At 40.7% G+C, this 235,873-nt stretch overlaps 5 protein-coding genes and 2 long non-coding RNA genes across 22 annotated transcripts; 4 read left to right on the top strand and 3 right to left on the bottom strand.

Annotated features, from left to right (window-relative positions):
* Positions 1-23,913: 23,913 nt before the first annotated feature.
* VEGFC (vascular endothelial growth factor C) lies at positions 23,914-65,956 on the top strand. Of its 3 annotated transcripts, none has more exons than XM_079991425.1 (7): positions 23,914-24,745; positions 49,190-49,409; positions 54,389-54,579; positions 56,742-56,893; positions 58,128-58,237; positions 58,464-58,797; positions 63,369-65,956. In XM_079991425.1, the coding sequence occupies exons 1-7, from the start codon at positions 24,599-24,601 to the stop codon at positions 63,481-63,483; spliced, it is 1,269 nt and encodes a 422-aa protein (XP_079847551.1). In that variant the 5' UTR covers positions 23,914-24,598; the 3' UTR covers positions 63,484-65,956. The 3 variants fall into 3 exon arrangements, with proteins under 3 accessions (XP_079847551.1, XP_079847550.1, XP_079847552.1); XM_079991424.1 differs by having other exon boundaries at positions 49,187-49,409; XM_079991426.1 differs by lacking the exon at positions 23,914-24,745 and adding an exon at positions 27,275-27,328.
* A 58,156-nt stretch (positions 65,957-124,112) lies between these two features.
* On the bottom strand, positions 124,113-131,761 carry SPCS3 (signal peptidase complex subunit 3). Its single transcript, XM_079991465.1, has 5 exons — positions 131,332-131,761; positions 129,128-129,201; positions 127,359-127,435; positions 125,139-125,254; positions 124,113-124,259 (listed from the first exon to the last, which is right to left on the bottom strand). Exons 1-5 carry the CDS (start codon positions 131,472-131,474, stop codon positions 124,127-124,129), a joined length of 543 nt encoding a protein of 180 aa, XP_079847591.1. The 5' UTR covers positions 131,475-131,761; the 3' UTR covers positions 124,113-124,126.
* A 512-nt stretch (positions 131,762-132,273) lies between these two features.
* On the top strand, positions 132,274-163,855 carry ASB5 (ankyrin repeat and SOCS box containing 5). Of its 4 annotated transcripts, XM_079991437.1 has the most exons (8): positions 132,274-132,290; positions 136,826-137,119; positions 155,536-155,615; positions 156,800-156,907; positions 157,263-157,413; positions 157,511-157,645; positions 161,032-161,223; positions 162,968-163,855. In XM_079991437.1, the coding sequence occupies exons 2-8, from the start codon at positions 136,924-136,926 to the stop codon at positions 163,093-163,095; spliced, it is 990 nt and encodes a 329-aa protein (XP_079847563.1). In that variant the 5' UTR covers positions 132,274-132,290; positions 136,826-136,923; the 3' UTR covers positions 163,096-163,855. The 4 variants fall into 4 exon arrangements, with proteins under 4 accessions (XP_079847563.1, XP_079847562.1, XP_079847564.1 ...); XM_079991436.1 differs by lacking the exon at positions 132,274-132,290 and having other exon boundaries at positions 136,797-137,119; XM_079991438.1 differs by lacking the exons at positions 132,274-132,290; positions 136,826-137,119 and adding an exon at positions 145,393-145,772.
* LOC307224558 lies at positions 136,463-171,012 on the bottom strand. 2 transcript variants are annotated; one of them, XR_013842649.1, is made up of 7 exons: positions 170,872-171,012; positions 169,068-169,160; positions 162,966-163,080; positions 158,633-158,704; positions 157,099-157,187; positions 139,498-139,580; positions 136,463-136,534 (listed from the first exon to the last, which is right to left on the bottom strand). It is a non-coding gene; the product is annotated as an uncharacterized lncRNA (long non-coding RNA). The 2 variants fall into 2 exon arrangements; XR_013842650.1 differs by lacking the exon at positions 157,099-157,187.
* SPATA4 (spermatogenesis associated 4) lies at positions 170,237-181,102 on the top strand. Of its 2 annotated transcripts, none has more exons than XM_079991450.1 (6): positions 170,237-170,437; positions 173,451-173,527; positions 174,024-174,142; positions 177,578-177,798; positions 178,407-178,520; positions 179,327-181,102. In XM_079991450.1, the coding sequence occupies exons 1-6, from the start codon at positions 170,299-170,301 to the stop codon at positions 179,452-179,454; spliced, it is 798 nt and encodes a 265-aa protein (XP_079847576.1). In that variant the 5' UTR covers positions 170,237-170,298; the 3' UTR covers positions 179,455-181,102. The 2 variants fall into 2 exon arrangements, with proteins under 2 accessions (XP_079847576.1, XP_079847575.1); XM_079991449.1 differs by having other exon boundaries at positions 170,238-170,441; positions 173,398-173,527.
* LOC307224556 lies at positions 170,894-172,978 on the top strand. Its single transcript, XR_013842647.1, has 2 exons — positions 170,894-171,033; positions 171,409-172,978. It is a non-coding gene; the product is annotated as an uncharacterized lncRNA (long non-coding RNA).
* Positions 181,103-182,227: 1,125 nt separating the features above from the next.
* On the bottom strand, positions 182,228-235,281 carry WDR17 (WD repeat domain 17). Of its 9 annotated transcripts, none has more exons than XM_079991353.1 (30): positions 235,198-235,281; positions 223,261-223,389; positions 221,545-221,728; positions 220,331-220,561; positions 215,922-216,173; positions 214,822-214,944; positions 211,981-212,168; positions 211,148-211,316; positions 209,812-209,903; positions 207,885-207,967; positions 206,902-206,988; positions 205,929-206,093; positions 203,347-203,549; positions 203,093-203,242; positions 201,622-201,752; positions 200,535-200,660; positions 199,556-199,711; positions 197,891-197,955; positions 197,108-197,240; positions 196,251-196,342; positions 195,618-195,717; positions 194,070-194,209; positions 191,872-191,892; positions 189,748-189,859; positions 188,788-188,929; positions 188,584-188,686; positions 187,176-187,277; positions 183,964-184,062; positions 183,591-183,774; positions 182,228-183,447 (listed from the first exon to the last, which is right to left on the bottom strand). In XM_079991353.1, exons 2-30 carry the CDS (start codon positions 223,381-223,383, stop codon positions 183,328-183,330), a joined length of 3,876 nt encoding a protein of 1,291 aa, XP_079847479.1. In that variant the 5' UTR covers positions 223,384-223,389; positions 235,198-235,281; the 3' UTR covers positions 182,228-183,327. The 9 variants fall into 9 exon arrangements, 7 of the variants coding, with proteins under 7 accessions (XP_079847479.1, XP_079847478.1, XP_079847476.1 ...); XM_079991352.1 differs by having other exon boundaries at positions 235,146-235,226; XM_079991350.1 differs by having other exon boundaries at positions 235,101-235,201.
* Between the last annotated feature and the right edge of the window lie 592 nt (positions 235,282-235,873).

Below are 235,873 nucleotides of genomic sequence, written 5' to 3'. Positions count from 1 at the left end.
ATTGATAAAGCTCCTGACAAATCCATACAATGAAAACCTCTCCCAGTTCTTGGACATTGCAATTATCATAATATTTTTATGCTTCAGGAAATGGTGACCTGGGAAATTACAGTGAAAGAAACATTATCTTTTCAGAATAAAACAAAAGCTTTAATTAATAAGACCTGCCAAAATGTTTGGATGCTGTTCAAATGAGAGATTGCTTCTCTTAAGCCACCTTCATATAACCAGCTCTGAGATGCTATTCATCCTTTATTTACCATCACATGATCAATGCAAATGGAAGACACTGGGTGTGAAAAAATACTCAATTTTAAAAGAGAGATAGTTGAAGGGTAGTTTTCAACGAACATTTCTGCATGATATTCACTACCAGAAATATCTTATTATGCACAATAGGACCCAAATGCCTCCACTCCTCCAAGGCGCCAAACTCTTCCCAATGCCACCATTTCACCCACCCAAAAGCCCTTGCACCCTTGCCCTGCTACCCCTTCTCTTTACCCAAACTTACCTGATGGCAGTGTATTCTGATCAGAGGCTGTAACCCTGTTCACACATCCTTTCTACACTGAGATCTGTAGGCTACCCTTTTGAGCAAGCATGTATGGATTGGAATAAAAAGATCATGGTTCACAAACCATAGTCACTGGCACATGCATGCATAGTCTAGTTCCATCCCTAATTAAAGTTCAATAGGTTTAAAGTAGCTTGAACGTAAGTGTTTTGATTTAAGGGGTGTCTGGAGGTCATGATCTTTTTAACTTGATGAAAAGAGCTAAATCTCCAAATTACTGCATAAACCAGTGCAGGATAAGCAGGCATCTCAGTAGCTAGTAATTATTCATGTTCTTTTATGTTAGCTGTGCTTTGACTTTAGAATACAGTTCAGATGAAAGAGTATTTCCACGCTTATAGACAAAGGGATATATTTATGTTGACTGTTCAAATGCACAGTCTTAAGGTTGGTTTTATATGAAATTAGAGGTCATTCTTGAAGCTAAATCTTAAATGGCCCTGAACAAATCCTTCCTGTTTTGCATAGAAATGGGTGATGAATACAAAGCCCCCAAAACTATCAGCTACTTGGAACTGCTTAAAATCAGGGATAAGCAGCAAATTATAGGTCAATGTTTAATGGCTGAGCTCAGATATATAATATGAACCAAAGGGTACCAGGCACTCAAGACATCAAATGTCAAAGGGTCCCTTTAAGACTCTTGTACAAATTGCCTCATGATTCTATGATCAGTAACAGATTTATAAGATTACAAGGAGTGTGGTTGCTGCTAAAATGCCACTATCTTTAGCCATTTACTATACTGGGAGGGGAAAGCCTGCTGGGTGCTGAAACGGGGGGGGGGGGATTTATTGTCTAGAAGCAAATGAAACAAAAATAGTTTTGTTGACTGTAGGTGGGAAATGCTGGACACAGCAGAACACCTGTCCTGTTACCACAACAGCCACTAAGGTCGGTGTGATGATGATGATGATGATGATGATGATTATTATTTATATGCTGCCCATCTGACAAGGTTGCCCCAGCCACTCTGGGCTGCTCCCAACAAAATATTGAAAACACAATAAAACATCAACCATTAAAAACTTCCCTGAACTTCAGGTGTCTTCTAAAAGTCAAATAGTTTTTTAACTGTTTGACATCTGATGGGAGGGTGTTCCACAGGGTGGGTGCCACTAATGAGAAGGCCCACTGTCTGGTTCCCTGTAGCTTCATATCTCACGGTGAGGGAACTGCCCTCGGAGCTGGACCTCAGTGTCCAGGTTGGACGATGGAGGTGGAGACACTCCTTCAGGTATACAGGGCCGAGGCCATCTACTACTTAAAGCAAGAATTGATGTACCAATACAATTCCACAACATCCATAACATTGAGCATTATTTTACCTTGTGCCATTTGGCACCTGATAGTGCATGATTTGTCATTCATGTGTAGCAGATCATCGTGCTTTCCTCCTCCCATGCCATCACAAATGTAGTATTTACTTTATTTAAAAGACTTTCAAAACACAGATTTCACAGACAAGCTGTAGTAATCACAGCTCTTTTTAAAAAATACAGCCTAGCATAGCCAAAGTATCAAGAACTAGCAGATTACAATGTATATTCTAAAACAGGAGCAACCCAAAAGTCACCTTCATTAAAAGTCAGTTGGAACAACTGGGCATCAAGGCTTAAAGCCAGTACTGAGGGGGCCAATAGCTCATTCCGAGGGAGGGAGAAATTTGCCTTGGTGTGGATAAATGTTTGCTATGTGGAAACAGAGCAAATGAGGAGGTAATTTGTTTATCCTTTATACACTGAATGTGTATATTTAGCACATTTATCATTTAAAAATAATCTTATTATAAAGCATCTGGACAACATCTGTCTAGTGGGAAGGAAAAAGAATGGTGGAGACAGGGCAAAGACATCATCATGGCCTGCTCTGGGCAGACTGCCCCCTCTCCCCAAAGGGCCAACTTCATGTTTTATATCATTTATTTATTTTAGTATTTTAAAATTGTAAATTGCTTTGGCAGAAAACCCGTCGGTATATAAATACAATAATTAAATAAACGAACACAGGCAGATGTAAGAGTAAAATCCAGCCATGTTTAGATTTCATTGTCTGGATCTGAAAATTCAGCATAAGTTTATTACTGAATATTCTGTGTCCCATTGATCGAGAACTTATTTTGATTTATTAAAAATGTTAATTGTTGCAGTTGAAGATGTTTTGCTTTCTCTTGGATAATGCTGGCTGGGAGGAGGTTACTGAGGTAGCACAATATAATTCTGGATGCATTCTGCCCTCAAATTCAGCCTTGGTTAGGGTAAATACTATTTTTGCACCAAAAGAATTACACGACATAATAAACTGGTTTGTGGAAGATGTAGAAAATCTGCAGACTTGCCAAATGTCTTATGTACAGAAATTAATAATCAGGGGGAAATTATTGAATTGCTTATTAATTACATTGCCCAAAGTATTCAGTATTTATATTTATAATTGCTAGAAAAGGAAAATATTTTACTATGCAATACTGTTTGCAGCACAATCCTATACATGTCTATTCAAAAGTCCCATTATGTTCAATGGGGCTTACTCCCAGAGATGTGTAAAGAATCGCAGCTTAAGCTCTTCCGGGTTGGCGCCATCGCCGAATGGCGGACTCCCTCCGAGCTCCGGAGGGAGCCTGCTCGGCAGGGGCTGGGTTCTACCACGCCGGCGACGCGGGGACCCTCAAAAACCATGGGCGCTGAAACCCATGGGCATGGTGACTCGGCGGGCACCGTTTGCGTCCCCCCCGACCCGCAAAGGAGCCTTTTTAAAGGCTGCGGAGCGGGTGACGGGGGGGGGGGTGCTGTGAGTCCTCCGCTTCCCCTGCCGAGCGAAGCTGCATGCCATTCGACGGAGACTGCTGACTTCTTCCATTGAAAATTTGGACTTTAAAAGAATAACCCGTGAGTAATTGGAACTTGGATTAAAAAAGGGGAAAAATTCTTTTTAAATTCGGAGCGAGCGGGGGAGGTGCAAAAAGGAAGTCAGCCTCCCCCCTGTTGTAGAGGAGCTAAAGCAAAGGATTTGACAACTAAGATCGAGTGCAACCTTTTTTTTGATAAAATTATTAACTTCGCGATGGAAAATTATAAGACTGGGCTGGAGGAGAAAAGTGGAATGTGAATTAAAAGCCAACCCCCCCCCCCCCCCGAAACCCCGGGAGCGATCCGTAAGAGCGCCGGGAGAGGAGAAATAGAGGTTTTGACAGCTGTCAAAGGAGCTGTCAAAGCGGAAGAACAAAAAGAGAACTTTGTTACGAGGACTTTGCTGGTCACATTTGTTACAAATTGGATATAAATTGTTTAAAACAAGGAATAATAAGTTACTTTGACTGTTGGGTGTGATCGGGAAGGAAACTGAGCTACTATAATCCCTCTAGAGGAGCTGTGGGACACTACAAGTATTGTTGGCATCGAATTTGAATAGGACTTTTTATCTCCTGGGAAACTGCAGAAATGGAACACTATTTTGTCTACAGAGGTCTACACACTAAAGGAGACAATAGATTTATCTATTGAAGAATGGAAGGGACTTGACGTAATGTTCCTGAAGAACAAAGCCCCTGCAGAGGAATTAGAAGCTTTTTGGAATTAGAACATTTGTGCAGGAGAGCAGGAAAAAAAAAAGAGGAGGAGAGAGAACAACAAGAATAACAAGAACTGGACAAAGTTGGAAGATAGACTCCTTCCAAGATTGGACATGTGAAATCAAAGATGACCAAAAGACGGCAAAGACTAATAAAAAGACGGCAAAACGGACTGGTGAAGGACTGTGGTTTAGATGTGGGAGCTCCAGGATGACAGTAGATATTGACAGACATTGGGAACGCAACCGGGAAAGGGGGGAGGGAAATTTGGAATCCAAAGGGTGTTAAATTACATTTTATTCTTTTTTCTATTTTTCTGTTTATTTTAATCTGTATTGCATATTAAAGAGGGGAACTCGTGGAAGGGAACAGGTCGATTTTAGGGGATGGGAAAATATTTTTTAAATTGGGTCAATGATAAATAATTTTAAAATTTGGGGTAAGAATTTGTTGAATCTATTTGAAAGAATTGGAATACAAGAGGGGGAGGGGAGGGGAAGTCCTGGAAGGATGCCAATGAAAATTAGGTTTTAAATTTGGATGTTTTTCTTTTTCTGTTATATTTGAAAATCTTTAATAAATATTATTTAAAAAAAAAAAGAATCGCAGCTTAAGATGGTTTAGAAGGGAATTTGCTAAATGAAAATTGGGGTCATTTGGCCACAGATGTGGACTTTTAGATCTCTGGAACATTAAATCTCCCAAGAATGTATTCCCTTAATCCCTTTCACCCATTTGCAAAGTATTTATAGTTTCCAAAAGCTCTTGGTCTGTTTTACTTCTTCTTGATGATCACCAATAGGCTGCCTGTTCCATCTAATAAATCACCTCCCCCAGTGGATATAGAGTTTGGCGATATACTTTATGGCAACAGGAGATGGCAAGCAACAGATGAAGGAGGAGGAGGAAAACAGGCATTAATACTGAAAGAAGAGTAATAAAACAGGAGAGAACAAAAAAAGTGTGGAGGGAATGCTAGAGAAGACATTGCTAGATTTAAGAATTGGTTTTAGATGTTTAACATGTAAGGGTTAACACCTGTGACATTTGCTTGGTGAAATAACAAAGAATGTGCTATCTCAGAGAAGAATGGTATATTCTCACTACTGGTGTGTTTGTGTGTGTTTAATGTTCACTTTTGTTTGGGAATGTGAATTCGAAACAATATTTGGTTTTGAAAATTACTGAACAAAATGCTGTTTTCAGTTAATTTTGTGTGTTGATTGCACTGAGTTCCAGCCTAGGAACACCCCATGTCAACAGTTGGTGTGTGAAGTGTGTAAGGTGCCCGTTCACATGGTTCTGGAGTTATAATGTGACAGTTGTAGAGACACTACAGCCATCCGTGCAGATTAGTGACATCATTGGTCCATGCAGTGCTGGCTGCCAGATTTCTCTGTTCAGGCACAGCATTCCAGTGGAGACTGATCCATTTGGACAAAGGGGAACTGCCCCACAAATCTCGGACTTCCCCTGGCCAGCCCACCTGCCTTCCTTTTTATTTAGAACCACTCCAAGGTATGGCACTCACCATCAGCAGCCTTCCACTTAGGCTCAGTGTTGCCCTTGTTGAAAGCAGAGAGGAGGATAAGAACAAAACTAGAATAAATTGGTTCCCCCTGTCATTGGCTCTGGCTCTTCCTATCATTGGTCTGCCTGCCTTACACCCTATCAAACCCAGTGAACACCACCCATCATTGATTATGACCTCTGCACTACATGAACTGGACTCTCCTCACCCAAGACTGCAGCTGATAACCGGTTCCCCATAAGAACACAAGCCATACTGGATTGGAGCAAATATCCATTTAGCCTCTGTCTCAGTAGTGGTCTGCAATCTATCTCCAGGAAATGTGCAAGTGGAGCATGACAATGGTGGTGGTGGTAGATGTCCCATGTTGTTTGAGTCTAGTCTCTTTTAATATGAAATATATATTACTATATCCATGTATGGAAGTTTCACTGAGCTATCAGAGCTCGAAAATATCCATAGATCTACCTTCCATGAATTTGTATTATATTTTTTAAAACCCATCTAACGTGGCCACAACACCCAGTGGTTGGGGCATTCCACAGGTTAATTATGTACTGTATGGATGGCTCTTTCCTTGAGTTTGTCTTCAAACTACCCTAAATGAGTTTGTCCTCATCAGTGCCACTCATTGGTGGCTGTGGTCTGAAAATATAGCACAAATTATTTTTATTTATTAATTTTTTAAATCACACTATCCCTCCCTTAGTCCCAGCATAGACTGAAACTGAGATATATCCTATTTTAGAATGGGTATTTTAATTGCAGGACATTTTAGAGAGATATACAGGTTAGAAATCTTAGTGCCCATCTCAGATTAAATATATTAACTCCAAGGTCACCACAGAAGAATTGTTTAAAAGGTTTAAACCAACATCCCAAGGAGACTCATTTCAATCTCAATGAAATTCTGCACAAGCAGAACTGTGCCTTATTTGTAATGCCTGGTGGGGCACTTAAAGCTTCCATTGTTTATGAAGTAGTCCAGTGTAAGTAATTTGCTTGGGTAAGAGATCTATGGCGTGGAGGTTAAAGGTCTTGCTGGCCTGTGACTCAGAAACAAGAAATGCTCCCGCTTTGTGTGTACATAAAGTTTGGCCACTTCAAATCCTTTTGAGTAATCATTCACGTGCCTGTGCTTCTGGAGTTTTGCGGCATCTCGTTAGAATTGTTCTCCGTCGCTCCTTTTTAAGAGCCCCTCACGGAGGCTCTTGCGCCTTTCAAGATGCAGTAATGTGGAAATAAATGCCATGTTTAGCTTAGCATTTCGGATCTCTGAGGTAAATGATATGCTGATTAATGTTGGCAAGGGCCCCGATGGGTTAGGTAATCAAGCAGTAGCCCAGTCCATTCTCAGATCGCAGGCAGCATTTATTTTGAAACGGCAATAATAAATAAAGAGGAAGAATGATTCGTCTATAAAATCTCTATGGTTGCCTCATTTTGGAAGCTCAGGAATCACATTATCCTGGGGAGATAATTGTAAAAGCAGCAATAAAAAAAGAAAAACCTGATCTGAGTAATTGCAGCCATCCTTTTACAAGCAAAGTTATGTCCTCTGACATCTAAACTATCACATATCACCCTCAACACATCTGCTGGAAGATGCAAGGCAGAGTATTATTTGAAATGTACTCTTTACATGTGAGCATGGCTTGGATTGTCTTTGTTGAGGTAATAGTGTCCACTCTTGCATCTGAAGAAGTGGATGACAGCCCAGTAAGGCTTTGTGTATATTACCAGCTTAAAACACAGCTATGCCTTTATTTTTCTCAATTTGGATTAGAATATGTTTTTTTTGGGGGGGGATGCTGCAAAACACAGCATTCCATATATATTTAGAAATCTTTGAGATGCCACAAGACTCTTTGTTGTTCTACAACAGTCTAATATAATTACATTCTGAAAGTTCTCACTCTTGGTATTCAAACTTACTGAGCAATCCTATGTTTGTTACCTGAAAGAATTGACTCCCAAGTACATGTACATAGAACTGCAGCCTTATTCACTACCTCATTGGAGTTGTTCAGTAAAAAAACCAAGGCTCTTAGTTCCCCCCCCCCCCTTTTCCTTATCTTACATATCACTTTGACTCAGATTCAGAGATTGCTTAATTATAGCATGCAGGAACCTATTACTTGTAGCCTCAATACTAGCTCTGATTCAGGCTCTTTCCTAGTCACATATGACAAGTTTCCCATTTTGATGCAAAACACATGCTATTTAAGATGGACTTTGCTCGCTCTCACTTTTAAAATTAATGCATTTTATTAATAATTTTAATACAAAAGTAAACAGAATTGAAACTATTGTTCCAGTACATGTGGGGTGTGGAGTATTTGTCCAATTTGTCCAATTAACACTATTGTCTTTTGTGACAATATATATAACAAGTTCAACAAGATTTTTGACTTTTTTCTTTCCCTCTCACATTATTACCCATAAGGTTGGTTGCATCAGCATCATTGAGAGGTCCCATCATTGCTGTAGAGTAATAAGAAAAGTTGTGGTGTGTTTTCTTTAATGTGGCAGGGTACCTACATAGGCACCCGCGGCGGGGTGCGCTCCCGTCGTTCGGTTCCAGCGCCTGCCAACCTAGCAGTTCGAAAGCACCTCCGGGTGCAAGTAGATAAATAGGGATCGCTTACCAGCGGGAAGGTAAACGGTGTTCCGTGTGCTGTGCTGGCTCGCCAGATGCAGCTTGTCACGCTGGCCACGTGACCCGGAAGTGTCTGCGGACAGCGCTGGCTCCCGGCCTATAGAGTGAGATGAGCGCACAACCCTAGAGTCTGGCAAGACTGGCCTGTACGGGCAGGGGGTACCTACCTACATAGGCAATTTGGGAGGGCCAAAGAAACTATGTGAGTCCTAACATCAGCATTGTATAGCATTAATGTTGTTAACTAACTATGATAATTTCCCCAAGATTCTGCAGCCCTTTGTATGAGTATAAAGGCCCATTGGTCTTCAACCACTGCATTGTCACCCCAAACTAGATGGAATAAAAAGTAAGGTGAAATAGAGAAATGGAAGGAAGGAAGGAATTTCAATAATGCTCCCAAGGCAGTTTAGCGCATCACTTGAAATAATTAACATATCACCGTAATAAAATATCAGTAAAACAGTAGCACACAAGTTTTTAAATTGTAAATTAAAAGCAAATTCCATTTAGAAAGTTGAGATTAAGCTCTAGGTCTAAAAATGTATTAAACAATACTGCATTCAGCTTTTGCATGTAGTTCTGGGCTGACACAGAGAGCATTGTCATAGTCAGAGGTGAGTTGAGAACTCATCACGCCTGTGCTACTCTGATACATGGACACTGTTCTTGGCCATTATCATAAACTGGCTTTGTCCTAAGGTTATAAAAATAAATTATATCTGCAACTTTGTCCCCCCCCCCTTCCTGCCCCACAAATATTAACAACAGCTTGAAAACTCATCTCACTCAGTTTCAGATGTTGTGTAATGTTCTTTCAGTGCAGGGAAAGAAGAAGCACAAACACTTCTACTAATGCTTCCTGTGGAACATAAAAAGTAGGGAGAAATCTTCAGATGTGTCTGGAGGAGGGAACACATCCTCCCCATGGAAGATGTGGTGCTTGCAGCTAAAAACTTTATAAAATGATGCCAGAGAAAACTGAAACGTGGAACAAAAAAGCTTTCCATGGCTACTGCCTTAGGCTTCAATTATCTGCTGTATTGCCTACTTCTCCCTATGCATCTCCTGGGTTCCTACTGCCATTGCATAGGGGATGAGCTTGAAACAATTCATTCCACTTGTGCCTCTTCTCCCCATTTACTGCACTATACATCTTAAGCAACTGTATGCCTCTAAGACTGCTTAGATGAACACATATTAGCTAAACATCTCTTTTAACATGAGTCTTGGACATGGGGCTCGTCCACAGCAAAACCCCACTCTTTGCTGCTGAATCAGAGCAAGCAGCAGTTGGGTTTTCCAAGGATTGACATTTGCTCCGATTCAGTGGTAAAAAGTATGTTTCCCCAGGGAAAGCAGCAGGGCAAATGGAAAACCATTCAGACCCATGCCTACAAAGTATGAGACAAGTGGAAAACCTTTTGGATCCATGCTTTCTAAATACTGGATAAGCAGAAGGGTGGATGGGCCCATGGAAACTGTCACGTTGCAGTTCACCCTATCCACTGGTTGTGAATTCAATTCATGGTAGATAATTTGATGGCTGAAACATACTGGCCACAGGTAACAACTGTGAATGTATGTGATTTCTTTTAGATGTTTCTAGATATGTTAAATGCCTTCAAACATTTTAAAGTGTTTTAAATATTTTACTGTATTGTTCAAGCTCCTGCCAACGTAGCAGTTCAAAAGCACGAAGTGCAAGTAGATAAATAGGGCAGGAAGGTAAACAGCGTTTCCATGTGCTGCTCTGGTTCACCAGAAGTGGATTAATCATGCTGGTCACATGACCCGGAAGCTGTACACTGGCTCCCTCGGCCAGTAAAGTGAGATAAGCGCTGCAACCCCAGAGTTGTCCGTGACTGGACCTAATGGTCAGGGGTCCCTTTACCTTTACCTTTATTGTTCAAGCATTTTGATTTTCACAGGCCTGGGATCCTTTGGGAGGAAGAATGGGGTTGAAATTTAATAAAGAAATCAATAATAGTATTTGAGGATATAAAAGAAACAAAACGTGAAAGACATACAGCATAAAATACTCTTTCTTGCTAACCAGTATCATGTTAGCATTTGCGAACGTATTCCCCCCCCCCCAAAAAAAAAAAATACTCAAGAGCTTCCTGGAGGACTTTGAATCATTAAGACCAATTCTAAACCCAATTTTGATGAAGTTGGTCTTTTTGAAATAGGTGGGACTTACTTTTGAGTAAACATGCTTTAGATTATACTACAGGTCATTTGTCAGGTACACCATAACCAGTCACATTTTAGTCTGATGTAATCTTATCCACTCTAGCTTTCAAGTAATTCTTTTGGGTCTCTAGGTTATTCCCAGATGTTGCTGGACAACAACTTCCATCATTTCTGAACACTTGGAATGATGATAGTTGTAATTCAACAACATCTGGGTAAGGACACTAAGTTAAGGCAAGCCAGTTGAGACCCTGATACTCCAACAACATAAACATGGTAGATCTAAGACTAGTGGGTTTATTTGACTCCCTTTCAGCAATAGCAGGTCTATGCTTAAATGTGTAAAACTGTGCGTTTACCAACCCCTTATGCAGTAGTTTGTTGTTCCATTGACCTCACTGGGAATTAAATGTAGTCCTTAGAGAGGAAGTGCTGAAACTGTGCTGCTATAACAGTGAAAACAGGGCATAAATTATTCTACTGAAATATAGAATGTCCTTCTGTCAATACACATATTGTAAAATGTCTATAAAAAGTCAGCTGTTTGTTTATTACTGACACATGGCTTGGATTAAGGCAAAGGCTACCTCCCCAATGGCTTGCAATAATATTCCAAAGATCATTCGCAGCAGACACTGCAGTTTAAAAATAGCTACATGAACTTTTTTCTGTCTAAAGAATATTCTAAAACTGATTTGAAGGCCATTTCTTAGGTTATTATGTTACATGTCTTTGAGACTAACCCGGACTTCTCTAACTTTTCTGGAAACAAGTTACAAGAAAATACTACATGCTGTTCCCACCCACCCCCATTGCAATTCTAAAGGGAATTTATCTTCGAAATAAGGCTGCATTTAGGCACCAAACCGTATAGAAGTCATTCAAGTCAATGGTAGCATTTCTCAGACCTCTTGTTCCAAAGCAATTCTGCTGACTCAAATGAGGCCATGCTGGAGTAAATTGTTCAAAGTGTCTAAATAGTGTGGCTTGTTTTATATTCAGAGATTCACCACTGCAGCTACATTTCACTGGTTCACATGCCTGAAGGAAGCAGGCAGCAGAGACACAGCCAAGCAAGAAAGCTCTGGAGGTCAGCAGTAGGTCATAGAATCATAGAATCATAGAGTTGGAAGAGACCACAAGGGCCATCGAGTCCAACCCCCTGCCAAGCAGGAAACACCATCAGAGCACTCCTGACATATGGTTGTCAAGCCTCTGCTTAAAGACCTCCAAAGAAGGAGACTCCACCACACTCCTTGGCAGCAAATTCCACTGTCGAACAGCTCTTACTGTCAGGAAGTTCTTCCTAATGTTTAGGTGGAATCTTTTTTCTTGTAGTTTGGAACCATTGCTCCATGTCCGCTTCTCTGGAGCAGCAGAAAACAACCTTTCTCCCTCCTCTATGTGACATCCTTTTATATATTTGAACATGGCTATCAAATCACCCCTTAACCTCCTCTTCTCCAGGCTAAACATGCCCAGCTCCCTTAGCCGTTCTTAGCCGTTCTTAGCCGTTCTTAGCCATTCTTAGCCGTTCTCCCTTAGGTCTTTAACTAAGGTGTGGATCAAAGGAGTTGCCCAGCTAAATTGACTTCAAGTGAATGCACTGCCATTCCATAAGTCTTCTGCTTAACAAGGTCAAAGAACTTTTTTTAAAGGAAGATGTGGGTTATAATATTGGCATGGTTTCATTAAATTCTTGGCTTAGCTCCCTGCTTCATGTAAAGAACATAAATTCCTCATGTAAAGAAAAGTCATTCTGGTAACAATAGAGCAAGCCTTCAATGTGCCTCATCATGTATAGGCTTTACTTAACAAACTTCTCTAGTAGGAAGAAATTGAAACTATAATGCCTAACTGTGCCAAGTTGGGAGAAGAGCACTATATACAATTTCCCAGTGTACAGGATTGAACTTGATTTTGAATCAAGAATTATGACTTGCCAGCACCAGCAGCTGGCATTTCACTACTATGGTTTCCTTCACATAATGTAAATGGGGGGGGGGGATAATTTTTTTGTAAATCAGCACTTTGGTGCAGAGAAATGTTTCAACGTGAAATATGACTCTGAATCCTGGAGGCACTCTGGGTGGGTAGTTCCTGAATCCAGATAATTGGTCTATTATCTGCTTTGGATAGGGTCATACTTCTCCTGAAAAAAACAGGCTCACTGTCAGTGGGTGTTTCTGGGTCCATCTTTGTCCAAGAAGAGGACCAGCTGACCTCATTATCTAGGGGTGCCTTTTACCAGCTTTGGCTGAATTACATACTGTGATTATTCTGCAGAGGAAACATTCATTAGACCACCACAAACCAACCCTTCCCTCCCCAAGAGCTTCTATCTATATCATGATGAGGTCTTTGGAGGGGGGGGATATGGAAGGCACAGCAATGAAAAATGGGATATTCTTACAGGGCTTAACTATACACTAGCCCTTTGGGAGCCCTTTGGGAGCGGATAGAGTGACTCCTGTAAATGAAGACATACCCTGTTGAATGACCTTTTTACTCAATGCCACTTCCATTGATTCATGTGAATATAGCCATACAGTGGTTGTGCATTCTTCTGAGAAGTCCCCCTGAGTTCAGTGGGATTTATCTTCAAGTATCTATGGTTCATCCAGCCCAGTACTATCTAGCTGACTGGTAACAGTTCTAAAAGGTCCCCAACAGAGGTCTTTTGCTATACAGAGAACTTTTGAGATTGAACCTGAGACCCTAAAAAGCAAAGCACACATTCTGTTATTTTTATTACCAGCACTTAATTTCTGCCCCATTGCCTTCTCTTTATACTTCAACTGGAATTTCCCAGATCCCCCCGATTCTGAATGATGCTTAGGATTTATATTTTTTTTAAAAAAAAAATAATAATAATCATGTGGAAATGTTAAGTCCTAATTACACTACATGCTTGTCATCCTAAGATATGCTTTGGTGTACTGCAAAGCCAGTACTAAGAAAACTGCAATGCCAGCAGTTCCAATGTCAATACTGGAACATTGCTTTGTGGAATCACATAAAATGCACTTATTTATTAGTATAGCAAATCTTTGGCTAATGCCAGAAGCAAACAAATATATGGAACTAAAATGAATATGTAATGAAAGAAGACAGGATTGCTACAATCCTGTTAATGTGGCACACTGGCATCTAAGGAAAGAAAGAAAATCTCATATTGTGAATGTGCATGAAGCATACCTCTAAGAATATAAGATTAAAGAATTAGCAATGAAATTTGCAGAGTAAATCTGACTTTTTATCTTTGTTCTTGTACCACGTTGATGGATAGTTGAATAGTATGATACCATTCATATGAAAGCAAAACATAAAAGAAGCTGCACAATGGCCAATTGTACATAAGACACTAATCAAATTTTAACTAGCTGAAACAAATTACTTCCACGTATCTGAAAAGGAAGCCTTATTTCAAAATACTATATTTCTATCTAAAACATTCATTTAATGGGAATCCAAAATGGTCAGAAAGTATTAACATGATTAAGTGTGAGTCCAAAATTGTATTCACTTTTTAATAAGAGAGTCATCTCAATCTGGAATTTCCACAGTTGCTAAGAAGCATTTTCTTTATTTGGCGGCCACAGTAACTATTACACCAATATAGTTGGTTCTATTGTATTTGCTGTTCTTAAAACAACAACAACAACAACAACAAAACACATTGGCATATAAGATATTCTGTTTAAAGCACATTTAAACAAACCAGGAGTGTAAAGCTGCCTGGGAAAATGAGATTTAAGTGTCTAGAAAACTAGATTAGCCTTCTCTACTTGATCTTTGTGAAATAAAGTTGAACTGAGATGTTTCAAAGCTGACAGGTCCTGGTGAATTCCATTTTAACTTTGCATTACTGAATCGGAGAGCAGAGGCCATGGGCCCTGTAGCCTTTTTATTGTTCCATGGTTCCACTGAGTTGAGTCTTATGTGAGAATTTCTATTACATATGTCTACCAAAGAGCTAAGGCCTCACTAATCGCTTTGCAGTTTATAATGGCCTTCTGCCAATCCTATCGACTCCTTCTGGTTATTGGAGAGACTCAAGTCCTTGTGATTAATAGCATGTGACATTTGGTTTTAAAAAAAAAATCAAGAAAAAAATAAAGACACATACAACCGGATCACAATAGAGAAATCTTCTAAATATGTAATTCATTTAAACTATTTAAATACTGCAGCCTATATCTGAAACCGTTCTAGTCTTGAAAAAGTCCCATTAGGACTGGAGTCTTATAGTACTTCGTAATGCAGTACTGATTATACTTTGATGATGATGATGATGATGATACTGTTCCATATAAATATATTTCACCCATTACAAAGCAATAACACCCTTCCTTTTACTGAATTTATTCTGTTTTATGCACAATCCAAAACCATTATGAGTAAATAAATAAGTATAAACCGTTCTCTACTAATTTTTCCAAATCAAGTCAATGCTGAAAATGTCAGTGGAATAAAATTATGGTTTTCATCCATGATCCTCAGTTATTGATACATTTTTGTACTACTCTTCTGAAGAGGGTTGGGAAGTGTCTGTCATTAACCTCCTAGCATTCTCCCACTGAATTTCTGCTTAGCCCCTCTAGCCAATGATATTATTATTGGCTTAAGTCCAAGTATTCTGTCTTACATGATTTGTGGATGGAACTTTAAGTCATGTTGTTACTTTAGACACAAAAACAAATGGGTTCTATAGGTGACTATATAACTATGAAGATTATGTCCAGTGGTTTATTAGATTCTAGGGAAAGTCCATAATTTATGTTTGGTTTTATTTTATGCCTAGGTGTACAACAGCTTGCTTCCCAGCCACCCATCTTCTTTAGTTTCTTCATTGCACTTTGTCAGCATCTGACATGTAAAATCAGTCAACCTTGTATTTCTTGTCAGGCAATAAACCACTGTTTCTCATTAGGTTTTTAATTACACACAACACAAAACACGCAACCCTGAAGAAGATGAAGCAATTTTCCTGTTGGTTAATGTAACAGCTAGAAAATGTGCTGTGTTCTAAATAGAGCTCTGTATCCACAACAATAAGCAGTGTTTAACTTTCCAGCCAGTTAAAAGGTAATTACATAAGTTCCTTTTTTTAATTATTCACTTTCTCCAGTGTAAGCGATATATTAATAACTTTAACTAGACTGCACTGCTTATTCTCAGTCCCCACAACTAATAACTAATTGCCAGCTCATATCCTAACCAGAAGGACTGCATTTCCTCTTACAAACTTGCCCAGGTTCTGAGATGTTTGGAAGAAGACCTTCTCTTGGTCCCGCCACCCTCACAGCCATGCTAAGTAGGGACACAGGAGAGGGCCTTCTCATTGGCTGCTCCCAGACTTTAGAACTCCCTCCCTAGAGAAGTTCAACTGGCTCCCTCCTTGTTGTCCTTCCACCAGCAGATGAAGACCTTGTTCCAGCCGCTTATGGGAACTGGCTGCTTTTAAAGAAAGGGCTGGTGGCGTGCTGTTTTCATTATCATAATCTGCATGTTTTTAATAGATTTCAGATAACTAGGAAATTGGAATCCGTTTGGTATTGCAGAAGATACTTAGGATTTCCAGATGCAAAAGAGTACATCCGTTGAAATGAGTGAATTTGACTAAGTTAGATCTATTAATGCTAATGGGTAAAACTTTGAGTAAAACTCTGGGTAAAACTTTGCTGAATACCTCCCATGGTTCCAACATCTATTATAGTTGTGTAGAAAAAGGGATTTCAGCAGATCTTGCTTGCATGACAAGCTATACCTGCTGAATTCCCCTCATCTACATACTATGAAAAGTGCAAGAGCACTGTCCCCTCTTGCATCAGGCCACCCTAGAAACTATATTGGTGAACTGGAGAAAAATATTAAACCCATCCCAATTCTCCATTTTCGCAGTAAGCCTCCTCTGTTTCTGTTAACAACTATGCCCTCTTCTCTCCGAGAAGGTCAAAGGTTAAATATCTTCTTAGATTTTTTTTATTGCTTCTTCATTGTTTTATTACTGTTTTTAAAAAGCTATTAAGTTGATATCAGTAAAATTACAACAGTTTAGTTTAGCACTGCAGGGCAGAGAAAAGGAATCTCATATAAGGTCAAGTTATCAAGCCAACCTGAAAGAATTAACAGTGTTTTTCATAAACGCAACACTGCATACATCAAACAAAACAGCTCAGGGGCTACGGAATTTTTTCCTCTAGTGTTGAATTCAGCAGCAAGTGGACAGACAAGAAATACATTTATTAAAAAAGAAAAAAAACCCATGGTATTTCATTCACAGTTCTGTCTGACCTTGAAATGTGGAGCGAAGTCGTTAAGGTTTTCCTCCCCTCTACTACCCAGTAGGACTACTAAATATAATCTATTATTAACATACATGGTGTAATGAAAAAGCAAAATGTATTTCCATTTTAGGCCACACCTCTTGTCATTTTATGCCTTCTTCATGTAGCTCCATATACATCAACGAAAAACATTTTCATACGCCTTCAGTGTTTTCTTATAGCAGTATTTTTGTACTAAAGGTAAAAAAGGTAAAGGTACCCCTGCCCGTACGGGCCAGTCTTGACAGACTCTGGGGTTGTGCGCCCATCTCACTTAAGAGGCCAGGGGCCAGCGCTGTCCGGAGACACTTCCGGGTCACGTGGCCAGCGTGACATCGCTGCTCTGGCCAGAGCCAGAGCCGCACACGGAAACGCCGTTTACCTTCCCGCTGGTAAGCGGTCCCTATTTATCTACTTGCACCTGGAGGTGCTTTCGAACTGCTAGGTTGGCAGGCGCTGGGACCGAGCAGCGGGAGCGCACCCCGCCGCAGGGATTCGAACCGCCGACCTTTCGATCGGCAAGCCCTAGGCGCTGAGGCTTTAACCCACAGCGCCACCTGCATTTGTACTACTATATATTAAATCCTAATCTCAAGCCCCTTTAAAATTAAGTCCGCTGTAAACAGTTGCAGTTCAGCTTTGTATTTTTGAAGGGACTAGAATCTTAAAAGGGACAGTTACTCACAATTACATGAAATTGACAGGAGCAGCACTGAATTGAAAGACGGAGAACAGTGCTCCACCGCATTATATAGAATGCCATGCCCCTTTAACTCATATTCTATACACACAAATATTTCTCAGTCCAAACAAACCTCCTAAACAATAGCCCACTCCAAGAGTCTGTTCAGCATGCTCAACTTTTGAAGCTCGAGTTAGTGAGGGCCCCACGCTCCCTGGCCAGATAGAAAATGGCCTGCAAGGTCTTCTGAGACTCACAACCAAGTGCTATGTGGACCTTGTAGTTAATGAACCAGTCACACACATATGGAATCCCAGTTTGGCCTGGACTCTACACTCCAGCATACTTAAGCCTTTTGACTATTCCCACTATGTAGTTGACATTACAATTTACCTCTAACTGATTTGTTCACATTAAGTGAACAATAAGCTCAAGCATGGAAAAAGGATTTAGGAAATGTTAAATAGGGTCATTTTTTTTTTCTAGGAATCTAAACACTATATTAACCAATATTGACAATAGTCATGTAGGCGATGACATAATCTGTTCAGCCGCTTTGGCACAGACTGTATAAGATTTCATGTTTTCGTTTGCAGAACAGTTAGCTTATTTCCTGCCATTCCTTTTGTATTTTGTCCATGAACCACAGAACAGGAGTCAGAGTATTAGCTCATTACATTTTTATGAAGCCTAAGGTGTGGGATCATTAGTGATCAGTGCAGACTTGCTTCTTTTAAAAGAATAAATACATCCCTGAAATAAATTAGTTCTATAAACTGAGCTTGAATCTTGGTAAGATGGAGGCTCTGGGGACGAGGAGTCCCCAGGTCTAGCACATAGGTCAGTTGCATGTTCTGCATGGAGTTGCACTTTCTTTGAAGCAGTAGGTAGGTACGTAGCTTAGGGTTGCTCCTGCATCCATATTTCTGACTGTAGGCCCAAGTGGCTTCAGTGGCTAGAATTGCCTTCTCCTAGCTGGTGTGACAGTTATGGCTGCTCCTGGTTCAGGATAGCATTGCTTGCCAGGCATTGGTAGCCTCTCAATTGAATGACTGCAATGTGCTCTATATGGAGATTCCCTTCAGTTTGGTTCAGAAGCCGCAGCTAGTGCAGAATGAAGCAGCAAGGCTACTGAAGGGGTGTGGTATTGAAAGAACGTGCCAGCTATGCAGAAAAAGCTGTATTGGATGCCAGTATGCTACAAGTCCATGTTTAAGATCTTGCTATTGGCATACAAAGCCCTGAACAACTTGGATTCAGGTTACCATCAGGAACACCATAGATTATCTATCCTTGGCTGCTAACTTCAGTCCTTGGGAAAGACACTCTCAGTAGCACTGTATGCTCCCAAAGTTCATCTTATATTTCTAAGTCTAGGGCCTTTAGTGTGGTGGCACCTTCAGTCTGAAATGCATTTCTAATGAACATCAGACATGCAGCTAAAGTATTGTCATTTAGGTATCTGCTTAAAACTCATCCTTTCATCCAGGCTTTCCCTGAGGGATGATCCTGCTCTTGCAGAGGAAAATTACCGTTCAATGTTGAATGTTGCTTATCTTTCTGTGAACTGCAGAAAAGATAACAGAAAGAAGAACTCCAGTTGTGCACAGGGTTTATTGTTATCATTTATTATTTCAAATTTATTACCTGCCCTTCCTCCACACTGAAAGTCCAGGGCAGCTCACAATAATAAAAACATTCTCTTTCATGGACATACATTCTGGTCTGGTATTTACATTTCACCTACTGTTACTCCCATTGTTCAGGAGACAATACAGTGCTTAGTTTTTGATGTGGCTGGTCTCTTCTGAGTGCGGCTGTCGACAAAACTTCAATCAAAACTCCAGTTGTGCTCATGTTTCATTCTATGAATACATGTTCTAGCTTTGGATTCCAGTTTTACTTTCCTTGATAGTCTTGATCCAAAAAGTGAACCAATGTGAAATGAATCTTATGGATAGTGAGAAACACAAATACAACTAGATTTCAATACCACCAAACAACATAATATAGTTTATAAAGTGAAAAGGGAATAAGAAAAGTGAAAAATAACTGCTGTAATCTCCTGACCTAAGGTTTGGATTTAGCGCAATGCTTAGTAATTAAGCAGATATTCTAAAGGTATTTGTGCTTGATGTCCTGTTTTTCCAATATTAGAAGTGCTAGTGGGGGTGGGAACTTTTAAGTCAGTAATTTGTATGTTTGAAGAACAGCATGGCAAGAGTTATAAAATGTTATAGGAGATGTGTTGTTATATTGACTTCAAATATTTTCTCTGTGGAATCTGGAGCTATTTATATCACTGTATGGTTCTGATTATACATGACAGAGATTGTACACGTCCTTTCAGTAAAAAGAGGTACACATCAAGCTTTTGTTTTATTGCATTTATCCAGGAGTTCTGATTCTATACTGTAGCACTATGTTAAAAAAAAAAAAAAAGCAGCAGCAAAAAGCTGGCTTTCAGGAAATTAAACCAACTTTTCAAGAAGCATACTGAAATGTGTGCAATGCTTGCATCTCTAAGGAAAACCCCTTATTTGCAGGCATTTCCATATTGGCAAGTAACAAGGTTTTAGCCTGCTCTGTGATAGAAAAATCAGGATCAGTTGCCTGCAACTCATTACAAACAATGCAAAATTGGATCAGATAGTGTCCTCTTCTGTCCTCAGCTGGCCTAGATATTTCTAATTGCTGAGTGCCTAACACACACAAACCTGTGGAGCCTGCTTATAGTGGTACTGTTGAAGGCCACTCTGAAAAGACATTTTAAAAGCAGAGGTGGGCAACTTCTTTTGTACAAGGTAAGGTATTTTTTATTTTACTTTTTTAAAAAAGGTAAAGGACCCCTGGACGGTTAAGTTCAGTCAAAGGCAACTATGGGGTTGTGGCGCTCATCTCATTTTCAGGCTGAGGGAGCCGGTGTTTGTCCACAGACAGCTTTCTGGTATTTTATTGCACTTTTAAATATGTAAACTAAGCCTTGAAAACTCTTTATGTATGTAACTGCAAGTAGGGGATAAAGAGGATAAAAATAATTTAAGCCTTCTTTGTACTTCCCTTTTTGCATAAGGTGCTTTTGAAGGAATGGGGTTCCAATAAGGCTACACTTTGAAATTGTGATGTCAAAAATTGTTATATTTTTGAGCGATGATGTCTAAAAACACATTTTTAAAAAGTAAAAGATGGAATTCCACCAAGAACTTGCAGCCCACATAAAATTACCTCAGGGGCTATATGTTGCCTGTTTCTGCTTTAAAGTTTTCAAATGGAACCTTTAAAAACCTTGGCTTACCCAGATGATTAGCACTCTGTGTAGTAAACCTCAAGAAGAGTGTTACTTTTCAAAAAGTTACAAAAGAATGTTTCCAAGTGGCAATTTCTTCAGCTAGCAACAATGTAGGAAACTGCCTTAAGGGATAATGATCCGTGTTGGGGTGGAGAAGGTTAAATTTGCCATAGATGTTCATATATTGTGCCATCTGCAGCAGCAGTCAACTTGAGAACACATTAATGCTGGATGTCAGGCATTCTGAATTAACCCAACTTACTCTCAGGATCCCCTATCTAGATTCCGGATCCTGAAAATGGCATGGTGGGTCAAATGGGAATAAGGCCTAATAGGCCAAGTTTGGCCTGCAGGCTGGAGATTTCCTGCCTGTGATCTAGAAGTACCTTAACAATATTTCCCACTTAGGGAACAACTTTAGGAAACTTTTAAAATTGTCCCCTAAGGGGCAATACAATGAAAACAGTCAACAAGAATATCCTAGTCATTGTGGTACAATGTAAGCATGCTGTCTTATCTGGATTAGGATAATCATTATGAAACTCAAATGAGACTCTAGCATTATTGTGTGTAACAAAAGTAAAATAACACCAACTGCTTCTTCTTTAAGACTTTTATACTTTCAGTATTTAGTCTCATGTGTTTTGCAGTGGGAAGTCAAGGAGCACAGTACTAATTGTGCCACTAAGGTCAATAAATTTCTTCATATCCCACCCCTGCCCTTCAAGCTCATGTTTCCTTATTTCTTTGCCCATCTGACATATCCTATCATTGATGTATCCTGCTTCTGAAATGGCCTTGTGTTTCAACAACCATTTTCTGTCTTTATGCATTTGTGCGAAATGTGGCCATATCAGGTATGTCTAGACAGCACAGAGGAATGTGCTTGACAGATGTACCTTGTACAAAACACATCAATTAAAAGGCTTGGATTTTAGTAGCAGTACTTAAAGATTCTATTGACAGAACTCTTGAAAATGTTCTATTTAGGACTCACTTGTGCTAAGTGTAGTTATCACAGCATATGCAATGCTTTTTAGAAATGTGCTTATCTGGTTTTAGCAACCACAGAGCCTGTGTATTGCTGAATCCCACTTGCATTCTTAAAATAAGTTTATGCAGACCTTGCAGTGGCCTTGTGAACTATGTTGAGCACAATCATAAACTAATGTACAGTGCAGTTGCCTTTAGAGATAGGCAACATAATTTGTCCTAGCTGTAGTCGCCAAATTATTTTCAAGGGCAGCCCTACGTAGGGTGCATTGCAATGCTCAGCTTGGAGCTAAACAAAACATGAGTGAACAAACCCTTATAATCAAGGAAGGTTAGTAGCTTTTATATCAGATCTAATAGTCTGCTTTCCAAATCTTTTGGCTCATAGATAAGGTGAGTTAAGAGTATATAATTATGAAGCCTGAGACATGTTGCCCTGCTAGTGTTTGCCAGCAAATTAAGATGCTTGGTTAAGTACAGCACATAGAATTTTTTTTCCAAGCATTTCAGTAAATTGTGATTTAGGTTGTAATTTTCATGCACAGGAACAAAGCTGTTTCTAGTGTGTATGTACAGTGCCATGTCTTGTAATGAGATGTTTTGTGAGCTTCATCCTTCTAGAGTATTACAGTAAATAACAGGTTGATGGTGTGTGTTTGCTTTTTGATTCTACTATAGATTTAAGGCTAATTGCACTGGAGTTCTCCTAGGGAATGAGAGGTCTTTAGCTTCCCCCCATAAAATATTTGAGTGGGCCAGGGCCCCCCAAAGTTGATGGACATCGCCATTCAAATAGTGTGCGTGCACCACATCATGTGGGTGGGACTTACCTGACCCCTCCCCAATATTTTATTTTAAGTTGGCACCCCTGCCTTTACCCCTTAAGAAATTCAGACTGGCCTTGTTGTCCTGCAGATGACAGGTGAAGACTTTTTATTATTATTCTGGCAGGCTTTTGGGAACTGACTCCTTTCAATGAAAGGGCTCTGAATGGTGTGTTGTGTGCTGTTCGTTGTTTTTTTTAACTATACATTTTTTTACCTTTTGTTTTAATTCCATCAATAGCTCAATTACTTTTTCACGATAACCTTTTATATGTTTTTAGCTCTGCCTGTTTAATTTGTATTTGTTTCCATTTTTGTGAGCCGCCTTGATTATGCGGGGGGAGGCGGGATATAAACAAAGAATAGCCAAAGAATGAGCTGAATAGTGCTCCAAGTTTGTGGTCCCCAGCTAGTGGCAATTCAGAGGTAGCTTAGGGCCATGATGCCTAGCAGCCAGTTGCACCTAGAGATGGAAAAACTTGAAGGACAAGTTTTGATAGGAGACCAAGGAAACACAGTACAGTGGTACCTCGGGTTAAGAACTTAATTCGTTCTGGAGGTCTGTTCTTAACCTGAAACTGTTCTTAACCTGAAGCACCACTTTGGCTAATGGGGCCTCCTGCTGCTGTGCCGCCGCTGTGCAATTTCTGTTCTTATCCTGAAGCAAAGTTCTTAAACCGAGGTAATATTTCTGGGTTAGCAGAATCTGTAACCTGAAGCGTATGTAACCCAAGGTACCACTGTATTTAGGCTTCTCTCTGGAGGGTAAGCGGGTAACTGCTGGCGCGTTTTCTCCCTATAGGCAGCGCCTTGAGTACCATTCTCCAACCATTTCTCCCACAGGGTGGGTGGAAGGAAAGTATGCATTGAGCCACCTCGGCTCGTCTGCTTATCATTTCTGCAAAAAGCCTTCCACTGCTTCATGCGTGGAAGAAGGCACCGCAGACCCCGCAGCCAGCCCTGCGCTCACCCGCCGCTCTGCCAAAGCGCGGGAAAGCGAGGCAACAGGTCTGGCGCCTCGGGCAGCGCCGCGCGAGGCGCAGTTGCTCGAACGAAGCGCGCGCGCGCCTGCCTCCGGCTTTCCGGCAGGCTTCCCCGAGGGGGGCCAGCAACGCGCGCGCGCGCGCCTCCCGTCTCACATTTCCACCACGTCGTCTTTCTTGGAAAGGGCTTTTGCGAGGCGAGCGGCTACTTGTGGAAAAATGTAACCGAAGGGGAGGAAGGAGAAGAGCTGAGCAGGCGGTGACGGGCTGTGTGTGTGGAGGAAAAGGAGGGACACACACACACACACACACCCGTCCGTCCCGGGCGCCCTCCGTCCTTTCCTTCCTTCCCTCCCTTTCCTTCCCTCGCCAGCCACTCAGTCTCTCCAAGGTACAGGCAGAGGGCGCTTTAGCCATGCCCGCCCCCTGCGGTTGCTGCTGCTGCTGCTGCTGCCGCTCCAGCTCCGCTCCACGCGCTGAGGAGGCTCCCGCTCCCCGGCCCCTGCTGCTGCTGCCGCTGCCACTGACAGACGCCCGGGGAAGCGGCGAGGAGACGGAGCCGCGCCGCTGCCCCTCGCCGCCTTCGTCCCTCCTTGGCATATAGCCCCCGGGGGGGCTGGTGGCTGCAGAGGAAACCTCTTTCCCCCCCCCCCCCCCTTACTACCCTCAACTGGCCCGGGAACTCCTTCGACCTCCTCGTGCTCCTGAGGGAGCCCGCTTCGGATGTCCGGTTTCCTGGTGCCTTTTTTGATTATTCTTTTAACCTGACCAACTCCGAGTAACTCGTCGGAGAAGGAGCGAGCGAGCGAGCGAGCGAGCGCCTGGGCCGGCGAAGGGGAGGGGGGCTCCTGCGCACCTTTCCTCTCTCCATCCTGGGGAAGTTGCCGCTTCGCTGCTGCCTCGGAGCCGCGCGGCGTTGCCCACGCGCTGCCTTCACGGCTCCCGCCTCGCCGCCCTCTGCACAATGCACTTGCTGGGATTCTTCTCTCTGGGTTGCTATCTGGCTGCTGGCGCGGTGCTGCTGCTGGGAGCTCGGGAGCCCGCGACGGCCGCTGCCTATGAATCCGGCCAGGGCTACTATGAAGAGGAGCCCGACGTGGGGGATGCCAAGGTAAGCCGGGGTGGGGGGCGCAAGCCCGGCCCGGCCCGGCCGCAGACCGCCGGGACTTCGCTTCGCTCAGGCTCCCCGAGCGTCATGTGACCCGAGCGCTTGCTTGGTGCAGATGCAGCGCCCCTCGAGAAGCGCATGCATACCAGCCGCTCGTAAAACCAGGCTGCTCGAAACAGAGAGGGAAAGGTGCATTCCCACCTCCCGCCACCCCTCTTCCAATGCAAGGCGGGTGGGAAGCGGTATTTCTGTCCCACCATAGGTATTTTTAGGCTGGTCAGAAATTCTCCACATTAACATGCAATACACTGTGTGTTTATCACTTGTCTGGGATTGGTTGTTGGATTTAGGCAGAACGCTTAAGGATTCTATGAAAGTTTTGTCTTCTGAAGTTTTAGGCAGCCAATATGGCTATATGGGGGAATTATTGGTTTGTTTTTGTCGTTGCTTTTGTTTTCTTGTGTATTTTGTGTTCTCATTTTGTGTTTTTCTGTTGTGACCTGCCCTGGGATCTTCAGATGAAGGGCAGTATACAAATTTATTAAATAAATAAAACAATAATAATTGCTTCTGGGCTAAGGGTTTGGACACAATGACTTCTGGTCATTCCTGTCTTTGCGGTGAGCTTATAAAGGTGATTCTTAGCATGCAGAATTAATTGGCCCCCGAGGATGTGGAGATCCGTAACCCTAGTTGTTTATCCTGTTATCTTTTGCTTGCACAGGGCTCTAAGTACTGTACAGACAGATAAGAACTCAGAGCACCATTGCTTCCCAGGGAAGTCATGTTAGTTTACAAACTAGCCAAAGGACAGGCTTGGTCTGGGGAATGCAGTATTAGTGCCTCCCTACTAGAAGTGGTTCACTGACTGTATGCATTCCTAGCTTCTTTATCAAGGGCAAAGCTGTGGAAAGCAAGGAGGTCTGTGTCCTTGGAGTGAAACGTGTGTGTTCTCAAAACTTTCCAGTGTGATCTGACTAGCTGCTGGCTAAAATCTTTAAAAGCCTTTTGGAAGACTGGTGTGCATGGCAGTGTAACTGCAGCGTAAATCCACAAAGAGAAATAATTGCATTAGAATGTCTTCCTATTTTCTAAAGGTCTGTGGTGGTATTTATGAAAGTCATAATTTCTAAAGAGCAACGTGGTTTCAGGAAATTAACTTGACCTTTGACGGTGCTGCCTGGATAATTCTCGTTTGACAGCATTAACTTTAAACATAGGGCATACATAGTCTTTTCATGTTTGTAGAATACATGAATAACATCAGAAATAGCAAACTCAGAGGTTTTTATAGAAGATATCAGTTACGGATATGTTGTCTACCTCTGTCTGCATTATTTGCATTGCAAGGATACCATGTTTTGCAAAGGAAACCTAGAACTGTTTATAAAAGAAAGTTTCTTTGCACATTGCATCTCCCTTTTAATGGGATATTTCCACAACAATCTGGACATTTCAGACTGGTGCTGACAGTTTTAAAATATAACAGCTGATCCCCACACACTGTAGGATAAAAGCTGGCTTGCTGTGTGTCTCCCCCACCCCCAATTTCTAATGTGTGAACACAGAACAAGTCCAATTGGTAATCACTTTAATTTGATTAAAGCTAATATATGCCAAAACTGTAGCAAAACTGAAAGGCAGACATATTTCTCACTTGGTTTTACCTCATGCAAATCAGTTGACAAAGGCTGAACTTGGTTGCTTATTATTATGACGACCTTTAGTTTGCAAGTTATGTTCGGTAATAATAGTTTCCACAGTGTATTGAGCATACACTCACAGGAAACAGTTTGGTGAAAGATGAATGGTGTGGAACAAAGTATGTGCTTTCTGCATTTATTGCATCTTTGAAGTCTTAAACCTCCACCACCACCTCTGTAGATACTCCACCCCAGTCTGCTCTGTGTTTTACTGAAGTATCATGACTCTGCGAGAAACCTGGGACAATAAAGCAAAGGAAGTGAAGAGTATGTGAAACTGGAAAGACAATGAACAGTGGATATCGAGGAGGTTATATATTTTTGTTTTGGGGGTGAGCACCTGTGCTCCATGTGTGTGTGTGTGTATAGGCATGCATGAGGAGGGGGAGGGAATTAAACACACATTCCAAGTTTTTATAGGACATTTTTCCCCTCTTACCTTTGCTGTCCATGAGCATGAATAATATCATTGATCTAAGTAGAACTGCTCAAGTAAGAACAGTTGGAAGGATTTGGTCCCTGTTGATCCTGTGTAATGAAAGAATGCTAAAAGGAAATTCTTGAAGGAATTAAAATATGATTCGATAACTAAACTGTAGGTAAACATTTCAAGGAAAGTACGATTGCAGACCCACACGCATTATTCCCCACCCTGGTGGGTGAAAGGCAAGAACGACAACAGGTGTAAACAAACTGCATAAGACTCCGCCCCCAACCTGCCCATGATTGGGCAGTTTAATTTTGAGGGTGGCCGGCTTTCACACCATCCCTTGCAGCCGGCCAGGGTAATTCCCCAATGGCTAGCCACCATGTGAGAACATTATGCCCCAGGGAGCTGTGAGTGATGGTGGTGGGCTGCAAATGCCGCCCACCCTGGGACCAGGTGAGCAGCCATTATGGTGTAATTTTTTTCAGTTCAGATAAAAATGAGTACTCTAGAGCCGAGTCTGACTGTTTGAAATTGTGATTTCCTTAGCTTTTCCTCGTTCAAGCCATATTTTTATTTGAAATAGGACTGAAAATTTCGTTTCCATTTGTGTTAATAGATTCTATATTGTCTATTAGGATTTAAAGTGGTGGTGTTGAGGAAGCTTCAAGTGGACAGCAGCTTTTTTAATACAAAGATGGATGGGTATCATGGACCTGTTTTTCTAGGTGTTATGCCATAAACTTATGGAAATAGTATAACATTGGTTGGTTTTCCTAACATTTCAAAGACATGTGGAAGAAAGGTGGCTCCTTATGCACCAGAACAGTCATGTCTTCCTATTTAACATCTAACTTTTGGAAACCTGAGGTAGCACAAGTAGTTCTTATGGGGCTATGGTGGGGGCACAGGTGGAAGAGGAGACACTTAGCTCCTACTGTTGAGTATCTCAACTGGTGTCAAGCCAACCTGTTGGCTGTTATTCATTTTTTATACTTCCATCCCCTTATACTTCCTTAAGAAAGCACAGAACAGTTTGACATGAAGCTTCCACTGATGGTTGATCCAGGAAACGATCAGGTCCATGCTTTATTGGCTTCAACAATGGCATAGCAACAGGTGCTTCCAGACCAATCACTGGGTGTTTTCTTTCTCACCTTAAGTTGTTCCATTCCTTTGAAGCAGAATCCCCCTCTAGCTTATTTGCATGGGTGTATGACTCCTATTGGTTTTAGGTTAAATTAAAGAAACTTTCATCCAGCTCTGTTCTGTATTAAAAGGAGGGGGAAACTGTAGGTAGTTGTTGATTTTGAGTTCTGTCTTTTCTATTGTCCTGAGTGAGTCAATCAATCAATCTCCTTTATTGGCATAATAAGAGTGTGTCCATATACATGGATCAGAACACAGTACAGATAGTGAAACATAGTAGGAGGTACTTTAGGATAAAACTGTTCAGATGTCGTGAGATACAAAAGTGGCTCTTAGGACCTATGATGGTGTAATTTCATGGGTCATTCAAAAAATCTCGCACGTTCTCCACAATGTCATTCCTACAATTATTTGGGATACCCTGGAAGAGTCAGTGCGATAGATTCCCCTCCTTCAATAAGGGGGCCAGATACTTATCATACATTTTTGCATAAAATGGGCAATGAAATAAAATGTGTGTGATGGATTTGACCTGTTTTGTGCCACAAGAGCAGTAGATTTCAGTATATGGGGTTTTCAAGAATCTACCTTGCGAAACTGCAGGCAGCAAAACATTAAATCTTGTGAGGGAAGAAGCTCTGCGTCGGTGGGGCTCATAAAGGTGATGTAAAAATGGAGTATCCTGGCCAAATGAGGGTCAAATTCCTAAACCTAATGGGGAAAAGGTTTTATTGGCTGTGCTGCTAAGGGTTTGGAATTCAATCTCTATAATTCTACTCTTGATTGTCTGGAATGCTTCCAATTGTGGGAGCATAAGCAGTGACTCGAGTGATACGCCACAGGTTCTGATTTTGCTCTCAGTGCGAGCTAACCATGCCACCAGCATATGGAAAATTAAAGAAGACAGATCAGACTTGAAATGTAGGCGGAGCCAGAATTTTATAGTGGTGAGCCACGCTGTGGTTTCCAGAAGCCCTTGGCCAGTTTCCAGACACATGGCTTCATACGGCACACAATTTAGCATTGTCCTGAGTCTTTATGGCTCACTCTGCAGAGAAGGGGATCTATTGTTTGAATAGATGTGTACACATCAAAGACTGAGAAAAATAACTGGACACATGGATTAGCTGGCTGTGGAGCTATGCGAGTCCTGTTTGCTTGTACATACAAGAGTGTGCATAATACGAGTGTGGGGTGGCTACAGCCACACCACTGGCATGAGGACCATTGCCCAAGGGTGAATGTGGCCTTTGGGCCAAAAACTGTTAGCCACCCCTGGTTTAAAGAGATTATAAAACATATAATAAAACATGTCATTCAACTTGTAATTGTTATATTACAGTGGGGCTATTTTTGACCTTGTCCTCTATGCATCTTGCATCTATTTTTCTTTGGGTTGTTGTTAATTTTGTTATGCTAATATTGCAGTCCAAGACACTTTCTGGGAAATTAGTCTTCTTGTACCCTGTGTGATTTGTTTTTGAGTAAATATGCTCCATATTTGCCATGTGTTTACTAACAGAGTACTCTTAACCCCCTGATCCCTGGTCCTGGGTAGAGTTGAGGTATGATGGAGGTGTCTTTCCACTGACCTCTAGTGGTGGTAGGGTGGGCTCCAATATTACAGAGCTTCCTGGACTGGAGCTGACATAGCACATATACCAGCTCACCCTGCCTGGGGTAAGTGGCAAGGCTAATGATATGTCACTTGATCTGCTGCTCTGCTCTCTCCAGCCAGGGTTTAGGATATCTCTGCCTGTCTTAGGGTAAACTCTTGGGGGAGTGGCAGACCTGATGGCAGGGTATAAATTGATAGACTGATAAATAAGTACCTACATTTATCTGGCCTTCAAAATCCTAAAAACTTGGAGTTGGAAGGAGGGAACCATCATCTGCTAGGAATATATATATTAGTTCACTTTTAAATTTATTATGTGTGAGTACACCTGTTCACAACTCAGTATGATGGGTTTCATATACAGAAAAGGAAAACCTGGCCAAGTATACGAGGCTTAAGACAAATTCTACTCTTTTCCAACTGATTTGCTTCGCTGATTATAATGGAGGATGGAATTTAGAGTGCTCTGCAGTCTCTTTCTAGAAACTGCTCTATTAGCATGCCCGTGCATGGGCTTACACTTAAGGAAACTTGTTCATCCATGAAGACATAGATACTATAATGCCAGCACTAGAAGCCTTGGACCCAACCCCAGTGCAACAACATCTGTGAGCAAAGCAACATGTGGAAGTCACTGATAAGGTTGGAGCAGGACAAGCAGTGTCCCTGTAGTATAGCATACCAAGCAATATTTAAATAGTCCTGAAGGTTCTTCCTTGGTGCTCATATTTTGATGTTACTGTAGAGACAGACCATTCTATTAGCACTTTTTTAAAAAATATTAATGTTTAATATAATGTAGCTTTTATTTTACACATCTCACATCTTAATTTGCAGTAACGGAGTCACATGTGAGCAGGCCAAATCATATGTGATATAACCTGTTCCGTTCCTTGCTTCTTTCCACTTATTGTTATAAAGATTGAGAAGTAGTATTTTTAGACTGTTTCTTGATGTAAAGTATAGAAAGTATAATCATTAATAAACTTGTGTGAGAAATAAAGGGCAGAGTAATCCTATGGAGGTCAGGGAGAGGCAGTTCCTAAACCTTTCTGGTCTTGCACTGGTCAAGGTAGAAGGTAAGGGTTGGCTTATCTTCAGTGGAAGGGAAAATAACAAGCACCAGGTCCAGGGCCACTGCAGCTTTTCATCCCATGTTGGAGATGCCAGGGAAATGGGGTGGATTTAGATTCTGTGGATCCACCCTCAGCACTCCTCTTTTCATTGTCTTCTGCCATCAGAGCAACGGTGGTGGAGCTTTCCACCACTGCAAGAAAGAGGCCCATGGCAGTGAAACTCCTCTGTCCAAGAACTCCATTTCTACCAGTGGATGGTGAGGTTCGTAGCTTCAAGTGCACCCTCAGCCGTTCTGTCTGGGAGCTTAAAATAGCTGCCTTGATTAGGCTTGTTTCTGGCATGCTATACAGATAATCTATTTGTTATTTCTGTTAATCTTTGAAAATGCAAACATTGCTGAGCAGACAACCAGTGTGGAGGCTCCCAGTTTCAAATGCCAGCAAACTTCCATTAAAACATTATGGGGCAAGTTATGCTCTTAGTTATTTTAAGTATATTCATTGATTCTGTTATAATACGATCCTTCGGAAGCCAAAACGTTTGGGTCCTATGGCCAATGTGAGCAATTATGTTATATTACTTTGCTTTGGAATGTTATGAGCGTTTAGAAGAACTTCTGTTCAAATGCCTGCAACTATTTGCCCTGCCTGTCCCTGATCCCTTCCCGAGGGCCCACTAACCGACTTAAATTAGTTTCCACCAAGGGCGTCTTGCAGGGGAGATGCATTTTGAGCAATTAGATGCAGTGTTTGCCAAATATAAACCCCGCTTTGGGGTGCATGTAAAGATGCTTATGCATTCATATTTCTTATTTACACCATCAGTTTCAATATTCTGTTTTATTTTCTTTGGAATGTATAGGTCGCCTAGTCCAACAAAGCCCTACACTAGGAATGTGGCACTCCAGGTCTTTCTGCCTGGTGCCTGGGACTCTGCTCAAGTCCCATCCACTCCCTAGTCTGCACCACTCACTAAATATAAAAATACAGTATCAGGCTACACTTATCAGAGCAATTGCACATTGCATTAGAGCCCAGGAAATGTGAACTTTTTTCTGTGTTGCCCAGTCCAGACCACACAGTACTTTCCTAAAATCTCATTAATTAATTGTTAACCACCAAGAATTCAGGCTCTGGAATCAGTTGCACGTTTACCTCTTCTCTGTCATTCATGAACCCTTGTGAAACATCCATTATCAGTTTTTGGTTGCAACACCCTAATTGTTCCTCTCACCAACTTATTTTTTATGATTATTATTTATTTACAGAGCATACCACTGTACATTGAAGTTACAGAATTAGATAAGAGTTAGATAATTATATAACATAGGCAGGTTCCTGCCACAAAAGGGTTTACAACTTAGAATAAATCCTTTTGTATTTCCTATACAATAACTTACACAAACATGTACACACACCAGGTTTTACCTAAAATAGCGTTTCCAACTTACATCATTTCTAGGTCGCCGCATCTTTATTAGCTTTTAGAAGTTTGGTACCTAGGGCTTTCCCTGTCCTTATGCAAAAAACCTGCTGAAACAGTACTTCCTGACTCATACTCTTTTGCCACAGGAGTACCCCCTGGTGGCCATTCAAGACATAATGGCTGCATTTGAGATGCATCTTAGAGCAGAATATGGTTTTGGGAAACACTATTACTAATTGTTACACCTGTGTTTCTTATAGTAGATGTGTGCAGTGCAGATGTCGTATATGTTTGCATCTTAAAACTCTCATCTACACATACCTGGGAACAGGATAGTGGACCAGATGGACTCTTGGTCTGATCCAGCAGGGTGGTTCTCATGTCCTTAAATCTAACTGTTGGGAGGGTTTTTGTCATAAGCTTTCTTATGTACTATATTTGTGATTCCACCCAAAAAAAAAAAAAAAAGGATCCTGTAAAAAAGCAGGACACTGCTTAATAACTCCAGACACCTCTGTACACATTTCAGAATGAAATTCCCTCTTGTTTTTTGGCTAAATATTCAACAGATATTTTGGCTTTATCCTTGATTTGTGTCATAGTGTAACTTTTTTGCTCGTTTCATCATTCTGGAATGTAGCAGTTACAAGAGAAGTTGCTGTTTTGGTTCCAGAGAAGGGGGAGGGCAGAGAGAGAGAGAGAGAGATCCAAAACTGTTTTGATAGTTAGTTTTATTGGATCAACTGTGTTGCTAGATTGCTAGGAACCTCTACTGCATTGCACTGTGTTTCTTTGTCCAAGAAGATATAGCACAGCACAGCACAATGCAGTGGTGGCTGCCAATTCTGGCTTTCTTTCCAACTGTTGGCCAAATGTGTGTGTAACAGAGAGGGGGGGGGCGGGCTGCAAGCACAGCCATGATAGTGCTGTGCAGCGTTTATCTTGGCAGAAAGCACAGCAAAGTACTATCGTGGTTGCCAGTTTGGCTTGAAAGGGCAATGTTAGGCTCCCAAAATAGGTATCAGGTGCAGTGGCTCAAATGCAGCTAAAGGTAAAGGTAAAGGTAAAGGTACCCCTGCCCGTAGGGGCCAGTCTTGCCAGACTCTGGGGTTGTGCGCCCATCTCACTCAAGAGGCCAGGGGCCAGCGCTGTCCGGAGACACTTCCGGGTCATGTGGCCAGCGTGACATCGCTGCTCTGGCGAGCCAGAGCCGCACACGGAAACGCCGTTTACCTTCCCGCTGGTAAGCGGTCCCCATTTATCTACTTGCACCCGGAGGTGCTTTCGAACTGCTAGGTTGGCAGGCGCTGGGACCGAGCAGCGGGAGCGCACCCCGCCGCAGGGATTCGAACCGCCGACCTTTCGATCGGCAAGCCCTAGGCGCTGAGGCTTTAACCCACAGCGCCACCTGCGTCCCTAAATGCAGCTAGCTGGTGGCAATTGGCTAAAGAAGGTGAAATAGTTTAGAACAATGAAGCTGATATCCCTTAGTAGCAAGGTTGTTCTGTAATATTTCACTTATGCCAGTGTGGATAGTTTGCTAATTGTTGAAATTCAAAAGTATCTCTGTGTTTACAACTGATAACTATCATAACATAAAATGGTATCCTTATTAACACAATTTCCATGTGCTATATCATGTCAGCAGTTTTTAATACTGGAGGTATTAAATAATTAATTAAATTAATTAAACTATTAATTAAGATAGTAATTACTGTTACAGGGTTCTCTGTTTTGCTATCCCCTGCCCCATTTTGTGTTGGATATAGTGTAATGGGTGGTGTGTGTGTTTTTGCTGTTACAAGGCTGCCTGACTTATAACCAGCAAGTCAAACACAGCCCATTAATTGCTGTAGTTGTTACAGAAAGCAACACAGTTGAACTTAATTTATGACTGAAGCCAATATTAAAGCTACTGTGTGATAATTTAGTCTGCCTCAATTTTCGGAATCATGTCCTCTTGTTCTGCAGCCACTTGTAATATGCATCATTGTTGTTGATGCACAGCTGCAAGGATGACTCCCTGAATAGATTAAGAAACGGAGCAAGGTATGAATCGGAAATGGATGGTCAAGGGCATAAGAACCCCAACAGGAGTGCATACATCTTTTGTGTCATGATTGGGTTTGCTCAGGGAGGTGCAGTGCTTCTCTAGCCAGCATGGTGTAGTGGTTTAGAACGGTGGACTCGTAATCTGGTGAACTGGGTTCGCTTCCCTACTCCTCCACATGCAGCTGCTGGGTGACCTTGGGCTAGTCACACTTCTCTGAAGTCTCTCGGCCTCTCTCACTTCACAGAGTGTTTGTTGTGGGGGAGGAAGGCAAAGGAGATTGTTAGCCGCTTTGATACTCCTTAAAGGGAGTGAAAGGCGGGATATCAAGTCCAAACTCCTCCTCCTCCTCCTCCTCCTCCTCCTCCTCCTCCTCTTCTTCTATACTGCTGCTGCAGACTGAGAATTATTCTCAGAAGTATGCATCTAGTGCTCATGATTACAAAGAAGGTTTAAAAATATAAAAATACTGGATTTGCCTTATAGCAAATCAGACCATTGATCTGTCTTGCTCAGTGTTGGCAGTATCTTTCTAGGATTGTAGACAGGTGTGGTGTTGTTGTTGTTATTTTTACACCTACCTAGAATCTACTGAGTCTGGGCTTTTGTGTGCAAAGCAACCAATAGTAATGTGTGTGGTGGAGCACAAAGCTTCCATCTTAACATTGGCATCACTTCTACTTCCACGGATGTGGTTGGGTGCACTGTTGGGAATGTCAGACTGGTGGCAGCATTCATGCTGTTATACTGACATGGTCCCTATCTCCCTGCCACACTGCCCCAGCTCTGTCCAGTTAAGCACTTTAACTTCTTAATTTTGCAGAATGTAAATTTATATATACGCATATACAATGATTTTCATTATTTAGTGGAAATCTCAATGAACTGACCGGTATCTGAAATGTATTCTTCTGCCTGTGCATTAGGATCATTGGCAAACTCCTCTTTCGTTGGAGGAAGGGAAAGAGCCTTTTATGGATTCTGAGGTAGATCTAGGCTCTAGAGCATCTTGTCCAGGGAGTGTCATCTTGCCCCATCCACGATGACTTTCCACCATAGTATAAAAGCCTTCCCTTTTAAGAAGGCCTTCAGTTGTGTGAGTAGGGGTAGGGGAACCTGTAGCCCTTCAGAGATACTCATGACATGAAGTTCACTGGGTGGCTTACAATAAATAAGGTTGCTGACTACAGTTTCAATCATCCCTGATGTTAGGCCATGCTGGCTGAGGCTAATGTAGCCCAACAATATCTAGAAAATCATAGCTGTGATAGAATAGCCAGACTTCTTTTGCTTTTACTGTGACCCTCTAGTGTTTTAGTAGTTTATATAATTTCTCTTATTTTATTTCTATTTAGCTGCCTTGGGTTTTTTAAAAGAAAAGCTGGGATAGAAATGTTTAAATAAATAGTCATTTTTAGCTTTGTTCAAATGGTTAAAAAGAATGTGTGACATTCCAGCCCTTTGTGATTTTTTCTTTACCACATTAATGGAAATTTGATGTGTAAATTAATTGCATCCCCCCAACTGAGGTTACTTTTCCAGTATGGTTCTCTGAGCTGAACAGGTTGCATACACCAACCCAGATGTTCAATATAAATAAAAGTTGCTTTGAAATGTTATGATTTTAAGTTCCTTTATATCACATTGTATATGTTTTGTCAGCTGACTGTTTATACTTAGCAGTACTGTGTACTTCTAAAACAACTGAAATATAGCTCAGACAAGCAGTTCCTTGCAGCTTTGATAGACATTTTGCCTTGAACTGGAAGTTCCGAAAACTGCACTGGAAAGTAAAGCCTATATCAGCTTTTCCCAAAGACATTTTTTCCATAACAGCCATTTGAGACTATAGTGCTCCTAAAACTAGAACAGAATTTATAAAACAGGCTTTTATAAATTTTTAACTTTAATTAATTATCCTTTGTCTCAACAGATGTGAAAAATAAGAGGTAGATTTGAACTTAGTACATTAATTTTGAGAATTTGTTTTCTTTTTCTTAAGCAATAAGTCTTTGTTAATAAATCATTATCTTAAATTGCTGGAGTGTGGGTAGAATGAGATTTTAGTGATGTATGTAAGCTTAGAGCTATGTAGTTCTGACTTTCCCCCTTGCTGTAAACTCACTGGTTGGACCTCATCCTGAATATTGTATCTTGTTATTGACATATTGGATATCATGAACTGAAATTAAAGCAGAAAGGTGGGGGGTGTTAATAAGAAAACCTTTCTCACAAGGAGTTTGGTAAGCCAATTCTTCCTTTCGCTGTGTGCTTTACCCAGGGACACAGATCTGTCCTCTCATAAAGACATAGAAACTCTCATTTTTTCACATGCGTTTATGCATAAGATATACTTTTTCTATGTGCCCTTCAAAAAGTAACATGTGGCATGATTTTGACTTACAGAGGGTAGTTGTAAGTGCTTTTGCTTGTGGCTGGCAGACTTCCTTGCTTTGTTGAGAAGCTTTCACCTTTTTTAAGAAACCCATGAATCTTGACACTGTCATTGCACCATTGAAAACCCACCTCATTAAATATACAGCTAGTTTTACCATGTAGTACATCATGTTCACAAACTTTGGATAGGGTTGTTCATTCTGAGTTCCTTGTGGGTGTTTTAATTATCGGATGCCTCTTACGAGCGTATTCAGGGTTTCAAAAAGATAAATATATCATGTCTGTACAGACCAAAAATTCATACTTCACACAAAGGAATTTTAAATGGAGAGAGCTATTCACATTATAAGAGTTTGTGAACATGAAACCTAAAACTATCTGTAATATGTCTCTTGTTTTCTTTCAGCTCCTATAAATAACTGGAGATACAGAAATCCAGTTCAACAGCCTGAAAATAGAGTGAACTAATTATTTCCAGATATGGGATGAAATGTCTGGAATTTTAATGTAGATTTCTGTCATCCTATGGAACTCTGCTTTGTCACAAGGAAGATAAGATACTGACATAGATATCATTTCTTAATGACACTCATTCGTTTTGGCAGTGAATATCTTATTTCTAATTATTTTTAAAAATAATTATTATGAAAATTGCACTGATTCTGGACATAACCACCCAAACCTGGCAGAATTATGGACATCTCTCTCTCTCTCTCTCTTAAGAAAAGGGAGAAGAAAAATTGTCCCACCATTAGGTGTTCCAGAGGGAGCCTCTTTAGCTACCCATTAGTTTCCCCATTGGGAAATGCTTTCCAGGAAGTGTGGCAGCCAGTGAGGCTACAGAGATCTATGCAAGGGGTGGGTGGGGGCATATTGTTGTTATTAAAAGAAGAACACACCCCTCACCTACCTTTCATCATCAATAAAAGGTAAATGCCATACCAAATCCATTCATCTGAGAATTTCTCTCATTCTTTCTCCCACTCCACCCCCACCTTTCTAAAGAGATAGAAAAACAGCCTATTCTTTTACTAGGGATAGATGGAGAAGAGCTTCCAAAAATCAGAAAAAAGCAACCCATTCTTTTGTTATTTAGTACCTCTGCCTTAGGGGGACGCAGGTGGCGCTGTGGGTTAAAGCCTCAGCGCCTAGGACTTGCCGATCGAAAGGTCAACGGTTCGAATCCCTGCGGCGGGGTGCGCTCCCGCTGCTCGGTCCCAGCGCCTGCCAACCTAGCAGTTCGAAAGCACCTCCAGGTGCAAGTAGATAAATAGGGACCGCTTACCAGCGGGAAGGTAAACGGCGTTTCCGTGTGCGGCTCTGGCTCGCCAGAGCAGCGATGTCACGCTGGCCACGTGACCCGGAAGTGTCTCCGGACAGCGCTGGCCCCTGGCCTCTTAAGTGAGATGGGCGCACAACCCCAGAGTCTGTCAAGACTGGCCCGTACGGGCAGGGGTACCTTTACCTTTACCTTTACCTCTGCCTTACTTCTTTAAGAGCTCGATGCTTTCTCCTAGCTAAAAATGATCCCCTCAGACATTCTGTAGAGATTTATTCTATTGCTTCTCCCTGTTCTTCTACAACATTGTTTAGGAATCTTTTCTTTGCCCTTTAATGGAAGGAAGGTTAGAAGTCTATATGAAAAATTCTATTCTCATTTAGTTATGGAGAAAATAATAACAGTCTAGCATTCTATTTGATCTCTGAATTGCAAATTTTGGAAAAATATTCACAAATGGAGTACACAGGTACATCAGATATAAACATGGGACTATATCAAACATCAAGCACTTTCTAAGAAGTGTGTAAGTGATGTGATTTTTATTGCATGTTTTAAAAACATTTTAAAATGATCCTTTTGTTTTCATATTTCATGTTGTTCTGAATGCTTGTTCTCAGAAATTTTTAAACAACTAAGGTAGTTTAAGGTATTGATTATCCTGTTAAAACCCTTTAGCCAAATTACCATTTTAATCTCTCCATCTCAGTTAAGCCTCACCAAAACTATAAGCGAGCACTTTGCCAAAAGCCTTTTCCCCAAACACTTTACTGACTTATAGAAATGCAGGTGGGTCTTCCTGTACTACCCTAGGAATCTTGTCTGTTCAACCTAATCCAAATGATTCAGCCATGTTCAACAAGTCTTCAGCCACCAAGCCAATCCATCTGCCTCTCTAGTCTTCCTTTTTCTTTAACAAACCTCTTTCTTCGATGTTGTCTTCTGGCCAACTCCACAAACGCCAAGCACCAACAACCCTAACTCTCCCTCTGCTGACCAGCACTCAGCTGTTACATAAACTTATTCTGGCTCTTCTACTCCAGTCCCAGCCAATCATGCTATCCGACTGAAAATTCTAAACCTGCACCCATCAATCAAAATATGCATACATCAGACCTTCCACACAACTGTCAGTTAAGGCCCCAGGTAACAGATAAACTTTTACCAGACCAGACATAAAACTTCCCATATCAAATACACTGCAATGCACATTGCAATAGTGTTTTCAGTTTTGGGAGTGGTTAGGGCCCAATCAGTTCTGAGTACAGGTACAAGTCCTCTGCATCAGGATCCACATAAGTTTCTCTTTCTCTCTTCTCCTGCATATCAACCCATGTCATTGCAGGGAATGAAATGTCTGTGAACACCAATATCCATCTAACTGTCCCTCTCTCTACTCTACAAGTTACTTCTGCTCTGGAGCACAAATAATTTGCATGGCAGAGAGATGAGGGGCTTCCATTCCTAGAAGCTGTCTCTTACATACACTGGTCAATGGACAGCCCAGGCAACAGGATTCTATTGAGTCCTAGGGGAATCCTCTATATACAGGTATTGTATAGCCTCTTAATATTTATACATAAAAATATACATATTTATACATAATTATAATTGATCAAAGCATTTCATATGCATTATCACAGTAAACTTGCAACACTCTTGTAAGATTGCTTAATTTTATTCTTTCTTATAAAGTAGAGCCTGTGACACATGGTGAAGCACAACCAGAAAGTTCATGGTAGACCTGAGATTCACACTAGAAGCTTCAATCTCATAGCACAGGCCCCTTAGCACTCACCAGCTCTCATACAATGATGCACTGGATGCTTCGGTATTGATCCATTGCTGAAACCCGATGCATGCAATTTCAGATCAAGAAATTGTCTCTTCAGAGACATAATTATGAACTTTTGTATCAAAATTAATTCTTTGTATATGGTGGGAGAATTTATATTTACTTTGTATTTAATTGAACACCTAGAAGTGTATTATGTTGATTCTGATAAGATTCCGTTTGGATTATTATCAGTTAGCACTAGTAGACGCATCAATGGCACAAGACAACTGAAGAAGCCCAGAAAACTATACTCAGGGAGTGTGCCATCCACCAGCCCCAACAAATTGGTCCCACCGGGGGCAAAACAGCAGCCTCTCAACTGCATAGACTGCTAGGGTGAAACAGGGATAGAATGCTGACACCCTGTCTTATTTATTACTTCATACACTGCTTCATTAGCACCTCACAGCTACCAGGAACAACACTGAACTTACCCTTTTCTTGAACCTTCTTGAACTTATTTAAAAAACAAGAAAAAATGAAAAACCGAGTCAATAATTTGTAAGAACCTAGTAAAATCTGAAATTGCAAGTTCACTTTATTTTAGGCAGTTTGTAAGTTTTCATGGCACTTACTGTCTCTTTCTCACATATTTGATAAATGGTGTCAAATTATTTTTGAACAACTGTGTGAATGCTTGTCGCCAACATGCTGTATGAGTTGCACTATCTTTATTAACGGCACAGGTTGCACATTTCTAAAAATTCCTGAATAAGCTAAGCAAAGCAAATAAGCTAAGCAAAGAGAACAAGTGCTATGTTACATTTACTATAGACATCATTTTTGCGGCACCCATAATCTATTTTGGCATTTCATAACAGCCATGGTAGCTAGAATTCCTGGACTCATTATGTATGCCAAGCAAATGTCAGGAGGCAGGTGGCATAAATCTAATATACTAGTTGACTCAAATCTGTTTTCATGGTAATAGAGACTTCCTTTTTTCTTTGTCAAAATATTTTGAGTAATGGCTATATCTGATTGTTGTGGAAAGAAAGGAAAATATTGGTGCATTGCAGTTTTGATGTTATAAACCATTAAAGAAATATATTTTGATCTTCAAAATGTTACATTGTGGCTAACTACTAAGTTGCATTTTTAAAATACATTTGTGTCCATATGTATTTCATTTCCTCTCTCCCTTGCATTTATTTATTTTATCTATCAAAAAACATTAAATCTAATCCCTTTTGGGGTTTACTATTGACATGATAATTAATTGCTCCATTTTCAAGTTCACTTTCATTTTTTTGAGAGGGGTACATTGCATCTATGCAAAGTATTTTCATCAAAATAAACTCAATAAGGGAAATTAGAACAGGTTTGTGGAAGTGACATTCACAGCAACAAGAAGTCTTAGTCACATGGAAATACAATAGAAATGTATGTAGTTTAGCAAGTAAATTAGATGTTATTTAATATTGGTTTGCATGTAATAATAAACTATGGCTTAGCATACATGCAATGTTTTCCAAACTTATGTGCTCCGCCCCTCCTTTCCGCTGGTACTGCTGCAAGAAGATAGGAAGCTTTTGCTTCTGTCTTCAACTAACTGCAGTTACTCTTTGTGTCTGATAAACTCTGCTTTGTCTTAACTATAGTTCAAGGCATCATTCACCAACCTGGTGCACTCCACCTATGCTGGATGGGAGCTGTAGTCCCAAATATCTGGAGGACATCAGGCTGGTGAAGGTTTAGGGAAGGAAGGAAGCCAACTTCAAACCATAATTCATGGTTGACTTGTTTCCTTAAATCATGGTTAGCTAAACTGTGGCCCTCCAGGTGCTGCTAGATTGCAACTTCCATCACATGATGGCTGTGGCTAATGAGACAGCATCTGGAATGCCACAGGTTCACAACCTCTGCCCTAAACTGTAGTGAACACTCAGTTAACACTCTCTGTTAACACTCTCAATTTGCACAATAAACAACAAAAGCAAAAACTTGAATATCCTTCCCGCATCTGTGCTGGAGTAGGAAAGCCTACAAAAGGTTTACTCAGCTCATTCCTATAGTGTCAAATGGTGGTTTAGCATTATGTTCAAAAGTTACCCTGTTATATTTACAGAATACATAAAATACACAGTCTTGTACAAGGAGGTCTTACAATTGGCATAAGATGAATAAAACAGAGAGTGCATTCAGACAGAAAAGGAAAGCTTGAATGCAAATGTTTCTGTAGTTCAGAGAGTTAGGAATGAACCGTAAGCTCAAGTGATTCATATCTGTTTCTGCTTCTTCTCAACTTCACACACATGAAGGTGTATTCAACCTATATCTTGGTTGGAATTCCCTCACTTTGGGTCCCTCAGTGCTCTTTCCAGTCTCTTTTAAGGACATATTTATTCACTCAAGCCTTTGGAGGAAGTTGAAACATCAGAGTATATTGTTTTTTGAGTTTCAGAGGTTAGACTCTCTGGATTAGCTTAATTTAACTTAATTCCCTCCCAAAAAAAAAAAAATATATAGGCAGCTTTTATTATCTGAAGATTTTGAAGTGATTTGCAATCATAAAAATATAAGTACAATAAAAACTATGTCAAATGATTTACATAAGAAAAAACACAAACACAGCAGCAATATCCCTATACATAAAAACAATATCAAACAAGGTCAGAGAGCATTACAAGGCCCATGGGTGGCACTGTGATCTAAACCACTGAGATTTTTGGACTTGCTAATCAGAAGGTTGGTGGTTCAAATCCGTGTGACAGGGTGAGCTTCCATTGCTCTGTCCCAGCTTCTGCCAACCTAGCAGTTTGAAAGCACACCGGTGCAAGTAGATAAATAGGCACTGCTGCTGCAGGAAGGTAAATGGTGTTTACGTGCGCTTTGACTTCTGTCGCGGTGTTCCATTGCACCACACAACCCGGAAAGCTGTCTGCAGACAAACGCCGGCTCCCTTGGCCTGAAGCAAGATGAGCGCCGCAACCCCATAGTTGCCTTTGACTGGAATTAACTGTCCGGGGGCCCTTTACCTTTAACCTTTTACAAGGCAGTATGAAATTACAATCAAACACATTATTCATACAATTACTCATACAATCTTACTATCCATCCCACACAACCACTACAGTCATTCACTACCTCAGATACTACCTATTCACACATAAACTATTCATACTCAACAGGATTACAACCCACATACAAAGGATTGCTGACAAGCATATAGATGCAAGTTTTTCTCCCCATCTCTAAAGCACTAATGGGCTCATGCCCCATACCCACCGGGCCATCTAATACTCCTCTCCTATCTCTCCCTTGAGAGCGGCCCAGTTCTGTACCAGAGCAGTATTTCACCTGGGGGGTATCAAACTACTTGCATCCATTCAGTTCCAAGTACATAAGCACAACATGGTACTGCACAACCATTTGTTTATTTATCAGTGCAATGATCGAATTGGCCTGCTCCATTTTATGGTCCATTGAATACCTGCCAGTTAGCTCAGTTTGTTGGATTGTGGTACTTATGATGCCAAGGTCGCAGACTCGATCCCTGTACAGGCCAGCTAAATATTCCTGCATTGCAGGGAATTGGACTAGATGATCCTCAGGGCACCTTTCAGCTCTGTGATTCTACGATATCTTGTTGGCCAGCATTTCATGCTCTGGCTGCTCATCCTTGGCTGAGATCTGCAGGACAAGATCCCTTTTGGGAAGTGGGAGGGAGGGAGAATGAAAAAAAGCAAACTCGAATCAGGAGGCTAGCTGGATCTTCTTCCACTAACAAACCAACCTCACCCTCCATAATCCTTACTGCGAGTAACATGATGCTAATCCAGATATAGAATATTTAATATTATGCTAATATGTTGACATTTTAAGATTATTTGTTGTATTTTTTGGGTATGTTTTATTGTTGCTTTCAAACTTTACAAGGTCATGTGATCTTCAGAAATAGGGTTGGTTAAAAAGAAAGTACAGGTAGTACTAGTAATAACATTAATCAATTTATTATGTATGATAGCCTGCTGTTACAACCAAACTGGCAAATGATACTTTGAGCAAAGCAGGGCCAAACTGTTCAGATTGGGTTTAGAAGAACAGGTGAAGACAAAAAAAAACCAGGAAACATAGAAGACCAAATTCTGCCCTGTGAACTGCCCTGAGACCTGTGGGTTTAAGGTGGCATACAGAATTAATTAATTAATTAATAATAAAGACCAAATGCAATGCAGTGCTTATTGTCAGCATACCAGTATCAGATTTCCAGTTAGCAAGTGATCCTGGATATATTTTTTTCTTGAAATGCACATTGAAGGAAGATTAGGATTAAAAGATGTCCTTATATGGCCATACTCTCCGTTGCAGTTACTTCTTGTAGATATGCCTATTTCAAAAGACACATCACAAGTATATGAGTGCATTTAGGAAATATAATGTGCAAACAAAGTTTGCAGGAGGAACCCTGGAGGCAAATGTAGCTTAAAAAAATAAATAAATCCCTGGCACCATGCTGCAATGCACCTTACTTTTTCCTGTGTTCAGAATGATCCTAAGTAAAAAATCACCATAAAACTTTCAAGAAATGCTGAAAAGATCCAGGAGTGACACTTCCTTTTTGAGTAGCTTTGTATCCAAGGCTGGATCCAGATGGTACCTTTCTATGCTGGTCTCACATGGTATCTGAGGGTATTCCGGCCTTACACAGTTTTGCTTATACTGTACATGCAATGGCAAGAAACCCTGCATAAGATATGAGCTACCTGTATATCATCTGATTATAATAATTATATTCCACAGTTTGCCGGATTTGCTTTCAGCTATAAAGTAGAGAAATTACATATCTTTACAGAGAGGGGAATATATGATGTGACTATGCAGGTAGAATGAGATGCTGTATTTCTAATTTGGGTCTACTAGGTTGAAGATATTAGCATATCTCATTTCTCTATTATTTTCTTATTTTGGGTATGCAAGTAAACATGGTGTTCAATTAAAGTTTTCCACAAACTCTTTATTCGGTTTGTATGATGGGCAGAGCTTTAAATTACGGAAAATTGAAGAAATTTTTTAAATGAATTCAGCTGTTTCTTAAGTTATTTTGGTTATTACATGCAAGAAGCACAGTGACCACATAAAATATTCAATGTGAGAACTTATTAACATCTGGAATTGGACTTTTTAGCCATTGTAAATTAGCAACTGACACACAGTGACCTTTTATAATATTTCTAGTGTCTGCCTAGAAGTTTCTCTCTGCGTAAAATGTTAGAAATTCTCATGGAAATATTTCATCTTAACTTGCTTCTTGAACTTTTTTACATGTTACACAAGAACCATATTTAACTGTTCTCAACTTAAGACCAGACTATTCTGTTTATATACTGAATTTGATAAATCATGCAGCTTATAGCACATTTAAGTGGAACACTTAAACAGAATTAGTTCTTGACTGAAACTTTGCACACACCCATAATACTTATAACCCTGAATTATAAAGAAAGATATGTTGTTTGAAATATCAAAATGTTGGACTAGACAGTCATTAAATAAAAATAAAACATGTTAAAATATTTCAAATTTACCTTTTGCATGTTCCTTTACAGTGAAAATACTGGTAATTTGAACTGAAATAGTAAAATAAAACTGAATTTCTCACATTTTTTCTTCAGAAAACATTTTTCTTTGAACACTAAAAAGTAAGATTACAAATAAAGTGCCAATTTTTAATACTGAAATGTTATTATTAAATGGCTACCTGTTAATGGAATGTAAATAGAAACATTGCCTAGCTTATGTTTCAATGTGCAGGATACGTAGCACTTTCCATTACAGGACAGTGCTGTTGGAGAGGAAGGTTTAGAAGAGAGATTCTTACTCTCTTGTAGCAAAATGGCAATGTCTCCAACACATTAAAACTTTGTTAGATTTTATATCTGCCCTCATCCATCTTAAAACAAATGTTCCCCATTAAAATACTTAGGCTAGAATAAGTCACAAACACCTAGCTTTGCAAACAAGTGAAGATCTTGATGCAGATTATACAGTAAACCACTCTCCATCCATTGGCAGTAAGATAAAGAAAAGGTTCCAACTGACTTAAAAGGAAAGAACTTGATTTCCTTACAAAAAGTATTATATAATATTTGGGTTAGCAATGATGTAGGCTGTAAAATCTCATTTAGAGAGATTTTATTCACTTGGTTTTCCTTCAGCTGGAAGCCATGGCTGCATGCCTCCTTGTTCAGATTTTGTATGGTGTGGAGATTACAAATGCCTATGTTAAAACCAGTTTTCTCCTTCATCTAATAGCCTTTGTATCAAGAGTGAAGGTATTTTAAAGTGAATGTATATATAAGCGGCAGTCTCAATATTTGCAGCAGATGGTACATTTACAAGAAGAAAGAAAATCCAATAACATTTGTGATCATTTCTAGAAGTACACATTTCAGAACTGACTTGTGAAATACTTGGTTTTGCTTGTGGGAGTCTTTGATACTAATTTGTGTGGGAGGGGCAGATCCGTTCTAAATGGCCTGTGGATTGCAAGTTAAAATGTCATTGAAATGGCAAAAATATTTTTTCACTGTGCCATTCCTGATTATAAGGTGACCTGCAGGCTTGTGAAGTCCACAATGTTTCCACAGACATAGGGCCTTCTACAGCAAAAGACAAATCTAATAAAATGTCTTCCTTTTTATGTTTATGCTTGGCTTATCACTACCTTTACATTCCTTCTTACTTTTTGAGATGTTATTTATGCACTGAATTATTGGGAGTGATGTTAATGTCTTAATTTATGTTGTCATTATTGACTATTCTTTTCACTATTTTTGAACTGAGCCATTTGTTGGCTTGGCAATCCTTTATGTAGGTTTTTTCTTCATGGCCTACTATACTTAAATTTGAAATATTTGTTAGAACAAGGCAACATGACAAAGTAGGTGGTCTTCCGATTAATATTTCTGTTCAGATCTGTAAACTATACAAGGATTGTTTAACAGTTCTGAATCCATGCCTTATGACATTATTCCATTTGTTTTGGAATAAAGTTCAGCATTTGCATTGGAACTTATTGCATGTTACTCATGGACTAAGGCGGGGGTGGATTTTCTCCAGAATTGCTCTTTATATTTGCTTACTTCACATACTTTGATCGTCTCTTGTTAAACATTTGGGCTATAGTTTACTTCTGTTTAGTCAAAAGTTCTAGTTATTACCATTCGAACACATGCCAGAGAAAGAATGTTGCTTATTAATTTATAGCATTTTATAAACAGTGGTAAGAAGTGAGATTAGCAACATTCATTTGAGATGTGGTCCACTAAATTATCACAAATTAAAATGTTATATAGTAAATAAGGATATTATCATAATGAAAATATAATACAACTATGTGAAAGATAATAATTTAATTGATGAAGAACAGATGCTTCCCTTTTATTAACACAAGCTACTATTTAAAGGTTTAAACAGCACTTGCATTCCGCCTTCTGTCTCACCGCTGCAAGGCACTTTACCTCCCAAGTATGTGTCTCTGTAGGCAAGGAGAAGACCAGGCATATAGCTTGAGTTTTGAATTGTAATTGAGGAATAATATGTGGCAGAACATTTTTCACAGAAAACATTCCATTTCTAAAAATGCATTGTTACATAAAATTGTTAATAACATAATGATTGGATAAAATGGTTGTCATAATTTTGCAGTTTCAAAATTGGGGTGGCATTGGAAGTTCAGAGCCAGCAGTACTGCTCCCTTTCAGGACATGATTTACAGGTTTTCCCTTTGTCTGTGACTAAGCCAGCAACCAAGCCTGCTTCTCAGGCCTTCCTTTTCTTCTCCGATGCCCTTCTTCTATCATTGTTGTCTTCTTCTGGTAGACTCCACAAACACCGAGCACCAACAGCTATAATTCTGTCTCTGCTAACCAGCAGCCAACCATATAAACACATCTTTTGGCCTCTCTTAATACATTTCCATTAACCAATTTGTCCTGCATACAAGTAAATGAACACAAAGGTTTATAGACATCACTTTTCCATTAAAAGCTCTCACAACAAATCCTTGAAAATGAAATGTGCTGACAACTATGATCACTATAAATCCATTAAGTTGTATTATTGCATGTCACACCATCAATTATGAGTTGCAGGCTCAGCCAAGTATTAAGTACTTTGACCTTTATAATTAATAATGGGCACCAGGGATGACTTAAAGAAAAAAGCCATGGTGTGAAAGTATAAACTACATTTAGTTTGTACTGCTAGATTGAGCAGATGCTTGAGCATTTATTTAATTAAGCAACTGAGGATTTATTTTTTTACAGTTGCTGGGGTGTTTTTTTTTTTTTTTGTAACAATATATACAATGAATATGCTTTCCCCAATTATTCATGCAAAATAAACTTCCTTGCACCTGAAGTAGCTTAAATCTCATTCTAAGCTCAGCCAGCAGGGCTATTATATTATGACAAGATAGAATAAAGGAGAATTTCATGTGACTGAAATTCCTTTAGGGTGAAGGCATTAAATATTTGAGACCACTACCTTGAAAAAAGTATGTTGTTAATTTCCACCACCCCCCACGTTAATTGCATGACATACTTCAAATTCAAAAAGACTGCTTCAACATAATCCAGAAGGTGTATTGTAAATGTGTACTCTTAAAAACTATACACACACACACACACACAGTGGTATCTCTGGTTATTCATTCCAGAGGTCCGTTCCTAACCTGAAACCGTTCTTAACTTGAGGTACCACTTTAGCTAATGAGGCCTCCCACTGCCGCCGACATGCGATTTCTGTTCTCATCCTGGGGCAAAGTTCTTAACCCGAGGTACTACTTCCAGGCTAGAGGAGTCTGTAACCCGAAGTGTTTGTAACCCGAGGTACCACTGTATTAAAAGTATACAATGATATAGTTATAGAAAATGGAACAATGAAATTCAGAAAAGACCATTCACCTGCTTTTATTTCTTCCTCCCCTTGCTGCATTTTTCACTGCATTGCCCCCCCCTCTCTCTCTCTGGTTCTTAGTTAATTTTAAAATGTTCCTTTTCATCAGATTAAAGTGCACTGTTTTTACTTTATGCTAAATCATTGTCATAGTGGGACACAAAATCAATGTTTGAAGGCTCTATAAGTTTAGCTGACATTGCCTGCCTTGTTTCTAAAAAAGGGTGCATAGAATTGCAGCCTAAGTGATATTGAACGAAGAATCTGTGTTTGTAGTTTATTCACGTTTGCCTAAAACTAGTTTTGGTGTTAGTGTTCATTTGTAAGTGTCCCCAGTGGCAGTTTGTTTGGACCAATAATGGCAATATACTGGGCTAACAAAGTCAATATATTGTTTCCTCCTTGTACTTTCATAACAGCCTTAACAAAATTAAGAAGGTAGGTAGTTAGACAGACTTGAATTCATTTTTGATAATGAAGTCTCTATAGGGAAAGAGACTTCCTTACTTGCCATTGATCATATTAATATATATAAAAACATTTGTATAATGTGGAAAGTAATTATTTTTGCTCTTTTTTAGCAGACTCATGCAAGTAAAGAGTTGGAAGAGCAGTTGCGGTCTGTATCCAGTGTGGATGAACTCATGACAGTACTTTATCCAGAATACTGGAAAATGTTCAAATGTCAGTTGAGGAAAGGGAGCTGGCAACACAATAGGGAACAGTCCAGCTTCGATGCAAGATCAGAGGATTCAAATCCAGTAAAATTTGCTGCGGCACATTACAATCCCGAGATCTTGAAAAGTAAGTGTTGAAAATTTAATATCCACCAGATGCTGTAAATCAGTTTTTTAAAATTTAAATGCTGAAAACAAAACTGCTAAAATGTTATGTTAAAGCATAATTTAGCATAGTCAGAACCTCAAACCCTCACTAATAACAAGAAATTCCATAACTGTTTGCAGCTTTTTGAGCTACCATATTTTTCTGTGTATAAAATGCCCACATGTATAAGGCAACCTCCCCTTTTAAACCCAAAATCATGTAATCAGTATTTTAAACATCAAACAAAACAACTTTGATATTTTATTAAATATTCAAAGCACCGGTACCAGCGTAGCAACCCCCAGTGGTGGGGTCTGTGCATGCATGTGTTGGCAGCAGTGGCGCATGCCCCACCAACACCCAAGATCATCCAAAATTGTTCAGCTTTGGGGGGGAGGAAAAAACCTCCCTGTATAAGAAAAACCCATTTTTGACTTTTCTTTTCTTTTTGCAAAAAACATTGTCCTATACACAGAAAAATATGGTACATAGTGAAAAATATGGTACATAGTGGAAAATAGCTGAGGTTTTTTCCAAGACCAAGATCAGCAACCTAGGCATAGCAGACAGAGGGAAATCTAAGCTAGGAAAAAGGAGGGCAGACCAAATGTGAAGTACAGATATGCTCATCTGGCAGTTTGTCTGACAAATTATCCAGACCAAAGAAACAGGAAGTATTATCTGCTGATATCTAGGAGTCATTTGATTCACATGATTTGACACGTGTACCTCCTGATGAAGTCTCTGGATGTAACAACTTAATAGAGCACTCCTAACTCCCTGCTGCCGCTGCCATATGTGTTCTTGGTGGTAGCAGTTAAAGGAAATAGGGCAGTCAGATAGGACCCTATTCATGCTCTAGTTGCAGGCTGGCACAGCAATTGGGCCCACTGGCAGGATACTACCAGCAGTTTCGTGGACGGAAGTGGGAGGTTGCACTTGTAGGAGGCCAGCTGATGTAGCACAACCACCCACCCACCCAATCCAACATTAAGGGGTTAAAACTGCAGCCTTAGTTTTGCGTCCCAGTCCTAGAGTAGGAGGAGGAATTAGCATCCCATTCCAGTTTGGATAGCTAGCTTTAGACTTGTGGAAAGTTACAACAAGGAAGCCTTTATCTGGAAATAGGTCTGGATCTATAGTACTTTCATTCCAGCACCATTTTTTTGTAGTCTCTGTGCAGGCACATATATGGGTTCTGCAGCTGAGCAAAGCACCATTTGGAAACTTTCTAGAGCTCATGGCCAGAAGCTGGTGTCATGCCCACCCCCACCCATTCATCAGAAGATGTTTTCTAATCATGCTTGCCTTGAGTGTGTGCCTTCCCACTCATTTCTCTTTTGACTACCACAAAGGCAACAAAATGGAAAATTTTCTCAGGAAATTGCTCTTCATTGAATTCTGTTAAGTCCTTCCTTTCACCCTATTTTAGTTTTTTTAAAAAGCTTCCTTTATGCTTTTGCTTTCTAACTTTTTAAAAAAATAATCACTAGCTACATTTATATTTGGTAGTATTGCCCTTGCATTTTGTCCCCATGCACCTGTGGTGCAGCTGATCTCTCTTAAGAAGTGTTGGAATTGTGGGAGGAAGATTCCCACCCCTGATAGCAAGCTGTTTAAAGCAGGATAATAACTGCTATCTGATCAGTTTAGGAAGCTAAACAGTTGATTCCTGTTCATTGCCAAAACTGCACTAAGCAAGCTCATAGGAATTGCTGTTCTTATCTCTGTGGAATGAGCTTTGCAGACCACAAAAAGTATGGTACCCAAGACTTCCTACATAGAGACAACATATCTGTCCCCAATCTCAGTTTATCCACTGTCCCTACTAACCTTCAGACCCAGGTGTCAGTTCATCAGTCTCTGCTTAGCAATAGACTTAAGGACAAAGACTGAAAAGGAAAGAATTGAGCCCATAGAATTGGTTTCATCCAAAAAAGGTTTCCCGTTCATGAATCAAAGGGAAAGGAGCATTACAATTATACTACTATCAACCTAAACCACTTGCCTCAACACAAGTAGCAAGCCCTGCACCACTTCCAAGTCTGACCTTGCTGAAGCTCCTACCAACCTGCTGACTGCTCTTGTTCAGAACATCTCATCTTGAACCCTAACTCTGGACCCTGAGACTACAGCTTCAGCTTCAATATCAGTGCCACTTCCTGCAACAGTATCCTATTTTATTCCTTCAATTCTAAAAACTTCCAGTACTGGTGGTATTGGCTTCAACATCATCATGCCCTATTCCCTATTAATATTGGAATCAATTTTGGAAAAAGACAAGGCTGACACAAACTTGTTCAAGTCCTTGAACCTTTGATATCTGCTTCAGTCTCTAGGGTTATCCCCGATGGACCTTTTCACCATCTCTAAATACCATTAATTCTGCAGCAGAGCAGATCAAGATCCCCACCACTGAAAGAACCTCTCTATATATCTTCCTGCGCTTTTCCATCATTCCAAGAGTGCTACATATGGTGTCACTCAATGGGACAAACTGCATCCCCATTGACCTTAGTGCACCAAAATGCACTAATGATGAGTCTAACAGCCTGAATATACAGCTTCCTTAGGGATCTCTAAAATGATATTCTTCCATGAGGCAATCCTATACAATGAAATAGATTCAATTCTTATTACTTTTGCAAACTCCACTAATCATACTTCAGATTATCTGTTCAACCTGCTGTTCAGGTTTTAGCTATTCTTAACATCTGGGTTCTTCATAACACCATCCTATAGAAGTAATGTTAAGTGTCTGGTCATTCATTTGTTACATTTTCCTTTAAAGGTCTTAACAGTTTACAATTCCCAGTATCAGTGTCCAGTCCTGGAGTTTCCTTCAGTTCTTACTCTGCTGGTGTGAGCTTCCCTGAATTCATTTCAGCTTCAGGATGTGTTCTTCTTCAGAATCTTTTTTGGTGAACACATGTTGGCAAGGACACTTGGTGAACAATGTGCTCTGCATTTTTATTCAACTTATTTGAATGGCGACAGAGAAAGTTTGTGGTTTGTCCTCCTTTAGATTGTTTCACATTTTCTTCTCCAAAGGGACTTGATGGTTCCAGTCTTGTGGATTAATTGTTCCAGTCTTGCCTGTACATAGATGATTGGAGGGGTTTTAGTTTTCTATCTGGACAGAACAGTTGCTTTTTACAACAACATAAGCATTTTTTTTTTCTTGCTATGAGAATCTGAAAAGGGCCTTTTGTGTTTCTTCCCATTAGCGTTCATTTCCCCAGATGCTGCTACCTTTTTTTCTAGGGTATTTCGTTACATTAAGACGGATGGCGCCTTGTACGCCTCCTTCTGGCAGCTCTTGCAGCCAAGCTGATCCCAAGCATATTGTTCTGCTTTCCTTTGGACTCTATCAGCGAGGCCGAGAGAGGGCTCTTGTCGTCTGGGCAGCCCAGGGTATCCATCCACAATGCCCAGGCTTGCGCCCCAGGTAGGTCACTTCAGTGCTGCTATTGCAGCAGTTTGACTTCACCCCCAGAAGTCCACTCCATTGTCTCTTGAGACAGATGGATGCCAACAATATTACCAGAACTCTGCAAAGTGGCTATATTGTTCTACCTTTCCACTTTAATAAAGCATTATGTGTTGGAAGTGAAAATAACCTCTCACTCAATCTTTGGGGGAGCTCTTCTGGACAACTCCCCCCCCCCATAATAACACCAGCGCTTCCTTCCATGTATGTTGGCTGCTAGTCTTCCATATGTGTAGCTGCACAGAGTCTATGAAGAAGAAAAACACGTTGCTTACCTGTAACTGATGTTCTTCAAGTGATCATCTGTGAAGTCACAATCCACCCTCCTTTCCCACTGCAGGTGCCTCCTTTCTTTTGGTGGGATATTCTCACAACAATCATGAAGAAACTGAATAGAAGTGCACGTACTGCCCCTTCAGGCATATGTAAAAGAGATATATCTCCCTTTTGAGGGTTAGGGGCATGAGCATCAGCTCTCAGGCCTGAGTTCTAGAAAGTTCCAGGATGGTGCTCTGCACAGACACAGATCCCCTTTTTGTGACTACATATATGACCACTCAAACAACATCTGTTAAAGGTAAGCAACATCAGTTTTCTTCTCTTCTGTAGATTTGTTCCAGCTAAGTTTTGTCACAACTATTGGAACCTTGCTAAGGAACCATTCAATAATCATTTATAAGTGCTAGAAACCTACGAGCAAATATTTGGTTGGTTATTTCAAGCCAGTAGGTGATTCCTCACCTCTACCTCCATTCTCTGCCATTTCATCTGTCAGATTTTCTTTCCTTCTCAGAATCCTCCTTTTTGGCCTTCCCTTAATTTATGTGACTTGCCTTCTGATACTCTTTCATTGGTCTCTAGCTGCCATACCTCTCTCTCCTTTATTGCTCCTGTTTCTTCTTCCTATTCTTCCCTAAATCCATTTGCAAGCCCCACTCCCTGCTTGCTCTGCCCTTCTTTAGATCCCCAGTGCCTTTTCTAGAGACTATTCTAGCCTGCTCCACAAAGCATTTGCACCAGTGGCTCAAGCATGCCTAAGGACTTATCCTCACTTACCTTTTGTCCTGCTGTGTCCGGGTCCATGCTTTAAAGCTCCATCTCCAAGTGCTCTTCTTTCGCCCTGGAGTTATCCCCCCACAAAAACCCCCACTTTTAAAGCTGAAGCACAACAAATGACAATCCAGGTTTTCCACAATTCAGCTTTAAAGAGCGGGTTTGCACGGGGAAAGCTCTGGAGGTTAATGTGAATAAGCCCTGGTAATAAGACTACTGTTAGAGAACTAGCATTAAAGAACTCTGATATTTTTCTTGTTGCTGCTGCTGTTGTGTTTGCTTTTTACAGAACTCAGTTTCTATATAAACATGGTCCATTTAATAAGCAAGTTTTAACTACTTTCAGGGGAATCTGATTTTGAACTATTAAGAAAACCTGTGTTATAACTTATGAGCTTTCCCTGTAACTTGGCAGGTATTGATAATGAGTGGAGAAAAACTCAATGCATGCCACGTGAGGTATGTGTAGATGTGGGGAAAGAGTATGGAGCAACAACAAACACCTTCTTTAAACCTCCATGTGTGTCCATCTACAGATGTGGAGGTTGCTGCAATAGTGAAGGGCTGCAGTGTATGAATATCAGCACAAGCTTCATCAGTAAAACGGTAGGTTGTTATCTAAGCCACATTCTGGGTTTGTTTTAAGCTCTCAGTGTCTGCATGTGATTGAAATATGTACTGAAATCTGCTTTAAAAGGAATACATTGTTCTGTTGTTTACATTGTAAAATATAATATGAATGCATTTGTTGTAGAACTATAAGAATCCCAACATTCTGTCCCAATCTCCCAGCACTATATCATTATTATGGGACCAAACGAGAGCCTAATTTTATTATTAGTTAATACTAACACACAAGCAATAAGCAGGGCCACACTGAGTAGCCCCTTCCTCTGGCTACCATGTGACCAAGCAAACACTTAAAGGAAAGGGAAAGCCTTCAAACATACATTTCTGTATGTTTTCATTTTGTGCACAGTTTCCCAGCATGGTCCCACTTCCCCACATGTTAGTATTAATTGTGAGAAGAATGCCCAAATATGGCCAATAATGTGACATTATTAACATCATTCGCCTTGTACGGCTGGTTTTTTTGTCACTAGGCAGTTAATTGCTGTTTTCTTTGGGACTCGGATAATGGTGGCTGCTTTCAAACATGGTGGAATGCAAGCGGTTTGCAGAGAGATGTTAAAAATCCTCATCGACACCCCTGCTAATTGATCGGCACAATCTTTTACCACTATTTCCAGCACCCCATCTGGGCTAGCAGCTTTGCTGGGATTCACCCCCCACAATGCAGCTTTCACTTGATGGTCATATAAAACAAGTGGCTGTGAATTTGTAGGCTGGCAAACAGGAGCCAAGATATCTGCTCTTTCTGCCTCATAGTGGGTGAAGTAGATGTTCAGCTCCTCTGCCAACATATCATTGGCCGTGACCATGTTCGTCATATTGCCTTTATAGCTGGTTAGGTGCTGCAATCCTTGCCACACTTGTTTCATATTGTTCTCAGCTAAGCAGTTCTCAACCTTGAGTTTGTATTGTTGCTTTGCCACCTTGATGCCTTTCCTAAGCTTTATTCTTGCCTCTCTATATGTCTCTATGCTCCCTGCCTTAAAGGCAGTATCCCGAGCTTTCAGGAGTGACCTAACTTCAGCAGTCATCCAGGGTTTGCTGTTCCCATAAACACTAATGCTCCTCTCTGTCGTTACATTGTCGGTACACACTTTAATACAGGAAAGTACAGCATCTGTGCAGATCTTGATGTTCAAACGCACTCCAATCGGTACTTTCAAAACAGTCCTGGAGCTGACTAAGAGCCCCCTCTGGCCAGATTCTAACTGTTTTTATAGCTGGCTGAATTCTTCCAAGGGGGATGTACTTCAGACATAAAAAGAGTGAGGAATGGTCAGATGAACCTAAGTTGGGGAGGGAGATTGCCCTGTATGCCTGCTTCAGATTAGAGTACACTCGGTCCAAGATATTCTTCCCTCTAGTGGGTGATTTCACATACTGTGAACTTGGGAAAAACTGTCTTCAGACAAGCTTGATTAAAGTCCCCCGCCACAACCAGGGCACCCTCTGGATGTATTTGCTGCTGCATGGAAATGATGTCATATAATTTAGTTACGTTTGCTATTTGCGTACCAGATGGAGCTGGTAGACAGCTGCCCTGGACACAGAATTGACCTGGGCCTCCATGAACAGCTATGACTCCCAGGCTGCGCACCTGGTCCTTCAGGACCAGGGCTTGCTGATCGAAAGGTCGGCGGTTCGAATCCCTGCGGCGGGGTGCGCTCCCGCTGCTCGGTCCCAGCGCCTGCCAACCTAGCAGTTCGAAAGCACCTCCGGGTGCAAGTAGATAAATAGGGACCGCTTACCAGCGGGAAGGTAAACGGCGTTTCCGTGTGCGGCTCTGGCTCTGGCTCTGGCCAGAGCAGCGATGTCACGCTGGCCACGTGACCCGGAAGTGTCTCCGGACAGCGCTGGCCCCAGGCCTCTTGAGTGAGATGGGCGCACAACCCCAGAGTCTGTCAAGACTGGCCCGTACGGGCAGGGGTACCTTTACCTTTACCTTTACCTTTACCTTTCTCCCAAAGGAGCCCAGAGCATCAAACAAATCCACAGGTTTAGTTAAGCATTCTGAAACAGTTTAAGTAATTAAAACATTTTAAGAACATTATAAGCAGCATGCTAACACATTGCTCTCATTTTTGCTTTTAATATAAACTTTTATTTCTGTTTTTTCCGCTTTTATTTTTGTGTAGTTATTTGAAATAACTGTGCCACTGTCTCATGGTCCCAAACCTGTAACAATCAGTTTCGCGAATCATACATCCTGCCGATGCATGTCCAAACTTGATGTCTACAGACAAGTTCATTCAATCATTAGACGTTCCTTGTCAGTTACACAAACACAGTAAGTATTAGATTTGCATATTTCTTACTCTGTTTTAAAAACTCTAGAATACAAAGCAGGTTACTGGTGACAAATATTTAAACAAGTGTATTATAAAGTTATACAAAATTTTAGGAAATGTTATTTAGTTGATTTAAAAAAAAAAAAATCAGAAGACCAAGGGTATGGCATCATTAGCTTTATGCAAAAAATCATGCAGATTCATGTTTCAGAGTGTGAACCTAAAAACAAAAAGTGTGGTTTATCAGTTTGAGTCATGAAAGGACTGCAACAATTCAGATATTTAGTCAAGCTAGTTTTTAAATTAAATAAACAATTGTTTTGATATTAATAAGTATTCTCAACCTAAATTATGAATAGTCTTCCACAACCATTTGCCAGAGTATTGAATACTGAATAAGGATCATGGCATGTGGCAGGGAATTCATTTTTCAACTTTAAGCAACAATACAATATATTTTAGTTATTGTGAATTGCATGTAAATTCAAAGGGTTATAAATCAATTTGAAGTCTGAGGTGTGCTCTTTCAGACTGTGCTTGCTTAATTCTTTTAATCGTTATTTCAAAACATACTGAGTTGTATACAGAAGAATGGAAAAAAACACACAAAAATCATAAAACAGTTTGTGGGGAATTTTCCAGAGAAGACATTTTGTATATGTTAGAGCTCATTACCCTGAGTGCTTTAATGTATGAAAATTGAGTTTAAACCACAGACCTACTGGATTAATTGATGCAATAGGCATTTCCCAATGTTCCACTATGGCCCTCTGGACTTTGCAGGGGTTTTTAGGATGTGGCATGTATTGGGTGGAAATGGAATGGCAGTGAACAATGCCACTTCACTTTATAACAAATGCATACTGTAATAGGCAATATTAATTTTGTAAATCCTGATTCATACTAGTAGCCATTGATAGCTCTTACCTTTTCTGAATTTGTCCAGTACCCCTTTAAAACCATTCAAGCTGATGTTCATATCTATTTCTTGTAGAGTTCAACTATGCACTGTGAGAAGTACTTCCTTTTGTCTGTCCTAAATCTCCCACTCTTCAGCTTAATTAGATGACCCTGGGTTCTGGTATTATGAGGAAGGAAGAAAAATCTCTCTCTATCCAATGTGAACGCAATCAAATATATCTTAGGTTGCATTTGTCCGCATCTGTGACCCATGTACAAAAGCTATTGTCTTGCATTTTCAGTGTACTAAATAATGCAATGTTTTATCCCTAGGTGTCATGTGGCAAACAAAACTTGCCCAAAAAATCATATCTGGAATAATCAGATTTGCAGATGTCTGGCTCAGCATGACTTCAGTTTTTCTTCTTACCTTGGGGATACCGGTAAGCAAATATGCTCCAGAAGTTGCATTCATTTAACGTGGCATTATTCAAGCAAAATAAAAATTATATCCACATAAACTTTTTTAAATGTAGAACTCTCTAATCCTTTATAGCTTCAGTGATTTAGACATGGGTATGAAAAATGTGAAACTAGCAGATATGTTTCACTTTTTGCAATGCCTGAAGCAAAATTTATTTATTTTCCTAATGTTTGCTGTGTTTATAGACACTGCTGAAGGATACCATGATATCTGTGGACCTAATAAGGAGCTTGATGAAGAAACCTGCCAGTGTGTCTGTAAAGGGGGAGTGAGGCCTTCCAGCTGTGGACCTCACAAAGAACTGGATAGAACATCATGCCAGTGTACATGTAAGAATAAACTGCTGCCTAGCTCGTGTGGACCCAGCAAGGATTTTGATGAAGAAAAGTGCCAATGTGTATGTAAAAGAACATGTCCTAAACATCAGCCACTAAATTCTGCAAAGTGTATTTGTGAATGTGTAGAATCTCCAAACAAGTGCTTTTTGAAAGGAAAAAGATTTAATCACCAGACATGCAGGTAAGTAAAACAACTGAAATACTTTGTCTTGCAACTTCTATTAAATTATCGTATTTTTCGCTCTATAGGATGCACCGCACCATAGGAGGGGGGAGAACAGGGGGGGGGATTCTTGTTCTCCCCCTCTAAAACAAGGTGCATTCACCCGAAGCCTCTGGAGCGTGGTGGAACTTCCCGCTGGGCTCCGGAGGCTTCAGGTTCCTATTGAGCTGCTCTTTGGGGCTGGCAGGGGAAGTGCTGCTTCCCCCCACTGCCAGCCTCAAAGATCCCCGAAGCCTTTGGAGCGCAGTGGGAACTCATGCCGTGCTCCAAAGGCTTGAGGCTTCGGGGACAGCCTTTATAGCCTCCGCAGGGCAGCGGGGTGAAGGCACCCCGCTGCCCTGCGGAGGCTTTGCACAGCTAACCCCAAGCTAGAACAGCAAGACGGAGCGCTGCGCAGCGCCCCGTCTCCCTGTTCTGGCTTTGGACTTAGCCGCGCAGCCTGCATTCGCTCTATAGGACGCACACACATTTCCCCTTAATTTTTGGAGGGGGAAAAATGCGTCCTATACAGCAAAAAATACAGTAGATGTTATTTTTGTCCTGCTAAAAAGATATAGGCTACAGTTTCTCAAATTTTCTAATAATCATGCTACATATTTGATCTTTAGCAGTTGTCTGATGCTTATCAGAGTTAAAGTACTTTACTAGTCTGGAGATAAAACATGTTACTTGTCATACAGAATGGACTATCTGAACAGAAAGTGTGTTTGACACTAGTCATGTATGTTTACATTGCCCATGTAATCCATCTTTGAGAATATTACTGTATAACAACTGCATCATTGATGAAACAGATGTTTGCAAAAGCAGAGCTCTGAACAATGCTGTTCCCTCCACTAAATAATCTCATTTTCTTCAGCACATACCATATAGCATTGATTTCAGATATCATCCCTAAAAAAATTATGGAAGTCACCTAATAGTTGTTATTTACAGTGTCATCTAGGACCTGGAGAAAAGTGTATTATTAAGATTATACAGCAAGTTTTAAGCTTTTTCAAGGGGAAACACCATATAGTCTCCAGCTCTGACAAACATCAGAGAGCAGTTAGACAATCTACAGGCCATATCCAGCCCAGCAAGGTTATTCTCCTTAAACCAATTAAAGACTTGCTAGAAAAATGATATTATTGGAAGACCTACCACAATATGGTTATGGGGATTAATTTAATAGGAAGAAACTTCAGGAGTAAACTCATAGTTGAACAATTACTCCATTATGGATTATTTCCCATTATAATCTAATTTTAAATATGTTCTCTAGGATTATGTGTGCACCAAGTAGTTTTGTTTCCAGTAGGTTGTGTAATTTGAGATTTAGAATTGTGTATTATATACAAATGAGTTGAACAAGTGTGACAAGTTATTTTAACAAAGCTCACCACAAAATGGAACAGGTCGGCCCAGGATGTTTCTTCCTCATTCTTTGCAGATTTCCTCATAGCTGTGCTAATTTGTTGCAAGAATTGGCTCCAGTGTAACTATAATCCTGTTACAAACATACAGTATCGAATTAGTTTTTATAGAATACAATCTCCTGTTTCAAACACAACCTTTTGGTACAAATTGAACACACATTTATCTGCATGTGCCATCCTTAGCTGTATTTGGAAATCCTAATAATTATACTAGCAAAATTATATCCTAGTAGATTTAAAATCCATCTTACATCCTGTTCCTGTCCTTAAAACCCAGATGTCACTGTTCGGATGAAGGTTCACACACACACACACTGTGGTTAAATGAATGCGCTGTAAGAACTTATTCCTCTTTAACTTCTGTATGATTCATGCAGAGAAGAGCCACAACACTGTAACTCCAGCACAGTTTGTTCATATGAAGAGCATTATCTATCATTTTTCTTCCCAGTAGTTATCTGCCTACTATATATATTACTTTTACTATAGAAAGCAGAGCCAAGAGCAACCTAGAATAAGCCACACAACTGAATGTGATTCTACTGTGAGGAAAACAGCATGATATAGTCCAATGTACAAAAAAGTATGGCACATCTCCCTGAATAACCTCTGCAAAAGTAGCTAAGGCTGTTTGCATATTTTCCCAAAGAGGGATATGCTCACATGGGTTTTACATAGAATGCCAGAACCCCAACAATGACCCTTGTTTATTAGGATGGGAACTGTTGGTGCTGCCATTACTCTGCTTCTGTCACTGATGTGTTTTGGACATTGAAACAGGATGCAACAGATTCTCCCATTTAAATATTGATAAATTTCCACATTTTGCAAAACGGTTTCCCCTAATGCAGTTCTGTATGTTGCTTTCACTAATATATATGCATTTTAATGAATATTCCCCTACATACTTAAAAGTCACCACCTCAAAAACAGGCAGGGGTCCAGAACTGAATATTGGCACTGTTATGTACTGAGCTGAATAGGATCCAAAAGGCAACAGTCTGATTGGTCCACAGGAGCCACCCAATCACGTGGGGCCCACTGTGTAAATAATGTATATAAAACAGGCATTCCTCCTCACCACTATGAGCTGATTAAAGAGCATGAAATCCACACACACACACACACACACACACACACACACAATGATACTTCTGCCACTAAAAGCAGACGGGCACTTGCCTGGAAAAGAAATACAGCAAGGTGGGCTGGGTTTACCTTGAAGAGCATGTGCTCCGTGAATACAGTAGTAATAATCTTATTACTTATACCCCACCCATCTGGCTCAGTTTCCCCAGCCACTCTGGTAGCTTACAGCATATAAAAAACTTGTAAAAACATAAGACATTAAAAATTTCCCAATATAGGGTGCCTTCAGATGTCTTCTAAAAGTCACGTTTTCAGAGCAAACCCAACCAGGGCAGTTCCAGCTCAAGAAATGGGGGTTGTCCCCAGAGCTGGGTCCACAGAGGTAGGTGTACCAATCTACTTTTAAAAATCCAGATACAGAAGCACTTTTCTGAGTTCAAGTTAGATTGGAGCAGGGAAAGGCATGTAGAGACAGAGACGTAAGAGAGTGTCCTCCCTCTGTCCAGGAAGTCTCTCCCCCCCCCCCGTGGATTTTGTTGTGCAGACATCTAATATTTTATTTGTAAACTGAAATGCATAAGCTATTAATCAGGAGGAATGTTAATTGAGATCATTAAACTATCTTTTATAAAAACAGACAATTTTTAAAACAAATTTAAAATATAGCTGTGTTGAAACTTGAAACGTATACTTTTCGCTCTTGATTTGCTGCCAGTGTTTGAAATAGCAAAAGACTAGTGCTTTGTCTACATTACACACCAGAGGCTATTTGGCACTATCAGTGTGAGGTTATGTTAGGTCAACCTGTTTTAAAAACAACCATAAGAAATTATCATGCTATGACAAACTTGTTTATAGCCTTTGTCCTGCAATCCCTGTAGAAACAAATTATCCACTGATGCAAAATATTTATCTTCAAAGCATGAAGTGTTGGTTAGTAAAGTACTTTTTTACTTCCCTGACTGAAGTGCTATAAATTACTGATGTCTTTCCATCCCATTTTCAATTCATAATGTTATACATATAAGCCTCTGAACCTGCACATTGCTTCCACTGATGTTACAGGAACTCTACATGAGCAAAACAGGCTTGAGTAATTTTAAAATTAGACTATTTCAGATAGAAATTCTTGGATTTTTTTTAAAAAGAAAGAAAATAACTCTGATCTGTAAGGTAGTTCATTACAGACAAATTGTTCAGACTAGAAGATATTGCAATTAGAAACTCAGTACCAGAAAAAGTTAGTAGTTGTGTAAATAGCTAGAACGTTTTCAAATATTTGAAAGTTGTTACATAGTTATAGTCACTTGATAATGAGTAATTATTAGCACTGTGCACAGAAGAAGTATTTGCTTCAGAACCCACCTCAGCGAGTCAGAATGCGATTGCCTCATCTTGATGGTTCATATTGACATCACACTTCACCTTGGATCCAAGGCATCATTAACACCACTAGAACAGCAACAACAGAACAGTTCACAATTCAGTTACAACAAGCGACAATAAAATAAATATTCATCCTGCATGAAAATCCAGAAAAGACCAGGGCAAACCACCATGTCTTCCATTGGTGCCAGGCAGTTGGGGGGGGCGGAACAGTAGCTGAATTTTATTTATTTTTAAAGCACTAAAACAGCTTCTGATATGTTCTATTCCTATTCCAAAAGCAACATGACTAAGTAAAAAGAGAACCCTGGTAAATCCATTCCGTCATTGGATGCTAGAAACTATCATTCACAGAACTACACCTACCTCTTCCTTGCTCCTCTCTGTGTGGTGTTTTCCATTTAAGGAGAGCTTACAAGAGAGAGAGAAGCCGCTGTAGGCGGAGCACTTATTAAGACTTATAACTGTATCCACAGTATCCAGTTCTGTTTGCCAGCCACTTGAATCCACGCACCTTACAGAGGATCCTTGCATAGATTAATTGCTTTTTTCCAAGAGCACATTGTAGATTTCAGAATAGGCAGAATAATTTCTCATGTCAGTTTTACAACTGTTTTTCCCCCTAACTTCTTTCAGCTGCTACAGACCACCGTGTACAGTTCGAACGAAACGCTGTGAACCTGGATTTTATTACAGTGAAGAAGTTTGCCGTTGTGTGCCAACATATTGGAAAAGACCACTTATTAATTAGTGAAGAAGATACCATCTGACAAATTGGTGTACATTTTTCCTGTGTTTTTTTAAAAAAAGACTGCTAACATTTTGGATTTACTGTGCAAAAGAGACATCATAGGACTATTGGACACAGACTCATTTGTGCTCTTAAGACGTGTGGAAAGCAAATGTAGAAAACAAAACCTGGGATTTTCTTCATTATAAAGAACTCAAGAACTTGATTTTTTTTTCTAATGACCAAACAGCCTACATTTTCTTCCTTGTGATTTTTAAAAAAGATAATAACTATATAATTTATTTCCATTAAAAATATTGTACTGCATTCTTGTTTATAGCAGTAACAATTGTTAAATCTCACTGTGATCAATATTTTTATATTATGCAAAATATGTTTTAAATAAAATGAAATTGTATTATATGCTGCTGACCATGTTCACTGTACTATCTCATTAATTAATATCTATAGCTGCAATTGGAGGAGATGAATGGCAACTTTAAGTATTCTACTGGAATCCAGATAAAATGAAGACTGCTAGAGGCAGCAATACATAATTATTATAACACTGAACATGTAAAAAGTTATATTTTGAACAATGAAACTTCAGAGTTTGACCTTATGCTATTTAGAGTCTATTCACCAGTCTAAGAGCAAACTTGGTTGTCCTTTGCCAATCAGTGAAATGGGACCAAATGCAGAGACAGAATTTGACACACTCAAAGGACTCTCCAAGTATGCAGGAAAATGTTACTTATTTAAAAAGAGACCACCCCTCCCCAGAAAAAAAACACCTTCCCAATAGGGGTTGCACATGTGCAAAATCCTCCCATAGGAACAGAATATTTGAAACAGCTCAGTGCCCTATTGGTCATGGGGGGAAATGGGACTAGAGTGCTAGAGTAACAGAACAGTCTGCACACAAACACACTTCAGCAGGACAAAACCCCACTCTCCCAAACTGTAGGAAGAAGATGCTTAACATATTTTCTCTCTGTACGGCTCAGCCTTGCCTACAACACTATAATCCAAAGATTCAGGCTAGCTGTACAGCTTGCTGCACACCCACCATTGACCGGATGTGGCATGGAGAGGAGGTCCAACCTCCCTCAATGCCATTTGGACTAACAGAACAGTTTGTTGCCCTACCACTGTAGCATGCAGGTTTGAGGCTGGCGATACAGCATTAGTGGGTTTGTAAACCACTCCCCTTTTAAGTTGGAGGCCATCCCCTTGGCTCTACTTCTCTCCCTAGAAGTATTGCCCCCAATAATCTTTGAGTAGATTTTGCACTCTGAACATCTATATATCTAATGCTGTCATGGTGCATCTTTTAACACAAAAACCTTAAGAGTATCGTATGAAACAGACAATTCAGTAATCAATTATGTATGCAAAACATCTTCCAAAGGAAGCATCTGATTACATAATGTAACAATCACCTGATCCACAGATTCCTTGTAGGCAAAAAGCATTGCCATTGCCAGTAACTTCCATTAAGGAGGCAACTCCACAAACTCAAAGGGGCCTGCATATGAAGTTTGTAAGCCCGTACTTGGCTGGAAATCCATGTGCACATTGCACTGCACAGTGGGCTCTGGATCAGAGTGAATTATTTATACTTGTGTCCTCAGTACACGTTGGTGGCACAGCTCTGCTGAGGTAATTGTACAAGCCTACTTGTACAAGAAATGGGCTGCAAACTTTCATAACTTTATGAAAGCAGTGCTTGCATTCTCTTCTGAATTTTTCTCGGATTTTAGTTTCTCTGTTTCCTGTGTCTGAAAGAGCTGCATAATTGCATTACTAATCCAATATTAGTTCAAAGAGGACTTTCAGACACTGTAGAAATCCCTGTGTATATACAGTTTACTCTTGCTCAGTCTTTCTGTTCCTATCTGCTATACCATTCACACACAAAAGTATTTGAAATACTGTGTGCAACCTTTTGATAATGCATTTGTGCATCATCATGAACACAGGAATGTGCATATTTCTATTTTGTTTGTAGTGTTCCTTACAACAGGAATGTCTATAAATAAGTAGTGCTGTTTTTTTAAAAAATCATTGAGAACATCCAAGAACTTAAGATTTTGGCACCAAATGCCATTACAAAATCTGTAAGCTTTTGACAGCAAAAGTACTTCTTCAACAGCTGTCGCCGGAAGGAAGAATGTAGTTCTGGAATGCCAGTTGTGGATAGTCAACACACCATCTGTGACCCTTGCTTTATATACCTGCACCCTGATCCAGTTCTACTTGTTGATAAATATATATAATTCACTTACTATATTTTTTATATGAACCTTCTTCCCAAAGGAGGAACTGCTATATTAGCAAATATAGATATTTGCTAATGTTGTAATTAGGGGTGCAGATTTGTTTCACTTGCTGAAATAGACCCATGGTTTTTAATTGTTGCAGATACGGACTCATGCAGACAATCAAATTCTAAAAAAATAAAACTGCTGTTTCAGAACATGGTTGTAAGGTTTTTTTTTTAAAAAAGGTAAAGGACTCCTGGACAGTTAAGTCCAGTCAAAGGCAACTATGGGGTGCGGCGCTCATCTCGCTTTTCAGGCCGAGGGAACTGGTGTTGGTCCAGACAGCTTTCCAGGTCATGCAGCCAGACTAAACCACTTCTAGTGCACAGAGGACCGTGACGAGTGCAGAGAGCACGGAAATGGTGTTTACCTTCCTGCCACAGTGGTACCTATTTACTTGCACTGGTATGCTTTTGAACTACTGGGTTGGCAGAAGCTGGGACAGAGCAGTGGGAGTTCACCCTGTCATGCAGATTTGAACTGCCAACCTTTCGATTGGCAAGCCCAAGAGGCTCAGTCGTTTGTACCACAGTGCCACCTGCGTCCCTAACATGGCAGTATCCAATCATGTCCATCCATAGATGGAATGGGAGAAGGTGACAATTTTGGATTAACCTCCCATACACTTGCAATTCCCCGTGTCTCCCTAAATCTTCTGCAAAGGTTTGGAAGACTTAAAGCAGATTCAGAGGTGAGGGAGAACTGCTGAAAAACACCTCTCTCATCAATAAGGCTGGTGGATTATTTCTGTCAGTAGACAGACACCACAGGATACCATCCACTATTGCTTTGCATGGATTACTTGGAGACAAACATGTATAAACACTGTAAACAAGTAGAAGCAATACATACATTTACCAGTTCTAAAATTAAGTCAAAATTCTTCACATAAAATTAGAAGAAAGGTGAAGCTGAACAGTCAACCTACAGGAAAACAAATAAAACTGGGGAAATCCACTTATCTCTGGTTTGTCTTGAAAAAAAAATATTGCTATATATATCAACTATCTTTGTTTTGTATGGCATGCAACCTTTGTATCAGTATCTTGTGTATGTTAGAACCAGATCTCCAAATAAACAATCACTGAAATTTCCTTCTGCATTCTTTTACCCATTGGTTGTTGTTACAGAAGTTTTTTAGGTAATAAGCAGAAAGTTTAAATGGGCCATTGAGAACTATTAACATTGCATGGAACAGGGAATGTCGGCTATTTGAACCATTCAAACAAATATATTTCTCTTCCATTCTCTTTATTTCTTAACACTGCCCATTTAGTTTAAGAATCTGCCTAACGTCACATAATTAAGTGAAAGACCTAATCTCCCTCCCATGTCAGTGTAAATCACTGAAAACAATGTTATGCTTGTACTCTAGGGACTCTTAACTACAAATTGTGCTGAACATGTTTCAAAGTTGTTGTGTAATAAAAAATATGGGTCCAATACTATTAATCCTGTTTTAACAAAAGAAAATTAATAAAGGTTTTCAGCTGACAGTACACTGAAAAGGGGGGGAGGAAATGATATTAAGGCCAACATCTTGCATTTCAAAAAGGATTTACAAAACTGAGCATTGCTCCTTTTACTCTTCCAATAACCTCTAGAATTTATATACTGTCATCTTTTCAAACCCAGGAACCACCTCTAACCCAAGCCAACAGGATAGGACTTCAGGATTTTCAAAAACCATATACAGTGTCCCATTCCTTCTTTCTGTTCACCCTCTCTCTCTTTCTCCACAAAAGAATATAGAGGTTATAAAATGATTTGCCCTGGACTAGTAGGATGATCCCACTTAGCGGCTTCATGTAGATGTTAAACAGCACAGGGGATAAAACTGAACCTTGAGGAAAGTCACATCAAAGCCTCCATGGAACCTAAGAGCACTCCCCAGGCATCACCTTCTGGAAACAACCATCAAAGTAGGACCAGAACCACCACAAAGTGATACCAACTACCCCTAACAGCCACTCCAGAAAAATACCAATGGTATTGAAAGCTACTGAGACACCAATGAGAATTAACAGGGACACATTTCCCCTGTCTATCTCCAGACACGGAATCATACAGGGCAACCAAAGCAGTTTCTGTGCCAAAACCCTGATTGAAACGGATCTAGAAAGTAAGTTTCCTCCAAGAAATCTTCTGCAAGCAAAGCAGTTCCTCTACCACTTGGTTATGGTCCTTCTCTTGTCCACAGCCTGATCATCTCACCTAAACTAATTCAATCTTCGCTTCCCTGGCTTTCTCAAATTGGCCTTCTCATGTTTATTCAGCACTCAACTCCAAAACCATTCACCTCTCTAACTTCTCTAGGTGGTGCCCCACGTTAAATTCCCATACTGGCTTCACTTCCACTCCTGGATCAGTACAATTTTTTTATCAGTACAAATTTTTTATGTCAAACTTCAGAATGCAGAGATAGATGATGGTGATGATAGATTAGATAGATAGATAGATAGATAGATAGATAGATAGATAGATAGATAGATGATAGATAGACAGATATAGATAAGATAGCTTTAACATACCATGCACACTGACAGTATTATATTGAGAGAGAGAGAGACATGGGCACAGCTTATAAGGCCACTTCATGGAACAGCACCCTGCATACACAGCCCAAAATGTTATTGTGTTTCTATTACAAAAACAAAACATTTTTCTAACATGGAGGGAAATTTAATATGCAAAATAGTACATTGGTTTTCTGGGCTTGATCATCTTCTGTTTCCATTAGAGTTAGTGGTCAACATAACAAAGGCACATTTTGCCAGCGTTAACCACACATTCATATAAAAGACACCACAGTCTTACCCATACTTGGAGATAGGAAATGACTGTGGTGTCTCAGATATTGCTTTGTGGGAACTACTGGCAAATGGTGATTTCTTATAACTACGCGCTCACATGGATGCTTTGATTGGGTGCTAAGGATTAAATTAGACATTGTTTGGTCCTGCTCCAGGACTTCTCACTTACTAAGCCAGTTTAAAATAGACTTTAAAAATAAATGTTACATGCAGGATTTCTGATAATGGAAGTTATGGAAAGCTCAGTGCTCACTGTCATGTCGAAACCCATTCACAAACTTCACACACATTTTCTGGTATTAGTGGAATACACAAAAATGCAGCCATTCAGAGAGTCTTGAAAAAATCCAGATGTTTCCATTTTTACCACTGTCATTGGAATACATACATACTTCTGAAGCATCTCATTCACTGAATTCTGCTTCAGTATGTCCCTTCTTTGAGAAGTAACAAGCTAGCACTTGGTTTCCAAAGAAACCATACATGTATTCTCATATACTCAGTGAAATATGTGATACCCTGAAACAGTGCAGGTCATTACGTGGATTGTCGAATTGTGTTCCAGAAACATTGATATAAAAAGGGCCAAGTGTCAAACAGTCCTAAACATCCTTTCCATGTCTCTTTTGCTGTTTTGCATGCTAGGTTTTTGACATTAATTCAACTATTGCTACACTTCAAAACTCTGAAAGGATAGAGCTGGTTACTGTCATGTACAAACTGAAAGGGAAAACTCCGTGATTCTTGGAAAGAAGTCAAAACGATATTTTAAATGTTCTAGTTGAAGACAAAGCCTTCTTTGTTTTATATTGTGATTCTTCAGAAATAAATTCAACTCCAGAAACAATATTTCATTTTTATGTGGTTGATAAGCACAACTATCACACGTATAAAATTTACTTATTCATCAAGTTATTTTAGCTCTGCACTGGAATATTTTCAATATCAATATGATATTAATAGGATCAATCTCATTTGGTGGCAAAAGTGTTTTATGAAAGGTGTCCTTTGATTTCTGTTAACAACCATATTCTCCTTCCTATCCTGGCTCCCAGCTTTTAAAAATGTGAGGCTGTATTTCTGCCCATAATTAAAAGGTAATAAATGACTTGCAAAAACTATTGGCTTTGGCTAATTAAGAGACAAATACACTGAAGGATCCAGGAACAAAAGTCACAAGGAAGTCTTTGGTAGTTAGGCAAATTAAGCACTGACTCCACCCTTTTACTCACCAGGGCAGATTCTTGATGAGCATCTGAATCCCAGATATGGGAATAATAATTGAGGGTTGGGGTTTTCAATCACTTCTGCTAAGGCTGTACAATGAGCAAAAAAAGACTGTAATGTGCTCTGGGGGTCTGCAGATATCTGGGCTGCTCTGCTCATTGCTTTTATGCATGACAATCAAAGAAGTCATTCCTAAAATAGTTTATTCCATTATTTTGGCCTTCCATGGGAACACAGGAAGTTGCCTTACTCCCGAGCAAACAATTGGTCTATTAAACACAGTACTATCAATTCTACACTGACGACATTGACTGGCAGCAGTTATTCAGGAGCATTTCCTGCCCTATCCAGATGCCCTAGATTGCAACTGGGACCTTCTGCATGGAAAATGCATGCCCTGCAACAGAGCTATGAGCCTTTCCATGCTTGGTGCAACAGAATATAGTCAGGTACTAAAGAAACATGGTGTACTTACTTCTAGAACATGGATATGAAAAAATGTTTTTTGTTTTATTTTTACAAATACATCTAAGGCCTTTGGCTAATAGAATAAACAATACCATCGAAGCAATCTTATGCAGCTTCATAACAAATACTGACTGCACCACAGCACTGAAATTCAAATCGTCAGTTTCCCAAAATCTTGACATCCTGAAGATTAAGACTGTTTACAACAGACGTGTAAATTTCTTTAAGTTTGTATTGTTCTAAAGCACAAAACAGCATTTTCACTTCACAACAAAGATAGGTTGAGAGCTAGTGGTTGCCCAGTACTATCCAATATGCTTCATTGTGTCTATAAAGGTTTTTAATCTGTGTTTCCCATATTCGAACCCAACAATCTGATTGTTAAACCATACAGCAATGGAACGGTACAGAACAACTCTGAACATTAGTTAAATACATGCATGCACGTGTGCGCACGCACGCATGCGTGCACACACACACACACACACTTAAAACTGCTAATATGTTTTGGAAGAATTGGCTCATATCAACAAGCAAATGCATTTTCTGTGACTCTTTCAACAGTGCATATGTTTGTACAATCAATTACATTTTGCAGGCAGCACTCAAGAATTCTTCTGCCACTAGTCTCTCTCAAGCAAGGACACTTTCTGGCAAGTCTTCTAATTGTTTTGGCCTAATGCAGCTATAAATTTCAATCTAGCAGTCTTGCTATTTACTTTACTAGACCTTACGTACTCAGAGCTAAATGTCACAATATTAATTTCAGTTTTTTGTAGCAAGTAAATAATGTACAGGGATTTTTTTTTAACCCTTGCATATTTCTACACCATAATAACTGCAGAAAAAAAACACTGATTCTTAAGCAGCCAACCAGCACTATAGACAAAATAGACAAGCTCAGGCTACCTTGGAATCATTTTTAAAAGGGCTACTGTGTCTATACAAGTTTTGTAAATCTTCTGAGCTCAACAAAGCCAGAGAGTAGTGACTGTAATAATTAACATCCTTGTTCAATATTACAGTATCAGATTGGTACTAAATGAACCAGTTAGACAAAAGCTGTATGTTATATATACAATTTTCTCAGTTTTTTTTTAAATTTCAAATGCAGCCTTGAAAAGCTACAAACAGAGAAGGGTGGCCTACTTAACCATTATCCTGTTGGCTGCTGTCTCCCTTAAAATCCTTCCAAGAGCTTTTCTATTGAAATCCATGGTCTCCCAAAGTTGTTTCCAGTTTGTAAAATATAATGAGGGCAGAAATTGAACGCAACAGTGTGTAGCATCTATTGACGGCCTTACTTCACTACATCATTGTTATCTAGCACAAGTGGCCTCTGCAGTCATCTTTGAGAAAATAATAATGTGGAAATGTGGTTGTTGTTGGTAGATGCTAGGGTTGGGCAGATTAATCTATTTCCAATTTCTGCCATGTTTTGATTCATAAGTCCATTTTTCCCCATTTTCCCATTAATCTATATTTCAGTGGCATGAAAATTCATATTAAAATTGTGTTTGATTTGATTATATATCTTATCTATATATCTATATGCATATTTTAAATGCATTTCAGTACTTTTTTTGAGATGAGAACTGTACAGTATTGCAAAATTAAGAGAAGTGTGGAATCCAAGCCAATGAACACATTAAACCAGAGAGTGTAGATCAGGTCAGTTCATATCCAGTGTTAGAGACTGAGATATGAAAGCTAGGAGCTAGATGGCACTTTAAACCTAGGTTAGTGGCGCAACAACAGAACGTCTAGGTGCACTTTTTTATAACAAGAATGTTACAAAGCTGAACTACAAATGAATGAACTGCAGCTAAAATCCTATGTTCATTTTTCACCTGGTCTAGTCCTCATCTGAAGACTTCGAAAAACAAAGCCATGCTTCCCCTGCCCGCCACCCTAATATTCTTAAAAGGATCCCTTCTGCAGTCTTCATAGAGTAGCTGGAAGTGGGGAGGCAGAAAAAGGTCCTCCTTCCCTCCACCTGGCAGACAAGTCCTGGATTATCGCTACACCCACTTTCTTTGATATAAACATATCTTTCTGGCACCATAATTAACACATATTAAAGGCCTATACAACTGATGGCAGAGACAAACCTAAGACTTAAGGGTCCTTCAATGATCCGACTCCAAAATTTGTTTTGATTTTAGGCATCTCTGTGAGAGCCTGAAGTAGGTAACACTTTAATATGCACTACATAAACCATCATAACTAACTGGCTAGCATATTTCAAATTAAAAGCACATCATACATTAAACAAGGCAATTAAAACCTAAACAAAACATGTTGGGTTTCAAAGAAAAGAAAAGAAAAGAAAAAGTTTTCAGGTCCTCAATCCACACACATTTTACTTGGGAGGAGGCCCCATTAAACTTGCTTGGGATTTACTTCTGAGTAACAGTGGCAATTTTAATCTGAAATCTTAGGTGCAGTACTGCACCCAGAGCTCAGAAACAGCTTGAGTTTATAAAGTTCCCTGTTGCAAAAGATGCCTAGAACAATGGGAGTTTTGAATCAGAATCTGTTCATATCAGAATTGACATTTTCCTGGAGCATCCCTAGTAGTTATTGTGTGTCTGTGTTTTCATTCTCTTTCCAATGCAAGTATCATTTTCAGCTTTGAAGTGCCAAACACCTCTCGGCAGATACCTAAGGCATGGTCTGTATCTGGAATTTCTTCAAACAGCTTTCTTATGTCAGCTGCTCCATGTAACTTTCCCTTCTGTGTGCAGAGAATTTCTATCCCTTCAATATCTAGTAGTATTGTGGGAATGACAGGCAACTGGGCAACCTAGATAGTGAGCAACTCTTGATTTTATGGCTACAAGTGTGGAGCAACAGCCATAGTGAGGCTGCTTCAGGAAGCCATGATTATATGACCACAACATATAGACTGGCTGTATAATAAACAGCTATTCAATGGGATGCCTAAGAGGGCTGAAATATCATTTAAGCCAGCTGTTGTGCACAGCAGAACAATAACCCAAAAGGAACCTCTATTATAGTTGAATTTCTGAAAACACCTTGTTTACTATTGATTTAGAATTTGCCTTAGTTTAAAGCAGCAGCAGAGTGCAACCACTTGTGACCATATTTCCTACTTTTCAGAATTTTGTAATAATGGCAGCCTGCAGAGCATGAAGAACAGAATCACAAACATACAGAGTATTGTTGTGAGAGTTAGCAATGCAGGACAGAGAAACCTGCACGACTACTTCTGCATGTAAGGTAAAGGTAAAGGGACCCCTGACCATTAAGTCTAGTCATGGCCGACTCTGGGGTTGCGGCGCTCGTCTCGCTTTTTTTGGCCAAGGGAGCCGGCGTACAGCTTCCGGGTCATGTGGCCAGCATGACTAAGCCACTTCTGGCAAACCAGAGCAGCACACGGAAGCGCCATTTACCTTCCCACTGGAGTGGTGCCTATTTATCTACTTGCACTGGTGTGCTTTTGAACTGCTAGGTTGGGCAGGAGCTGGGACCGAACAATGGGAGCTCACCCCGTCGCAGAAATTTGAACCGCCAACCTTCTGATTGGCAAGTCCTAGGCTCTGTGGCAGAGACATCACCTTGCCAACAAAGATCCGTATAGTTAAAGCCATGGTTTTCCCAGTAGTGATGTATGGAAGTGAGAGCTGGACCATAAAGAAGGCTGATCGCCGAAGAATGGATGCTTTTGAATTATGGTGCTGGAGGAAACTCTTGAGAGTCCCATGGACTGCAAGAAGATTAAACCTATCCATTATTAAGGAAATCAGCCCTGAGTGCCCACTGGAAGGACAGATCCTGAAGCTGAGGCTCCAGTACTTTGGCCACCGCATGAGAAGAGAAGACTCCCTGGAAAAGACCCTGATGCTGGGAAAGATGGAGGGCACAAGGAGAAGGGGACGACAGAGGACGAGATGGTTGGACAATGTTCTCGAAACTACAAAAGTGAGTCTGACCAAACTGCGGGAGGCAGTGGAAGACAGGAGTGCGTGGCGTGCTCTGGTTCATGGGGTCACGAAGAGTTGGACACGACTAAATGACTAAACAACAACAACAGGCTCTGTGGTTTAACTCACAGTGCCACCTGCGTCCCTAAGGTACAGGGTGATTTATACCAGGTTAGTCTGTGAAGTTTGAGAAGTCCTGAATAGGACTGTTATTAAATTTGGTTAGTTTATTTATATTGTTTTATACAATATTGCCTAGACTGATTTTTATTATTTATTTATCTTTTCTTATTATGAAGTGACAAGGGATATTTTTAGAAGAAGCCATAATCGTTGTCATTAATAGCCTTCATTTGTTCACACATTAGCCCAAAGGAGTAATGAATCCTAGACGGAACATATGCCTATCAATGTTTGATTTTTATTCCACCTCAGCCTTCTTGCGATCGCAATGCTTGGCCATACCTCCATTGTTCTACCAAATTGCGTTTGCTGAATTTTCTGTGTGAAAATGGCACAAGGAATCTGATAACTGAATCTTCTGACCGTTTTGGTCATTTTGAGAAAGCCCTTGGAATCCCCAGAGAGTTCCAAAGAACAATCAAGCTTTGCAACAAGGAAGTAAAAAAGGAAGTGCCAACCCAGTGGAAATTTATTTATTACATGTTTGAAGACTGCTGAAATAACAAAGCATCTAGCTCTAGAGCAAACAGAGCATACACCAAAGAAGTGGAAAACCTAACTTTAAGATTGGAAGCTTTATTCAAGTAAGTGTTCAAAATGCTTGCTTTTTCTCAAGTCCCCATTAAAATAAAGAGGAAGAAAAGTGCAACATGCTAATATGAATCACATTTATTATCTATGAGCAAGTCTCCTTGATTCTCTGCCTATCAGGAAATTTACTCAATGTCATTATGCAGGTCAAAGGTCCTTCAAACTTTCTAACCCATTCGTCATGATTCTGAGTTGTTGGAAAACCAAAATCCCGAATACAAAGTGTTAATGGGGTTGTCATACGTCCGGAATTTCCCGGACATACCCAGGATTAGGCAGTTGGAAACAGTGCCAGGGCAGAAATCACTTAAATGTCCATGGAAATGCGGACGCATGGGAATCCATGTCAGCAGTGTAGATTTTGGCTGATTTCCTCAAAAATGGATACCAAAACTTTTTCAACTTTTTGAAATACGGCAACCCTAGTTAAAATAAGAATTTCAACTGTTTGGAATGTAGGCAAGGTATTGCTACCAGTCTTGCAAATAATCCCACAAAAGTTACAAACCTGCTAAATAAATAAATAAATAAATAGCCAGCCTCCTGGGGTCTGCCAGAGGGGGGGGGGAGAGAGAGAGTGCTCCATCCCTACTGTGTGTGCAAGATTCCCACCTCTGGCAGCTCACTTCATTTCCATTCTGGGTGCAGAGGAGGGACCAAGCATTTTTGTCAGCTTCAGTGGCTGTTGGACATGCCTGAAAAATAGAGAACAGCTAGCTGCAGATTTAATGGCTGACTGCAAAGCTATGCAGAAGTTTTGAAGTTCTACACCAAGCTGCATTTCCTTTGATCCGTAAGGATTTAATGAACTCTAGACCTGAGAAACAGAAGTAGTTCAGGTTTAATTCAGCTTGTCTATGACTGTTCAGGAGACTTCAGACTTAAGAAGAAAGGCATCAAAGTGTGGATGATGAGCTTTCCTTTATTTTCCTCCTTTTTTGTGCTTCCAGTATAGTTTGCTACATAAAAACTAGAGCATCTCTCCAATGTGCACCTGAATATGCCGCAGACGTACAGCTCACATATTTCTACATAATACTGTACCTTGATATGTTCCAGCAGACGAGAGAACAAAAAGCGAAACCAGCCAAAGATCTCTCACACTTCCTCTGTTCTCCGTAACATTCAATGCCTTTCTATACCTTCTAATATGTTTATTATCTTTTTTAAAAAAAGAATATCTAAAAAACAATCCTCCTTCCTAATCAAAGTTGTCGATGTTTAGGCATGTTGGGTGCCTCAAACAGCACTAACAAATATCTGCCTGTCAGCTAAACTGAGTATTTCCACACTCTCTGAATGCCAGCTTTATCCCATTCTGTCCCACACCACCACATATCACCAACGTTCATTACACTCCCTATGATACCTTTCACTCACATAAAGCTGTGAGTGAAATCTAATAGAAAGAACAGAGTGCACACTATGATCATGTGCCCATGTATAAACACAGCTGCTAGAGAACTCAATATGACAAAGAGGTCTGTGATAAGGAACCTGCTAAAGGATACAGAGGATGATAAAATGTTTTACTTCAGCGGGAATGTTTCCTTCACATGCCAAATAGATCAGGTGGGATGATCAAGGAAAGCCCCAGCTGAAGTGAGAAAAGGACAATGCCCTGATGGAGTTATTGTGTAGGTGGGGGTATTCATCCCTGGCAAACAGCTTTTGGCCTCCCACTTGCAAATGATTGAAGAATCTGTTCAGAAAAAGAGAGACTACAGAAGATTGCCACTTTTCATATGAGTTTCCAAAACGTTTGACCAATCAAATTATCCCTCTCTGCGTCAAAATGAAGAAGACAATAAAAATCTGCATTGGCACCTCACTGCTTTTTCAATTTTCTCCGGGCAATTGGCATTGCATCCATCTAGAACTCTCACACACTGTTGAAAAAGATCTCTGTTTAGCATCTGCTGCTATGCTGGAAGACCAGTGCAATTTATTATTGTAGACATGATTACCAGAAAACGTGAGATAACCTTTTAGTTGAATATTTTGGCCTTGTTGGGTTATAGCTTGTAACATATATAGCGTAGTAAAGAGCATAAATATTCCAGGTAATTTAAAAAAGATAACTGTCTGGATTGAACTAAGGTCTATCCATTCTAGCATTGAGTTTCCAACAGCAGCAAGCCAGATGCTTCTTCAAGGTCACAAGCAGGTCATGAAGGTGGTGATCATATCCTGTTGATTGTGTCCAGCATCTGGTACTGAGAAATATATCTTGGAAAACTTTATCTTGGAGACTCCATTTAGCCATCATGGCTAATTACTATTGATAGATATACCCTTCATAAATTTGTCTAATCTTTTTAAAAGCCATCTAACTTATCACCACATCTTTGCAGTTGTGAATTTCAAGATATAATTATGTTTTAGAACTTATTTAGTCCAGACTGAGCCTAACTAATTAACTTCATTAACTGAGCCAGAATTCTAGTATCTTTCTTTCAGAGTGAGCCAAAATTTCTCAGATGATGTTTTTCTGAGAAAACTTCAGAGTTTTCTTTTTCTCACCCCAAGTAGAAAAAGACCACATTGTAGAATTTTCTCCAAATATTCTACTACACCATTTTTGTGGCATCTCTCTTTACCATCCTTATAATTTTATCACACAGCACTCTTTCTATGTTGTGTGAGGCCAGCTACTGTTTAATGTAAACCCTCTAGTCTAGAACTTCAAAGAATTACCTCAGTGCATGTCCCAGAACCCTATTGTCATGCTTTCTGGGTGCTCAAAGGAACTCGGTATATGCTTAGTATTACTGCCAATAAACTGAGTTAAAGGGAAGCTAATATTTTGTAATGATATAATGTAAACTAAACAGGTGTGTTTCCAATTTTTTATTATAATACTACATTTTCATTCACAAGACTCCAATTAGGATTACAGCACCACCTAGTGTGTTGCAATACTGTCCTTTGCTCTCTAAATTTATGTATTCTCCATTTCTTGTAAAATATACAGTGGTGCCCCGCAAGACGAATGCCTCGCAAGACGGAAAACCCGCTAGACGAAAGGGTTTTCCGTTTTGGAGGTGCTTCGCAAAACGAATTTCCCTATGGGCTTGCTTCGCAAGACGAAAATGTCTTGCGAGTTCCTGCAGGGTTTTTTCCCTCCACCCCCTTTTCCTAAGCCGCTAAGCCGCTTATCAGCTGATCCGCTAAAAGCCGCTAAACCGCTAATAGCGCTAATCCGCTGTCAATGGGCTTGCTTTGCAAGACGAAAAAACCGCTATACGAAGAGCCTCACGGAACGGATTAATTTCGTCTTGCGAGGCACCACTGTATATCCAGAAATAGGTGCTTCTTTTTCTAGCAACCATAAACCTGCCTTAAAAAAAAAAAAAACAGGAAGAATACAAACTTCATAATTTGACTTTAGAGTGAAAATGCTCAAAGATTGTTTCAGAAACTAAACTGAGCGCCAAGCTACACATGAAGTTAATCACATGGTTTGTCTCTGAGTCCGCCATTTTTCTTTCAGAAATAGCTAGCACTGGCCTTGATTCATATTGGGACCCAAGCATGGAGGAAAGGCAATTTGCATGGGAGAAACGTCCTATTGCCCCCTCCTCACAAGGTCCTGAGGGTGCTCAGGCTACTCCTCGTCTGCTATTTACATTTTTTAAAATGTGCATGCTAATTGCTTTCACGCATTTTAACATCATGTCTAGTTGGCCCTAAATTGCACCATACTATTTCCCCCCATTCTTTCCAGACAGAAGTCCATGCTTTAACTCTCTGTGTCCAAGCTTCTTCTTCTTCCTCTTCTTTTTGCTCCAAGCTTTCTCCACAGAAACCCACTCTTTAAAGCTGAATTGGTGCAGCCATCAATTCAGATTTTTCACCGATTGACATTTGCTGCGATTGAGCTTTAAAGAGGGGGTTTTCACAGGGAAAGCTCCGGAGCAACAACAAAAAGGGGGGGCGGACTTGGACATGGAGCTTAAAATTGCAGACAGTGCCTGGAAAAAGCCCAAGAAAGGTGTATGTGGACATGCCTTCTGTTTAGCAATTCCACAGGAATTCTTTGTAAGAAATGGGAATGTGACGTTTTTCACTTCATTGGCTAGTACAATAAGATGCCTTTAGTAAGATCTAGTACTCTTTACTGCCTCTGTATTTTTTCAAGTGAAACACTGCACTAAAAATGTGTTGACGTAGGATAAAATACTATGAGTCAAGGTCAAGGAAACAATAACATCCTTACTGCCCATTATACTTGCTCAGGGCAGTTGGTTTTAATAACCTTGGATATCGTCATAGCAAAGATAAAGATCTCTTGGATAGTGTGAAGGAGGAACTGCCTTCCCCTTAGAGCTCTAAGTATTCAAAGTTGGATCCACTGACTATAGGAAGCAATTCAAGTTGTTTGGAGGCCAGTTCATAGGTGGGTGAAACTGGCTGCCCTACATGCAAAAAGGAAAAAGGGGTTGCCTTCCTGTCTTCACACATATAAACCACATGTGAGAGCCCTTCAGAGGGCCCAAGCATGGGAGATGTATGCGAATACAGTGGGCCCACTATACCAGTAGTCTAGGAGTACCTAACCTGGGTAGGGAGACATTACTGAAAACATAAAAACTGAGGTTAAATTTTAGGCCATGTTTGTTAAATCTATTTGGGATGCCCAGATCTCACAAGATGTTGTGAGTTTTGCTGGAGTCAATCAAAAGGAAATTGGCACCAGTGCTGGTGGCAGAGGGGGCACAGCAGCATTGCTGGCAGAGCTGAGTAGTGCAGTGGCAGTGCCAGCTGAGGTGAGGGGCCCAGAGGCAGAGCAGTAGGGCAGGTCTGCACTTCCCATTTTGCTTCAAGCAGTGAAACCAGGTGTGCTGCCCCTGTATAGTACATGCCACATTTCAAAGCCATATTGAAAGGGATGTTTAAAACGTATTTACCCCTGCCTTGGTTTTCATTTAATTATTTGGCAGGGGCAGTTGTTTGTTTGTTTGTTTTGTTTTGTTTTCGTCAAGACACTCTGAGTCGCCCGTGACAAGAAAAAGCATCTAAAAAATATAGTGAATAATAGTTTCAAATTTCAGAGAAGTGTGAAATTTCAAAGGATGCATACTTCTTAGTTTCCATTTTGTTTTGAAAAGTGTCAATTAGCTGTGCTCAATTTTAAATGTGAACAAAATCTAATTTCTCCCCCATCCGTAAGAAAACAACATGCCTGGGAGTATGAGGAATGGGATGCCACCATGTGTTCAGCCAAAGAGCAATTGGGGACACTGCCTTTTACAGAGGTGAGCACAACACAAACAGAACCAACATCTGTGTAGAAGGCAGAATCTGCAGTTGCTTTTCGGCTGAACATATTGAAGCCAGCTAGTGGTGTTTTCATCCCATCCCACCCCGTCCACGGCCCGGTATACAAAGACATGTTCCATGAACAAGCTTAGTGTTATGCCATTATTACTATATAGTCCTTTTCATAATGACTAGGGAGAAATGAAGAAAGCAAAAATGATGAGAGCAGGGCAATCAGTAGTTAACTAGATTTTTGTCAGAAGTTGGCTGGTTTCGAGCATTCCCTTAGGCTCTAGCGCATGGAAATCCAACATGCAGGCCTCAAAGCCTTTTTTGGAAGCCCTCAGCAACCTTTGATTCCCCCTCCCCCACCCCACCCTTGTGCTGCCTTCCCAAAGTTGGGTAAGCGAGGCACTGGGCTTTGGGAAGGAGGCGTGAAGGCTCTGACAACATCCTAGATTCCTCCTGTCTTCTTCCCAAAGCCCAGCTTTGAGGAGGAGATGGGAGGGATCTAAGACCCTGCCAGAGCCTCATGTTTCCTTCCCAAAGCCTGGTGCCTCACTTAGCAAGCTTTGGGAAGGCAACACAAGGGGGCTTGTGGGGGCATCAAATTTTGGCCTCCCGCCTGCCCCCCTTCACACGCATGACAAGGCAGTGTGTGGTCTGCGGGTTCCATGTCAAAGTGCTCTTGCAGCCCACTTGGTATGAAAAGTTGGACCGCCCTGCTCTAGAGACTATTCAAAGTCTGGCAATCAAAACTGTTATTTTTGTGAACAAACTGAAATATAATTTATGTGGAAAAGCTGAGTCCTTATAAAAATACTCCTGCACTGTAAAATCTAGCTATGTTTTAGAAGTTTTATTTACAGTTCTTGAGGTCATTGAAGTTTTATTTTGGGGAAGTTGAAGGGTCATGCACACACACGCAAATACATATTTTATTCCCGTGAAAACACAGACACAAATAAATTAACCATAAAGCAGTAATCAGGGGTCAGGGCACATAAAAGTAAATTAAGCCTATAAGATTATTTTTAAAATGAAGGTTTCGCTAATAGATGCCACTACAATGCAGCACACTTGAAAACTCCCAAGCTTGAAAACTGCCAAACCCTTTTTCTCATGCATGCTCTGCAAACAAATTTTGAAGCCATGTCAGTTTCCTGGAAGACTGTCAGTCCCTTAAATTTTATGATATATTTTAACATTGAAATAGCACAGTAAGATACATTGTTATTTCTCATTTGATGCCTGTCCCTTGCAAGCTATCCAATGTGTATTGTATGCATGCTTTGCAGTTATGCATGGTAAAAATGTACTTAGACAGCAATTCTGTACACACTTACCTAGGACTAAGTCTGATGGCACAGAATGGGGCTGACTTCTGAATAGATGTGTACAGGAATACACTACTATTAGTCCCTTTGATTACACAGGAGGTTTCGCTTTTGTTTATTTAGCTTTGATTCACGGCCTACTCTATCGTCATGCCAAAAGCAAACTGTTTCAGTAAGTCACTACTAGTCAACGTGGTGCCCTCCAGATGTTGTGGAATGCAACATGTGAAGGTTTTGTAGAACCATGAAATCCAGTTTTGTGGAAGCTTAATTTAAGGTTACAATTACAGATTGGTGTAGAAGAAATAAATGCAGAATAGTTCCATGCCTCCTAAAGCCTTTGTGTCTGAGCTAGAAATGGCTTTGTATTTAAGCACGATACTTTAAATATTTATTGTCTTTAAAGTCGGACATTTACTCAGTTATATTACTACTTCCTAGCCTCATATTATTGTTATTCTTCTTGTGGTCATTTACCCTTCCATGCCATCAGAATGTAGGAATGTTCACCATCTCTCTGGAGGAGGGATAAGATTCCTTATAGGACTCAGCACACGAACCCCAATTTGGATGTCTGCACATTCAAGACCTCATCTTTAAATATAAGCCACATACAAATAATTCGATAACTGATTCTGTCAAACTGCCTAAGGTAAAGGGTAAAGGGACCCCTGACCGTTAGGTCCAGTCATGGCCGACTCTCGGGTTGCGGCGCTCATCTCGCTTTATTGGCCGAGGGAGCCGGCGTACAGCTTCCGGGTCATGTGGCCAGCATGACTAAGCCACTTCTGGCAAACCAGAGCAGCGCACAGAAACGCCATTTACCTTCCTGCTGGAGCGTTACCTATTTATCTACTTGCACTATGATGTGCTTTCAAACTGCTAGGTTGACAGGAGCAGGGACCAGGCAACGGGAGCTCACCCCGTCGCGGGGATTCGAACCGCCGACCTTCTGATCGGCAAATCCTAGGCTCTGTGGTTTAACCCACAGCGCCACCCATGTCCCTTTTGTCAAACTGCCTAAATATGCACAAAAGCTACTTGAGCTATTTTGAAAAGGCTGTGGTTAAGTTAGCTCACAGTAAAGTCTTGATAGTCTTGACTGAAATTCAAAATATTGTGTGAAAATGTTTTGGACACATTTTCAAGATTCCACAGTAATTTTCTTTAACTGGTTTACACTGCAATCCTATGCATGTTCACTCAGCATCAGGTACTACTGATTTCAGCTGAGCTTATTTCCAGGTAAGTGTGGATAAGGCTGCGCCCGTAGAATAATAGAAAGGGGGGGGGGGGAATTGTAGTCCAAAAACAGCTTAAGGTCTCTTTCGCCTGGAGATCTCCAAGTGAACAAGAACCCATCATCCTCCCCATTATTCCCTTACCATGAAGGCAGGAGGCACCGTTCTCATTTTGACTAGTTTCAGAATAATGATATCCCATTATAGAGCATTGTTTTAAAACCAGCTTGTGCAAGGACAATGCCTCACTTTAGGGAATCGTGACATTAAAAAAAAAAAGTGGCTGGGAGCCCAGGGGGTGTTGCAGCACTGGCAGAAAATTTTGCCCCATGCTTTGCTATTCTGAAAATCCCTGAAATACCCTGATGTCACACCCCAAGCATGGGATTGTGGAATGGGGTGGGGAACATTTCACTTTAATGTTAAATTTGAAATATGTGGTCCTGAGTATGCCACCGTTCATTAAAAAGTGCTTTGCTGGGTCCAACTGCCTTTTGTCCATTTGTCTTTTAGAGGATCCTAGTCAGCACTCCTTATTATAGTTAAAAACTCATTTGAGTCTAATGGGAGTATTGCAAGCAAGAAATGTTGCGCAGGGCCCATCATCTAGGAAAAGTGTATGATGAATAGGATATCCTGCCTCCTCCCTATCACGTAATTGCCTACCTAAACAAATAAAAGTGCAATATGATTTACACTCCTTAAGGTTAATTAGAATCCTTTCCATATTTCCTTTCACATGAGAAGACACATTATAAACATTTTAAAATGAACGGTTAGGGTGTGTTCACTTCAGGCTTTTGAATCAAAATCAGGACCTCTGCAAAATATCACTGCACTAATAAAATACTATCCATTTAACAACCATTATGCCAGAGGACCTGACAGTTAAAGCACAACATGATTTCAAGCATAAGGTTATTTTTAAAAATTGATTCAATAGAGTCACAATTTCAAATTGGATGGCTATGCTGCAAAAACTGTATGCGTTGGATGAATTAATCTGGTGCCTTTTCAATCATATGAATAAGAGAGAGAGCATGTGATGAGTGCAAGAATGAGATAGGGAGTTTGCTACATAAACATGCAGTTCCTGAAAAAAAGAAAATTAGATTTTAATTGATGCTTGCTTGCTTGCTTGCTTGGCAGTACTTAGCATACTTATGTCAATATGAGAAAACTATTAGTTGCCTGGTCTTTGATCAGCAATTCTCACATAGGCTGTGTTGCAAGGAGTCCTGGAAAAGTCAAACAATGACCTGTGAGATGTAGCTTTGGGGATGGGTGTTGATGAAAAGGTTTCCTTGTATTATTTTCATTGTGTTTCCTGCTTGCCTCTTCATTACTGATTTAGCTATGAGCCAGAAAATACAGAGTATTTTTTAAAGAAACTATCTTAAGAAATTATTTCCTTTGTAACTTGAAGGTGCTGTATGGTAGCTTGCAAGAAAAATGGACCTCCGTGAACAGGCTATTAAGGGCCAAACACTGATTTCATTAATCCTATAGATTTTTTTTTAAAGTTACTTTGATTGCACATCAGTAAAAACAGACATGATCTGCATAGTTCTTTAGAAACACAAAAACTCATGCAAAATACGTGTATTTTAAAAGGTCTTTCAAAACAGTACAGATTTTGTTTCCAGATAAAAATCCACTGGTTATGGCCCAGTAGAGCCTATAGCTCCGTGGTAGGTTCAATCCTCTGCATCTCCCATTAAATAGTCAGAGTAGACAATGCTGAGCAGAGGCACCAGGTTGCCCCCAGGTTGGGGGATCTGGCGTGCATCACGTGCATGTGATGTCCCATCATCTAGAAGAGGCCAAGCTCTCTGGAGAAACTGGCCACTGATGCTGTGCTGCATGTCTCACTCTCTCAATACTGAGGGCACCCAGCCCCATTACAATGTATTTTCAGGGGCTGAAGACACCCCAGTCCCCTAGACTTGGCACACCTGATGCTGGGCTTGATGGACAAATTATCTGGCCTGGTGTGAGGCAACTTTCTATATATAATACAGCAGTGTGTCCTAGTCTTATTGCTGAGCTACAATGTGTAGAGCTCAGTGGAGTGGGAGGCCAATCAAACAGAAGAGTCTCTGAGGTGAACTTACCTGAAATGCAGAGTCAGCATCCAAAGTCAGGACCAGTCTGAGGGCTGGGCAAACAGCAATCTGTGTGGTCAGACAGTCCAGGGGCCAGTGAATCCGATGATACTGGGCAGGGGTCATGAAGAGGAGGAAGCAGCAAGGTAAGGCCAAGAACTACAAACTGACTGCTGCTGGAAGCTCTGCTTAAGAAGGCTGACACCAGCTGGTTCTCATCAGTGCCTTCTCCTCTTTGTCCTTAAAGGCTGATCAGCTGCAGGTGAAATCACTCAACCTTCTCCCCCATCAGGCTGCTGTTCATCAGGCAAAGCTGAATCCTGGCCCATAACACCATAGCTCAGTGGTAGAGTACATGCTTTGCAGGCAGGCTCAATTCTTGGCATCTCTAGGTAGGCCTGGGAAAGGCCATTGTGCAGAAACCTAGATAGCCATTGGTACAGATGAGTCATACACAGTACAAGACATTTTCCTACCTGAAAGAAAGCAAAGGTGGTCCTGTCCATCCATTCCCCCATTCCATGTACAGACTGACAGGTGAATCTTACTTTCACATTGGATCCAGGGTCCTCCACTATATCTGAAGGCAGAAGGCAAGCTTAAAGAATGCAGAGCAGGCCGCATATCAACCTCTCTCTGCTACTCAGTCACTGCTTAGCTGGGGGCAGGATGGAATGTGAACATCTACGAAACAATAATTCAAGTGATTGCTGGGTTTCTGTGTTTTTTTAAAAGGAGGATCCTGACTGCAATTGCTCTAAGGATATTAAATAACCTCTTATATTAATTTTGGGACAGCTCTGTTTCTGGAATGTTCCCAAGGTTGTAATAGTTCAGTCCGTACAGCATAAGACTCAACCTCAGGGTCATGGATTCGAGCCCACACTGGACAAAAGATTTCTGCATTGCAGGGAGTTGAACTTGAGGACCCTCATGGTCCTTTCCTAACTTTCCTACAATGATTCTGTGACCTGGGGCTCCTGAGTGGGCACCGTGATCCTGTATTCTTGCTGCTGTTCATTCCATTTTCAGCACTAACTGGAGCAGGTAGTTCTCCTGCTCCCCTTGTTCTCCCGCTCCCCTTGCCAAATATATGGAGCTACTCAGGAGTGGGGCATCATGGAAGGCTCAGTCACCACTGTCTTGGCTATAGCCAGGGCAAGGCCCTGAATGCTCCTGAACATGTTTTAGTTCTAATAAACCACAGAAGCTTGAGTGTTTTTGATCATGTGTGGTAGTAGTAACCATCTCTGGCCAGTACTAAATGAGCCTCTGCCAGCTCCCCACCATTAAACTAACTTCACAAAAGGGACACCCAGCAGAGGTCCTATAGAAGTCTCAGCTCTTGCAGCATGCAGACCATAAACATTCACAGAGGTTTCTAGAGGCTAATACACAATAATGTCATTTAGTCACACTAGTTACAGATGTAGAGCCGCATGTGCAGCCTGTAGGAGACATCCCATAAACTACTGTTTTGGGGCAAAATTCAGACTAGGCCCCAAACTGTGCAAAAAAACCTATCCCCTGAATCTATGGATTCAGAATTCCATTCAGAATGCCTACATCATGGTTTCCACACCTTTTTGAATCAGTTTTAGTACTGGTTAAAAACAAAACAAAAAGACGAAATGCTCATGAACATTCCCTAAGAATATATTTAATTTAGCAATGAAAATAATATTTCTTCAACATTTTGTTAAAGTGATGGGAAATGTAAAAGCAATACAGTTTAAATCATCTTCACTTTATTGTATTTTCTCATGTTAAATACAAACTTCTTTTCCCCATTAAGTCAGTGTTTGGTATTGTCGTTTATCTTTAAGTAGTGCTCAGAGAGATAACATTAAAAGTTTAACAAATGAGATTTCCTCTTATTGTGAAGGAGAAATACTCCCTCTTAGTCACAGTTAGTGGCACAGGGATGAAAGGGGGAGGGAAGATAGTAGCTCTAGATATATAATTACCAAATTGAACTATATTCACATTAATCAAAAACAGTTCTTCTTGCTATATAAAACCACCCAATATTTGCTGTCTATATTAAGTCTAAAGCAACAAACATGATCTAGAATGGTAAGGTAAGATTAGTTTTGCTCTTGTTAAGCATTCTTTTGGAGAAAAAAAATCTTACAGCAAAGTTCTTAAGAGAGGGGAGAGCTCTGACAAAGTTAGCAGAGTGTAACAAGTCATGATGTCAAAATTGCAGAGTTGTTGCATCATTATGGAAGACAATTTCGGTACACAAATTTATTTGTTCTCAGTATTTGTATCCTGCTTTCACAGTCTCCCCAAACAGCACACATCATTAAGGGCGGTGAGAAATCCTGCCATCAGGCTCACAACCTAGCAGCAACTAGACAACACAAGCACAAATTCATGGAGGAAGGGACCATCAATGGCCATTAGCCATGATGGCTATGCTCCACCTCCACAGCTGAAGCAGCAAAGGCTTCCAGATACCAGTTGCTGGGAGGGGAGAGTGCTCTGGCGCTCAGGTTCTGCCCGCCTGGTTTCTCACAGGAATCTGCTTAGACACTGTGCGAAGAGGATGCTGGACTAGATGGGCCATTGGCCTGATCCAGCAGGCTGTTTTCATGTTGCTGTTAGCCAAACTAGGCTTTTCCCAAAATGGGATAAAACACCCAAAGGCTTCCTAAATGGAATTGCTATGTGATGAAATAGTTATTCTATCCAGTCACCAAGGCAATAGAGCAAAACCAGACCAACTCCCAATACTATTAGCGTACAGAACATGGCCGTTTAATGTGTAGTTGTCATCACTGTATTTTAATATTTTGTTGGAAGCCGCCCAGAGTGGCTAGGGAAACCCAGCCAGATGGGTGGGGTATAAATAATAAATTATTTAATTATTATTATTATCAAAACGAAGACAGCTAAAAAACCCTTTGCACCATGAAGCACTGTAGGATCAACATGCATGAGGAATCACAAGGTCAGTGTTACTCCCAGGGCTAACCCATCATTTTTTTAAAAAAAGAATAAGCACAATTTGTTAGACTGTCAGCAAAATGAACTAAAGATCAAAAGAACTAGATTCATTTATGAAGGTTATCCTGTGAGCTTCTGTTTATGTGTCTATTGGAATAAGGAAATGTGCCTCTAGCAGTGGTAGCCAACATGGTGCCCTCCAGCTGTCACTGGATTGCAATTCACATCATCCCTGACTACAGGTCATGCTGGCTGTGCCTGATGGGAGTTGTAGTCTAACAACATTTGGAAGTTACTACATTGGCTAGCCCTGCTTTAGGGCATCAAGGGCAGCCATATAAAGACAGAATTACAGGTGGACTAGACCTGTGTCCTGTCTAGGTTCTCTAATACTTAAGGAATGTGATGGTTAGTCACACTTCAAAGAGGGCAGTGGTTGTCTTTCCCCATGGCAAAAGTTTCCAAAGTATTCATTGAATCCTGGGTTCCTCGGTGATAATGCCACCGATGTTAGACTAGCTTCCCAATAAAGTTTGTCCACCATTACAGATATTGCGTGGCTAGCCATAACTACACAAGTGAGGTGATTTAGAATGAACACTGAATGTACCTGCACCAATGGTGAAGCCCAGGAGTCCTGGCTACAAGGGCAAACAAGTTTGTAATCTTGTTGGGAAAAAGACTGGGAGGCAACTTCAAGCAGAGAATGTGGGAAGAGATGATGATGATGATGATGATGATGATGATGATGATGATTCCCTTGTACCCCACCCATCTGACTGATTCTGGGTGATTCCCGAAAAAAAGCTACATTCAGATGTCTTCTAAAAGTCAGATAGTTGTTTATTTCCTTGACATCTGAAGGGAGGGCATTCCACAGGGCGGGTGCCACTACAGAGAAGGCCCTCTGCCTGCTTCCCTGCAACTTCACTTCTCACAGAGAGGGAACTGCCAGAAGGCCCTCGGCGCTGGACCTCAGTGTCCGGGCTAAACGATGGGGGTGGAAATGCTCTTTCAGGTATACAGGGTGAAAGCCGTTTAAGTGGTCCTCTGCCTCCTGCTCCTTCTTAGCTCAGAATTGATTCTTCCTGAAGTTTGCTTTTATATATTTTTTATAGTGTTACATGCATTTGTGTGCAATGTGTGTGTTTGTGCTTTAGTTTTGTTTTTAGCTTAAGGTTTCATTTTGTATTGTTTTAAATGTATTGCAAACCACCTTGTGTGCTCAGGAGAAAAGAAGCAATAAGCACCTGCCAAAAAGTTATCCTGTCCCTCATTCACCACACCATGAAAAATGTAGTCCTGGCAACACTTTTCTCCAGGACACCGGCTGGTATGGGAAATGCAAAAGAAACTTTAAGAAAGAAAATTAATTTCAAGTTGTCAAGGGAACAGGAAAGCACACTTCATGCTCTGTATGCCCTTAAGAGGGAAAGCTTATGTTTCAAAAGGCCACGGGGTTCTTTACATCTTTCCTAACCCTCTTATTTTAAAGAGTGTTTATTCTTCAGGCAAGAGATTGGTATGCAATGCATGCCTTATATACATGGCCTGCATATTCATGGAACAACTCCAGTCTGATGGAAATAAAGCAAGGTCTTCTGAAGAGATAGAGATAGAGGGGGAGGGATGTGTGTGTGTGTGTGTGTGTGAGAGAGAGAGAGAGAGAGAGAGAGAGAGAGAGAGAATTTCTTAAATGCATACATTTATGTTCTATGTACTTTTCCTCCTTTGAAATGCAAAAAGTTCTTGCTACAGGTGCTCACTTGCATGATGTTCCACAGGAGCAGCTAAGCCAAGCTGTGACCTTCCAGAAGCTGCAGGACTACACCTTTCATCATCCCCGTTCATTGGCCATGCTGGCTTGGGCTGATGGGAGCTGAAGGGTGACAGGTTAGCCATCCCTGCTGAAGCAATTAACCTTTGAGTACTGGTGCAGTTATGATGCCAGTCAATCTGTGTTCTAGTCAGAGCTCCTGTTCTTTAGCCTATCAGTTTTATTAGCATGGCACAGCAATCTCTGGGGAAGTGCTTAAAGGAAAGAAAAATAGACCCTAATGAAAAATCCCCCCCCCCAAAAAAAAAAAAACCCTTTCTCATGAAAGCTGGATGCAGTGGTTGCATCATCCTAAAAACCCAGCAATTCACCCAGGAAGTAGGCAGGATGGACCAGAAGTGCTGAGGGAGGGAGGGGAGCCACTTGAATGGAGTTGAGAAGATAAACAATGTGACAGAGCAAGAGGAAGTGATCTGAGAGGAGTGGAGAGGATTAGGAGCCAGAAAGACAGAATGAGGGGAAGCAAACAGGCAGAGGGTCTTCTCGGCAGTGGCACCCTCCTTGTGGAACGCCCTATCATCAGATGCCAAGGAGATAAAGAATTACACAACTTTTAGAAAACATCAGAAGGGAAGTTTTTTATGTCTGACATTTTATTTATATATATATATATTGCTGGAAGCCACCCAGAATTGTTGTTGTTGTTGTTAATTACAAATAGATAAAGGAAGATATACAGATGCAATTAAAATGCATACAGCACAGTACATTACAATTGCTACAAGAGGCAGAAAAATCATTAAGTGGGAACCACCGTTCTAGAATGAATGAGCCAACAGTAAACCCTTCACACATGACACTAATCACAGAAAGAGAGGGGAGTATGATAGCGCCCACTGGCCCTTCCCCCACCCCTATACAAGTTTTATATAATTTGCAAAAGATCCTACTTGTTGTATGTTGGCTCTGCCCAAATTTTGGCAGGCTTCCCAGTCACATAGATGAAACCTACACACATAGTTTGTAAGTCAGCAGGCTCTTTCATAAATCATGTGAAATATGCATATTGGCTCTACCCTGCTACCTCCTCTATCTGTGTTCAGCATAACACATGAAGAAGTGACAAGTGTCTGAGTTAAATTCTTCCCTTCTATGAGAGGTGAGCAGTCACATATAGATGGCTTATTGATGGAAAAACAAATACCAGTATAATGTCGTTATATTGCAACAGCATTATAAATGTTGAAGACCATTCTTTTGTACATCTCTGGTGGTTTTATTAAACACACACACACACACACACACACACAGCACCCAGCCAGTAAAATATTTGGGAACAGGGCAAGTACGGTAATCCTTCATGGAAATCAAGGCTTGGAAAAACTACAATGTTAGTCACTCCAGTCCCTAAACATGGACAAAAATGGTTACCAGTTAATGGAAAGGTGACGAATGCTATCATGCAGTAGTATCCAGAGGCCTTTTGCAAAGCTCAATAGCTAGACTTGACCTGAATCGTGATACAATATTATTTCTAGGCTGTTTCATTTCCCCCAAGAAAGCCTATGCTACAGCTATACGAATCTTTATAGACAAGATTAATTTCATACATGACCTCAATAGGCAGAGATTATCACTCTCACATCCCAAGGCAAATATGTGTGCCAGAAGTAATGCAAATGCTACATATCCTTATAAAACAAGATATTCAACAATATTCCCTATTTAATTTCTCTGCCGTGATCATAGTCAAAACAGAGAGAGAGAGAGGAGACACAAAGCAGCCAGCACTACACGGCTGAGGAAACAACAGATTTTCCCAAGCATCCTCCAGGCATCCAGGCATAGCAATAAGCTAATGAACAATATCCCATCCTCTTTTTTTCATCATATCAGTACAACATCTGGTGTTTTGAAAGAGATGCAAAGTATTTGCTTGCTAGTTCCCTGCTGTTCAACGTACCTCACAAGTTTAAAGTAATAAAAATTTTGAGATTGGGCTGCTTTCCATCTGAAGTAACTAACATTATCCACACAATTAATTCACTTGGATTCTGTACATTATTATCGCAACTTACCATTTAGTTAGTGCTACATGCTAGGCACCATACAAAATGTGTTATAGTTCCTGTCTAGAGGACTCACAGTTTTCTACAGATGGACTGACACAATAGTTAGAAGTTGAGCCATAATAGGATAATCAACAAAAGGCTGAGTATTTGCTCCTCAATTTGCAGTTTTGTTCTGGTAAAGTTTTGTTTATTTACAAATGCATGTATATCTGTAGGGGCTTGTCCACATCAGACTTGACTGTGTGTTGGTAGCTGTTTGCATTCCTGTTTAATTTGTGCAGTCCATATGACATTCTTCTCAAACAACACCAGTGTTTTCCACCTTATAAGCTAGGGATCTAAAACATGCACAAACTACTGGGACAACCTAAACTAAATATGTTTTATCATTAACTCAGTGACAGCTGTACCCAATGCACTTCCAAATATTGTTGAACTATAACTCCCATTAGCCCAAATGACCAGTGGTTAGATTATGGGAGTTGTAGTTCAGCAGCATCTGGAGGGTCACAGGTTAGCGTCACATCTTCTCCCGAGCCAGCTAAGAAAGGCACACGTCTGATAGTTAAGTCTATCGACGAAAGAAGTACATGCACAAATGCTACTAGCAACCAGGCAGCCACCACTCAGATCTGGTTCTATGAGACGGGGCAAAAGGAGGGTGTCTACCGGCCTCTTCTTCTTCCACCACATCCTGTGTGCCTTCCTCCTTCTCAGACCGCCCTGTCTCTTCCTCCTGCCCCTGCCCTGGTTCCTGCCTTGTGGGTGGTGCTACACCCCCATACATCACTGATCCCCTCTCCTGGGACACTCCCTTGGTCCCCTCCACTTCAGAGCCCAGCCAGTCCCTGACATCTCTGCACTACAAACTGATAGGTGGGACAACATGAAAATCAAATGGGTCTGCACTATGCACACCTGGGAACGTGGGATAAGATTGCACTGTAGAAAGCAAAGATATTTGCATGAAAGAATTAGAAGCTTCAGCATTAAGCCAAGATTCAAACAGAAATAACGGATGATATCCAGTTATCCAGTGCTGCACTCCTCTCGTGGAATGGCTTCTGATCTAGCAGAATCTCCATTAATGTAATACGGAGGAAGCAATTTTTTTCTAGCACAAAGAAAGGGTTAAATTTCCTCCCCCTCATGTCATGGTCCCAATCTAACCCACTATACATAGTTGCTTTTACACACACACACACACACACACACACACACACACACACGGGAATCCATGCATCCTAAACCAATCACAGAGGCCAGAGGTTTCTTATTATTTGAAATCTGAACAGGCCTCAGACTGAATACTTATTCTAATTATTACAGACAGAAGCACATCGTAATGGTAAAGGAAACTGCACCTATTAGTATGCAAACAGATGTGCCGGGCCCTCTGTTTGTGAAAATCATATGACCCAAAGGGCTATAACAGCAATTAGCAAGAACTCATTTGTATTATCAAACTACAAACAGAAGGTTTAAACAATATGGTTTTCATCTCCTTTGCCTGTGCTGTAAACTGCCACACATGTGCACTTTCTGTTGTACGCAGCAGTCTTTCAAAGGGTTGGACTATGGAAGCGTTGCTGGGGTGATGTCAAGTGCAATGAAATCTCCCAACAGTTTTTTAGACATGTCATGCACTTCCTGCATCTCACTTCATCTAATGGACAAACTACCTTGAATGGAATGGCTTGCATATTTTGATATGCTTCACTTTTCCAGTCACCCATTACTTCTATTAAATAGCCAGAATTAACAACTCCTTCAGGGCTTTCATCAGTTGGGATTCCTGCTGTTTTCCTTGGAACCAAATTCAAAAGATGTCATTTGGCATGCAACCCATGAATAATATTTGCTAATCCATCAATTTGACAACACAAATGAAACTGAAACCCTACTGTCCTCTATATTGCTCCATGGTACAATAGCATTTACAGATTAAAACCAGTTTATACTTCACTAGCTCTCTAGGGTTTATTTTTCTCTCTGAAAAGAAGTGGAGCCACTATCCTATTTGAAAGGCTTGATTGCTTGAGAAAAAATCTCAGACATAAGCCATAATGAGGACTATGCACATACAATTCAAGTTCCATGGTTGGACAAAAATTTACAGGGATGTCTTAAATTCTCAATGTTATAAAACATATCAAAAACTGGTGGTTATATGGGGGTTGGTGCTATAAAGGTCAAAATCAATTCCAACTGAAACTTGTAAAGCAGTTACTCTGGAAGAATAATTTAAACCATCAATATACATTTTATGACTCTTTGATGTGCTCCATATTATACATTTTAGTACTTTTTCTTTCTGACAACAAGAAGAAAAATAAGAATTAGAAAATATCAGATGCATTCTTTAAATGGAAAATGTTGTTGTTGTTGTTGTTGTTGTTGTTGTTTTTTAGTCGTTTAGTCGTGACCCCATGGACCAGAGCATGCCAGGCACTCCTGTCTTCCACTGCCTCCCGCAGTTTGGTCAGACTCATGTTTGTAGCTTCGAGAACACTGTCCAACCATCTCGTCCTCTGTCGTCCCCTTCTCCTTGTGCCCTCCATCTTTCCCAACATCAGGGTCTTTTCCAGAAAGGGAAAATAGGCTAAGATATATCACTTTGCCAGCAAGCCAGAATCTGTTAATTCATTGTCACAATTAGCCTGTGTTTGAACAACATGACTTCTTGGTCATATGTTATGTAATCTCATTTGCATTTTTATAAGGAGTTAACCTGTGGTCAGATGCTCGCTCCTCTAAGTTCCAACAACAGCTTTATTCCCATGTCTCTATAAATTGAATTGTGCTGAGATAACCTAAACTTCCCTTGGGATAATTGCACATAGTTAATTAATAGCTGCTTAATCAGGTGTTTTGGTGAAGATGGTTTCTCACAAGTTACCAGATGGTCGACACTCAAACACACTTTAACACTTTCTGCACCTTTACTGTCTGGAAGGTCCAAATCTTAAAGTTTGTCTAAGCAAGCACAGTAAATTTTACTGATCTGATGGCAATGACTTCAGAGATTCCTTTCCCCACACTTCAGTGCCCTATGGAAAGGGAGAAACATGTGCTGTCCCAATGCGGAGACAGAATGCACATCTCTGCAAATAGCATCTGCTCATATTTTCCTTCAGATAAGGCCCTACAAGTTTGGGACAGGAAACACAAGCTAATTGTGGTTCTCTGCTGCTGCTTCTTTTAAACATAATGAAGCACCCAGGGCCATCTTACCCATAGGCGCTAGGGGTGCGGGACACCTGGGCGCTGGGCTCTCAGGGGTGCCAGGCTGAGACCGGGGGTAAGATTTGGAGTCCGGGGATTGGGAAGAGCTGACAGTCGCTGCTGAGCAGAGCAGAGCCCATCGGAGCACCGCAGGTCTTCTGCTGCGGGTGAGTGAGGCGCTGAGGCAGCCGGCGGCTCCACCCTCCTGCGTGCCTGGGATTGGCAGGCCGTTGAGAGGCCCGCCCAGTGCGCACTGCTCACACAAGGCACCCAGCTTCACTCAGTTACTTCCGCTGCCGCCACCTCAGGCTTGACTTTTGTTGCGCTGGGCTCTGCTTGCCCCCTCTTGCTCTGCTGCTGCCACTGCCACTTCAGGCTCCTCTGTTGCTATTGAGGCGGCCAGCTAGGCCAGCTCTGCTTTGCACATCTCACCGGCCCGCCCTAAAAAAGGGTTGACAACTCTAGGCAACCTGGGGAGGGGTGCCAGGTGGATCTTTGCACCCCAGCACCGCATATTCTTAAGAGGGCCCTGGAAGCGCCTCTCAGTGTATGTTGGATATTATCTTGCATCTTCTAAAATATTGAACAGACAATTTATGCTTTCCTTCTGTTAATTTTTGAAGTTCCCTGTTTTGGAAAAACAAAGATACACACAGGAAAGTGACAGACAGGAAAAGAAGGGCCCTGCATGAGAGGCAGGGTGGAGATGATTTCCACTGTGGAAGGATTGGAGGAAGAGGAGGAAGCTCCCAGGTGAGAGCTGAGAGGGTTCACACTTTTGTGTGCATGGAAAAAGGGGTATGATAAAATTGTGATAGAGGGCTTTTCTTTTTCTTTTATTCTTTTCTTATTTTTTCTTTTCTCTCGTTTTTATTGTCTCTTTTTAGATTAGCTTGGCTTTTATTGTATTTTATGTGGAAAACATTAATCAAAAATGGATTAAAAACAAGGTAAAATATTGGAGAGTCATAGGTGGTACTCTTTAAGATGAAGAAATGTACTTTGCTTGGTGTTTGAAAGGGTACAACAACTGATATGTTTTAAACTCTCACAAACTCATCTGAATTGCACAAAGGCAGTGTTCTATCAATTAATACTGGACATATAAAAAGAAAGACAAAAAGATTCAGTATCTCAGACTGCAGTTTTATTAACACAGAGTCGATGTGCCATGTGCAACTTGAAAAACTTCTTTTTCCAGCTAGTGCTACATGCTGTCAAATCAATAAATGAAACACCTAGATTATTATCCAAATCCAAACATTAAAAAGCTACAGGGACATCATGTAAATCACTCAGTTCCAGAGCACCAGAATTTATTTTCGCTCATTCTCAAATGGCTAAGCCTATATAATTCATCATAAACCAACACACACAGAGTACCATGTATTCCTGAAGTATTATTTAATAAAGTTGTCTCTTCAATTACTATCCCATTCTATATCTTCTGGACTCTGTGATATTTCTAAAACCTTCTTTTCTAAACAGATTCCTCTTTGGCAAAAAGTTAGACATGGAAAATCTCCATTTGTTTCCCCTGCTATACTACTGAAAGCACGGTCTGCTAACATTGCCTGCAGCTGAATGTGAGGTAACACATAATAACTTCTGGTAAGCAATCCTATATTCTAATAGAAATCTCCTTCGCCAAGTATGGATCATTATGCAATCAATAAGGTACTATGCATGCCCAAGAGGGAGATATCAGCAGATTAAGGGAAGTCCCAAGCGTCACAGAAATACAGCGGGGGGGGGGACCTTATCAGGGTCAGGGGAGACCATCCTAAGCAGTAAACAGCCCCAAATAGTCCAGTAAAGCAGCTAGTGTCCGGAATGCCAAAAACAGGGAGGTGAAATGGAGTATCCTGCAAGAGGGCATGGCTGGCTACCTCCTGGAACAAGGGCACCCTGCATGGCATTCTGTTGTTGTAGATCCACTTGTATTTACTAAATATGAATAGTTTAGGATTGTACGTTCCATGGAACAAGAATCTGACATTTGCTCAGCTAAAACATGATGTATAACCCTAGAGCTATGTCAGCCACCACCATTGAGGAGTTGCCTTATTCTCATTTGTAAATAAATGCAATTTATTTATATAAAGAAAACTTCACAAGATGCACATCCGCATCTTTATCAGCCTCCCAAGCCAGGCTAGTTAATTATAGGTCATCGATTTGAACCTTTAGGGAACCCTTGATTCTTGGGGTGTCCTCCACACACACATTATGGGTTTGGCATAGTGCCCGGTATTCTTTTGTTCACTCTTAAAAATATAATTGCAGGTAAAGGGCTTATATATTATAGAGGCAGATAGTGAAAATATTCAGTTTTAAACATAACATATGTAATTATAATAAAAAGCCCTTAATTTAGAACAGAAGAAAAATGGCATGGGTAAAGTTAATATATCAGAAAAACCATAGCTTCAATACTGGCAACCGGAATGGCAATGTTGCCCATTGTCTCCACTGTTGTTCACAAAAGGGTTTCCAATGTGGGCAGAACAAAAGATAATGGGCATACAGGTAGGAAAAGAATCATTGATGATTAACCTATATGCAGATGATGTAGTACTGTTTCTGAGTAAGCACCATTTTGAGAATGACAAGGCTGTTGAGGGTTGGGGGTATGGACAAATACTAGGCTATAGGGTAAATTTAACCAAGTCCAAATGGATAGGGTTTAATATGGAGAAGACCAAAGAAAATTCAGCGTAGACCTGACCTGTCCCATGGTGGGGAGGAGGGGGGCAGTACAATAGTTTGATTAACACCTAACTTGGATTAATTAATACAGTTTAATCATAATTTAACTTCTACAAGAAATAAAAAAGGTTCAACAAAATGGACTGAATTTTAAACCTCAAAGCTGGGTAAAATACCAGAATTTAAAATTAACTTATTCGCAAGAATCTGTATTTCTCTCACACAATATTTCACTGGAAGTGCTTTATCTACTAAAATGCTATGTTGTTTTTTGTATAAAAAGGGAAAATAGCAAGAGTACCATCTAGAATATTGTATGAATCAATAGAAGCAGGGGTTCTGGCATTTCCAAATGTAAAACTCTATTATCAATGCTTAGGCTGGATCTAGACACATCAAAGAAGTGTTTCAGTTTAAAGCGTTGTAAATTTAAACAGGGAAAACAGGTAGAGAAAAACACGACTCCACATGGCACAATGTTATTTCGCACATACAACACATATAAATTGCTTTTTCTTTACCAGTCTAGCTGATAAAGATCATGAAAACATGGTTCTATAAGGAAAAAATATAGTTTTAGAAGAAGGAAAATATGACACTGTACCCATGAGATACAACTTAGCTCTAAAAAAAGACGTAAAAGATGCATGGTTTAATCACAGCTGTCAACTGTTCCCTTTTTTAAAGGGAAATTCCCTTATTCCGAATAGGATTCCTCGCAAGAAAAGGGAAAAGTTGACAGCTATGGGTTTAACCCAGGCTTCCTCAACCTCGGCCCTCCAGTTGTTTTGAGACTACAATTCCTATCATCCCTGACCACTGGTCCTGCTAGCTAGCGATCATGGGAGTTGTAGGCCAAAAACATCTGGAGGGCCGAGGTTGAGGAAGCCTGGTTTAACCCATGCATAAAATCAATCTTTCAGACAATCATGGCTTCTTCTTTTTTATTTTTTTATTTAATAAGTTTGTATACTTGCTTCATTGTTGAAACCTCTCCATGGTTTACATAAAATTTAAAATTACTATAATAGTCAGAATTTTTTAAAAAACAAATTGATATATAAAAAATTCCTAAGGTTAATAAAATTCCTAAGGTTAATAAAATCGGTAGTGCAGAAAAGTTGTTGCATGGCACTTGTGCCAGTTCCACAGACTGAAGTGGTTGAATGGAAAAATGAGGATAAGGCAGTAGACGGGCTTCGAGCTGTGAAAGGTTTTATATACTAATAGTAATAATAATAATATAATAATAATTTATTATTTATACCCCGCCCATCTGGCTGGGCCTCCCCAGCCACTCTGGGCGGCTTCCATAGAAACCAAAAATACAGTAAAATATCACACGTTAAAAACTTCCCTGAACAGTAACACATTGAATTTGGCCCAGTAACAAATCAGCAGCCCATGCAGATGTCTGAGCAGAGGTATAATAACACTGACAGGGTCTCACTCCAGCTGGCAATGGTGCTGCAGCATTCTTCACCAATGGTAGTTTCTGGACCAAATGCAAGCTAAGCCCCACATAGAAAGCACTGCAGTAGTCTTGCCCTGACATCACCTAGGCTTGGACTACTGCTGTCAAGTTCTCCCAGTCCAGTAACAGCTGCTGCTGTCATACTAGAATCTGAATCTGGGAAACTAGTTGCTGGTCATAGTAACTTATTTATTTTTATTGTATTTCTATGCTTTATTCTAAGTCTCCATGAAACATTGTTTTGCCTTAAAAAGTTCCTTTTTGCAAAGTGCAATGCTCGTAAATCACTGACCCAGAGAGGGGGAGACTTCAAGAGTGTGCGGGATAGGGGTCATTACTTAAAGTCCACCTTACTTGGCATGAAAGAGATTGAAGAGCATATGTTGGACTGCTTCCTGATTCTAGCAAAAAACTAATAACAATATACCCAGTGATTCCATCAGGTGCAAGACCGTCATCTGTCCATTCAGATTATAACCCTTTTCTAGCCTCCTCTCCAGCAGAGAACTATAAGGAGATGCATCACTTCACCATAGCTAGCAGGATGAGAGCTTTTGAAGATGGGGTTCTTGGCAGTATAATGTCAGGCCTCACAGCTAGTCTCCCAAAAAAAGTTTTATTCTGTAAACTAGGCAACATTTATCTTAAAGAACAAAGCACACCCATTGTGAGTCAAAGAAGAGAAGAACTGGGTTTTTGGAGAAAGGAAAACACAGCTGTACCTGCACTTTGGGGGCCTAAGGAAGCATGTGAGCCTTCCTATAGCTGGAGGTGCAACAAACGTTAAAATCTTGTCAAAATCTTGATTTAAATGTGTTTCCATTTAGGTGTCTTATCTCATGTTGACGCTTGTCTCAGATACAAAACACTGATTTGTGAGGAAGTTACACCAATGAGGGACTAGTTGGAGAAGGCTTGATTTTAAACAGCATCACAAAGAAGAGAAAAAATTCCATTAGGAATACACCTTGGACACTGTAAAATGTCTTTGCACTATTGCCACCTACTTGCTGATTAGTAAACTTCTATGTGCTTGGCCATATTTCTAGTACTTGTTTGTAAGAGTGTTGAAAAATGAAGAGGATGGAGGGGAATGAAAACTGATAGAAACTGGCCCATGTGTGTCCACAGACATTCAGGGTGGGGCGGGGGGTCTATGACTACAGGATGTTGTTGACTTGACTGTCTTCAGTCTTTATATGTCTGAACCTCAAGCACTGTCATATAGTGCTGAAAAGATGGTGGGCTATGCCTGTTGGTGATTTACTGTACTATATGGGATTATACAAGGACCTGGGTGGCGCTGTGGTCTAAACCACAGAGCCTAGGGCTTGCCGATCAGAAGGTCGGCAGTTCGAATCCCCGCAACGGGGTGAGCTCTTGTTGTTTGTTCCTTGCTCCTGCCCATCTAGCAGTTCAAAAGCACGTTAAAGTGCAAGTAGATAAATAGGTACCTCTCTGACGGGAAGGTAAAACGGCATTTCCGTGCGCTGCTCTGGTTTGCCAGAAGCAGCTTAGTCATGCTGGCTACATGACCTGGAAGCTGTCTGCAGACAAACGCCGGCACCCTCGGCCTATAGAGCGAGATGAGCGCCGCAACCCCAGAGTCATCCACGGCTGGACCTAATGGTCGGGGGTACCTTTACCTTTTATGGGATTATACATTTCAGAACTAGTTTCTAATAAATTTCTTTATTTGCTCATTTAATAGTAAGAGAGCAAGGCACTAGAGAGACAGCTTAAATTTGTCCACTGAACATTAATACTGTAGGACTCTGAACCAAATTAAAAACTCCTAAGGCTACATTTCATACCCTTCGCACAGAATCTGCCTTGACTGTAGTGAATTGCAGGCATAAGGCCTGAAAAGAGTAAGACTTGTTTAATGCTTGCCTGACCAGAATATAAAAACTGGAGCCTTCAAGGTTCTTGGCCAAAATGATCAATAACGTAATAGCTGCACAAAAAGAGAATGGCAGCAGGTGTAGCTTGTCATACAAACTCAGCCTCACAAACACTTTAAGAAGCCTGGTTACATTATTCAGATTTGCAAAATCCTATTTTAAAAACAGCATTTCTGCATTTTCATTCTATCCTTCCTTTAAGGAGTTCAGGATTATATATCTGTTGCTGTCCCATTTTATTCTCATGAAAGTCACCTGGTAAATTAGCCAGGTGATTGCCCAAGTAGGGATTTGAACCAAAGGCCTTCCCAATATTTCATCCACTTCAACCTACTGGCTCCTCTAGTAACCAAGGAAATGGGGCTCAAATAGAAGAGCTGTCCCCCATTGCAAATCAGGTTTATTATCAAAATTTACATACTTTTATCTGTTGGCAATGAGCAAATCAAATAAAACCAACTGATATAGCTCAACACAGCAGATGCTTCAAGTGGTTCCCCCAAAATCAGCTGAAATTGCAGTTTATACTAGCTTCCCCGGTCTATTATTCAACCCCCTGAATAGAATCCCTCACAACAGCACAAAACAGGTGTTGTCTCAAGCACACCTGATGCAACTAATCAACTAATCAATATTTTTGAGGGCCCTTAGGAGTTGGCTCCCATAATGGAAAATCTGACCCAAGGGAGAGCAGCCATCAGGATGAAAAATAACCACCCACTATGGATTTATGGCATGCCTTTCTCTGGTGTCATTACAGATAAGGAGTGAGCTGTACATAATAAACAAGTAAAGGGGAAATGGCTGCTGAGCTCCACCCACCATTGTGAGGCCTGAGGAAGTGATGATGATGATGCCTCTCCAACTGCTGTTATTGGATGTGGACGTCCTGTGATGTCACATAAGCACATGGCAACTCAGTGGATATACAAAAGCAGCCCAAGGGGAAAGCCAAGGCGAAAGCTTGAAGAGGACACAGTGGACAACAGCAGTGTTAAAAGGTACTTGGTGGTCTCCTTCCACATGGAGGCGAAGTGGAAAATGGAAGGAGGCCATCATCTGTCAATGAGATAATGTGGAGCAACGAGAAGGCAAGTGTACCTGCTGAGCAGGACCATGGCTTGAAAACGGCAGATATCCATGGTTGGAAGCTAGTGGTGGACCTGGCAGAAGCTAGCAGGTATTGGTGGGTGGAAGCTGTTATTAGCATGTGGAAGCCCGGGATGCTGCAGGTCTGAAGGAGGCTGAAGTTTGTGCATGTAAGCTGATTGAAATTCACCTTCAGAGGCTGTTGACAAAAGCTGTGTGGCCTCTTTCCACATGCCTTGCCCCACCCTCCGACGCTAGGAGTCCTCATAAGGGAGCAGGTCCTGGAGGAAGAACTGTGAGGGGAGAGACTTTGTCAGGCAAGGCCTCCTTCCACCTGCCTTGCCCCACCCTTTAGTCTCTGCTTCTCAATTTGTATTGTATTATTTTATGTACTGTGGCTTGCTGTTGTTTTATTGTAAAAAAATTCCTTCCAGTAGCACCTTAAAGACCAACTAGGTTAGTACTTGGTATGAGCTTTCGTGTGCATGCACACTTCTTCAGATACAAAGAAGATATGTTGTTTTATTGATTATAGTTTAGAAAGTATTTATTGTAACTTTTGAGTGGATTTCTGTTTAACTTTTATATATTATTATTATTTAATACTATTCTAATGATTGCTGAATGTTACTTTTTTGATGTAGGTTGCCTATTTAAAATTTTTATTATCACATTTTTGTATTGCATTAGATTGTTATAAGATGTACATTTTTTGTTTCTTCAGCCTGTAAACCGCCCTGAGTATTGTAAGATAGAAAGACGGTATACAAATTAAAAAATGATGATGATGATGATGATGATTTGTGGATTGATGCTGGGGTAAGTATGAATGGAGAGTAGACATAGGTCACCCACCAGACACAGTATGCCTGGGAATTGCATGTTCAGATAGCGGTGTAGGCTGCCCTTCAGGCTCTGGGTGAATGAACCACTGGATATTCATGGGTGGAAGCCAGCGGAGGTTGGCAAGCTGGTCAATGGAGGTGGCGGGATGATACTGTTGAATGAGGGTCATTCCCCTCACTGTATCTGTGTTTGCTTTTCATGGATGTCAGAAGCCAGAGGCTTTCCCCGAAAGCAGCAGTGAAGAGGACAGCAGAGCTTAAGCAAGCCATCTTCTTCTTCTAAATCAATGTATTTCTAAATATGTCTAAGTAATGTTCATGACATTCCCCTTTCCAGTACCAGGATGGGAGGCTGTACAGATGCATTCCTAGCAGTTGCCGCTGGCTACAAACTTCCTGTGATGTCACAAATGGACAGGGTGGCTGAGGGGAAATAGGTGGGTGGAAGAGTGGAAAAAGGGAGAAACCCCAGTAGAAGCTTCAGGGGAAGTTGGGGTAGGTAGACAGGGCCAGCTGGATATGCGGAAGTTGAATAAGGATTGACTCCATTCTGTCTATTTGCGTTGCCAATGTTTTGTTCTCTGAGGGCTCCTGTACCTGTCTCACCTAGATCGCTTGGCAGAGCCCCAGCCCTTTTAACGGTTCCTGCATTTCTGCAGAGCACCAAAAACCGCAGGAAATAAAAACAACAACCCTGCCTGGCGTCCCCACGCCCACTGGCAGCTGCCCCCCATTTGATCACCTTTGCCTCTATGAAAGAGCAATATCCTCCCCTCCTCTCTCAGCTTAGGGAGTTGCCTTCAGATTCAAAGGGAGGGCTCCCTCTCTTCAAAACAACATGCTATAATTAAGCCAAATGAAAAGTTTTCAAAGCATCATTAGCTCACTCATATCTGAAAATTGTTGCAGCCCTTGCTGATATGGAGATGATAAGAATAGCCTCAGTGGTCCACTATAGTAAGAACATACTAATCTAAAAAAGTAATCCCTAGCATCAGACCAGGTCACCATTGTTCCCCACCCTCAATTAATCAATGGTGTTCCCCACCATTAATCAGACCAGGTCATCGTTGTTCCCCACCCTCGATAAATACCCGTGCATGATTTCTTGCTAGATCAATGCTCCACATACATTCACATTTTTCACATGGCATAGTTGGCATCAAAATGCAAGCCCAAATCCCACCACCACCGTTTAATTCAGATTTACCCTTTTGAGGAAAATCTGGTAAGTATTTTTTTTTTTTTTACTGTTCCCAACATCCAATATCCGAGTGACCCATTTGCGATATTAAGCTCCAACTGAAAGCATCCTAAAAACTAAGGTCACAAAAAGTGCTTCAGGAAATTAAAACATTTAAATATAGGTATAAACAGCAGTGACTGAGTTCTGGAGAGATACTGCCATTCAAATTAGTGCAGAAACAGAAGGAAAAGTTAACCACACTTGTCTTCTGCATGGGTGGTCTTCTTTCATTTTCAGTACCTTACGCAAAGCTAACATTCATTAGGTTGTGTGATTTCTTGTCTTTTTCAATCAGCTGCTTCCTGCCGTAAACATCAGAAGTCTCACAGTGTACACTGTGTTTCAGTCTCTCTGCATTTTAAGAACATACTTTTTTCCATGAACTAAACAAACAGTTGAACCTTCGAATGAAAACATCTGCACTTGCCTACTGGAGGAACATTTTAAAGCAGAACATACCCACAAGGCCAAATGCTTATCATTGTTATTCCAGAGTATGAACTGGTACAAATACAATTCTCCAAGTATGAACATACTTATATTTATGAAATTATCAGCACATTCTTTTTTATTTAAAACAACTGTGGCAAAAGGTCAAAAGCAATGCTTGGGGGATCCCAAATACATAAACCCCAGAGCTTGGAACTGCACATTTAAATGTACTGAACTGAATTTAGCTGAATTTTTAAAAACCATTTCTTGCTTCTCAAATCCCTGTCCATAATAGAGTGGACATTTCATGGATTTCTCTCCACACTGGCCTTTTCAAGGCACAAGAATAGTATTTACAATTCAAAAGAATAGCAAGAAATGTCTAATAGACTTAGCACTTGGTCCCTAGGAAACAAAACAAAAAAATATGCTAATCTGAAGGCTACTCTACTGCTCTTTAAATAAGCCAGCTTTAGCTTGTCCATACACATTATGAGCAGGTTAAGTGCAGACATTTTTAAAAGCAAGAGATCAATATTAATAATCAACTTTACAAGTGTGTGCAAAGAATATCCAACACTGCATAATAACAAAGCAAGAAGAATTGTGCTTTTGAGTTTATGCTAAAAAAATACTTTGGAACAACATTATGAAGATTAATAGCTGTCAGTCATCATAATCCTATTCTAGGGTTTTTTAAAAAATCCTCTGGTTTAAGAGAACACTTAAGGCAATTACAAATCTACTCATGTACCAAAATGCATGGAAATTGTAAGTTAAGGCACTTGCTTTAACTTCTACACCATGTCAACATTAAACACATTTCAGTCTCCTATATTTGCTTGCCTAGAACTTAACTTCCATGCACTCATACTTCCCTGGTCTTCCACCCTCATTTCTCTTCCAGTGCTGGAGGAAAACTAAAGCTTACTGCTTTTCCTGTAAGGTTTCATTGAGAAAGAATGGACTAATAGACCCTCCAACTGTTCCTATTTTCCAGGGACATCCCTGATTTAGAGAAGCTGTCCCGCTTTCTGATTTGATCCCGGAATGTCCCACTTTTCCTTAGAATGTCCCTATTTTCATTGGAGAAATGTTGGAGGGTATGGAGTTATCTGCCCCCCCAAGCTGTCTGAAGGCAACCCTGTATAGGGAAGTTCTTCTAAAATGTTTAATATTTTATTATGTTTTTATATATATTAGAAGCTGTCCAGAGTGGCTGGGGCAACCAAGTAAGATGTGAAATGGGATGGAATCATTATGGAATGGGATGTCCCAATTTCCATTGGAGAAATTTTGGAGGGTATGGAATAAATAAATAGTTCTAACTATGTACAATTTTTGAGGGACGCAGGTGGCGCTGTGGGTTAAAGCCTCAACGCCTAGGACTTGCCGATCGAAAGGTCGGCGGTTCGAATCCCTGCGGCGGGGTGCGCTCACGCTGCTCGGTCCCAGCGCCTGCCAACCTAGCAGTTCGAAAGCACCTCCGGGTGCAAGTAGATAAATAGGGACCGCTTACCAGCGGGAAGGTAAACGGCGTTTCCGTGTGCGGCTCTGGCTTGCCAGAGCAGCGATGTCACGCTGGCCACGTGACCCGGAAGTGTCTCCGGACAGCACTGGCCCCTGGCCTCTTAAGTGAGATGGGCGCACAACCCCAGAGTCTGTCAAGACTGGCCCATACGGGCAGGGGTACCTTTACCTTTATGTACAATTTAGGGAGAGTAGAGAAGAAAGGGATACAAGGCTGGAGACCAACAGGAAAGTGTCTTTCATCATAAGATGGCACACACAACTCTTTTGAGAAGTCCACCTTTTCTTAGTAAAAATGTAAAGGACTCGCCTTTGCAAAAATTGGCTTCATTTAAAATTAGTTAAAATTAGTCGGGACGCAGGTGGCGCTGTGGGTTAAAGCCTCAGCGCCTAGGGCTTGCCGATCGAAAGGTCGGCGGTTCGAATCCCTGCGGCGGGGTGCGCTCCCGCTGCTCGGTCCCAACGCCTGCCAACCTAGCAGTTCGAAAGCATCTCCGGGTGCAAGTAGATAAATAGGGACCGCTTACCAGCGGGAAGGTAAACGGCGTTTCCGTGTGCGGCTCTGGCTCTGGCTCTGGCTCTGGCTCTGGCCAGAGCAGCGATGTCACGCTGGCCACGTGACCCGGAAGTGTCTCCGGACAGCGCTGGCCCCTGGCCTCTTAAGTGAGATGGGTGCACAACCCCAGAGTCTGTCAAGACTGGCCCGTACGGGCAGGGGTACCTTTACCTTTACCTTAAAATTAGTTAGAATTGTCTAACACTCTGACAATGCTTGGCATACATTGCTTGTTTTACTCTTGGTTAAAATATGTACAAGAATGCACTCTGCAGCTTAAGAAAGGCTATGCAAGTGGCTGGCAGTCATAATTATGGGTTTAGAATGTAAACACATATATCTCATTAAATTTTGACATACTAAAGACTCCAGCTTCGGTGCTGTGGTTGAGCCCAACCTACAGTAGAAGGCAAGTAAAGAAAAGCATGGGTATAGAAGCCTACATAAGACTGCAAAACATACTGTTTACATGGTGTTAAGGCAGGTGCCATCACCTACAATATCCACAATTTGGGGGCATGAGAAAACTTGTAAGTGCCTCAACCCTTTGTATCCATGTTCGTGTGTGTGTGTGTGTGTGTGTGTGTGTGTTATACTGCACAATATTTCAATATAAATGATCAAAAGACATATTTTCAAGTGATTTTTTTTTAAAAAAAAATAACAATTCCAATAATTAAAAAATAGAACAAACCCATTTCCCCTGTGGAATATAGTCAGGGGTGGAGGAAGGGGTGCAGTGGGTGCGAGCTGCCCCGGGTGTCACCACTGAGGGGACTGACAAAATGCCAGGTGGCACTCACCGCGGGGCCTGCAGCGTGCCCGAGCCCCGTGTCTCTCCTGGGAGAGACGTGGTGGCTTGGGCATGCGCAGGCTCCATGCTGCCCAAATGGTGCACCTGCTGCCTCTCCCCCAGCTGTAGGGCGGCTGAGTGGGAGGAGGCATGCAGACTCTAGAGGCCCCATGGTGCGCCCCACCGCTATGGGCAACTCACCCCGCCCTCACCCCACCCCTATGGGCTGCTTGCCGCACCGCTGGGCGCATCGCCCCAGGCGCCCGAGCTACTTCCTCCAATGCTGAATACAGTCACATTTTTTCCTTTAAACCGACTTCCACAATGTCAAATATCTTTCTTTCAATCTAAGAGGAGACCAAGCATGTATTAGTTTTTGTTAGAATGAACTGGATGTTTTTGGATACAGAAATAATTATCTGCAGAGTAATAGGCCTAGCAGAAGTAAATGCAGCTTCCAAACTTGAAAAATACCCATGCATCAATAGTTGGTAGAGCATGAGACTCTTAATCTCAGGGTCGTGGGTTTGAACCCCATGTTGGGCCAAAGATTCTGGCATTGCGAAAACTATTTGTAGCATTAACAATCAAAATTACAACAACAAAAACTTTCCCCAACCCAAAAGAATAAAAACATTGTAAGAACTGTTAAAAGGATCCAAAATTATCCTATGAACAGAACATCCTATCCCTTTATGTTGTCTTTGTCTTCTAAATATTGGCTGTGGGACATGCACATTTTCTTTTATCAACAAAACCCAAACTGACCGATAGTTACTTCTTGTTTGTGGAGCTCTCATCTGAAAGCCCCATGCTGTGTCAGGAAAACTTTGTGCACACAATAGTCTTCTAAATGTTTCCTGGTGATATTTAAACAGGTTTCCACACCTCTGCACTAAAAGACTAAGGTCATCTCAGAAACAAAGCAGATGCTAATGTTTCCATCTTTACAATCAGTGAAAGTGTAAAAAGTCAAACATATGTTTTAGTAAGTATGCTCAAAGCTTGCATCATGTAGAAATCCTCGATACCACCCCATTTTGATTTTTTACAAAATATTTATATCCGACTTTGCCACTAATATCATTTAGAACACCTTTATAACATATTTTAAAGATAACAGAAACAATGTCAAGCAACAATTAACAACCCTGCCATAAGCACTGAAAGCAGTAGCAAATAGAATTGTTAGCAGAACTTATCAAAAGCCAGAGAAAAGGGAATGCCCCAAAACCCAGCTCTTTGGTCAGTAGTCATACAAGAAATAGGCAAAATAACTAGACAGGTACTAGAAGTCACCCCAGAACTGGCTCTACTGATCACAATGCCCACTCACACTATAAAGAGCTCATAACCCACCTACTCTCAGCAGCCAGAAACATCATAGCCAGACACTGGAGAGACCTGTCAGGAATAAACATGGAACACTGGTTTCAAGTACTACAGTGGTAACTCGGGTTAAGAACTTAATTCGTTCTGGAGGTCTGTTCTTAACCTGAAACTGTTCTTAACCTGAACCACCACTTTAGCTAATGGGGCCTCCCACTGCCGCTGCGCCACTGGAGCACGATTTCTGTTCTCATCCTGAAGCAAAGTTCTTAACCCAAGGTACTATTTCTGGGTTAGCGGAGTCTGTAACCTGAAGCGTATATAACCTGAAGCGTATGTAACCCGAGGTACCACTGTATCGGAAACAGCCTTACTAGAAAAGCTAACCAATAGACTGAAACGTGACATGGGGACAAATAGAAGACAATGCCTTCACTCCGGTATGGCTCCCCTTTCACAGCCCAACAACACAACAACACAAACCCACCAACAGCATATGATTCAATGCAGCGAACTTAACCCAACAACTCCCTCCCCTCACACACACACAAACAAATCCCACTGCAGCCAACCAAGATAATCAACCACACCCTAGGCCACCCCAGCCTCTCTCACCACCAAGGAAACATAACAAGCAAATAGAGAACCCACCCAAGGGACGCTGACACAAAAACTCCACACATACGCTAAGCTAAAGAACACAAACTTTTCCACTCCATCCACCCTATATTGCATATAACACCAATGTCTCATGACAAATGTAACTGATCTGTAGAAAATGCAACCTGAAGGCATGTGCTTTTGTAAACGAGGAAAATCTTTAATAAAAATTATTTCTTCAAAAAGGAAGAAAGAGCTGTGAGTGTAAGGGAACCCCCTTCCCATCTTGGGAAACTCAACAAGCCTACTTTGCATGGAACTGGGTGTGGAGAGTGTAGCCAAATGAGACACAGCTGTGGGGCAGCCTAAGGAAGTACCCTCCACCTTGGGCCTGCTCATAAAAAGCAAGTCTAGAATGAGAGACTAGGGTGGTGTCTGCTGTTTCCAGGAACTCTTCTTGTTGTGAGACTTTTGGGGATGAGCTGAGCTTGTTGGACCCTGAATGAGAATCAAGAGACTGAGATGGGAGGGTGTGTCAGAAGGAAAATGAATTGATGTTGTGATGTTGTGTTAGTAACTATGTATTTATGTAACATTTTTATATGTAACTATTTTTGTACTATTTTTATATGTAACTGTATTTTTGCTAGATTTTAAGTTATTTGTTGTTGGCTCAGTTTTTTGTACACTGCTTTGATATATTGTAAACATACTAAGTGTTTTAGAAATTAAATAATCAATCATCCAAAGGCACTTGCTGACAGAAAGAGGCCTGAAGCCCAGGAAGGTAGAAATTGTAACTTCTCCTTAAAACAAAAACAGTTTCTGACAGGTTCCCTAAGGTAGGACACTAACCCTAAAACATACCTGTAAATAGGTGGAGTCAGGTTTTCTAAATCCCTGACATAAGCATGGACCTCTTCAGGGACCATTTTCTCTAAGAGGCTGTTTAATAGCCTGGAAATTTCTCTCCAAAGTGTCCAACTGAGCATGCTCCAAAGTGGAATCTCAATTTCTAGCCAGGGGAGAGAGATGCCTTGGCTTCCCTACAAGAAGAGTGTTGACAGAGATTCTTTGCCATTAACATCATTATAGGCAAAAAGTTAATTCAGGTTGTGGAGAAAGTTGTATAGGTGTCTCCTTAGGTTCATTGCTGTGAAGGAAGATATATTCTGTGACCTCCCTGAGTGTCAGGTGGCCTTATATTGGCTGGATGTTACAAGCCTGTTTTAGAAGTGGTTGCTAAGTGACCACTTGTGGCAGAGCGGGGTTGCTTTAAGATTTAGTAGCTTGGATCTGGCTGATTTCAGTCTGATTAGCTGGAGGCTCCAGTCAGTTGGAGGGGCAACATTCAGTTGGGGGTCAATCATCAAAAAGAGAGAGAGAGATAGTTGGGAATTGGTTGACGAGAGGAGGAGTGGAAGTAAATTGGTGGGGGTAGAAAATTAAGCTTGAAGCTCTTAAATCTGTGGCTCTTAAATCTGTGGAAATTACTGCCTAGCACTTAGATGCCAAATATAGGTTTCCATTTCCACTTAGGTATATAAAAATTCCCTTAATAAATCAATTTAAATTTACTCTAGAGGAGGTGTCCTTCTTATGCCCGAGCCTAACTAGGTGTTGGATTGCAAAGGTTGTGAAGCTCTCTGTCATGAGCCCTGAGGAGATGACCTGGAGGGGCTGGTCAGATCAGGATGAGGGGTGCAAGGAGCTCAAAGAGTTGCTGGCTGGCGATCCTGGGGAGGGACCAAGCAGGCTGGGGCATCAAGGGAAGGAAAACAGAGCTTTCCCCAAGCGTAAGAGGCTGCTGATAGCAAGCACAGGAGTGGCTCCAAACATTTATGCTGTAACACCGCAGGAAAGCAGGTATAGGGTTGCAGCCTTAAATTATTAGTTTGACTACCTATCTTATTTTAGTAACCTGCTTCTTGAGAAATGGCCCTACCACCACACGTTATTCCCTGCTCTGGTACTAGCACCAAGCATAGGTTCATCTGCTTTTATGCCTCACACTGCAGGAAGGGGTTACTTTCCCTTCTGTTCTATGGTACAGCAGTCCTGCACAAGCATGTGCCAGCAATTAGCTTTCATAAAGGAAGGGATCCATTTTTCCTGGGACACACTCCCAAGGCATTCAGTTACTTGCAGCAGTGCAAGTTACTACTTGTGGTGTTGCAACAAGAGCAAATCACAGAGTATGGGGGTTCACTTAATATTTATATTTAATATTTAAATCAAACTTGGGTTTCCACAGCATGCAAATGTAAGAATATGTATATATTTGTTTCTTTGTATAGCACAAAATACACATCCCACCTTTTGCTCTGAAATGATCTATATCGTTGACTCTATGAGGCAGCTTGGAAACAATAATAGTACACATAAAAAGAACAACACCACCACCACCCCACAATAACCATGAGAATAATTAGTTAAATAATCTGGCGGGGAAAGCAAAAGAGAAGCAGAAAGAGAGACATTACTAGAGGTTCTCAAAGACCCTCCAAAAAAAGAACCATCAATGTCAAATTGCCAAAAAAGAAACCCTCCCTTCTCTGAGAGGAAATTGCATTATCTCAGTGCTCATGGTGAAAAGGCACAATCACAAGCATCTCTCATCCTCCAAAGCAAAATCTTGGGGAAATCTCTGGACATAGGTAAGTTCCTATGAGTGCGTTCGGTACTTGTGGTATTTCATGCATCTCTAATTTTCTACACTTTGGAAAGAGGAACATGTAAAGTAGATGGGCTAGTTTAGTCGTGACACATCATGTGGGTGATTAAGATGCCCCAAAGTGACAAAGCTAATCTTAATGCCTAGTTCAACTACTTAAATTTGGAACATGAAAATACAAATCAGCACTACTACTACTAAAAGAGCAGGGAAGCCAGTCCTTAGGTCATATTGTCTAGAGACTGACCAGGTTAAAGATTACAGATGAATAACAGAACATTTGTTTTAGGAGTATACATGAAGAGATGAAGTGGTCTCTGCTGGCAAGTACTGAGGAACTAAGTGACTTCGGTCTTAAGAACCCTCAAGTCTGCATGAGTTCACAGACTGCTTTGAACAGTACATAATCTGATAATTAGACACTTTTTGTACAAATTTCTAAGAGGTTTTCCACATGTTTCCATCAACTAAATAATATAGTTTCAGAAATCACCCATTACAGCGTATTGTTGTTTAGTCATTTAGTCGTGTCCAACTCTTCGTGACCCCATGGACCAGAGCACGCCAGGCACCCCTGTCTTCCACTGCCTCCCGCAGCTTGGTCAGACTCATGTTTGTCGCTTCAAGAACACTGTCCAACCATCTCGTCCTCTGTCGTCCCCTTCTCCTTGTGCCCTCCATCTTACAGCGTATTACATTATCAGTTAATAGAATTTTGCCTTTTTATTATTATTATTCCAACTTCTTTCAGTTACTGGCTTCGGCTTCGACACCACAGTATGAATATGTTGTGAGACAGATCTATATATACTTATTTTACACAGATGATCTTATACCCTATATAAAAAGCCCCTCAGAACTCTGAATATTTTCCAACGTTTACTTAAATGTATTAATAACTATAATTCTAAATCAGATTTTAAGTAAGTATTATCAGATGTTCTGGCATTGCTGACATTTTCACAAGGAGACAAATCTCTAGATTAAGAGACTAAACATTTTTGTTCCATTTATAGTCAGAAGACTTATTCAAAAAAAAGGAGGGGGGAAGCCACATGGACACAAAGTCTCACATAGTCTTCCCGCCTCCAAATATCTTTGACATTTATGTCCCTAAAGACTTCTGAGCATTATCATATTTATTGCATGTTGGCAGTTATCAGCATCTCAGGCATTGGTGGGGGGGGATTTATGTTACTAAATCATATACACTAATACCAATGAGATTACTAGACCAGTTAAAACCAGATGCTGGTATCCAGATTTCACCCATTATAAACATACACTCACACACATATATCAAGGAACCTTCAGTTTAAGAGTTGAGCCACTTGCAATTCACTCATGCACTGTAAAGCATGAAAATGTAAAATCCTTCTGTGTCATGTAAGCAGCATGCATGTTCTATAATCTCATACATCATGCTCACATACAATTTAGCCTTCCTATGCCCACACTTCCTTTGGCCTAAAAAGCCAGGGATGTTGGTCATGACCTGAAGTGGCTGCCATACAACCTTGGCTGGGGAGGGCGAGGTATAAATAATAAAAAATTATTATTATTATACAACCTGCTCCCTTGTAACCATTGATACTCAAGCCACACACCCCATGTCATAACAATGTATTGTCCCTGGGTAAAGAGGGGCAAGCAGACAGGTCTCACTTGGCAGTATAGAGGAGCATGGTGTGTTTTTTTAAAAAAGGCTTGGTTCTTTATGCAGTACCTTTGGAGCATTCTCAGTGTAGGTATACGTAGAAGAAGCAAAATCCTTGAGTATGAAAAATGTGGGAAACGACTGGTTACACAATGCTGAGCAAATATTGGAAAGGACAAGGAACCATTTTGAATGGAGGCTTTCTGTGGTCTAAGGGCTGCCAAAGTCCTTCACCTTGTAAGTGATGACATGAAAAGATTTATGATATATGCACATGCAAGCAAACACTCATAACCATATAAGAATTTATGCTTAATTCTTTTCCGTGTGAAAACCATCAACTGAATTATGATGATGAAAACTAAACCTTTGGAGACCCAGGAACTCATAACTCAAAGTTACTAGGATCCCTAAACTGAACAAATATTTCAAGAATCCAACTGTGGTTTGAGAGAACAAGCAGCCATTACTCTATCAGGCTAAAGCATCATTTATGGAGATGTTACCCTTAGGGAATCACTGAACCCACTTCACATAGTTCCATTAATCCATAGCATTTGTGTATCATTACTAGATTTTAAAAAACAGAACAATATATGTAGATTATGGTGGTTAATAGGGCATCTGCTATAGCTAGGAATACAAAGCCAATAGTGCACATTTTCTTGTTATTTTCCAATAAAAGACAAAAAATGGGGAAAATGTTGTTTATAATGATACATCATCATGTTTTGATATTAGCCATGACTATACTGTATATCACCAAATTGTTTCCGTGCACAAATATGCTATATATTCCAAAATGAACTTTACACAGTTTTAAATTTAAGCAATCAATCAAATTTATCGCTGCAACGGCCAAAGAAGTCCAAAAAGATTCTGAGTAGCATTTCACTGAAATATTAATATATCTAATATTGTAATCTATTGCATTTTTCACAAAAAAGCAATACGCTTGCCATATCTGAAAGAGGAAGTATTTTGCTAAAATTCACAACTCTGAGAAGCACTCCCTTTTGGCAACTATTGGGAGAGCTTCAAAGCAGCACACAAATGTTTGCGCAAGAGGGGAGTGTCCCCATTGCTGAAGAAACCAGGTTGATCGATAGCGGACATAACTGAGCAACAGGGACCCTCCTTTATCCACAGCAATTTAAACTGAGGGAGGATAAAAGCCTTTTGTAAAGCCATCTTAACAACAGCCACATGAAGGGAGAAGGCATAGCAAAATAAGATTACTTTTATTAGACGTGAATTCTTCAGAACATACATTTTCCTTTTTCAGTACAGAGCCAAATTAGTTTCCTCATCATTTTCATTCTAATGGTAAAAATAAAGACTCAACTTCAGAATTATTTTATATTCTGAAGAAAACTTTTTAGCAAACAAGAATCTGTGTTTGTCTGATTATATACAAACCAGCTAGAGAATACAATCTGCCAGTGTAACATGCCATTGTTATGACAAACTGTTGCTTTATCAGGAATAAATACAGAAAATCTAAAGCCAAAGCCAATCTGAGCACTGGACAAGCAGTTTGATAAAATTTGGGACAAGGTGCCTAACTGAAACAGATTTGACCTGGTGATTCTACAGTTCAGAGGGTACATTAAACTCATTAATGTTCTTCCCTATGGAAGTAATAGGGATGTGTTAAGTCTAAGCCACTTTTGCATACATTCACCCACAATCCATCGGGCTTTCATATTAAATGTGATTTTTAAAAAAATCATATAAATTTGCATTAAAATACATAGTTTTAAACCTGCTCACTTTCAAGATATGCATCTTCTATCCTTTCATTCATCCATCTGGGAGGTGCAGATCAAGTCAATTCAAACTAGAAATGTGCAAAGACTGAATTCCTCAAGCATCACTGGCTTTGATTTCCAACAGTGCTTTGTACTGTAGTAGAAACCTTGGTAGATATCCAGCATCAGAAACCACACCATACATTTAAAACATTCATACCACTTTGTAAGTCATGGCTTCCCCCAAAGAATCCTGAAAACTGTGGTTTATTAAAGGTCTCCTAACAACTCTCAGTGCACTTACTGTAACAAGCTACAGTTCCCAGGATACTATGGGAAAAGCTTAAATGCATGGTGTGGATGTAGTGGCTCTCAGTTTAAGACCTCTGCATTATAATGGTTAGGTCCTGGAAAAAACTAGTCCTCAGAGGGCGGGGTACATCAGAAAACTGTACTGACTAAGAGCCTCTTGACAAATCTAAGCTTCCGCTGAAGTTGGAGAGAACAGAAGATCCTAGGAAGCTATATGGCAAGGCTGCAAGAAGTACATCACGACTCTTCAGGAAAAAAGGAGCCATTCAATGACTCCAGTGTACAGGGAAATAAGTTTTATCACTATAATAACTCAAGTGTACAGCATAAAGGCAGGAACTCTGGTTTGCCCCTTTCTAAAGGAAGAATTTGTTCTGGGCGATACAGACCTAATTAAAAATAATTCTGGCTTCCCTTCAATATTCTGGCAGATTTTGCTTTACATTAAAAGGTCTGCTATAATGGGAATCTACAAAATAAGCTTGAAATATGACTCACTGCTATTGTTTTCTCCGGTTTTTCCTCAGCTTCCTATCCTGCCCATTTCCCTTGCTCACATGAATGAAACACACTGATGGAAAGATCAGGGCTTAAAAAGATGTTGGTTGTATATTCTGAGTAATGGATTGCAATTATCTCACACTGCAGTGCACTTTTTTAAAAATTAAAATAGGTTAGGTGTTGGTTTTCACTTTAGTTTATAGAAACACATGGAAATGGCTTATGCAAAGGAAGACCACTGAGCCATCTAGTGCAGTCCTGTCCACTCCAAATAGCAGTAGCTACCTAGAGGTTAAGCAGGGATCCTTTGCAGCCTGTTTAAATTGGGATGATAAAATTTTCAGGAATTATAATGTAGAAGATGAGCTCTGCCATTGAGCTTATGGCTCCTCCCTAAAATACTAAGCTACCTTCACTAAATCAAACCATTGGTCTGTCTTGCCGAGAGATGAGAACTACAAATCTAAACAATGTACTTAGCAATACAGGTATAATTTTAATCAAATTATCCTCAAAGCTAGAAATGTACCCCAAAAAAGTCATCAATAAAAATGAGTTAATAACTGTGCAACCGCCAGTAAATTCCAGTAAAATTCAAATGATCCCTAAGTCTTCAGGGTTATTCCTATTGCATATCCTGAACTTCTGTCTCTGATCCCAGTCAGAACTCTGACATGCATGTAGCTGCTGATGCTTCCTAAAGCATGTGAGTACCAAAGGTGGATACTGGGAGTGGTTATTTACAGAGGGTGAAAGTGCCATTAATTAGATGGTTGGAAGGGCACAGTGAAGTGTAGCACGCTTCCCACTAAATGCATATATGTGGCTATCTGAGTAATTTTATATCTCCTCCAAGGCACTAGAGATTATAAACATTAAAGGATAGACTGGATACTTACTAAGTAGTACATCCCACTGAACGCAGTAGGACTTTTAAGTAAATGCATTTTTACACTTTGGTCTTAAAATGAAGTCTTCTGGAATCAAATATAAAAATGGGCACCTATGTAACACAGCTTTTGAAGAGGCGCGGGCTGACACCTAGTGGAATCTGCTATGGAAACTAAGCAAACAAAATTTTAATGCAATACTTAATTTTCTTTTAGCTGATTTGAAGTGTTTGAGGATTCTTCGTTCACCTAAATCAGAAATTAAGATGGAATTCTATCCCTTTAAAAAAAATCTGTCCCCAGTTATGTGGAATGCTACTCTGTAGCATTCTGTCTGTAGTTGATCCATGTGATCTTTCCTGCCAATGATGGGAGATGGAAACAGCAGTGCCCACGGATAAAGCAGTGAGAGTTATACACATAATTTGTTTTAATATAATTCTACAACTGACTTAAACAGCACTGTGCAACAAAAATGCAAAAGTGTTGAAAATGAATTAGCACAGCCCTTATTGATTTGTCCCCAGACTCTGAAATATTGATTCCTATGCTTTTATCATTGAGATAAATGTATGGACGGTTTCTGCTCAGAACAGGAACTGATCATCTGTGCCAGGTGCCAAATTCACCTTTGTCTGCTCACAACATCCTCACCTGCCCTAGTGGGACACTTATACACCAGGTGATTTTTCAAGTCCTCATTTGCCATGAGGGATGTAGCAGAACCCACTTTCCAGTCTGAAACTCTGGACTACTGCTGCCACTGCAGACAAACAAACCTAAATGGTCCAATGGCCTGACTCAACATAACAGGAGCCCAAAACCTGAAGAGCCCCAGGTGTTGTGTGGTGCAGACTGTACTGATCTAGAAAGACCTATGTTTCATTTCCCTGTCTGCTGCACAGCCTCCCCCATGGGTGTGGGATCTAGTAGACAGGCATTAATGGTGGGAGGGGGCAGGTGCAGTTTCTGTTGACTGCTGTATTGCCCCATGCAAAATTATCATTAACTCCAAGTGATTATGCAGTTGGGGGCAAAATCTAAGCCAGTTTATGGACTGCAGAGTGCGGCTAGCAGGGCAATTAGCTAGTGGATCCAGCTGCTTTTCAAAAGGAGAGAATCTGACAGCCATAAATCCAAACCAAGTTCTACACCATTTCATTATAACGTATTTTTTTAGTGCAGGATTCTATCACATTGATCTGATATATGTGAGCATCCAGAACTGTGCAAATTAGAATACACATGTAAAGAAAATAAATGCTCGTTCAAGTACAGGCCATAAACTCACTGGAAAGAGGTGAGCATAAAACAAACACATCTGTGAACAAACTCGGTGCCCGTGTGACTATAAAACGCTTTTAACTATACTCACAGATTTACACCATTTCACTTTAGCCTTTGAAATGTATGCATTGTAATCATGATGAAAGGGAATGTGCCAGGTGAGGTTTACGGTCCAAATAAGTCAACCACCGCCAACTTGCCTCATTTAATATAAGGCAATAGTGCCACCTAAAGCTGAATAGCAGTATATGTACATGCATTAGTTTTGTTTTGTTTTTTAACTTAACTCCTTTATTTGGAGCATGTAAAATGTCAGAGTAGTGAGCAAGCTTTCACTCCGCTTCAGGCAGGATGGTAACATAAGGAAAGCCATGCTGGGTCAGGCAACTAGCCCACCTGGGCTAGTATCCTGTTTGCACAGTGGCCAACCACCAGGTGCCTAAAGGAAGGAGCTGAGCACCACAAACATGGCGCTTCCCTGCTTGTGATTCCCAGCAACTGGCATTCAGAGGTGTGCTGCCTCCGACAGTGGTAGTATTATTAAGCACAGTGGATACAGTGGTATCTTGGTTTACGACGCTTCAGGTTACAGACGCCGCTAACTCAGAAATAGTACCTTGGGTTAAGAACTTTGCTTCAGGATGAGAACAGAAATTGTGCTCCAGCGGCGGGGCTGCAGCAGGAGGCCCCATTAGCTAAAGTGGTGCTTCAGGTTAAGAACAGTTTCAGGTTAAGAATGGACCTCCAGAACGAATTAAGTTCTTAACCTGAGGTACCACTCTATGAAGCACAAAGAGGTAGGTGGTAGTGGTGTGGGGAGATTGCTTGGCCTCATAAAAGAGCCAAGTTGCAGTTTATAATAGCATGAGAGTAGGGGTTAGGTAAGTCTGTAGTAAGTGCAAGGATGGTCTCCAGTTGCTACAAAGACTAATGGGGAGAAATGAGCCACTTCTTTCAAAAATGTAACACCATGGCTTATCGGTATGTTTTTCTAACAGTTGTCAGAACACAATGATCCTTTCTAAGCCAGAGAGCAAAGAAAAAAGAAAAAGAGGGTCATTCTAACATTTGCAAAGTTGAAGATTATTATTAGGTAGTGTACAAGGCAAAGCATCAATAGGTGGCCAACTGGGTATTGCTTACTTTTTCTCCCACAGGCAAAGTTCATTATTAGGTTGTAGGTTTTCTTTCTCAAGTTCTAGGACACTGTCGCCTTAGACAAAAGACTCCTATATCTGTATAACATATTCGCTCAATTTTTATGCCATTATAATAAATTGTAACAGGGATTTGTCACCACATGCGACAAAATCTTCTCAACCTGACCATATTGCTTCATATTTAGCTTCAAGAAAATTATGGTGAACTCAAAAGCTTCTTCACTACTTTGTAATTTTTTAAGGTGATCTTAATATTACACTACTGTTGTTCCCCCCCCCCCCAAATTAATCTAATGGACCAACCTGCATTTTTTATTTCTTCCATATTTCCTCCAGCCGTAGAAGTCTTCATAAGAGATGTTTGAGGGGAGACATTGTGCTGGCCATCAGGCAATGGCTTTTTTCACCTGCCTTGCCCCTCCCTCCAGCCCTAGGAGTCTTTCCCAGACCATGCCGTTAAGAACAGCAGAAACAGCTGGGAAGAGAGAAAGGGAGTTCAGGGATACTTTTTTTTTAAAAAAAATAATTTTATAAGTTGTTTGTCTTTGCTTCTCAGTTTGTGTTATTTTATGCACTGTGACTTGTTGTTATTTCTATTGATTATAGTTTAGTAATTATTTATTAAAATGGTTAAGAATTAATTTCTGTTTAATTGTTATTTGCTGATATTTAATTTTATTGTGTACTATTAAATTCTAATGGATTGTTGAATATTACTTTATTTGGTATGTTGTTTAAAGTTGTTTTTATTGTAAGGTTTTTGCATTGGACCAGATTGTTATAAGGTGTGCGATCTTGCTTTTCTTCAGCTTGTAAACTAATATAGAAAGGTGGCATACAAACTAAAAGTGAAATGAAAAATTAAAGTAGCAGAAAAAGATTTTGAAATTATATAGGTATACTAGACACCCCCTTACGTTAAAGCATACTCTCCACAATTCCTGGTGATGTGACTCTGCTTCCAGAAGTGATCCAGATCTATCATGGAATTTACAAATGACTGAAACATTTGTGTTAAGTTGCTAGCAAAATGGCATATTTTACATATACAGTGGTACCTCGGGTTAAGAACTTAATTCGTTCTGGAGGTCTGTTCTTAACCTGAAACTATTCTTAACCTGAGGTACCACTTTAGCTAATGGGGCCCCCCCCGCTGCCACTGTGCCACCACCACGCGATTTCTGTTCTCATCCTGAAGCAAAGTTCTTAACCCGAGGTACTATTTCTGGGTTAGCCGAGTCTGTAATCTGAAGCGCCTGTAACCTGAGGTACCACTGTACAAAGAGCCCCACATTCAATTCCCAGTTATCTCCAGATAAGCCTAGGAAGTCTACTGGCCTGAAATGATGGAGAACCACTGCCAGTAAATGTAGGCTAGCCTTCTCTTACCAAGTGTCCTCCAGGTGCTTTAAACTATAGTTCCTACCATCCCTGATCATTTGGCTGGAGAACATCCAAAAATCTGAAGAGCACCAGCTCTAATGTGGTGCAGACAATACTGATCTAGAGACCATTGACCCGACTTTGTACAAGACAGCTTTGTATGTAAGTTAAGGGTGACCAAGATCATTATCTTTCATTTTATATGACAGTATACAATTTGTATAGAAATACTTGTTGGAGCAACCAATTTTTCTTTGCAGTTTCGCTTGTCAAATAGTTGTTGTTGTTGTTGGGTTTTATTTGCAGTTTTTAGAATACTAGAAAAAGGATCCCTGCAGAAATAACCATGACATTTGGGCTTTCCACTGAATAATGCTCTACTTGTTCTTTTTTCACTTCAGCTACTCTTGTGCCATTAATGATCTATTCCAGAATCATTATGGGCTACTACTGGGCAGGTTTTTTTGTTTTTTTGCAAAAGCTGCCATTCCTGATTTATCAGATTGACTTGTATGAGTAACTGCTTTATAAAACAGTTTCTTGCCAGGGGCTCATTTTTTCTCTCAAAACACTTACCTGAACTCAGGATAGTGTGGAGACAGCTTGGGCTCCAGAGCAGGGGATAGGTCACTCTTGCCAGAAGTTTGAACTGATTGCTTGCAGAATTTTCTTCTTCTTCCTCCCATTGCTCCATCTGTTTCAGCTCATCTCACCATCCTTTTCTCCCCCCAAGGCGCCCCCTCCCAGACAAAGAGCCCAAGGGCCACAGGCTACGCACCCACTAGAGACACAAAAATACAGAAGTCCCAAACGCTGATACTCTCAACTGTTTTTTGTAAAGATATGCTGCCTACAGATTAGTGTACCTGTGCCATCGAAAACTTGAGAGCCAGACTTACGTTTCCTACAAAATAGGTTGAGCTGTCTTTGACCAAATTGCTGGGGTAAGTAGTGTAATGGCAATTCTATCATTATGCAAAAAGCACATGTTGTGGGCAAGAGGGTCAGAGAACAATTACTATTTTCAGCACTACAGGAAAATTCCCCAAAGTGGTATGATCAGAATGAAAGTACATGCATCTATAATTGATATCAATGAAGAACTACATTGACCCAATAGCACTGTTCTAAGATGGTACACTCAGTATTACCGTGAACAGATTATCAACCAAATCACTACAATCACTATTTAATATTAATAAAAGGGTCTCCTCATTTTACTATGCTAAAGAAGAAAATTAGAAAGTCCAAAAAAGTGAAGAGAAACACAGAGGAACAGGCTAGAAGAATATTTTTATGGAACTCTGATGTCTTGTCTTCTACCTCGATCAATCAATAGTCCTAACTATTGATTCTAGTAGTTTTGTTCTGGCATTTTGGGGGGTGTAGAAGATGGTTCTCACAATTGTAACTTTGCTTAGAAGGATTACAGATGCGGCCCAGAGATAATAAAACAATTCAAGCTTAAGGAACTACCATGTGGTTGCTAAAACCATACCAACCCAAGCTTCATTGCCATTCCACATAAGCTCACGTACCGCAAATGGAATGGTCTGACTGATGAGGAAATAACACCATATATGAAACCATATAGTTAAAATATATAGTGGTGCTAATGTCAGGCATTTTTACCTTTCTAGGTACTCTCATGCACAGTAATGCATGATCCATCTTAATTAAAGTTAAACCTTTAACATTCTAGTATGTGGTATTTATCAATAAGGATGGTAAAAGCACCAAAAGCTTGTTTACTTCCACGAGAAGACTCCATGGGTAAAGGAAAGTTGTGTTCATTTGAAACCAGTAAGCTGTTTGCTATAATTCCAGATAAACCAAATAACATACTTCAACATTTTATTTCTAGACACCATGAAGTGTTTTCTGAAATGTCACATTAAATTTTTATCAACAAGCCAATATACCGTATTTTTCGCCCCATAGGGTGCTCCGGCCCATAGGGTGCACCTAGTTTTTTTTGGAGGTGGGAAAGAAAGAAACACCCCCCCCCCAGGCGCGGGGTTGGGGCAGGGGAAGCCCGCAAGCCTAGGGAACTCCCGCTGGGCTCCCCAGGCTTGTGGATAGCTTCCTGAAGCCTGGAGAGCGAGAGGGGTCAGTGCGCACCAACCCCTCTCGCTTTCCAGGCTTCAGCGAAAGCCTGCATTCGCCCCATAGGACGCACACACATTTCCCCTTCATTTTTGGAGGGGGAAAAGTGCGTCCTATAGGGCGAAAAATATGGTAAGCAGCAGCTGGTAACCTCAGATATTTTCCTCAAGTTCCTTTTGAGTTCTCATAATCATCTTTCTTTACTTGAAAACTAGTGCTGGAATACTGAAATTACTTCTTATACATCAGCTGAAGATGTACCTATCTTTGCAGGCCTACAGTAATGATTGAGAGGTACTTGCTACTGAAGAGTTTGCAATTTCTTGACTTTTGTGTGTTTAAATGCTTCTATTTTGATATCTGGTTTATTCTATTGTTTCACAGACTTTGTATTATATGCTTACATTTTGCAACATTTTGCAACATATTGTTGCACGGACTTTGTATTATATGCTTACATTTTGCAACATATTGTCTGAGAACCTTTTATTAAGGTCTTTTAATTTCGTCATAGCTTTGGATCTGAAATCTCAATACAAACATCTCCTACCTATAGGGAAATGTGAAAGACTGTAGGGAAACATGAACTCTCAATACATTCAAACCAAATGAACTGTTTCTGGTTTCAAAAAGTTTTATTTGTAAGAAAGGTATTACCTGTCCTGATTACCAGAACAATAACTTTTTGCCCAAAATTTAAAACAACTATTCACCTTTCCTTGAGATTTCAAGTTCATTTTTTTGAATTGAAAGTTGAAAACAAACCAGACAAATTATTTTCCTTCCATCTCAGCTAAACCTAAAGAAACTCAGTACAGTACCTTTGAATTGAGGTGGGCGGGAGACGAAAAAGCGATAAAATTTATAATGTACAAGTATAAAAATATGTTACTCAAGGTTCAGCATAATAATTTAATAGCTTTTTGCCGTTTTATAAGTATCTGGGAATGGAACAGATATGTGTCCTGCTCCTGTCACAAGAGGTAGGATGCCAGCATTTGGTACAACATTCCATGAAAGAGTCAATGTGATGTTTCTGTTGCCCCTGCAATTTGAACACAGTATTAGTAGAATCATTTGAATACTCTAAGCAGTGTACATTGCAATAAATGCTGCAGCATGCAGGACCATGTATGCCAGCATTAAGAATTCATTAATCTTATTTATCATACAATCCATTGGCCACATGCAAGGGACCAATTTTTCTCACCAAGAAACTATGGCAATGATATTTATGATACTTTGCATCTTAAAAACATACCAAACTCTAGATGTGCTAATCTGCAGAAAGTGTCCTCAAAGAGATTACTGTTAAGCGTTGGAAGTGCTGCAGATATCAATAGGACTTGAGAAAACTAATGTATTGAAGCCTAAATCCAGAAACAGAAGCACTATAAAAAGTGGAAACTCTGTGAGCCATTGTAAACCCTCTTTCTGGTTGCTGCTTTCCTTCCATCATTTCCAATGTTTCTTATATAAGAACCCTCTCCTAATATAACTGTTCCCCGTGCATCTTGCTCCCCATCCCCACCCTGCTCATTGCCTCATCCCTCGTGCTAATTGGTTTCATCTGCTTAGCTGCTGTAGGTTAGATTGTGCTTGCAGGTAATAAGCCGACTACTCCAAAGTTTCGACAGCTTCCAGCTGGCACAACCACAACATTAAATGTGGCTGCAAAAGACACAAGGGGAACTCAAATTTTGCACATAGTAAGTTATGTGAACTATGGCTGTTTGCAAAATGCGTTATATTGACAGAAAGCCTGTGATAAGAAAATGTTATTCCACTAAAAGAATGTAGATGACAACATGAGCGCATTCCTGAAGGTAAACATTCTCTCTGCTGACGAGTTCTCTCAGCTACATCACTGCATACATATCACAAATACATAATCAAAACAAATACAGGAAGGGAATTTACTCACTTGAGACCATTTCCATCATCAAAGAAGAAGTATTTTGATTTCATGTCTTTCAACAGCAGCTTTGGGTTATCCCCTCTTAAAATAATTTTGTCCCAGAGGACAACCTGGTTCAAAGCCTGCAATTAAAGTTGCCATTAATCACTAAAAGGAATAGAAAATGGCAAAAATTTCTCATCAAGGAAGCTGAACATGGAGATAGCCATTCACACAGGGCTTGAGGGCTTTCTTTCAGTGATATTGTAAGAGTTGTAGGCTCAAAAGTAAACTGCATAGTAAAACATCGGCAAAAAAACATTGTAGCATTACAATAAAAAGAAGTAAACAGTTAATGAACTGCTTTTGGAAAAATCAACATGTAATAAAACAGACTTTGTTACTGTTATCAAGACTTGTATTGTGTGCATAGCTGACTAGTAATTCAGAGCTATGACTGTGCACCACATAGATTGAGAACTGCAGCCCACTTCCCCAAAATGCCAATCTCACATAAGGTGTTACTAAAATAAATGGAAATTGGAATAAACTAGTATTTCCAGCCTATTTACATGTTTTCTGCAGAGGACTTGGTGGATCTATCTAGCAAGAATCACAAAATATGAGTGGCAATGTTTCACTGTTTGCCTTCTTTCAGTTTACAGAGACCCTGTTATCACACCACATTAAACCACAGATGGAAACAAACTATGCTTTAATGTAAATATACATTTGCACTTGTGCGCTGAAAAGTTTTGCTCTGCTCCTCTTCTACCACTCATGCTGTGCTGCTGGGAAACAAGACAATCCACCTTGTTACATGAATCTGGGCTCATGGTTCACCCTTCCACCACAAGCAATAAGCCAAGGACCTTGAGTACTGCTCATGGTTTGGAGAGAAACTGCAAACACAGATTTGCCCATCATGACAAGTCAAAATCTGACTTGTTTCCCAGAGGCATTGCAGCAGCAAGAACAGGAGAGAAGCAAAGTGAGAATTTTTCAGTAGAGTGCACTAGCAAGCTCCTCGTTCACATTAGACCATAGCTGGTTTTCTATGGTTTTGCGTGATGCGTGAACCAGGCCAGAGACTGATGAAGCAATCAGAAGAATATAACAAGCAGCAGATAATTATAGATTGTGCAATGATCCAAGAAGCCAGAGCATCACTATTCCATCCATATAATTTGTAACTAGCACAATCATGAATACACAGGCATGTTTTTGAAGTTTTTTAGGCAAGGACTGAGGAATTAAAGAGTGGTAACATACAAATTTCAATGTAGTGCCCACTTAAATATTCTACAAACATCAGTGGCACAGTTGCTGTATCAGGATCAGACAGCCATGAGTACATTCGTAGAAGCAGACATTAGAAGGTGCTGGGGACTTTATAACACTAAACATTTGAAAACCAAAGTGTTCCCCTTTCTACAAAGACAACTATGCAAAAAAGATTTCAGATCTGCATCTAAACTGGAGATATCAATTACCTGCAAACTTTCAGAATATAGAAACACTTTCCAACTTTTGCCAAACATTCGTTTTTGTTTGGGTTATTTCTGCTGGGAAGCTGAGTACAGCTGGTTTAAACTGGTTTTGTTGTCCTGTCTGTCAAGGTCAAGCTGACTATGATAGTCAGGCCAGGAGCAGCCTGGCTCTCACTCACTTACTCTTTCTATCTCTCTTTGTTCTAGTGTTTTCTTTCTGTATGCTACACAGTGGCACCTTGGTTTTCAAACTTAATCCATTCCGGAAGACCATTCGACTTCTGAAACCCAAAGCATTTACTTCCAGAAGCATTTACTTACAGAAAACTCAAAATGGAAGCCACGTTTCCTGTTCAATTTCCAAGGCACGTTTGAAAACCAAAGCAGTTACTTCCGGGTTTTCAGCGTTCAAAACCAAAACATTTGACTTCCGAGACGTTAAAAAACCAAGGTACCACTGTAGTGTTAAGGTTTAGTCTTATGATAAGTATTGCAAGTTTTATTGTAAGTGCTGCAACTGGATTTTTATGAACTGTGCCAATCCTGAATGTATTGGATTTGTGACCATTATGCTCACTTGCCTCAGCAGCAGTAAAAGCTCTGCTGAATGAAGTACAATTGCCTCTGGTCTATTTGGGGGGGGGGAGGGACTCTGCTACGCGTTTAAGTTTTTTGCTGCTCTCCCTTCGTGAGTCGACAGAAATAACTATACAATTAGTATGCATTTCCATTTAACCAATTTACAAGTTATACTTACATTGTTCTTTGTTGAATATTCTGCTGATAAATACAGAAATAATTGTTTCACATTCCAGTCAAATATACTGTGCAGATGTGTGAACGTTAAGGAACATATTTTGTTTCAAATTTTGAATATTTTCAAAAACATTCATTCAGTGCAGATCAACTATCCAAGCATTTTAAAGCAGAAATGTTCTATTCAGAAGGCATTTCTCAACTTAAGGCTTTTCTCTGTGATAAACAACATATTAACTGAGGATTCATGACATTTTAATTTTTGTAGATCAAGACCAGCAGCTTTACTTTTGTAAAAAAAGAAAACTGCTAAAGGTTCTTATTTTTGTGTTGGGGGAATACGAAACAGAAAGGAAGGGGTGATCACCCACCATTTCCAACTCTATTTAACTCCCCAGCATTCTTCCATGAGTCCCAATTCTTATTTCTTTTTTAAAAAAATATTCAAAATGAAATGGATTATTCATATTATTTCAAATAAACAATTTTTGCTCATTTTAAAACATTTTTATTCCACATTACCTTAGATGCTGCTTACAATCAATAAAAGAAATACTATCAGATACTGGTATTAAATAGGTAATATAATATATGCATGTCAGTCCTGTTTATTCCAGCTATAGGACTGAGAAATTTGGGATTTTGAAGAAGCAAAGCCGAAGTCTCTTACGTACTAGAGTTCTAGGCCAGTATCCAATGACTAGTACAACTAGTTCAGTTTTCATATTTGTGTAACCCAAACAGCATTTCCTTATTCTACATAGCAAACTACAGATGAAGCTGAAGGGACTTTCTAATATGACACTGAGTATGCTGTTTCAAGACAAGAAATCCCACTGGGATAATGAAAACACTTAGGGCAGGCCTGCATAACGTAGGGTCTGTGTGCAAATTGCAGTTCCCTGGGGAAACTTCTAACTGAAACACTTGTCCACTGTTGTTTTCACTCTTTATGGAAACACCTGCAGATTGCAGGTGCCTGAAAATAGCAAGGGTGGGCGCTCAGCTGCTTCCTGGACTCAGGGCTGCATGGCTGAGTTTGTGCCAGTTTTCCTGTCCTGTTTCAACCAGGCAGCCATACTAGGCAATGAGAGGGGGTAGGACCAGCAGCAGAGCAAAAAGCAAGACTGGAGGGAATGGATGTGGGTGAAAAGAGAGGAAGGGGGGGCATACAATTTGGTGAGGAGAGAAAACAGTGTTGTGACAGAGAGAAAGCAAAGCAAAAATAATGGGCAAGAAAATAAGGGTTAACAAAATGTGGTATTGTTTTCCATGAATAACTTTGTGGCATGGTCCCCTTCTGTTTTTGTTTTGTTTTTTAATGTAAACATTTGTGTTCAGAGTATCCATGGTTAGCTTTAACCATCATTTAACACCAGATTTATAAATTGGTTTGCAAATACTTGGCAACCTTCAGTAATGCAACACCATAGCGCTAAAAGGGAAGGAAGGGGAATTCACCACTGAGATAAGAGAAGTGTGCAAGCTGGTAGCCCACTCAACCATGGTTAAGTAATCAGGTGTGTTACATCAGCACCACGCTAAAGAATCAGGTATCATTATGACATTAATAACAAAGCTGTAGTTGAGAAAACAACTCCAATATAAACCAAAAATTCTAGCATTAAATATCTGTATCATGTATTCTCCATTCTCAGCTTTTGTTAGAAGTAGCTTCAAAGTATAGATTTTTTGTTTTCTCACCCTCTAGTAATCAGTACTTAAAAACAGGATTTATTCTGAAGCTCTACAAATTTTTATGAAGGATATCTGCAGTAATGTCAAAAGTAATGATTCCAAGGTCACTTCTTTCTCCAGGTCCAGTGAAGTCTTCTACATTTTTCCTAAAAACACACAAAAAACCACATTATTCAAACTTATTTGCAGCTGGCACAAGATAATATTAGTGTCTTCAGAGAAAGGATACTCTTTTTCAGTGGAAAAAAATGGGAAACATAGACGGTGCTGAGGCTGGTCCCTTGTAACAAAATGTAGAATGAACAATAATAATTACAGTTTAAATATACTTCCTGAAGTTGACTTATCTTAGAATCCAAGCCAATAACTTAACTTGGATATTTTAAACATGCATATCTAAACATTCTCCAAAATTTGGAAAAATTAAAAGTTTTAAACAAATATTCCCTTAGAGAATGCAAATGTTCTGTAAGTCATAAATAAAGTATTATGGCTACACAAATGTTTACAGGGTTGTGTTTGGAGGATTCCACTGTTGAAGTAGCAATGCCAGGTTATTTGTAATAAGGAAGTTACTTTGTGCCAGAGGGCAAATGGGAGAACCCCCTCCCTCACCTGGCTAGTAGTGAGAAGATAAAAGCTATAGTGAGAGAGCAAGAGCTGTGCTAGAAGCAAGCAGAAGTCAGAGAGTGAGAGTCATGCCTGATTTCTGCTGGAATCCAAGGCTGTGAATATGGGAGAAGCAAGACCTTCTGGGATGTTAATGCTGTGAGTCCCTCCATCATAGGGGTGTGTGTGTGTGTGTGTGTGTGTGTGTAGATAAACCAGACATCCTAAAGACATCAGTCAGTCTCTACCGTCCCTAGGAATGAGGAAACCAAACCCTGGGCAAAAGCCTGGAATGCTCACACCGCTCAGACATTGGGGTGGCGTGCAACATTATGCAGGGCAGCAGAAGGGAACTTAGGAGTGGGCAAGAAATTTAGGCAAAAGTGAGCCAAGTGAATGTCACCTGTGATTTCAATAATGTATAGGCTACATAATTTAATTTCCTTTACCTTACGAGTTACAGTTATCATAGCCATTGTGCGATGATGACATTTGGCAACTAATGTTAATGTTCTTGCCAAGAGGCACAATGCGAGAGAACACCAGCACAAATCTAATTCTCCATGCACTGCCATGCTTTTATTCATGAAGAGCAGTCACATTTAGCACATTTTAATAGCACAGAGTATGATGTTTGAAGCCCATAATTTAACACATTCAGCTGAGATGTTCCTACTTAGCTCCAAATGCACCAAGGAACGTAAAATCAGTATGCAAGCACCACAAATGATGCACGGCAATCTATGAAACCTCAGAGCAACACCAATCAGCAATGCTGAGAGCAGGACTTGTGTTTGTCAGAACAGCACGGGAATTTGCTGTAAAACAACACTGCCCCCCACCCCCAACTGCATGGAAACAGGCATATGCTTGGCAATATGCTGCCAGGGCAACAGCCACTGACGTGTGCTAAACCCAATAGCCGAGTTGCCTTTCTATGTACACCCTGGAGGGAGCCTGCCAGAGGGCGGACACTACAGCACCAGAGAGTTCGTGGTGCTCGCTCATTGGCTCGCACAAAGGGGAAATGAGAGAACAGGAAGGAAAGGTCTACTGTTCTGAGACCCATAATCGACAAAGAGAAAAGGGAATCCAAACTTAGGTGATGACACAGAGAACAACGGGCGATTATTGCAGGATCAATAATACACAACGCTTTTATCCGTCCTCAGTGACAACCCCGTTTAACACGAACATTCCATTGTGCGACTTATTTGCAGCAGGGATGGGACTGATGTGTGTGTGTGGGGGGGGGAAATAATAATAATTGCAGGGAGGTGGGGTAAGTGTAATACACATCAGCCACTGCCATGGGCGCACACAAAGACATCCTGATAAGTTATGCCCCCGCCCCAAATCACTTCGAGGACCACAGGTTAATATTAATGGAGCGAAGGGAGATGGCTCGTTGCAAAACGTTTTGCACATGAGGGATGCTCCACAAGGGGGGGGGGCATGGATTTTTTTTGGGGGGGTGAAGGGAGAATACTTCGAAGCAAGTCAGGCTTCGCCTTCTTCACCCCACATCCTTGCTGAGAAAGGGGTGAGAAGGGGAACCTTTTCCGCCCACTACTCGAAAGACTTCGAAGAGGGGCGGATGAGGCTCAGCACCCAGGAGGAAGAAGAAGAAGAGAGGACCCCCCACCCTCCCCTCGCCCCTCACTCACAGCATGACCCGCGAGACGGCGATGCTGACGGGCACCGTGCGCTCTTTGAAGGCGGTGGTGATGAAGCAGCCGAAGGTCAGCGCCGCCATCACGCTCAGCGAGAAGGCGAAGAGAGAGTTGGCGCGGGTCAGGACGGTGTTCATCTCCCCCGCCGGCCGCTCCGGCCTTCACCGCACACAAACACGCTCGCTCGCTCCGGCCCTCTTCGCCAGTCGCCCCACCCGCCTCAAGCGCGCAGGCAGGACCAGCGAGCGAGCGAGCCTCGGGTGGCGGGGAAGCGGACGCAGGAGGAGGGGGGGGGGGGAGCTGCCGCTGCCGCCACTGCCGCGCTGCGTGGCTGAAAGGGAAAGGAGGCCCGAAACGGCCGCCGAAAAGCCGAGCCCGCCCAGTCGCCCGCGCGAGGAGGAGCCCAGCCAGCGTCCCTGCGCCTCCTTGCCTGCCTCCTGCCCGCCCCCTTCCCTCCGCCCTAGCTCGGCCTGCCCGGAAGTTCCATCGGCCTCGAAGAGTCGCTTCCGCCCGCCGCCGCCGCCGCCGCCGCAAGAGAAAAGGAGAGATAAAAAAGGGCAGAGGGATAGTAGGGGAACCACCTTCTGGCATGGAATGGGGATTCCTATAGAATAGTCGGAGCGTCACGGCGTGTCCGCGCGCGAGTGAACGGAGAACAGCGGCGGAACGGCAGGAAAGCGGCTACCTTCGCATCTTCTGCAGCGCGAGGGGTGTGTGGGTGTGTTGTGTTGGGGCGCCTCTTTCGTGGCATTTGCCATTCAAGGTGGATGTCTACTCAGAAGTAAACCCCAGTGAGCTCAATAGGGCTTGTGCGTTTAGAGATCGCAAGTCCTAGTTATATGGACATTAGCAACATTAGCTTATCTGCATATCTTGTTTTGTACTGTAATCGTTCTGCCTGCATCTTGATGACATGCCTCATCTGTGTAGTACCGCGATGGAAACCTTTGCTGGTGAGGTTTCATTTCGCTAATAAAGATTGCTTTAAAAAAAAAAAAAGACAATCGGTTTTTAAAACAAACTTTTCTTAGAGAGTTATTTAAGTCATTATTAACTTCCGCCACCGCCTGCACTGTGGAGATTGTGAGGTTTGCTCCCATGAGAATGTACTGAGCTGTGATACAGGATTGTGATATAAATCACTTTCATAATTATTATTTTTTATTATTATTTTTTATTATTATTATTATTATTATTATTATTATTATTATGGTACAATCCACCCACTTGCAGCTACTCCGAAGTTGAATAAATTGTGGCAAGGTGATAATGAGTCCTAATCAGCACCATGAGAGCGGACTATAGTAAACTCTCACTATAGCTCTCAGCTACCCCATCTTCAGGGAGGGGGGCAATGAGCAATGGACATTTTGAAGGGCATTTTTAAAACTCTTCTTTAAAATAAAATAACCCACAGAAGACTTGACGTTGGAGAAACGTAAACTTAGTCCTTCCTTCTAGAGGAGGACGCGCGTTGCTCCCAAATCACTGCACCGAAAAAAACCGGAACATCTCCCTTGTTGCTGCCTTATGAGCAACTGCCTTGTTACCACTGAAGGTAAATAGTCAAGCTGTCAAAAATAGCCAGGAAATCCGGTCTGCAGGCAAAGGAACAGTCTAAACTCCCTTATGGTTTTCTCCTCTTCTATATAACCCGCTGCTAGTCGCCGCAGGGAGCGAGTGCCTCCTGACGGCTGTCTGCTAAAAAAGCAGCTTTTCCAATCCACCTATGAACTGATCTGTATGGAGGGAAGTCGAGCTTCTACACACGGAAATGCAATGCAGTGCCTTACCCCTTAACAAGCTCTTCAAGTGACAAGGCTTGTGGGTCAGTTCCTTCATGGTGCCTGAAAGCTCTCACTTGGGGGCTGGGGAGTGTGTGTTTTAATTCAATATTTTTGACATCATGGCTAGGATCTAAGAAAAGCAGGAACTAGTTTAATAAGCCAGTGCAAAATCTGTTTGCTTTAAACACCAGCTCCCCATGCTGAAAATCAAGCGGGTTTGGGTTTTGTTTTAATTACAAGTTTCAAAGTAATTTGGTTTGGAGGAGGAACTTTTCAAAGAGGTGAGGTTAAAAATTCCACTGAATTAAATTAGATCCTAGAATATTTTTACTAACTTATCTGCAATATGTGGCTCCTAAAGATACAGGGAAATGGCTCATCTATATCATATTAGCAACCAGTAATGATTCTTTATGCAAAAAGCAGAGGCAGGGGAAATAGCTCCCATTTAAGAGAACGTACATCAAGGATAGCAAAATCCCCTGGATTTTATGTTAACAACATGGCAGGCAAAAGAGGCAGAGATCTGAATGGGCAGTATGCAATAATTTTGAAATAGTAAATAGTGGAAGATGAGATGTTCACCTTTCTGTTTAAGAGAATATGTGATCATCGAGTTTCCACAAATTAAGATGATCCTGAGCTGTGTATAATTTCTTAAATAATGCGTGTTTTTCTTCCTTAAGTAATTGTTTATGGATTTATTTGTTTTTTTCTTGACAACTTTAATGGTTATTTACCACCTATTATTACTATTTTATGTATGTTGGCTTGGCTTCTTAATTAGGACTATTTGTGTTCTTTTTGTAGTAATATTTTATTTATTAACTTGCCACCATTTATTAAGTAAATGCTTCATCTGAACTGTTAGAATTGGTCGTCATTTTTAACATTTCTTTTGCTAAGCTGACAGAAAGGGAAAGTCAGTGGCAAAAGAGAGGAAGGATCTAAGACTCAAACCCATGCTGAAACATCACAGATCAGTTTCTTTGCCATTCAGCTCCAGTAGCATCAGACAAGCATGGGGGGGGGGGCACAGAGTCTGTAGGAGGAGCATGGCTTGTTGCAACATGGCTTTGTTTACGTTTCACATACAAGACATCCCTAGTTTGAATCCAGGAACCCTAGGAAAACATGAAGGGTTTTGAATGGCACTGAAGCCATTCACCTGGCTCCTGCATGGCCCAACCAGCTTTTGGTCCACTCTCTTGCATCCCACATAACTCCTCCCACTTTTCTGATAGGCCAGATCTGCTAGGAAACATCTTCATAAGCTTCATTGATGCTCCCCTTATCCTTAGCCAACTGCCTCATAGACTCTGATGGCAACACCCACCCACCTGTGCACCCTTGAGAGGTGTACCTGAGTGAGCAAAAGTAGAGAGCCTACTGCCCCTGAGGTTATCACACTGCCTCTCTCCTCCCTAGGGCCATCAGAAGCCAAGCCAAATTAGGCCTCCTCTCCTCCATTATTTAGTGGCCTTTCCTCATAAGCTCAAAAGTTGGATCTCTCTCTCCAAAAGTTGGATCTCCAACAGCCTTTTTACCTGCCGTTTTGTCTGTAGCGACTCCTTCGCTGGAGGCTGGCTCTTCCCTGACCCAGTCTTGGAGAACGTTTTCCCTCTCATGCACTCCTTTTCCCGCTCATGCACTGCCAATCATGTTACCAAGCAGCAGCTGTGCTGGGCTTTGTGTTTGTTTTGTGCTGCCAGACATTTCTAACCTCGTGACTAGTTCATGTGGCAGTTTTTTCCTTCTGCCTAGAGCCTTTCCATGCACGATTGTTTCCCCGTTTCGTTTTCCTTGACTTCTCACTGTTAATCTCAAGTGTTGTAAACAGGCCAGGTGGGATGTTTTGAGAATGGGTAGCATAATTAGCCCGTGTTTGTTCTCCCTGTGACCTTGCATATCTCAGAGTGCCTTTTGCTTCACCATATGTAGGTAAGCTCTGTTGGTTACTTCCCCTTGTGATCTGGCAACAGCGGCATGCCTGTCACAGCTACTGCTTTGGGATGGAATTCTGCAAACAGCTGTCAGATAAGAGATAGACTGGTGTACTGGCTGGCGATATCACAAAGGCACTGAAGCTGCCACCCACCTCTGCGGCTCTGAAGTGGCTCACCCTAGATGCAATTCCTGGAGAAAGAGATATGAAAGGCTCTCTCTGGGGTCAGTGGTTGTAGATTACTCAAGCACGGAATATTATTTATCTTTCCTAAAGCTTTTAAACAAGCAATACTACTTCTGCGCACACTACTGAAGAGGACAGGCTCACATTAGTGTTGCACACTCCACTTCTCCAAGCACTGAGGTGTAGGAGCACAGCACTTACCAAGATTTAGAAGGCAACTGCAGAGTTATTGGCATTTTATGTTTGAGAGTGGGCTTTTTGTGTTTTTTTACACAAATATACAGGTTGAAGGTAGGTGGAGGTACAGCTTAAACATTCCAACAGAGAATCTGAGTTCACTGTTTCCACATCAGATCTTTAAGGATACACCAGCACCACAAAATGCTGTTAATTCAGAGTCCAAGAAATTGGGTACAGTATCTCTGTTTCCCCCCAAACCATAGTTTGTCTTCACAAGCTGGCTATTTCTTGCACAGAATCCAAATGATTCTCCAGTTACTTCCTAGGCCATTTATCTGTAATATCCCTAACAAAGGAGATACTGTGCTTGCCAGGGCCATCCTGTCTAAACCCCAAAGCTTCAAACCCTAGAAAGTTGGAACAGCTATCAGGCAAACATGACTCTGTTTCTTTTAAACAGGGGTGACCTGGTTGTGGAGAGAGTCTAGTCTTTTGCATCACACCTTAGTTTCTCAATACCCTTTTTTAAAACAAAAACCCCAAAACAATCAATTTCCCTGCAGGGCAGCTTTCTCTTTGAAAGTCTGCTTAAATTTGCATATATATATATTTGCATATACAAATTTGTATCATGTGTTTGTGTCCCAAGTGTTTTAAGAACTTGATGACACCTTTGCTTTCAAGACCATATTAGTATTTGAGAATGTGTACATTAGTAGAAATCTGAAACACAGCCTTAGTTGCACAAGCTCATATTAAATGGTATTTCAAGCAAAGCCATTGGTGTTTAAACATACATCCAAATTGTTAAACAACATTCATTATAACAGGCATAGACAAATGTATCCAAAATTGCATCAGCTTTCTTCCCTTTCTTCCCTGTCCTAGGCACAGCCTAGTTAACACACCAAGCCCTTTTTCCTGGCTTGGCTTTCCATTTCATTCTAATTAAACAGAACTCATCCTTTTAAAATAAATATGTTGAGAAAATGTAAGAACATCACTATAATAAAAGATCCAACAAAAGTGTGTATGTGTGTTTATCATGTTTTGAGGGAGGGTGACAATCTTCTTTCAGATTGACAGCAGGTGGTTAAAACTGTGGAGTAAAACAAGAACAAGTTGTAAATCATACCGTTTGACAACTATTCTTCAGATGTAAAACTGATGTGATTATACACAATAGATATGTGAGCTGTGGAACGAAGCTACTGTTTTAGTATGGAGTGTCATATTCAAAGTGTTTGAAACTGTTTATATGTGTTCTTCTCCAGCTGAAATACCATCACACTAGCAGGAGCTCAAGTGAACTCAGTGCTATGTACAGTATAAATAATCCCCATATTTTGAGCTGCAAGCATCATGACCAGCTGATATTTTCTTTCCTCAGCACCAGCTGTTCCCTAGGAGTGTCTGGCTGGAGCCATACTATCTTACCGACATATTTCGGAGCTGTATCTAAACACTGACAAAGCCTCTTGTGCAGCAATGACTGTCGTAGAGGAAAATCGTCCTTTTGCCCAACAACTATCCAATGTCTACTTCACGATACTTTCACTTTTCTGCTTTAAGCTTTTTGTGAAAATCAGCCTCGCAATACTCAGCCATTTCTATATTGTAAAAGGGAACCGTAAAGAAGCAGCAAGAATAGCTGCTGAGTTTTATGGACTTCCTCAAGAACAAGGTACGCTTTTGTTTCCTTTATCACCTTTGTCATTTCTTGTTATTGAGCTGCTAACTTATAAAAAGTCTTTTCTTTAAGCAAACTAATCTGTAATTTTCCATAATCTTTAGGCAACCTGTTACTGACCAGATTTTCCCACTTTATTTTCACACTGAATAGTATTTCATAGAATCAGAATTGTAAAGTTGGAAGGGACCATGAGAGTTGTCTAGTCCAGCCCTTGCAATGCAGGAATCTGTCGCCCAACATGAGGCTTGAACCCATTACCCTGAGATTAAAAGTTTCATGTTCTACCAACTGAGCTATAGGCTGTTTTATGATTACCTTTAAAGCAGATTCAATCTAACATGAGTAAAATGTTAAAATAGTAAATTAAAATTGTGAAATTAATCTTCATTTGCTCTGGTTCTGTTTTTATCAAATGGAGGAAGGAAAATGCCTACAAAGTACTGGCTGACATTCATAATGCTTGCATAGGGTAACTACAGCTCCTTGTTTACCAAGATTTTTTGTGCCAGAACACTATCCAACTTTTAATGCAAAACTATAATATAGAGTGGAACCTGATTCTTAATATTTTTGGATAGTAGTAAAATCCATTTTTCATCTGGTTTATAAAATTTCAAACATTTATATTATGAAGATGTGATATTTTTTGAAAATGTGTTCAAAAAAGTATATATATGTCACAAGCTAAACATATAAAGAGCTTGCTTTTCTTAGGCCTCAGCATTCAGCAATTCTCTCCTAAGTAATATGCAATTGCGGTCTATATGTGTAAGCGGCGGCTGCACTGCAGCATTTGTGTGTTGTTAGCCAGCTTTGAGTTCTTTATACTCAAAATCCCAGAAGTATGTGTGTCAAAGGAGGCCATCAATTCTAAACAAATGGGTAAAGGATTTTACATTGTGAGATTTATGATCACTTGATTCTTTGGTGCAGCCAGGTTTAAAGATTTCGAGTTCTGCCCATGATATTGCAGGGGCCAGAGGTGTTGCTGGTGCCAAGGATTGTCCAAGTCCAGGAAGGATTCTTATCTGGCGGCAAGGCCTGAAGTAATCATTTGGCATCCCTTGACCCAGCAAATTGTTAACACAATCCTGCAACCAGTGGCGGAGCTTCATGCTCCGGCACCAGGGGGCGGAGAGCAGGTGGGGGCGGGGCTGGTGCGCATCCCAGGGGCGTGGCACACTGCCTGCGGGGGCGTGGTGCCCAGTGCAGGCGGGGAGGGCAGCCACTATGGCACCCCACCGGGATCGCGCTGCCGGGGGTGGTGCGCTCCCCCCACACTACTCTTCCTCTGCCAGTGCCTGCAACTGCCTCCTCCCTACAAACTGCTTGCGATATTTAATTATCAATTGGGAATCGTTTAATGCCAATTCACAGGTTGTTGTCCCAGCTATCATGGACCCAAATACTATGTTTGAAGAAAGAAGTTAATTTTCAATGTGGTGTATTTCCTCATGAGTATATGCAGGGGGTGCAGAATGTCTCCATCCATGACACTAATACATCCATGAGCCTCTCTTATATTTGTTCCATGTATAAATATTGTTATTGCAATGTATTTAAATGCAATGTACTACTAAAAATAGGTTTGCAATATAAACTAATGTAAATATAAGTCGATTTAAATATCAAATGCTTAAAAATGCTCTTAACAGGAAATGACAGCTAGAGATTTGAAGAAAGTTTCCGATTTATTTAAAACATTTTTATACCACCCTTCATCATATCAGATTTTAAGGTGTCGTATATCATAAAACAGTGTAATTATCAAATAAGTAAGATATCAGAAAAACAACAACCGAGAACATAAGCCTCATACTGTTTTAAAACTGAGCTGAATGCAGATGGGATACTATATAATGAGATATATTATACTTCATTTCCCTGTAATTGAGTATTTTCTCTTTCTCTGAGGTGACATTGCCACATGTTTGCTTCCAATGGAGTGCTTCTGAAACACATCCTATTAAGAGTACATATTGTATGGAAGCTGGTCTTCCAAGTTTAGTTTTATGGAAAAGCATTTTCCAGTGCCAGCCTATGGGAATGGCTGACACAATGGCTAATTCTAAAGCATGTCTTCATGGGAATCATTCCAAAAACACTCGCTTGGAGCGACTGGAAGAGATTCTAGACATAAAATATAGCAACAACTAGCATTAGGAAATTAGATGGGATGGGTATGTGTTAAAGTGCTAAGAGTATTTCCTTTGATAGAAATGAATGGCTAGAAGTTAGATACATTCCCAACAGCATTATCAAATCAGGAAGGAATTTTCCCCCAGGTTATTCTGAAGGTTTCTGTCTCCCTTGTGGTTCAAAATACACCCTCAACAGAATGAATCATCCTTATTTTAGGCAATACTTACAACATTGCTTTGGACACAAAAGAGGTTAAGTTGATTGAATTGTTGCAAGGATCTAAGTGCAGTTCTTCCAAACAACACTCCAGCTGCAATTAAGATTATAGATATTATGATTTGCGTGGTAAGGGGAAAAGTATTATGTTATTTTCCTCTTTCTGGTACATGCATGGGGAACCTCTGCACTGGGCATTCTCCTAGAATGACTCCCTAGGTTGGGAGTTGGGGGTCTGCAGATATAGGCAATCCCTGATTTGCACAGAGCTTGTATTCCAGATCATCATGCGTGGTGGCAGAGCGTGTTTAAGCCTACCCCATTACGCACACTTTTCCTGCCACTTCCAGGTTCATGGCGGTGCACATGTGCATGGTCATATGTGCTTTGAACATGCGCAAAATGGTCATTTACTATTGCATGTCAAAATATATACCTTTTGTGCAGAGTGGAGATAAAACTCCCATAATACAGTGGCTGATGACTCTCCACAACAATGACCTTATGTGAATGTATCAAAGGAGCCATCCCCATGGAATTTAGCAGGGGTTACTTCTGAGTAATGTATAATTACTGTGACATAAACCCACACAAGAAATTGTGGGTTAATGGCAGGGACCCGCCTCCCCCTTCCTAAGCAAAGGTTGATTTGCACAGAAGTAAACCTCATTGAGTTCAATAAGACTTATACCCAGGTAATTGTACACAGGGTTGCAACCTACATCACCCATCTCCTCTTTTAGTCATACCTATGAATTGTCCCCATAAGCTCTGGAAATTCCATAGAAGCTCATATTTCTTGATGTGTTATCTGAAGAGGTTGATGGCATTCATACAGTTAGGAATGATAAGTAATGTTTTCCTACTACCCTGTTTAACAATTGCAACTGATAATGTCACTCAACAACAGTTGTTGGGCGAGGAAAAATAGTACAAGATGTTTTCTCAGCTCACATTCCAGATAGATCATAGTTCTATTAATAAAAACTATATAGGAACATCCTAGCTTTCTAGGTATAATAGAGCTCTAGTGGTCATGAAAGGAATATGGCACACGGTACCCAACATATAAAAACAGCAGGATTTAGCATTTTATTTTTCTTAAGCTGTGTAGTTAACAGTTGAGCACTGTGGTTTTACATGAGCTCTTTTCTTAAAAAAACATGTCCACCAAATGATTAATACGCAGAGATTTGTTGAGATATTATAATGAGTTGAAAAAATGGTTTAAAATAACATCCCCCCCAAACCCAGAAGCATTCCTTTTAGGAATGGTGCACATGGAGGTTCCCAGAAGTCGGGGTGGGGGGGGTGGGGGGGGAATTATGTATGCAACTACAGCAGCTCAGATTTTGTTAGCCCAAAAATGGAGGGTGGGAGAGGTCCCTAAGAAGGAGGAATGGCAACTTAAAATGTTGGAATATAAGGGTTAGCATACCTAACCAGCAGAATAAGAGAACAAGAAGATCGAGTCTACAAAGAGGAATGGAAAATCTTGGTAGAATATTTGGGAAATAACTGTAAACAAGTGAAAACACTAGCAGGATTAAGGTAAATTCAACAGTATAAAAAGATGAGGTAATATGAAAAGTGGGATAGAATTAAATGGTTGTAATGGTTGTAACAGAATATGCAGTAATAATGGGAAAATTAACCATGAAAAGAAAAGAACCATGGAAAGAGAAGAAGAGAAGTCAACGAATGTATTATTATAATGGTGGGTATTTAATGGTGGAAAATGTATAACTGAAAATTTCAATAAAAATATATTTTAAAAAAGAGATTTGTTGAGGTATAATGAGTTAGTTGCATTCATATGGATGGTTGGGGTTACCACTTTCCCCATTTGAAGTGGACTTTCCCTTGTCAAGATCTTGAACTTGTGGATAAAGCCATAAAATCTCTTAATATGTGCATCCCTAATGTAGTATTCATGCAGGGCTGCTTTCTCCCTTCCTTACTCTGACTTACTGGGCATTTTTGTAGGCATGGATTCTATTGCATATGCTGCATAGAGGGTCAAGGCCTTCTGACCACGTAGTGTCTAGGGCCATCAATTCCTGAAAGATAATGCTTTAGTACCTGGGAGGGTCCTAGGGGCAAAGCCTGACAGGTAAAGCAGCTATGTGCCATACTTTACAGAGGGCAGTCTTCTCTCGGAAGGTTTTCTGGTCCAAGACCAGTTTAACATTAAATAACCATAAGGGAAAGCGGGAACCCTGAAGTTCCCTATCAACAATTAGCACCTGGACAGCAGACTGAACAGACAGGCCACCTAGTCAGTCTTTCTCACTATAGTGAGATGAATTGTATTTCTTTTTAAATTATATTAAATAATTCTGAATCTGCATCTATAAATACAAATTAGCATATGAAAAACACAAGCAAATATTTACTATTGTCCTTTTTCAGGTGATATATCCTCTTTTTGGCAATATGCAAATCCCATTCCTGCTGGCAGTCTCAAAGGACAGTAGCTGGGGTAGAGCCCTGTACTCATGGGCAGAAGACAAGTGAAAACACTGTGTAATCTAGGTATAGACCTGTCCCATGTGTTTACTTGTTCCCTGCCACCAAACAATACATTCATCCATGATATCAAGCCATCATCACATATCATTCTTACACAATCCAGATTCCAACGGTGTCACAAAGGAAAAACTAAAATTCCATTTATAACTCAAGCAGATGAATCTAATGTTCACATTAAACCGCACCCACAATGCACTTGCATGCAACAAATTATTAAAAATTAATTAATTGCCTTCTAGAAAACACAGAAGCTGAGATACTTTCTGGTCTTTTTTCAGATTATGGCAAAGAACTCAAAATCTATGCAGGTTTGCACCCTCCCTTTCATATATGCTCATTCATCCATTCTGTCTCACAGACAGACCATAATCTCTCTTTCACACGTACATGTACACACACACACACACGCACACTTCCCCATAGTCTGTATCTGGTAGCTGTTGTTGCTTTGTTCAGCAGTAGTTATGTGAGATGGCTCCTTTCATTCATGTAGGAGGTCTGAGGATCTGTGTGCTAAGATAGGAGCTGGATCTGCTAAAGATAGGAGCTGGATCTGCTAAACCATCCAACTAAGACAGAGAGCAGGCATGTGGCAAGAGGTTGACTGGTTCAGTGAAGCTGAATGGGCTAGCCCAGTTGTTCCTTCTGGCCTTTACTGTCCATCATTTTTATCCTCCCCCTCCCCAATAAAATCCATAGCGAATGAGTAGTAAAACAATCAACCTGACACTCACCACCACTCACAATAGGGAAGGAGAGTGGTTCAAAGTATGGCATAAGCCATATCATTGATTGTGTGCCAAGGCCCCATGACCCGCAGTTCCCACACAGACAAGTGGATTTTGGTTTATGGGTTGGAATAGGCCACAGCTTTATCAGTTATAGATGTGAGTGGTTTGGCTTAGGCATTGGATGAAGCCAGACTATATATTGACTCCTGCCCATCTGCCGGGAGACCAGCTAAGGATAAAGCACCAATAGGGGGAGGCCTAGGACTTGAATGGCCCCTGGCCGTGCTGCGATTTAAATTTCCTGTGGCCACGCCCACAGCTAACACTGATTCATCAGCGGGGCTGCCCCTGGGCAGAGCCCCACCCAGCGCTGGTGGGCAGTGACAATGAAGGGGCCAATCTCTGCCCCCAGCCGGATCACTGCGGAGCCCGATGCCTGGCCACAATGCCGCCCACCAGAAAAGGTAAGTGGACTTTTGAACACCTTTCTCATCAAATACTTTCAGCTTTTCTATCTCCCAGAATAAGCATGTTCCTGCACGCGTATGCAGAATTTAAAATGAATGAATAAAATATGTCATTAAAAAAAAATCTGGTTGAAAAAAGCAGCAATGAGAATGAGGCCAGAGAAAAGGGGGGCTGAGAGAGGGGCCAGAAAGGGGAGAAAATGTAAAGCAGGCATAGGCAAACTCGGCCCTCCAGATGTTTTGGGACTACAATTCCCAACATCCCTAGCTAAAAGGACCAGTCGTCAGGGGTGGTGGGTGTTGTAGTCCCCAAAACATCTGGAGGGCCGAGTTTGCCTATGCCTGATGTAAAGGTTCAAGATCTGCGATTTGGCCCCCAGGTGCAATTGTCCCACTCCCCACCTTAATCTATCCTGTGTAGACAACACTAGATTTGCTAATATTTATGGCCGGAATCATAAATGCATTGGCACCTAGAAAAGCTTAAGTTAGTTAAACAGGACCACAAGATAAGTAGCTTCTTTTACTGGGGATACCACTACTGTAATAAGATCATTACTCTGGTTAATCTGTGTTGTAACTTTATCCCAGATTAGTCTCTTCTGTTTGCTTGTTCATGAAGATTTTCTTCCAGCACTACAAGGAGGTTATTTAGTGCCATGCCAAAAGAGTATTTGCTCTGGTTTACTAACGTTTACAGTTTATGCTCCTGTTTGGGTCAATGCATGAGAAGGTAGTTTAATAGCTCTTTACAACTGTTACTAATGCTTAGTCCTTTCCCCCATAAATTGTGGCTGGAGAAACCTAGCCAGATGAGCAGAGTATAAATAACATTATTATATCTCACAATGTTATTATTATTTATTAAATGTGTATACTGCCCTTCATCTGAAGATCCCAGGGTGGTTCACAACCCAAAAAGAGAACATGAAATACATAATAAAACAAAAATAAAAGCAAACCAATAACGCCCCCCAACATGTTTAAAAGGCCAAAATATTAATCAGCAACCTGACCACCAAATTCTGCACCAGCTGAAGTTTCTGAAGAATCTTCAGAGGCAGCTCCACATATATGCGTTATAACTTAGAGGTTACCAGAGCATAGATGACAGAAGTTAGGCTATCCCAGTTCAGATAGGGTCACAAGTGGGCCACCTTCTTAAGCTCTGTGCCACTGAGGCCACCTGAACCTCAAAAGACAGCAAAGGATCCAGGAGCTTCACTCCTTCAGAGGGAGTGTAACCCCATCTAGAGCATGCAACCTCCTTTCCATCCAGTCTAGGGAACTGCCCACTGACAGTGCCTCAGTGTTATCTGGATTGAGCTTCAGTTTGTTGGCTTTCATCCAGTCCATTACCAAGGCAAGAAAAGGTCCAGCACCTCCACTGCCACACCTGCAGATGGAAAGGAGAAATAGAGCTACGTGTCACCAGGATATTGCTGACTACGTACTCCAACACACCTGATAAGCTTACTTAGCGGTTTCATGTAGATGTTGAACAGCATAGGGGATAAAATTGAACCCGAGGAACCCCACATTGAAGGCTCCTCAGAGCTGAGGAGCACTCCCCAAGCATCACTCTCTGGAAACGACCATCCAAGTAGGACCAGAACCACCGCAAAGCGGTGGTACTCACCCCTAACTCAGACAGCAACTCCACAAGGATAACATGGTCAATGGTATGAAAAGCCACTGAGAGGTGGAGAAAAATTAATAGGGACACATTTCCCCTGTCTCTCTCCCAGCAGTGATTATCATATACGGTGACCAAAGCAGTTTCTGTGCTGAAACTGGGCTGAAACCCCGATTGAAGGATCTAGAAAATCTGTTTCCTCCAAAAGCACCTAGAGCTGGTTACAATCACCTGCTCAATAACCTTGCCCATTACAATATTAATATTTCAGTTTTGCAGTAGAAACTTGAAAATACTCTGCCCATTGCAAAATGGCCAAAAATTGCTTTATAACTTAATTTGCAAAATGCTTTACAATTGTTAGCTTGCTTCCAAAACATTTCTGGGTGACAGATCCCCACTGTGCCCCTTTCCCCCTCTTTACAAATGGAGAACCAATATAACCAGGGAAGTCTTTCTTTCTAGGACAAGTGTAAGCGAGGGGGAGGAATCAAACACCCTCTTCCATTTTAACTCGTGTAAACAGACCCAGGCTGCAGCTAAGCTGATTCTTTCTTGTTTTATAAATAGAACATGCCAATGCAATCCTTTCCTTCCCTCACTCTAGCTGCCCGTCCTGCTAGTAAATATTGCAGGATGGTGTAGTAGCTATTTTACTGCAAGTACAACCAGACAGCTTGTGAGAAAATGACAAGGAGGGCCGATAGCAGTTAGCACTTTGTGGACATTCCAGAGGGAAGAGCATCTGCATTAATGACACGCAGGCTTTGGCAGGAGGGAAGAGAACGTTAAAATCATGTCCACAAACACTGCGGTTCAGAGGAGCTGCACTAAACAGAATCTCTCAAAGAGAAGCCTAGAATGCATAGGGGAGTGTTCTGCGAAACGAAAAGCTAGCTGGGGTATTCTCACCAGTCAAGGTCAGTACAGCGATCATTTCAACAAGCCGATGGAGGCTCCAGAATTTTCTAATGTGAACCATTTTTGCAACATCAATTTTATATCGTGACTGTTTTCCTAAATTAAATATTTCAATGTAAATATTAATTTGTGTTATTGCATTATAATAGAAAGATAGACACAGCTCTAATCTAGTTTTCTTTTAGTGTGAAATTAGCTACAGCATGTTTTGTCTGAGGTATGCTTTTGCAGATGTTGAAGTCACATTCAATATACAGCAAACCAAATGCCAGTGTTGCTAAGTACCAGGGACTGTTTACAGATCTGAAGGGCTGGAGTGACCTTATATGTAAATTGTAAATATACATGGGGAGGCAAACAAGGCAGGAGACCTTGGAAGAACTACATGTGACATGCAAATACTGCAGATATTAGTTAATATTATATCATCTGTCTGTGTGCACCTGCATTCAGAAGCACTGTGATGCATACAAAATAAGTTTACAATAACTATGAAAGGAGCTGTGGAATTTGTTATAAGTTCCTGTCATTTATATGCTACCAAAAATCAATAAACTTGGGTCCCCTCCACCTGAGTATCAGTTTATTTCAGTTCCACTTTGGAATCATTATTGAAATATATAGATTCATTTATTAGAGAATTGGTTCCAGCTTAGGGTCAAACTAGATGTGATGCTAACTAACCACAACCCAGAATTCTGGGCTTGGAATCCCCCCTCCTAAAAAAGCAACAGCTGCCATGGAGGCTCCGATTCAGATCTGGACTGTGGCACAGAGGAGAAGGTTTTTACCCATTTCCTCCATGCCATTTTCCCTGCCCCCAGGTGTTACTAGTCATGGGCAGAACAATCCTACCTGGAGTCTGAGGGGAAGGGAGGAATGTTGTGACAGATCTATCACCACATCCAAAGCCCCATCAGATTGTGCAAACCATGGTGGAATGTGGGGAGCAGGTAACTTCACAATTTCCCCCTTCACCAGCCTAGGATCAGGCACGTCAGGGATCTATGGGTCTCTGGATCCAGTGGGTGCATTCTGCTTTTTACCACCAGTGGTAGCTTTCCATCCTCTAACTTTGCAATGCCCCCACGACTTGTGGCACTACTATCCACAGGTAAAGGGAAGTGCCAGTCATACTATTTATCATGAGGCCACTAGGCTGGGACATATCGCAGCTTTCCCAATTGGAGCGGGTCTCAACTGCAGCAAATTAAGGCATAAACGCCTGTTGGAAAGCTGCCAAAGGCAGCCTCCACAGAGGCAAAGAAGTCCATTTTGCAATGCCTCGTGAACGTGTTAGGAGAAGCCCAGGTAGCTGCCCTACATTTTTCTAACAATGGAGCAATTTGTAGAAAAGGTGGCTGTGGTTGCTGCAGACCTGGTAGAATGGGATGTTAAATTAACTGGATGGGGTAATTTAAGAGTACCATATTGATACACACCCTGATCCATCTAGGCAAAGTGGATGAGACTTTCCCCCTGCGTAGATATAAACATGGTGTTTATGTATTTTATCCTAGCAATATACACATTTAGTGCTCTACAAACATCCAGTGAGTGCCAAGCCTTATCTAACAGATGGGATATATTATCTATAAGAGGATATCTATGTAAGATAATATAGGTTTAAAATAAACAAACAAGCCTAATTCTTGTAGTTGATGCATTACCAGATTCAAAAGGTCAGATTCAATAACATTTTGCATTCTGGAGTTTAATAACCTAAAACTCATATTAAGATGATCATTTTAAGGCACCAGGCAAAATCCAATGTTAGACACACTCAGAGCCAGTGGCGTAGCGTGGGTTATCAGCACCCGGGGCAAGGCAAGTAATTTGCGCCCCCTAACCCATGGATTTGTGCCCCCTAACCCGTGGATTTGCGCCCCCTAACCCGTGGATTTCCCTAACCCCCAGATGTTGCGCCCGGTGCGGCCGGCCCCCCCTGCACCCCCCACGCTACGCCACTGCTCAGAGCAGACCCTTTGGTATGTAATGCACAGTGGCTGCTTTCAGATACCACATACTTCAACCCTCCAGTTGTTGTCTGGAGCACTGGGAAGAAAAACATGCCTCCTTCCTTCCCATTTCCTCACCAAGCCAAGTTTGCAAAATACAATTGACAATCTTCGTTTGGAGGAATCACCTCTAGTTTGCTGGTTCAGACATCAATAAGAATCTGTTTTGACAAGCCAGAATGTGCTACATTAGGCTGGATGTGTCAGAGGAGGAGGGAGTTGTGTGCACAGAACAAAATCCTGATCCAAACCACATAGACTGTGGGATCAGAGCATGTGACATATGAATGCTGTCGGAATACCTTGGTGTTAGACTCCTTTTGAAAGAAATTATGTAGGATGAGTAGGAAAAGAAAAAGGTAAAGGACCCCTGACAGTTAAGTCCAGTCGCAGGCCGAGGGAGCCAGAGTTTGTCTGCAGGTAGTTTTTCTGGGTCATGTGGCCAGCATGACTAAGCCGCTTCTGACGCAATGGAACACTGAAACCAGAGCAGTGCACGGAAACGCTGTTTACCTTCCCGCCGGAGTGGTACTTATTTATCTACGTGCACCCCTCTTTTTTGGCATGCTTTCGAACTGCTAGGTTGGCAGGAGCTGCGAACAAGCAGTTCGATGTTTACATCACATGATGGGTCTAACCGTGGAACAGGATATTCCAGGCGTTTCTCAGGAATCTGTTCTTTGTGTAACTTGAGACCTTCCTGTTGCTTGTGTGAAGGAAGTCTGATGCAGTTGCTCGGAGGAGACTGAGTGAGCAGACATGCTTTTTGTACAGTGCAGTCAGAAATAAAGTAGAGATGAAATAGACTTTCTGACTGTTATTCTTTCTCCTGCTGCTATGCAAGGGGGAAGGGGGTGTGCACCTTTCATCAGGGAGGTGTCACCTTTCAAGATCCCCCTGGTCCGTCGGGATCCCAGCCAGGGTAGGTCACCAGCAAACAGGCCCCGACAAGCCTGGGAGGGGTGCCAGCCTTTCCCGAGGGGGCCAGTTTCCAACATCAAACCACCGACCTTCTGATCGGCAAGCCCAAGAGGCTCAGTGGAAGTGGTGGAGCTTCATGCTCCGGCACCGAGGGGGGGGCGACGAGAGCAGGCGGGGGTGGGGCTGGAGCGCATCCTGGGGGCTGGGTGCACTGCCTGCGGGGGCGTGGCGCCCAGCACGGGTGGGGGGCAGCCACGATGGCACCCTGCCGGGATCACGCTGCTAGGGGCACTCCTCTTCCTCCACCAGTGCTCAGTGGTTTAGATCACAGCGCCACCCGCGTCCCTGCAGTACTGTAGAAGGGGCAATTTAACCCTTTCTCTCATGATATTTTCCCCCTCCCCCTAACCTTCCCATGCCATTCACTTTCCCTGTGAGTCTGTTGTATCAGCAGGCACAGCTGAACGTCGTTCTTACTGAAAATTTGGTCTCTTTTCAGTAGTCCACGCCCTTTTAAGTCAATCCAACCTCTATACCTGTTTGTACTAACGTTGTTGTTTAGTCGTTTAGTCGTGTCCGACTCTTTGTGACCCCATGGACCAGAGCATGCCAGGCACTTCTGTCTTCCACTGCCTCCCGCAGTTTAGTCAAACTCATGTTGGTAGCTTCGAGAACACTAACCAACCATCTTGTCCTCTGTCGTCCCCTTCGCCTTGTGCCCTCTATCTTTCCCAACATCAGGGTCTTTTCCAGGGAGTCTTCTCTTCTCATGAGGTGGCCAAAGTATTGGAGCCTCAGCTTCACGATCTGTCCTTCCAGTGAGCACTCAGGGCTGATTTCCTTCAGAATGGAGAGGTTTGATCTTCCTGCAGTCCATGGGACTGTACTAACATACAGCATTTATATGGTTATATGACACAAATTACTTTTAAGAACCATCGACTTAAACTGTTCACTTAAACACATGCTTAAATCCCTCCAATGTAAATAAATCTCAACTGAACATACTTAGCTTTTCAGTGTTTCACGGAGTAAAGGTAAAGGTAAAGGTACCCCTGCCCATATGGGCCAGTCGTGTCCGACTCTAGGGTTGTGCGCCCATCTCACTTAAGAGGCCGGGGGCCAGCGTTGTCCGGAGATGCTTCCTGGTCACGTGGCCAGCGTGACGAAGCTGCTCTGGCGAGCCAGCACCAGCACAGCACACGGAAACGCTGTTTACCTTCCCGCTATATAGCGGTACCTATTTATCTACTTGCACTTAAGGGTGATTTCGAACTGCTAGGTGGGCAGGAGCTGGGACTGAAAGACGGGAGCTTCACGGAGTAGATCAAGCTAATACTTCTAGTCAGAGGAAGAGGAATGATACAGGTATGTCACTTAAAACATTTTACAGATGACTTTAACTGACGTTTAAACAAGGAGCGTTGCAGATATCATTTGCTATTAATATAACTGCCATTTTGTTAAAGGGTAGAATTTGAATCTTTAGAAGACATTATTATAGCTTTGAATTTGATTGGAGACAGATTACAAGTTTGTTTCTGTATAAATCCATTAACCAGCCCACTTCAGTGGGTCAAAATACATGAGACACCAGAGATTCATGGCCATCATATCTCCCAACAAATCTTTAAACACTAGCTGATGTCCTGGAGCAGCAGCGTTGAGAAAACAGGATTCAATCATCCTCCTAGTCTGGATTTCCTGATCTCCCATCTCCCAAACTTCACAGGGTGGCAGATAGAGGTCCCTGCATTTTTCTTTTGCACAAAACTAATAGCCACTCAATGGGGTGCAATTTAGGTTGAGAAAACTGTGCAGAAAGTTTAAGCATCACTCCTTCAGTACCATTGCTCAAATTCAAATTCGAGCCCTCAGTCAGTAATTTAAGTTAAGAATAGAAACAATGGGAGATATGACTACAGATCTGTCACATCCTGTGGAGCTTGGCTTTATTGCTCATGGTTAAGGTGGCAGATCCAAAAAACCTAAATGGATTGGCATGTGTCAGTGGAAAGATTGGCATGTGAGCATTAGGATATTCATAGAACCAATTATCTATTATAATCATACATAATAAATATTAAAATAGTAATGGTGCTATTTATCTGATTACTTGCAATGCACATTTAGGCTGCAGTTTCTAGAAACAAGTCCCATTAGGCCTGGCTTCTGAATAGACCTGTATACTTTTATGCACTATATATATTGTACAATATATTTTACATTTTCTAGATCTCTCAAGCTCCTTTCGCCTTCAAACTAATTAAGGTACTTTTTAAAGCTCTGTATAAGATATATACGATGCCAATTCCTACTGATTTTGTTGGAAAAGGCAAGCATGTGCTTGTCTCTCTCCAACAGAAATAAATTGGTTTTAAAAGTACTTCTCTTTGCTAGATCATGTCTGTTGTCATGGTGAAAAGGAAAGCTGAGAGGAGATATTCATAATCATGTGGTATATCTTTAATTTGGGACATTTTGATTAGAATTTCACATGCTGAGATTATAAGGAGCATTGTGCAATAACTTTAACATGGCTCCTGAATGGGGGAAAGGTGTATGGGAACAGGAAACAGCCTTGCAGTCTTCCATCTAGTTCTGGATAGTCTCCTACTACACTCAAAGGCAGTAGCTCTCCAGGGTATCAGACTGGAGTCCTTCCCAGTGCTGCCAGAAAATGCCAGGGATTGAATTTGAGACTTTCTGTCCACAAAGCAAGGACTCTACCACTGAATTAATACAGCCCCTGCTCTCTCTGCTGCAGATGGGCAAATGCTTGCTAACGAGAAAAAAATATTTCTGTTTCTCTCAAATCTTAGGTATTGTTGTCCCCATATCCTTCCCTTACAAATTCCTTACCCATCACTTCTGGGTCCATTAAGCTTAGCAGCCCTCTCACCCTTTCCTTAAGGAAGCATCAACATTCTCACACAGTTCCTGCTGGGCCGCCAATCATTCACCCACATTTCTGAGGACAACGGCAGCATGGGGGTAAACAGGCCATGTCTACAAAATCCCATCTTGTATCCGTGTAAATGGAGATGGAATGTCTCTGCAGACAAGATCCCATATGCACCTACTTGACTGCTTCGATCAGCAGAACTGGCACTGTTACAAGTGCCACATAATACCGATTTTCACATTTGTAAGAACTCAATCTTTTAGTGTGGCAGCACCTACACTTTGGAACTCCATGCCTATTGACATCAGGCAGGCACCTTTGAGGAAGGTCCTCTAAAAATATTTTTGTTTAGTTAAGCCAACCCAGATATTTAGAAAGTTGTGGCAGGTTTTAATCTGTTTTTAGTTTATTGTTACTTTAACCTTTCTAAAGTCTTGATTTATTGCTGTGAATTCTTCTTATTGATTTTTTTCGTTGTTTTTTTTTTGTAAACCACTTTGAGATTATTTTACACTCAAACTATATAAATTTCATATAAATATGAAATAAATAAAATAAATAAAAGCTGATCTTACATGTTGGGTTTCCCTTCTAGCATGGCTAACGAAAGAGAAACATATAATCCTATAGCATATTAACTTAGGTCTTCCACAATACCTGCTTTTGCCAAATGTGTGCATAAAACTAATTGTCTTATAACTTTAAATACAGGGGTCATGTAGATAAACTTTTTATTATATATAAATATCTATGGATATGACAGGAAGCAGCTCATATAGACTATGTTTGGCATAATTTATTAGACAAAGCTTCATTTGATTTTTGATTCAGATCCACTGGAAACAATCCATATTCATAATGAAAATGATATTTTTTTATTACACGTTTAACTTGTAAAATGACTTGCAGCTTTTATTACATTTGCTCCCACAATAATCCTGTGAGGCAGATTACAATTCTTCCTATTGAGCTGAAGCTAAGAAATTGTCTTCCTGAAAAGCAGCTGACCAATTTATAGTGGATGTTTTGATTTGTATCCAGACCCAATTCTACATCACGTTATCTATTATAAAATGAAACAACAATTATACTTTATTTAAACTATGCATTATTATATTTAAACTATGAATTATTTCATGCACTGTGTTTCTATGGAGGAACGAAAGCTGGCTTATTCCTAAACTCAGGGCTTTGGATATCTGTTTACTGCAGAGGCTTTACAGGTGAAGGTTCATATTATAATGAGTGCAGAGCTCCTTCTAAAATGGCTGAAGTGTATTAATAGGCAGCAGCAAAAGGAAGAGTTTTATTTCCTTGTTTAACATGAGCCGGATTTATAATTGCGATTGGCTGGAAATGCCATGGGGAGATGGAGATTTAGGTACTGTATACATTTCTAAATCATTCTTTGTACTTGACTGTTCGTTATAATTCTTAGCCTTATCTCTGCAGTATTACAGAACTGTATACTCCAGTAAATTAGATACCAGCTGGCTTGGAATGCAGAGTCTAAATATAACTTGAAGTAGTTTGCACTTCAGTCAGAGAGAAAAGAATCATAGGGAGATTGTTTTTGAATAAAGAGTATTTTTGCAACTGCCTTTCTAAAAAATATATTTTTTATTTGAGACAGCTGGGTACCCAATCCCATCTCCATTACAAAAAATGGGAAAGCTATGAGAGCAGAAGGTCACTGAAAAACATGCAACAATTCTCTAAAATAAATATACATAGTGTATACCAGTAGTCTTATTACAATCTACAAGTCTGTCTGCAGTAGAACCAATCACAAAAAGTCACTACCAGCCAAGACAGGTTGCTGAGTTTCATACACTCCAACTTAGCCAGGAAGGAAACTCAATGACCCTATTTTTCCCTTTGAGAGTGGCTTTTAAAAATGTTATTAGCGTGCTCAAGAGCACTTCAGGTTTCATTATCATTTCCATAATAATCTTGAGAAGTTAACTGTCTTGGAGGGAGGGAGATGCTTTTTGACTAGTGCATTTATACATATACACAGAGACGCAAAACTCCAGTGGACTACTTCCTTCCAAACCACCCAAACAGATAATAACAGGGGTGGGGAACCAGTGGCTCTCAACATGTTGCAGGACGTCAACACCCATCAACCCTAATCACTGATCATGCTGTCTGGAAATTTTGGAAGTAGGCACTCCAATAATCTTTGGGGGGCCACTGATTTCCTTCCACTGTTCTTTAAGAACTAGATCCAGTTTAAGACAAAACACCCTCTTAAACAGAAATAGGGATGTTAACATGTACATAAGTGTGTTTCCATTTTCACCCATGGAATGTTGCAATGTACACCCTGATGTGAACAGTAGTGGGCAGAGATACCCTGAATGCTTGGTGGAAAGCAGGACTTGGGTTATTTTCCAGCACCATGGGAAAAATAAAATCGTGTCACTGCGGCAATGAAATGTGCAGGCATTTTTCTGCATAGCACAAGTGAACACATGTAAAAAGAGGCACAGGAATAGATAGTTGATGTAGCATAGATAAGGATAAATATGATTTGTGGAACTGCAACTGCAATGCTGGATTCAGATTTTTTAAAAAAACCTGTGAAGTTAGGATCTGGGATCTTTTCCTTATCCAAAGTTCAAAATGCTAGAGAGATGTTAATAAGGTACTTTATATGCTTGCTACCATTTCCCAGTGCAGCAGCTCTTAACAAAGTCTTAGGGTGGCAGCTCAGTTTGGCAGTAAAACAAATTGGCACAAGAGAGAGAGGAATTTTCTGCAGTGAGGATGCATCAGTGTGGTTGTAAACAGCAGCCGCTAATAATTTGTTGCAAGAAGAGCAACATTTTCTTCTTGTTTTGTGATTGTCAGATATACATATTGATTAGGATTTTTTAAGTGCTGATTGCTTTTCTAGCATAAACTAAAGGTGGATTTAGGATAAGTTTCATAAATTGTACCAGGACATCCATGTACCTTAGAAGAGACCTGTTCAATGCAATGGGTGGTCACCAGAGTTCTCATGTTAACTTTTGGCAACTTTTTTGTTATCATCATATGAATACCATATTTGGGTCTTATATTAAGGTGGACCCTACATTTTGCTGTTGAAATTGCTTACTTTCTGCAGCATCCTAGAACTACAAAACAAAGCAATATTTCTGCAAGGCAGAGCAAAGAGTTGCAATCTCCATCTGGAAGCAACACTGGATTATAGATATTTCAAGCCACCTTCTGACTAGTCAACTTGCATTTCCATTCTAATGTGTTAACACTCAAGAAAGTCCCATTGATCTCAATAAGACTTGTTCTCAATTAACTAAGTGCTAGGGATGGGGGAAATTAGATTTAGCTTCCTTTGCAAGTGAAGCTTGCATCTGGTGCCTTTTACATTTGGCACCAATTGCAAACCCCTAGGATTGCTTCCACTCAGGATATCTCACTTGAGAACTCTGCCAAAAATGGGTTTGCAAACCCCAGAACTCCCAAGTGCAGCTGATCCCAACAGGAGTTGTGCTGACTGCAAGTGCCTTTTGGAAGGGATCTTCTTTTGCATTCTGGATGCAAAGGAGGAAGGGAAAGAATTGGGAGCAGACACCGAGTGCACTCCCATTTCTTTCCTTTTGAAGCTGGGTCACCCAACATCATGGTCAAAGTGGCCTATGGGTTGGTGGTGAAGGAAGTGGCCAGATCCTGTTCCCTATTTTCAGGTGGGATCGTGTGAATTTTTTTTTACTTTATCATCTTTTTCTACATTTACAAAATAATTAATTTAATATTTAAACTGAAGGATGGGGTTTATATTTAAATAGGAATTATGTAGGATTGGGGTTGTCTAAAGATAAAATTGATCATCAGTTTATTATTTTATATGAATTAAAACATATCCATTTTTGTAATTTAAACTATACGGTGGTATTTATTATTCCACAGGTTCTTGGGCAGATCGCTCACCACTGCATGATGCAGCAAGTCAGGGACGCCTCCTTTCTCTGAAAACTTTAATTGCACAGGTAAAAATGTTAAAGTATTTCAATCACAGTACGTTTCCCCTCCCCCATTCTTTGTTACAATCCAGTGTTTTAATATGAAAATTACTGACATTCTGAACTAGCAGGTAAGAGATAGCTAAACAGCAAAATTGTAAATGACAAAAAATCTCCATCCAATCTTATTAACTGCTCTAATGTATAAATCCCACTATCAACCCACTTCTTCCACCAAGAGAATTAATTTAGTATGAGCATATGGGTCAAAGTATAACAAGACATAAACCACATCTCCCATCTGCTGAGATTGCAGGTGGAAATAATCCTTCCCTTTTTATATACATAGATCCTAATGCCATCAATCCACATGGAGTGCCAACTATATCAGGTGGTATTTACCACTAGTTCTACTCAGAATATATCCATTGAAATTAATAATTCATCTGCGTGGGATTTAGGTTGTATTCCACTAATCACCTTCATGATTACGCATGTAGGGGTATTTGCCAGAAAAAGAGGCTTGCCAATAGCTTGTATGAGCTAAGAAGGCAAGCCTTAACATATAAATTAGGACCTGGGAAATCAAAACTTCCAGTATTTACAACTGCATTTTCTAATATGAAAAACTAGGTGGAGAGGCCCTAGGAATCAGGTTTGGAGCTAGTACCAGCCCTAACTGTAGCATTTTATAGCTATATATCAGGGAGAGGCATTCTAGAAAATGGAAAAGTGAACAGTATCTTTTCCCCTCCTTTCCTTCTCTCTGTATAAAGTAGTGAGGGAACTTTTTAAACTTCATAACTTGCAGCTTCCCAAGCCATCCCAAGCCAGGAAAGTTACTGTAACTACTCCAGTCAGTTTATAACACTGTTTGCTCTAAAACATTTGTTTGGATTAACAATTAAAAAACTTAAAAAATATATTGGGTGGACTTTACGAATGGAAGGAGAGGGGAGGCAATATTTGCAGACCCCAGAATCCACCCAAATTTTGGAGCTGTTGAACCCCAGATCTGGGTGGAAGGTGGTAAAAATTGTTAATGGAAGTGTCTGCTGGGTCAAAAACCCTTCTGTGAGCACAAGGGGACACCAATTAGATTTCACCCTTTGATTTTAGACCTTATGCTGGCTAAGTAAAGTAAATTTTGCCTATAATATTCTGTCACTTGGACAAACTGGCTTACAGCTGTTAGTTCCTTTCCTGTTTAGGGATACAATGTAAATGCTCTGACCATTGATCAAGTGACTCCACTACATGAAGCATGCCTAGGAGATCACGTAGGATGTGCAAGAATTCTTCTTGAAGCAGGAGCAAATGCAAGTATTATTTTCTAAATAAAAGGATTTTCTTCTGTATGTAAGAACATAAGAATAGCCTGCTGTAGATCTTGCACTTATATCAATGTACTGTATGTATATTGTGGCTGGAAGACTCTCAGGTGGCATTCAATGCTTTCAATGGCAAATTTTACTGAACATCATTACAAGGTGGTATACAAGTTTCCTACCTCTGTTCCTTTCTTATCATCTGCATGTTGCCAACTCTTTCATTCTCCTGATTTTTCATCGTTTGAGGGGGGAGGAGGGGGGAGACAACCTATATTCCCAAAGCAGAAATATAATATGTAAACAAGTATTTTAGTTCTACTCATAGCAATATCCAATACTTTAGGTGAATGCTACAACAATTGATGGAGTGACACCCTTATTCAATGCATGTTCAAGAGGAAGTGCATCTTGCGTAGAGCTTCTATTGGAGTATGGTGCCAAAGCTCAGTGGGAGACATGCCTCCCTTCTCCAACTCACGAAGCAGCTAGCAGAGGTAAGAAAAGAGACTAGCTGAATGAATCAAAAACTACATCAGACATTGTAAATCCAATTCCTAGTATGAGAGATGAATTGCACTCTCTTTTCACTAGGTCATAGTGACTGTCTAGAACTGCTGATCTCTCGGGGCATAGATGTTGACCAAGATATTCCTCACCTGGGAACACCTCTATACGTGGCTTGCATTTCACAGCAGAAACAATGTGTACACAAGCTACTGCATTCAGGTACATAAGGTTAATTAATATATTTTTACTTTGCTTCTTAAACTGGACCAGAGTTTCACTGTAATGCATAGTGTATTGTATTGCTATGAATGAATTAGTACATTTGATCTGACCACCTTGTTTTGCTACCTTATCTGCTAGGGTGCAAGTGTAAACATTCAAATGTACACATATCCTAACACATGCATTTTCCTAAAAGGATAATCTTGAGTTCATCTTTCTTGAGATACTTACTGGATATGATTGTGTGTGCACAGACAGAATTACATTGATTTTTATAACCGTGCAAAATTTGAGGGATTTAGTGTGGACCATCCTAGTCTGCTTGCTCTGAGGAGCCAACAATAGGCACACCACAATTTATTTTAAAATGAGTAAAGTTTTAAAGATGACAACATGCCAATGTAAAACAAATAAATAGCAGCAAAAACAGTTTTGTGACTTGAAATGCCACTACAGAAAAGTACAGAAAATAATAGGTTAATAATGCATAAACATGTGAGCCCAGCCACATGTTGCCTGGAACATTTACTTAATTGATGTTACAGAGACAGAAGGAAAGGAATAGAGCTTGATCTAACAGTTTTTAAAGACACAGCCTTGCTATGTGGAAAGGGAAAGTCCCAGGGAGTAGAAAAGCTTACAGTCATACAGAATCCGTTCCGGAAATCTGTTTGAATTACAAAACGTTCGGAAACTAAAGTGCACCTTCTGATTGGCTGCAGGAAGCTCTTGCAGCCAATCAGAAGCCGCAGTAGCCCCGTCGGACATTCAGCTTCCAAAAATAGTTTGCAAACAGGAACAGTCACTTCCGGGTTTGCGGCGTTCGGAAGCCAAAATGTTCGAGAACTAAGCTGTTTGAAAACCAAGGTACAACTGTATATGTAAAATAGCAGTTTTTTTGTCTCATGAGAGCCAGGTTGGAGTTTGACTGGAGGAAATACAAGTCACAGAGAGGAGTGCTAAGGTTGAGATTGTTGTTGTTACCTGTCCCAGTGAGAAAGGAATAAGATGGTAATACTCCAGCTTCTGGAATTCTTGTTATGACAAGAAGGAACCCTGTTAAAGACAGCAAAACATTCCCCTTTAGTAAGATACTGGCTGGTACCTCTCTGTAAAGGGTCCTGACTAATTCCAAAAACAAACTAACAAACATGGATTGGAGACAAGGAAGCATGGAGCAGTTAAAGGTAAGGACGCAACCTAGCTAAAGCCTAAATGAATGAAAGAAGCAGCACACTTCCACATACCAGGACAGGAGTAGTGCATCTTAGAAAATATTGATGTGGAGCAGCCTCCCAATAAAATGAACAAGTTGGGGGATGCCATGTGCACCCAGTTATGGGGGGGGGGGGGAGAGAGAGAAAAATCTTCTTACTGCCAAACCCTGAATGCAAAAGGAGCTTTTCACATAAGGCTTGGACTTGTTTAGCAGCAAAGTACATGAGTGAACAATTCTTAGGACATCCAAGGCTACATTTCCTGTTGACAAAGAAGGGGGTGAGCATTGACATTCTTAAGAAATGTAAATGGAATATTCTTGCCCCGATGACCTCAGTTTGTTAACAATGTGCCTCCACCTTGCGAAAAAGAGAATGGACTTGGATTTCTCCAGATGGGCAAAAGGATTAGTTAATTTAATTAGGACATGTTATGCTTTCCAGTTGATAATCATTTATTCTCAGTGGGTTTTGTGTTGTTGTTTTTTTGCTGAATTAAGGGTATGTTGCATTAGATTAGATCCTGGATTCTGGAATTAATTGGGTCATGGCGCAACCTCTTGCTTATGACTATCATGTGCTGGAATTATTGTTGACTCATACACAGACTGGGCCTTTCCTTGTCCATCACAAGGATACGCTTATGGTCCAGAGCAGAGTCAAATTATACATATAATTTTGGGTCATGTATAGAATTCCAACTGAACCAAGACAATTAGTAAAAATTTGTTTAGCTAAAATCATGACGCACCCACAATAATTACATTAAGTGTCATTTGCTCCTTCTTCTCACTTACCGTACTTACATTGTATTTATTTTAAACAACCTGGTTTTAAGATGAAGATGTTAATCTAGAGCCAATTAATTTAAAATTCTCTAGGAATAGGAATATACAATATCCATAACTAGCCTGCATTATATGCACTATATAGGATATTTCAAATGATGACAATTCAGCTTTGCATTCATTTAAAGATTGAGTTCCATCTTCAGCAAATCTCAGATCTGATCTTTTATAATGTGAGGATGACAACATCAGCATCCACATCACATAGCTGAAAGTAAGCCTGTGGTACCCCCTTTCTCACCTTGTCTTCCAGACTCTTAATTATTCTTGTTGCCCACTCCCAGGTCATTGCCAACTTGTCTTCAACTCAGGGCATAAAACCGGAAGAGATTATAAACAAATGAGGACTAAGCATTGTTTAGAGTAATGTTATTGTTTATTGAGCCTTGGAAACAATTTTCTCTTAACACAAATAAAATAGCATTTTAATTTCATAGCCTATTGTCTCAAGCAGTTGATATCCCTGCCAACTTTGTATAATCAGATTTCATGTGAAAGGGTGCCTGGGAATGGTAATGGATTGGATGACTGCCAATAAACTGAAATTCAATCCTGATAGGACAAAGACTTGGTGAGGGTGTTTGGCCTGTTCTGGGTAGGCTCATACTCCCGTCTGAAGCTTTAGTTTCAAAGTATGAGAATGCTATTAGATCTGGTGCTTTCTATGCAAATTTAAATAGCCTTGGTGGCACAAAGCACCTTTAGACCAGGCATAGGCAACCTCGGCCCTCCAGATGTTTTGGGACTACAACTCCCTGATCCCTAGCTAACAGGACCAGTGGTCAGGGATGATGGGAATTGTAGTCCCAAAACATCTGGAGGGCTGAGGTTGCCTATGCCTGCTTTAGACAGCTAAAGCTGGTGCACCAGCTATGGCCTGTCCAAAATAATCCAGAATTATTTGTGCCAGTATTGGATTATTGTCATGTGTTATACAAGGATCTAAACTTGAAGACAATTCCAAAACCACAGTTAGCACAAAATATATCTGCTATGCTACTTACTTGGAGCACCTTTTGCCAGTCATTAATCTTCATGATTACTCCCAAATAATTTCTGGAGGGTTTTACTCATCCCTAGCTAAGTATGCACTACAATCCATTATCCTTAACAGATATAGGGAATATACAACAAAATTAAGAAAATTGTTGACAACCTTAGCAATACTTTTATATAAAGTATTTGGTTCCAGTGTTTAGAATAAGAATCTAATTTTTGAGAACAAGAATTTAGACATTGTGATTTGGCTTTGATTTAATTAATATAAATTCCTCATTAATTAATATATATTCCTATTTTTCCTGTTCTAAATCTATAGGTGCTAATGTACAGAAAGGAAAGTTTTTGGAAACTCCACTACATGCAGCTGCAAAGCAGTCTAGTGCTGAAATAGCAAATGTACTTCTTGAGTTTGGGGCAGACATAAATGCCAAAAATACAGAGTTTGAACGACCTGTAGATGTAGCTACTCCACGGAGTCTGGTGGAAACTGTATTGCTTCTACAAGAAGGTAAAGGGGATATGTTTATATCAGAGTAGTAACCATGACTTGAAAATTTGGATTTGGCACTTTTAGGAGAAAGCTATGTATAATTTCTGGAAACAGTGAGTACCAGAGCAAATGACAGCAACAACCAAATAAAACTAATTGCCATAAATTTGAAGGGACAGCGATATCCTCCATTTTGGAAAACATGATTGGAATAGAAATCCCACCCCCACAGCCATTGAAAAGTTATACCTGCATGGGGGGGGGGCATTTCCATTCTAATCAAGGATGAGGAGGGAAGTGATAAGCTCCTCCTGAATAATTGCATCCATAATAAAACATCTTCACATCTGTAAGACAGGCATTGCCAATGTAGCACCCGCAAGTGGGAGGTGCCCACCAGTACCTCCTATGGCACCTGTGAAAGGTTTGCCTTTAAATGTGAACCAAATTGAAGTTCTCTCCCATTCTGAGTCAAGAAGCTGCTGAGATACTGAGAACTGCTGCAGGGGTTAGAGAGGTGCACTTGGCTGCTGACCATGGCTTCTTTTATAGTTTTAAATAAAGACCCTCAATACCTCCTCTGTAAGTAAGATATGTTAGGAAAGTTTGCAGCTTGGGGAATTAGATTGGAAAGATCACTTACCGTTTCTGGAGTTCAAAGGCTTTATTTATGCAGGAAGTAGAGATGACAGAGAGAGAGAGTGCAGACATATTGTCTCAACAAGTTGGGAGAGAAGCAAAATGGCTCAGCTTTTAGAGGGGAAGTTATCTTAGAGTCTGCTAGCAAGTAACAGTGCCCTCATGTGGTTTGTAGTAACACATGCATTAACTAGAAGCTCAGAAGAAAGAAATTTATTTGTTATTCTCCAGCAAGGTGAGCCAACTCCCACTCTATGAAAAATTGCATTGAACTCCCCTCCCTGTGAAAACAGAATTTCCTTATCCATTTTTTTTAGGGAAAGAATAGTTCCAAGAAAATGGAGAAGGGAGTTCTGCTAAACACTTGTTAACATTGACAGGCATCTTGTCTGGTGAAGAAAGGTTCCTTCTTCTCTTTCCCCACTGCTACTGAGCTTTGGGTGAATTCTTCAGAGACTCTGTTTTTATTTTCCCTCTATTTTGGTGCTGTCTGTTGCCAAGGGGAGAGCAACACATTTGATTTGAGATGAGACAGCTTCTTAACTTCTTCCTGTAGTCACATTGATACTGGGCTACCTTGAGCAGCTCTGAACTAGAGTGGTTTTCATGTCTAGGACATTTTTAAGGTCTCAGATAAGTCTCAGATTTTCATTTCATGGAAAAACTGCCATTCTTTTCCTCTCATGGAACTGACTCTTCTGTTACAAAACATTTTAAGTGTGCTGCTGAACTTTCACATTCAAATACCTTATATTATTACTTAATTAAATGCCTCAGTGCTTTTTATAGAAAACTGTACTGCAAAATGACAAAACATATGTTGGTAAAAACGGAGGGCACTTCAAATATTCAGTTGACATATTTATGTTTTTTAATGTTATGCTAGTCAACTGTGAGTTTGGGCATACCATAGAACAACTTTTGTCAACCTGGTGACCTCCAGATTTTTGGATTGCAGCTCCCACCATCCCCAGCCTGGGGCTGTTGAGAATTTTAAGTTAAAATATCTGGGGGGTACCAGGTTCCCAAAGGCTTCCATTGTAGGTTGTAATATAATTAACAGATTGCAAATTATTGAAGTAGTGAATTGCCACAATTTCTTTTTCTTTTTATCTACTTACAGCTACTCCATGTTCTCTTTGCCAACTGTGTCGGCTACGTATCCGAAACTACATAGGAAAAGCCAGGTTGCATCTTATACCGCAGCTCCAGTTGCCAACCATGTTGAAAGAGTTCCTGCAGTATAGATAAAGTAGTGACTAATTTTTCAAAACTTGAAAAAAAAAGCAGCCAAGTATTTTACTATATGTTTCATGTGAAAAACTGTTGATATATATCTCACAACTGAAGCTACATTATAATCCAGTGATATTTGGGATTCCTTGAGCAACCTGATGGAGAGGGGCTAATATAATTAAATAAAATAGAATTTGCTAATACTCTTGAAATTTGCTGTACACTTTAATGTAGTGTTCACTGATCAGCCACTTCATTTAATTCTACCTTTCTTTAGGGGCTTTTGTGGGGACTGTTCCTCACACAGCGGATGTGCAGGAATATGCAGGGATTCCGGGGTCATCCAGCTATTTTGTCAGTTACAGCATTTCCCAACCCCCTGTGTATTATTGCTAAGGGAATTTGTCCATTTAAATGCTGTTGCTCTCTCAGAATCTGCTGCACTCTTCATTCATTGGAGGAGGGGGGATGAAGCTAGAGAAAAAGATGGGAGCTGCAGTTGTCAGGAGCAACAGCCTTTTCAGTGGGCTGGAGGCTGGAGTGGCAATGAAGGTGTACTGTAATCCAAAAACTCTCACAGAATGTTGTGTAAGTGAGTGTTGTTCAATGCTTAAGATCTGTACATGTGTTTAAGATCTTTTGTTCACTGGCACAGACAAATTATTGTTTGGTTTTGTTATATTCTGATTCAAGGTGTCTTGTTCTGTGTGTATCTAGAACAATGGGGTGTTAGATGCACTCTATAAATATATATACATATTGAAAGACAATAAAACAGGTGTCTTTTTTTCCTGCTGTCCCTGCTTAAGCACTTCATAAGGAACACCTACTATGAATTAAGTTCCCTTTCTTTTCTGTTGGTTACATGAGGCACTGTACCATGAAGTATTTAATATACAAATCTTTCTACTCCAGCACAAGTTTCATCACATTGACTGGCATTTAAAACTCATTTTGTGTAAATTCTCCTTTTCTCACAGACTCATAGGGTGTTGTTGAGGGGTAGTGAAGGACTTATACCTAACGATGGTATTCATTATTTAACTGTAAAAAAAAAAAAGTATTATTTTGCACACATGAGACTAGACTTATTTTTAAAGCCAAATATGTTGCTAAGCAATCAGAACGTGAGTGTGGGATGAAAGTAGAACTCATAGATTCTTTTGCTTGTATATTTACCATTTAAAAATGGGTGTGCAAGTACTGTAATTTTTATGCTACTCTTAATGAGTAAGGGTGATAAACTCCCTCTGTTGTTTATCATCCAGTGTAAAAAAACAAAAGTCTACATAATAATCTTGCCGTCAGATATATTAAGCTGGTGAGGTAATTTGGAAACAATACAAACACCACAGTTCAATATTCAGGCTTTGCAAGATAAGAGGACTATTTCTCTGCAACAAAGACTTGGGGAAAAGCCAAAACAAACTCTGAATGCCTTCCTAAATGTCAGTCAGATGACACAGACCATGGAAACCTGTTTCCCCCCCTTCCTATTATATTAAAGAAATACCAACCAGACTTCTGCGCAAAAGGGAAGGGTATAAACAAATAGTAAGTGTCCTGAAAAGAAACGGTATACAACACAGATGGGAGTTCCCAGAAGGGATCTCCTTCTATTATAAAGATAAAAGATTCAAATTGACCGAGACCCAAGAAATGAAGAAATTTTTGAGACAATATGAGAAGGAGCTTGGAAAAGTAGAGGAAAGGTTTGGAGGAAGAGAGAGAGATACAGAGGAGAGAAGAGGAAAGAAGGAAAAGGAAAAAGAGAAAGAAGAGAAAGGAAGAGAAAAGGAAGAAGAGGAAGAAGGTGCAGTTGGAGGAGAAGAAGAGGAAGAGGAAGAAACCAAAGGAAACAAAACCACTAGAATTTAAGTCCGATAGACTGATTAGATTGAATAGCAATTAAATACAAAAATGACTCTGAAGTTTTTGTCTTGGAATGTGAATGGTTTAAACGAAAAACTTAAAAGGAATAAAATTGAGAAGGTTTTGAAGAAAAAGAATTTTGATGTGATTTGTTGTCAGGAAACACATGTGGCCAAAAAACATAAACACATTTTGATAAATAATAGGTTAGGGGTTGAATTTATTAACTCAGACGTAAATAAAAAAAAGAGGAGTAGTGATTTATGTCAAGGAGAAATGGGAGCCCAAACTAATTTGTAAAGATGATGAAGGAAGAATATTGGGAGTACAAATCAACCACCAGGGGGAAAAACTTAATGTGGTAACTGTCTATGCCCCAAACACAAATAAAGCAGAGTTCTTTAAAAAAAAATGGAACAAAAACTATTAGATTTAGAGAATCATAAGATGATTCTACTGGGAGACTTAAATGGAGTGCCAGCACCAGAATTAGACAGAAGTGCAAAAAGGAAGAAATTTAACCAAGGGAAATTACCAAGATAGTTTAACAATTTGGAGGAAAAATTAGACTTAATAGATATTTGGAGACATAAAAATCCAATGACGAAGCAATTCACATTCTTTTCAGAACCACATCAGAGCTGGGGGAGGATAGATCAAATATGGGTCTCAAGAGAATTAACGACAAGAGTTTCAAAATGTGAAATACAACCCAGAACCCTCTCTGACCATAATTCAATAGTTTTGGAAATAAAATGTGAAATACAAGATGCGTATAGATGAAGAATAAATGAATATTTATTTGAGAATGCTGAGATTATTGAAAAGGCTAAAGTTACTCTGAAAGATTATTTCGATCTAAACCTTAATAAAGAAACAAACATTGACATAGTTTGGGATGCTAGCAAAGCGGTTCTAAGAGGCTTCTTAATCCAACAAAACTGTTACAGAAAAAAACTAAGAGAACAGAAGAAAGAGGAAATTCTTACTCAAATAAGAGAATGTGAGAAAAAATTAATAATAAATCCTAATGATGAACGGAATAAACAAGTATCTAGAATGCTACACAGTACACAATACTAATAAACCAAGAAGTGGAATGGAGAATTAAGTCAATGAAGCAGAAATTTTTCGAATCAGCAAACAAAACTGGGAAATTATTGGCGTGGCAATTATGAAGAAGACAAAAACAAAACGTGATCAATAAAATAAAAATAGAAGAGCAATTGCTGGAAGACCCAAAGGAAATAAAGAAAAGATTTATTAAATTTTATGAAAAACTATATAAAAGGGAAGATGAAGACATAATTAAAATAGAAAAATACTTAGAAGACCATAGAGGGAAATGTTTAACGGAAGAAGAAAAAACCCAATTAAATAAACCTATAAGAATAGAAGAGATCCAGGAGGCGATAAAGAAGATGAAATTAGGCAAAGCCCCAGGTCCAGATGGATTATCGGCCAATTATTATAAAGTCCTAGAAGAGCATGTAACACCGGTGTTGTGTGATATAATGAACAACATTTTGCGAGGAGGGAAGATACCTGACACTTGGAAGGAGGCGCATATCACATTGATACCCAAACCTGACACAGATAGACTGAATATAAAAAATTACAGACCCATATCACTACTTAGCAACGATTACAAAATCTTTGCAGAAATAATGGCTAATAGACTTAAGAAATGTTTAACAAACCTTATACACTCGGATCAAGCTGGATTCCTCCCAAATAGACAATTAAAGGATAACGTAAGGCACATTATAAATATCATTGAATATCTGGAACTTAAGAATGAAGTTCCCACGGCATTAATTTTCATAGATGCCAAGAAAGCATTCGATAATGTATTGTGGCAGTTTCTACTAAAATGCATGGAGACAGCGGGGATAGAGGGCACATTTATGGAGGGAATAAGAGCGATTTATTCGAGTCAAACAGCCAAATTGATTATCAATAATAATTTAACGGAATCATTTTAAATTTCGAAAGGTACGAGACAGGGGTGCCCTCTATCCCCACTTTTATTTATAATGGTGTTGGAGGTAATTGCAAATAAAATAAGAACAATGTCAGAGATACGAGGAATTATAATTGGGATAAAGGAATATAAACTGAAAGCATACGCAGACGATTTGGTGTTATCATTAGAAGAACCGCAAAAAGTGTCGGTAAAGCTATAGAATTATTAGAGGAATTTGGGAAATATCTGGTTTTAAGTTAAACAAAATAAAAACTAAAATGATGATTAAGAATTTGGGAAAAAATCTAAGAGAAGAATTAGAGTCACAAACTGGAATTAAAGTGGTAAAAAAGGTGAAATATCTGGGAATTTGGTTAACCATGAAAAATATAAACTTAATTGCTGATAATTACATCAATACTTGGAAAGAGATTAAAAAGGATCTAGATACTTGGAATAGGATAAAACTTTCATGGTCAGGAAGAATAGCGGCAATAAAGATGAATATACTCCCGAAAATGTTGTTCTTATTCCAAAATATTCCAGTGATTAGGGGAACTTCGATATTCAAGGATTGGCAAAAAACTCTCTCAAAATTTATTTGGCAGGGGAAAAGGCCGAGAATCAAATTTAAATTACTTACGGACCGGAAAGACAGAGGAGGATTCGCGGTACCAAATTTGAGACTATATTTTGAAGCCTCTTGCCTTTGTTGGATTAAGGAGTGGATTAAATTTAAGAATACGGACTTGCTGGACCTAGAAGGTTTTAACATTAGATTTGGATGGCATGCATACCTGTGGCTCAACAAAGAGAAGGTGCATAAAGGTTTTTCCAATCACATTATTAGAGGACCATTATATGAGGTCTGGGGGGAAAACAAAAAACTGCTTGAAATAAATACCCCCTGGTGGCTATCACCGACTGACGTCTTAACAATCAAAAAAATAAATATGGAAGGCGAAAGAATGACTTATGAAGATCTATTGGTAAGAACAGAAAAAGGATGGAAAATTAGAGCATATGAAGAACTAAAAGATAAACTAACAGGTTGGTTGCAATTTCACCAAATAAACGCACTATGGAATGAAGATAAAAAGATAGGGATGAATGAAAAAAAATCTAGATATCAGGCAGAAATATTAGAAGGTAAATCTAAACTTTTATCTAAAATGTATAATTTTTTGTTAGAATGGGACACCAAAGACGAAGAGATAAAAGAGGTGATGGTAAAATGGGCAATAGATTTTGGATATAATTTAGAATATGATAACTGGGTGAAGCTTTGGAATAAGGGAATGAAATTTACAGCCTGCGTTACACTTAGGGAAAATATGGAAAAAATGATGTACCAATGGTACATCACACCAGTGAAACTGGGGAAAATGTATAAAACTGGAAATAAAGTATGCTGGAAATGTAAGACTAAGGAAGGAAACTTTAACCACATGTGGTGGACTTGTGAAGAAATTAAAAAGTTCTGGGAACTTATATACAACCAATTAAAAAACATATTTAAATACACTTTTTCTATAAAAACGGAAGCCTTCCTATTGGGAATGATTGGAGATGAAATTAAGAAAGAAGATCATACGCTGTTCCAATATGCGACAGTAGCCACTAGGATACTGATAGCTCAAAATTGGAAGACTCCAGACATCCCAACTGTTAAAGATTGGCAAACAAAACTATTTGAATACGTGGAATTAGCAAAAATGTCGCAAAAAATTAGACACCAAAAAGGTGCAAAGTTTATTAATGATTGGAGTAAATTTATAACATACATTGAAGGAAATTTTAGAAGTTTAAAAATCACAGCAGGCTTAATATAAATCTTGCGATGTGTAGATCGTTAACAATGAAACTGCAAAAAAAAGGAAAGGTATTTTTTAAGTAGTCCGAAACCGGGATGGAGGGAGGTCAACATGTGTATATAGGGGTAATAATAATAAGATGATATAACTAAAGAAGGATGGTAATGGATATTTATATTATGCTATGTTGTTAATTTTTGTCTGTTTTGCTGTTGTTTTGTTTAAAGGAAATCAATAAAAAGAAATTTAAAAATAAATAAATAAATAAATAATTTGCTTTTAATACTAACATGACATTTTAGAAACTGCTATTGAGTACATTTTACTAGAGATACCTTCTCTAATTGGCTGCTACAGCTCATTTCCACATGCTCAGGCAAAGATACAAAGCCTCCGTCAGCCAGATGGAGTCTTCAGAGTTGAAGAAGCTGGTTTTGAGGAGATATTTTGAGGGGAAGATAGTAAATTGGTACTGTACCAGGAGTTATCTCAGACACAAGGGGCAGTATGGCAGAAATCAGGAGGGAGGGGAACTCAATTGTGGTAAACTTGACATAAAATCTTGACAAATAGCATCCACTGGGGACAGATGCTAGCAATCTGAATGTGGAACTAGCATATTCTTTAGAGGTTTTATTATTATGAAAGTAATAAATGTTACATGTTATGCATGTAAGCTGTTGTCAAGTGTCAAAAACACCATGTGCTAGGACACACAATACAATCTTAAAAGTATGCACACCGACTAGGAAGTTACCAGGATTTTCAATTAACCAAATGTCAAAGCAAATAAACAAGCATCCTTAGGTTTGTGCTGTGTTCATAGTCAGCAATCCATGAGTTTAACTCACTTGGAGCTAAGTTTCATGGAACTTTTGGGATCATTTATCAGCAAATCTGGCACAGAAAATTTCCCTTTCCTGGGACCAAGGCAACTACGTCTATCAGGAAATCTTGAATAGGTTATCACTCATAATTTAAACGTTTATTAGTTGGTGGTGCTTGTCTTTTTTCTGTTACTTGCGGAGGCTCGCCCCCTCCCCCCAAATCAGCACAAACTCCAGACAAAGGAGATTTGTATTTACATAAACACATATATTAAAATTACAGACTAGCCTTCAGTGGCGCAATGGGTTAGTGTTTGCATTTTGCATGTTTATATTGTTAACTACTCTATTCTGTTGAAGGGCTGCATACAATTATTATTTTTTCAACTTGCTGGTATATGTAAAGTCCCTCCATCTCTGATTCCACAGGCCATGTTGGCTACTGGGCTTCTAGGAACTGGAGTAACAGCATCTGGTAGAGTAACAGCTTCTCTAAAAGCAGAATCCCAAGTCTTTCACCACCAACGGTGGGTTGTATGTGCGTGTTGTTCGTGTGTTGTGGTTTTGTTTTTGTGTGTATTTGGTTGATTTCAAAACAACCCCCCCCCCTTCTCTGACGCAGAACGCGCGTTTCCAAGCAACAAGCAGCCCTGCGCCCAGGCGTTCTGACGCATGCGCCGTGGCCGTGCTCCTTTTTAAAAACAGAGCGGCGGCGACGGTTGCCGTGGCAACTGCCGTTATGGTGCTCGAAGGCGCTCGCGAAGGGAAGCTGCCGCTCCTCATGTCCTACTCCACCAGCCCGAGGCGCGCGGGACTGCCTCGGACGGTGCTGCGCTGGCTGCAGAGCCTCGACCTCAGCTTCTCGCCTACGCATTTCCGTAGGTGAGGCCGCCCCCCTTCCCACACGTTGGCCGCCGTGACACTTCCCGCCGTACCTGGGCGCCTCGGAGGCTGAAGACGCGCCTCGGGGTCAGCGGGAAGAAGGGGCCTGGTTTGCTGCATCTGTCTTGCCCGTGTGGGCACCTCGCCTCCTGCGAGAAGCGACTGCAAATCTCCCACGGAGCTCTGAGGGAGCTTGAACCGAAGCCCTTTGTCCACACGAATCCCCCTTAAGGCCAGGCCGGCCGTGAGGGCGCTTGCTAGAAAACACGGGAGGCTCTGGGGGAGGGGAGGGGTCGGGTGGCAAAGGCCGTCATTGGGGAAGGAGGGGTTTTTGCTATGTGTATATTAAATGTTTTCAGACCGAAGGCTGGGCGAACCGGTGAGCTAGAGAGAGAGGCCCTTTTAGGGAGTGGGGGGGGGGGGGAAGCACCTGTGTTCTGTTGTCATCACTGCTGGCAACGCCTGGTAAGATAGCATCCGCCTCCCCTTTATCCGTTGAGAATAGGTTTCCTTAAAAATTAAACCTGTGGGCTTGCGAAGTTTAGTCCAGAATTATGGTCCACAAGATACCTTTCTTTCCCTAGGAAGAAAGGTGAAATATACTCAGAGTCGCAAACTGATTTCATGCTCTTTATTCAGCTCATAGTGGTGAGGAGGAATGAATGGAAGTCCCCTCAAGGTATCTGCTTTATATACATTATTTACACAATGGGCTGCACATGATTGGCTAATTCTGGAATTCTACTGTAAGCCAATCAGGTTGTGGATTCACTTCTATCTGGAGCATGATTGGGTAGTTCCTGCCAACCAATCATACTGCTGCATTGTTCTAGGACCAATCAGACTGCTGCATTCTGAATCCTATTGTTCTAGGACCAATCAGGCTGCTGCCTTTTGGATCCTATTGTTCTAGGGCCAATCAGACTGCTGCAGTTTGGATCCTATTCAACCCAGTACATAACAAAAGGCTTTCATGGTGGCAGCCCCCACTGGAGGAATTGTAGTGGCTGCATCACAATCCTGGGTTTGCATAAAGGCAGCAAGCAAAAGTGAAGTCAGGTTGCACAAGAGTAGTGAGCATGGCATGACAGTGAGAAGGGAGAAACACTGAAAGGCGGAGGGGAGGGGAGAACTGGCAGTTTTAAGCAATGATAAGAGGTTTGAGTAACGTACTGTACTGTGGAATATTTGAGAGCTCTCATGAGGCAGCTGAGGAATGGAAGAGGGAGTAGTTTGGTTACAGTGAGAAGAGATGTGAAAGGGGGAGAGTGGCAGTTTTAAACTTACAGAAGTTTGAGTAAAGCAAGGGTGGGGTGACACGGGAAAACTGGCCTTAAACAGCACAGAGGCTTAAATAAAGCAGAGGTGGAAGAAAACAGGGAAAGAGACAATTTTAAACAATGATAGATTTGAGTTGAGCAGAGCTTTCCTAACTGTTGTCACGACACAAGTTTGTCGGCTGCAGTGTGTCGGTGTGTCACACACATACGTTCCCTGCATTCCTTCCAACGCTGGAAAGGGGTTAGTTTAACTGCCTATTTGCTAGTAAAACTGAATTACTGTGTAGCAAAATGATGCATGTCTAAAAAGCTCTGGAACAGTGTTAGCAGGGGTTACACTGGGTGAAAGGAGCATGGCAGTTAAAATAAGGTTTGAGTACAGCAAGGACTTGGGAAGGGCTCTGTTAATTTTGGGTGTTAACTTCTGTGTTGTACCCATCTGCTATTTCTCCTTGTTAAAACTTTTAAAAAACACCTCAGTGTCCGAACACCTCTTCTTTATACAAACTTCTGCTATTGTTTTAGTACAGCAAGAAGACAAACTGAAAGGGGGGGGGGGTGTCTGTTCTAAACTTTCCACTTTTCCATTCGTCTTCTGTCTCACATAAGAACGATAAAGGATGAAGAGCCTTCAAATATTCCATAGTATCTTCCCACAATGTATTTCATTCCTGATACCATGTGTTGTCTTCAATAAGTTCCAGATTCAGTGCAGTAATTTGGAAGGTGCTTTATTAATAAATGCCCATCCATCAGCTGAACTAAGCCTTTTCTGAGTGAGCTAATTGACAGGCTTGCTCTTAAGATTAAATTCATCTTAAAGATAAGAGTAGGAAAAAGGTGACAGTGAAAATGGGGGTACAAAAGCGGTTGCTAAGGTGAGAGGGTGATGTTTTGTGCGCAAGAGGGGTTGTAGAAAAGGAGAGAGCATGGGCATAAAAGTGACAGTGAAAACAGGCACAAAGTGGGCCTACAGACCAAATAGTGGTGACTTCAGACATGGGGTTGCGAAGGTGAAAAGCTAGCTTAGTAGATATGTGGGGTTGAAAAGGGAAGCTCTAGGGGTTAATGTGCGGAAGGGGGGAAGGATTGGTGAGTAGAGCCCCTAGTATACTAACAAGCGAACAATGTGTATACACTGATGTAATATTATACATTCTTGTGCCTGCATTTCAGTGTTGTCAAGTCACATATGATTATTTTGGTTATTATTGGGAATTCCATTGGCCACAAGCAACAGAAGTTTTTTTTTTTTTTTTTTAAATCCTATGTTGCAGAAATACATGTTTATTCAGTATCTTCACCTATTGATAGTTTAGGAATATATTCTCTTGATTTCTGTTTAATGCTGTTTACTCCTTACAGCAGAACCTCTCTCTGGTTTCCAGGAAGACTCCCCTCTCCCTTCTTCTTTATTTATTTATTTTTATTTTGTTTTTTCTTTATTTATGTAACCTGTACAGCTGGCAGAGGAACTTACAGCTGTTTTGTTGACTTATGGATATGAGAAGGGAGTGGGTAGGGATTTTTTCTTTCCACAAGAAAGTACTGTAATGGTTGAAAGCTCCAAAATTGATTTGGTAATGAAACAAAGGCTTCCCATCCAGGGAATGCCACTTTTTAATTAAGGCATGTAACTAATAGTGAACTTGTATTTATTTATACATTTTGAGCAGGGATTTTTCAAATGGCTATCTCATTGCTGAGATATTCTCTTGGTATTACCCAGAAGACATTCAAATGCGTTCCTTTGAAAATGGCACGTCCCTACCTGTGAAACTCAGCAACTGGTCACAGCTTGGAAAGGTATTTAATGTAGTAGTGAATTTCAAATATATGTTAAAGAGAAAAGGATGGGAACTTCTTTACTGTCTCACCCATTTTTATAGTCCAGTGCTATACATGTCTAAGATGCAAGTCTCATTCAGTTCAGTGGGGTTTACTCCCAGGTAAACTGATATAGGATTGCAACCTAATCTGTAATTATTTTGGTATGCATGATGCTTATGTACATACATGTATATTAAGATGTAATGATAATGGTATTTCAAATGCACAACTACTTGTGCTGGTTTTAAAATAGAAAATACTTTTGATGTATGTTTCTTTATTTGCTATGGCCCCAGTGAAACTTTGCATTTTTATACCTGCCATGACTATGTTATACAAACTGTGAGGCTAAAATTTTGGAGTCTACATTGTATTTTAGATAAGAATAAAAAACAGTTTTCATGTCCTTCAAGAAGAGCAGATTTCAAATGAATTAATGTATCTGAAACAAATTCTTCCTCCTTTATTAAAGTTCTTTGCAAAAAGAAATCTGCATCCCATCCGAGAGCTAATTGATGGAACAATTCATTGTAAACCAGGAGCTGCAGAAATATTTCTACAAGACATTTATACAATGCTGACAAACAGGCGGTGAGTTATATTTGTAACAACATTATATTTGAATGTTGCAAGTTGATGCCTAAAGATTGATGATACCTGTACTACCTGGTTTGGTATCAACAAACTTATTATTTCTATCAAACAGCTATTAAATAGTGCTAGTCTTAGACTTTTTTCAGAATTAGTGGAACATAAATTCCCCCCAAAAATCTTTATTCCTCCTTACTAAAGGGGGAAATTAAAAGGGGCAATTGCCCTCAATAGCATTTACAACTACCTATCAGACTGAATGCACATGATCCAGGCCTGTCTAACAAAACCTTAAAGTGATAGTCTCTTTCTCTTGCATCAGAATTTGTCACCAAAAACTACTGTTACATAGGCTTAATAATAATAATAATAATAATAATAATAATAATAATAATTTTTATTTATACCCCGCCCTCCCCAGCCAAGGCCGGGCTCAGAGCGGCTTACAAGCAATAATAAAAACAAGATGAATGATTACAAACTTAAAAACAAAAATAAAATACAACATTAAAATAATGGAACATTAAGATATTAAAATGTAGCCTCATCGCAGGAGGAGAAGGAAAAGAAGAAAAAAAAAGAGAGAGGGAGGGAGGGAATCAAATTGGCTCCAAGCCAAAGACAGGGTGGAACAACTCTGTCTTACAGGCCTGCGGAAAGAAATCAGATCCTGCAGGGCCCTGGTCTCATGAGGCAGAGCGTTCCACCAGGTTGGAGCCAGAGTTGAAAATGCCCTGGCTCTGGTCGAAGCCAATCTAACTTCCTTAGGGCCCGGGACCACTAGGGTGTTGTTATTTATGGACCTTGAGGCTCTCCGTGGGGCATACCAGGAGAGGCGGTCCCGTAGGTACGAGGGTCCTAGGCCGTGAAGGGCTTTAAAGGTCAAAAGCAGCACCTTAAATCTGACCCTGTACTCCACCGGGAGCCAGTGCAGCTTGAAAAGCACTGGGTGAATATGCTCCCATGGCAGAGACCCCGTGAGGAGCCTCGCTGCAGCATTCTGCACCCGCTGGAGTTTCTGGGACAGCTTCAAGGGCAGCCCCACGTAAAGCGAATTACAGTAGTCAAGCCTGGAGATGACCATCGCATGAATCACTGTGGCCAAGTCAGGGCGGGAAAGGTAAGGGACCAACTGCTTGATGCGGCGAAGGTAGAAAAATGTCGCCTTGGCTGTTGCTGTAACCTGCGCTCCATGGAAAGGGAGGCGTCAAGGATTACACCCAAACTCTTAACGGAAGGCAGTGGCACTAATTGGGCCCCCGCAAGAGAAGGGAGTTGGTCCCTCATCCCCATGCCATCCCGACCTAGCCATAGGACCTCTGTCTTCGAAGAATTTAGTTTCAATCGGCTCCCACGAAACCATCCAGCCACAGCTTCCAAGCATCTGGTCAGTGTGTTCGGGGTCGAGTCAGTGTGGCCATCCATCAGCAGATAGAGCTGAGTGTCATCAGCATATTGGTGACAGCCCAGCCCAAAGCTCCAGATAATCTGGGCAAGGGGGCGCATAAAGATGTTAAAAAGCATCGGGGAGAGAATTGCGCCCTGCGGCACTCCACACACCAAGGAGTGGCGCGACGACATTTCCCTCCCTAGTGCCACCCTCTGTCCCCGACCAGAGATAAAAGAGCACAACCAGTTACGGGCTATGCCCTGTATCCCCACGTCTGCGAGGCGGTGGTCCAGAAGATCATGATCGACCATGTCAAAGGCAGCTGACAAATCTAAAAGGATCAGCAGTCCTGACCCGCCTCGATCCAGTTGTCTACGGAGATCATCTGTTAAGGCAACCAGAGCCGTCTCCGTCCCAAAACCAGGACGGAAACCGGACTGAAATGGATCTAATGCCGATGTTTCCTCCAGAAACCTACCAAGCTGTTCAGCAACCGCTCTCTCAATTACCTTACCCAGGTATGGTAGATTTGAAACTGGGCGGTAATTGGATAGGCCTAAGGGATCTAATGAAGTTTTTTTTAAGAGTGGACATACCACTGCTTCCTTCAGTTCCCCTGGGAATGTCCCCGTGTCAAGGGACAAATTGATAATTTCAACCAGGGGGGTCCGCGCAACATCTGGACACTCCCTAATCAGCCAAGACGGGCATGGATCAAGGAGGCAGGTGGTGGGCCTACCAACTTGGAGGAATCTATCCACATCAGTAGGGAGTAGCCAATCGAAATGGTCCAACACTGGACCTGAAGTCAGTTGAGGGGCCTCCAGTTCAGTCACTGTATCTAAATTGGCAGGGAGGTCACGGCGGAGCAATAGGACTTTCTCCGCAAAAAAACTCGCGAATGCCTCACAGCTGTGGGTCGAATTTGTGCTTAAATTTGGTTGTCCTCCTAAGGACGTTATTGACCTAATTATTCTAAAAAGTTGTGCCGGGCGAGAGCTACCGGATGCAATGGAAGCTGCAAAGTAAGATTTCTTAGCCGCTTTCATAGCCATCTCATAGGCTTTCATAAGCGTCCTATAAGATGTTCTTGAGGCTCCGTCACGAGTCCGTCGCCATACTCGCTCTAGCCGTCTGAGATCCCGCTTCATTTTCCGGAGCTCCTCAGTAAACCAAGGGGCCCGGTTTCGACGGGGTTGCAGAGGGCGCTTAGGCGCAATCTCATCAATGGCTGCCAAGAGCCGGTTATTCCAGTCTTCAACAAGGTCATCTAATGAGTCGCCAGGAGGAGCAGGGTTCCGCAAGGCTTGTCGGAATCTATCAGGATCCATCAGTTTTCGCGGACAAGCCCAAATAGGTTCGCCACCCGAGCCGGGGAGGAGCGGGAAGTCAATCTTGGCTTTCAGAGCGTAGTGATCAGACCATGGCACTTCCACAGCAGGGAGCATGATCACATCTATGCCAGCCCCAAAGATCAGATCCAGCGTGTGGCCTGCTTGATGAGTGGGGCCCAAAACAACCTGGGAGAGCCCTAGTGTTGCCTGTGAGGAGGGAGCGGCATCGGCATGGACGTTGAAGTCTCCCAAAACCAGTAGGTTTGGGAACTCCAAGGCCCAGCCTGCCACCACCTCCAGCAGGTCTGACAGGGTGGCTGCAGGTGTGCTGGGTGGTCGGTACACCAGCCAGACAGCCAAGCTCTCCTTGGTGCCCCACACGAGACCAACACATTCAGTGCCGGAGATCGCCGGTGATGGCAGAGCTCTGAAAGAGCAATCCTCCCGGAATAACAACGCTACTCCTCCCCCCCGACCCACAGTCCGCGGTTGATGGAGGACAGAGAAACCTGGGGGTGTTATCTCATGTAGGGAGACTACTTCGCCTTCCCGTACCCAGGTCTCCGTCACGCAAGCCAGGTCAATCCCCTGCGAGACAAAAAAGGCTTGCAACATTGTAACAGCACAAGGCCTCAAACTGTCACAGAAGTCACAAAACTTTTTTTTCATTCCAAACACAAATACCTAAATAATTATAATTTCTCCCATTAGGATAAAACATATTCAGGATGAAGAGATTGACTTTACAGACAGTAATTATCAGGATAAATTACCAATGGTTGCGAGATCAACTGCTTCAAGGGCTATTAAGACCAACATTAAGCTAACAGAAATAATGGTGGAGCCCAATATTCAAAAAAACAGACAAAAAGTAAATGCCATTATCAATATGCATATGCAGCGACGGCAGCTTGAGAGGGAGCAAGTTCCAGGTGAGTAGCTTGGGAGGACAAAATGTTTCTTGAATGTCTTCTCTCTATTACATGCAAGAATAATGAACTGTAAGTTTTGCCTTTATTCAGGGTACATCAAGAGGGCTTCCTCTCTGGAAGGCTAAGGAACTCTAGATCCATCTATGATTTATTTTTTCTGCCTTGTAATGATCTTTTTATTGAGGGAGTATTTAATTTTGGCTACCTGATTATTTCTTTGCATCCCTTGGGTTGCTTTCTGCAAATTTTCTTTCCTTTTTATTACTTTATAATTATTGCATTGTATTAGATTGCTTCAATGGATTGTTTTTTCATTGTTTTCTGTTAGCTGCCTTGAGCACTGTTCAGTGGAAAGGTGGGATACGAAATATTGCCAGTGTGTAGCTACACTTCTTGCCACACTGAGGGATAGAAGCTTTCCCCCCGTCAAATTATTCCACACATTCTGATGTGGCACACACAGATTAATCTTCTGGTGGTAGTTCTTTATCCTTAATGAAGGATGGTTTTACCTTTCATCAGTATTAAGTCGTGTTGAAAAGACAATGATCTTGAAAATGTGATGTGTAAATCGCAGTACTTGCACAACAAATTGCTTTGTTTTTAAGAACGGTTTGGTATTAAAAAAACGCTGGGGGAGCGTGCTATTCGTCGTCCTTCCATGATAGTTCCTTCCGTGAGTACAGTGAAGATTCAGAAGGAGAAATCTATTCCTGTGCCAAGTAAGCATTATTTTTCTCTTTTGAAAGTCTCACACTTACTACTTGAATGTCATTACCATTGATCAAATTTAAATGTACATTAATTTTTTCATGAAGGCAATCTTATGAACATTTAATTGAGAATAAATCATTGGGACTTTTGAGTAAATGTAACTTAACACCAGGTTGCATGTTTAAACAAATGTCTATGTTGCTCAAATGTATAACCCTCCCTCTTTAATGTAACTTCATTGTGGAGAAGGCTATTGGTTTCTTTTAAATTAAGCTTCATGTCATAAATCTATTCTAAATCTATTTCCTGCAAATATACTCTATTAAATATAAATCCAAGAAGGTGATCACAATATGTTGCTCTCCAGATATTGCTGGAATATAGCTCCAGTCATCCCTACCTCTCGCCCTTTTGGCTGGAGCTGATGAGAGTTGGAGTCCAACAACATCTAGAGGGCACCAGATTGGTTTCCCTGATCTGAAGTTTTCAACCAATTAAAATACTTAATTGGCTGTCTTAATCTGTTGTTGAAATTTAGATAAATGTGTCTATTAATTACTCAAAATCTTCACACCGTGATGAGATAAAAGTGCAAAATAACTTAGTTTAATAAACAATGTCAATTTAATTAAAAATAAACTGTGATCGTGCCAGCTTTGTGAAGTTCAGAGATGATCCAGTAGCAGATTCAGAATAGCTTAGATTGATAAAGCCTGCCTTATAAAGGATTCTTAAAAGATGCCACTTAAAAAGTGCTTTGTTTTGTAACTGCATTTGTTGGGATGTAAAAGTACTGACCTTTTTTTCTGCTTAGGTGTAGCATCCACAGAAATCAGAGGCAAAACGGGTGTTCATTTCAAAACCGTCCAAGTGAAACAAGCTGAGATGCCCTTTAGATGTGAATTAAATTCTGGCACCTTAAACCATCATAAAGAATTGTAATTAGAGAAGTTTGAGAGAGCTCTTTTTCAACACAACAGAAGTCTTATGAAGTCTTTGCTACCATATTGGAGAACATGTGCCTTACTGCTATGCTCAATAAAGCATTTGTGCTGAGGTAAATACAAACTTGGAATCTGGTAGGTGCACAGATATAAGCTACATGAAAAGCAGATTATCAATGCTTTTTACACTATTGGATTCTCAAAAGTGACTTCTTCTAATGCTGGTGTATCTACCCTTGTATTCATAGGTAATGGTGCAAGTTTAATAAAACATGATTTTTAGGGCAAGCTGGGTTTATATTTTCAAACATTTTTCCTAGCATTAAAAATAAAACAATCTAAAATGTTTTATTTTGGTGAAATCTATAATCCTGAGCAAGCTTTTGAGCAATGCTTGGTAGAAAGTAATGTCTTACATAATTAAATGTTAAAATCAGCCAACCTCGCTAACTGTAAGGAATTTCTCCCAATAGCATTTTAAGTACTTAACATATTTTTTTGCACTCTAACTTTGGTGTGTCCCCTTAGATCACCTATACTTTGTTCTAATGTTAAAGTTTCCTTCTGTGTGGTCTTTCTGACTTCAGTAATGAAAACATTTTCTGTTTATTGATATGGATACTGAATTTCTGTGAGCAGAAACCCTTTTCATGGGATACCCCTCTGTGAGGGCGTAGAGACTGCTTTTTTGCTGAGTTTGTCTCACCCTTACAGCCCGTTGAAAAGATTCTTTAAGGAGTTTGAGAGACTCTGTTGAATAATATGAGAGGTTGCATGGGGACCTATAGCAGAAAGGGGAAACTGGTTGAAATAGCCTCCCTGCATTTTTCAGTAAGAACTTCTGTTGGATCTCAAACCCTTCTGCCAAAAGCCTCTATTTGCAGAAGGGCCATTCAGTCCAACACAGTGATAACTAAATGTATCTCATATGCATGTATTATTAAGAAGATATAATGCATTTTGCTACCTGTTGGTGCTCCTAACTTCAGTGCTGGGACAGGACAGAAGTAGAAAAAAAGTAAAATTTAACTATTGTTTTGACAAAATACTACCTATTCTTTTATAGCTTGACGTGAATAAGATGATTTTTTTTTTTAAGTCTTTGGTTCCACATTTTTAGGACATTGACAAACTGGAGTTTATTCTGAGCTGGCTGGCCCGGATGGTGAGGGGTAACAAGCAGTTGAGTTAGCTGTGTGTGCCCACACACTTTACAGCTTTGGTTTTTCTGGCCTCTTTCATTGCAAAATCATGAATTACCTGTTATATCTTTAGTCTACAAGCTCAGACATTTCAACAAACATGAAAGATAGGAGTTCTGCTATAGCTATTTTTTTGTAAACAACATACTGAATATAGTAGTGTTAATGACATGACCATATGCATCTGACAGTTTTTCTTAATCAGGTAGTCACTAGCTTAAGGCAGGGTTCCATCACAAACCAATAAATTTAGGTTACAAATTTAGGTTGCACAATTAAAGCTGGTTGGGAGGTCTTGTACAACAGACCAACTTTGCCCCCAGAATCAGACTTTAGCGATGGGGAAATGCACTAGACAGTGTACGATAATGTTTGTGTGACACAATGTCTAACCTTGTGAACAAATAAGGATGAATATGCAATAAATAGATTAACTAGAAGTGACTGGTCCCTATATTGAAATCATTTTCATCTTTGTTGTGTTTATTTACTTCCCTAGTTGGTATATTACCCAAACCAGGCTATAGAAAGTTCTTGTCTGTTTTGAACTGAAGGATTGGCTCTTTCATTTAGCTTAACTTCTCTTTTTAACCTTCTTACAGTTCTGGCTGCTTGATCTGTATTTATAGCCAGACATGGAATTATTGTCTGTGCACTGGACATTCACTATCATATATTCTAGACCTATAAATCCTACCACCAACACGGGCTTCCATTGGCCTCAAGTTCTTTATGATGCTTTGTCCATCTTCCTTGCCTAGACAATTGGGACTGATAGTTTTTGAAACTGCCACACAAGCAAGCACAAGTTTTTATTTCTTACACTCTTAAAGTTCTAGTTTAACTGCAGAAATACATACTTCCTGTTCCAGAGCAGGGCTTTGGGACAGCATCTCACTGCTTGTTCTGCTCTAACATTGTTACTGATTGGCTCCAGAAAATTTCATAAAATCTGGAGAATAGCTACAGAGGGAAATCTAGTTCCATAAATTTCTTCAAGCTTGGCCAACATTTTATTCATCACTTTGTTCACCTCACGATACTGGGGTTGCAGCCTGGGTCCTAGTAGAAAAGTGTACCCTTCCCTGGTAGGAACAAGTGAAAATTTCAAGTACTCTCGTTCACTCCCTGCCTTCAGTTAAAACTCTTGTTTTATTAACACAGGAATCTGCCTTATACAAAGTTAAGACCACTGACTCAATATTGTCTACAGTGACTGGCTGCTGCAGCTCTCCAGGATTTCAGACAGTATCTCTCCCAACCCTACCTGGAAATTGGGCCTGGTACCTTCTGCATGCAAAGCATGTGCTGTACTGCTGAGTCATTGTGATTCCTTAACAAAAGAATTCATATTCTTAGTCAGTTTGGTCCAGAGTAAATGAAATCTTTCCCATCCCCAATCCACCCCTTTTTCATAAAACTCCTGTCCTCATCAAATGTCTTTCTACCTTCCCAGTGCCACAACCTCCAGACATCTGAATCACATAGGACACACTTAACTATGTCCACAATATCTGAACCAGGAATCTGGCCTGATCCTTCTCTGTAGCAGGATTGTAAAACACAATCTGGAAATCAAGTAAACATTTATTTTGGCCATAAACAAGATATTTTTGTAGAAAAACAATGGTGGTTGCAAACATAGGACTTGTCTCTAGTATTATGAAGGAACAGCCACAGTGGTTCCTCCACAAAGTTTATTCAGTGAGGCCAACATGCATACTTAATTTACATGTGGTGTAGAACTTCTCACCTCTTTTTTTTTGCCATAATTGCGTTTTTTAACAAGAGGACAAACAGTAGCATAAACCCTTTTTATGAAACAATACCAATTTATTTAGGCATCTGGACCTCTGAATACAGTATTTTTACAATCACTAGAATGAAAGGAATTAAATACTTTAAAATTTACATCATGTATTTTGGTACATTCCAATAAGTAGTTTACTTACAAATTTTTCTTTGAAAATAAATTTTAGAAATATGCTTACTCATTTAAAATAAAGAGAAGTGTTGACAAAATATAAGAAAAAAGATTCTCATGCCAGTTGAAGTGTAAAACTAAGTATTCCAAAATACTTGCTAAACAATAATCTGTGTTTACTATACAACCATTTAATTTACGCATGAATAAATTATTAGATTATCAGAATACAATCCATCCTCCATAAGAGCTGCATAAACTCCATTCGTTTCAGAGGATATTGCACGGCAAACATGTTGCATTCAGTAGGATGTGTGCTTAGCTTCCACCACAAGGATACAAATACACAAACTTTACCTAAAATAGGAAGCATATACTCCCCATCATAAGCTGCTAGTTCTAAAAGCAGCCATACTGCTCCAAAATGTCATAAATAACATGTGAATGCATTTCAAATTATGAGCTTCAATTTGTGCTATCCTTGCAACTTAATAGAGTGCAGATACTTCTCTACATGCTTCACATGTTTGTCCACAGAAACAACATTTTAATCTATTCTCAAAAGTCCATGGCTACCAATGATATACATGACTCTTTGGATTATCAAAATTAATATAAAATTAAATTTACATAAAACTATCCTTCAAGTGGGATTCAACTTCAAATCCTCCAGCTAATAAATATAAAATGATAGCAACCAGCATATTAGCTGTTTTCAGTAAAAGTGAGTTCTTATGTTCTTTTGTTAGAATGGGTTGAGCCGTATTCCTGTACCCAGTGGAGAGAAAGGGTTCACTTTTGCCCACATTAACGCATCGTTGAGTGAAATTGTGGATTTTCCATCTTCAAGGAAAAACACTGGACCCTGTTGGATGTAAGAAGTATGGGGGGAGGGAAGCAAAATATTACACATTAAAAAAATACAGTACTCTTGAGAGAGAGCAATTGTGGCAGAAGTTAATACTTTCAAACTTCTCCTAAATGTAATACAGCTCCACTAAGAAATACCTGTATCCTTAATCCTGTCAAGCAAGAGATGTGAACATCTGAATGACTAGGAAGGTTAGAGCCTGTAACGTAATCTGGTCCAATTGTTACTTTCAGAGGTTCCTCTTTTATTCGAGACGTCAGTGTTGCATATATCTCTTGTTGCAATTCAGATGGGGGTGTAGGGGGCAATTCATCAGCAGATCTGTGTGAGAAATATATATCATTATTTGCAATAGTTTTCTTGACTTGAAACATATAAACAAGATTTTTATTTATTTTAAAAAAGCATCTAAAAGTTAACAGAATTTCTGATACATTTGTCCTCTACTAAAAGACAAAAGATCACAAATTCAAATCATCTAAAATTCTATTATGGTCATTGTACACCTACTTGTTTAGTGATTGAGTACAAGCTCTCCAAGCATCTAGTTCCTCAGAGAGTTGTTCAATTTTCAGGGGTACACACACCTCCCGTCTTTTTAAAAGCTGGCTGGAAAAGAATGCAATGTAACAGAAGTTTTGAAAGCATATGACAAATTCTAGCTCTATACAATTGGGCAATCTGAACAAACATTTAAAAACTGCATACAAATTATACAGACTGCTTTCTCACCCCATATGGAAGGTTTCTGGCAGGCAGCAATGAATCATATATATATATTACACAAAAAATTACAACAAATGAACAAGCCTCGTCAGCCCCTCTCCCCAGTTCCATCTGAGAGCACTTGGAAGATATAACTACTTTCACCAGTTTTGAAAAACACATTATGTCACAATCAGCAGGCTTTAGTGTGAGTGAAGAATCACCTGCCTACCCTTTTGTTTCATATCCTCTATAAGTCCTTGAAATCAGTTCAGTCTCAGAGACTTTTATGAAAAATACCTGCTGTTGATGGCCTGGTTGAATTGTAAACAGGACCACCATGGAAGTCAATCTTCCAGGTATTTAATACAATATCCCTCTCCTTTGTACAGAGTTCCAGAGCAGCTCACAAGAATTTAAGACACAAATAATAAAACCAATGAAATTTATTTAAAAGCTAGCAGCTTTTAAAGGATAAAACTAACAAAACTGAAAGGCCTGAGCAAATAAGATTAAAAAAATGGTATGAAAAAAAAATCAGACTGGGGCCAGGTGAGTATATCTTGGAGAAGGTTTAAAGCTACCACGGAGGAGGCCCTATCTCTGCTCACCTCCAGAAGTAAGGCAAGGAGACATGGAGAAAGGCCCTTGGAAATTTTAATACCCAGGGAAGTTCATATAAAAGAAAGGGCTGTTCCAGGTACCTGGGGCTCTCAAGCCATGCACGTACTTTAAAGGTAAGTCCCAGCCAGCACTTTGCATTCTGCTCAGAAACAGACCATTATCCTTAATAGTTTTAAAACTGGCTAGATGTCTTCCAATCAACCAGTCTTGGTAATTTTGGTGCATCATTTTGGACTACCTGAAGTTTCCAAATAGTTTTCAAAGACAGTCTCACATACAATGACTCATACAGTCTCACATACAATGTCTAACTGAGATATAATACTGGATTGTGTCTAGGCTCTTTGACCAGAGGGGTGATAGCTGACACACCTCCCTTAGCAAGTGAAACTATTTGGACCTCTAAAGTCCAGTTCTAGAAGCACCCAAAAGCTGCAAACCTAATCCTTTAGGGAAAATGCAACCCAAATCACACTGAATAGCATCTCCCAAACCAGATGAACCATCCACCAGCAGAACCTCTTTCTTGTCTAAATTTCAACTTCTTGGTCCTTATCCAGTCCTTTACTGATTCCACACATCATTTCAGCATCTCAACAGCCTCATCAAAATCTGATGAAAAGGAGAAATAGAGTTGGCTGTCATCTGCATAGTGATGACCCCTCACTCCATTTCTCCAGATATTCTCCCTCAGCATTTTCATGTACAGCACAGGGACAAAATGGAGCCCTGTGGCACACCATAGCATAAGTCCTGCTGGAAATGACAGTCCAGAACAGAACACAAGTACTGAACTGCACTATCCCCCAATCACCAGTCTAGAAAGATGCCATGATCAATCATATCCAAAGTCATTGAGAAGTCCAGGAGAATTAGAAAGGTCTCCATCTGCCATCTTGGCATTCCTCAATCATAGAGATGAAGGTAGTTTGGGGGCAAAACCCAGGTCTGAAGCCAGACTGAAATTGATGTGGATTGTCTGGGTTGTATGGTAAACACCACACTTCGCACAAGAAAGGTATATTTGCAACCTGCCAATCATAGAATTGGAAGGGACCATGAGGGCCATGTAGTCCAAACCAACATGGGGCTCGAACCCACGACCCTGAGATTAAGAGTCTCATGCTCTACCAACTGTGCTATATTTAGCACAATCTGAGATTTTCAAAGCAGTCTCACAACCACCACCTTCAAGGCAGTCAAGACCACCATGCTTGCAAGGAGGCAATAATGGCAGCTAGGTTCTCTGCGACTGGGCGCGCAATTACCTCCTAAACCAAGTTGATCAACTCTTTCCTGCTTATAGCTGCTATGGAGGCAGGAAGGGAAAGATTGAAGAAACATGCAGCAGGCTACATTCCTTGAAGCTCCTTATCCACATACTAGATTCACAATTTTTGAAATAAATCCAATAAAATACAACTAAGTAGTGCTCTAGATACATCTGGCATTACTGTAGGCTAGGGATGATGGGAATTGTAGTCCAAAACACCTGGAGAACACTAGCCCTGGCTAGTGTTGTCAAGCCCTGGCCCATTCCATCAGATTTAACACTCTAACCCAAAGGTTGGCAACCTAAGGCCCATGGGCTGGTTCCAGCCCATGAGCTTCCTGGAACCGGCCCAAGGCCATTCCATGGATAGGCGTGGGGATTCTGTGCTCTTTTTTTCATGGCGCCATTTTTTTTCTCGCCACAGGAACTGGCTTCTGGGTCAAAAGAGTGCCCGAAATAGTGTGTGCGCACGCGCACTCCTCACCCGGAGTGCCTGTACGCATACGTACACACTATTTCCAGCGCACTTCCGGGAGGGAGGAGCGCCCATGCGCATGTGCACACGTTATTTCCGGTGCTCTTCCAACCCAGAAATAGCTTGAGTGCACGCACAGGCATGCATGGGCACACACGCTCCGGCCCACCGAGAGGTCTGCCGGGGAGTGGACCGGCCTGGCCTGAAAAAACGTTGCAGACCCCTGCTCTAACCCCTAAAGTATTACATATAACCTATGCCAAAAAAACTAATAATAATTGTTAAGGCTACCACATCCATATGTTTAGTTCATCTTTGCTATAAAAAAATAGAAGCTATCTCTCATTAGTATTTCTTATTTCTTTACCTTGTATCGATTTACAAAATAAAACCCATTTGGAACATTACGCTAGAAAATCCCAATGTCCCTTTGAAACAGTATTTGTGGTTCCCATGTTATATGCCAAGTAAATCAAGGCAGCTGAGAAATTAGATTTTACAAAGACTAAGCCAATTTCAAAGGGATTAATCACTATTCAAGTGCCAAGGAACATCATAAGTAATAATTGACAGCATTGGAGGAAAGGAAACAATCAAATCCATCATAATCCCAATGGATGCAACTATTATTTAATAAAGAATTACCTTGTATATTCATAAAGTGCTGGCACAATGCTAGTGTACTGTCTTCTAATAGCCAGTAATGCACCAATGTAACCACACAATATTAACAACTCATTTCTAAATCTGAAAATAGAAGAACATTAATAAGTGCTTCCATTATTTTGCCCAGTCATTATGAAAGAAGATCATAGACATAAAACTTGTTTACTATTGAGCAATGGGACCTTCTCTCCTTCCTCAGGTGGCCCCAAAATCTACTCCAGAGCTGCCACCCCCCCCCCAATCATTTGGAGCAGATTCTGAGGAGAACTGCAGTGGAGAGGAGATGATGTTGAAGTCCCACCGCTTAAGTGGAAGTCTGTTCCACATCCACATGGACAACTCTGGATAAAACCCATACTCTCTTTCAAAGCAGTAAATTAACATGTTTAAAACATAATAAAACAATAACAAAACAAAACAGCAAAAGCAATGCCAGCTCCAAACTTAAGGGGGCTTTTGCTCCCCATACCTCCCCATACCCTTTCTCCTCCACTTCTCTCACACACTTTTCTCCAGTGGTGCTGCCACTTAGGGTAACAGTTTAGCACTGGGCAAGTGGAGATGTCACTTATGAATGAGAACCAGGGTATTACATTTTGGGCAAATTAAAGTGGTGGGTGGCCACTGCAGATGGGAGCAGATCTTGGCAACTGTTCACCTACTCATCACTGAAAGGACAGCCTGGCGGCCCAGGGACAGCACTGGATTTAGGGCAGTGTGGGTGGTTCTCCTTGCACAGGGCCCAGGGCACAGAATTTAGAAGATTCATAATTGAGAAGATCCATTTTGGGGTGCCAAATTTTGGGCTCACCAGGGCAGCCCATTAGGAAGTATTACCAAAGTCTGCCCCTACCAGTGATGAGGGCAGTAATTGGTGGTACAGCCAGGTCAGACAAGTGATGGACACCCAACTGCTGATGCTAGGCCGGAGCAAAGCCGAAATCTAAAAAACATCTAGCACAGGGAATATCTCCAAAGGAACAACCCAGAAGCATATCTAAAGCCAGCAAAAACCGGCAATATCCCATGTTTACAGAATACATGGTTTTAAAAAAAATGCTTGCAGAAAAATGCATTTTTTACCATAAGTATTCTTTATAATGAGGTGAAGATCTGACCTCAACATGCTCTAGAATAAAACACTGCAGAACTCAACTGCACTTCTACAAAAAACAGAATCTGTTTATTATTATACATGAACTCATCTAAAATCGTCCTATGTTCATCTGTTTAAAATGGTCAGCTCTGGTTTTACTTTATTTCTCTTCAGCTTAGTTGTGCTGGGGCTATTTAAGACGTACTGGCAATGGAGGGCACAGGGGTAAATAAAGTCTAACCATAGAAATAGCTCAGATTTAATTTCACAACTTTCACAAAGCATACTTACTCACTACATTTATGAAGTAACAACTTTTCTGTCCGGATATAGCTTAGAAGATCAAGAAATGGACAGACTGAGTCCAAGGTCCACTCTGAACTACTGATTTGTTCTGTCAAACACAAAAGGAGAAGAAAAGTTTAAAGTGTTGAAGAACGGAAAAACCAAGCAAATATTAATCTTTTAGATTTTCTGACTCATTAAGAAGCCTACCTTTCACATAATGAATGCCTATTGGAAGTGCTTTTTCTGGTTCTATAGTTAACAAATAATACTTTATTGATTCAAATATATTTCCTTCCTCCTGAGCTGTCTCTGCTAACTGCATACATTCTTCTACATCTGGTAGGCTGCACTGAAAAACAAAACATTTACAAAACAACATTTATGACAGTATTTGTACAGGAAGCTGGGGTTTTGCACAAGAATGGGTGCAGTGTCCAACATGAAATGCTCCCCACAACTTAAAACCAGTTTCTTTCCCAGGCAGTGCAAAGGAACATTACAAGGAATGGAAAGTCTGTGTGCAATTTGTGTATCCTGAGGCCGTTGTCTTTGCACTAGGCACATTATTTATGCTCCAGAGTACAAGTAATCTGCGTGGCATACATAGGGGATGTATGTCCAGACTTCTCATTCACCATAATGCCCTTGCACATACATACATCCTTACACTGGGATAGGAAAACAGGGCTCTGTTAAGTCCTGCAGCACACCTCTGCATTGCAGCATCAAGCCTGAACAAAACCGGACTTCACTCATTGTACACACAGCTAAATCTATAGTATCCTTTCCATCAGAAAAGAGTATTCCATGTAAACCTACTTTTCAAGCTGATGTAGATATCTTAATACTATAATAAGGCCACAGATCAACAGCTCAGTTATGCACACTAAGCTTCATCTGTAGAGATACTTTCTATTGCCATCCGCAAGAAAAATTATTGGTATGTCCAACAGGAAATGACTGCTTCTTCCTGTGCATACAGGACTTGGATAGCAAATATTTTTTTAAAAAAAGTAAAGGTAATAAATAACATAGAGGATTGTGATTATAGTGCACTCTAATAGGAAGAATCCTAAAATAAATGTATCTAGGTATTAACAAATTAACATAAAACTTCTTCTGCTACTCACATAAATGGTTAAGAGACAGTTGACCTCTTAAGTGTACCTTTTCATGTAGGTCATTTATCTCTGCTGTGCATCCAGGATAGAAAGCACAAAGCTTTACTAACTGTAGCTCATTATTGGGGATCATCATAAGAAGATCTGCTGCTAAATCCCTGTGAAAAGACAAACATGCCACAGTTATTTAGCAATGTGAAAAGGTGGCAGTGAGCAATGCTAGAATTAAGATTACTTGTTCTGCTCCCATTCCTCTCTTAACTGGCTGTGAAACTGTAGGTGAGGTGAAGCTACTTTTATGCAGCGGACAGCTCTGGAAGAGAGTGTGGTAACGTAGAAGATACTGCATACTAACAATGAGCTCAAGAGCTTTTAATGCAGTTGTAAAACGGATGTACACAGTCCTGACTCAGATTATCACCTAAACCATGATTTGGGTGACCAGCAGCAAGCCTCAAGATGGGGAAGTGAAAAAGCTTCCTACTTTCCAACAAACCACAGTTTCACAATGCATTGAGCTTGAGGAACTGTGGTGTGTTCTGACGAAAGTCACTTAACAAAACAAATGACCACTAGAACAAACTGCTGCTTCTGTTTGGTCATTACAGAGAACTGTGGTTTGTTCTAAAGTGAAAGCAGAAGCTTCTACTCTCCTTCTCTCATGCTTGGGCCACTATCAAATTACCATTTTCAGATCCCTAGGATAGCAAACAGCTATGTATGAATACTTCAGGTAATTTGGACATGCTTTGGTGAAGTCATAAAATACAATTCTATGAACAACAACAAAAATCTAATTCAGGTAGATTTATCTTTCAAGATCAAAACCACATCTTTCAGTACCATTTTTAAAAAATTAAACAGCTACTAAGTTTATTCCATTTTCAGCAACTATATAGGCCAGGCATGTCCAAAGTCCGTTTCGGGGGCCTAATCCAGCCTGCCGGTCGATTTAATCTGGCCCCCATGACAGTATATGTCCTGGGCTAAAATCCTAAAAAAATGCTCAGCAACTTCAATCCAAAAAAAAAAAAAGCTCAACAACAAAAAGCTCAACAACTGTGTTCGGCCCTCACGCATGTTCACTTCATCAATTCTGTCCCTCTTTGAAAAAAGTTTGGGCACCCCTAATTATAGGCAGTCTGTGACCTCTTAGAAAATACATCTTGCAACTCCAGAAATATTGCTGCTATCAAGCTGTCTTAGTTCACTGTAGATGGTGTGCATTATATAGTCAATAGTATATGAGCTTAACAAGTTGTTACCACAGTGAAGGGATGGGCAACATGTGGCCTCCCAGATGCTGTTGGACTCCAGCTCCTAACCAAAATGGCCAATAGTCAGGAATGATGAAAATCCAAAGGAATCCATCATTCACCATTCTGTATCAGGAAATCTCCATACACAAAATGAGAATGTGCACATTGTGTTATCCATGACACTATCAAGGGGGAAATTCTGCATCTTCATATACCAGAACCTTGCATGCACGAAGAACCTCAGGTGTATGACTAGCAACTGCTTTGTTTATTGAGTACTGCTCCCCATGGGATTATATTTTAAGTACTGGAGGAGTGCTTCTATAGAAAGCTATTTGCCATCTGCGCTCCAAGAAATAGTTGGCAAGTATGTATACCAATTTGTACATATGCATACGCCCAAATAAATGTTCACTTAGGATAGATTATGATCCTTCTATTGCTTGGCTGGCAAGGCAGCCATCAACTTTCAAGAAACAGTTGCCCAAAGAAGGGTTTTAGGAAAACCTAAATATTGGAACCAATCTCCAGTGTTGCCATTAACACGGCTGCAATGCCGGCATAATATTAAGCATTCAAACACCACAGCTGTTGAATCACTAACCTCAGTTCTTATGTGCTAGTATAGTATCAAGATCAAATTGTCAGAACTGCAAATGTTCTGCTTCGTGAAGGCATGGGACAAGAGGGATATCTTAAGGATATGCCCTTACTTTCTGTTCTTACAGGCTGAATTCTCATCAATAACCCATTATGTTTCTTTTCAGCCAGTCTGTTCTACTTATCATGCAAAGTATTTTGTTCTATTAGAAAAGCCAGCAGAGGATGAAGGATTTTCTTTTCAGTCTAACCCGAAATGTCATGCTTTGCAGAGGATAGATTAGAATGTCCTTCTAGAGAAAAGAAAGTACCTGTATCCAGGTGATGGAAAGCTAAAACAAAGATATTCAAAATGTAACAGACAAAAACAGTATTCATATACTAGACACACACAGGACAAATGGTGAGAGGCTGGGATTTTTTTAAAAAAAGCAGGGAAAGGAACCGAAAGCTCCAAATTCTTATTCTGCTTCTACTACATGCAACATGCAAACTGCAATTTTATGTATCCCATGTTAACTATCTTTTGACTTTTTATGTAAAAACAATCCTACCGTTAACAAAACATTACCCAAATCGCAAAGCTTTAGGCAATAATGAATTCCAATATTCATTTTCTTGGTCATGATTTTATTTCAGATTTTACCATCTATGGGAAATATAATACTGAGAATAACTTGAATAACTTAAATCAACTGATTTTATTCGATTTACTGAGAGTATGGCTAGTAGTGGTTATCACCCAAGCTGCAAAAGAAAAAAGCTCTATTGACTCGGAAAGCAATATGCTAAAAGCTTTACGTTCTCTTAAATGGGAAGCAAAGGATAAAGCTGCGAGTGCTTGCAAGAAGTTGGATTGTGAATTCATTGTGCTTGTGGAATCCAATCATACAAACTCTGGTTTGTATGATTGGATTCCACAAGCATATGATTTTGCAAGGAGTAGAAAGGCTTAGCTATAAGCTCCACAGTCATCTCAGTATGCAGTTATACTCAGGAAGGTTACAGCATGCCATCACAGAAAGTGCAACACATACTGCTGTCCTCACCAAAGTTAATTTTGGTGCAGTGTGGGTCATGGGCAACACCACCTGATTTTTGCTTATATTTTGTTTCCCTTTGGCCTCTCCTGTACATACCTTAAAACAACTGTGGGCCTCTACTTTTCTGCACCTTCCTCTTTCATTTTATTTGTTTGCCAAGGAGCTGAGAAACATAAATGAGCACAGAAAGGCAGTGGCGTAGCATGGGGGGTGCAGGGGGGGCCGGCCGCACTGGGCGCAACATCTGGGGGTTAGGGTTAGGGATAGGGTTAGGGTTAGGGGGCGCAAATCCAGGGTTAGGGGGTGCAAATTACTTGCCTTGCCCCAGGTGCTGACAACCCACGCTACGCCACTGCAGAAAGGCAATCTCCAAGACTTTGTTATGGCTGGAGAAGACGGAGCAATTGCTAAACTTAGAGGACGGGGGTGGGGTGTCCCTTTTCACATCCCCTCCCATAAAGTGGCAACTGCCAATACATTTCTCTCATCCACTTATGTCTAGCAGCTATATGCAAGACAAGTGTTCTTGAAATTAAGAACAGATTTTGGACACTATCATTTAGTCACAGAAAAAAATGAGCTCTGTTAAAATTGCACTCCTGACATAAGCCACAATCCAAAGTAACTATTTTCTTCCAACCCTTATCAAAACCATGAGGCTAATAGTTATCCCATAACACTTTGCTTGGATATGCAAAGTAAAATGAAAGGAGAAAAGCAAAACATCACCCCAAATTTGAAACGAACTATCCTGGATTTCTTCACATTATCTGAATCTAAGCTGAGGATTAGGGGACGATTCCCACCCCACCCTTTCGGCTCATTTCAATGTGTGCAGATTTATTCCCTCATGGATTATCTGTCAAATCAGCCACATGGGTCAGAAAATCAACATAGATTATTGTGTGCGCACTAGCAATCTGTACTTGCTGCAACTTAGTCATATGTCCATTTTATGCACGGGGCATTCAATCTGTGAGATGTAGTTTTAATGTTTGTGGATTGAAAAAATAAGCTCAAAAGGTACTTAGAAGAACTGATTCTAACCGAGGTGGAATCACAAAGGTGGTAAAGACAAATGCGGACACACACAAGCATGCTCCTGGTGCACTTTAGTCACTCAAGCAGAGCACAAATCCTAGAACTGTCTCAGAAATCTACCCTGCCTACTGATACGGTAGTTATTACTCCTGCAATATGGAAGCACTTGGTACTAGCCAAATGAAAAACTATTGACTTGGTCTTGCTAATTTTATATGGCATTTTTCTGTTCTAAGAACATTGGAGTTTGTTCATAATATGCTACTGTAGTTGAGTTTTACTTTTTAATAGTTTCTTCTGGATAAAAAAAACCAAAGGTTCCTCAAAGTTGTTGTTGCTGTTTTCAAAATATGAGACTCTGGTGTTCTATAAAAGTGTCCAAGGTTTGTTAGAGTGAAACATTCTTTGGAGTAAGAAGTTCTTACCATGTTGTTATAGTCATACATTTTCTTGCTAGTAACTCTAGCGCATATTGTGTTGCTTGTGCTGCACATTCTCCTAAGACAGTACCCACACTGACAGCCAATTCCAATTCATTTCCACGAATCAGGTTTGCCATGGCAAGCTTGCTCAATAAGAAAATCATATCATTAAGCATCACAAACACTTAGGATTCATTGAGACCAGCATTGTAAAATATTTACTTTCCAATGCTACATTAAAGAGTGACAAAAACATGCATTAATGAACAAGACTCATGGTTTGACCTGCTTTACTTTATATCACTGTAAGCAATATTTTGTCTATAAGCAAACCAGCTAAAAGTGAATTACTATTTTAAATAGAAGAGACACGTCAACCCAAGCTATTGCCAACTTCTAGAAAATTTAGAATAAACAGGAATTTCTGTAACTCATCCAACCTTCCCAATATGAAAAGCATCTAAAGATCTCACAATGGCCACCCACCGTCTTGCCAGTGAGTGGCGGTTGTGGCCCGACACAGCACCTCCTCTCGCCCGGACACGCCATTTTAGAATGTTTCCCCATCCCTGCAGAGGGTTTATCCACAATGGAAGGTAATGGCCACCAGAATAGTTATTTGTCCATTAAGGAAGGGTTTCCCTTTAAGAGATTGTTAAGGAGAATGGGAATAGGATCTTTAGCCTGTGTGTGCTGTCTTTCCACTCTCACAGGTATCATTTCTCAAGGGGAAGAGTGCAATTGGAAAAGACCTTTTGAAAATCAACACTTTGGAAAGAGGCAAAGCTTAGAGTTACTTATGAATTTGGGCCTAGCAAACTGGAAATCTGGCTTTGATGCAGGCTTGGCTCTTAGATATGGACTAAGGGGGGATGTGACAGGGGAGAAATTACTATCCACCAGGAGCTGATGTTTCTTAACTATCAACACTACCTACATTTTAGGGACAATTGTAGGAACTCCCTTGGGAATTACTGTTTCCTGAAATGGTCAGCAAGTATCCACGGCATCTTCTGGTCAGCTTTAATGTCTAGATAGCTGGTACATAAAACATATCTTGAAAAGGGACTTTCTCCACTACAGTAGTAGTGGTTGAGGCCTGTTATTCCCACAACTTTATCAGCTGCTGCTTGCAGGAATTTTCATCACCTGCTTTGTAGCATTGCATGTTGTAAGGAATGAACATGGTAAAAAGCTAACTAGAAAGCAATGGTAACACAGCAGGGCTGGATAGGACAGAGGCACAAAGCAGACTCTCAGCAGCATAAAAATCTCCTAAAGTGATGTGGCAACAGAATCCGGCTAATAGGAATGGCTTTTAAAAATTCTTTCAATTATTTGTTCCCTTTGTTATTGCTGACCATGCATCTTTCCTATGTGTCTATTCCACACTGCCCATTGGATCAGCATGATGTAAAAAAACCAAGTTTATTTATACATAACAGGATTGTTTTTTAACAATTTAATAGAATGTATGCAAATGTACAAAACAAAGAGTAATTATTCTGCACATTTCTATTTTGGTATAGAGTAAACAGAAAATACTTTTACCTCAATGTTCTCAACAGCTAAATGGCAGCAAGCAGCTAGGACCGCACAGCCATCCTGAAAATACCACTCAGACAATTCTTTACTGACTTTGTGCAGGAGTCTAGAAAAAACAAAAATAGAAATAACTTGGATTAAGTAATTAAAACTAGATAAATTTACCAGATGTTGTTAGTGCATCCTTCTCCTTTACTATCTGAAAGTTTGGTCAGCACCACCACAGCATGAGGCAGTCCAATCATAAATTAGTTTTGGTTATTGGCAGTGCTTTTTTCTGGGGGGACGCAGGGGGATGCATACCCCTAAACATTTTGTCAATTGAAGTTTGGCCTCATGGAGGGGCAATATTTCAATATGAGTAGGAAAATGAGAGTACCCCCTAAACATTTTTTAAGGAAAAAAAAAAGCACTGGTTATTGGAATATAGTGCCCTGGTTCACATACCTGGTTCACATAATTTAATCGTAAATGTGTTCCCCATCTCAGAAGGGACAACAAAGATATGGCAAATCAATAGCTTACAAAATTCAGTAAAAAAAATTGTGAAGTCTCAATTAAAAATGCCACATTAATTTTGTGACAGACAAAAAACAACAACCAAGATAACATATGAAAAATAACCACTCAGTGACTCACTCAGTGTAATCTTCCATGCTGTTTCCTTCCAAATCTGCTGTTCCATTTGATTCTAAACACTGGGATGTTTGCATATTTCCTTCACATGCTGACTAAAATCGGTTTTAAAAAAAAGTCAATCAAAAGCAACATAAACCATTGTCTTCTTGGTAATATTATTTGTAAAAAGGGGTTAACGGTAAAACGTGAACAGTCATATCACAGTAGGAGAAAACAGCCCAGCTACCATCTGGAACAACCATATTGGTACATCTCAAACTGATGGTAGAATATTTATTACAAGTCAGGGAGCTATCCTGTTATGTTGTAAATGTGGGAGAGTAAAATTCCAAGTACTTTGACGAGGATGTATAAGCTTCTACTATCCACAAAAGAATGATATTCTTAGTGAAAGCTGCCAAGCTTTGTTTTGTAGCTAATATAGGTCTGTTTGTTTGATTTTTATTCCAATACACTGAAACCATTCCCTAGCTTTATTAGTGCCACCATTGCACAAAATACCTGGCACTGGTACCAATCCACGGGTATAGGATTCTGACAATAGTGTAGGCTAAACAGGTCTATCATTGCTAGGCTTTTAAAACTCAGGATTGCGGGCATCATAAACACCAGCTTTAATGTCACCAGCATATGAGTAAATTGTGGAACGGGATGGAAATTCTTATTCTTTGCAGAAGCAGGAAAATCTAGAGCTTTACTATCCCTTCCTTTTATTTGATAATTTCGTGGTTCTAACATAATTCTTCTACTCAGTTTGTTTTTCTTGTTGATTTAGATAACAACACAACAGGTATCAGTGTATAGCAAAAGTTATATTACACCCTAAAAGAGTTATTTACTATTGTGTACAGTGGTACCTGTGCAACAAGCAGAGCTTCTTTAAGCTGGCCTCTTGAAGTAAAAAATGTGACAAGTTTCTTCACATCACCAGTTGCTATACAGTATGGAATAACATCATCATTTTCTTCCTGAATTAACTGGTCAGCTCTCCTAATCAAAATTGAAAGCACTGCCGTTATTAAGTTCATTTAAGTTATGTTTAGTATCAGATCCATTCAAAGAACATCAATGAGGCATCAAGATTTATATATATATCCTTCTGAGATACACAAAACTCTTCCCAAAATCACTGTTTCCAAAAACTTACACTCTCAAGCATTTACACGGATAGTTTCAAATAACTAATTGAAAAATGCACCATCAGATACAACTTTTACATGACTGTTGCAGATTCCTTCCTAACCAGGGTTTGCAAATAAAAACAGATGTCTATGGCAAGCAGGACATGAGTTTGAAGAGATATTTTGAAGAGATAGGTTTGTTTCTACCATTATGAATCATTTCTGTAAATATGGCCACTTATTTGATTGCTCAGCCCTAACAAAGTTTATAACAAAGTTGAAAAGTACTGGTAATCAACTTAATTGTGGTTAAAGATGCCAGAAGAATGGGGGGGGGGTTTACGGAGGGAGGCAAGGGAGGCAGCATGTAATGCTATAGTCACTCCTGAATCCAACACAGAATTAAGTTTCCTTAAGCCTACAAGAATCAGTGGACTTAAGCATGCCAAACTCTGTGTTGGATTCAGGCCTATGCCTCATAATGCAAAAGGGTGACTTAAATTAGAATTCACATCTTACCTTTGCATTAATTTCTTCCAGTATTTCATAGATACCCCTGGTGCAACTGAGAGAGCTTTGTCCCACTAAAACACAGAATATGTCATTATTTCCATCTTAACACAAGAAACATGCATCATTCAACGGTTTTTGAAAAACAGTTTCCATTTCAAATTCTCTTCCCTTTATATGGACATCATTAACAAATTAGCCCTTTCTATTTCTATTTAAAAATGAGTACTATCCGAAAAAAATGAGGTCACTTAAGAAGCCAGTACGTCATTTGTTACCCTTCACAATAGAATCACTGAAGAATTGTATGTCGTGTTTTAAAATACAGTCGTTTTGACGTAACTTTTTCCAGAGATCATAAAGGGTGAAAGTACTGTAACTTTTTCAGACACAGCTTTCTCAAAATACATTTTCTGGTTAACAGTAATGCAGGAAAGAGAAGGGAGGACATTTGCAGGAGATAATCATCAGAAAGGAAAGGATTCTTAATCCTTCCTGGCTGCCCACCAATTCTCACTTGCAACCCCTTCCCAAGGCCTTTACTCCCACAGGGTGGGTTGGGTATCCTTGCATTTGTCTTGTAATTTGTTATTTTGACATGGAAGACATCAACAGCATACTAAATATGAATATGATAGACCTTATTTAATGTAAGCTATTATAGTACTTTACAATATGCTTAGTTATGGGAATGAGGGAGATGCACGCTCTCTCACACACAAACACACACTTGCCAGTTTATTAAAAGTTTCAGCAAGGTTGACAAAATAAAATTAAAATCCAGCACCATTAGTCCTATGGCAATAGCATTGTTATAATTATTATGAGGTACAAATAATAACAATACTCGCTACAACAAATGCTTCTTAAATACACAAATGTGGTATTTTAAATACACAGTAGTAACTACAGCAACGTTAACTCAGAACAAAACCCAACCTTTCAGAAGGCATTTGAACCTTTGTCATGCATATCTAGCGCACAGGGCGCTTTCATTTGTCCATATGTATCAATAAATATATAAACCAATGAGTTGGCAGGAATATATATCAGGCATGGGCAAACTCAGCCCTCCAGATGTTTTGAGACTACAATTCCCATCATCCCTGACCACTGGTCCTGTTAGCTAGGGATGATGGGAGTTGTAGTCCCAAAACATCTGGAGGGCCAAGTCTTCCTATGCCTGATATATATGCTCCAGAGTGATACTCACATCTGGTCTTAAACTCAGGGAAGTGGGAGAAAATGCCACCTCACCTCCCCTCTCAAGTGTACATTGAACTGTTTTAACATATCATAATGTAGTGTTGGACGTGGGTAGTGCTGTGGGTTAAACCACAGAGCCTAGGGCTTACTGATCAGAAGGTCAGCAATTCGAATCCCCGTGACAGGGTGAGCTCTCATTGCTCGGTCCCTGCTCCTTGCTAGCAGTTTGAAAGCATGTCAAAGTGCAAGTAGATAAATAGGTACTGCTCTGGCAGGAAGGTAAACAGCATTTGCGTGCACTGCTCTGGTTCGCCAGAAGCGGCTTAGTCATGCTGGCCACATGACCCGGAAGCTGTACGCTGGCTCCCTCGGCCAATAAAGCGAGATGAGCGCCACAACCCCAGAGTCGGCCACGACTGGACCTAATGGTCAGCGGTCCCTTTACCTTTACCTTAATGTAGTGTTTACCTGTCCAAGTTCCACCATAAGTTCACAGTATCTCTGAATTTGCCCAAGTCTTAGATGTATCTCTGCTGCTTCTTTTAGCCTTTCTTCCTTGCTAGGTGCACCAATTCCTCCTCCAAACTTAGACATCTTCACAGTAGTAAGTTCTTGGGCTTTGGACTGAAAGATGAAAATGGAAAAAAATAATCCCATCGAGTTTTCTCCTATAACATGAGTTAAGCTTTGACAAATTGCCCAAACGTACGGCCTCAATCTCCAGAGATGTTAAAGCAGAGCAGAAATGCTGCTGCACTTTATCTCTCCAACAAAGATATTTCCGCTCTGGTGACCTGTAAGGCAGAAAGGTAGGAGGATGTGCCTGGCCAAAGTGGGCAACCTCTTTTCCCAAACAAGGTCAGTGACTTCTGTGTTAAAGAGTATCCGCTGTTGTAAAATATTTTATTGCACTTAATCTCGTATTGGTTAAACCCATAACAATTTCTGAATGGAAACTGTCAGAATAAATTCCTTTACGAAATCCCTATTCGTAAAAATACATACCTTTACATACATATTCTTTACAACCAAATGTGAAGAACAGACAAGGAAACTTAGTTGTTATATTCTGAAATCTGGTTGTAAATTTGATTGAACTGAGGGTTCACATGCCATTTATAACTACTCATTCTTATGAGAAGGAATATAGACTAAACAAATGAAATGAGCAGGCAAGTCTGTACCTCTTTGGTCTAAAGCACTCCTCTGGCTCAAGAAAACAAAAGTGTTAGGAGAAAATTAAGTGCCTCACATGACAATGTAGGCAACCCTTGCTCCCAAGGGGGTTATTCTTAAGTGCATATTCCACAGACGGTAAGAAATGAATGTATTTTCTTTTTCCACAATATCATTTTGCCTTGTGAAGCAAAATGAAATAAGCAAAAGCTTATTTCCTTTGTAATAAAAGAAGCTAAAGCTATTGCATCAACCTGCATATTTAACTTACCATTCTAAATCTAACCAGATGTTTCATGTGCATTATTCCTTTGCAATAATTCTGTGGAAGCAAGCTATCATCTTGGCCTTTTATTACAGCAACAAGATCCCATAAGTTTTTACTGCCTCCTGGGGGCTGGAACAATAAAAAATGGAACACAATGTTGTTTAAGCCATATCAGAATTAAACCTGCAATGAAAGTGATTATGTTTGTCAGTCAGTGCAAAAGTAAAAACAGGTCAATTCAAAAGTAAACAAGCCAATATTGAATCCAGGTAAAAATGAGGTGTTACCACACAGGTGTTCTTTCATTGTTAGATCCCTTAAATGTATTAAATCAGTATAATACACACCACATACTAACTTACAGCAAAGAATAAATGTATAAACTTAAGACCACTAGTCATTTCATGACAATGGATCCACAGAATTACTTCTGTTATAATAGGAGAGGAAAAGCATATGACAGCTGAACTCAGAGGCTCTCAGTTATCTTCAAAAGTATTTATCCTTCACTCTTATATTAAAGGAAATTGTGGAAGAAGCTGCAGTAGCCTTAGTGAACTAGTTTTGTCCAACCAATCTCGCTTCAGTGTGGGATTCTGTGTCTACTTGGCCAAGCCCTACCTGGCCATGAACACACAGTTGCCTTGGTAGTTTCCAATCTGTACAATGTGAACACTGGGTAATTTTAAGGGGAGTCGAAGATTGTGAAGTACTTTCCATCTTAGAAATACGATATATAAGCTATAAACATTGATGGTGATAAGGTTTATTAATCTTACATACCCTGTTCAACCCAACCCTGCTAAAAACACTGATTATGTTAGAACTCCCATGGGTAGTCATAATTTATGTTATATTGTGCACATAAATAGACATGAGATCCATGTGTCAAATGACAAATAAAGTTTATTATTTTTTGTAACAAATGAGACGTGTGAAAAATGCATTTGGTAATATATAATACAGTAAATATACAATTTTGTGAAAGGTTTATTATACTTACAGTACAGCCTTTGCATCTAACCCATTGAGACTAAAGTTCTATAGCTACATCTTACATGCACATAATTTTTTACTACTTAATACTTACTGATAAACATTCGGAAAACCACCTCAGTTTTCTCCCTCGGGGATTACCAGCCAATTTGTCTACTTCTTGTTTAATATCCCTAGATACTTTGCCACATAGCAAGGGAGAAGCACCTACTTCAACAGCACGATCTATTAAAAACAAATATTTATACACCTTGTTAGAAACAGAGAAGACAATGAGGAGGATAAGGGACCAGGCCTGACACTATACTCCGAAGTCCACTCATGGGCGGATATTTGCATGTCAAAATTCTTCTAGTTGTTGGCCTCTGGCACCCTGCAAATTGCAGCTAGGGATTCCACAGTAAACCCAGCAAGTGTGATTACTACCAAATACGGTGTTCTGCTGGTGTGGGCAATGGTCCTGAATGCTCCATATCTCTTATTTACCTTCCAATGTGATGAGAAACTAACTGGCATATCCATTGGGCAAATGCTCCCACAAGCCAGGTGGAAAGGGATAAAATAACAAGCTGAATGCACATTAGCATTCGTCCCTGAATGTGGGATGCCTGTCAGTAAACGATGCTCAATGAGATGCACACCTCAATGCACAATCATGTGAAACTACACACAACTAGAGCTATATATGGGTAATGTTTAATGTGCACGAACATAAGCAAATTGGTAATACAGTGGTGCCCCGCAAGACGAACGCCTCGCAAGACGGAAAACCCGCTAGACGAAAGGGTTTTCCGTTTTGGAGGCGCTTCGCAAAACGAATTTCCCTATGGGCTTGCTTCGCAAGACGATAATGTCTTGCGAGTTCCTGCGGGTTTTTTCCCCCTTTTACCCCCTTTTCCTAAGCCCTAAGCCACTTATCAGCTGATCCGCTGATAAGCCGCTTATCAGCTGATCTGCTAAAAGCTGCTAAACCGCTAATAGCGCTAACCCGCTAAGCTGTCAATGGGCTTGCTTCGCAAGACGAAAAAACCGCTATACGAAGAGCCTCACGGAACGGATTAATTTCGTCTTGCGAGGCACCACTGTATTGAGCTTGTAGCTGTCAGTCTCCAGGATGGTCCGTGTAGTTGCACTTGCAAATCCAACTTCTCAAATTGTTTTATGCTTTTGTACATCAGGAAAAGGTATATAAATCATGCTGCATCCAGAATTGTGACCAATACAGAAACTGTGTACTTGCACATGGGAAGTTGAAACAAACCGGTGGTATAAAGCACATAAATTGCCATTATTGCTATTTCAGCTGGGGGTGAGTAGGTACATAAGACTCCTGTATGTGCAAAAATTGACTTGAAAATCAAGAATATCCAAGACTCTCCATGAACCTTTCATGAACATGCAAGAGGATGAGTGGAAAATGTAGAAATAAAGGGATAGCTTTGTATATTCCTAGTCAGCATCTATCTATATCTATCTATCTATCTATCTATCTATCTATCTATCTATCTAGCTATCTATCTATCTATCTATAGCTCACATATATGTGTATAGCTCACATTACTCACCAGTGTTTCCGATAATCTCATCCCATGATCTGTCTGCCAATATATTTATCTGGAGAGGATTTATTAGAGGTGTTAAAGACCAAAGCCTCACAGTAGAATCTCGTGAACAAGAGGCCATAGTGAAGGGACGACTGGGATGGCATGTTAATCCTAAAATACATTTTAACAAATTTGTTTTAAATTACTGAACGAAAAAATGTTAGCATATAAAAACTACTGAAAATGTATTAATGTCAAACATTAAAATATATTACCATAGACATCCGCACCGTGATCATACACAGTGTCCAGACAGGTTCCCTCTCTTGTATCCCACACTTTGATTGTATAATCCCAGCTGCCCGATATCAGTAAGTAAGGTATTTCTGTATTCCACAGCAATCCCCGTACTGGTGCTGTATGTCCACTAAGAACATTTATACAAGCATCTTGTGTATAATCCCATATTCGAACAGTGCTGTTAAGAAAGAAGTGAAATAGTTTCATTGCAGCGCTTGAACATCTCTAGACAAAACTCTTTTTTAAAAAAATCCAGATAACACCAGAAGAATATCTACAAGAATTGCTCACACCATAACAGTCATTCACACTTACTTTCCCTTACTAATGGCATATATAAAATTTAAGAAACCTGTGTGAAAGAGAGTTGTCCTAATGCAGTGATTCTCCACAGTAAATAATTCCTGATTTACTGGGAAGGAAGTTTATTTACTCCATGCTCATCAGTGGAACGAGCATTGCAGCAGACTGTCATGTTTTACTCTTGCTGACATCCACACACAAATGTAACATTGTCACAACTGCATGTGAAGCTTTCCATAACACAGTATTTCCTTTTTCAGCTTCCCCATCATCTTCAGGTCTTTACCTTTTTCTCTTTTTACCAGGGTACAAGCATTTGTACACTGCAAGCTTATGCACATCAACTCAAAAATAAGTCCCTCTTATATTAACAGGAGTCAAACACTATAAAGTGTGTATGGAATTGGAGCCAAAGACTTCTGTAGCCTGCCTTGGGATGGTGATTATGTTCAGAGCACTAAACAATTTTAAAGGAAACCAAACCAGTGAGGATAGGGACACTTTAGAAAACACAAATAATTGCACTGCTGGAGAGGCCTAATTTGGCTGATGACCTAAGATACACAACTGTTATATAGCAAAGGAGGCATAACACAACCAAACAGAAGCCACCACTATAATACTGTTCATGCAGACTGCACTATGGGCAACACGTGATGCATTTAAAAAGTGATATATATTTTAACCAGCAAGTGCAGTTTGCCACTTTGATTTCTCTACTTTTCTTCTAGTTGCTCACAGATAATCTAGACTGCTGCCTAATTACTGCAATGACAGTGATGCTCAGATTCCCCCCAGCCTGTATTTTCATGCAGTTAAGAGGTACACCCCAACTTTTTTGCAGCCATGACAGAGTCCAGAAGGAGAACTTTGATATCCATTGAATATCCATGCTGAGGCTGCCCCTAGCATTCAAACTCGAGCAGCGGCGTAGCGTGGGTTATCAGCACCCGGGGCAAGGCAAGTAATTTGCGCCCCCTAACCTGGGGCAAGGCAAGTAATTTGCGCCCCCTAACCCGGGGCAAGGCAAGTACAGTAATTTACTCTCCCAAGTAGCAGCAGCAGCGAGGCTTCTCTTTCCCCCGCGCTCTCCCGGAGCTGCCTCTTTTCTTTTCTTTTCTTTTTTCTTTTCCCTTTCTCCAAGGCTTTTCGCTTTCTCTCCTTAATTGATTCCCCCTCCACACCGCGGCGTTTCCTGGCTGCTTCCCCCCCCCCTTCCCCTCTCTCTCCTCCTCGCTCTGCTTGCCTTGCCCTGCCCTGCCTGAGGGCGCCCTGAGGAGACTCCGCTCTCCTTTTTGACCAGGCAAGGTGGAAAAAAGGGGGGAAAGTCTCTTCCCGCCCCCTCGCCAGACTCCCGGCTCGGCTCGGCTCACTACCCAGGCGGCCAGTGGAGAGAGAGCCGCAATTACCATAAAGTTCCTCTCCCTCCGCTTTGCCAAGCTGTCAAAGCCCGGCAGCAGCGGCAACGGCAGCAGCAGGCGCAGCCAGACCCCCGCCCGCCCGCCAGCCCGCCCGCCCGGCTTCCTCTCCTTTTTTTGCCCGCGTCAGAAGGCTTTGCTCTCCCCCTTCTGCGACCTCCTCGCCAAGCCGAGCGAGCGCGGGCTCCCTAACCCGTGGATTTTAGTAGGGGCAGAGAGCTGCTAGTGCGAGTGCGCCCCCCGCCCAAGTTGCGCCCGGTGCGGCCGGCACCCCTGGCACCCCCCACGCTACGCCACTGAACTCGAGATTCCATGGTGACCATGGGGATGTCTCAAGTTGTCTGACACAAATGGCAGGCCACACCCTCAACTGGGTTTCTGCTCCAGATGTAGGGAGCTGGGGTCTGGAGATGAGTGGTGATGGCTGTCACCCTCTTGTAAGGGTCAGATCATCATTTCCTTGTGAAATTTGGATTTACAGCTCTAATCCTATCCTGCAGGCTGGTGGGCAGATTAAGAAGATCTGTGCTTGGACGCTAATGGAATCCAATGGGTTACTGAATGCCCTGGGGGAGTTTCCAGTAGATAGAGGAGGTGACCCCTGTCATTGTCATGCTCTGGCACAGAGAGGTCTCAGGTTATTGACATGGATGCTCTTGAGTGCCCTCTCTCAGCAATGTGGAGTGCATTCTGTACTTTGGTACACCGGTAAACTAAGGTCAATGAAACAGGCTGGATGGCAGCTAGAGTGCAAGTGGGAAAAGTTGTGTTATGGATAAAAACCTTTTTTTTGCATTGCAAATCCCACCACCGCAATTTCAGCCAAATATGCTTACCCATCATCAGAACCGCTGCAGAGGATCCCTTCCCTCAGAGGAGACCATCTTACATGAAACACTTTGGCAGTATGCCCACTGAATACTTTCAGTGGCTGATCAGAACTAGTTGCTAGGTAATAGACACGGACATTTTTATCTTCACATCCAGTGGCTATCATATCTCTGCAAAAAGGGAGTAGAGTCATCAGCTACAGAAGGCAGAAGAATTTCACTATTCACAAATAAATGTAACAAGACGTTTTGAAAAGTTGCCCTGCATTATTACATTTTCATTTTAAACATCTAACTGTAGCAGTCATCCTGTTTTCAAATTAGCTGCATCTCTTTTGTTTTAACAATCAGCACCAGAGAAATCAAGTGCTGCCCCCTTACTGCAGCCAGGACTGGGAGTGGATATAGAGACAACACAATTTGGGAAGGGAAGGTTGAAGTGATGGACCTGATTCCTAGAGAGAAGACAGACCAGAGAAGGAAATATGTGGACTAGTCAAGGGAACAGCTACAGCCTGTAGAGATGTCATAGCTGGTCAGAATAGCATCACAATAGACCATCAATACCCAAGGAAAATGTGCAACAATTTTATTGACTTTTTAAAAAGTCTTTTTTGGGAACTCAGGTGCATGGGACAGGACACAAAACAGCTGGGCAGGGGAAACGTGAGAGGAGAATGTTGTTATTGGTTTTATGTAGATGCCCCATAAAAAGTGAGTGACAGCATGACTACTTTACAGCACATGCACAGTACAATAACTGGCAGAAATCAAACTGGAATTTGACACTGCCAAGTTTTCCAAGGATATAAATTCTCAGCTCTAGACTGACCTGATCCAGAACTTATTGCCTTTTACTTGATCCTACTGAGTTAGATAACACTAAAATCATTACATTATTCTAGCTACATTAATTCTGAAACAAGCTTATTCTAACATTTATAATTCACTATGAAGTTAATTATATGAAAGTACTTACTTGTTGTTTTGACTCCAGTCACAGCCAAAAACTGAAGCTGGATGTTTGTACTTGTGGAGAATTTTGCCATCAATGGTCCGAATAATGCTGAATGAATTGAATATGGAAATCAGAGATTTATAATTTTGTATTTACATGGTTTTATTTGTTTGTCATGGCACTTTGGGGAAAAATGGAAGCACAGAAAGGGAGATGCAGCAGCAACTACACAGAACAAATGGGGCTAGCCCAAAAGCTGAGTTAAAATTATATAAATTTAATAATCCCCACAGTGATACAATATGTTTTAGGTCTGTATGGCTGTTCATCAGGGAACTATGAATTTATGAAAAGTTCCACATTATAACCACATTTTTTAAAAATCATGTATTTGACATGCAACTTTATGACAATGCCTGCTATCCATTTACATTTTGCCAGAAAATCAAATAAATTAATGCTGTCACAGTATATATCAGTGGTGATATATCAGTGGAGAACTTACAGCCTACAGGCCTAATTAGGCTGTAAGGCCTCTGAATTTTGGTCTGCAAGGCCATGTTGGGCAAGCAAAGCCCTCCTGTCAGTTACCTTGCATCATGTGACATCATCCGCAGAGATATGATATGTCCCATCTAAGGACTAAGTGCCAAGATCAGAGTTAAGCCTCTGCTGCTGCCACAATGGTGTGATTCCGCAGCACTAAGACTGGAGAGAAGCCTCTGTCTGCTGCCTTCCGAACCACATTCAAAGGCTGATCTTATAGCTGCAATCAAAGCAAACTTAGCACTGGCGAACTACAGCGCTAGGATTGGAAATAATCAGCATTTTTGTTTTAAAATAGTGACAAGTGACTGGAATCACACCACTAGATTTCTGGAGCATACACCTCCATATCAGTAGATAGGATCAAATTCGCATTTGCCAGGTAGTAGTCAAATCAAATAATGCTTTGCTATTTGTCACATAAATTTTCATAGAGTTGTCTTCAAAATAGCACTCACCAGAATCCATCTCCACTGCAGGTTGCTATCCTTTTGGAATCTTTATGACTCCATGCAATGCAGAAGATTCCACTCTTTCCATGCTTCAAAAAATGTAAAATGCCTATCAATAAGAAATAATTCACCCCTTTTTTTCTTATTTATATACTTTTCTTATGACTCCCCACCCCCGCTTTTCCAAGTAGGAGTAATCAGTATTTTCTACTAGCCTTTAAGCAAACATAACCCCCGTTCCCATGAGGCATTTTGTAATGAGAGAGTGTGGCCTCTTTTAGGTAATATTTTTGCGTTCTTCATGATAAGAAAGAGGATGAAACAGAAAGCTAATGGATTCTAGTAATTTCTGTCTTAAGAACTGAGGCGAAGACTGGAGAGTTATAGCCAAATGAAGATGAATAGATACAACCTTAATCAGTTCCCCAACAGCATGTTAAAAAGTATCTTTTGAACTTCAAAGATTTTAAACAACAGTTTGCAAACTCTAAAATGCCACCTTTTAAAATAGTAACTCAAGAGTAAACATTTAGATGCACAATCATAATACAGTGGTGCCTCGCAAGACGAAAAGAATCCGTTCCGCGATTCTCTTCGTCTAGCGGTTTTTTCGTCTTGCGAAGCAAGCCCATTAGCGGCTTAGCGGATTAGCGCTATTAGCGGCTTAGCGGCTTTTAGTGGCTTAGCGGATAAGCGGCTTAGAAAAAGGGGGGGGGAGGGGAAAAAAGTCGGAAAAACTCGCAAGACATTTTCGTCTTGCGAAGCAAGCCCATAGGGAAATTCGTCTTGCAAAGCACCTCCAAAACGGAAAACCCTTTCGTCTAGCAGGTTTTTCGTCTTGCGAGGCACCACTGTGCTAGTGCTTTTCTGAATTCCAGACGATGAGGAAACTAGATGCAACTTGAATTGTGTGGATGCAATTAACACATGTTTTCATTATGCAAACAGTAGCCAGGAAGAAGTTTTAAAGGTCATGGGAGATGGGAAGTTGAACTACCTCTCTTTCTGCCAATTGAAGGTTCTCTTGAAACATAAAAAAACAGCTTGTGATATATTATTTTTGCTGGCACCAGGGCAGGAACACAGTTAAAAGTGCTTCAACCCTTATGATCCAAGGCTGCTCAAGCGACTTCATGACTGCTAGATACATAAAAAACTGTATTCATACAATTAGTGTCACATCTAGTCTGGCTCCAAGACTATTTCTATATGCCCTTCGGCATAGATCTCATTCCTTATTGAAATGTTTAAGTAAGACTCCAAAAGACCACCACCGCTTGTATCTGCAACACTTCAATTTTTAACTGAGGATACACACAATATTTTTATCTGAAAAGTAGCGTTTTTAGGGTGATTGAAATGTCCCCAGGGGAAGGTGTGCATGATGGGAAACCAGCAAACCTTCCCCACCGTGACTTTTACTACTGTCTGTTCATTCCCCAAGATTGTTTGGCTCTATTTATTTTTTAAATGGTAAGTGGACACTTTTATTCTAAAGTGTTCCCCACCAAATTGCTGGAGGCGGGGTATTTTTCACCATTGACTAAATAAGTCACAAAAGTTTCACTTTTGGCCTAGAATTTGGTTATAGTTTTGCAGCTAAAGTTTAATAGCTCTTAGGATCAGGTTACTGGTACACATACTAACTGAACATTTCCTTAAACAAGCCTTAGTGGGAGCTATAAGGTAAAGGTAAAGGACCCCTGGATGGTTAAGTCCAATCAAAGGCGACTATAGGGTTGTGACGCTCATCTCGCTTTCAGGCCAAGGGAGTCGGCATGTCCACAAACAGATTTCTGGGTCATGTGGCCAACATGACTAAACCGCTTCTGCAGCAAAAGAACACTGTGACGAGTGCCAGAGTGCACAGAAACATCGTTTATCTTCCTGCTATAACCTCAGTTATAAGAACTTAAAACCAAACTCACATTACCTCATTAAAGCGGGTTATCATTTTGCCCCGTGGGACGTCCCAGATGAAGCCACCATTTCTGGAAGTTCCACCAGCTATGCAGTTCAAGTCTCCTTTAGGAAAGAGTCCATGGGATAGATAGAAGATTAACTATATTCTTATTTATTCTACCTTTCCTATTACCTATTAAAGGCTCAGAACAAGCAATGTAATAAAAGAACTTCCCTGCTCTTTGACTCTTCTAAACACTTGTTTTCATATTCTTCCATAAAAACTTCCTCAAAGTTCTGCTTAGAGAGGCATCTCTTTGTTCTGTTCACCTAATACTCAGTTTCAGCTCTACCTCTGATGTTACCAATGAATCACAAACCATTTTGCTCATTCACTATTATTTTCTCAAGCAGTCAGGTTTTTTCCCCTTCCGGTTTTCTTTTTCCTCACATGCATCTAAAGATTTCTTAGCTTCTTTACCCTTCATGAAACATGCCTAGTATGTTTCTACATTTAGAATGAGATGGCCTGCTGCCTCCTATTTGCCATGATTAACCAGTTCACAGTGTTTACAATTGGCATGACTTGCTCTTTTGATCCTTTTCTTTACAAGCTGCCCCAGCTAAGCCCATTTCTGACCAATTTTCTCTTTCTGCACAAAAATAGTGCTGCAATTTGATTTTTTTCCTTCACTCATATTATGGTACCACATACACTTTACACTTAAAAGAAAAATCTAAGTTCTACAAGGTAACCAAAACTTTGCACTAGCCTGAACTGAATTCTCCAACCAAAACGAAACGTGCAGATTAAGAACATCTACATAATTTCACTTATTTCAAAATCATACTGTCGTCTAAATGATTTGCTATTGTGCATTTTCAATATGACTCTATCAGACACAGAAAAGAAATGTAGTGGGAGATTAAAGCCTTCTTTCTTAATAAGAAAATCTTATACAGTACCCCTCTGAGCTTCTTAGATTTCACCAGGCACTGCTGACACACCTCTAAAATCAGTTTTGAAATGACAAAGTCTATGAATCTGCTTTTTAAAAACTCCCCCAAACCATAAAAACAAAGCTGAGGTTTGTGCCAGGTACTATATTCCTGCCTCCAACCCAGCTGCAAGACTCACACTACATCAGAGGTCATTTGAGGGGGCTCCTCACAGGAGGCTGTAGTGGAAAAGCCACATTCCGTAAATGGAAGAGCCCTTGCAGTTCTTTTGCTCTGAGCTGTGGTTTTTTTATTTTTGGAATGAAGTTATCAAATATACATAACTCTGGATACCCACCAATCTTAGCTAAGAAGCATTCTCTTTTCTATATGAAACTTTAGTTATTTCTAAGTTAAAACATTCTCACCTGGAGCCCATGAAAGGGAGTATATGACTCCCTCATTACCAGGAGAAGTGTAGACAGCAGTTAAAGTGTTTATATCCCACACCTTTATTGTTCCGTCAAAGGATGCGGTAGCTAGGAGGTCAGGGTTGTCAGGCTTGAATTTACAATCGAAGATGGTTTCGACATGACCCTAGAGCAACAAAAGAAAGCCCCGTTACAAGAGAAGAGGCTTGACAGGTTGGGTGCAGAAGCTACACTAGCTTTCTGGCAGGCTGGTTGCTGCTGCTTACCAGGAGGGAAAAGAGCGAAGCAGTGGGAAGGTCGGTGCAGTGCAAACACACCATCAGAGCTAATCTAGCACTCCTGCCAGAGCGTTTAAATCACGCTGACCTTCCTGCTGCCTCCTCCCCCCATTAGCCTGGGAAGCTAGCAAAGTGGCTCCATCCAATCTGGCATGCCGCTTCCGGATGACACTTCTACTGTAGTTTTCCAAGTCCCTTCAAAGAACAAGGAAAGAAACAGCCTAATTATTAGCACACAAATTATTTCTATTTGGGCTACTTCACATGTTCAAAAAGTATTCTCCGCAAGGTATTCCTCTGTCAGCAGGGTAAGTGCAGATAGAGGAACAAACACATGGACATAGCAATATCCCCTTGGGAATGCTTCCGATACTCATGATTTTTGCTGGTAGAAAACCTTGAGCTTGGAAATTGCAGCTGGGAGAAACATCTGTATCCACAGACAGCCCCAATGACATACAATATTCTCCATGTGAAAGCATCCCCAGGAAGAGTTAGGGCACATCACATGACGACCCCGAGTTGAAAGACTGGAAAGAAGAGCAAGCATACCAGATCTCTAAGAAAATCCCATTTCTTGGCTCCCATGTCATAAAGTCCCACTCCACCATCCATAAAGCAGCAGACAGCATGACCAGGAGGGAGAGAAAATGCTTGGTTTTGTGTTAGAGTTGGGGGTGGAACAGCCTCACTTGTAGATGACATGTGGTGGTTTTTGGTAGGAGACTGTGAAGAAAATGCTGAATTAAAAAGATAAAACATATTAGCATCAGTTTTATGTTCTGCTACATAAAGTATTGTCCACTTGCTACTGGGAACTACATTTCTTGGGAAATTGCGGCAATTAACCTCTATCTGATTTATTTCTTACATCTGAGAATTTCTTATGTATGAGAATTTCCTAATTTACTCTCCAGTACGTTGAAGCCATAAACTTTCTTTTCCTTAAATGTTTTAGTTTCTCAGTCCAGCTGTCTCCTTCGGAAACAAGTGTTATCTTACTAAAGCATATGGCACAGAGAGATTTAGTACAATAAATTTATAAAATCAGCTGATGAGAAGTTCTTTTTTACTAACAGTATTAATTTCAGGCACAGAAAGGGGAACTGATAATTCACATACCATCATAATACTAATATTATATTTTAATAGAAAGACTTGCAGTGCCTCAAGGACCACCTCTCCCCATGAACCAACCTGGACCCTTCAATCATCATCTGAGGACCAGAGGGTGGCAACATGTGTGTGGGCCTTTTCTGTGGTGGCTCCCCACTTGTGGAATAGTTCTCCCTGGGGAGGCTCGCCTGCCACCTTCGCTACATATCTTTAAGCACCATGTGAAAACAATCCTCTTCTCCTAGGCCTCTAGCTAATTAAACGATCTATGGCCTTTTAAACCATTGGGGGGTATTGTTTTTGTTTGTTACTATGTTTTGTATTTTTTTTGTTTATAAAAATCACCGTGATCCTCAGATGAAGGGTGGCATAGAAATTTAATTAATAATAATAATTACAGTAATTATAGCATTTTCTCTAAGTAGTCAGAATGTTTTCCATATAAGGTAAAGGACCCCCCGGACGGTTATGTTCAGTCAAACTTGACTATGGGATGTGGCACTCAGTGGCACTCATCTTGCTTCAGGCCGAGGGAGCTGGCGTTTGTCTGCAGGCAGCTTTCCAGGTTATGTGGCCAGCATGACTAAACTGCTTCTGGTGCAACGGACACCATGTCGAGTGCAAGAGCGTACGGAATGCCGTTTACGTTCTCGCCATAGCAGTACCTACTTATCTACTTGTGTTGGTATGCTTTCGAACTGCTAGGTTGTCAGCTGCCGGGATAGAGCAACGGGAAATAGCAGCTGAGGGGAAACCTGAGCAGCTTTGGAATCATGGGGAGTTTAACTTTTTATCTCCTGACAAAATCATCCCTCAGAAGCTGCTGTTAGCATTTCAAGAGGGAGTCACTTTCATGTGCTCCAAAGTGGTATATTCCAAGGGAATATGTGTATTTGTATTGAATTCTACTTCTCTGTGTTGCTGACATCTTCAAACCTGCTAATGTGCCTTCCTCTCCTAATTATTCCCACTGGCCCGATCTTGCATCATTTCACATCTCCTCTGTATTGTCAACATTAGAAACAAAAGCTGATTGCATAACCAAGTCATAGTATCTGAGTCAATGTATTAAATGTGTACTTCTTACCTGCTTATGTGTTTGATTTGTACTAAATTTTCTGTTTTTCTTATAATAGTCTAGTGGTGCATATAGGCATATATTCTGATTTTAAGATAATACAAGAGCTTATTGTTGAAACTAACTGGATAGCTGGTGTAGAGTAGTGGGCTATGAGCAGAAACTGTGACTGAAGTGCTTGCCGATCAGAGGGTTGGCAGTTCAAATCCACACAATGGTGTGAGTCATGTAACAAAAAATGTGCTGCAAAAATGTACAGTAAAAATGTTGTGTAGAAAAAAATGTACAGTAAAAAATTACTGTACAGTAGTTGTATTCACATAATTAATGTCACCTTTAGTTTCACTCTCAGCTGACCCAATACTCTTCTTGCAAATTCAAAAAAAGAGAAGTATTAATGCCACTCCCAAACCATTTTAGCCTGGTAGAAACAGAATGGAATGCTGTTTTTGCACAGGTAAAGGAGACCCAGGTAGGAAAGGCACTCCTGGTATGATTCTCTCAAATGGCACCCCTCCCTTAAACAGGCAGAAGACTCGCCACATTACCGGCTTTGGCGAAGGGTGTTACAGCAATTAAGACAAAGAAAAGATGGTAAACAGAATGGTTGGTGAGGGGTGAAAGGGAGAAAAACAGGAGGACAAAATGGAGCACTCAGGGATCAGTGAGCTTTCAACACATTGTAAGGCATCTGAACTAGCATGCTTTCAAATCTTCTTACTGACATGCATTTTGAATTATAAAATGAGACTCTCTAAAGTATTCCAATAATCCTTAAAGAGGAATTCCTATTGTGCATGTGTGTTTTAAATGGTGTTTTGGAAGACTATACAGCCTATATTGGCCCAGTTCACACATAACAATAAACTGTGGCTTACCAAGATTAGGCAGTCTGTACTAGCCATTGCTCCATGACAGTGAATTATTTGGAAGAAACAACCAATAACCCTGCATTCGGAAGTAACAAAAAGTCAACACTTCACAGCCTGTTGTTCCTGCTCGTACCAGAGAAGGAGCGAAGCAGGAGCAACAGGGCAGCACAAAGTAGCAGGCTGCTCAATTCTGACAAGCCATTCACTGTGGCTTATAGTTATGTTATATTGTGTTGAACAGCAAAGAGTTTACAAGTGCAAACAGAAAAGGGAATGTTAAAAAAAGGCACATTTTTTCTTGGTTATTTTTTTTTTTAAGATACTTACATTTTTTCTTTGGGGGAGAACTAAGAACATGTAAACCATGGAAACCTGTTTTCTTCAGTTTAAAATTATCTATTGGTGTTGTACGCGACACATTCCAGACACGCAACACACCAACTTGAGAATCTGCATTAAGAGAAAAATTCCATTTCTTTTCTGATTATCAATTCAAAAAGTTCTATCTATCTAGTCCAATGACTCAAAAATTTAACAACTGCAATATATTTTGTACATATTTATGCATACATATTTCTTGGTAGACAAGATAAACATAACACAAGTCATGAACAGAATATGACAGAGCCCATGTCCTGTTTCATGATGTGTTGTCTGTCTTCACCAGGGCTTTTCAGCCAGAACTCACCAGAACTCAGTTCCAGCACCTTTCAGGTAGACGCCATTGCCGTTATAAGAGAACAAGAGAGGCAGGCATTCATGGCGAGTTCTAGCACCTCTTTTCCTGGAGAAATAGCATTGGTCTTCACCTATTTTCACACAGTGTGTGAGCCTGGTTTCCCAACTAGGGTTACAGCATGCACACCAGCAAACAGAGCATGCTTTCATGCCAAGAAAGTGTGTTAGCCCTCAGTCTGTTCCCTCTTCTTGTTTATCATGTGAGTTATCTAGTATATACACACACTGCACATAAGTGTACATATGTACATGCCCATATACACACCCTTCACCTTCTTCTTTTTTAGAATTAACTTTCCTAAACCAGATACAAAACTGTTACACGAACAAGGATGAGAATAGGAGAGGAAAGTGGTGCTGGCATTGTTATGAATAGTTTTCACCAAAGCCAGCTTTTCTCCACTCACCACCCAATTTAACCCTAACTAGATCAAACCCCCACAGAACCTTCTTTTCCCCTTGGAACCTTTGCTTCCAAGACAGAGATAGTTACATATGTTTTCAGGGCAGAGATGCTTCTGGCTGCCATTTCTATCACTCTTCAAATGTTCTTGAGCTAACTCACAATTTAAATCACATTCTACTGAAGTAAACTGGAAATAACCAACTGGTATTCATGGCTCTGGATTGTGCCTGTGCATTACATATCTTACTATTTCATAAAACAATGTGTGAAAATATTTATTTACCTCCAGTGATAAACATTCCAGGAGCACTAGGAACCCATGCTAAGCACTGCACAGATGCTGCTGCACTAGGAAAACTAAAGACTGTAATGCAGGACAGAGACTCTGAATCAACTAGACGAATTCCATTGTGCATATTTGCAACAAGAAGATAATCTGTAGAGAGAGGGTCCCATTCCAGGGCAGTAACAGGATCTTCCTCATCTGTACCTTCAAGTGATTCTGGCCTTAGAACATGTTTCTGACTCTTAGAACCTTGAAAAGTAAAAGATGTATCAATTTTAAAAGCAGGTTAAGAGTTAGCTTTCCAGATACTGAACAAAAGTCGCAGAAAGTAGAAAACTTTCAGTAAATGCAGATCCAAACTACTGGATGCAGCAACTACCCGTGATGATTGCTCCCAACAGAGTCAATGAGCTCTAGAGTGAATCTGTGACACTAAAGCTTCTTTGCATTCTTCTCAGCAGATATGAGTTTTCAGGTTACTCGACGAAAGGCAAAGCCAGTGCAATTCTCAGGAAGCTTCTATTGTTCTTGTTAACTGAAGTTGATTTTCTATCAATAAAGCTGATTTGGGGGGTGGGATAAAGGAAAAGTTACATCCATGATGCAAACAATTGTTCCATGGAACAAACCTTGGTCAATAAACTGGCTCCTGGCTTAAGCCCGAATGTTGGTCTTAGTGGCAGAGATTTTTCTTAGCCTGAACCTCTGGATTCTGATTTAAGAGATAGGATAGATAAAGGAGGGGAAAGACAGACACATTTTTGCCAAGGTGACCAGGTTAAAAGTTTGGATATTTCCTATGGCTCTGGCCCAGAATGCATCTGATAAGACCCGAGGATCACATCAGGTGCCCCAAGAAAAAGGAAAGCTTTATCATGGACACTCAAGTGGTGTGACTCCAGACCTACCATTTACCAGTTCATAAATAAAATTCTGTTCTAAACAAATGAGATGGAGAGGAGTAGAACCAATCAGCAAGTAGTAAAGGTGGTTGGAATGTTGGGGGAGGGTTGAAAAGCTTTCATGTTATTCCATGTTTCTTCACTATTCTCCATCTTAGCAAGCAGTTTCACCCCCAATACCATTTTCTGTAGTAACTTACCTCTTCTGTGGAACACAAGAGAAAGCAAAACTTTGTTTTTAGATTTCATTTTTGCTGCTTGAACTAATTTTACACGGGGTTGGGTTTTTTCTGTCCTGAATTTTCCACATACCTTTTGTGACAATTCTGCTTAATCTTTTGGGAGACTGCACTTCTCCCTGATTAGAACTCTTCATTGTGGCGTTTACCTAAATTAGCCTTTTCTGGTTTTGGCCTTTGTGCAGCTTTGAATAGAATTGTTTCTTATAGGCTTAGGGTACAACCATAACCCCAGCTGGATAGCAATAGGACCTAAAGGAGCTGCAGAGTTGCTGCCAGAATCCACAGCCCTGTAGCACATAAGGGTTGGGAAAGCAATGGGTTTTTTTTTAATTGCTATGCCAATTCCAGGGAAGACTCAAGCCTCCCACTGCAACTTGAGGCTTGCTGGGCTAGCTTAGACTCCAGTGGATATTTGCTTAGCAGAGTTCCACTTCTGAAACGCCCTATTTGGAGGGATTACCATATTTTTCGCTCTATAAGACGCACCAGATCACAAGACACACCTAGTTTTTGGAGGAAAACAAGAAAAAAAAAATCTGAATCTCAGAAGCCAGAACAGCAAGAGGGATCGCTGCGCAGTGAAAGCAGCAATCCCTCTTGCTGTTCTGGCTTCTGTGATAGCTGCGCAGCCTGCATTCGCTCCGTAAGATGCACACACATTTCCCCTTACTTTTTAGGAGGGAAAAAGTGAATCTTATAGAGCAAAAAATACGGTATACCGGCTACTGCTGACAGAGATCCTTAGAATGGGGTAGGCTCCACTAGATGCAGTGGGACTTACTGGCAAGCACACTCGCACGGGATCAGGAAACCAGAACGACTTCTGCAGATTTATTTATTTTTACATTTGAATGAACACCAATCTTTAAGTTAAACTTTCACATATCTGCACTCTTTTTTGTTGTGTGCCTCCACTGTGTTACTAGTAGCTAGAGAGAGCTAATTAGTTGAAAATAAAGTGAATGCACTGGGTAAAACGCTAAATGCTAACAATTAAAAGCCATTGTTGCATCGTGCTAGTTACTCAATAATGATTCAGCCTTAAATTACAGCACGGAAGGTGTTCAATGCTTTTCTGGAGGGCAAAACAGCACTTTGTAAGAAAGAAGACCATTCACTGTAATTTCCTACTGTCTTGTTAAAGACTGCGGGTTCAAATTCAACTTCAGTATCAAGAGATGCAATTCTGCAGCAGCTTCTTGTGAACGGCATGCAGTTGCCTGAACTTCTCAAAGCTTTCATTATAGAGACAGGCATCCTTGCAAAACAAAGCAAGTGTATGAACTTTAATGCACAGATAGCGTCCCCCAGTCTCTAAATGTCCCAGTCATTTCAATGGAAGCAACAGAAACTTTCATGTCTATCCTGTCATGTTCATGAAGCAAGAAAGTGAACAAGGCAGCCTGCTTAAAGTGTTTCATGCACATCTTGAGATTCATCCAGAGCTCTGGATTGGGGGTAACTGAAGGATCTTAGGAAGAGAACTCCAAATGTGGTATGATACACATATTACGAGCAATGCCTGGGTGCATTCTGACAAATCAGAAACTAAGGGTCATCTCTTCAACATGATGTTTTTAATCTTTTAGTTATAGTAAACATCCATTTTTCCTCAGAGCTAGTGTGTGTAGAAATTGAGCCCATGCATATCTTTGGCATCAAAAATACACCAGCAGGCTTTGATTCCATCATAAAGAAGAAAAAGGAAACTGCATGCTTCTGCTTCCCTGTAAGATGCAGATTACACAGAGGCATTCTAACATACAAATGTTCCAAATTTATACTGAACAGAACTGATTGGTTCATCCAATTTTAGCAAAGGCTCAACAATTCTAGTACATGGAGGTGAGAAAGTGAGATGTGACTGTGCGTTTGTATTTTTAAACCTGCAATTGACAATAAAATTGTTGCATCCATAACCTTCTCCACAAAAATTAACTCATTAATGAATTCATGTTATCATGTGTCTTTTTCTAAATTGGTCTAAGGTGGGGCAAATGGCTAAAAATAAGAAATCTGAACAAAATGGCTCATGATAGCTCTCTTTACTGTGACGCGTCCCAGTGCAGATTGAATTTCTACTCTGACAAGCTTGGTTCTAAACTGCCAACACTGAACAGAATGAAAAACAAATCAAAAAGATCCCTCCTTCTGAAAATGAGAACTGACACAGAACTGCAGCAGTTGCTATAGCAATATGAAAATGAATATGGTCTTGCAGAGACTGGCTTCATTCATCTAAGCAAACCTATAGAAGCCACATGCCTACACTTGTAGCTATATAAAGATATATCCAAAGGACTGACAATCAGTCTTTTTGTTCTGACTGCCGCCCTCCAGAAACATCTCTGTTTTGAGAAGTTATAATATACCATGCTAACTGACTGCCAGTTTATGACCTCATGATGTGCCATATCTACCTTTTCTTCCACATGGGAAACTAATGTATCAAGCAACTGGTATAAAGTGGATGTCAGAATCAGGGGTACCAACTTGAATAAAATATTAGGGGGCCTAGGTAAGTCCCGCCCTGCATAATCAATCACATGATGTGGTGCATGCACACCATTTGAATGACAATGCCCATCAAGTTGGGCAGCCCCTTCAAATATTTTATTGGGCGGCAAAGACCCCTCAGCCCCTAGGGGTTAGGCTCCTATGGTCAGAATTCTTAGTCATTCCCATCTATGTATGATTATATATTTTTATTTTATTAGCCTGTTGTTAACAAACATTTACAGACCTTGTTTGCACAGTGAACCAAACTATGGCCTATTGGTAACCGGCAAACATGCTGGCTTATGAACTGATGCTCATACCTACTTCCCTCTTCCCTGGTCCTTTTAGCACAGGGATTGCGTATCATCTGAGCATGAAGCTGCAGTTAAGTTCTCCCCTCCATAACCATGATCTGTAGCCAAGACTAAAAGGACCTGGTAGCAGCAAAATGAGTGTGAGTTCCTCTCGTCTTTGCATGGTCCCAGGAAGACACAGTTTGGCATACTGTGATTTGCAAACAAGGCTACTGTATTCCAAGAATGTGCTTATTATGTAGTAATAAATTATGATGCCTTGTTAATCTAAAATCAATCTTGTGCTGCCCAAGACTGAGATTTCCACTCCCTTCCATTAGCAATGCAATGGGGGGGGGGGGAGAGAGAGAGAGAGAGACTCCGTGAAAAACAAGTGTCCAGTTTTCTCAAAAGAATGGTTTTCTTCACCATGCATCAAAACATGCATATGTTATAACATAGACCCTTACCTGGCTGAAAAATAGAAAGACTTCCATCAGTGTGTCCAAATACTACTTTCCCCTTTTTCTTGGGATGCCATCTAAACAGGCAAATGTCTGACAAAAAACTGTGAGCGTCTTTATGTACTGTTACACCACTGTCCGGTCCTGAAATTGTCCAAATATACAAGGGTCCTCTATGGGAGACAAAAGCAACCGCATCACCTGTATTCCAACACCAACTAAGAGATGCAGGAATTCCTGAAAAATAAAAACATAATCTAAGAATCTAAAAAAAATATTTGGTGCCACATCTCCAATAGTGTGATACTGAATTTAAACAAACAGGCAACTCAAATAACATTCATCTCTCAGTCTGAATATTCACTCTATGAACACATTTCAGCCTTGAGATTAAAAACACAAAGAGAATGTCTGCTGGTTCTAATGTATTTTTTTCCTCTTCAAAGGAAGAATTTCTCTGGAGAAACACATAAGGAAGTTATTACACTGGAATGGAAAGGTCACATGGTTTTTATTTTTCTTTTAAAGGAAGAGCTGCTATTTGGTTATGGATCCTTCCTGAACAAAACACAGGGAATTTCCATTCACATGTAATCTGTTCCCTCCATGGGAAACATCCTGAAGCAGACTGCTGGCAAAGCATTCACGGCGGAATTGGCTACAGGTCTACCCTTAAATATACATACACATAATCCAAATTAAAATACCTTAACTGGCGCCTTTTCTACTCTACTCATAGTAATGGTCAAGCAGAGCCAACTGTTTTCATCGCAGCAATCTCCCTCTTTTCTATAGTAGGATAACAGAACAGAGGTTTGTAGTTTCAAGCTGTTGTCTGGGAAACTGACTGTATTTGTTTTTTGTGTCATCCTAGCAAAACTATCATGACCACGCTTAGGCTCCTGTGAACTGAAATGGTGTGCATGTCAAGAGGGGCAAGGTGATGTTCACCAATTCCTTCTCCCCTCCCCTGCACCACCTCCCATTCTATTCTAGATGCACCCCATCCCCCAAACTTCACAGATTGCATGTGTAGGGAACTAAAGTGGAAAATCAGTAAAAAGCGCGTGCACACACACACACACACACACACACACACACTCTTCTGCTTGTGGGAGCCTTGGCTGTCTTCAACTGACAGAACAGCACTTCTGGATTCAGCCTTTGGTGGCTTCATTTTGCTATTAATAAATGTCATTAGACTCAAATTTCTCGCTTACCTTTTGTACCATCAAGTTTTGCAGTAACTTTTTGCTCAGCCACATTCCAAATTATTACTAAATTATCTGCGCTTGCACTTGCAAACAGGTCGTGGTTATGGGGACACCAGGAAACGGCTGTGATGGTCTTCTTGTGCTCAGACATAATTGCCCACAGTTTGAACTCATTGTACCGATGATCCAGCTGAAAGGTTATACAGATTTAAAATTAAATGTAAATATACCTCAAAATACAGTATGTGCATCTTGCTACTTTCAGAAACATTGAAAACTAATTACACATGCATTTTAAGTAATGGCGGAAGCTTAAGAGCCACTAGGTTGCATTCCACAAGCTTATTCTGAAAGATTTAAGGAAGGGTTGGTTGGTTGGGAGAGAGAGAGGCCTTTAACACCACAGGAGAGGCAAAGGTGGCTAGTGGAGGGGGGAATCACCACAAATCAGGCAGAGATATACCCAAGTTTCGGCAATATTCCCTTGCCCCAGCAGTGCCATCCTAGAAGAGCCTAAAAGGACCCACAAACCCTCAAGATAGTTGTTTCAGGGGGCACAGGAGCTGCACAGGAGAGAGGGGAATGGGAAACGTTCCTTTCATTGACTTCCTTAAGTTGGCTTACCTTAAGTTCCAAGAGTTGTAGCCAACTAAGTTCTACTCAAAATAGATCCACTGAAATTAATGGACATAAGTTAGCTACGTCCGTTAACAGCAATGGGTCTGCTGAGCAGGACTGGCACTAGATACAGCCCCAGGCTTCTGCCTTTAAAAAGCACGCATTTTAATTGTACACATGAGGAGATATTGAAAGATTAGGTTCCTGAAGAAATGTTTCCAAAAAAAGAAGCTCTTAAAGCTATGAGCCTGGATTAAGAAGGGGGTACATGTACGCACATCTGGTGGGCATCTGCAATGTTTTGCAGTTTTGACAGCAAGAGAAGGCAACAGCTTGAAGGGAAATCCAAGATGGAAACCTGATGCATAGAGGTAACAGTTTTCCTTAAACAGCTCTTGTGCCTACCTATGGGAGTCCTAAGGCAGGCTGGGGAAATTAATGAAATTCAAGAGGGCGAAATAGGATTGGGAATCATGCATGGGGCGGTTGTGGATGCACATCTGATTGGAGATGTGTACCTAGCACTCGGTTCCCCCGCACATGGCACTGAGCTGAGGGGGCAAAAAACTCAGGAGATCCATAATTGAAACGATCCATTTGGGGATACCAAATTTTGAAATTGTACAGGGCACCATATTAAAAAAGATTACCGAAATCTACCCCTGTGTGTGCTATAATTGCAATGTTCACATAGGCTCTCAGTGAAACTTGTCAGATTTATCTGTTGAAGCAGACATAAATGGACACCTGTATCTGGGGCTACTGTTTTACATGCAACCCCTTTGCTACATCGAGACACATGACTTTTTGGCCTAAGTTACAGCTTTTGAAATATATAACAGTTCTGATAGAGAGCAGTATGCAGTATCTGTACCACAGACTCCCAAGTCACTCCAGCTTGGTTACTCTGGTCCTGAACTAATGAACTGCTAACAGAATAAAAATTTAAAATTTCCCTAAAAAGGAACATTATATGTAGTTAGATTTTGTTTTAAAATAAAATAAATAAAGATCTGTTTAATCCTGCGGTAACACTTACTAAGAAACATTACTGTATAGCAGGAAAGAAAAATATTCACAGAGAAATCTAAAAATCCATCTCACCTGATATATATAAATAGCAAGAGTTGCACAATAGGCAAATCTATCTCCACTAGCAGCACAGACGTCTTTATTCCATGGCTGACACCCAGCAGCTAATAAGCCCACTTGCTTAACCTGTGCCATTTTTGCCTGGAAAACAGAGAAACAGAATAATTTAAGTGATGTTTTATTCAGCACTTTGACGTAGAACAGTCTGAAGAACTAGGAAAAACATAGCTGTAAAGCAAGAAGACAGAATCTTGAATAAAACCACGCAAATATCCTTGTGATTAAATAAGCTCAGATTCTTTAATTGGTCTTTGGGACAGGTGAATGGAGACTTTGCATAGGTGCAATCTGCAAAGGCCAGCTCTCATACAAACTTCACTCATTAATTCCGATACATATTACAGTTCCGTTGAAACTTGCACATTTGGTCTAATTTTCTGATTACATCATTAAAATTAATACTGTGATAACTACGTATATATTTGTACCCAGCTCTTTCCCCACCTCACACCTAGTGCTTTTTTTCCAGGAGGAACTCACAGGAACTCATTTCCAGCACCTCTGAGGTAGACACCACTGCCATTATAAGAGAGCAAGGGAAGCGTTCATGGCAAGTTCTGGTACCTCTTTTTCTAGAAAAATAGCACTGCTCACTGCTAACTGATGGTCAGGGTTCTTAGATACTAAATGCTGAAAACAAGCTGCTGAGTCTGGGCTGCTTCAAATGAAGTAGTGGGAGGAAGATGGAGAGATGGTTTTCCTTCTGTACTGACATTTTCCATCTGCCTGAACTCAATGTACATGGGGTAAGAGTCTACTGAAGTGTGTTTATTCAATTTGGACAAATAGAAATTGTTTAGAAAACTGGATTTAAATGCATGAAATAACTCCTCTGCCCTGGCCACCTGAGGAAGAAATGATTGACTAGGGGAAATAATTTTTTTTAATGAAAAGCCTGAAGGAAATCCCAAGATGATATGAAGAAATTATGCTTAAAGTGCAGGATGGATGAGTATACAGCAGCAGCCGCTCACTTGCCTGTTACCCAGCAGGGATGCCAAGATGGAGAAGCCCTGCACCCTGGCTTTGGGCAGATCAATAATCACTGAGCCAGTGAAGCAGCTTCTTTCTTGATAATGGAACATTTCAGGCTGTCAGAACCTGGCCAGTCAAATTTCATCACTCCAAAATGCCACTTTGCAGGAAGGCGCGTCTAGGACTTGCGCAGGTGTTATTCTTTGGTATTATTATTAAATTTATTACCCGTCTTTTACCAGCAGGCGGGTAACAACTATTTAAAATGTAGTAATCTGAGGTCAGTGAGGTCCCCCTCCCTATGGAGAACTGCAAAAAACTTGGACTGCACTGCATTTATTTGATCATAGTATCTATCTGATCTTTCTTTAGAAAAATGAGAGTTTGGGTTAGCTCAGTTGGTTAGAGCATGACGCTGACAAAACAGGTAGACAGGAAAATGACACAAGGAAGCACATTCATTAATAATTTTATCCCTATATACACAGTCCGGTAAATGCCCAGCTATGCATCTAAACCCAGCTTCCACCTATAGATAGGATGGTCCTACTTTACAGAGGACAGTCCTCTATTTGAAGGACCTTCCCATTCGGATCCAGTTTAAAGATAAACCCTTGAAACTGCCCATGATTCAGGGGTCAGTAAACTTTTTTAGCAGGGGGCCGGTCCACTGTCCCTCAGACCTTGTGGGGGGGGGCAGACTATATTTTTTGTGGGGGTGTGTGTGAACGAATTCCTATTCCCCACAAATAACCCAGAGATGCATTTTAAATAAAAGCACACCTTCTACTCATGTAAAAACACCAGGCAGGCCCCAGAAATAGCCCAGGGATGCATTTTAAATAAAAGGACACTTTCTACTCATATAAAAACACGCTGATTCCCGGACCGTCTGCAGGCCAGATTTAGAAGGCGATTGGGCCGGATCCAGCCCCCGGGCCTTAGTTTGCCTACCCATGAGTTAGCACATGCACAGCAGGCTCAGCAGGTAAAGGTCATAGTTCTCTCCCACAATGAAGAGATGTATCTTATTTCTATTTAAATAAGAGTAAGTATTTCTGAATTTGCGTTTAGCATACACCAATTTTATGCAAATCCCTATCTTCTTTCGGCCGCTTTATTAGAATCCCTATCTATAGGATGAAAACTCATTACTAACATCCAACATGCAAACTGCTCTACCTTAGAAAACCTAATGGGATCCCTTACCATTCCACTTTGTTGTCACTACCAGCCTTATTCAGCTGATTTCAGACATACCCACATTGCTTCAAAGAGGACCAAGCAATTGCAGTTTTCCTCAAGTTGTCTATTTACCATTTTGATCTAGTTTCTGATCCTCAGAAGCCAGAAGGCTCTGCATGGAAAACGCACATTTTGGGAAACCTGATAATATTCCAAAAATTCTTGCAATGCGGATTTTAATTTTTTTTTATTTCTACCTCAGTAATACAGTGGTACCTCGGGTTACATACGCTTCAGGTTACATATGCTTCAGGTTACAGACTCCGCTAACCCAGAAATAGTACCTCGGGTTAAGAACTTTGCTTCAGGATGAGAAGAGAAATTGTGCTCCGGCGGTGTGGCAGCAGCAGGAGGCCCCATTAGCTAAAGTGGTGCTTCAGGTTAAGAACAGTTTCAGGTTAAGAACAGACCTCCGGAACAAATTAAGTACTTAACCCGAGGTACCACTGTATTCTAAAATCAATTCTGCAAAGACTTGAACCACTAGTCAACATTATGCATCCAAACCAGAACTAGCTGACTTCCTCAGTAATTTAAATCAGTCACAGAGAAGCACATTCACCACAAACTGAAAGCAACTCTAAGAAAAAGAAAAGTTATACTTCTTCAAGAGTAGGAATATATAAAATCAGCCTTGCCAAATAACTCTCAGCTATTCAAGACACAGGTGACACAAAAGCATTTTGCTACACTCGCATTTTACATCATAAACAAAATACTAGTAAAAAATGATGTCTGTGGTTACCAAAGCTACAACAAAGAGGAAGGGAGAGAGACCTTTCTCCCAGCCAGCTACATCAAGAGCAATATTTTAAGCCCTTCCTCATTTCTAAATATAGAAAAGTGATAAAATTGAAGGACTATTTGTTCTAGATCTCTTTGAACACGAGTCTGTTTTTAATAAAATGGGCAGGCTTGAGAAAGCTGGATGACTCGGTTACCCCTACCTTAACAGAGATGTCATTTTCTGCAAGCCATTTAAGGATTTCCATGTCCGTTCCAAATCCCTGCAGATTCCAAATATGCAGCCTCTTTCTCTCTATAATGTGAAACCGCTTTACTTGACGGCTGAGGAAATTAAATCCTGATGTTGTTAACGAAATAATACTGCTACTAAAAGATGCTGGAGAGCAGTCCAAGCATGGTGGAGCACTACACACACGACACAGCAATGTCAGTAGCCTGGCAACTACAGCTCTCCAAAGAGGTACCATGTTAATATGCAAGTGTGCATTTTCCCAAAGTCTTCCTGTTCCAGCTCTTGTGTTCTCAGTATTGGCTCTAACTTCGTAAGAATACCTTATCACTGTGTATAACTAAGAGAGCCAGTGTGGTGTAGGACCTGGGGGACCAGTGTTCAAATCCCCATTCAACCGTGAAGCTCACTGGGTGACCTTGGACCAGTCACTGCCTCTCAGCCTAACCTACTTCCCAGGGTTGTTGTGGGGATCAGTTGAAGAGTGGGAGCAGAGGCAGATTTAGGGGAGCATGACCAGTTCGGTCACACTGGGCATGGAGCCTCAGGGGTGCCACAACTATGATGTAGAATGGAAGGCGAGAGGCAGGGGGGTACCAAATTTGGGCATTCTGCTGAAATTTGAGATCCCAAGGACTGCCACTGGTAGGACAACCATGTACTTGAGCTCCTTGGAGAAAAAAAGAGGATATAAATAAATTAATCAATCAACTTATTGCCAGTCACATCCAATGCATGCTGTCTTTCTGTTACCAACAATTTGTGTGTGCACAAATGAGAAAACACTGAAATGTTGTATATAATGCCATTTATCAATTTCTGCAGGACATTCATTTTAGCCAAGCAATGTTATTATCTGCTGTGTGTAGGGGGGAGCCATCTTCAAGGAGGCACCTACCCAGCTCTCACACACAAGGTAAAATAGCTCTTCTAAAAGATCACCTGCAGTTTTCATAAATACTTATTTCTTTAATCAGGTGACAACCTTTAATACAACGACACACACAATAAGTTACAAGAAAAGAGACTCCATCCCTCTGTCATGCCCCTGTCACTCCTATGTGAGTAATGCATAGTGCATATATATATGCAGCTGCAGCATGCATGCATATGTGTACATATATATTTTTCACAAAAGATCCTCCTGCCTGACTCATCACAAATTATGGCATGCATATTTGTATGTTTGTATTGTCAGCGCATCTTCCTTTGTTTTGTTCTCTTGTGCTAAACTGTGTTCATTCAGCTTCTCAGGTTAGAAGCCACATGATGCTACAACATTGCAGAATGTAATCAGATCTGGGTCTCAGAAGTATCTGAATGGAAGATGGCGTGGAAACCGTATGCACACAGCCTTGAGCTCTACCCAGAAAAAGCAGGATATGAAAGATATTTAATTAATAAATTCTGTTCATATTATTTCTTTTAGACATAGTTATAACTTGCTATGATTTTTTAAAATACAATATTGAACTGATCTTTTTATCCTGCTGTACCATTTTAAAAACTGCACTGCTGCAAGATGTTGATCATAACAACAAAGAGGATCTATGCAGCTGCAATTGTGCACTGTGATGTATTTCATGCAACTTACAACCAGTGCACCAAAATCCACTTTCCCACTCCCTCTACTCTCTCTTAAACCCATAGAAAATTATAATTTCCTGAAGCAGTTATTCGATATCTTTAAATTTCCCCCCCAAACATCATACAAAGATCACCATAGCAACCCTGTTTCTTACTGCAAAATACTGTTAATGCCTACACCAGTCTTCAAAAAACACTGAGTAAAATTCAATGCTGCATTTAATAAAACTGGCTTAATATCTATTAATCGCTTCTTAATTATTTCCCACCTTCATAGCTATTGCATCAATTTCTTCCAATTCAGTAAAATAAACATTTTGCAGTACGGAACCCCAACCAGATTCCACTGTTTGCAAACTGACAGCTTACCTTTAGCTCCAAACATCAAATTGTTGTTATGAAACATTGTATTACATGATTAATTTTAATTTCACCCATCAAATAAATATTTCTGATTCAACCACTGCACTGCAGTGCGAAGTATAAATGCTATAAACAACAGGCAATACGCTGAAGAAAGATTCAGTGAGATTCAATACAAAGCAGTTATTTCTAGAAAAGAAAGGGTCTTACTCTTTGCTGTCCATCATACCAATCGTCTTCATCAAACCAATACGAAATACAACTCATCCAAGCCATTGTATATTTGAAATGTAGGATACGGTAACTAAGCCCTTGAATAATGCTAAGGCAATATGGATTCTGTGTGAAAATTTCTGAGACTACACAGAGATGAGCCCAATGCTCTGTGAAATCAACTCATCTATAAAAGCAAGTATGACTATGACTATTTCATAGAAGACATTTTTAAAAGATTCAAGCACAAATAAGATCCATATATGGTATGAGATCCAAACAAGGAAAGGAGAACAATTTAGGATGGGGGGGGGGGACACACAAAACCATTACTATATTATTATATTGAAGTTTATTAATGTTTCGGGCTATAGAAGACAACATAGACTGTTTCTCTTAGTTCAATGGGATTCACTCCCGTCCCAAGTTAGTTTGCATAAGACTGCAGTCTAAGCACTAATGCAGTGAAGGTGTGTTGGGAATTAAATCTCAATGAACACTGTGCAATCAGGGCAATCTTAAGTATATCCAGTGCTGTGGTGCAAAGATCCCTCCCCCCCCCCCTGTTTCCTAGAGTTGCTGAGCTTTCTATGGAGCTGCCGGCAACTTTGCAGGGCTGGAGGAGGCAGGCAGTGGCTGGAGGGCGGCTCCTTTCACGGGGAAGAGGCAGAGGCTCCAGCTGCGGCGCTGCTTCAGCAAGGCGAGCGAGGGTGGCGATCTGGTGCCCAGAGGCGCCATGCCCAGCCCCTGCCTGTTCCTTGGTGCCTGTGCCACAGTGGCCACGGCAGGTAGAGGCTCCAGGCAAGGTGCTGCTTTGGAGCAGAATGGCGGAGGCGGGCGAGGGCAGCGAGCTGATGCCAGGAGGCGACGCATCCAGCCTCTGCCTTTTCCCTGGAACCCTCCAGAACCCACCCCAAACTTGGACAGGTGCTCCAGGAGGATACCATGGCTGATGGTACTGAAAGCTCCTGTGAGTTGAAGGAGAATTATAAGGGTCACATTTCCCCTGTCTCTCTCCTGACACAAGTCATTATACAGGGCAACCAAAGCAGTTTCTATGCCAAAACTGGGTCTAAACCCAGATTGAAATGGATCTAGAAAATCAGTTTCCTCCAAGAGTGCCTGGATATAGTCTACAGAACCTTGCCCAAGAAGGCAAGATTGGCAACTTACTTATGCTGCAATCCTATACCCCTGATTTCGATGGGGCTCAGTTTTAAATACACATGCATAGTATTGCACCGTAAAAGAGCAACTCCACCCTCACCCCAAATTCAATCTCAGTCAACCTTAAAGGGTGCATACATGATAAGGTACAAAGGTAAACGACCCCTGGACAGTTAAGCCCAGTCAAAGGCAACTATGCGGTGCGGCACTCATCTTGCTTCAGGTCGAGGGAGCTGGCGTTTGTTCACAGACAACTTTCTGGATAATGTGGCCAGCATGACTAAACGGCTTCTGGTGCAATGGAACACCATGACAGAAGCCAGAGCACACAGAAATGCCGTATATCTTCCTGCCACAGTGGTACCTATTTATCTACCATATTTTTCGCCCTATAGGACGCACTTTTTCCACTCCAAAAATGAAGGGGAAATGTGTGTGCGTCCTATGGGGCGAATGCAGGCTTTCGCTGAAGCCTGGAGAGAGAGAGGGGTCGGTGTGCACCGACCCCTCTCCCTCTCCAGGCTTCAGGAAGCTATCCGCAAGCCGTGGGAGCCTGCGGGAGTTCCCCCCGGGCTCCCCCGGCTTGCGCAGAGCTGCCTGCATCCCGAAGCCCCGGCGCGCTGAGCGGTTGCACCGGGGCTTCGGGTAGCTCTGCGCAAGCCGCGGGAGGGCTCCCCTGGCTTGCGCAGCGCTGCTTCTTATCCCGAAGCTACCCAAAGCGACTGCTCAGCGCGCCGGGGCTTCGGGATAAGAGGCAGCGTTGCCTCTTATCCCAAAGTCCCGGCGCGCTCAGCAGTTGCGCCGGGGCTTCGGGTAGCTCTGTGCAAGCCGCGGGAGAGCTCCCGCGACTTGTGCAGAGCTGCCTCTTATCCCGACGCCCCAGCATGCTGAACAGTCGCGCCGGGGCTTCGGGTAGCTCTGTGCAAGCCGCGGGAGAGCTCCCCCGGCTTGCGGAGAGCAGCCTGTTCTGGGGGCTGGGGTCGGGGGAAGCTCGGGCTTCCCCCGCCCCAGCCTCGCGCCTTGGGGGGGAAATAATTTTTTTTCTTTATTTCCCCCCCAAAAAACTAGGTGCGCTTTATGGGCTGGTGCGCCCTATGGGGCGAAAAATACGGTACTTGCACTGGTATGCTTTCAAACTGCTAGGTTGGAAAAAGCTGGGACAGAGCAATGGGAGCTCAACCCGCCACAAGGATTTGAACTGCTGACCTTCCAATCAGCAAGTCCAAGAGGTTCAGTGGTTTAGACCACAGCACCACATACATGATATGGCTCATCTGAAGTAGTAAATCAAAGTGAATTTCTATTAATGCTTTCAGTATTTATTGATCTACCACAGGCTTTCTGCTTAATATACAAGTACTTCTCAATTGCTTCTCCCTTCCAACAAGAAAGTCTTGGTCATTTTTTCCAACATATGAAATTAGAGCTTGCCATTTATTTAAAACAATTAGAGCTTGCCATTTATTTAAAACAAAACGTAACCAAACAATATTAAACTTATAACAAAGATAAATGGGGATATTCTTGATTTGATCTAAATTTAGACCAGCTTTTGAAAGTAATCCCAGGAGTCTTCAAAGGAGATATAAACACAAATCCCATCCAATGCATTGCTACTTAATTCTGTGATTAGTGTCACCATGGTGACCGAGCCAGTCCAGACCCCAGAAACCCTTGCTTAAAAGTCTATGGTTCTACATGGCACTAACCACATAGCCTCCAATTAATACCAAAAGGCAATAAGAACACAATGCACTCTGCAGAATCAAACCCTGGATCCAGGCCTGCATATAAAGTGAAGACATTGTAACATTATTACAGTATACACAAGTTTTAAACATTCAAACAAGTTTCTTTTTAGATTTCTAAAGTCCAGGTTTCAGAAGATGCATGCATAAACTTCCCCTAGTCCAAAGTCCGTTCCGGGGGCCTAATCCGGCCCTCTGTTCGATTTAATCTGGCTCTTGTGGCAGTATATGACCAGGGGTAAAATCCAAAAAAAAAAAAAAAAAAAACCTCAGCAAGTATGCAGTAAAATTGTAAAAAAAGTTCAACAACTTCAATCCTACAAAAAGCTCAGCAACCTTGGCCGGCCCTCACACATGTTCACTTCATCAAACCTGGCCCTCTTTGAAAAAAGTTTGGGCACCCCTGCGACCATATACCATACTTATGGAAAAGTTTTGCTTAATCTGCTTAACAAGTTAAGTGTTACGTGGCAACAGTCCACTGGGACTAGGGTGCGAGAACTCACAAGTATATAAACGATGATGGCCCAGGGGAGAGAGCTGAAAGAGTGTTAAGGAGCACTCTGGAACTTAACAGAGTAAGCAGAACTTCAGAATCTGAAGGTGAAGCTGCTGCCACAGAAATCCTTTTAGCACCTTATACAAGGAGTTAAAAGTCTCGGCCCATATGAAGCTAACTGAAACTTTATTTCAGTAATACCTTTATGGTACTGACCAAAATGTCACAAAATTATAGAAAGCTTTTGTATTCTTCAGATCTCTTAATAAAGCTACAGAAAGCAGGGGGGGGGGGGAAACCCTCCCCATATGTTCACAAATTAGGCTACTAGAGCCATGAAATCCAACATGAGGTACAACTGTCCTAGTTGGAGCTGATGGGAGTTGTAGTTCAAACAAACCATTAGGAGAGCACTAGGTTGGAGAAGAATAGTTTATAAACAATAGCTGAATGGAAGGAGAGTTTTGTGAAAACATTTTCAAAGAAGCTGTGATATTTCAAGGATAGGAATACATAAATATAACTCTTCCTGTTTAGGCTTTCTACAGGCATTCAGTCTAATCATTGTCTTTAATGCTATAACTAAAATACCATACCACCAATAACATCAAGAACCAACCCATAGACACCCCAAGTATCCCACTGGAAAGCATTGTTGCTTCCTATAAACATTCTGTTCTGTTGTTGCTTCTCTCAAGTTTATTTAGTAAAACTGAGAAACAAACAGTTGAAGGGGAAATTAGTATAACTGGAATCCAAACACAGCAGGAAGGCTCACTGGATAATTGCTGAGTAACAAAAAAGGCTTCTTAACTCTTATGGTCAATCTTATAAAATGGTTGGCTAGAGGGTTCCAGCGGAATATTCCTCTGGTGTGCTGGGGGGGTTTTGGTCTGCAAGAAGTTTTTCTCTTTATAAAAAAGGAAGGGAACACTGGGTCATGTTTCCTCAGCTACAGTCCAATGTAGCACTATTTTTTGTGGACTGAATTATTCAGTTCTGCTGCACATACACAGTACAGTACATCAGTTCTAACTCTGTGGATTACCACATAGTGTGCTGCATGAAAGTTTAGCATGTGGACTGTTAGTCACCTGTACTTCTGAGGCAGTTTTTAAACAGATTATAAGCAGTGTCAGAATGCAGTTCACCATGAGGCTACAAATAAACTCTCTTCCTAGTTACTACTTCCACAAGTTATTATTTAATGGTCCTTTGCAAAGGCACTTGATGCACAATGTACATAGCTTGAGTGGGAAACTCACTGGGGATCCACAATCACCCCTTTTGGGTAAGATGTACTTTTTTCATAGACCCTAGCTACGAGTCCTTCTTCAAGAAGTTGACTGAGCAGTATGCTCCTTGGCTCGCTCTTGTGATTACTATTAAAACACACACACTTGTTGTTGTTGTATTATTAAAACAACAACAGCAAGCACTTTCAAGTTTCAAAAAAATAATAAACTTGCTTTTTAGAAAAGGCACCAAATCTACATATGAGGAACATCTCATATGCCTAAAACCCATTTTTAAGCCAAAAGCTGCCCAAAATATTGGAGTGGGGTGGAGTGGAGGAGATGAAGAGAGAAGAAACCAGTGTTCAGTTTGATAGAGGAGGAAAGACAAGAATGAGCAGAGCCAACTGGGCAAGCTGTGGGGGAGCAGGAGCTCCTGTGGATGTGTATATCTGTACACAATAATCATTACTCACACTGCACATACTTCTTCCACTTTCCAATTTATTTTTCTGATCTCATTGTAAGCCACATGTTTAAACATTTTGCATTTTAATTCTCCATGAAATCAAATGGGCACACTGGGCAGATATCACTGTTAGACAAATGGATTATTCAAAGGGATCCAGTACACTGCCAACCCCCAGTGCCATCATTAAGCAAGCAAGGTATTTTCAGCTTTTCAAAAGCACAGAATTTCGATGTCGCCATGTTTTTGTCTTTAAAACAACCCAGTTCCATAGAGAGATCACTTCACACTGCCTTCACATTTCATCATGCAACTGAATGGGGGCGGGGATAGTTGTTGGCTCTTCAATACAGTACTTGGCTTACAACATCGCATTCTTTAAGTTTGCTTGAATGTTCTATGATCTATTTGAGTGCTTGCCTTACTCTATTGTTGCTATTTATTGTTCAGCATTTCTCTCATTTCAACCACTGAATGTTGTAGATGCGACATCTTAAAGACTAATAGATTTATTGCAGTATGTAGTCTCCTGGATGGGAGCCTACATCTGATGGCTCAAGTCCAAGGAAGCCCATGCCACAGTCAACCTAAGACAATTTGTTTTTCCTACCACAACCTAACACAGCTACACCTCTGAATGTTGTAGACACGTACAAAGTAGGGAAAGCATTGCAGCACTATGCCTGCCCTTTTATACCAAAAACTGTATACTTTTCCTTCAAATCTACATGCAACAAGTTGTTGTTTTTTTAAGTGATGGCACACTGTCAGAAACCCCGCCTGCACACACACAGAACAAAAATCAAAACACTTCTATTACTACTGCCTGAAAAGATGCTTGTTTAAAATAGCCACTTCCCACGTGCACCCGGATCACAAAACATGGAACTGTAAAGTATTCTAATCCCGCCCCCCTTTAAAAAGAAAAAGTTAAACACACCCTCTCCTTTTGGATGGGGTGGGGGGTGGGAAGCAAGCATCTTAATCCGAAACGCTTGCCAGAAAACGTACTTATTTCTCCATAACCTAAAAAACGAAAGGAGACACAAGAGCTACAGATGAATATCATGAACAGCAGAGAAGAGCGTGAAGGGTTGGAATCGGGACCACAAGCCAAGTACGAATTGCGAGATAAATAGAGCCCAAAGGGAAAGGCGGCCAGGCCAGTAGAGCACAGGCAGGACTCCCGCAACGTGGCTGCAAGGGCTCCCAGGCTGCACGACAACAGCCATGTCCCGCCTCAGCTTCCTTCCCCACCTAGGAAAGGTCAGCGAGGCCCCTTTCCCGCCCGCTTCCCACCTGGGGAAAGGACAACCTGCTTGCATCAAGGGCTACAGGTTGGTCTCCTCGCCACACCAACCCGCTCTCGGCTCCGCTCGCTTGCCCGTCCTCCTCCTGCTGCTACTGCCTACCTGCCCGTGGCAAGGCGCTACTGGACTTGCCCGCGCACGCGCACTCCGCGCGCGCTGACAGCTCCGAGAGAGGCGCGGCGCGGCGAGGCCGCGGAGGAAAAGAAGCAGCCGCCGCAGGCGGGAGGCTAACCTCGTTGCCTTGGCAACTGGCTGGGCCCGCCCCCTTCGCTTCGCGCGGATTGCTGGCTGCTCGATGGAGGGGCGTGGCGTTCTCGTGATGGACGTCGCGGCAGCGGGGGGGGGGCGGGTTGTCAAGGCAACGGGCCGGGTGAGAGGGAAAGGCTCAGGCCACAGACAGTATCGCGGGCGGCCTGGCCTCGGAAGGTGGATTTTGCTCCCTCCACCTTTTGTCTACGCTCACTTTTTCTCGCATTTTGTGACCCCCACCTCTTTCTTCTGGAGCGAGGTTTTATTGGGGAGGCAACCATGGTCAGGAAAGGGAAGTTTTAAAAATGCGTGGATAAATGAAATAGTCATAAATATACCACGCATCTGAGGAAATGGACCCTATTCCATCAAAGGTTGTGCCCTATTTTTTATTTTTTATAGGCTTTAAGGTGCTATCAGATTTATGGAATGCTCTCCCCCGAGGAGGTTCATCTGGTGCCTTCATTATATACCATTATATAGGAGCCAGACGAAAACATTCAACCAGGCCTTTTGTTGATTAACATCT

The sequence above is a fragment of the Podarcis cretensis genome (genome assembly GCF_951804945.1).
Source record: "Podarcis cretensis genome assembly, chromosome: 9".
Lineage (NCBI taxonomy): Eukaryota > Metazoa > Chordata > Lepidosauria > Squamata > Lacertidae > Podarcis > Podarcis cretensis.
The sequence above is the reverse complement of the archived record's forward strand: the minus strand, read 5'-3'. Positions and strand labels throughout refer to the sequence as shown.

Coding starts and splice junctions, on each gene's coding strand:
- VEGFC (XM_079991424.1), top strand. CDS start 24,599: ATGCACTTGCTGGGATTCTTCTCTCTGGGTTGCTATCTGGCTGCTGGC. Junction 49,410..54,388: donor CAATCCCGAGATCTTGAAAA/GTAAGTGTTGAA, acceptor GTAACTTGGCAG/GTATTGATAATGAGTGGAGA. Junction 56,894..58,127: donor TTGTCAGTTACACAAACACA/GTAAGTATTAGA, acceptor TTTTATCCCTAG/GTGTCATGTGGCAAACAAAA.
- SPCS3 (XM_079991465.1), bottom strand. CDS start 131,474: ATGAACACCGTCCTGACCCGCGCCAACTCTCTCTTCGCCTTCTCGCTG. Junction 127,436..129,127: donor TACTTTTGACATTACTGCAG/ATATCCTTCATA, acceptor TAACGTTCACAC/ATCTGCACAGTATATTTGAC. Junction 124,260..125,138: donor GATGATGGAAATGGTCTCAA/GTGAGTAAATTC, acceptor TTCAAATTGCAG/GGGCAACAGAAACATCACAT.
- ASB5 (XM_079991437.1), top strand. CDS start 136,924: ATGACTGTCGTAGAGGAAAATCGTCCTTTTGCCCAACAACTATCCAAT. Junction 155,616..156,799: donor TGAAAACTTTAATTGCACAG/GTAAAAATGTTA, acceptor TTTCCTGTTTAG/GGATACAATGTAAATGCTCT. Junction 157,646..161,031: donor ACACAAGCTACTGCATTCAG/GTACATAAGGTT, acceptor CTAAATCTATAG/GTGCTAATGTACAGAAAGGA.
- SPATA4 (XM_079991449.1), top strand. CDS start 170,299: ATGGTGCTCGAAGGCGCTCGCGAAGGGAAGCTGCCGCTCCTCATGTCC. Junction 170,442..173,397: donor TCGCCTACGCATTTCCGTAG/GTGAGGCCGCCC, acceptor CATTTTGAGCAG/GGATTTTTCAAATGGCTATC. Junction 174,143..177,577: donor ACAATGCTGACAAACAGGCG/GTGAGTTATATT, acceptor TTCTCCCATTAG/GATAAAACATATTCAGGATG.
- WDR17 (XM_079991349.1), bottom strand. CDS start 228,730: ATGGCTTGGATGAGTTGTATTTCGTATTGGTTTGATGAAGACGATTGG. Junction 212,169..214,821: donor TTCTCCCCCAAAGAAAAAAT/GTAAGTATCTTA, acceptor TTTTTAATTCAG/CATTTTCTTCACAGTCTCCT. Junction 209,904..211,147: donor CTCCCTTTCATGGGCTCCAG/GTGAGAATGTTT, acceptor TCTTTCCTAAAG/GAGACTTGAACTGCATAGCT.